This window comes from Grus americana, chromosome 3, assembly GCF_028858705.1.
Source record: "Grus americana isolate bGruAme1 chromosome 3, bGruAme1.mat, whole genome shotgun sequence".
Lineage (NCBI taxonomy): Eukaryota > Metazoa > Chordata > Aves > Gruiformes > Gruidae > Grus > Grus americana.
In genome coordinates, this window is record NC_072854.1 from 106,745,885 (window position 1) to 106,998,906 (window position 253,022).

The 253,022-nt window shown below is 48.4% G+C and overlaps 3 protein-coding genes and 1 pseudogene across 6 annotated transcripts; 2 read left to right on the top strand and 2 right to left on the bottom strand.

Moving 5' to 3' along the window:
- Positions 1-958: 958 nt before the first annotated feature.
- On the bottom strand, positions 959-35,629 carry PARP1 (poly(ADP-ribose) polymerase 1). 2 transcript variants are annotated; one of them, XM_054819816.1, is made up of 23 exons: positions 35,433-35,629; positions 31,456-31,618; positions 30,447-30,565; positions 29,164-29,378; positions 23,208-23,304; positions 21,414-21,530; positions 20,263-20,439; positions 19,684-19,825; positions 17,253-17,393; positions 16,591-16,833; positions 15,622-15,690; positions 14,747-14,879; positions 13,116-13,311; positions 11,735-11,863; positions 8,416-8,499; positions 7,481-7,603; positions 6,935-7,063; positions 6,091-6,189; positions 5,385-5,537; positions 4,954-5,081; positions 4,505-4,566; positions 3,301-3,415; positions 959-1,786 (listed from the first exon to the last, which is right to left on the bottom strand). In XM_054819816.1, exons 1-23 carry the CDS (start codon positions 35,550-35,552, stop codon positions 1,705-1,707), a joined length of 3,036 nt encoding a protein of 1,011 aa, XP_054675791.1. In that variant the 5' UTR covers positions 35,553-35,629; the 3' UTR covers positions 959-1,704. The 2 variants fall into 2 exon arrangements, with proteins under 2 accessions (XP_054675791.1, XP_054675792.1); XM_054819817.1 differs by lacking the exon at positions 35,433-35,629 and adding an exon at positions 32,532-34,425.
- A 58,363-nt stretch (positions 35,630-93,992) lies between these two features.
- On the top strand, positions 93,993-143,966 carry STUM (stum, mechanosensory transduction mediator homolog). Of its 3 annotated transcripts, none has more exons than XM_054819818.1 (4): positions 93,993-94,297; positions 128,210-128,389; positions 133,946-137,727; positions 143,623-143,966. In XM_054819818.1, exons 1-3 carry the CDS (start codon positions 94,111-94,113, stop codon positions 134,341-134,343), a joined length of 765 nt encoding a protein of 254 aa, XP_054675793.1. In that variant the 5' UTR covers positions 93,993-94,110; the 3' UTR covers positions 134,344-137,727; positions 143,623-143,966. The 3 variants fall into 3 exon arrangements, with proteins under 3 accessions (XP_054675793.1, XP_054675794.1, XP_054675795.1); XM_054819819.1 differs by having other exon boundaries at positions 136,886-137,727; XM_054819820.1 differs by having other exon boundaries at positions 94,009-94,297; positions 136,706-137,727.
- A 12,484-nt stretch (positions 143,967-156,450) lies between these two features.
- Positions 156,451-226,797, bottom strand: ITPKB (inositol-trisphosphate 3-kinase B). Its single transcript, XM_054821262.1, has 8 exons — positions 226,448-226,797; positions 223,886-224,972; positions 172,822-172,921; positions 171,974-172,187; positions 168,779-168,983; positions 163,337-163,438; positions 161,696-161,767; positions 156,451-158,961 (listed from the first exon to the last, which is right to left on the bottom strand). The coding sequence occupies exons 2-8, from the start codon at positions 224,807-224,809 to the stop codon at positions 158,746-158,748; spliced, it is 1,833 nt and encodes a 610-aa protein (XP_054677237.1). The 5' UTR covers positions 224,810-224,972; positions 226,448-226,797; the 3' UTR covers positions 156,451-158,745.
- Positions 226,798-240,627: 13,830 nt separating this feature from the next.
- On the top strand, positions 240,628-242,420 carry LOC129204568 (heat shock transcription factor, Y-linked-like; annotated as a pseudogene).
- The last annotated feature ends 10,602 nt before the right edge of the window (positions 242,421-253,022 follow it).

Genomic DNA, 253,022 nt, shown 5'->3' on the forward strand with positions numbered 1-253,022 from the left:
AGCACTCCTTGTGCTGCTTGGGTTGGAGCAAAAGGGAACTTTGAGCCACCTCTGGTACAGGTGACAGACGGACCATCAAAAGCATCTACCTTTAATTCCTGGTCCCAAAATGAACTGTTAGCTGTTTTTTGGGGGGGAGGAAATTACCTCAACAAAACTGAGCCACTTCTTGTGTTCTCTTTCAGAGACTGACAAGATTATAGTTAAGTGACTGACTGAAAGTTTCTCTTGGAAGCAAAACAACGATTAGCCACTGGTTAAGCTACTGAAGAACCAGAAGACAAGGGCCACTCTTTTCATTTCCTCTCAAAATCTATTAGCACCAACCTCAGTCAATTCTCTTCTGTTAAACATACGACTCAAGCCATACGACTTACCCAGTCCTTTCATGCTTGCCTCTCTCCCGGACAGCAGCTTTGTTTTCTATCTACCACTCCTCACCTTCGTCTTCTTCAGGGGTCCTGGAAACAGCTGCACTGTAAGCAACCACTTTGGCTTCAAACTACTTTTTCAAGAGGTACTGGGACATGACAATGTTTTAAGAAACGAATCTGCTGTTTCCATGTGGGTACCCAAAGACTGAAGCTGCAACCGTCAGAATGAGCTTGAACTGTCCCTCGGGAAGGGAACTGTCATAGTGGAGGAGATACTGAATGCATTGCCAATGCAGAGCTGTCCCTGAGGATTAGCCAACTTGCCCTAATAGCTCAGGGAAATCAGTAATTTTTGATGAGAAAGAACTGATGTTGCTCTATAGTCAACTACTCCCATATTGCTCATTGACTTACTGAAAGTGAGAAGTAACAACCATCACTAAACATTGAAATTATTGATGTTTCAAGACTACCCACAGAACGGCAATAGACCTCACTCCAGGTCACGATGAGTGAAGCTTGAGCCCAAACTCAATTTACAGCTTTGTTAGGACTTGAGTCTACAACAACCAACTTACATCACGTTGAAGGTAGATATTTAAAGGAGGTTTATTGGGGCTAATACTAAATTCAAACAGCCACAAGTTCATTTTCCATGTTTACCACACCAACTGTTGACAGATGAAGTCTCAGTGGAAAGTCCAAATTTTCATTTCACCATGACTTCCTGAAACGTGACTACAGATTTCAATATTTGGCATCTGATCTTCAGAGAGAGATATCGTGTTTAAGAACATTCTACCAAATACATTTAAATCATGACTCAAAACCAAAACAATTTGGAAGTTTTGAAACATAAAGCTGTTAGTATGAAATTAGCTTTTATTTTTTACCTCAAAATAAATGCACATTTATCATTTATTCAAATGAAAACGGGTATCTTAAACAAGAGGGAACTTTAACAGAGCAAATATCAGAAAGATCATCAAGTTCCTTCTCCTGCTATTGCCCAGCTCTGGCTAAAAACACAAGCTTGATTTTACTTTTTTTTTTCGTCAGTTTGGTCAATTAAAAGAAACACTTGAAAGCCCCAAAATTAGAAGTGGTATAAAACAAAACCCAGGTACTCGTTCTCATCAGAATTCAGGTCCATGTGTTGCCACACATTTATATAAAACTTTCACTAAGTGTTGTACTAAATAGGATTTAGTAACCTCTTCTGCAGTTTAGCTCTTGATATCTTGGTAAGAGAAGTCAATGCATAAGCATGTCAGAAGTCAACGCTATAGTGTAACTACAGTATAACTCTAACAGGGCTTCTAAATACTGTTCACCAGAGTGATGTCTTATAGTTGAATTTCAGTTTCAGCAGGTACTTCAGATTTACCTGAGCAACATCATACACAATATATCTGGGAAGAATGTTAAGGACTAATTACAGTTGTTGATACTAATAACACAGAAAAACCTCAAAACACAGTCAAACTTCACCTTTGAACTTAAGTTACCATGCAGATGCCTGCGTGATTAAGCAGTTCTAACGGCTCAAGCCATGAATCTTTAAATTTTACTTTTCTTTGAAGCTGAAAATATTTTTTACAGTAGTTAGAAACAATCAACTAACAGTCATACGGAGAATTAATGATGGTGCAGCAGGAATCCTGAGTGACAGGCTGGTGAACTGACTTAGATACGGGCTGTAGCTCTTGAAGATTATTTTTTGTCAGCCAGAGTCATAACACACAACATCTCTCTCGCTATCTAAACAGCAGAGTGATATAGCCTGGATGAGATCTGCAGTTACAGACCTGGCATCTACAATTACAATCGTAGCTCTGTTGCTGCCTTCCAGCACAAAGTCATTCGTGTCCTCTTAATTTCCCACTAAAAAATCCAAACTGGAATCACAGAGAAGATCTCTACAATGGTTGGCAGTGCCTGCACATTCTATGACCGCACCATTTTATTTTTTCAGAAGACCATCCCAGCTTGCCCATTTGTTTCTCAATGCTTTAGGCCTCAAACTTACCTCCGATCCCAATTTTAGGTGAAAAGCATCCCCATTAAACAAAATGAACGCACATCATTTTACCTCAATTAGCTATTATTAACTGTATTATATTTTATCATCTGACCGAGACAGATGCTATATTTAAGAAAACTCAAGATAAAAACAGTATTGCCATGAGTTCTGTTGCCAAGACTACTTGTAAGAGGAAAACGGCTTACCAAGAGAGAAGACAGTTTCTACACAACCCAGAGGTGGTATGAATGGGTTACTTGCTTCACTGGCAGTGAAGAGATTGATCTGGGACCTTAGACGTCCCTTATGACTTCTTGTGAATGCTGAGCACACATTCATTTGGGGGCACTTCTGCCTAGAAAGAGGTTTAATGGCTATGTCTCTGATGGGCGTCTGAGGTTTACCTCAATACTTGCAAAGGGTCTGGGGAACACAAGAGCAGCTGTGCGATGAGAGACTCTATCAAGCCACAGAGCTGGCTCCCCCACCTCCTCCTGGCCAAGCTGCCCAGCCACGGCACCATGAGGAAGAAACCAGACTGGAGTGATGTGAAACTACAGGCTGCATTCCCCTCCCCGTGTCCTGGCATGTCTCTGGGCAAAGCACTACTAGGCAGTGTCGCCTGGCCACTCCAGTGCCTTCAGGTATTGAGTCCTGTTGGGGCAACAGCTATTTGCTACGTGTATTGGTTCCTTTTTTTGCAGGATGACAATTTAAATGTGACAACTGTAAAATCGTCTCCCTTGGAGAAGAGACTCTAAATTGTCTGTGAGTACTCCAAAGCAGACCTAAAAGGAACAAAACACAGTGTGCCAAAACTTCTGACCAACATTAGCGAGGTCCTGCTAAACTCAGCAACACTCAACAAACACAGCGTGCAGCCAACATAATAGCAAAGGATACTCATTATACAGAAGACAGGTATCATTAATTCCTGTTGAGATCCCGTTCCCTAAGGGAACCTCTACACCACCAAGGGTGGTAGTGGCTGTGGGATCAGGTGCAGTTTTGCCCAAGCCTAGAAAGGGAAAAAAACCCATTAGTTGCAAATCTAGAAGGCAAGCACAGACTTTGCACATGAAGAAAATTTCTCAGCCAGCCAAGTACTACTTCACATATGTTTTCAAATGCTGACCAAGTGCAAAAGTATCTTAAAGAACACAAAGGATATAGTCTGTTTATTCAATTCAGCATCTCCATACTTTATGGTACTTGTACTCTGCTACATTAGAAGTGAGAATTTTAGACTTGGCTGTTAATTGTCTAATCTGTATGATCAAAGCTAAAACAGACGAGACTTATAGCTCTCATATCCTAGGGCCGTCAATGAAAATACACACATTGCAGCATTTTCAGAGAAGTATAACAAGCCAATTCTTATTCTCTTTAAACTCTTCAACACAAATCTGATTTGACGTCCATAATAGTGCAAGTAGTTTGTATTGAAAAAGATGCTAAATCACATTTGATTCTATTTTAGGCAACTGATTTTTTTTAAGCCTCTCAAAATGAATAGCTTAAGAAAAGCCACTCATTACTGAGATGGGAGAGTGGAGAACAGTACCGTTCAGTACAGAAGATAATCATGATCACCACTTCTTTTGCTTGAATTAGAGAAGTCCTTTCTCTCATCTTCTTTTTCAGTGCAATATACTGATACTTTTTGCAGATAGAAATGTAATGAGAACAGCTGTTCCATCTGAACTTTTATTCTTAGATTTTCCCTTCTCTCCAAGCTTCTAAGGCACTTTGAAAGCTAAACAATTATTCTTCTGATCTATCAAGCCTCTCATCTTTCTTCTAAAATACTTAGTATTGTTATGATGAAAACGAGTAAGAAGTTGGAGAACGCACCTTACATTTTCTCTTGTGTAATATCAAATGGAAGTTTCCTCCTGAACTTCAGGCAACACACTCACTTCAGTCTTAACATTCCAAGTGTACTAACTCCCGTCTCAAAACACCATATACACACATACAGATGCAACTAAAAGGCAATGTTATGCAAACTCTAAAGGAAGTACAACTATGAAAGGACTATAGTTCTCTTGGCTAAGCAGAGAGCCACAAGGTGAGTCTGCCATCAATAACAACTGCTAATGCTTACCTTTCACACTGTGTTTTCCCTTGGGCAACTTTGTTATGTGAGAAGCATTCTTTAGCTCATACCTGGACAGCGCAAAGAACACACAAAAGCACTTTACATTCATCTTAAACTGTCTTGGTGAAAAATATATTTTTTTTTCAGGCTTCACTTTACAGTAAGTTAATATAAAGTTAATTTAGATTCTACTCTTCTGGAACTCAACCACCTTCCTTCTTTATCTCAGTTACTAATTTTAATTATATTGACATTTAGTATAAGATTCTAGACCTGTAACACTGATTTTTTTTACCCCAACAAATAGCTCTCATTTTAAGAAAAAAGAAATCTTGTTTCTAAAGAAATACAAAGTGCTCTTTCTTCACACTAAAGAAAAGGCTTGCAAGTTTAGCATCACTTTCTACCACGATATATTAAGCACATTCAGCAAATACTCTTTGTAAGTTACTTACATATTTCCAAGGGCAACTTCTCCCAGTAGTACTAAGCCTATGGGATCAGTTTGAGATGTGTGACAGTAGTTGGCACTCTTGGATACCATATCTGCAAAATAGATGCCCTTCCCAAACATGTAGCCGGTCTGCAAGCAGGAAGAAAGAAAAGAGAAAAAAGAAAAAAAAAAAAAAGAAGATTGAGACAGTAACACAAAGGCCGTATTGAATCCACCTGGCTGGGCTCCCAGGGGAGCAAAGTTGCAACTCAAGCTCTTGTGGACACCAGTCAGCAACCCACTCTGGATGGACGCACATGGCTGCCTGCATGCTGAGAGAGAACATCAAGCCCTCCCCACACAGAAATTCTCCGATTTAGGTTTTCTCCTACTGTGGCCATCTCTGGGCACAGGGACAGAGGCAGCCAGAGAAGCTCTATCTTTTTAACGTACCACAGGAGCTTCAGGGGGAGCTATCCGGAGACCCTGTGAGAGGATACCGGCGAAGTTGGTGGTGCGGGAACCATGCCACAGCAGCTGGCGATTATGAAGCTGCTTAAATGGCTTGTAACGCTGACTCTCTCCTTCACGCTCAATCCTGAAGATCTTCAGTTCAAAAAGAGATAGGAGAAAAAGAACAACCAAGTAAATAAACCATTACCTTCATGCAACTAATCAGATTAAAAAAAAATAAAATAATCCAGTCTGGAATATAGACTAATCTGCTAGGAAAATTGATCTGAGTGGTTTTTAGTATTTGCAGTTTGCTATGTCATGCTAGCAAAAAAGAGGTAGCATTGATCACACAGTACTTGTTATTGATTCCTTCTCCTCCTTCCCTTCTGCATTTTCATGAGACCATAGTTTTCTGAAAAACCGTTCAATGAAGTAAGGCTCAGTTTTAGAAGATGATTACTCCTCCACCATTTTCAGGCCAATTAAATTAAAATGAAAACACACCCCCAAAGACACTCCAGTAAGCTTAGGCTCATCTCCACCTAGACTTTAGCTCTTCTATTAAATAGCAATCGGTCTATCAAACCATCTCTTCAACAAAGGAAACTAGATAAGCTACTGAAAAATAAAAGGAACTGTGAACAAGTAAGTCAACTTAGAAGAGTCCATCTTCACACTTAAACCCCAGTATTGCCCAGCTTACATCCACGACTTTGAGATCATATGCGTTGTGAGTAGCAGCATGAGTATTTTTCACATATTGTTTAATAATCTTGGCTTCTTCTGAATCTTTGTCAACAACCTGCAAAGAGGCAAACAAGTTCCTTTAGGATACAAACTAGCAGGCTTCTTCTAATGTGACATCCACCATATGCTTGCAACTCCCCAGTTTAAGCCTCCTTTATCATTTAGGTGGAAATTTATTTCCAGCTGGAGAAGATGTACAGGTATATAGACAGCAGACAGTCAGAGAATGTCCGACATGGGAAGGCACCGCTGGAAATAGAGATGATTTCCAACTCCCCTGCTCAAAGCTGTCAGGCTGTCAGGACAGGAGTCCTGTCAGGCTTTCAACACGTCCAAGAATGGAGCCTCCGCAGCCGCTCTGGGAGGTGGCGGAAACCTTTTCCAGCATTTGACCGCACTCACAGTAGACAAACAAACAAAAAACCCCAAACCAAACACCATCAACAACAAAAGCTTTTTCTTTTGTTTACATACAATTTCCTGTATTTCAATTTGTGCCCATTACCTCTTGTCACCGGAAACCACCGAGAAGAGTCTGTCTCTTGTCTTCTTTACTCCCTTTTCCCATTACATATTTACAAACATTGATAAGAGATCCCCTGAGCCTTCTTTTCCCCATGTTAAAAAGCCCCAGCTCTCTCAGCATCTCCTTGTACAACACATGCCACCATCTCAGTGGCCCTTCATCAAACTCATGCCAATACATCCCTCTACTTACAGTTTAGGTGATTTGTTATACTCCAAACTAACAAGACATCAGCTTGTATTGACAGTCACTCATTTCCTTTTATTTCCTTTACCTTAATATCAGTTCGAAGTTTTTCATAGTTGATGTCAATTGGGTCTTTATCTCCATCTTCGTTTCCACCTCTGAGAAGGCTGTAAGCAACCTCGATATCAAGCAAGTTGTCCAACATCTGCACTTTAGCCTGAAGAATTTAAAGAGGTTAATTTACTTGTGCCACTGACAGGCTCAAAATAACTCTGCAATACCCTAAATTCTAAAAGTGTATGTGAATCACTGGCCACACGCTGCCATTTAAGAACACAACAACACTGCCTTTTTAAAAAAAATATATACTTAAATATATTAAAATACACACACACACACGTTATATATTACAGTCTATTGATGTATCTTATAATACTTTATTTATATAATTACTTGTATATGTATACACACGTATATGCATATAAACAAACAAAAAGATATTCTGATGAAAAACAAGCTTAACCTCACGGAAGCACGAGGTCAAAGTGAGTCTTAAAATCTCACAAATTCTCTGTGTTAGATGCTTGATATCAGACCTGTTGCCTGCAAACAACACATTGTTTCCCATCAATACCTGAATATATTCCAAGTTATTTAGGAGAGGTGGTTTCTTCATCCCAAAGTCATGAGGAATCAGAGTATAGAAGCGGTTGGAGAGGTCCAAGATCTGGGATTCTGAACCACTGTCTGAAACTGCCTAGACAAGACAAGAAATACCAAAGAAAATTACTGAGTAAGATTAAGTTTCCATAGCAATAGACACACACAAGATACTTGAGGACTAATACGCAGAAGCAGCAATACAAATACTGTTAATGCTGTAACTCTCACTAAAAGGGCAATTCTATTTAATTGTTTTGCTTGTAGTAAGTCACAGTACTTGCACAGAAACACATAGAATTTCTGGTACAAGAAAAATCCAGTGGAGATTATGTTTCTGGAAGGCAAAATAAAGGCTTCTGGATATGGAAAGGGCACATGTCCTTGGAAAGGTTCTGGTCTGCTCTAACAACTGAAGTAAAACTTCCCGTATCTATGCTTTGCCAGGGGGCCCATGACAAAAATTGGGGTATGCTGGTACACTTTTGCAAGCTGTTCAGGCAATACCATCTAGTGATTCTTGGAATGGTGCAGATCATGATGTGTAAATACAGTATGTCATCAAGACAGACACCTTCCTGTGTCAACTTAACCTTTATTCTCATCCTCAGACTCCTCTGGGGTGGAAACACCAGCTGGTACTAGATCAAGACACCGGCTTCATTTGCTCAACTGCCATTTATGTCTGGCTCAGTCTGAAGTTTGTGCTACAGGAATGCGAAAGACAAAATTACTGCCCAAACTGGTACAACAGTGAAGAGAACTAACCGGTTACCGGTGGAAGGCACATCCTCTTCTCCAACGAAAGAAAGCACAGATCTTTATACACACAGCTCAGCATTAACCCCACTCCAAGCCCAAAACAACTTCTGAATTCCCCTCTTGCTCTAACATCTCTTTCATGCTCACCTGCTGAACCTCGTTAAGGATGGAGTATGCGCTCTGGATCTGCCGCTTGCTCAGTTTTCCCAATGGCATCTTCTGCAGGTCAATCTGATGAAGATTTAAAGCATTAAAATAGGATTTCACTACATTGAAGCCATCGCAGCATTCCCTCCCTGGTTTCTAGGGAACAAATCTCTCCATTCTGGTAGGACTGGCCACACAAAGAATGGAAACATTTCAGACTTGATATTAATCTCTGTGGATTAATCTCTGAGGAATAATGTCAGAAGGACAGTGCACGCTACTGAGATGATGTCCTATAAACAAAGGAATACTGCAATAGGAAACTAAGCACGCGTGCTAGGGCAACACAAAAATAGGGTGCTAAGCGTCTGGTATCATATGCATCCCTCAATCACTTCAGGCTGGCAAAGCAGGAAACTGAATGAATTAATTCTTGTTTATAAGGTCATCTGTGTCTCTGGGTACAACCTAGACCCCCTTCCAATTTTCCCCTACAATTATCAAGAGTCAAACACAATAACGTAAGATTCTTCATATTCATTAATGAAAAACGAACAAAAAAAAAAGCAACTAAGTCAAAAGCGATGTCTTGGTTGCCTGCACTTATCCACTCATTTAATTTATATATTGCTTTTGCTTGTGTATTGATGGGCCTTGGGAGAGTTTTGGATTTGCATTAAACCTTTGCATAGTTAAGTACCATCTGAATGCAAAAATGTTCTGACAAAAGTCAAGTCCAACAAAGTTTTTTACAAAGATCACACATATACACTCTGGACTCCTGACAGTACTCATCGTACACCCTGCAGGTCAAACCAGCTTTTACTTGATGGGTTTAAGATTCAGTTCAAGGACAGAAGATGCTATGAAACCATGTACATCACACACTGTCTGGATAAGTTCCACATTATTTATTCACTATGGAGCTAGGAAACCAGCTGTATGCAAATCTCTGCAAGCTGAACTTGGAAGGCTCTTCCAAGCTACAGAGACTGGTGTGAAAGCCCTGAAGTGATTTCGCATGGAGATTTCCACCCCGTACCGGGCTTAGGAGAACTTTCACCTTTAGCTGCAGCTAAGCATACATAAAGCCAGATACTAAAAAAAGCCAAGATGGACCACAGGAGAGAAGACAGGCTTCAAATCTGATCGAGTCTTGGGGACACGAGAGGCACAAAGCCAAGATTAATAACCAAATGAAACACAACTTGCACTAGATTTGTAACTCCCAAGCTTCTGGGGCCAATACTTTCTCACTGAGTACCATCCATCCATATTATCTAATTACTAGCTCAAAAAATCATGAAGGACACGTAAAAGTAAACCGGGCCATTTAACTTGGATGTGCAGAGTAGCTGCAGACACCTATGCTAACTATTAGTTATATAAACCTATAAACTAACACATATAAGCACTAACACATAAACAATAACACCTGTAAACTAAAACATGCCCCAATAATGTGATTTAGGAGTACATCTACAGAGCCCACAAACATTCAAAGGGCCGGAGTTTGTGTCTTGTATGACTTAAGGGAGGGGAACAAAGCCTTGCGGAACCAGCCTCTGATCTAAAGAGAAACTACATCCAAAGCTTTATCATTAGACACATCAAAAGAGCACAGCAGCCAAGGGGCTGGGTCTAAAACAGCACTGCAATTAATTACTGCCAGATGCACCGAGGATAAGGTGAAGAATTAGCTCCACATCACAGATGTGTGCACCAAGGTTGTCATGAGAGGCACGGGAGATATTTGTCTTCCACCCAGGCAAGAGAGGACATGGCACTAAGTGGGCTCAGCCCTCTAACTAGCCTTTTCATGTAAGACCATGACATAGATAATTGTAATAAACCCCTGTATGCTTGGTGAGGTAAAACTCTTGAAAGCTAAATTAGAAGCAGGAAGAGAAATACATCAGATAAATCTACTGTTATGTAATGGAAAAACTAAGAATTTGTTGCAATTTTGGCAGAGCGAGAGCGCCTGGATGGAATGAAATGCTTGAGATCAGGCCGATTAAAAGGAACTAAGCAGCCGTTTTCAGAGGATACACAGAAATCTCTAACTAGGAGAAACATTATTTCCTCTAACAGAAAACAGCTGTTCGCAGCAACAGTACAGGAAGATAAATCTAATAGGAAGACAGGCCCATCTGGACTCCCAGGTCTCCTATAGATCTGCAGCTGGTGTGAATTAACATAGTTTCAACAAAGTTCTACAAAACCAGAAGACATCAGATGATGACCAGTTCCAGTTAGAAAGAATTAATAATATTTTAGAAGACTTTGATGTAAAGAACCACTGAAGATACAGGAGCACACAATTAACCCAAGGTACTACAAAATGTTGGGCAACCCATCTGAAAGCTTTCAGATAAGCTGTGTGAAACGGTGCAAAGCCTGTTCTGAAAAGTAGATAGACGAAATACTGATACAGAGAGCAAACAACAGCTGCTTAAAGATGAAGGATAACTAAGCTGGCTGAAGAAAACTGAAATTTGTTCTTTAGAATTAACCCAGTCTGAATGGCTGCATTAAAAACAAACTGCAGGAACACCAGTAAAACTGTTTCTAGGAAAGAAGAGAGAGATGATACTGCCAGACCGCTCTCTGAAAGCTTGTTAGAAGCATGGATCAAGAAGCACGGAGGAAAGAAAAATGGATGAAAATAGGGTATCATTAGAACACATGAGAAATACGACACAAAAAAAATCTCAAGTTTGGCCCTGTTCAGAAGAGGAACTGGACTCTGTCAAGGCATTTCATTAGTGCATGTACTAACTGGCAGCATTTCTCAAGTCTGAGCTGCATGCTGATTTGCTACCTAAATTAGTGTTAGTGCTGCCCGCCCCCCCCCCCCCCAAATGTGGTCCACCACTCAAAAAAGTGCCTCCTGCCTCACATCACCAGCAAACTGGCTGTCTGCATTAATATTTTAAGAGCATTGAGTGAACGGTGGTCATGATGCACATGTCACTGGAAAAAAATTGGAGAATGATTACTGATCCCAGGACCCACAGATGAGTTTCTCATTGGCTTGTTAAGTTGAAGATGCTGATACAGACATTCCCCACTGAAGAACAGAGAACGCACCCATGATTTAGAAACTGCAGGCATCATTAACTAAGGTACTACTGTCGATGCTTGGCAAAGTCTGGTCAGACTCTTGCCCTTATTTTAAGGCTGATCTAAAACTCAGAATGACTTCTGGAAAGTAGGATGCACCCTGGATTGCAAAGAACTTGCTTCTGGCCATATAAGTATGATGTAAAGAGAGAAAGGAGGATTAGAAATGAGAAACATGAATGTGTGTGGTCACCTCAAATTCCACCATTGCTTTCTTCATGCTCTCCACATCAAAGATCATCTTAATGAGATCTTGGATTGGCTTCGCAAGTTTTGACTTAGTCCCGGCACCCACTGTCAGTTTCCTGACAGCTTCTTCATCCTGGGAGGTAAAAATAGTATCAGAATTAGCAAAATCACAAAGGATAAAAGTAACAGGCTGGCTGCCATGGTAACAACTCAAAACCAATTTAGTGTATGCATACTATGACTAGCCTGAAGTTCATGGGGAGCGTGGGACATTGCTCTGACATTTTGGAACAAAGAGGGTTTAAAAATCCACCTATTCAGTAATTTGGCAGACATTATTTCAAGAGGTGGCACTGTAAAATATAAGTAGAATTAAGGGAACAAGAAGTCTGCACATCTCTGCTTCACCTCAAGCAACAGTATTAATTACTTTTTCTGCAAGCTTTCTGCTGCATAGAGACCTTGATATGAAAAAACAACTGTTTACTTTGTTGCTTTAATGACAAAATAGAGATGTAATAACTAGTTTCACTAAGTTTTTGTAATGAAACCTGTCATAGATGAGTACAGGAATCATCAATTAGCCATAATACCATCTAGATGCTTTCATGGATAGAGTGTTGCACCAATAAAGTGTCTGCCAGATGCTTCAGCATATCGCTGTGCATTGCAGCGTAACAGACACTTTGCCACTGCAATATTCAAATTTCCAGAAATAAAGTTAAGCATTGAGTACTTCTCACTGAAGGATGACATCCGGTAATTTGGCCACAGAAAAATGCGACCGCCTGAAAATAAGTTCTCCGGTATCTTTATAGCTATTAACAGCATTCGACTATTTCATCTGAAAATAGTTTAAGTTATGGGTATGCTTTTAAATAAACACACAACCCCCCCACTGGGCCGAATCTTCCTGGCAATGAGTAACTTCTCTTTCTCAGCCGGCTCAATATGTGCACTAAGCAAGAATACTGCATAGGAGTTGCTTCACCATTTGGGAGGATTTTAGATGCAGAGGACAGATGAGAAGTATCTATTTTAAATAAAATGGTATTTTCAGACAGGAAGCATGTGAAATGACTGCTGAATTAAGGTCAAATTAACATCCTTAGAATTACAGAGCAGACAGGAACGAGCACTAAAGGGACTTCAGACTTGACAATGAGGAAACTACTTAGTTTCCTCAACACATCTATTTTAATGTATGACACTCATTGATCTACAGCTCTCTTTCTGTAGCACAGAGAAGATGCAATAGTTGCACCTGCACTTCATTCCTCAGGTTTAAGTGTATGTAAGTCATCCAACAGTGAGCGCTGAACAGAACAGCTAGAGGAAAGCAGCTGAGCGATGCTCCACCTGGTGCAGGAACATTTCAGAGTTACCTGTCCATAATCTATTTCCAGCGGGTAGAATTTTTTGGGATATTTAGTGAAGTTCTTTGAATGCCAAGAATTGCCAGTTTTCTCTTCATACAAATTCAGGAAGTGTTCAACAGCATCTTCTTTTGATGGCATCTGCTCCAGCTTGTTACTCCCGATTACAGTGCCCACACGACCCCAAGATCTGAACACCCAGTATCTAGAGAAGCGAAACGTGAGAAAAAGAACGGACATAAGATACTCTGGCTCTAGATCTCAAGTCCAAATGAAACTGTCCCTGCAACAACCACACGACTGCGTGTGATCAGCCATTTGCATACCATTAATTTTATGGAAGACATTCTCTATCAGTGACTGCAGGAGAGCAACAGAAGAGCCACCACAGAGAGTGTGTCCAAGAACTGGTGTGAAAAAATGCCCAGTGTTAACACACCAGACCTACGGCCCCGAGGATAAACGTGTGCACAGCAGGAAGAGAGAGGCTAATATCTCTTCAGTCCTATTGTTTCATAAATACACGTTTTCAGGCTATTTGGGTCATATATTTGAAAAACAAAACACAATGCATCTAAGCCTCAAGTCCTAGAGTTCAGATTTTTAGGGGAACCAGAAGTAACTCAAGTATTTGTTTCTATTACTGGCACCACCCTGGGTGAGCTTCCGTAGTATTTACAGGGATGCAATCAATCAACTTTCCAACATGTCAGGCACGAAACGCAGGCGCTGAGATCTCTCCGTGTACTGAATCACAGATCCAGATACAAACCCCACATACACCACCCACCAACAAAAGCTTATTATGAACACGGTGAAGTGCAATAAATCCAGAGCTGAGCCAGGGTCCTTGCTGACAGCCATTAGCTCCTCTGGATTTCTGTGCGTCCCTTACATGCTTGGCGGGGGGGAGCAGTTTCATTTTAAAGAATCCTCCCTATTTCTTTTTCTATTCAGTAATACAACCACTGGACAGCTCTGCAAGCGTCTGATGAGACTGGAAAGCTAAACACATGATCACACCCTGACCTTTTCAGCGCATTTTGCTAAGCCTCAGGGCACACAATGCAGAACTACATTGTGGTAGAATAGACAGAATCTGATTTTGTTTCCCAAGGTTACAGCTCTGCAATTAGAAGAGTAAGTTGGAGAACATGGGAAAGATTCCCAACATCGCTGACTGTACATGTAGGGTCTTGATCTTAGAACAGAGGAACCTCCACCAAATTCTGCTTCTGTATTTTTGAGGTCAGCCATCAGTCACAGAGCACTGTGGCCTTCCTGTTAGCCAATTAACCCACTCCTAAAGACACCAAACGTACGTGCCTTGCTCAGCCCAGGATGCAGGAATGAACGCTACCAGGTGTGGTTCCCCAAACTTACCTCCCAACTTAGGTTTTGTCAACACCACAATGAAATGTCTCCATGCAGAGTGGAGATCTCTCCATGGGTGGTTTGTTGTTTGGTTGTTTTGTAGTTTTTTGGTGGTTTGGGGGAGTTTTTTAGGGTGGTGGGGGTTGTTTGTTTCCCTGTCTCCTCACAAAGACATTTTACTCATACTTTGCTTTTGTAGATGCCAAAAATCCGATATTTATTGGAAAAAAATAAACAAAAGTATTTCCAGGGAAAACTAAACTCACCTGTTCTCTCTGTCATCCTCTAGCAGCTGCAGCTTATAATAGGAATTTGTTCCTTTCACAATATCTACGAGGCCCAGAGTTGCACTGAAAATCTTTCCACCTTTTTCAAAGACATGAGCAGAATCCTCCAAACCTACAGAGAAGAAACAAGTTAGAACACAGAGAAGGTTACTGGTTTAGGTGTCCTTCCTGCATTTGTGCTCAAGTAGTGTGAGTCTTAACAAAGATACCACAAAAACAGTGACCATGTGCTCATTCAAAACTACTTGAAGCATGTTTTCTTCTCAATGAAGCGTGAGCATGCACCTCTAGATACACTAGAGTGAACATCACTCCTAACTGGAGGAAAAAAATTATAACTTTTGACAAAGGACCATCTAAAACTTAATATTTAACACTGCATGACTGGCTGAAGGAATTCTCAAGAGGGATACAGCTCTGCAGTTGTCACGTTAGCAAACAGACTGAAAAAACCAAAGGCTGGCCTTGGATGCGGTATGAATTCTCAGAACGTCCGTGCACCATAGGTTTGGGGAGCAACATCAGCTGCCCCCTGAAGAGCCTGGGGGTGAGGTGCTCATGCCAGACCTATGGACTCTACTGCCTGGGCCTTTATTCACCCCACTGACAGACTGAAGGTGAACAAGGCACACACCTTAGTTGAAGTGGTCTTTCTGAAAGTTGCACTAGAAAAATCCTGGAATCTCCAGCTTTGGGTGTCAATCAATATCCTTCCTTTGACAGCAAGAAAAAATGGTTTAAAAATTCATGTTCCTTTTACGGAACCCTTATCCTTTCACAGAAAAAGATTTTGCAAGTGATCACGCATCATAAAGAACACGTGTGGTACCGGTGCAGCCATTGTTATCACTCACCAGAATCAGGATCTACTGCCGCTCCACCCTTAACTGTTAGCTTCATTTTCTTTTCAGACTTGCTAGGTCCTGCAGCAAAAGAGAGCTAGGTTTTTTTCCTAAGCAGGCAACACAGTCTGACTTGAATCAACACTTAAATTCTCAATTTGCATAATTACCACCCTAAGACTTCAAATCAAGATTCCCAGTCTATGAGCATGACGACTTCAATGACTTTTTTTTTTTTACCTGGCTTTAGCAGCCAATTCACAGCCCCCACTCTGCCAACTAAATGAAAAATAAGATCTCCCCAGATTCTATCTATCTCCTTCCTTCTGGCCCCAGGGGGTGGGCCATATAATTTTTTTTCACCTGCACAGCAGTTAAAAGTCACATTTGTGGTTGTGTTTAAGTGGGATTTAAAGACCTCACAGGGCATGGGGGTGTTCGGGTCCCCTGGAAATGCTACTGCTGTGAGATAGTTTGGCAATAACATACCGTATGACAGAAACCTAGGCTTGGAGGACATGGAGAAGAACAGGTTCTGAAGACAGGTTTTGTTTACTGTCCAGCATTAACAATGCAAGCTCTCTATGGCATTGGTGAGGAATGCCAGCGGTGTTGGATATTTTTCCTCCTCCATTAAAAAAAAAGTTATGTTCCAAACCAAGTAGAACAAAGACCCATTGCTTTGACCTCAGTATTTTCTCAATTGCTAACACCCTTTGGGGGGTCACAGTAGCGTCTGTCACATCTTGGTGCCCCAGCTCCTCCTTGGAGTTACAACACTGACCCAAACTGGCAGAGAAGCTGATGTGTTATGAGGAACAGAGCGGACTGATATTGGGGAGCCTGGGAACATACAGCACAGAAGATCTCTGAAGCAAGACTAAACTAGGGGAAACAAGAGCCAGCTCAGGAGACAGCTTCATCGTGTTTACTCAAAGCTAGTCTTGCCCTGAGGTCTCAAAAAAACGTTGTGTTCTTCACCTTGTTCTTCTTTGACCTTCCCAGCACTCTTCATACTTGAGGGCTTGCTGCACTTCCCATCCACAGCCATTTCCTCGTGCTCCATTTTCACCTCTGCACCCCAAGGTGAAACCGCATGGAGAGACACAAGCTCCTGAAAGTCCTTGCTGGAAGTTTTCACGTCCTGAAGAAACTCCTCTGAGACCACACGGACTTTGGCCTCCTTCACTTCTTCCATCTTCTTGCTCATTTTCTCCACATCCTCTGCAGAGGCAGGGTGGGAAACAGAGGGAAAAAAAAAGCATCAGTGAGGTTTCAGATGTTAGCCCCTCCCTCTGGCCATGATTCAGGGCTCTGTAACACTGTGGAAACACAATTCCACCATGTTCTTTGGAGATCAAGATCCCCATCAGCTCAAAGTCTGCACACAGACTCGAGCTCCAGCTGCTGCAAACCCAACAGAGCCTCACGGCACAACCTGCAGGGTTAACATGCTAGGTAAGTAAAACTCAAACAGCACACATCTGTCTTTACTTTTCCAAGCGCACTAAGGCCACGTGCACACACAAAACACTCCCCCTAATCCAAACACTGATCCCCAGACAGCTCCGAGGACATGTGTTCTCTGTAATCCACTCAGCTCTGTTACCAGTGCTACCAGTAACCAAGGCATGGCTACCCACTCTGTGTGCTGATGCACAGGGTGGCCTTGTTAGCTGTTGTCGTCATCTTTCCTCCCAGGTCCTCCACAATGCTCTTCACCTCCTCCTTGGTCTTCGACAGCTTTCCAAGAACCAGGATCTTCATGTTGGTCAGTGGTTTGTCTAAGGGTTTAGAAATAACACAGCACGTTAGCAACAGGCACAGAGCCCCCCCGGAGAAATAACAAGTACAAAGGGACAGCATCCCCCACACTTGGTGCAGTCAGCCCAGCTGGCAGGGAGATAAGGGTCCAAGCAGCTCAGACCTGCACTAAGCAAGTGGGAGGAAGCTCCCCTTCACCTAGGAAAGGCAACAAAGCTCAGCACCTGCCAACAAACAGAAGGGACGGAAGCCAGGGAAGATAGATATGTAGGCACATTAATTGCCTGCCTTTTTTTTGTTTAATGAAAAAAAAAATTAAAAAAATCAGTCTGCTACTAGAGACTGTGCTCTGCTTCCCTCTTCTTTTGATGCCTGGACAGATGGGAGAAACTCCCCGTAACATGAAAGCTCCTGCCTCTTCAAAAGAAAATCCATTTTTGAGGGGCTGGAGAAAGGGAATTGTCTCTCAAGCAACAGTGTTCCTACACTACAGTACATTTGAGTCTTGACATTATAGACAGTACAAGGTGGTTGTATCATGCAAACCCCTAAGTCAGGAGCAAACCGGTAACCACCTGTGGCTCCATCAAATCACCATGTTAACAATGCAGGTGGGTCCAGGACACAACAAGTGTTTAAGAGCATATCTGCGCGGCTGAAGATAAATGCTGAAGCTGAGGGCTTCTCCTCTTCTCCCCCCAACTCAGACTAGTTAGGTTGCTAGCAAAGTAACCTGGCTCTAATTCTGGTCAAAGTTTTGAGTTTACTTTCGGGCACACTAGGGCTGGAATCAACTTGCCAATCAGAACCAAGACCTGGGTTACTTTGTCTTCATTGCTAAAATAACACCATCTGGCTAAAATTAGCTGTGCAGAATTACTCCCACCCTTTTCACCAAGTAACAATAATCCTCTGCTCCCAAAACTATGGCCAGGGCTAAAAAGGCTGAATAAGAAAGAAGTCAGCATAGCTCTTAGTGGACAGGCTATATCACCAAAGCATGCAATTCATTCCAACAGCCTACAGAGAATTTCTGGAGTCCAACCCTTTGCCAGTTTGTGGGCTGGAGACAGCATATCTATTTTGCATAATAGGAGTCAGCAATTGGTAAAGCCAAATCCCAATGGAGGATTTAAAAAACAAAAAAACCCTCTTGCCCTTAACACCTAACATGACGTGGAATATCTGGCATTATGGGAGTCCCTGAATATTCCCCAAGAAACCAGGCAAGAAGGCATGGGTCGGGCAAATCCCAAGCACAACTACAGGCTTGGCAGAGAATGGATTGAGAGCAGCCCTGAGGAGAAGGACTTGGCGGTGTTGGCTGATGAGAAGCTCAACATGAGCCAGCAGTGCGCACTTGCAGCTCAGAAAGCCAACCGTGTCCTGGGCTGCATCAAAAGAAGCATGGTCAGCAGGTCCAGGGAGGTGATTCTGCCCTTCTACTCTGCTCTCGTGAGACCCCACCTGGAGTACTGCGTCCAGCTCTGGGGGCCCCAGTACAAGAAAGTCATGGACTTGTTGGAGCGAGTCCAGAGGAGGGCCACAAAAATGATCAGAGGGCTGGAGCACCTCTCCTATGAGGACAGGCTGAGAGAGTTGGGGTTGCTCAGCCTGGAGAAGAGAAGGCTCTGGGGAGATCTCACAGCAGCCTTCCTGTACCTAAAGGGGCCTACAGGAAAGCTGGAGAGGGACTGTTTACAAGGGCAAGTAGTGATAGGACAAGCCTTAAGCTGAAGGAGGGTCGATTTAGGTTAGATATTAGGAAGAAATTCTTCACTATGAGGGTCATGAGGCACTGGAACAGGTTGCCCAGAGAGGTTGTGAGGGTCCATCCCTGGAAGTGTTCAAGGCCAGGTTGGATGGGGCTTTGCGCAACGTGGTCTAGTGGAGGGTGTTCCTGCCCACAGCAGGGGGGTTGGAACTGGATGGTCTTTAAGGTCCCGTCCAACCCAAACAATTCTGTGATTTCACAGCAGGTCTCCCTTGGGACACATTTTGCAACATCGGCCTTTAAGTTTCTGATTCATTGCAAACACATTTCCTCACCATCAACAAACACTCCAAACAGATAGAAAACAACTGGAATCTCGAGCCCACGTCCCCAGGCAACCCACCACATCAGGGTCGAGCTGTGCTAGGAAGATAAGCACATGAGACTCTGCTATGCTGGTTTTTCTACCAGGAGAGCCCTGCCTGCTTGGAGGCAGGAGAACAGCATGCCTGTTCAGGGTGGCACGTTTGCCTGGCTGGGAATGGCATCACGCACCATCCTGAACCCCACCGACTCATGCCCAGCCCGCCGCTTACCCTTAGGCGCAGACGCGGTCTCTGTCAAAGGAGCAGATGCGGAGGGAGGAGGCGCAGAGTTCACAGCCGCAGCATCTGGAGGGAATACCCTGTCCTGCTTCTTACACTTAAATTTCTTCAGGTAGGGAATTTCCCGAAACTCCTGTGGGATGGAAGCATAAGCAGAGTTCAAAACCAACAAATGCTATTCTAAGATTTAAAGACTGGCCAGATGTTGGCATTTACTGCAGGTCTTGGAAAGGATTTCTGAGACATTCATGCTAAGGTAAGGCAAATACCCACTTTACTGACTGGGAAAACAAAGCTAGAAGAGGGTAAACGATGGGTATCAAATCAAATCAGCAACATCTCTCTCAATTTGGTGTTACTGGAAAAAATATGATTTAGTTATACATTAGCTGCCTATCCTTGGAGGGACATAGCTGTGACAGACTTCCCCACTGTCACAGCTGCTCAGCACTGCAGCACGCTCTGCTCTCTGGCATCCAACACAAACTGCTGCTTATCCAATCTCCTTACAAGAGGTAACATCAGTTAAAAAATGTGCTTGAGATCATCAAATTTGCAGTAAACACCCACCTTGGGGATTACCCAGTCTTTCCTGTTGGGAGTCTGCGTTTTAGCAACGCACTTAGTCCAGGCAGTAATATCCCCTGAACAGTAATATGCGTCACTCTTGAACACAAACTGCCCCTTACACTCCTCGCAGGGAAGCAGAGCTCCAAATGCCATCCCATCTGCTACTCGGTCCAAAATCTAAAGCAACAAAGAATACAAAACAGGTCATGGCAGAAAGAGGCTGGAAGTCCATGCACTTACATTACACTGGGACGCACGAGAAAATAGCTGTCTGGCTGCTGGCACGCAGACGTAGACGTTTCCAGAGCTTGCCATGCATACACTGCACATAAACCTAGACTCTTACCAGCACCGATTGATTTACGATGCCTTAAAGACATGACATGATGTTTCCCTGGTCACATCGTACCTGCTCACACCCACAGTTCACAGTCTCTCCTATTCGGATTCGGCATTCAGGAGAGCATACCTACCGCACAGCACCTGACTGGCAGCAGTGCCGGCACAGCCAAGGAGGAGACGAGCTACTGCATCTGAGCAGGTGAGTAGGTAGGTGGGAAGGCAGGCTCAGAGAAATCCCAGTTTTCCTGCCTAGACAGTACTTCTTGGCCATTTGGAGTCTAGACACTTCCCGCATCCCAGCCCACACTCCTTACAAAGAGTCTTAATAAATACAAATACTTAAAGCAATGTGCAGCTCCGAAAGAGAGAAGACTTTCAGAAGTTACACAGACTGAAAAGTGACTGGTTTTAGAAAAGATACTAGGAAAGAATCTGTGCAGTTTTTGCTTCTTCTTGCGCAAGGTGACAGTTGAGGGAGGCAACGTGAAGCGCTGTAACTAACCCGTTCTTGAAGAGCTGGCAACAGAACAAACAGGGACCAGTCTGAACATAGAATAAAGGCACATCACTGAGACTAAGGCGCTGAACTCAGCGTCGCACATCACCACACAGCCCTTTGCAACCAAGCCTAACAGCAATATCATCAGAGTCCTGGGACAAAAGGCCTGGGCTTTGCACGGAATTTCTTTCTGAAGCATTATGTTAGGAACATGCTTCAGACTTGTGGACCTTGCAGCAATATTGGTTCAGGTTGGCTTCACCGATTCAAAGACCCAGCGCACATGCAAAGCAACTACAGACCAACTCACGGCATTCTCCCCTGAAGGAACTTCCTGCTTGTTGGCAATCAGCAGCTCTTTCAGGTCGTTAGTGGAGCAGACCTTCCTCAGCTCATCCTTGATGCCCCAGATCAGCTCTGTCTGCTCCTGTTGACAAAACCCAGCAGCTTAGCTACTTGCAATCAATTGCTTTCCAAGAACACCCCTGAAACTGCACTATGTGGACAAGGTTTTATTTAGCAAGCCCACGGCATCTTAAATGCAGACTGTGAGATGAAGAGCACCAAGAACCAGTAGTTTACCAAAACGGAGAGTCACACATTTTAACCAAAAACCTAGAACAGGTCTTTAAAACCACGTACTTCAGATTCCAGTATGCATACACGAGCACATTGCAGCTTCAGCAAATACTCTCTCTTCTCAAGATTACACGTGGAAGGACATCCCTATGGGATTCTGTATAAACCAAGGCTTCTCCATCATGTATATGTGAAGAAAGGCCACAGAGTAACCTTTACAGCACTATCCCACACAAGAAGGTACGAGAGATACTAACAAGACGGATAACTTTTAGGTAGAGTGGAACCCATGTTTCTATCACACTTCTGCCCTTAGCAAGCTCTCAACAGCCTTTGCAAGTATCACCTAACTAGTTGACACTGACAACGGTGGGGACGTGGCTGCGTTTGAGCCTTGCATTAAAACAAAAATCATAAATGCTGATTGGCACTGTTCTTCTTTTAAGCCACCTAAGCATAAGAGAAATTTCTACCAGATCAGTCACCCGCAGCAGTGCAGAGGAGCCTGTGCATTCTTTTTGGGCCTTTCTACAAAAGGTGAAAGGGTTGGACAGCAAAGAAGCTTCTTAAAGTATCTCAGATTGTTTCTGAACATTATTCACTGGTTACAGATAAATATGCAGTCTACACTGGAAGAACTGGTTGACTGTGTTAAATGGTTTAATTTTCAGTGTTAATGATCATGCTTGATGAAATACTGTTAAAAAAAGATTAACGAACCCAAAGTTAACCCTGATCCACAAATTGCCTTGATCTGTCCTAAACATCTGCATTGCAGCAGCAAAACCTTGATAACGTCTCAGCTAAGTTTTGTCAATAATTAAGGCATTGCCACAGAACAAAAAAGAAAACTTTTGTTCAAAGGCAGACACACCATTTTTCAACAGCTCCATTAAGACTTCAATTGCAGCAAAAGCAGGGTTTTTTTTTTTTGGAAAGTACCTATGCCGAACTTTCAATAAATACAAAATTCCTGATGCTCTGCTGGGAATTCTTCCCACAATATTCTAGAAAGCGAAAGGTAGAGCTGTGATCTATCACACTTTGTACCCAAGAACCGAACACAGCTCCCCAGAGGGTGAAAGAGATATGATTTCTCATTAATCTAGTTCCGCACTTTATCTCTGTTTAATTTTTACAATGAGCTATTTATTGGTTTCAAAGCTCTTCTGCAACAGTGCTTGGACTCAAGAGCTTCAGCTGCCACAACCAGACGATACAAGAAGGACCACAGAACCAGCCTCCCTGAGAGATGTGGCATTTATTCTCATCTATTTAAATCCAATAAGCACAAGTCCTAGAGAATTTCTTTCCCATCTTTCAGGGGAAAGCAGCAGGGCAGATTGCCTTCAGCGAAGCCTTAGTGACGGGGCACCTCCTGCGCCAGGATGTGAGGACCAGCTGTGTCGCAACTGCTTTGGCTGGGCAGGAGGCGCAGCCCCTCTCCAGGTGCTCTTCAGGTAGAGCCTGGCACTGCACTCTTCTAACAAAGCAGTTTTTAGGGTGTGATCAGCTAAAAACTCACCTTCAGCTGTTTTTCCTGCTTTGATTCTTTCTCTTTTTCTTTTTTCTGTTTCTTTTTCGCAGTCACATTTCCATCTACCTCTTCTCCTTTTCTCTTTCTAATAGAGAAAACCAAAACAAAACACGCACACGTGAAAAGAAGTTACTTAAACGCCTGTCCAGCAGTTACCAGAGCTCAGTTTACTGACTGCCGATATCTGCAGCGGCTTGAATATCCTCAGCTTTGGCAGGCAAACCCATTTTTCAAATTCCTCAGCGCTAGAGTGCAAGACGCGCGTTTGGCTCTGCAACGCGAGCCGCCTCAATCAGGTCAGGTACACCGAGAGCTCTTCCACAGCGTAACTGTATGGTCTGGCAGAACAGCACGTGGAATACTGCAGCATTTTCAGGCTTACTCACCTACACCTGTATTAATTACACCAAAGGCATACCTAAGGATCACTGAATATAAGCACACCTCTCCAAATCTGAGGAGGCGTAGCAATACAGGTTAAAAGACTGTAGTGTTTTTCAGCTCAATCAACAGCTTGATTTTTCAGCTTAGTCCACATTGAAATAAAAGGACAGCAAACACGGTAACTTTAATATGCTAACACACTGGGAAACTAAGTAATTTCCCAGCTAGTTTCTTTCTCTTCACATCGGAATTAAGTCAGTTCTCTGAAAAGAAGTTTTCTACTTGCAAAGTGCTCCCAGGCCGACAGTGGTTTCGTGATGTGCTTCCGTGCAGCTGTGTGTGAGAAATTTATTGTTATTAGCTGGGGCCTTAGAGCTGCACGGGGAGAAGTTACAGAAAACGCTGCTCAAGGAAAACTGGAAAGAAGAGGAAGCCAAATGAAAACCAGGGGATTTTGGCAGACTTCAGAATGACAAGAGACCTCAGAGGAAGATCACTTACATTCCCAGAGTCATGTCATCCCCTTGCTCTGTCTGGCTTCAGAATACATCAATAAATCAAATCAGCGTGTGCTCTCCTCGTGAGGAAATAAAGGGAAATTTTGCCCCTTTTGAGGCAGGATGGGCCTGCAACTTGAGGCAGAGCATGAGCACAGCTTAGATCTCGCACTTCATTTCGACAGAGCTGCTATTTTTTTGAAACATCAGCCAGGTTTCTTTTTAGAAAGCATCTGTCTTAACTTTATAAGCTGTGGCTGATGGCTACCCCATAAAGTTGACGTTCTCGATTGCTCTCCTACTTAGAATTTTAAACACCTCACTTTCCAGTACTTTGCTACCATTAAGACTAACCCTGTATGACAGCTCATTAGCTATAAAGCTGCAGGAAGATGTCAGAAGGTACTCTTCTCCCAAAGACTCACGCATGAGAGACATGTAAGTTCTAGTAACTGTCCTGGTCCTAAAAATCAGGCCAAGTTCTCATTTTATTTACAGTGACCACCATTAGCACCTTTGAACAAACCATGATTCAGCCTGGAGCAAAGAAAGCTGAAGATAGGCTTCTCCTACAAAGACAGGCTGAGAGAGTGGGGGTTGTTCAGCCTGGAGAAGGCTCTGGAAAACCTTACAGCAGCCTTCCTGTACCTAAAGGGGCCTACAGGAAAGCTGGAGAGGGACTGTTTACAAGGGCATGTAGTGACAGGACAAGGGGTAATGGCCTTAAGCTGAAGGAGCGTCGATTTAGATTAGATATTAGGAAGAAATTCTTTACTGTTAGGAGTGGTGAGGCACTGGAACAGGTTGCCCAGAGAGGTTGTGGATGCCCCCTCCCTGGAAGTGTTCAAGGCCAGGTTGGATGGGGCTTTGGGCAACGTGGTCTAGTGGAGGGTGTCCCTGCCCGCAGCAGGGGGGTTGGAAGTGGATGGTCTTTAAGGTCCCTTCCAACCCAAACCATTCTATGATTCTATGACTCAGAGCACTTTGCAAGCCTTTAAGGGGCTGGTTTTGCAGCAGAGCTCATCTTTCAGCTGTCCCCCTGCGAGGTCCCATCAGTGAGTCGAGCTGGGGCTGTGCTGTAAGGTGCACTGCCCCAGGGGGGACAACAGCCCCACTGTGCTACCAGCAATTACATGCATTTCTTGAGAAAAACTCCATAGTTTTTTGAAATCAGGCAAGCAGGAACCCGCACGGCAGGACTGGGTACAGCACACACACAAAGCCGTTTCTTCAGAAGTCCCCAGGCCAAGCAAGTCCCCTCCCCAGCTGCAGCCCCTGTAAGGGGCGAGGCCAGAGCATCCACTGAGCCCTGCCACAAGGATAATGACCCCTCTACATTTTAACACAGTCACGGGTACACAACATAATCTGGGAAAAACATACCAGCTTGAGTGCAAAGCGCTCTGCTGTACCTTCCCAAGCCAGAGGGCTGAATAACCTAAGTATTTAGGATGGGTGCCCAAACGTCGTGCATCTGCAGTGCCTCTCCCTCGGCAGGCTGACAGTCAGGCTGCCTCCAGCAAGCCAGCGCTCACTCCTATGCCGTAACTTGTCTCCCAGTCTCCAAAAGGAGGAAAGCCAGCACACCAACCACTGGAAGGCGATCACCCTGCCGAGAGGCCCCACGACCCAGGGAAAGCATCCAAATTCCAGCAGGGACTCGTGCTTTTGGCAGCTTCTCCTCAGAGTCAAGGGGACAGCGGGTTGCTCTCCCGGACACAGTGATTACTGTACCTGTTCCAGCCACTGGAACAAACTGCAGAGCAGGAGGGATCATCCCGACTGCAGAGAGGCATAAAGCTGTCAGTCACCACCTTCTCTTTTGTTCCTGGCTACGCCCAAAGCTTAAAGCAAACACCGATCATCATTTTTATACAGCCTGGAGAAGGGAATGGCAAAGACAAATTCATCTTGCATCTTCCCAAACCAGCAAATTTTAGAACAATCGACAAAATACACACTCACTGACACATACAGTAATTTCATCTTCCGTCCTTGGGACCAAACACTATGTGTTGCTAAGAGCAGCTGGATGCTACTCTGTACACCCTTTCTCCTCCTGGGGAAGTGACCGTCTTCCCACATTCAACAGGTATGGCCCAAAAACTTGCTTAGGAGGACTGGTACTTACCAGCCAATGCAAAACACTTCTCACCTTCATGGAGGATACACAACCACAAGATTTATTCCAGCTTTCGCGAAGATGAAGAGGGAGGTGAACTGTCCCACTCTAGCCTGGCTCTTCCTTACCATCTACTCTCTATTTTTCCATGTTCCCCTCCCTACAATGAAAATGAAGGGTGGAAAAGGACAGTCAAGACAACCTTGGATAAAGCAAGCAGCGGATGCAGGAACAGGAACTCCCCTTTCCTCCTCCTCCCTCTAAAGCACACCAGATTGTTGTTGACCCGAGTACTTATCCTCTGCCTCAGGCAACCTCTGCAGTTAATCCGGTGCTGCATGACATCTCCAGAACAACACTCTGCTCCTGTCCTGGGCAGCAATTCTGCCCAAACAAGTGAGGCAACAAATTCAGGCAAGTATTACAGCTCAGAGCAGGAAGGCGAAAAGCATGCTATCAAAGAAGCCTGGTCAAAGGGAGCTTGCAAGCTGCTACCGCATTTCCTACATCGGTATGTGAGCGCTCTTTCCACAGAGAAGCTGCTGGCAAGGACACAAGGTCCTCCTTCCACAGGCCTGCAAAGTGATGGCACTCGGGCACAACAGCCCGTAGCCCGGGGGGGGGTGTCAGCACGTCTCAGCCAGATCTGACAGAGGAAAGGAGCCAGGATCCTTGCAGGAAACCTTTTCCAACCTATTCTTGGTAGCCCTGCTCGGCACCTCACTTCTCTCGTCCGCAACAGGCACGTCACACTGCTGCTGCCCTTACAGAGAGGGCTGACAGGGCAGTCCCAAAGGCTGAGCCTCTCCTCAGAGCACGGGCTAGACATACGGAAGCAGCACCTGCATCTGCGTGTGTCACATCTGAACTGCGGAGACATCCGAGTAATTTGGATGCGGCACAATTAAAAATATCTTTAGAGATCGTTTTGAGAACCTCACCTACAGCAGATGCTGTAACATTTCTGCGAAATGCTGTAATCTCTGTCGTTAATTTCTGTTATCTGATTGAATGCACAAGATGAATTATCAGAGGTAACTGCATCTCATTCAAGCTTCTGGGGTGTTTTTCTTTTGGCTTCTCCAGAACTTCTGTGCCTTCTTGGCAGAAAATCACCAGGTAGGAAGCACACCACACCTCTCCACTCCTCCTGTTTATTTACGCTCTCACTCATTCAGTTTGTTTGACAGACATCTATTTTTCCAACTGACCCTTTATACCCTTGGCTCAAGCACACAGCCCAAACAGCAGAGCAAAGGTAGCGGAGCGTAAGAGCCAGCCAGCACCTTCACGGTTGAGGGGCTTGTTCATGCAGCGCTTAGAAAGCAGGAAAGATGAGACGTCCTGCTGCTTTTCTGGCGTGAGGTCCCGGTTCACATTACCCTACATCACCAGTCTAAGCTTTTTTCCACTGCAATTCTAGGCTTTTATTTACACAGTGACTTGGCAAACTGCTCTGTGGCCTATCTTTACAAAGCCTTCGTATTCTGCATAGCGTCCCAGAAGTGGCCCAGAAAAGCAGAGTCAGGACAGACAAGAGAAACACTTACACAGTCAAATCTCTAGAGCTTTGCTGAAGACATGGAAGAAAACTACAAATAACCCTATTAAACTCACACGCTGTTCTAGGACAAAGCAGAACATGCACCTCGGCACAAAAAGCAAAGGACTACTTGAAAAGCTGCAAGCGCATTAAACCACTGTGCTTCTACCTACACCCTGCAGCACACACAGAGGTAAAATGCCTGCCTGAAAAGACGCCAACAGCTCGGCTCAGCCGAGTGAGGTGAACAGCGCAGAACCCGATGGGGCTCCGGCAGGAGCACCCATTCCTGTGGCACTGCAGGCACTCCCCACAGCACCCACACCACTGCTGAAGGCTTCTGGAGCAACTGCTGACCAAGCAACAATAAAGCGTGGAAGCTGAATGGCCTCTTAACACCTAGATCAGTTTATGCACGCTCCGCGCTGTTACCTATGACCGAGGAAGACATTCACACACATGCACGGCTCTGAACAGTACATCATGCCCACCAGCCACACATCTGGAGGACCAATATTGACAAAGACTGCACAGATTTGACATGGCTACAGTTTCTCAGAACCCAACATCAGTCTCACTGGACAGTTTCATGGCGAATCCTTGCAAAAGCAAAGCTGAACTCAGCCTATAAGGTACATGGAGAAGTCCGACGTTTTACAACGACAAGATCTTTCCTATTTGTAGGACCCAGAAACACCTTATGTTCCCTCCTCCATGGGGACAATGCAACAGTGGCTTGTGTTATGAAGCATGACACTAGGTGAAGTCACTTCAAAACCAAATAACAAAAGCCTTCATTAATAGAGAAAGACTGAACAAAGCTAGCAAGTCACCTGAAAGTGCTTCTCTGGCAGTACAAGTTCCATCAAGAGCCTCCACTAAAAATTTCAATGCAAGGCAATGAAATTTCAGACGTACCATAAAAGATTTAGCAAACAAAAGCATCCAAGTGGAAGTACTACGTGGCCAACAGACACAGTTATCAGACTCAGTGCCTGTCACAGATCAGCAGCTCATAGATAAGAGACGTCAAATCAATTCTCTAACAAGTGATTAGAGCAGAGAAACCCTCACTGATAACAGCATCACACAAGGAGGTGCAGAGCCCAGTATCCATTTGTATTAAGCACGCATTATTTTATGGTTGAGTGCCCTGCGTCAGTCCTCCAGGTCACAGCTGCTGGTCTCTGCATTTTCTCAAGGCAGTCGCAGGGGCAAGCGGACTGCACGCTCCCAGGGTCAGGGAATTTGTCTGTTGTTGGTCACAGAAAGGACCAAATCCTCCTACGACTGATATTCTTTTAAGAAAGACGTCGTCACAAAACGTTTATCATGGATGTATTTGAAGGCAAGCAACAACTCCTCCAGACAACGCAATTTGTTGCATTTCCTACATACCCTTCACTCTTGGTAGCCGGGAGCTGCTTCTTCAGAGTTTCTTTATCTTCAGCTTTCAAGATGCTGAAGCCCAGGAGCTGGGCAGCCCCATACTGCGGGAGAAAGCCCAGCTCTGCTCGGCGGCTCACAAAGCAGTCCGGGTGGTACCAGTTATCTATCATTCCCAGCTGCGGCTTTTCAGGATGCACCATCTTCTTGGAAATCCGGATCTGACCCTGAGGCAGATTAAAGCAACACAGGAGCAATTGTTAGGCTGTTCTGGAAAGCTTATTACCAAGATGATGCTTCCTAAACACCTGTAAAAGAGCAACAGTTGCTCTGTCAAAGCCTGCAACTTTTGTTCAAGCCCTTTCACTACAGTTCCTCTGCTGTCTTCAATATTCTTTCCAGGTTGGAAAAACTCACCTTTTTAGGTAGTTTTCTGTTCAAAAAAACCACTCAAAATGGGTAATCCTGTAGTCTTTACCCCAACTCCCAGTAAGCCTGAACAAGCAAAACTCACGTGACCAAACCCCATGCAAGCAACTCTAAAAAGTAACGTTATGACCTTACCACTCAAGCATCAATGCTAATATGATCTCACCTTGTCTTACTGCAAATTACTTTTCAGATGCCCAACATGTAGTTGTTTTAGGGGCTTTCAGACTGCAATACTTCATGCTCCAACAAAGAAACGTCTACACAACAGTCACCAATGTTTCTGCAGATAGACGCATACCAGCACTTGTGTTTGGCCCTTGCCAACTTTACCCAACTGGCAGGTCTATCCACACCTATATCAGAAGCTCACAGCATCTTTTTGCCAACTGTCTTTAAAAGCAGAGCAGCAAGACGTGTTCAACTACAGGGCTGCATCAGTAATTAGCTGCATCGCTGTCTACGTCTGCTTTCATAGAGTTAATATGGATACAGAGCACACAAACAGAGCTGGTCTTGCTGAGGCGGAGGAAGAGGCCAACACCTTTGCAGTGCTGCAACAAGCAGGAAAAGCTGCAGTTAGCGGTGGCTCTCTTGCCACAGAAATGCTGGCGAGCGGCGTTCCAGCCTGCTCTAAGACCCAAGTGAAATGAAGCATCAGCAGGTTTGGAGCCCAGGCTACAACGCCCGAGGGATGCCTTTACTGTCAGCTTTCCAGGACACAGCTGCTCCTCAGACACAGAAACGCAGCTCTGCAAGTGCCTTCCATATGCAGGACAGACAGGAAGCAATTATAAAAGTCACTGTTTGAATTGGAACTGGTGAGAGAAAAGACAAGAGATGGAGAACTAAGAAAAACTTTTTACCTTTTCTATTTTCTGCTCACAGCCTTTGCAAGTACTTCTGTTAGACTTGGCATATTCTGCAGCAAAGTCATTTAGGCTCTTCTCAGCCTTGCCACCTCCTTCCTGTTCCCCTCCTTTTCCTGGAGAACAAAGCAAATGCAAAGTTCGGTTTTAAAAGGCATTCCCTTGATTTTCTATTCTCTGTCCCAGATTGTTAGCAGTCTGGATTAATAAACCCCCGCGTTCCAGCAACCCATCTGTCAAGAATCCTAATACAGAGCAAGTTAAGCAGTCCACGCTCGAAAGCGCTTTTAAAATAGGAAGAATTCTTTAAGCAACCAAGTAGCAATTGTACAGGTTTGCTTATTTAATGATTTTAAAAGACTTTCAAAGGTGCACAGAACTGACCCTTTTTACTTGTTGCCTGAAAGTAGCATAAAATGAGATCTTACTGAAGAACTGACTGGAAAAGGAGTCACAAACAGCTCTGCTTCAAAGCAGAACTCCTCTTCCCAAGCGCCAGTTTCCTTTTATTTTTTGTATTACTATGTTTCAACAGGCAAACATCAATCTAAAACTGCCCAGCATCCTTGGTTTACGCAGAGACGCGGTGCCTTTAGTCTGGTCTGTACTTAGACCCTTCTCACTTGCTCCCCTGACTCACTAGTTCACGGTTCAAAAATTTCGAAGACCCACCATAACCATACGCTGCAGTGAAGGTACCGTTAAAACAACATACTGCAGCAGCATTTGTTAATATTAAGGAGCTGAAAACAAAACACACCAGTCACGATAACAAGGAATATTTGGCAATACATCTGCCAACTGACTTGGCTTCTTCCCTCATTGATTTAACGTGCTGGATCATACTGCCAACGTCCTTCCCAGGAGCGTGGGGACACCACAGCAATTCTTCTGACATCACGTGCTGAAGGGACATGGCAATCATTTGAACCACAAAAATAACAGCTTGAGAAAGAGAGAGCACAGTTCCAGCTGAACCTCCAAACACCAGGAGACCTCTGCTTACCTCCTCCGGGGCCTCCAGTTTCAATGGCTTTCTTGATTTTCTCCTGATCTTCCCACCGGAGCTCAGGGAAGCCATCGATGTCCAGGTGGGACACGATTCGAGCCCGCTTCCAGAAGCAGCTGTAGTGGTGCCAGTGAGGGACTTTGCCATCAAACATGGGTGACTAGGAAGAAAGCACATTAGGCCAAGATGAAGCAACAGAATCAAGGCAAAAAAAGGAGATAAAAAGGAAAATCTGAGTAAACACAAGTGATTTTTTTTTTTTTGAGAGATGGACACTATTTACAACAAAATCTAAGAAGAAAATCTAATATGACGAAGCTGCCGGAGAGATGTCCTGAAGGGGACAGGCATGGAAGGAGCATTTACCTAGCTTAACCAGTTCTTCACCCTGCTGCTTAGCCCATTACTCAAAACGAAAAGGTCATAGCTTCAATGCGGCTATCCCAACCCGGAGCAGACAAGGAAAGGTTTTGTCTCAGAGAATCAGACCATCCGCAGGCACGAGCAAAGCAAAAGAGGCTGTAGAAAAAGTAACACGAGTAACAGCACTTGACTCATCTGCTACAACCTCCTTCGAGACTCCTGCAGCACAAGAGGCCACCGGCCTTGCTCCGCAGGACCTCTGAGTGCAACGTCTCAAGCAACCGTCCGCGCCCTGGAGAGCCCATCGCCAGGCACAAGACACAGGAACAGCTCCAAGATCCCGTGGCCTTAAGAAATTCCTGAGTGGGCCGCAGGAGGCAGAGGCAAAATTTAAGGGAAACACCAGAGTCCAACGAAGTCCTGCATCGGGACAGAAGCATCACCCAAGTCCTCCCCAAAGCGCAGCTCCAGAGTGTCCTGCCTCGCACTAGCCTCCCCGTGGAAGCACTCCGCTTGCTTATGACTCAGGCACATTAAGTACCAACCTGGCATCGTTCCGGTTACCCATCAGACAAAATAACCGTATAGTGGTTTGGCTCCAAGTAATGCACACAAACAACTGCTGTACTAATAATACTCAGCATTGTATAATTATTATTACTGATGATACAGAATTAACAATCTAGGAAAGCATTCTACGTATCACTCACCAATGGGGAGGGAGATCTCCGAGCTGAAAACAACAGCAGAGCGCTTCGTGCATGAGCAGGAAGGAAGAGGAAAGGGCTCTGAAGACCACAGTGTTGGACTAGGAGAGCTGGGAGCCCCAAATAGAACTAACCATCAACGAAAACTGTAAGAGGACATTTATATTTCCAGCTGGACTCTTCCCACAAGCCAGGATTCAGATTTCCTGGTTCCCCTCACAGCACCGCAGCCACACAGCAGTCACCTTGGGGTCGTGTCTGCAAGTCACGCGCACCTCTGGCACCGAAAGGTGGTCACCTCTGGGCTCGTGTTTGGAGTTTTCCTGGAGGACTCCTCATGGTTCTGTCCCTAAGACAAAGGCTTGGGGGCACAAGGCACTGGGGCACATGGAAGAGTGCAGAGCTGGCTCAAGCTTTAGGACAACCATGCAAGCAATGAGTAGATCTCCTCCATCACATGGAGTTGAGCACAACTTCTCTCTGTGTGGGAAATGAAACCTCCAGGCGAGACAGACCTTGTTTAGACAACTTCTCCCAGCTCACCTATCTCTAGACCATAGTTTCCTAAACAAACTATGGAAAAAGGAGAGACCGATTCGCTTTCCCGTTGCACAGCCAGATAACAGAAACTGCTCAGTTCCAGTTGGAAGCAAAAGGCGAGCCCGTGCTGGTCGTGCAGGGCCTGGGTGCCTGCCCTGTGCCACAAACTGAGCATCGCCCTCTCATTCAGAGCTCTTCACTCGAAAAAACAAAACAAAAAGGTGGTTATAGTGGAAATTGCACCCAGCTAACGACTTGGTCTGGGCCTCCCTTGAGTTTCTTCTGCACAATTTGCAAAAGACCTCAGTGCACAGAAGGCTGCTGCAGAGGCAGCTCTGCAGGGGATTTCCCCGAGAGGAAACAAGGGGCCCAGGTGCTTGGGTAAAATTCCGGCCCTTGCAGGGGGACGCTCGGCAGCGGGGTGTGCAAAGCACTCTGCTGGCTCAAAAACTGGCGGTGGGGAGAGGGAGCCCTTTGCAGAAGAGATCAAGCAAATTCAAGAGATTGTAGGGGAAAAAACCAACAACAAAAATTACAAGTGGTTAGTGTAAGACCAGCAGTTTTGGAGAGATGGTTGGCTAAAAGGCAGTGGCTCCGCGAGGGATGCCACGGTCCCAGCTGTGCCCCTCCACCTGCCTGCCCCCAGGAGATCTCTCAAAGAGAGACCCAACACACTCCCTGAACTCAGCCCTGCTGCGGTCCCACGGACCCCCGCCCTGAGGAAAACCAACCCGCCTGGCATCAGCTTAAACCGCCGGGGAAGAGAGGCACGGAGAGCCGACGGGAGGGAACGGCGGAAGGGGCAGCCGGAGCAGGGGGCAGGCGGAGCGGGGCAGGCACCTCCCGCAAGCGACGGAGGGCAGCAGGAGAAACAAAAGGCAGCAGGAACACGTGGAGCAAACGCCGCGGCTCGGCACCGCACGGTTCGACATCTTTCCCAAGGCACGGAGCCTCCGGGGAACAGAAGCAGAAGCGGGTATTTCCCCGCCGGGAAACCAGCTCCTGCCTCCAACCCGGCAGCCAGGTATCCCCGGAGGGGGAGCCGAGCCCCCGGGCCCTTCCTCGCCCGTCTCCAAGCGCAGCCTCTCCCAGGGGCACAAGCGACTTTCGGCCGCGGAGCGTGGTACGTTCTCCAGAAACGGGGAACCACGGCACCCATCTGCGGGGCTTTGCTCCAGCGTTCGCCCCACACGTCCTTGCTCGCGTTCCATAAACGCACATCCAGGCGTTCGCTCATCCTTCACCAGGCACGCACCAGGTTCAGCCCGCCGTCCCTCCGCACCGCCCGAAGGCTGGAGCAGCCAGAGACAGGCCGAGGCCCGCAGCCCGGCAAGGCAGCTCTTCGTCCTTCCCAGCAAACCCCCACCTCCCGGGACGGCGGCGTTCGCCTCCCCTGCGGACAGGCCGGTTCCCTCCCCGTCCTCCCACAACGGGGTGCGATTTCAGGCCGGCCAGAAGGGCGGTGCAGGTCTGCGCACAGTCCCCAGCCCCCCCAACGCCGGACGGGGCCCTTCCCTTCGTTTTGAAAGGAAGCCAAGCAAGTCTCTTCCCCAAAAGGCAAATAATTTGAGGGCAGCTGACAGCAAAACACGCCTTCGTATTCAGCCTGCTAACTGCAGTTCAGCCCTCTGCTTCGTGTCTGTAATGTGCCAGCCAGCTCTGTAAAAACACCTCTCTGCTGCTGGCAGCACCAGCCCGAGCGCTAACCCCGCGGCTCCGCCTGCTCCAAGGAGAAACGGAGGGGAACGCACCGCGCTGTTTACCAGCTCCGACACCTTTCGGCTCTCAGCTGCTCGGTTTCGTATGCAAAGCACGCACCAAGCGGAGATTTCCCCGACCCGACGCAAAACACCCCAAGTGACAGACGCTTCCCCGGGCACGGAAAAGTCGAGCCACCGCGCTCGCCTCCCTCCCACGCCCCCTCCCGCTCCCCGGCTCCGTGCTCGCCAGATGACAACAAAGAGCCTCTGTGAGCGCCCCCGAGCCGACCCCTCCGCCTCCGCCACCCTCCGCTAAGGCACTTAACGGTGAACTTTGCACCGCTTCACCTCCGCGCGGCTTCGCAGCCCCCGTTACCGACAGCGCCCGCCCGCACGGCGACCGACCCCGCGGGGAGCAGCTCCCACCCGACCGCTGCTGTGGGGGCTGCGGGGAGGGCTGCGGGGGCCGGGGGGGCTGCTAAAAATAGGCTGCGCTCGCCCCCGCGGCGGAGAGAGGCTCGGTAGAGCGGCTCCGTGCAGCCGCGGCGGGCTCAGGGAAGGGAACCCCGGCCCGACCCGGCCCCGCCGCCAGCCGAGACGCCGCCGGTGCGGAGCCGAGCGGTCAGCACGCCCCCCTGCCGGGCCGGGCCCCGCCACGCGGTACCTGCACCATGAGGGCCAGGCGCAGCGAGTCCTTAGCGATGCTCTCGCCGCACTTCTTGCAGGAAGCGCGGCCGCTCTTGGCGTACTCCGCCCGGTACAGCTTCTCCGCCGGCTCCGCCATCGCTGCCGCTACCGCCGCCGCTGCGGAGCCGCCCCGCGCCGCGCCGCGCACCCACCGCCTCGCGCTCCCCCCCCGCCCGCGGAACACGTAGCCGAACGCCGAACGCTCATCCCCGCCTCAACAGCCGGCCGGATCTGCCGCTCGGGCATCGATTCGGCGCGTCTGGCGGCGCCTGGAACGTTCCGGTTTGCTACAGTGTATCAATGGGGGGTGGGGGAGCGGCGGCGGGTCACGTGGCGGCGGGGGCGGCCCGGCCCGGGGGTCGTTCAGTCCCGGGGGCTTCGCGGGCGCGGCCGGGGAGACGCCTGGGCTCGGCCCGGCAGCCCCACCGAGCCCTTTCGCTTCGCGTTCCCGCAGCCGGGAGCGGCCTGGGTCGCCCGAGCGGGGAAGGGGGCGGCCGGTTCCCCGGCGCGCACGGAAGAAGGGGTGTCCCCTTCCCCAGAAGAGCTCGGTGACAGAAACTGGGGCGGCCTCTCCCGCTGCTCCATCACCCGCGCCCTCGGCTGGGCTCTCCGGGTCCGGCAGTTTGGCTTGCGGAGCTGCGGGAGCCGAGAAAAGGGCCTGCAATTAAATAAAATAATTAAAACCCCGAGCGAAACCCGCCCGGCCTCGGCCAGGCCGGCTTGGCCGGGCGCTGCGGAGGGGCGTAAATCCCCCGGGCCGCGGGGAGGAGCGGGGCCTTGCCGTGCGCAGACCGGCTGGGGGAGCAGGCCGGAGCAGGCGCTGCAGCCGGGGAAGAGCCGGGCTAGGCGGTGGGGGAAGCGGCGCTTCCCTCGGCGAAATACCGGCCCGGTGATCTCACTCCCAGGCGGGAGTTTCCTCCGGTCCCTGGGGATAACGGCACGGGTGCTGAAGAAAGCAAAAAAAAAACAAAACCAAAAAACTCTTCGATTAGTGAAATCTTGGCTTTTTCTCTCTTGTAGGAGGTAATATCCTCCGGTATCAGCAGAGGGCATTGGTTCTGTAGCTTTGCTGGAGAAGGGAAGAGGCGAGCGCTGAAGTTATTCCAAGCCTTTGCTAGGTATTTTTCATTACGTTTATTCCGATTCTGCAATAAGGGTTCAACTAAAGCAGGATGCTCGGTCCCGCGTGGGCTCCAGACACCTCGCAGGCATCAGTCGGAGCCGCACGCTGGCGTCTCAGCAAGCCCGTACGGCCCGAGATGTTAACGCACCTCTCTAATCTGGTGCTTTCTGTCTGGAAAGTCACCTTGCTATGAACGTACACGGCATTTGCCTTCACAGTGAGCCCTCCCAATAGCCTACAGCCTAGCAACGTGCTGAGGATGAAAGGATGTGCCCTGAATACATCACTACAGATTTGGAGGAGCAAAAGAAATAAAATCTGTGTAAAGCACTAGATGGTGCTGCTTACACACAGATACAGATGCTCCGTACCTCAGTCTTCGCTATTTCTAACTACTTCTTACAGAAGTTCTTGAACCAGACACCAGTGGTTCATGGGCAGATCAGCGCGTTTAGTCTCACACTGGAGAAAAGTGAGAGACCCAGGAGAGCTTGTCTAGATGATCTGGCCAGGAGCCAGAGGTGGTTGCTCCCCACGCTGCCCGGCACGTCTGCCAGGGGCTTTGCCCGGTTTGCAGGTGACTAGCAGTGAAGCGCAGAGTTGGGTTCACCCGTTTCAACAAACCTACTGCCACCCTGCTCCATCCAAGGTTTTCCAAGTGAAAAGCAAATTACACACAAATAATGGTTGACTCGTAAGAGGCGTCCTGAGTTGAGTTGATGGCCTCTTTAATTCGGATCCTGCCTCTCCCAGTCGTCGTCTGTCAGGAGCTGACATAAGAAAGGCCAGGCAAGCAGTACTCGCTCTCCCAAATATTTCCCAGCCTCTTGAGATTTGTGGCTCAGGGATTTCCTGCATGCCATCATCCTGGGGGGAATTGTTCTTCCAAGAATTTGTCCAGTTCCTCTTTTGTTTATATGGTATTTATTTATAGGGTTTGAAGAAAAGAGAAATGACTTTGTTAGTGTTTCCTCCAGCTGGGGCTATTTTCACGGCTAAGGAAAGGCAGCCCTGACTAAATACCAAAGCGCTGCTCCACAACCTGCAGCCTAGAGACCGGCCGGGGATCTGTAAGATATCATGAAGTAGTCTACATAAGCATACACAGACATTCACAGACATGCAAGCATGAAAACAAGCAAAGAAGGTGATGGTAACGAATGCCTGTTCGAAGTTTAGCCTAATTTTTTCGGTTGTGAACGCAAAGCACTACATTAATACTATACAAAATGGGGTTTAGTGGATTTTCTCTTTTAATAGGGGTGGGTGGTTCTTCTCTATGATTGAACTCAAACACACTGCTTGAAAGGATCAAGCTCAAAGCTCTGGGTGCTTTACCTTTTCAACCTTACTTTGAGAATGTCTACAGGAGCTTGTATGGTTATAACCAGTGTAAGTCTCGCTCTGAAACAGGAATGTCTACACAGAAAGAATTCCATTGTTATGATTCTTTTTATTGCAGTGTAATTTCCTCTGCAGGCAAAACTGTCAACCTGATCTGTGGTGTTAAAGTTGCCAAGTCATGTTAATCCCTTTCATAAATCTATTGATCTCAACGGACCTGCCTCGCTCCTCGCCTTTGTTGCCCAAGTGGGACACGTGGATCACAACACGTCCCGTCCCCTCTCCCGTGGCGGTGGGGGACCAGTGAGTTAGTGCTCATGCAGGGCCCTCAGTAACACAAACAGCGCCGAGGATGCTAAGTTTTGTTACAAAACAGGGAATGCTCTGGCGGCAGCCCCGAGAAGTGGCGTCTGCAAGGCCGGTTTCCTGGGGGACCATCCCTTTAAGTAAATCCGGTATTTCAGGAGCCCCGGTATTTGGCTGCTGGGTTTTACCAGAGGCTGCAGCAGGGGCAGCTAAAGAGGGAAAGATTTTTTACGATCCCACACAGGCTGCCTACATCCCTTTCTAACAATATTCCCATCTCAGCGGACTGCTGACTTTTGGGATCCCACTGGATGACAAATGCTGCACGGACATGTGAGAGCAATGTTTTGGGGTTTTTTTCCCCTCTCTGTTACTAGAGTAGAAATCATAGGTTACAGCACCAAAATCCTTAGAGATGAGTTTTGTTTATCTCCAAATACTGACACTGAGATGCCAGACTGGCTGCTGGTGCTTATGATGCGGTGCTTGCCAGGAAAAACCCGTATCACACGCGCGACCATGGGCTCCCGTAGCTCGCTGCGCTGCGGACAGGAGCATAGGTGAGGAAGGGGATCCAGTCAAAGGGTCTGATTTGCAGGCTTCATCATAACTGTCAGGGTACTCGGTGTTTTTCTTAAAGCCTCTGTTTCTGAAGTCATGTGATTATATAGGAATCTCACCTTTAGGATGCTCCCAGCAATTTCTGACCTGTAGAGGCACATGCCCCCCCCCCAAAAAAAAACCCAAAACCAAACCAGCAAAGAAGAAAAGATCAACCCAAGAAACCCCAGCTCTGATAATTTTGAGTATCTCATGATGGGAAACTCAATACCAAGCATTCAGGTGCCTGGCTTGTGACTTCAGGGCACCACAGAGAACTGTATTTTGCTTTCTGGGCCGTTTTGCATTAGATTCCTCTGAAAGCCAGAGGGAAGCAAGTCAAACGCCCGGTACTGGGAAGCTGTAAGGTATCTCTTCGGTGTCGCAGGACCAAATGCTTCCCCTCACATTGTGCTGACAGTACCCTGAGCGCTAAATCTTCCAGGCCGCGTGGCTTTGGGCTCCGTTTCTGACACATGCTTGAGATGCCTTCCTACAAGATTTCCACCCCACTAAACTTCTCATACAGGGTGAGAAAATGTTGGACATATACAGGGAACATTATTGCTTATAGCCTGTAGGGGAGTCAGAACTGTTCTTGCTTAAGTCTGGATTTATTGCTGGGGGAGACTTTATATTATCTGACCTTTGATATTGGACAGCTTGAGAGTTTTGTAACAAAAACCCGTTCAGTGCCAGGTTATCCTGTCTATATTGATGATCCACTTCCGTGCCGCTGCACGTAATCGGTATGGCTGGTATGACCCCGTTTGCATTTAGGCAATAGGCTACAGGCAGCAACTGCTATGGCTCAGCTGTGCCTTCCTCGCTCGTGCGAGCGATCATCCCACTGACATCCGTGGGACTACTCCAATGGGAAAGGGATGCAAGATCGTGCACCCCACATCTAACAGAGCGTCATATTGTCATTTCGTTCCACTGGATAAATCAGAGGGCTTATCGTCCTGTCGGGGGGTTCTAAAAAATGTTTTGAATAGCTAAATAACCTCCCATGGCTCCTCTCTCCTGGATGATAATTAACATGCAATTTCTTAAGCTGAATTTAGAGTTCCCACAGGGCAGAGGTGAAGTTTTGGTGCCCAGAGCTGACTTCCTTCTCAGCCCTCCCCAGCAATTTTGCATTACAGACCAGGACAAAGCTCTCTGGGAAGCAGCTCTGATGGTTCCTCCATTCTTTAGAAAGCTTCCTTAAATAAACCTGTTTATTCAGCTTTCCAGATGCCTGGGAAAATAGATGTGGGAAGAGGCAAGGAAGGAGGGGGTGACAGAGGAGAAACAGCATTTCAGGCTGACTGGGAACTTCACTGAGCAGCCTTCTCTCAGTAAATTCGGTGGTACCACAACAGTGGCGTGGCTTCCACATCCTGAGTCTGGGGAAGATCATAGCCTGAAGTCAGCGGCAGAGAGCTGAGAGCAGCCAGAGTACTTGCCATGGTGAGTGTCTGAGCGCTTGCCAGGCTCTGAGGTTATTCACTTTGACATTATCCCCGTATAGGAAGGACTGTGCCATTATCCCTGTTTTACAGTCCCCATGTGGCAACTGAGACACAGATGACTATTTGATGAAATTAGAGAGTGGGAAATTAAAAAAGGGTAAAAGGAAATTTGTTCTCATGGCAGGTTAATTAAACCGGAGAGTCTACAGCCAAAGGCAGATGCTGTGGCAAAGTAATGCTGAAAGAAATTATTTAGAGTTCTCCTAACTGCAAATGTTGAAAGGGACATAAAACATTGCGCTTTGGAGATTAAGTCCAACCTAATTAACAATGGTCACAAGGAGACATAACGTGGGGAAGAAACAATCCTCCGTCTCACCATGAGGCCTTCCTTTGAAACGCTCAGTCCAGTGTGTTGGAGATGGATGAGCACTCGCCGAATGGGCAGGTGCGGTCCACGCTTCATTTCTGCTACCTGCCAACAAGAATAAGAAATCACATCCAAGCTAAAAGCAGATCGCGGGTCTCCCAGATCCTGGGCCAATCCCACAGCCATTTGGCCAGCCTTGGGCAGAGTTCATGAAAAATTATGGCAAACTCCCTCCCGGGCTACCTTGCTACTTTTTTGTGTGGATGCTGCCCAGAAGCTTGTTCTCCCCACCTGAGTTCCCAAGCACCATCTTTCCCCCACACGGTGCGGTGTAGCTGTTGAGCATCCTGCCTGTGTGGACGTCACTCAGAAACCTTTGCTGCCGAAGGAACAAAGCACCGGCCGCAACACAAGAAACATTCAAGGGCAGGAAACAAGAGAGAGAGTTGGAAAGTTCACGCTCCGAGATCCGTACGTGCCGGTCCCAAGCTATAGCATTACGGAGAAGGAGTTTTGTTAAGGCTGGCAGTTTTCCCAGCTAAAGCTCTGATCGCAAATATATCTTGTCTCCATGTAGGCTTGAAATCAAGCTGTGACTCCTGACTAGAGCACCACCACGCTACTCTGGACCCATGGCAGATGACCACGCTTTTGGGGTGGCGGATACCTGCCTTACCTGTGACACCAGTCTGGGTATCCTCTGGCCCAGCACAGCTGCCAAAATACGTGCGCAGCACGAGAAGACAACTAGAGAGTCTGGATATGGCTCCTAGTTTGGGTTCTTGAAAATGAATAGAGAAAAGCAAAAAAAGAAGAGCTAGAGGGCTAACAGGGACAGAGTAGCCAGTGACACCCTTGGTAGCATCGTGGCAGTGGGCTACAGAAGAAAATGACGTTTCCACTGTCTTGTGCATGCTTTGTGTTAGAGTCAGGCTGTGCAGATTTGTCCAAAATCTAAATCCCACCTGATTTCGATGGAGACAAACAGTTGAGACCTTGCTTTCCCAGCCCAGCTGAAGACAGACTTTGCTTTGCTCGTACTTACGCTGGCTCTTTTTGTCAGGCAAAGGCCAGACATGTATTTGTTCAGATGCTCTGCAGTTCTGCCCAGGTGAGCATCAGGATGTTTTTTCAGGTCTTCGAGCACACATTATGCGACCGATTCCAGTAATGCATTAAGTGCAACAAGTGAGTGGTGACAGTGGAGGCTACGCTACCCTGTAATTCATCTCCCTTGCCTCTTGAAGAAGAGGTTTCCTGTTACACTAGATGGACCTGTCCTCATCGCTCTCCTTACAGGCTCCTCTCCTTCTCAGTTGCCTTCAGACACAAACCTGTCCCCGTCCCAGAAACTTTGTATGCTCTTTTACCTCGGTTGCCAAAAATCTGCAAGATGCTTCCTGTCTGCAGGACCCCAGGTTTAGCTAAGAGCTCAGCACTGCTTACGTTCATTTAGAAGAGCTAAATATTTCTGCCTGGGTCATAACTTGGTAAAAAGCCAGTCTAGCTCCTCTGTAGTCTGCTGGCTTCAGAAAACTGTGAACTGCTTGTATAAAATGCCACAGCAAGGAGCACTGACCATTCATCTAATCAAGTTTGCTTTCTGAAGTATTTCTCAGCTCTATTACAATCGCACAAGTTCATGGCAATAAATATCTCCAAAAAAGGATTTTATCTTGACAGTCTTCCTTTAAATTGTATATTCCTGATAGGGAATCTTAGTCTTCCTTTGCGACTAATAACTGCTAAGAGATTGCTTAAAGGCTAGTTGGTTTCTTTGTCCTAATAAAAATGAACTTTTTTAAGGGTATCCGATATATTCAAAAATCTGCAAAACATTCAGCCACTAATTTAGGTGCCTTGCGTTTTTTCAGGATTCTAATTGTAGAGTTCCCATTGACACAATTTACTCTGTAGCGCTGCACAGAGAGGGAAGGCTGGCAGCAGAACCCAGGAGTCCTTATGTCCGCTCTCCTGATCGCCGAGAACAGAACGGCAGCGCTGAGTGCCCAGTACTTCAGTGCAATTAGGGCAGACCAGGTACAATCAGATTAACTTTGCACTGTGCTTGTAGACAAACTATACATAAAACACAGCAGAGAGCTAAAGCATGCAGGACAGTGATAACATATGGCATAAATTAAAGAAAGCAATGATGAAAGTGACTGCTTGATAAATACATCAGTCCAGCCAAAGGCTGCACACTTCAGCAGAAGATGTGAGTTTTCAGTAAAGCTGCAGCAAGGTCTCCAGCTACTAAGTGAACTTTACAGAGGATTAGCAGCCCTGGAAACCGAAGTCCTCTCTTCACCCAGAGAAAAACTACACAAGGGCAGTAAAAGGCCAGTTTTGCCACCAATACATCTTATTCCCGAGCACACTGATCTCTTGGTAGGAGTAGCAGGGGAACCCATCCACCTCTTGGCTGAGGCCGTGGGCAGGCGGAGCTGGCTGTGCCATGGGTGCTGCGAGGTGGACGCATCCCTTCTGCAAGCGAGCTGAGACCTGGTGCCCACTTTGTGATGCTTAGCACATGTTCAGCTGCTGGCAGCTAATTTTGGATGTAATCAACTTTCAATTACCTGTGGGGAACTTACATGGCCCTGACTTCCCGCAACGCTGCTGGCTATGGTCCAGTGCTGAGGAGGGCGATGCAGAGGACAAGCAGCTCTTGCCTGCCTTGATGCACCGGCAGCGGCTCCTGCTGCTGCGGAGAAACCGGCTTTGGCATTTCTCAAAGCGGAAGGCTCCCACTTTGCTCACCGGGTCTCATTTACAGGTATCCCTTGTAAGCCTTATCCCTGCTTTTGCTCTGTCTGAATAAGGGAGTTATTCCCACCTACCCCTGTCTCAGCCTCCTCGGGTCATGTTCCCTCTGCTCCGTCAGCCTCATCCTGTGGTCTACAGTTACATCTTGCAAACCGCTTTCGGAAAGCGTCGTCCTCCTTCACAGTGTTTCTTTAACAGCTAGTTGCAGGGACCAGTGCTGAGGCGGTAATTGTTTGTTTCGCTAAAGGACCGAGAAATCAATGACCTCTTGGAGAGATCCCGAGTCTTATGGTCTTCCTCTTTCCAGGGTTGCAAGTGTAGCTGCTAATTTGTTGTCGTGTACGTGCTTATCTCAGTGGCTGCTCATTAAGTGAGACCCATTATCATTACTGATGGGAAGGAACGCTCAGACCCCCCACTGAACCAAGAGTCTTGTAGGAGTGAATGGAATAGGATAAGTTTTGTTATCTCCTTCTCTAACATCAAGAATTCAGTGACCAAAACCAGCAGGGAACATGTAGCAAGGAACTTGCGTTTCCTAGCCAAGGGAAAGCATAAGGAAACCAATTATCTAGGCCATGAAATGCTCATGATTCTCCCAAAGGAAAATACTGTTTAGTTTAATCGTTCTGCAACTAGTCTTAATTAGTTATGCATCATATTTCTATTCGCATCCACAGGAATCAAAATAGGCCAGTGTATGCTTCTCAGGACAAAGTAAAAAAAACCCTCAAAAATGTATAGCAGCACTTTGGTTTATACCAGCTTTCCTATGGTGTAGTTTTCATACTGCTATCTCTATTTTGGCCACCTGGCACCTCAGAGGTCGGAGCATCCTGGGCAGGGAGGATCCTGGTGTGAAGCAGCCCCGCACAGTCTCTCCTACCTGCACAACCCGGAGAAGCAAACCGAGCCCGGAGCCGCTGGCGGTTGTCGGTTGTGCTGGTCGCAGCCAGTCCGCAGCGTCTGGCACACGAGGACAGAGAAGTCACGCGAGGGCGGGTGATGGCGATGCCGCGGTGAAGCAGCCAATGCCATTTCTATGTATCAGCAGTTCTCCTGGCCACACCGATGCTGCTGTGGTATCGTTACCGAAACCGGGCGATGAACTGTAGCCGGCACTTATTTTTTCTCCAGTGCCTGTCTAGTTAGTGGCGTGTACTTTTCTGGCTGCTATAAGGAAAATTAAGACCTTTAGACTGATGTATCCTCTAGTTTTCAAATGCCACTGATTTAAAAAAAGAAGAGCTGGCAAAGCTTTCTGCACTCCCTAGTCCTGATTCAGCAACGTTTCTGAACTCGCTCACGTGCATGGGTCTGATACGCATGCCCAGAGTTAAACATACACTTAATGTTTTGTTGGTTTCTTAAGCCTGACTTTGTATGACACAATTGTCTATCGAGGTGACACCAGCACCCAAAAGTGTCAGCTTCAACAGAAGAGACTTACTATAGCTCTTCAAATACTTGAGAGTGCAGTTATCAGGAGACCTCTTTCTTACAGTTCTTTAAGGTTTCCTGTTTCACGATGTTACTCTTATGACCTCACATTGCTGCCACTGCCGCCAGGTGACCGACGTAGTGAGCCAAATTCAGAGCAGACCTTGAAGTCTGAACACATCCACAGAATTGCATTTTGCTTGGTCTTTGGCTTTGACTCATTAGACCAACCAGTTTTAAGGGGGATCTGCATTCCTGAGGGGATCAGCACTTAACATCACATATCAAACCCACCTGGAAGGACAAAGGACCATCCTCCCATGTCACCACCGCAAAGTGCTGGGGCACTCACAGGCTTTTTCAAAAGGAAATTGGACAATTTATTTGGAAACTTGTTTGGAGGAGAGTTTCCCTTTGGCTCTTCTTAATGACAGATCTGGTCTGAATTCCTTGATCTGTGCAAGGCTCTGAGCGATGTTTGACTCTCAGATCAAGCATGATTTTTGTACATCTCAAAGTGCCTCACTTAAAGGGCATCTGAACCAGTAGCCCAGACTAATTCCCCTGGAGTTCTGTAATATCTGAAGTCCCAGCCTGGATACTCGTTTTGCAACTATGTCCATCTTTTTTTCCTTATGTGACCCAAATTCTGCTAATTGGGAGTGTTTAGAGAAGACGGAGCCAGACCCTTTGGAGAGGTGTACAGCAGAAGGATGAAAGGCAATAGAGACAATTTGAAACACGAGAAATTATGACTTTGATAGCAGGAAAAAATGATTGTTATGAGTGTGATGAAGCACTGGAATAGCTGCCCAGGGAGGCTGTGGGATCTCCATCCTTGGACATATTCAAAGCTCGGCTGGATGAGGCCCTGAGCAATCTGTTCTTGCTGGACGTGATTTGAGCGGAGGCCAGCAGCAGTCCCTTTCCACTGACCCCAGTCTGTGACTCTGTTGTGAAGCCTGTTTGCAGCACATGGAAAAAAGTAGTAATTTCCACATTTTCTTAAAGGAGCAGTAATTTTTTGTGTTCTTGGTGAAGAACCAATGGGGTAATATGTCACCAAGGAAAAAGTGTCATAAACTACATACAAGCAGAGGGACCAAATCCTGCCAGTAGCTGAGCACATGCATTGAGCTTAATGGAATTTGAGGCCGTTTATCATTTTGTAAGATCAGATTCTAAGAAAGGGAACCAGCATGTGACCCTTTTCACACTGAAGTACCCAGCAAAATGTCCGGCAAGTTCAGTGAATGCAAGCATGGATGCCTCAGTTTTCAAGATCAGAATACACATTGTAGTGGAGTCTGATAAACATTTGTGCAAAGTGCTTCACCCCATCATTTTTTTCCTAGCTAAAACCAGAAAAAGCACGCCCAGAAGGATGACATCACGGCTGCTCTCTGAAGGGAGGCTGAAATCACAACCATTTCCCTTCAGTTCCCTCCCTGGTGGCCTCAGCTGTTCTGGATGGCTTTCTGACTTCCAGTGACTTTCTCAGCAAAACCTGTTTTTGTACTGGGTTTCAAATCCCACTCAAGCTTTTCTTCTTCAGAGAGGAAAGATGCAAACACCAGCTTGTCTCTTTTCAATCAAGGAACATGCAGTGCCAGAGGATGAAGCATCAGATTCTTTACTCTTGATTGAGGCTAATTAGTGTTTCCTCTAAAGAAGATTAGAAAAAGAAAAAAAAAAAATCCCCTGGGTATTCAAACCAGAAATTGCCTGAACTCACAAGCAGAGCAGCGTTGCCTGGAGGAACCGGACTGCTTAGGTCCCTCCAGAGGTTTCCAAATGCTTGTTTGGACATCTCATTGATGGGTGAGGAGGAAGGACCATTGAAGACAGCTTCTTTGGCTTGCTTTACAAGTAGCAGAAGTCTCTGCTTTTAAGAGGCTACAAAATATCCCCACTTGGAGAAAGTATGTTTCTGCCCTTTTGAGGTCCTCTGACCTTTGCAGTAGGCAAACCATCCATACGAGGCTCGGGAATTCCTGCTGTGGCCTCAGCCAGGAATTTAATCCCATCTTTCTGAGCAGGGGAGGCTCCAGGACTGCAGCCTGGCGATGGCTCCAGGAGGCTTTGAGTCAGAAGGCAGTGGGGGCTGAAGCCCTTCCCTTCCTTGGGGGCTGCGTTACCCCAGGCACGACACGTTTTTCCTGAGGGGGACAGGTGCAGACTCACGAGTTGGGGGCTGTCCCTTATCAGGCAGCCTCAAAAACCAGGGGGTCCCCCCCCTCTGCTCGCAGTTGGCAGAGCAGAGAAGCGGTCCTGAGCCATTGCCCGGCTCCTGCCTTTTCTGGGCGCAGGTCTCTGCACCTGCTCAACCAGGGGAAAAACCCACGGTGCTCCTCACAGGGAGCTAGCGCGTCGTGCTGGCTGGATCGAGTTCGTGACGTAGACTAACACTGAAAATATTTTGTAATACGCAGTCGTGCCGCACAGGACACTGAGGCTCTGCGTAACACGCACCGGGATGAGCAAAGCAGCCGAAGGAATAAACCCCTCGGTGTTTGCTTGTTCAAACTAGCTGTCAGCACACACGTATCGGCCTCCCCCGCCCCGGCATTCAGAGCGCGGGCTGCGACCTCGGAGGATAAGACACGCCGTGAGGCTCGGCAGCCGGCCGTCCCCCAGGCCCTGCAGAAGCGCAGCAGATGCATTGCCAAGGAAGGACTCCGGCAGGGCATTTCTCTGCGGTTCCTCACAGCTGCCAGTCTCGCTTTGCTGCTGGCTGTGGATGAATGGCGCTCTCTTGTTTCTACCTCGGGGGTAGGTATGTTCGATCTTTGTTCTCATCCATTCCCACCAAAAGTTTGGCTTCACCAGTCCCCCCACTTCAAGTCAGAGTGGCTGGTGGGTGCACAGTTACAAGACTTCACCCTCTGCGCTTCAGCATACCCTGACTGTAAAATCTGCTTCCTCTTTACGTATGCAAAATGAAGAAGATCTACACACAAGTTTCATAACAAGTCACAGCCCTGGGAGAAGCTGCTGTTCTGCACGCGCTGCTGCACTAAATCAACCGATTTTTCAAGGCCCGATTTGGCGGGCAGCAGCAGGGGTCTGACTGGAAAAGACAAGTGCCAACACCATGCCTGTGACTGAAAAAGAGGTGGCCTCCTGGCTTGAAGGGGTTCAGGATGCTGGCGAGTAGCCCTCCACCCCCAGGTCTCTGCTGGCTGCCTGTGAGACGGGGTGGGGGGCGGCTGGAGCCTGAGCTCTTCCCCCGCCAGCCTCGCACCACAAACGTTTCTCTGCGTCTAAGCGGACTCTGGAGCCCACTCAGCTCAGGAAGTGGCTTCGCTTTGTGAACCTGACCCCCGCCCCCGTCTGTGACGCACCACCTATGGATGCCGTGCTCTGCGCTTTATCTATTTGCACGTAACAAACGTAATCAAAACGCCACTGCTGGCACCGAAACAAGAGATTCTACTTTTGCATCTAGTCAGTCTTGTCCAGGAAAGCTCAGTTCTAATACAGCATTCCCCATAGGTTAGATGCAATGCTTTTATGGATTAAGAAATTGTTACCTCTGACTTTCAGTAATACATGGTTTAGCACTGGCAATATGAAATAGTGAAAGAATAAGATGCCACAGAAAAAAATATCAGCAGGTAAGTAAGAAGAGAACTCGGAGGAGGATAAAAAGGAACCGAATAGGAACATAGAGAAAAAGCGAGAGAAGTACAAAGGACAACCTAAGATCTAAAGCCGGGGTGCAGAGCGGCACTTTTCCCACACCTTAGAGACAAATTTGAGTTTGGGGCTCAGGGTCTACTACCTCCTCAAGCTCCAAGATCTCCATTTATGGCTAGTGACTGGTTTTACAGTAGGCCAAAACAAACTTTACATCTGAACGTAGCTTGACTGTGGGGAAATGTGCCTGCAAGCCCAGATAGAAAGCTTGCGGCCTGGACACAATTCTTCTCATGTACTCCAAGAGATTTGTTGGGGTTTTTTGTTTGTTTTTTTGGTTTTGGGTTTTTTGTTGGGTTTTTTGGTGTTTTGGTTTTTTGTGACATGAAGCTAAATTCCATTGCTTAATGGTAAAGATCACATGGGTTTGTGCTGAACAGACGGGAGAGGTATTGCATAAGGACTGGTTCCTGTGTTCTTTGATTACTGCCGATTAGCTTTTATCTGAGACTCTTGGAAACGCCAGCTTTCTATCAAAAGGAAATATCACTGCTTTAGCTAATACACTTTTTTTTTCTTTCCTTTGCAAGTGTCTCTAATTGACTTCTTTTTCAGTTGACTACAGCTTTAAAAAGGAATATTTAATGTCAGGCATTAAAGTTTCCACATTGGCTTGCAGAGGAAATCTCAACTCAGAGATGCTTGTCAAGAGAAAGGAAAGGCAGACCGTGCCTCCCTTCCCTGCCATACAGAGGAAAGGATTTGGCTTGGTGTAGCTCTGCTATTCGATTGCACAGGTGATTTTACATCTGAAGGGAGCTTTTTCCACCCAGTCCTTCCTGAAGGGCTGCGAGCGATGGGAGAGCTGCCTCCAGCACCTGCACGCTCCGTTCAAAGAAACGCTGAATCTGGCAGACCTGTGGCTTGATGCTCCTGTCCAGAAGTCAGGGAAACCTGCCGATTGCACGCAATCAATGTTTTGCATTTGTCCCCAGCTGAATAATGCCTCAGCTTTGCAGATCAAGCAAGAGGCATTAAAATCGCTTTGCAATACTGAATGCCAGGCCCTCTGAAGCAAACGGAGGACTTACGATTATAACAAATCTGTTGAACGCTTGTTTAATCTTGTGTCTCTGCTTAAACTCCTTGACTGCAGACCTAAAGCATTAGCATATGCTTTGCGTAATAACGATTCAAATATTTGCAGAATCAGGGCCATCTGAGGCACTGTTCATATTACATGATGGTCTACATAACAGCTAGATCACAGCCATCTCCTGCCACCCCACGGCAGCCTGATGGCTGATGCCAGACCTGTTTAAGAAACCAGTGTTAAATTTCAGTGAAGCACCGTTTATAATACGTTGCTCTGAGGGATGACCATGTGTTTGGAAAGTGCCTGCCAGCCACCCTGGCCCTGCTCTCTGCCACCACCCTCGCAGCGGTAGATGCTCTCCCAGACCCCAAAGCACCCACAGCACAGCCACGGCAGGTTCTGCCACTGCTGCAGACAGACAGACACTTGCACCTTCTAGAAAGGCCAATGAAATAATAGCCTGAGCTGCAAAACACCAGATAGTTATCACCATCCCCTTCCTTTGTCTTTTGCCTACGGGAACAGGAGAACGCTTTGACTACTGCAAGTGGAAAGCTGGCTCTGGCTGCCACCACAGCCCTCATACTGCAGCACCAAGCCTTATGTCAACGTTTGCCGTGTTCATCTGAGACTAGAGCCAGTACTGCAGTCCTGTGCCTCCCTGGGAACTCCCCTCAAGCGTACTTTTGTGAATCCTGGGAACATTAATTGGTTATTGTTAAGACCACCTTATTGTTTAAGGGAAGGCACAGAGTGTCCCGTGCCAGGAAACTCCAATGGATTCCATGGAGGACTACATTCAACATGAGAGTTTGCCAGATGGGAGCAGATCACACTCACCTACTGAGTATCTTGTCCACCTCTATGATGTTTCAGGGGAAGGTCTGAGATTGCATTACTATAGCTTCTTTTAGCCCACAAAGTGCTATCATGAACTAGGCAAGACAGATGAATAGTCAAGTTCTTCTCAGAATAGGGGCAAACAGATGCTAACAGGACACCTCAGGGTTACATCCCCTCCCGACCCTGCCTCAGGGTCGGTTTGTACTGTGAAATGTGAAGATTTTCATCTGTGTTAAAAATGGTAAATGCTGCTTTTATCCAGGGGAATATCTGATCCTCTCTGATAATCTACTAAACCATTTGCTGCCTGTGCGAGTCATGAAAGGAACATTTGAATACAGCTAATTGCTAAAAATAGCCCCATTTTCAGCAGCAGAAGACCTGGCAGTTCTTTCAAGTCATGTTAAAAATACTGCTTTACTATGACTTCAGCAGAGAGCTGCCACCTGCGTGTGCTGCCAGAGCGCGCGGGGACTGCCTTGTCCCTGGGTGGGATTTCCTCCAACACGTGACATGACTTGTGGGTCCCACAGCTCAGAAGGGGGTAACCTACAAGGTCTCAAAAACGTGACTGCGGTAACAACCGCGTACCTTGTGCCTGTGGTTTCTTCTTTGCAGGTCTGCATAGTTTGAGTCCAATTTAAGGACATATCTCTATTAGGTCGAAGCGAACAAAATGTTACTATTTATTCTCCAATTTTCTAAGCACAGTGTTTCCATTTCTAATCTAAAATCAAAAGGCCACTGTATTTTTGGGTAGAAATGTTTGAAGTGTCAGGAGGACGCGATTTTTACTCAACATTAGCAGGAAGCTCATGAGAACAGCTGGATTCTGCTACTCAGGATGAGGGAACTCATGCAAAGAGTGCGAGTGCTGTGCTTTTAAAGCCAAACCCACGGTGTAGCTGTGTTTCAGTACTGAACCCCGTTTCTGAAGTTAGGAGTAAGTCAAACATGACGTGTTAGCCCAGCTCAACTTTGAATTTATGGATCTGGAAAGTAGAGGAAGAATGAATAGCTCACAGAATATTTAAGACAGTTCAGCTGGAATAGGACTGGAGACCTAAGAGGTGCGGATGTGTCCATGCAATACACCCACTGCACGAGAGTGCAGATATATCGATGGCCCCAGGGAGCAACATCACAGTCGCTTTGTGTGTAACGGTCAAACAGCCTTTTGCTAACCTACAACTGCACCTCAATATTTTTTTGATTTCTCTCTGAATCAGCAAACGCTGGGATGGAAACACAAGCTTTTGCGGTGCTCTGAAGAGCACCAAATTGGGCCCAGCACCACTGGCGACCCAGGTGCCAGCACTGCTCCCGGAGAGCGGGTCCTGCAAGCCCGACCCAAGGAGCTGTGAGCGGAAGCACGTCTGTTAGCCATGGCTGCTCAGATATGCCAGCCAGAGACACGCTAATCAAAATGTATCGGACCCAGAGGCTATATTCAGTCCTGTTTAATTAAATCTATTTTTGTTTTGCTGCGTTTCAGAAGCGCAGGATAGCGCCCAGCAAGGCGTAACCAACCCTGGATTCTCCCTGTGAAGCAAGGGCTGGAAGTCGTTTCCTCCAGCTTTGTGCTTGTTCCCAAAGGTACATGGAAAGTGCTTAGCGGGACCTAGCAAAGAGCAAAAGTCCCAGTCAGATCAATATAACTCAATGGCCCAAAGGAACAGTGCGGCCTTCACAGTGGAACTGTACCTCTTTTTTTTCTTTTTCATTGTACCTTTTTCCTTTTATCCCCTAATTTGATGTTTTCTTGCCTCGACTGCTTCTGCCAAGTGTATCTGTGAATTGGATATCGTCGCAATCCAACATTTAACTAAAGAAAGAAACAAATTTACAAAACACCTATGCTACATTATCCAAGAAAGAAATTCCTCATGTTCTATCCAGTGCAAATTCCAGCACTCCTATTTAATGGGACAAAAACCACAAGTTGAAGAGATGCTGTCTTGTAGGTAAAGACGAGACCCAAGGTTCTGTAGGGAATGGAGGGAAACGAAGAAAAAAGGCTGCTGTTCATGAACCTAAAGCCAGAAATAAACCAGACTTGCTAAAGCTGATACTGGCTGTGATGCTACGACACGCTTGCTACACGGTCACATACCGAAATTGCGTGTCGGAGCTTTTGGAGTAGAGGATGCACATGCAGTGCTGGGACTGTGGCCAGCTGGCACGTAGCTGCTGCTGCCCTCCCAGAGGTCCTGCCACAAGGACCACGTGCAGCGCATGCCTTGTGCGCAGGACTGGGAGGAGGAATGGCTCTGACGAAGCAGGGAGCCTTGCTGGGGAGGAATTTCTGTACAAAACAGGCTAAATTTGCCGAGAGATCATGTCTCTCACAGTGATGGGCTAACCTTAACGGGGCAGATGAATAACATGTATTTCACAGTGAGAAACCCTAACAATTCAAAAAAGAAGTTAGAAAGCTACCGAGTGAGTTTGCTGAGCAGTAGCAGAAGGGCTTTGGGAGCCAGGAACCAAGGACTCCCATCTGCACCTGCGCCAAGGCTGCGCTCAAGCGTCCTAGGCACATCCCTCTTCCACACTACGAAGGTAAGCCTGGCCTAGCAGCAGCGTCTGCTTGCTTTAAGGGTTCTGAAATACTTCCGTTCCTTGTGTTTTCCCCAGCAAATCCAACACCCTCTTATCTGGTAAACTTTCTCACATTAGTTGAAACGACATATTGATCACCAGTTACACCTAATGGTACCTGTTGCTGCTAGCTGAATACAACGCAGCTACCCAACCTGGGCGCTGCAGGAACACAAACAATCCCTGCTCCTGCCTCAAGAACCGCTTCTCCAGATTTAACATGCAGAAATAGAGAGCTAAATATTAAAGCTCAAGAGATTAATTCAGTGGTGTTACATTGAAACTGTACAGCAGGCAAAAATTAATTCTGCCTTCCCAGTCCTGACTTGTGCACAGCGACTCTCTCCCTCCTCTGCTGCCCCTTCCACGCTCCGGCAGGATAACAGCCTCTCCTTAGCCGGTCATATCCCAGCCGTGTGGCACTGGTACCAGTAATTTAACACTCCCACTGCTGCTACATAGATGCAAAACTTTTTATAAATGTGCATGGGCTGATGAGCTCCCTTAGCCCCCTTGGGCCAAGATTACAGGAACATCTATAGTGTTTTGGGGCTGAATAAAACTCTCCCCAGTTCAGTTTGGGGTTGTGGTCCTCTGTGCTTCACCAGGCTGCTGATGGAGCCCGAGAGCAGCGTCCCAGCATTGTCATGTGTTTTATGGGACTGTCTAGGTTGAGAACAACTTTCTCACCCACCTAAAATAACAGGCGTGCATCAGGCACATACACATGTTAAGCATCGCTCAGTGCTTCCCCTCAACTGGGACCTTTTTTGTGCCTCTTACCCAATTCCTTCTCCCTAAAACCACCCCATGCCACGTGCTGCAGGGTACCAGGCCCCAGCAGGCTCTGGCAATGTGCAGCACCAGAGGAGCTCTGGTCCAGCCACCCTTTAAGATCTCCCTGTGCACCTAGGAGATCTGCCTGGGGGTCAGCGTTTTTAGTTTCCTTGCTGAACAACGTACTGCACCCTTGCAAGGGAGTTTCATTAGTTAATTGAAAGAAATTTGATGATTAGATGAGATTCCATTAATAAATTAATATGTTCCATCAAGGGATCTCAAAACATTTCCATCAACATAAACTTCATTTCACATCAGCTCCGTGGGCAAGGCAAAAATCATTAGGATCTCTTTTGCAGAGAGGAAAACCGAAGCCAAGAGCCCACCGTGTGCCAGGGGCAGAGGTCAGGACCCCCCAACTCTCTGTCCCTTGCTCCAACTTCTGGCTGAGCTTCCTTCTGGTGACAGATCAATCGCATATGTGCTATAGAGATGACAACGTTATGTAAGTACAAAGTAGTAGGATTATGGGTGTGGGGGAGAAAGATCTCCTGGGGAGAGGGGACATTTTGCATCAATCACTCCCTCCCCCACAGCCACCCACCAACTGCAGGGATTTTTCAAAGCACTAAAGATGATATAGTTTGGTACATTTTAATCAGTTTCTTACCCCATAGAATTATGGTAGAAACACTGCTTAAAAAGCAGACACACAGCAATTAGGGGCTGTGTAACTTGCAAAGGAGCTACACGTATGTGACAGCATGTGCACTTCAGATACCCCGAAAGAGACCGTAGCTGCCACCTGATGCCTCATTTCACCCCACTGGACAGTAACTGTGTCAAGTGCTAGGGCTGCAATTAAAAAGTGACTCAAATGAGTGCAAAGTAGAGCAGAGAAGCCTGGGAAAGGGCTGTGGCACCGGGTGATGAGATACTGAGACACGTGCTTTGCCGGGGAAGGGAGGAAAACCCAATTCTGTTCAAGAAGGAAGAAAGTGCATTAGAAGTGGGCTAGAGGAATGACACTGCGATCCTAGTTTGGCACTCTAGAAAAATCCTTGGTGCTAGAAGTCAAAGTTGTGAGCCAGATCTTCCTCAAAAGAACAGTGAGGATCTCTGTCCCTGTCCTCATCTTCCTCTCAAACCTTCAAATATTTGTTTTCCTGCCCTGGCCCACAGACATGGAGAGAAGGGAAGGTGCTGAGGCAGCTCTCTGGGCCAGAAGCATCAGAGGAGGAAGGGAACAGCACCCCAGTACCGCTGTCATCATGGTGGCTATGGCCAAGTCCGGCACAAAGCGGTAGCCTTTGGGCTACTGCTCATCTCTGCTTATGTTGGGGTTGGAAGGCCTCATCCCTAGAGGGGAGAGCACCAAGAGGGCAAACAAACGTCAAAATGGGAGAGGGAAGTCTGGTCTGCTGCATGCTGTAGTAATCCCTCCTGGGCCATAAATCTATCATTTCTAATTTTAACAAACTGCCTGAATCTGACAATCATGAAATATAATATCATCCAGACTAGCTGATGAACCACAAAAATGTGCTTTATTTCTCTTGTTCATTGAATAACCATGAGAATAAAAGATATCCCCAACAGGCATCCAGACCCTCCGTCCTGTCTCAGATCACCTGAGCCTGGCCACTTTCTGCAGCCTACTCCCTGCGTAGTCCCCAAGGATGCACAGCTGTTGGCCGACGGATACTACAGGCTATAAATCCACAGAAGCTGACTCCCCACTGTCTAGAGAGGCATGCATTATGAAACCCACCCCCTACAAGCTTCATCAAGTGCACCTTAGCTCCAGTACTTCTAGTTATTTGGTGAGTAACAGCTCTGCGTTCATTTTCCTCCCTACTTCCATGCCGGCCTACCAGGAATGCTGATACGGTGCCCACAGAGGGCTTGTAAAACTGGAAGACACGCTCCCTAAATGGCAGCTGGAGTCAATGCTGCAGGGCCAGATAAATGTTATGAACAGGGATGGCTGTGGGCAGGGCGAGCCGAGTGCTTGCAGGGTGGTCCAGGACCCACCATGGAAAAGACAGCTGGGGAAAGATGCTTTGGAGGACACGTGCTTGGCATAAGGTCCTCCATGTGGGTTCATCCCACCTAAGACATTGAACTGAGGTACTTATGGTGAAGACTAGTATCACTAGGCACTTCATCCTGTCAGTAGGAAGGCTCAGCCTACCCTTGAGATCAATTTTGTCCACATGAGATCACCTCAGGGTGCCTCACAATTCTGCTCACTCACCTGAGCTGCTGTAGCGTGGCTGGTTTACACGTTCATCCTCTTGGGCAGGGGCGTGGGTGAGAAAGTAAGGATCTCACCCAAACAAATTGATTTTTCTGCCAGTTTTTCCTCCAGCCTTCCCTGGTGAAGGAAGAAGTAGCCAGAGAGGGGTTAGGTAGCTACACTGTTAAATCCTATTGATTTACTCCTGCTTTATGCTAGTGTGAGTCAAGCAAGGCAGAAAGTTTGCCTCGTGGCAGCTAATCTTGAGAACCTATTTCTGTTACTTTATAAATTTTAAAGGTTTGGTTTTTTTCAGGGGCAGTGCTATTCTCGTGAAAAATCGTTATCTGCCATACATGTTCTGCGCTGTGACAGCGCTGCGCAGCTGTAAGGAAGCAAACACAGGAGCAAGGGAAACCCTTTCACAGGCTGCACGTGCAAGAGAAAAGCATGGGAGGAATGTGGATTTAGTGCCATTTAGTGACCCTGACTGGGCCACCCTGGCATTCTGGGATACAGCTGCTCCTGCACAGCTTCTCACCCTCCTCCTCCCTTTGGGCGCAGCAGCCTCGGCTCCTGAGGGACACGCAAAGCCTTCATTACTGCTGACTGGGACGCCAAGCGCATGGACGGCACGTGGCGTACCCCGGACCTGCCCACATCCCCAGGAGCCAGAACCAGATTTGTGTAACTCTGCCCGCTCGCACACCATGGCCACGGGGCTGAGCCCACGCTGCAAACTCAGCTGGGGGTCTGCAGCAAGCACCAACCCTTCGCTGGGGGCCGGCCCCAACAGAAGCCCAGCAAGAGCCCAAGCTGCCAGCACCCCATCCCCTGCGCCGAATACGCTGCGAGGGGAGGAAGCAAACTCAGCAACAGGCTTAGCCCATCTGCTCCTAGCACTTTGGTGCTGCAAAATTAGGAAAACATCCTCCCAGGCCCTGCCAACAGCACATAGCAAAGGGGGAACAGCGAGGGATCGAATGCAGGCACGTAGGCTTCAGCCCTGCCAGCCACAGAGGGGAGGCTTCCTGACCCACCGGGGGAGAAAAGGAGTCAGCCAAGGAGGGGCTGCAGTGGCATCCAGAGAGCACGCATGCACTCTGGCATCAAAAAGTCTTCCCAGGTTCCTCTGCCAACACAAACACCAGCGCAAGAGCGAAGCACAGACTTCGGGACTCTGTGGCAGGGCTCCTGGCATGAGAGCGGCAGGCGAGCGCGGGGCCGGAGCTGCAGGGAGTGGGCGCTGCAAGGCAGTGGGCTGGCCCCAGCACACGCCTGTTGTGCGGAGACACACGGGAGAGGGGCTGTTGATCAGGGAGCGTAGTGACAGGACAAGGGGTAATGGCCTTAAGCTGAAGGAGGGTCGATTTAGATTAGATATTAGGAAGAAATTCTTCACTATGAGGGTGGTGAGGCACTGGAACAGGTTACCCAGAGAGGTTGTGGATGCCCCATCCCTGGAAGTGTTCAAGGCCAGGTTGGATGGGGCTTTGGGCAACGTGGTCTAGTGGAGGGTGTCCCTGCCTGCAGCAGGGGGGGTGGAACTAGATGGTCTTTGAGGTCCCTTTCAACACAAACCATTCTATGATACAGGGGATTTTCTCTCCCTGCCATTCTCAGACACATCTCTGTGTTGTTAATGGGCCAGGAACCCTCTCCCAAGGACCACTCAGCAGCTGTCCTGAGCAGCCACATGCTGCTGGCTCCTGGCACAGGTAATCAGTGACCCCCCCCTGCAGCCAGGCACATGCTGGAGGCAGTGAGAGAAGCAAAGGTCTGAGTGCCATTTATCTCAGAAGCAGAAAAGCAAACACAAAAATGATGCAGACAAGCCTTTCAGCCCATGCTAAGCTGGAACAAGAAGCCAGGAAGCAGCAATCCTGAGCAAGAGGGTGGCTCCTGGGGCAGCTCCCTGCCATCACCCCCGGGGTTGGGCACAGGTCACAGCCCCTGATCCCATGGTCAAGGCACCCACAGGCTGCAGAAATGCCTAGGATGAAACACTGTCCCTCTCCAGCAGCTGCTCAGTGCTCTGTGTCACATACTGGTGCTGTGGTCTTGCCAGTCTGGAAATTCAACTCCTCTCCCCCCGAGCCATCACAGCACAGCAAAGCTCAGCACTCCTTCCAGCAGCTCAGCGCTTCTGCCTGTACCCCCCCATCTCATCTGCTCCCCCACACCGCAAGTGATTGAGCTGTTATTAATGGACATTGAAAATCTGCCAAGAAAGTCTCGTGGCCCAGATTTTGCCTGCCCTTTTACTGAATAACTCCAAAAAGCCTTCTGAGAAACCTGCAGCTGTTGGAATGCTCATCTTGCACAGCAAGATGAAATCTGCCTTTTTTTGTGGGTTTTTTTGAGCAATTGCTTGCTTTTAGTAAATGGAAGAGTAATCTAGAAAATGCTTGACTACCAGGCACATCCTTCCTTAGCATATCGGTTTACACTGCACAGAAAGCTGGGTTGATAATTCAGTTGATATCAAGTGCATGAGACCTTGCAGCCTCTGTACAGCTGCCAGCAAACGGGCAAAAGCAAGTCTGATTTATCCATCTGCTGTAGGCAGAAGGAAGGGGAAAGTCGCCTTCAGTATAAGACAAGGCCACAAGTGAAACATCTAAAATAGAAACTTGACACTTTGGTCCAGGTTGCAAGTCCTTTTGCATTTGGGCTGGCAGAAAAATGTTCCAAGAAATACATAACTTGGAAAAGGACTCTTAAAAAGTTGAACAAAACTTGAGAGATACCAGGAACAGCTTAAAAAAAATCTTGCACCCTAGATTCTGATTAAAACTGGCTGAAAGTTGACATGAAACCTAACATGTGGGGTGTCTCAGATGCCCGTGGCTCACCACCACTCCTACAGTAATCAATCTCTTCTTGAGAAGAGGCCAAGGACAGGCCACGGGTGTTACTTCTTCTGTTGCAAACTATCTGATGTAGGAAAAATAAGGGTTAAGACTGTGCAAAGCATATGCCACTTCAGGTATCCTTGATAGGACGTTCTGAAACCATAGCAACCAGGGTAGGACCTCTCAGTGGACCAAGGATTTGAGACAATAGGGTTTTATAAAGTATTCTGATCTCTCAACAGACTAGGGGTTTAGAAAAATAGGACCCTTCAAGGTATGCTTTCCATACTATGAGTGTGTATAACATATATCTAGCCTCTGAATAGTATCGAAAAAATAGTATATCCTCAGCTAACCTGTATTGATTTTAATACCAAGACGTACACCTCTTTGTGAATAATGAGCATGGTCATTAGGATACCTCCCCACATGTTTGGAACCTGAAATAAAGTGCATATACATGATGAAGGCGGGTGAAAGGTGGATAAGGAAGTTTAAGAACACCAAATCAGCTACATTTTATTACTACAGAAAAGGCACGCTTGATGGATTTGGTGGGCCAGCTGGTATTAGTTGCAACAGTTCTGCAACAGAATTGAAGTAAACAAATATCTCAACTCTGTGCATCAACTGGCTCTTTGCACTCCGGGTGAAGAACCTGGATTTGGGACAACATATCCACTGGATCAGAAGTAAGCCCTGGAGTAAATTCAATTGCGTTGCTTGCCATCTGTACTCAGTTCTATGAGCAGGCCTTGCTTCCCTGCCTTCTCTGTACCTGGCTTTTATTTCCTTTCCCCTTCGAGGCTGGTGGGAGCCCAGGCACAAACAAACCTCCAGGGCCACAGAGTTTATAATACAGAGCTGTTCTGCTCCTGGCAAAAACCAACAGCATGGAAAGCAGCTGTAGGATGGTCCAGTTTTAGACTACATTAAGCTACAATCTCTGCAGTACGGGGAGAGGTTTGTTCTGTGAATAGACCTGAATTTGCATCCGAAGCCCTCTTGGCAGGCTCTAATGGGGGCAGGGTTCAAGTACCAAAGGGAAAATTTGAACAGTGTTGTCCTTGGCCCTCTACAGAAGAGCATCACTTCAGCTTGCTACCCAGATAACGAGCCCTCCCAGCCCACAAAGCTGAGCCAGATGGTCTAAAATACGTGGCTGTACTGGGAGAGGCAGTGGGAAAGAAGAACACAAGACAGCAGACAACCTTCCTAATCCTAGTGCTCCTGCAGCGAAGGTGCTCTGAAAAGACAACACATTTTTGCATTAACCAGTCCTGACCGTTGCTCTGCCGCAGGGATATCTTCCTTTACCACCACCAGAGAAGCAATTTAGTGCATTTTTCCTAAGCCGGGCCATCGCCTAGGGCTGTCTGCACATCCCCATCGCTCATGAGCGGCACCTCCATGCCCCTGGGCACCAACGCTTGCTACCTGGCAGCTGTGGCTACCTCCTCAAAGCCATCAGAGCCACTTTGCTGCGGTCCAAGTGCCTGCCCACTGCCTCAGATCTACTCCTGTATCCATCTGAATCTCATAAGCAAGTGTCCATGTGACTCTAAGCAGAGATTTTGTAATTAAAATGACTCCCAAGAGACAGCAGCAATGGCACTCTTTCCTAACCGTTAAAGCAGCCGTCGCAATACCGGCTGGCTTTCCCAGGCACGAGTCGGCAACGCAGCTCTGTACCCTACGCCCTCTGCAAATGACTGAGCAAGGAAAACAGTTTCATATGGTTGGTCCTCAGAGACTGACAAATCCGCACCTTCGTGCCATCACGCAGCAGGAGGGAGCTGGAAGTTATAAACACGTAGGTGGTTTCTACCCATGAGCAAGAGAGAATGGGAAATGCCAGTCTGCCCCTGGAATGATTAATCTTGCATTTGCTCCAACCTAAACGGGAATGAGTTTTCTTTAATTAGCATTGATTTCCATTAAAGCTGCTGGCCCAGATTAAATCCGAGAGCTCATTCTGACTCCCTGGTCTCTGTGGAAGGGAGCAGGTGCCACTTTTGTGCTACTCGGAAGGACCGAAGAGGCCTCACGCTCTGCAAAGGGCTGACACATCTCTCCTTGGGGAGGCTGGCACATGGACTAAGGGCTGCACACAGTTTCTGTGCTGAATTTTAGGTGCTCAGCGGACCTGAGTCTTTCTTGGAATTTGATAGCAACTACTAAAAATCTTCCCAGGCAGCTGAGCTTTGAGAAGCACAAAACTGCCAGGTCTTTCAGCCTGCATCCAGTTTAGCATCTTTAGTGCCCTCTCACACCACCAATGCAGGTGTGAAAATACAGCTGCGTCAGGTGAAGTGCTTTCATCGGGGCTTCTTTGGTCCCAAACCCTGTAACTGCTGCTGGGTCACAGGGGCTATACCAGGAATGGCCATAAAACAGAGAAATTCATTAGAAGTGACCAGAGATGCAGAGAAATTGAGAGGTTGGAAGGGTGTGCATGGGAAGAAAAAGGCAGGAGGAAATGCAATAGGTGAAGACTCACATTCAATTAGCAGGCACGCTCCTAGTGAATTAAATGGCGATCGATCTGGGCCATTGCATATCTTGACCTATGATCTCACAAAAGAAAAGGAGAATGAAGTTTGCACTGAAAAAAAAAAAGAAATAGTAAACCAGCTTTTGGTCCCACTTTGGACACTTGAGGGAAATACTTCCTTTCAAATTACCAAAACAAGAGCACAGAGCAGGAAGAAATAATCAAAAAGTGAAATGAGACTGAAGATTAAGCCAGTGTGATCAGAGGCAACACTGGTGGCTGGCCAAGTCAAATGGCAAAGGAACAAATACCTCAGCTACCAGTAACGGAGCTTGGCCAAACGCTGCAGGTGGAAGACTTGTCCATGCAGAATGTCTTGTTCTATTAGAAACAAGGTCTTTACAAAGTATGAGAAAACAAAAGCACAAGCTTTGCTTCTAACATTTTTTTTCTCTCTTTTAAATGTAACAGAAAAATTGTTTCATTTCCACATGCATTGCCAGAGACGATCAGCAACGCATGCAGGAGAAGAATCATGACAAAAAGACTAGAAGGCCCTGCGTGTGCAGTGTCTTCTTGCTGAGGAAGTGAGCGCTGCTTATAATGATGCGTCCTGACTATTTCCCCATTGTAAGGCCATATGTTCAGCAGCCTCCAAACTTGGAAAAATTTCCCATGGAGCAGATTTTAGATTTCCATGTCAAATGCCTACCTCTGGGTCAACTTATGCTCCAGACAATGAGGTAAGCAGGCATCTGAATAAAGGGGCTGGACTGTGCTATGGGCATAAACTCCCCTAAATGAGATGCATAGTAGAACACCGATCACAGAAAGAGGAGCATGAGGAAGAAGAGGCCACTCAGCTCCAGCATTTCTTATGGGGTGAAAGAGCAAAGAGCATCACTTTGAATACAACCACAACGTTAATCACTGCCGCTGCGTCTCTCTGATCTGCCTCTCCGTCTTAGCCACCTTCTGCAGTGCCTCAGACAATGGGGCTTGACCTACTGGACTTTGCACTGCTATCACAAAACAAATGTTTAAAAAAATAAGGGTGGCTACTATGCTGAAGGCTTTTTTAGGCAAACCCTCAAAGCAGACAGAGGCTTAGTTATGGTTCTATGGTTGTACTGCGCATGTGTGAAGCAGCTGCTTGACTGCACATCTGTAGCTCATCTTTTTGTTAGGGGGCAATCATTCACTTCGTAGTTTTCTTAACATTTGAGTTGGAGTTTTAGATGTCTCTTCCTCCGAAAGACTGGGGAGGCAGAAGTCCCTGCTGCCCAGTGGCAGACTCCATCTTCGCTTTAGCATGTCTATCAGCATCATGGTTCATGAGGATGAATATCTTTAGGGCAGTAAATTAACCTGAGAGCTTTCTGGCCTTCTGTTTAGCTGAAGTATCTCTAAAAACATAATATCTGAGTGGAGGAGCATTGAATTCAACATAGAAGGAAGTCAGCAGGAATAAATATGAGAAAGCCCCTGTATTTCTTGCAAAATAATGGAAACCTTAACACAATAAAAAAAATAAAATCAGTCTTTCCTTCAGCAGCCTGTTGCTGTGGTGGCTTCTCTGTCACTTTCTACTGATAAACACCATAGATTATGTTCCAGTGTAATACAGAAAATAAAGGTCTTTCAAATGCTTTGTGTAATTAGGGCAGATGAGAGAAAGGGAAGGTATATTTTGATATGTGTCTCAGGCAATTGTCTATCACTGATTAACTTAGTCTCTACGCTCTTGTGACCTTTAATTCCCTTATGCTCACAACTTCTCTGTGAGGGCAGACAGACAGAGTCGCCATCCCTGTTCCAAAGCCCCCCAAGGAACAACGGTGCAGGGAGACCAAGGGCTCCACGCTGCAGCAGCTGAGCTGTGCCCCATCCCTCTGCAGGGAGATCCTGGTTGCCCAAATGCTTCTGTGGCTACCGACCCAGGTGGCCTGGCTCAGCGGGACACAGCGAACCAGTGGCAGAGCAGGGACTTGAACACTGGTTTCCCAGAGGCGAGGCAAGTCCGCTTGTGAACGCCTGGCTAGCTCTCTTTGCTTTTTGCTCTCTGATGCCCACCAGGTTAAAGTCATGGCAAAGTAGTACTCGGAACAAGAAGTCTGCTCATCGCTGTAAAGAATGAAAACGCCAAGATCCGTTCTACATTCGTCTGTAATAGCTCAGTGCTCAACTCCGCTCCTCTCCAAGTCCGTGTAGGTGGCTTGCTTAATCAAGACAGGCCTGAGGTCAGGGTCAGATGTGACTCCAAATACGGGATTTCAGACCCGCTTCAGTTCTTTTGAGCTGGCTGATCTATTTCAGTGTTTTAGAAAGAGTTGGTCTTCTTGGTGCCAGTAGGAAAGGAAATAGCTGCTGCAGCAGCAGCCCATTTACATCAAGGCAGGAAATGTTTTGAAGCTGATGGAAGCAGCACGATTGCAACTCTATTTTATTTCAGTAAAAGTAATAGGCATCCCTGTTGGTTATACACGGTATATATAGTGCTATATGCTCTTGGCAGACTAAGAGAAGACTCTATGATTATTAGTCCCTAGATATATGCTGAGTTTAGTGTTAAGTCATTTGCCCAAACATATTACCTGGGTTATTTGCTTGAATGAAGATGTGAATTAGTTTGGCTTCATTCATTCTCTATTCACTTATCGGTGTTCTAGAAAATGAAACCCTTGGTATATGTTCGCAGAGACACAATACATTTTACATTAACTCATCCAAGAGAATCCAGAGCCAGGACAAATACTTAATTCCACGATCAACCAAAATGAAACAGAATTACCCTCCAATTACCATGTCCCATCAACTCCACCCCCTCTGAAGTTCAAACAGAGAGCTGACAAACCACCTGGAGCTCAAGAATCATCCTAGAAGAACAGTCACACAAAAAAAGACATTAAAACAAAATATAAAATCCTTCTTTAGTCCCTCCATGATTTTCCTCAGGAGGGCTACTTATTCAATTGGTGGAAAAGAAAGCAAAAATTGCCAGTTAAACTAGTCATTTTAAACCAAGCAGTCAGCTTATTAATGACATAATTCATATCAGAACTATTCTCACAGTAGACAAGAAGAAAATGGGCAGGCTTATGTAGAAGGCAAGATGTGCCTTCATATGAAACCAACTGTATAACTACATCAAACTACGTCCTGAAATCTTTCCTGATTTGTACAGTTTTCGCTTATACTTTCTAGAAGTTAATCACTCTTTCCGGAAATGTTACAATTGCATTCAAGTGCAGATCAATTTTTTTATTTTAGTTACATATCCAATTAAAAAAACCCAACACACCAAGTAACAGCAGAAAAGCAAATGAATGCCTCATTTCACTTACCCACAGAGCACCTGAGGTGGGTGAACATGTCCATACTGATACGCTGTGAGGGCTCCTTTTCCTTTTCCCAGCTTGTCACGATGCTGATTCAAGGGGCTCAGACTCACTTTGCCAAAGCCACCCCACAGGTCTCAGAAGACAAAGAGCTGCAGGTCACCGCTGCGTCATGCTGGCGGTCTAGCAGCCGGGTAACTCAAGTCCCATTCCCAGTCACGCATGACAGTTATTTAATTCAGCTCTCCCCTTTCCCCAGCTCATGCAGAAAAGGCCATTTTGCTTGTGGTAACCACACACAAATAATCTCAGTTTCGACAGCACCTTCCCCCCACCCCCAGGAAGAGGTCAGGGTAAGAAATATAACAGAGAAAACTATTCCCAGCATGTTCCAGCTGCTGGGTCACTGAGCTCCATAGCCCATGCTAACTAACTTCTCCTGTGATAAATAGTTGTTTGGAGATGTCACTTCAAAAATGATCAACACTTAAGGCATAGCTTGCTGCAGAGATGATTTATTCTTTGAGAATCATCTTGTTATTATTGCAATTAAATTGTTCCTACCCTACAAACAGTGGTAGTCGAAAACTTTCTGCTAGTATTTCTGCAGGCAGTCTCAGCATAACAAAAGGACATCCATTTAAGGGCTGTAGGTTTCCATCAAAGACTTTAATCTCCTGAAAATGGATTTCCAGAGCATATTTCCAGCACAGGTCTCTTTAACTAGAGGGTTGCTAGGGGAAGTAAAAGACCTTTACAGGTGAGGCAGTGGTTATTCACAGGACCTGACAATCCCTTCTACTACAGCAAAGCATTTGCAGATTTGAATCAAATAAAGTATTTTTGATTAGAGAAATAAATTAAGAAAAAGATACCAAATGCAAAATAATTAAAAAAAAAAGAAGAGTCCCAAGAGGACTTAGGACAGCTGGGACCTGAAATCAATCACAGCCCATCTCGCAACTAGCCACAGCTCAGAGCTGGACCTGCTCCATTCCCTTCCCCAGCCCTGCTCTGCCACTTACCTGCTGCCACTGTGGACCAGATCCTAAAGCTGAGCCAGTGAAAATCTGTTCCTCCTCTTCTGTGGAGCTGGGGGTCTCTGCCAGCTTTGCTACCTGAATTTAATTTCTCTATGTTCAGAAAAATGCCAGAGCTAGTATGAGGAAAGCCGCAGGACCACATAGAAGTTGGGGAAGAAGAACATCTCTTTCCCTAGCTGGCAGCTATTAAAACAATGTCTGAAGAGAACCTGCACCTTGACACACTATTCACACATTCTCACCCTTCCCTCTTGGCCAGGGCCCTACTCAAATACCTTAGCCAGGAATTGGGCTCAGCTGGCTCCAAGCACCTTTCCAGCTGAAAAAGCCAGCTGCTTGTACAGGTCTCTGATGGTGGTCTTTTAAGTCCATCTCCCTAAGTGCCTTAGTGGCACAACCCTAATCATGAAATTATGACCTTGTACCTGATAACCTTTTTTTTTTTTTGGTAAGATTAAGAGGCTACTTGTGCATGGATATTCCCTAACATGAGGACAGTCAGATTCTAGTGTCTGAAAGAAATAACGAGGTGGCTCCACAGCAAGCTCTTTGGCAGGAGCAGCCAACCTACCCCAGCTACCTGCCAGACTTCTCATCCAGCCACCAGAGACAGGTCGCTTATTCCAGGGACGTGTTCACAGGCAGGGAACAAGCGTAGCCTGGCAGGGGGTTACACTGCAAGGTGCCACTGTAACGGGCGCATAGCTGGCGGCTGCAGCAATGGGCAAACAGGATCCCAGAGCTGCCTGGCTCCTCTTCTCAGGGAAGGGGAATTTCCCAGCAGTATCTGCGCATGCACGGTCTCTGCGGTGGTCACGGGATGTGGCTGGGGTGTGTAAGGGCCGTCTTCAACTGCTTGAGTGCAGCCTGAGTCTTGCTGCAGAGCTGCTCTGCTAGGAGACTTTTCTGTCTGTTTTCCCCACTTGGGAAAATACGAGTAACAAAGTAGTCCTAACCTTTTCCAGATGCACAAAAGTCACCAAGACTCCAGGGTCACAGCCTCGCCTCTGCTGCTTTCTAAATGTATCATCTCTTCCCTGAAAGTCTGAAGTAGCTCTATAAAACAGATCAATAGATGCTGCACTTCTGCATCACAGGAATGCTGGTTATTGAGGTTAACTAATGTTTATGATGTCATTTGAGACAAGGTGTGATATATGTGTAAGTCTGATTATTTTAATAGACTTTCACATAGTACTAACGTTGCTATTTACTAACATTATTTTTCCTAGGCTATTTTCAGCATATGTAACTTGGATTTATTCTCCTTTTGCCTATTTAAATTGTACCCACTGAAAAGGCTGAGGGCTCAATAAGAAATTTGAATATTACCAGTGTATTTTATCTGAGGTGGCAGATTTGACATCCATGAATTAGTGCAGTGCTTTGTATTACAGTCTACTAGCGAGGGCTGTGATCTTGTCAGATCTCATAAACTAAACAAGGTCGATCCTTGAATGGAAACCTTAGAAGAACACCCACATGCTATGTGAAGTAATATTTCACCTTCTGAATCATCCCTCTTACCCCTGAGTCATTTCTATAGCAGGAGTTCAGCTAGGTTTTTTAGGGTTCTTTGCTGATAGTTATTATAGTTACTACATTTACTACGACTCAAAATATGTTCAGAGGGAGCCCTTACCATCTGTGGTCATTAAAGACCCCAGAATTATTACCCCACAAGAACAAAACCGCGTATATAGGTGTTTTGCGCAGGCAGCAGGCTGTACTTTATCTTAGGAAATCCTGCCAGCAATTTCATTTGGATTCAGTATTTTTGTCCTTTTGTCTGCCCAGAACAATGACAAACTGCTACAGGTTTTATTTCTCCCAGACGCTTGTAAATAATCACTGTTATGAGAGAACGAAATGCCGCCCGTCCAGCAGACTCCCGCAGTTTCTAGCGAATGTGGAGGGCAGCTGCGGGTGCTTGACATACCTCCAAATTTGGCCCCAAAGGATTTTGAGTTTTGGACACAGCTGAGCACTACTGACATAACACTCTGAGCACCTTCTCCTCCCCAAGCGCATTAAGATCAGGAGAACATGCTCTCAGAAACACACACTTGCGTGCATGCCTAAAGGGGTGCTGATGCACGCAGTGCTTGGGCACTCTGCATGTGCTCCCGGCATTTCCTGGCTTTGCGTTCTGAGAGCGGGCTGGGTCCTTGGCCCCCTGCTATTATCACAGAGGTGGGCTTGAGCTGCCAAATTTCACCATGTGCAATTTCATGTCTGCATCTCAAAACCCTCCACACAACACCCATTTGTACCTGGAATCTGGATTTAAGGATCATCTTTATTTTTCCACATTACTAGTTTAAAGAGTTCTAGTTGACTTTCTTGCTTTGCAAAGGGTAATGCATAATTTGGCCACAAATATTACTTGTTACTGCTTCAGAAAGACAAATGGCAGCCTCCTCTTCTTAAGTGTCTCTATAAGCCATAAGAGACACGGTCTCCTCAGTCCTTTCAATATTTCGATGGGAAGAATTACATTTTTCCTGTACAGAGCCATTTATAATTTATCTTTAATTTGTATGTATGGCACTGTTTTGTCTGGGGAGCCTGCTACTGCAGCCCTTGTAATTTAATATTTCAGGAAGATTAGGATAAAAAATGGTTTGGAGAAACTCTGTGACAGCTTCATTACTTACTTCTCTTCCTAACCATGAATGTTAACCCGGGCTTCTTGCTTCCCCCCATAGATACAATGGCTTTTTTTGGGTTTGTTTCTGATTCTGTCGGGGATTTTCCCTCAATGACTTGCTGCTTCCCTCAGTGACAGCTACCTGACCTATTTCAGGTGTGAGAGCGTATCGGCATAGATGTAAAATGTAAGATATTTCTGCAGGAAAAATTGGTGATCAAAACCATGCTTGCAATAGTGAGTACTTATTTATCATACTTTTCCTGAAGAGCCTCAAAGCGTTATCAGTGGAAACCCTGAGAAAGCTGTGTTTTCAAAAACTTGCGAGACAGAGAAAACATAATTGCTTCGTTATATAAGAATGGCTTGTTGCAGCTTCTGTTACCTTGCTGTCTAACAGAGACAATGCCTGTGGTTATAGCTTCTCAGTTCAGCTTTGGCACTATAAATTGTTCACCAAGATTTTTTTTATTGCCTTTTGTACTCATCTGACATGAGTGGTGTCATCAGATGAATGCTTGATATCACACTAAAGTGACGTAAAAAGTTACTGTGCCTGAACCAGAGATCCCCATTGCACTGCAACAAACGCAGTAATCGGCTGCGTGCGCACACGTACTCTGTTCCAACGTGACGTAAAATGAGCACAGGCAAGTCGCTTTCAGCTGCTCGCTACAGAAATTAGGAGTGTATGATGAACAGTTATTGTGAGAAGAAGGTGGGAGCAGGAACAGTAACGTTCCATCCACCTGATGACACCCAAATTGATGCCCCTTTCAGCAAAATGGGGCATCGGGACTGGCACAAAGGAAGTCGGGATTGTTTAGGTATAGCTCATGGGTTCATGCCAAAATTAGGTCCATACTTATTTAAACTGTTTGGGACAAGGAATTCTTACTAGCTTCTCTCCAGTGTATGTACTTACTACGAAGCGCCCCAATCTTAGTGGGTCCCTAGAGATTAATAGAATAATAATAATGTTGTGACTTTTAAAGATCTGTTGGTCCCAAGCTGAGAAAAAGAAACTGCCAGCTCACAGCCCCTCTCCATGAGCCTGGAACATGAAATAACAACGATGATGGCTCACCATCTGTTCAGCAACTGATACAAAAAGGCTGGAGGATCTCAGTCCAGTTCTTAGCAGATGTCTATCCACCGCATCCGTATCCATCATGGGTGTACTCATTTGTGCGCAGTCAGCTGTGTGGAGAAGGTGAGATTCAACACAGGGACTGCCTACACGTTGACATCTGTATGTCCCTCCTTGGAGCGGCAACCTCATTTTCAAACTGCCTGGATGCCCGTGTCCTGCTGACACAATGAAGAGCGTTGTACTAATTTGGATCAAACACGAGCCACGCAGCAGATTGTTCTAGGGCTCCCACTGATAGGTATTACACCCCGGTAATTATGCCCACGACAAGGCACTAGCAGGGAAATCTCTGTAATGAATTATCCCCGTTCTAATGACCTATTAGCATCGCAGCTGAGAATTTTTCTGCTGGACGCATTCTCCCGCTCCAGTTACGTGTTCCTTCACTCTATATGTAAGCTGTACCAACTTTTCAATTTCACTTTAAAAAGACAAAAAACAGTGCACCTGCAAGTCTTAGTTCGTTCAGGGGTCTGCATTCAGAGCTTCACCAGGCTGTTGACTCTACAGCAAATTGTTAAGTCGCCTCAGTGTTTCTATGGAAACAGAAAAATGGCTGTTAATTTTAAAATACACAACAGGATATGCCTTCCAGAAGAGTTACTTCATATTTGATTGGGTGCTTGCTTTTCTCACCTGCGCTACAAGGTTTGGATTGCCTCTAATCTTGCTGGATGTAGTGACCTGGATCAAGCTGGCTCAGACCTCCTGCATAGGCCTTATGCAGCCCAGGGCTTTACAGGAAAGCTCCGTACTGGGAGGTCCACTCGTAAACACACTGATACTTTCCCCTGGACTAATTTCACAGGCGGTTGAGATTCCCAACTTCAGTCTTCCAGCCTTGGGGAGATCAGCAGTCCTGTGCAGGAGCTCCTGGGGGACCTGCTCCTCCTCTTGCTGGAAATGCTGTGAGGGCAGCTGGCCTCGTGCTCCCTCGTCCACGTTACGGCCGCCCTGGAGGTGCATGGTCCGTCTTTGCCTGATGAGAGAATAAGACACGGAGGAGAGCCAAGGGGTGGTGAGGGAAGACTGGGAGAAAATTGGCGATGTATCCTGTACTGAACAGAGGGGCAGCTCGTAGTTGACCAAGAAGAGATACTCGTAAACTGTGGGAAGTGATCATATGGAGAGCGGACAGGAACCGCCGCTGTCCTTGAGTTACACGGACTAGCTGGGGAACCCAAACAGCTTTTCACCTTTGAGCACTCCGTGGGCAGCACTAACAACAAACACATCTCAGGATCTACAAAGCCACCCATGCCAAATGCACTTTTCTTCCCCTCAAATACCAAAAAGGACTCTGTTAGTCTCAGAAAATGTGCTGAGACAGTAAGGCTGGAAGTTCCTGAGTCACTGGTAACTGAAGGCTGGAGATGTATTCTGAGGAAGAATCGCTATTGATTTTCCTTGTTCTTATGCTCACCCCTAGGCATCCTTTCTTGGCCACTGCCCAGGGACAGGATGCTGAGCCAGATGGACCTTTACTCTGAGCAAGTATGGCCTTTCTGATGTTCCTGTGTAAAGTATGACAAACTGGCAGTTACAAAAAGCAGCAGAACATTTTAATTTACTGCTGACAAAAATGTCAGTTTAATATCCATTATATCAATCCTTAAAATTCCTGATACGTGCTTCTGTTTTTGTAATGAAAAAACCAATACTCATTAAAAGCAAAAATACTCAGAAGCATGCTATTTACTAGCTCCTTGATCAGCTATTGCTTCTACATTTTCTATTTTTCTTCTAGTTTTTCAGATTAAAACCCCAAGAAAAGGTATAACTGGTATTGCAGTGAGGAGTCACTAGAAGAGCAAATTCCCACCAACCTCTCTGCGAAGAGTTTGGAGAGCAGCCTGGAACTACTTGGATTATGCAGCCTTATTGGGATCACAGCTTGTCTTCCTCTGAGCGCTCCGTGAGGGTATCAAACCACGGACGTGCGTGTTTACCATTGCGGTTGCACGTAGTACCTGATAGGGAAATAGCCTCACTGGCTGCTAATCTATCTGTCAAGACTGGCGTTCCTTTAACAAATGCGATGTTTGCAATGCGATTCCTGTGCGGCTTCAAGTAAGCCCACCATTTTTTTACTATCTATCCTAAAGCATTACATAGTATTGTTATAATCAATCAAACAGATGTCCAGAGCAAAATGATCTCTATGCGCTACTCACTGACTTAATCTGGGTGCTTTCGGATTTCATTAATTAATATTCCTAGAGCACGTTTTAATCTTTGAGTGAAAAGCCTCGTAGCACCCAAATGGAGACGTGTTTGCTACGTTAACCTGTCTGACAGCAGTGTGAAATGGGAATACTGATTTGAAAGGACAAGTAAGAGTAAATTGTCTCAAGGAACAGGCCAAGCAGAGAAATGATGTGACAGGGCACAAAAAGCCAATAGTGTGATTCTGACCGAGTGATTAATTTGGCCTACTCGATGTCAACATGATTTTGTTGTCATTAGTAAGGAAATGAAGGCTGATTTTCACGGTCTAGGATTGCTGAAGCCCTCAGTATACAATTTGTTGAACATTGATGGTGCAGACTTTTTTCTTAGAACAGTCCTGTATAATTAAAAGCTGCCAGTTGAAGATGGTTAGTTTTAATCTTCATGGCATCTTTTGAAAGAGTTTTGTGGATTTTTAAGTCACTTTTTTGGGGCAAAACACCCAAAATTACATCCTCGTTATTCCTTTGAAAGAAAATAACTAATGGCAGGTACCCGACAAGGATAACTACCCAAGTCCAGAAAAGACTAAAAATTGCCTGCTTGGAAGGGTGGCGGTTCATGGCACAGAGCAGTGCAGGGTAAACAGCAGACTGTCTACTTTAAGGAATAGTTAAAATACACCCTCTCTCCCATCTCTGAGTTCATTCATTTCATAAGCAGGTGGGATAACGTTGTTATAAATGAAGTACTAAGACTTAAGTAGAAGCATGCTTGATACAAGCAAACAGAAAGGCTGAGAGTCACTGAACCCACTGCGTGTCAGTGAGAACAAACGGATCATCCCGTGTTTACCCGGAGGACGTGGAGGGAAGGAAGCTTGATTTGAAAGTCACAGCAGCGACTGAGTGTCAAAAACTTGGGGCTGGAGCTCAGGTCCATCCAACGCACTCATTTCTCCATCCTTTCAGCTGAAAGTGCGCACTGAATCACATTTCTTGCGGTGAATGATTCAATAGCTGCTGGTCCCTTGGCCTCAGATCAGCTGGCTGAGAAATCCACACTTGAGCTTACTGAGTAAGCTGTTGGAGCTGGGTGCTGGGATTGCTCAGAGAGTACCTTCTCCAAGGGATGAGTGCCAAGCTGGATGTGTTTGTGTATAGTGATGCTTTAGGCAGGACCGGTTGCATGGCTTGCAATTCAGTTGTCTCCTTACTTTTGATGTCTTATAACTTGGACACGTTTCAGTGACATGGGGCGATCTTTCCCATGTTGGCTGAGTTTGAGTTAGTTTTGAAGGTTCATCCAAAATGGAAAGATATTAAAGAAATATATATTATTTAGTCCAAATTAACAGACCTTTCTTTCGCTTCTGAAAAGTTGCTGCACATCCCTGTCACAGGGCTGTCACCTCTAATAAAGAATATAGATGAAATACTGGATTTGCTGCAATAAAAGCAAAATCATCATGAGCTCCAAAGGGAATAGCAGTTTGTCGTACAAGTAAAATGTACTGTTTTCTGGTAGTGCAGGTTTTTTTCCTTAACAAAGGGGTACTAAATTACTTGAATTCAGCTCTACTCTTTTCACTTAAACACAGATACTCCTCAAGCATTTTCCTCAGGACTGTTCAGTAGCATTTATTGCTTTCTAGGTGAAAAACAAAATGTAAAGCTTTAAACAGGGTTGGGGTTTTGGGCTGCTTTTGTAAAGATACTTTTGATGAAAATTTTTGGTTTTCTACTCCAAAATTAAAGACAACAGTGACCATTTTAAAAATTAAAACACAGCTAATAATCTTAAAAGTGGACCGTTGTCACAGAAATATTTTCAGAACAATTTTGGATAACATGAATTTATTTCATTTATTTTGAAGCTGTTCAAGTTCTTCTTTGCTTTAAAACACTGATCATTTTTTAAGTTTTATTCAGCTTGCGTGTAAGGTGTCATCCCCCCCCGAGAGCTACATTGTTTCCCCAGTCTACCCAGATGAAATTTTGAGTAGAGCTTTCCCTGCCATTAGGAGGGCAAACCTGATTCTGCAGAAGCCAACATAATCCTCTCCACATTACTACTAACCGTACTTTAAAGTACTTATAAAAACCATTTTCTCCTAGTGAGGCACTCACATTAGGAACGGTTTTGGGTCATGCCAAGTACTGCTGGAGAGATAAATTAACATTATCTTGTAAAATCTCTTAACAGACAATCACAAACCACTATTTTTTAAAATTTTATTATTGCTCTTGGTTTTGGGGACTGAGCCAAATAATGTTTAAAAAGCAGATGGGTCTCAGCTTGGTCCTTTTAATGTAACTTGGATGTACTGTGTTGAGCAAATGCCTAATAGCTCTGTGGGTGTTTGCTTAGCAATGGCATTTAGATTAAACACTGCTTCAGTGTCTGTACTTTAAAGGGTCAACTGGTGGTGTTGAATTTGAAAGAGAAGGAAATTCAAATGCTTCTGTTGGCCATTTAGAAAAGGCAAAACTTTAAAAATCCCCTTTTAGAGGAGAGTAAGACTACAGCAGCAAATAAAACTCAGGAGCGTGGCAGTGACAGCGTAGCTTGTGCACTGATGCATACAAAGAGATGACACCTGATGTGCGAAGAACAGCTCACATTTCTGAGTCACGTTCGATGAGATCTGTTGGCTCCTGAGATATTTCTAAGCTGGACATAAGGCCAAAGTGAAGAGCGTTTGCTGTGCTGTTGAAGAAATACACTCTTGAACTGTTACACCGTTAAGCTCACTTTGTGACATTAGATTAATTAAACTGTCCTAGAGTTGGTCCCTGGATGGAAAGTTCATATTTGGATTCAGTTTTTAGGCACGCATAGTCATGATCCAGAGTTCTGATTCCATCTCTGTCCTATTTAGCACAGCACTGGGCAAAAGTCTCGAATCATTTCAGGGCGTTCAGATGAGAAAACCAAACCCCTGGACGTGATGCAGCTTTGCTCAGTCAGGAGTGGGTCAATACACAGAAGTCTGCAACAAGGAGACCTTTGTGTTCCTTACAGCGCATCTCCTCTTCACTGTCCAGGTATTTCTGGCTGAGCATGGTTTCCGAACTGGACCTTATACATACTGAATATAAATGGAGGGCTATTTTCCATCTTGATACAAATATCAGCTGCAAGTCAGTGTCTTAGATCAGCCTCGTCGAGAAACTCGGTTATGATGCTGTACTTGCTCTTCGCTCATGACAATGCTGTGGAAAATGCTGGCCTTACCTTCTCAACACCGCCTAAGCAATACAATAAACATGGGATGTTTTGACAGCATCTCCTCTGAACTCTTTGGAAACAGAGTTTGCTGGGAACACCTTAAAAAGCAAGTCAGAAATCTGAGTTTATAGAAGGGATTCTTACTCAGTTTATCTGTTCTATGTGTCTTTGTAAATCTTATCTTTACTAACGAAACAGCAAGCACGGAAGAATGAGCTGGATTCTGTCCTGTCTCTGGCACCACCGGTAGAACTGTCAGCTCAGCACTATTTGTAGAATTTGTCTTGCTTGGGTGATGCGACAGACAGAACGTGTTTCTTGGGAAGGGGATGAGTCTGTGGGTCAGATTCTCTGCTGTAATACAGACTCAGTGATTTCAAAGTGAGTGGTACGGCACAGTCATGCTCCAAAAGCCATGGTGAGCTTCCATGCTCCTTCTACTCAATGTTTTCCAGATTAAGCCCTCAATTTTTCAAGCTTAAAAGACAAATGTCAGGACTATGGAGCCAAATTTTTCACTAATGTAGTTTGAAGCAGCATTAATTTATATAAAATTACAGGACATGAATCTCTTTTTAAAGAGACTCCCAATTTTTTTCTATCTTATTTTCTTTTAGGCTTCTTACAGAGTTATTTTTAGTTAGCATTTAAACCAATTTTCCAGCTTTCTGGAGGAAAGGCCAGCCTGGTGTAGGGCCCTCAGGATCACAACTAGCACCTTTCAGTACAGGGATCAAACTGGCTGCTTTTTAAAAGTAATTACTGATTTTAATAAAGGAGTGCATATAGTCCTAGTAGGTCTGCCAATTAACTACATGCTTTCAAGAATTTTTTGACAAATACCATTTGATTTTTACTTCCTTCACCTTTAACAGCTTTTCCCAGTACCTCCTTTGACACGTCAGCTTCTTACCCCAGGTCACTTGCTAACTGAGATTAAGAGATATCCCCCCAAGCCTTTCTTCTGAAGATTCATGCAAGTATATCCTTTCTCTCCTTTTCTGTACATTCATTTTCCTTAATTTCTCCTTCTACTGCCTGATGGGCCAGTGGCACCTGCTCTGTGTTCACTGGCTCTCACTGTCGGATTCACAGCACGGTCAGACACGGCAAGAACCGAACACAAGACAATCCAAATCCAATATTAGAATAGATATTGCAGTGGCTTACACTGTAAGAACTATAGAAGACTTATCACCTGTAGCTATTATGCAGGCCAATATAAGTAGGAACACACCATGAAGTCAACAGTTCATTTGCTAGGGACAGTCTAAGTTAGAGGCAGCAATAATCAGGCATCTTCACATCTCAGAGTACCCTCAGTTACATCTAGAATCAGTAGCAGTTGCAGATATGCTTTTCCTATATAGTACTCTCCCCCAAAAGAAATCAGATATGAGAGACAGTCTATCAGATCATCTGCTGTCACCCTCGCTGCAAGCAGTGAAGAATTTTCCTTAACAATATAATACTGATCATCTTAAAAGTATCTATTTCAGGCATATTTTGGAAGAGGAGTGGAGGCAGATACACCTTCTGCAGTTCTAAGTAAATGTCAACATGTTGAATGGGAAATTTGTTGTGTGAGTGTCATGGTTTAGCCGCAGCCGGCAGCTAAGCACCACGTGGCTGCTCGCTTGCTCCTCCCCATCCCACCGTGGGATGGAGAGGAGAATCAGAAGAAAAAGGTAAAACCTGTGGGTTGGGATAAGGGCAGTTCACTAGGACAGCAAAGGGAGAGGAAAGTAACGGCAGCAATACTAATAAAAGAATATACAAAGCGAGTGATACACAATGCAATTTGCTCACCGCCCTGAACCCAATGCCCAGTCTGTCCCCAAGCAGTGGCCCCTCCTCCCCAGCCACCTCCCCCTTATATACTGAGCATGATGTCATATGGTATCAAATATCCCTTTGGCCAGTTTGGGTCAGCTGTCCTGGCTGTGTCCCCTCCCAGCTTCTTGTGAAAATTAACTCTATCCCAGCCAAAAACCAGGACATCATTCCCCCCTTGTTCTATACCATCTATGTCATGCCCAGATCCTACACTTTCCCATTAATCACCACCACTTTGCTTGTCTTTTTTATATATATATACACACACGCGTGCGCAGATATCATTCCCTTAGCCTATGGGCCATCCCTCTAAAACGTCCATCGAATTAATTTAGTCCATGACTTTGGGCTCCAATTGTCATAACAGTCCCTCAGGGCAGGAGCGATGGTGTGTGCTGTTGGGTTGCTGCATGCTGCATCTGGAGCTCACAGCTGGTGTATCTGGCGTGGCCCATGCCCACAGTCTGCAGACTGAAGATGTTGATTTCAAGGAATTCACTGGGCACCAATCGCTGAAGCCAGTTCTAGTTCTGTCATTGCTGCACTTTGCTTGGTTTCATCAAAGTTCATCCTTCATTAATTTGGGTGATTTGTACTGTAATACTATTGATACAGCATATAGCAATTGTCGTAGTCGTGACATGCAATGGCAGGGTTATTTAGCAGTTAACATCATACAATTTAATTTACTGGCTATTCTCACCCAAAATCAAATCCGCTTGAGGTACACATCGGACTTCCCCATTCTTCTGCATCACCCACCAAATGCACCCAGGTCCTTGAGCAAAAGCAATCCTACAGATGGCTTTGCCTTTGCTTGAAGCAGGGATAACCCAGACTGTCTTCCCCAGCATATTCTTCATGTGCACTACGGGGACTTTATCTCCTTCTACCATATTTGGAAGTTTTGATTGGGCAGGGCCAGCTCTACTGGTAGACCCCCTAGAGTTAACTAACCAGGTGGTCTTTGCTAAATGTGCATCCCAATGTCTGAAGGTCCCACCACCCATTGCTCTCAGGGTAGTGTTTAGCAGTCCATTGCATCATTCCATTTTCCCAGAGGCTGGTGCATGGTAGAGGATGTGATACACCCACTCAGTGCCATGCTCTTTGGCCCATGTCTATGAGGTTGTTTCAGAAATGAGTACCATTGTCTGACTCAGTTCCTTCTGGGGTGCCATGTCACCACAGGACTTGCTTTTCAAGACCCAGGATAGCGTTCCGGGCGATGGTATGGGGCACGGGATATGTTTCCAGCCATCCAGTGGTTGTTTCCACCATTGTAAGCACATGGCATTTGCCTTGGGGGGGTTTGTGGGAGTGTGATGTAACCAATCTGCCAGGCCTCATTTATATTTCAGTCATCGTCCTCCATACCACAGAGGCTTTAACTGCTTGGTTTGCTTGATTGCAGCACATGTTTCACATTCATGGACAACCTGTGAAATAGTGCCCAGGGTCAAGTCCACCCCTTGATCACAAGCTCATCTATATGTTGCATCTCTTCCTTGACGGCCTGAGGTGTCACGGGTCCACTGAGCTATAAATAATTCGGCCTTATGTTGTCAGTCCAAATCCACCTGAGCCACTTCAATCTTCGCAGCCTGATCCACCTGCTGGTTGTTTTGATGTTCCTCACTAGCCCGACTCTTGGGTACGTGGGCATCTACGTGATGCACTTTTACAACCAGGTCCTCTAGCCAGGTAACAATATCTTGCCACAACAGGGCAGCCCAGATGGGTTTGCCTCTGCACTGCCAGTTGCTCTGATTCCATCGCTGTAACCACCCCCACAGGGCACTGGCCACCATCTATAAGCCAGTAGAGAGATAGAGCATCAGCCACTTTTCTCGTTCAGCAATGTCTAAAGCCAGCTAGATGGCTTTCACCGCTGCAGACTGGCTCAATTCACCTTTGCCTTCAGTAGCTTCTGTGACTTGTCGCGTAGGACTCCATACAGCAGCCTTCCACCTCCGATGCTTTCCCACAATGCGACAGGACCCATCAGTGAACAGGGCATATTGCTTCTCATTTTCTGGTAGTTTTGGAAGTGCTCAGAGCTAGATCTGGATTAGCTTTGGAAGATAATTCAGGGACTGTGTTTGCAGAGAAGCTGAGTTCCAACAATACCAGCCAGTGCTGAGACAGCCAGTCTAGAACTACAGCTATGACTTCAAGATCTAGTTTTGCCTTACAGAATACTTTGCATGTCATCATTTCCGATGGCATTACCAGCTGCCAAGATAAAGTTTAAAATAAAAATGAGAATCCTTTTTTCTTTTCTCCGTTTTATGTGCTAATGTGGTATTAGAAGAAAAGGAAAGTTATGAAGGTAAGGAAGAAATAATACTTCCATTCTGAAGGCACTTCAATTCAGCATCGACCTGGCAGCTACGAAAAAGATGCTCTTTGGAAGCTACAGTTATGCTGCTTCCATGCCATCACCACCTGTAATGTTTCATAATGGCTTTAACACAAAGCCTCTCCAGGTATAAAGAAGCAAATGGCACAGCTCCAGAGAAAAGAACGCACTGATATTTTTTCAGTAGGAAGAAGAAGGTTAAGCAGAACATTTTAACTCATGTCCCATCCTCCTTTCTTCACATCTCCTTTCTCCTCTCCTTTCCCATTGTGATTAAGACTTGTGTATTTTATATACAAAAAAGCTATTTACATGAAGGAAAAAAACCACAGCCTACCCGCTAGATAGCGAACATAAACCATATTTCAGAAGAGCAATAATGTGGGAAATGACTTAGCATGCATGATTGTCTGTATGTCTAACATACATATTGGCATTACCAAGGTCACCACTACAGCGGGTGTAGTTAGCGCAGAGGATCACACACTTGGGTGCAACACACAGCTTCTAGATACCTTGTTGCCTACTAAACTCTCTGGGCTCAAGAAATATATGGGGAGGAACCCTTAGAAACCAACTGAGCAAGAGCGTGTAATGCAGAGAAAAGGCTTAGGGCTTAGGTGTCTGAGCGGCTGATGCACTGAAGCTCAGCATCTGCCTCCGGACTTACAGGAACGGTCTTCTACTGCACTGGGACACAGCAACAGGATAGTGTGAAGAGGAGGTCTTAGTCAGGGCTTACACTACTATTCTGCAGACAAGACACAGGTGAGCCAGACAATGTTTCTGGGGTCAGGTAAGGAGAGCAGGTGACCTGCCTGGCTCAGATATTAATTAATGATATCTACCCATGTCAAAAGCCCGGGTGGGGGTCATTAACAGGAAGGGATACAAATGATTCCCAAGGTTGCACATATGCATTTCTCTCTGAAAGCCCGAGACATCTTTTTTCTCACTGGCATCCCATTGCTACTAAAAGAATAACATATTTGTTGATGGTTGCGTGTCAATTCATCTTTCATCATTTCTCTCCCAGTTCATGCTCTTACTGATTCTTTGTCCTCTCATTTCCCCATCTCTGTGCTAAATCTTTTCTGCTCTTCTTCATCTGACAAAGGGGACTGCACACACCCAGCAAGCAGTGCCATACCCGTTGGGCCTGCTGTTGCTAAGAGACTAAGTGAAGAGAGGGAGAGAGACCCTGCCCACACGATTTCCCCTACGGATCCCAATATTCCTCCTATTGCTACTCTCCATTCCTACTCAGATACTGTTGATGCAAGCCTTGGTATCAACAGATCCATAGGGTTGTTATGGGATGTTTTCGCCCCCTGACCAGCACTACCGAGAAAGTTCTGAAATACAAAAAGCTCTACAGTAGACAACATGTCATCAGGGAACTGGCATTGATAGCAGATGCAAACTACTCTTTTGTGAGACACCACTAAGGCCAGAACAGGTAGAACATCTTGCTGCAGACTAGAAGGCACATGTAGACCAAAAGTGAGGTTCACAAAAATATTCTTGGAAAGCCAAGCTAGAAGTGGGCCATTAGAGGTCCCAGCAACTGGCAGAGTTGCTGGACTGGATGGATTCCTGCTCTACTGCAGGAAGTCCCTCCAATTCTTAATAATTATGGTTTTATTTTGGTGTTCAGATTGCTTACCTTTTCTGTTCAGAAAACAGGGGAGTTCATTCTGACAATATTTATAGCAGAAGTCTTTCTCATGCCAATAGAAATGATAGCAAGCTCCAAATGATAACAAATCTATTGACATGGGAAAATATGAGGGAAGTTTTTAAAACTCTCCTGAAGTATTGTCATGTTGCTAGGCTGACAGTTATCAAATCACTTCTGTCCCTGACAGTAGTGACAGACTTTTGCAGAATCATAATAGCTCACAATTGTGAAGCCTGCTTACTGCCTATGTCTTTCAGGCACACAGCCTGCAACTTGCTAGATTTTTAGTTCTCCATTACATTGGGGTCAGCGATGACTATGCTTGGAGAGAGTTCAACCGTCATGCCAGAACCATGCAATACATAAGCGGGTAACGTCATGATACCTTTGTATGTGCACAGAAACGGCTAGGTTGGAAGACTTTGCTGCTGAACAGAAGGCATACGGACAATAGATTATAGAGACAGAGAAAACACTATCTCAATACCTAAAAAAAGATTAAAAGTTAGGAACTGGCCAGCAAAGAACTCCAGGACTATGAATTAATTTTATGGAGTGAGTGGAGCCTGGGGTACAGCAGCAAACAACTTCAGAAGTACCCTTGAGAATTTTGTTAATTAACAAAAGGAAGCAAAGAGATTTGGGACCTGCCAGTCGGAACCTGACATTTCTGTTCTCTCTTGGCAAGTTTAACTTTCTGTTCATGAGCAAGACAGACAGACATCAAATAGGTCACCCTAAGAAAGGCACAACTAGATTGCACACTAACCATCTAGTTGTGCCTTTGTCAACAAGACTGAAAAGCCTTACCCACACTCAGATCACATCTCTTTGCATAAATATCTATATAAAGTGATCAAATCTTCTGTTGACCTTCCCATGAAGGCCTGTTTTATACTCTTAGATAATTTGAAAATGATTTTAAGGATTTTAGGATTATATCCATCTGTCTTGGGAAGATAAAGGACTACTCCATTGTGTTTCAGCTAAAATATTACATGACATCTGCAGCCTACTGCAAAGTTTACAATTGCAAGTATTCCCTTCCCATGGGCTAGAAGGCAATTTGGGATTAAAATCCCAGGCAGACTACCTGAGGTGAGTAGAAACCTATAATGAGGGACAAAGAAATCAGAAGTGCATGGGAAGCTGATGAGCAAAGCAGCAAGTGGAGACTGACAGAACTATTGCACAAATGCTTCCTCTGATAAAGAAGAATTATAGATAGCTGGAGAAGATGGCATGTCTGAGGGCACAGCTCCTCAGAAGGGTAATTATGTACAGAAGAAGCAGACACTGATAAAACAAATTTTCTGCGCAATGTTTATAAGGAATGTGGAATGTGGAGAAGATGCCAAGAACAGCCATACATTTTCTAGGGAAGAAAGCAGAAATACTGTCAGAAGTTGAGATCATGCCAAAAATAGTTATAAAATTTTTTAGAATGTCACAAGGCTGACAAAACATCAGGGCCAGATGGGATCTGTCTCAGAAAAATCAAGCAATTAACTAAAAAAATAAAATAAAATACAGCAGCGCATAAATCAAAGGAGCGAGGGCCATTGTGCTTCACCCTGCCAGTTTCACACGGGCAACTGAGTGAAATAAGCCCTGCCTGGCCTCAGTAAAAGGCCATGCTGAATGTGCCACAAGAAGGTAAAACTCAGAAGGAGCCAGCTTCTCATGGGAAAAAACTTCACGCAGTTGCAGCCATCATAATCCTTTACATGAGAGGTGGCCGTCTGAAAAGGCAGCACGTACCTTTGGGGAACACTGCTGTCCATAGCACTTTCTGTTGGTAGTGAAGTAAAAGGGATGTGGACACTGTCTCTGGGACAAGAATATTAAAAAATGGCCAAAGAGACCACAGGAGAAAAGGACCTAGTGGGCTGGAGAGGTGCTAGTGCATATTGAGGTTTATGAGGGATCCAAGAACCAGGAAGAAACCCACAGCTTGACTTCCACAGTGAGGGGGTGGATACAGAACGGAGGCGCTAATTAAGGACACACGAGAACCACTCAGGAAGTTATGACTTCATTAATGATAATGACTAGATGGAGAATCATACTTAACAAATCTGTTGAGCATGGATTTTCCAGTTTAATTGGACATTAGAAATGCTCTTTTAAATGCAGTAAAATCTAATATAGAAGTCTGCTCAACAAGTAAGCACACAGGGGCAAAGGTTCTCAAGTAACTAGAGAAAGAGTTTCATAAGAGAGAATAGAAACTTTGGATGTGTACTGGTCTTGCAGATAAAGTACTAGGATGCTTGGGATCAGATCATGGGATTGAATCTCCCAGTCTCTGGTGACATGACTGGGCAGTTCCCTACAACCACGTCATTAATAAATATTCCAGCTGGCTCAACCAGCATTCCTATAGAGCCCTGGAGAATCGTTATGCTGGAGTGAAATTTTTGCCAGCTATTTGTGACATAGAGCCCAGTTTGTGTGTCCTCAGCGTAGACCCCTGGGCCTCCTTTAGCACAGAAAAATCGCTTTGGGATAGAGGGAGCCACTGACAACTACAATCTCTCTGAAAAAGAAGTTCAGATGAAATGAGGCAGTTTTATTCAAGGGTGGAAAACTGCAGGCTGCCCTCTCTCCCTCAGCCTTTGAAAAATGAAAGGAGCTATGCTGTTTTCTTTCCCTGAGGTCATCATAGTTCAGTATCTATCTACCTGCTGCACCTCTTTGCCTGGGAAATTCAGAAATGTAATAATCTCCACTGTAAACATCTCTTTCAGGGCTTAGAGAATACTTCCTGCCTAGTCCCCATTGCACTTGACTCATCTCTCTAAATTAATATACCAAGTATACCCTTCCTGTGGGTGAGAATAACTCACAAGGAGATCAGAAAATGCATATTATTCCCATTCTAGATTAAAAGAAATTTAAGCAGGTGTTTTTCTAAGCCAAGAAATAAAGTAATCTTCCAGCTCCAGCAGGAGAGAGAAGAAAACAGTGGACAGATCTCAGGAAGAAAACAAAAATATCTTAGCAAGCAACAGTTTAGACTACTAGTGCATTGATAGTACAAGAACTTTTTTTACAGTTAGATGAATTGCTAAAACAAATGAGGAACCAGCCTCCCTCCCCACACATCCTTCCTTGAGTCCACTTACAACAGGACATTCGGTCCCTCTACAGGCTGCTAATATCAGTTCCCATTGCCTGAGAAGCAGCTGCTGTCATTATTGCCTTCTTGCTGATGATAATCTTCTCTTTTACATTCCCAACTCTTACCAGCATTATGCTTCAAGTGAAGCTTTGCAATTTCTTCTTTTCCTGAACAAACTTAAAAATACTGTTTTCCTCCTATTTTAATTCCTAATAGCCTTGGAACTTTGCTGCAATTTGTAGCACTCTGTTGCACGTCAACATAGTATTTACAAAATGAGCAAGTACAGTCTCAGAAAATTAAGTCTCCTACTTGCTCATAAGAGAGAGATTTGGCAACATCAGAGAAAGTTCACGTTGCAACAAGAACTCGACAGTGCATAGATAAAACTTCTCCCTCTTGAACACGAAAGACCTGCTGAAGCATTTGTGAACAGGCCAGTCTCTAGAGGCAGCAGAAGACACAGGTTTTTATACACGCCAAAAAGAGATTCCCCTGTAGCTCACAGGATGACTGCTCACTGAGCCCCATCCCCAATGGAAAGCTTGAAATCCACTGGGTTATACGATAAAAACCCCTGAGATCTTTACATTTCACAGCCCATCAGTGATCTCGAGAAAGCGTTCCTCAGGCGAAAGCCTTCATCTGTTCTCAGCAAGTCTGGGTGAAATTGTTAAACAGACCTATCTCTATCTCACAAAGTGCTTGGACAAAAGCTTTCAACATGGACCACAGCCCAGGCAGCTATGTTTAAGAGAATAAAAAACTTCTTAAACTCCATGCATAAAACTCCCCATCCCACTGGAAATCCCTGAGCTAACCAGCAGTGCTTACACTTACACCTCTTCAGATGTGACCTATGTCACAGCAGCGCCCAGTTTCCATCCAACTGAAATGACAAAGCTATGGGCAACTGCAGCAGAGAAACAAGGACTGAATAGCTCATACTTTTTGGACTTCTAATTTTTAGAATTGGTCCCTCCAGATAAGAGGTAGAACAATATGAGAAATGCATGCATTTCTTGTGTTGGTAAATAGCGGATTTCATTCCTCACAGCTGTCAAATAGACAGGTACCTTTCTTCAGGATCAAAATTTATGTATGCTGGCAAATCAGCCTCTGTCGGCATCACGATTCACACAAATCTCAAGAAAGGGGAGCAGCATATGTTTTTCTATTTCACAGCTTTCTGAAAAGGCTGTCTTACAATACATAACATTTAATCCTGTCTGAACCAGCTTTTATTGAGAAACAAGAAGTATTACATAAGTGGCAAGAAATTTGATCTGAGGAGTAATTTCATTTAAGGCAGAGCACGATGGCTTTACAGTAGTTTACCTGATAGACTGATGTTGTTCTCAAGTCACAGATCATAATTTGACTCCCTCAGACATAATCTGAGAGAAACAGTCTGTACATGAAAGGCTCCTGTCTCATCTCACACTTATACTAGAAAACATGTCCAAGAATAATGACCTTGAGGGGCATCAATCTAAGTGCACAAAGAAGGGAACCTGGTCTGTCCAAACATTGCTTTAACTCAGATCCCCTAAACCCACTGAGATCCGTGCAGTAATCCATTCCCACTTACCTTTCAGGATTGCTTAATCTTTCAGGCACGTACATTCAGAGGTGCTTCACTACCAACAGGATATTTCCTTATTACATATTTTAGTTGCCTGTTGCTGCTCATTAGTGCTCCTCTATGGAAACTGGTCTATCTCCCCGGCCTGCAGTTCTGCTCTGGTTTTATTTTAGGCTTCTGAACTCTGCCTAGGTGCCTCAGAGAAGCAGTGATCAGAGCATAACAAATTCATCTTATGTGGTGGTAACAGTATTCAGCTTTTAAATAAGTCTCTGGTAGAATATACTCATCCAGAAAATCAAACACACAGGTACTTGGTTCTACTTTGTGTGAAATGTACTAAACCATTAAATGTGCATCCTCCAAAAAGGGAGAAGCAGAAAGGATGCCAAATGGATGAAGATACCTAATATTTCCCATTGGTTCCTCCCAGTCTTACCAGAGAAATAGATGCCCAACTTAAGCAGACTTGATCATTCCTGGAAGATCTGAGTATCTGCCTCTCCACTGACTGCAACAGGGAACTTATATGGCTATGTTAGGTAAACTGGATTGGTTTGGGTGAAGCATCTTAAATGCAATGGACGGGACTTGTGGCAGTTCTGGACTGCTGTAGATGGACTAGAATATGGCAAAAGAAATGACAAAATTGTGCCTGTCTGTTGCATGCCCTCCCTCTGCAAACTATTGCACTGTGAGGATAAAAGATTTTGAAGTGGAGAAGGAACAGGGTCTTGTCTTGGCAGACAGCAAGAACTTGGTAGTGTTTGAGTAAGGCTGGGACTGGAAGCTAGGAGTCAAGGCATATGAGATAAATGGATCATCAGGTGGAGACACTGGGACTTGCTGGGCAAGGAGATTGTGACCAGTGGGAAAGAGCGGGGAAAAAGGACACTATTTGTGAGGTGTAGGAATAGGCCTGGAAAACGCAAACAGTTTAAAACTGCAAGTCCTTAGCGTTTCCAAGCACAGTAACTGACCTACTGAACCATGATATAAGAGGACAGAGTGATCCAGGATACTAAATGTCACAAGAGTTAACTCCTAGAAACTTCATCCTACCCACATGTGCTGGGTTTGTGTGGCAAGGTTTTGGTAGTGGGGGGGTGGGGTGGGGGGTGTCTACAGGGGTGGCTTCTGTGAGAAGCTGCCAGAAGCTTCCCCTGTGTCTGACAGAGCCAATGCCAGCCGGCTCCAAGATGGGCCCGCTGCTGGCCAAGGCCAAGCCAATCAGCACCTCTGTGATAACATATTTAAGAAGGAAAAAACATGGTTAGAGAGAGCTTTTGCAGCCGGAGAGAGGAGTGAGAAGATGTAAGAAACTCTGCAGACACCCAGGTCAGTGCAGATGGAGGGGGAGGAGGTGCTCCAGGCGCCGGAGCAGAGATCCCCCTGCAGCCCGTGGTGAAGGCCATGGTGAAGCAGGCTGTCCCCCTGCAGCCCATGGAGGAAGGATGAGGGGGTGCAGAGATTCCACCTGCAGCCCGTGGAGGACCCCACGCCGGAGCAGGTGGAGGCACCTGAAGGAGGCTGTGGCCCTCTGGGAAGCCCACGCTGGAGCAAGCTCCTGGCAGGACCTGTGGACCGGTGGAGAGAGGAGCCCATGCCGGAGCAGGTTTGCTGGCAGGACTTGTGACCTTGTGGGGGACCCACGCTGGAGCAGTTTGCTCCTGAAGGTCTGCACCCCATGGAAGAGACCACGCTGGAGCAGTTCGTGAAGGACTGTAGCTTGTGGGAGGGACTCCATGTTGGAGCAGGGGAACGATTAAGAGGAGTCCTCCCCCTGAGGATGAAGAGGCGGCAGAAACAGCGTGTGATGAACTGACCGTAACCCCCACTCCCCGTCCCCCTGTGCCGCTGAGGGGGGGAAGGTTGAAGCCGGGAGTGAAGTTGAGCCCAGGAAGATGGGAGGGGTGGGGGGAGGTGTTTTAAGATTTGATTTTATTTCTCATTCCTCTACTCTGTTTTGCTTAGTAATAAATTAGATGAATTCCCTCTCTAAGTTCAGTCTGTTTTGTTCATGACGATAATTAGTGAGTGATCTCTCCCTGTCCTTATCTCGACCCACAAGCTTTTTGTTATACTTTTTCTCCCCTGTCTAGTGAATGAGGGGAGTGATAGAGCGGCTCTGGTGGGCACCTGGCCGCCAGCCAGGGTCAACCCACCACACCACACTCACAAAAAGTGAATGCATCATATAATGCCTCTGATCAATAATTAGTTCAGGCTGGAGAGGAGAAGACTGTTTAAATCAAAGAGCATAATGGAAGCGCACAGGAATACTAGATGAATAATAAGGTGGTCTAAGCTATGTTGCAAGGTACAAAGTTTCACAGAAGAAAGGGGCTGTAAAAGGAGGAAATGAGGTTACGTTAAGAAGAAGAAGGAACTTTTCAACAGTTAAAGAGAAAATCTCCATAAGCACAAATGGGGATAGAGACATTCAAGACTTAAAAAATAAACAGTGGCAACACAAATGGCCAGTGCCACAAGATCACTGCATGTGACACCGGCAGCTGCTTGTGTATATTGTCTATAACCTTCCTGATGTTTTCCATAAGTACGTTTGTTTCAATGACAGAAAAGAGGAAGAAATACATATAGTACGAAATGAATAGAGCAAGGACCAAACCAAGTCACTCTTTGATTTTGGAGGAGGTTTGGAGGTGAATTAAGATGTGCCTCTAAATTTTGTCATTCAGGTCCATTCCCAGCAAAAGACTTCATGACAGGGAAGAAGAGGAGAAAGATGAAGACAGAGAACATTATTTCAGTGACAGAGAATTATCAACAAGATATGGTTCAGAGCGAAGGACTCCATTTGACAAGCAGTTGGTGTGAGTGGACAAGTAGGGTAGAAATTGATTCTAGTCAGGTTGCTTTCTTTATCTTACATGATGCAGCCATCTGACACTATTGCAGATTTTGTTGCAGGTTAATATCTTTGTTAACCTGTAACAGTCACAGGTAAATTCTAGAATGAATCTCTGAACCTTCAGAGATCATGCTAAAGGTGCTGCCAAATCATTTAGACAGGTGCAGACTGACAATAAGCCTAAGCCACACTAGTCTATGACAGCAACAAGCAACTGAACTGGAGGCAGATCCAAACCTAAAGCTGGGATGCAATCATCAAGGGATTGAGCTCCGGATTTCCATTCACATCTCACATTTCTTGGAAAACCAGGAATGTGAGGAGACTGAGACTAGAGAATTTTAAGTACAAACCCTCAGCTAGCTGTCTAGCTTAAGGTCACCTCTCTTCTCAAACTCCAAGACAACTGACACTTAACTTGCTGCTAGAAGGCATTTTCCTTAACAAGACCATGCTAGACAGTCTGATGTGCTTACGTAAGAGAAGCCCTCATGGCTGGCACTGGACTTCAGAAGTGAAACACAGTAGAGCAGAACCACGTGCCTTCCAGTATCATTGCATATTTAACGAATGCTGGGTTTTTTGGGCTCCTTACACAGGGAGTTGCAGGCATTGTGACTGGGGTATCTGCTCACTTCAGAGCACGCGCGTGTGACTTGGAACGGGGGGGCAGGGGGGGAAGTTTGTGCTTGCAGAATTGCTTTGAACTACCCCAGTATGTCTGCTATGTTTCTCTACCGTTTGTCCTCTTTCTTCACCTATCTTGTCTTTGTTGTAATAGGAACAGATTTTCCCAACTATCTTTTCCCAGCTTCTATTTTGGGAAGATTTGCTTACTGTGGAATTTCTCTCTCCAAGGTATGCAGTTCGCTTTGGGTGAGGTTAGGGGATGTTACAGAGCCTGGCACAGACACATGGGGTCAATATATAACAGTCCAAAGCTGTTTGGAGGAAGAATGACTGCATGGACACTACGAGCTGGGAAGAAAGGAAAACAGCTACATGCATTAAAACACGAGGACTATCAGTGATGAGAACCTCACACTTCCTAGAAACTGCTGCAATGGGTTGCGCACAGGCTGTAAAGATGAAGGGATGCTTTAACTGAAGCCTGGAAAGGAAAGCAGGAACTACGGTAACAACTTTGTGCTGGAGTCCAAAGCATTTCTTGGTGGAATCACATACTCTCAAGACACAGTAGGACACAGCTGCAAATGCCACCATTGAAAGTCTTAGGCTAACAGAAATTTACTGAAAGAATAAGTTTTTCTGTTATTTTGACAAACTGACGTAACAGAAGGTGAATTAATAAATATGATTACTACTTGGGAGTTACTATTGCTCCCACTGGAATCAGTGCAGGATTTCCACCAGACAGGGCACTTCAGCGCTTTTTTATTTTTTATATGTCCCTCTTAAGTCTGTAACAAAGCTAGTCTGGAGTCTTGTGTGTGCAGGATATACCTATGTACTATGTCAGCAATAAGTGGAGCTCTCATTTGCACCAGGAAGAGTGCACTGCATCAAACCCAGCCTCACGTGACTGCCTGACATCTCTCAGATGGAAACAATTGATGAAGTCTCGGTGCTGTGACAGTCCACTCAGAACAGTCTACGTGAGCCACAAGTGGTACTTAATGAATAAACTGTTCCTCTGCACAGAGGTACACTTGTCTCTGTGAAGAAACAGGGCTCCCCAGCCCAAATTTCAGCCAATACAATGGATTTATTAAGGATGCTGTCACATCTGTGATCCAATACTTCTAATCTCCAGCACGTGAATGGAATTAATTGATCTTTTCTGTTAGGAGAAAGCTGAACTCCTTGAACCAAACCCTGCTTTCAGTCACAATACGTGGAGCAGTGCTGGATTTACAGTGGTGTACTGGAGTGCAGACTGCAGGGCTCCTCCTGCCCCCAGGGGATTGTTAGTGAGCAGTAGCTCTGCTTGACTCCTTATTATCATTTAATAACACTTCTAATTTGATTTGTGTTTAGGTCTATTTTTGTATCTCTCTTAACATGCTTGTACGATACTTTGGAAGCCGGCTTTGGAAAGGATCCAAGCTCTGGAGTGGGGTGTATTTTAAAGAGATGGACCCCTGGTTACTGTAGATATGTCATTGGTATTCAATTTGCAGGTTTTCTCCCTCTGCAAAGTCAGAGGCAAACTGCAGTATGCCCAGTCCTCAGACCCCTGGAACAGAGAAGCACTGTCCTTTCATTTTGCAGGACCTCTAATCCTCCATTGGCTGCATAAGCACTACTTAAATACTAGTACGAGCAGGGAAAGAAGAAAAAGTTATTTTACAACAGCAGGGCAAACTCATACAACCAGCTGATCTTGAAGTTCCCTTTGGGCTGGCAGCACTTCACTTACCCGCCGGGGTATAACTAAAAAGACCCAAACCCGTGAAATGTTCGAAATACATTTGTTTATCCACTACAGAAACCCAACAAATGGAAAACCTCCCATTGTAAAACATCACATCATAGCTCCTTGAAAGTCAGCTAATGACTGTAACATAAATGCCTTCTCCTGCTCTCAGCTAAGCAATTAGCCTCCTCTGACTGGGAATTTGGTGGCCATGAGCCACACGTTGGACTCCTCCCGGCCTGACGCATATAAAACTGTCAGGATACTGATCAAAGCTCCAGCATATACTTCCTGCAGCAACATCCACAAGCAGTGTAACTAACCACAAAGGGTTCATAACAAGACCACCAGCCTCTGTCAATCAGAAGGTCCAGTTTAAGTCCTGACAGCACTGAGCCAAGGCTACTTCACAAACAGGTTTCAGATTTACAGTGCTTGCCTCCTGCAGCAGAAGTCTGGAGAAGGCTTGGGAGGATGCGTCCCCAGTCCTGGCACTACAGCGGTGTGCCAGGGGAGTTCTGCAGTCTGAAACGCCACTTTGAATTCCGTTGGGGCTTTTTTGTTTGGTTGTTTTTTAACCCCATTTTTTGTTTCAGCTGCAGAAAAATAATGTTATGTATATCATTCCTGTGAGCTGTTTTCATGCTGAGAAGCAAAATGAATATTTCAAAGATCAAATCCGAAAAAATCTTTGTATTCTTAATACTCACAAATATTACTGCTTTTATAAGTGATAACCTCATTTTCCACAAAAAAATTCAGCCCTGGGTCACATTTTTTTACCTAGGTCCCAGTGTATTTTTTCATTAACGACCGTGTTCCCTCATTTAAGCTCTCCAGTGCATAGAATCTTGTCTCCTGAGTAATGGTAAAGTATGCAGCACACGGGTGCTCAGTACGAGATGGTTTGCATGGTTATCACGCACCACTCAAGGAGCATAGAACAATCACAGCAGAGTAATGTTGCCACCAATTCACTTGTTTAGAGAAGCTTGGAAATGTCACAACTTGTTACACGATGGTATCTTTAATATCCTCTGAGTCAGTCATAACTTTTGCCTTAGGCGCCTGCGAACTTCCACGAACACTGGCAGCGCAGAATTAATGATGCAGTTCAGTCTGGAAGTAGCTGCATTTTAATAGCTGGTAGAGGAAGCCTTACATATTGCCAACTAATCTTGAAGAAGTAAATGAATTAACTCACATTTGTCAAATGCTTTGAGGTCTTCCAAGGAAATCTTCCATAAAAGCACAACCTGTTATTAAGTATTTCTGACAAAATATTGTCTTAATTAATCTCAGTCTTTGATTTTCTGTTTGGGCTACTCTCACAATGGCCTTTTGCTTGCTTTTAGAGTAGGTAATGTGGGCTCACCCACACACGATTTCCAGAACCTTTATCAGTTCATCTGGTTGAGTCTATAGCGAATTATATCACTGCAAGTTATTGATAGTGTTCCAACTGTGGATTCTACTATGTAGAGACTCTAATTAGTCAATATTCATACCATAAAGCTTTCTCATCTAACTGTAGTTCAATCACCCAGTTGAGAAAGACAGAATTCATGGTAGTTACATCAGATCTCTCCAAGACGAAGGTGCAGCCCTCCAAAAGCTTTGTGTCTAGAGGATATAATAGGCTGTCATGAACTATTTTGATAGAAATAAATGTCACAAAAAAAAAAAAAAATAAATAGCCAAGCCAGGTCGGTTAATATGCTCCAGAAACATGTCTAAACTGTTTTTAATAAAAAAGAAGTCGGAAGATTATTTTTGGATGAAAGGCACTCAGAAGATAAGCAAAGAAAACCTGTTGTTAAAAATAAGAGATTTTGCACAGGATGTCTATGTTTTTATGGTTCAGAACCCAGATATTAGGAAAAAAAATCTAGGAGCAGGATTCTGTATCTGTGTCATTTAGTTTACATAACTTTTACATTGTACTAACTTCATTGTACTAATTTGTACTGAAATCGATTAAACTGTTGAATCATGTATTTGTCAGGTGGCATTCCAGTGGCATATATAAAGTACTTCAAGATTTTCTGTTGGGGTCTAAATTCCTAGCAGGAATTCCTCAGCAAAAATACAGCTTCGAAATGCACAATAACACAGGCTACTCTCTACCCTTATGCAAAAATCCTGTATGTGTGTCACACTCACATTTTTATATCAGGATTAATGCCTTTAATATTTTTCCCGTTTTCTCTGCTGAACCCTATCTGCAACGACCAGCCTGATCATCATTTTTAACTACAGGCGCATTCAAGTTCTATTACCATTTCATCCATTAAACTGTGTACTGAACAGTAATTACCAGCCCTACAAAAGGATATTTTATCTAGTGGTACCGATGTGAATTAAGATATATTTTCACACTGTCCCAAACCGCGATTAGCTTTTCAGGGGTATATTTTTCTTCTCTCTTCCTTCTAATTCTCGTGGCTCTCCTCCCTTCCCCTCCTCTTCACCCTTACAGCAGGGTTTTTCAAACAATAAATGAGTGTGGGTTTAATTTACACCTTTTCTTACACCTTCAGAGCGCAGCTATTTTTAAAAACGCACGGGACATTATTTTTCACCGCTTCTATGCTCTCTCGTTATTGAAATGGCTCTTCCCCTTCCCAAAGATCAAACCGAACAGCTCCTTGCCCTCTCCTCGCTTCCCAGGCGGGTTTTGGGGGAAGCAACAGCCTGGCCAGCGCCGTTACACTTCCAGGCGCCCGCGATGGAGCCGCGCTCGGGAAGCGGACCGGCAGGCAGCCTGGATCCAGCCCACTCTGCTTTCGCCGCCGCTTAACCACCGTCGCCCCGCCGATTTCGGACGAGTTGGCTAAATTCGGTGTCGGCGCATAGGCCGGGGCGGAGAGGCCGGGGACGCGGACAGCCCTGACAGAAGGGGTGCGAGGCGGGGGGGGGGGGGGGAACGGGAGGACACACGACGTTGGCTCAAACCGCCTCAGGCGGGCGGGGGCATTTCTAACCGACGCCGCTGGTGACCGACCGTGGGGTAAGCCGACGCGGGAGGCCCGACCCGGGTGGCCGGGAGCCCGCGGAAAAGGGTAGGAAAGACGGACGCGGAGGGAGCGGCGCCGGCGGGGGCTGACTGAAGCGCGGCCGGCGGGGCGGGAACCTGCGAGGGGCGGGGGGAAGGGAGGGGTCCGCGCGCGGGGGGCACCAGGGCGCGCGCGCAGGCGGGGCCGCGCGGCGGTAGCGCGCGCGCGGCGGTAGCTAGAAGCCCGCTGGGGCACCGCTAGCCCTCGGCCGCGCCGGCCATGGATCCCTTCCCCAAAGACGGCGAGAGCGCGGCGGTCGGGGAGCCCAGCCGGGGCGCTGCCCCCTCCAGCGGGGTGGTGGTGCAGGTCCGGGAGAAGAAGGGCCCCCTGCGCGCCGCCATCCCCTACATGCCGTTCCCCGTGGCTGTCATCTGCCTCTTCCTCAACACCTTCGTACCGGGGCTGGGTAAGGAGCTCCAAAGCCCCGGGCGCGGCGGGGAGGGCGGCCGCCGCCGTGCAGCCGGGACGGGGGTTCCGCGCGCGGGGCTGCGGGGCGCGCGTCTGCCGGCGGCGGGGCGCGCTCTCCCCACCTGCCGCTACTTTCCCCGGGGCAGCGCTGGGCGCCGGACCCCACCGCGGCGGCGGCAACTTTCCCCGACGGCGCCTGAGGAAGGGAGGCGGGGAGGGAGGGAGAGAACCTGTCTCTCCGCCCCGGCGGAAAGTTTTGCGGCGGGAGCGGGGAGAACGATCGCCCCTCGCGGGGGCCGGGGCGGTGCCTGCACCGCGGCGCTGCGGGGTCCCCGGGGAGCGGTTTCGCGGAGAGCCGTTGGGCCAACGGCCGCCCGTCACTCAGGGAAGCGTCCGCGCACCGTCGAGGGGGGCGCGGGCGGTGCGGACTCCGCCGTGGCCGTCGTGCTTCTTGGGAGAAGCAGCCAGGGGCGCGCCGCGGCGGGATGGCATGTTTTCTCGGACAGCAGGCGGGGACCGCTGCCCAGGGCGCCCGTGTCCCCCGCCCCGGGCGCCCGGTAGGGCTTCGCTGTGTGACTCAGCGAGGCCGAGGCCGGTCTCCGGCCTCGGGGGCTGAGCATCCCCGCGCTTCCCGACTCTTCTGTTCTCTTCAGGCGAGGCACGGCCCGACGCTGGGAATCGTGTGGTTTAGGGGAAGGGCTTCAGCTGTTAGGGCTCTTGGGAACTTTAATTTTAGTCAGAGGACGGTGACGCAGAGTGACCACATCGCTCACCGGCACAGGCGAGCTTTTGGAGCCCCTTTTCCCGAGTTTCCTAAGGAGACTCCTGAAAAAGCTTGGTCCTGTACCACTACTCTAGGGAACTGATGCCCAGAGAAACTGTGGGGATTCACTGTTTTCTGGATACAAAGTCCCTAGTGAGTGACTCGGGTAATGCATCCCGAAGCTGTGAGCTGTAATCCCTTCTACATTTCCCTTTCCTCCTTTATTAATTAGGAAATACTTGCTTCCTTCAACTGGAGCTTAGAGTTTAAATGCTACAACAGCACCTGGAACCCAAGGCTAAGTACAAGTATTCTGGCTGCAAGCAAAACAATCACATTAAAAAAAAAAAAACCAAACCAAAACCCAAATGAAACAAAAACTATTAGTCCATACCTCAAGTCTCATAGTCCATTCCTAGCCACCATTTCTGCTACTGTGGCCACTGCAGAAGCCTTTCTTGTGGTATGGGAGTATCTCCCAGCTTGCCGTGCTTTTAAAGAGCTACTGCCTTGCCCTTACCTGCTTCATGTGTTTCAGGTGGCTTAATTCTTTAATGAATCTGAAATTCTTAAAGTTCTTCTGATTAAAGTATTACCGAAGTCCGAGTGGTATACTGTGTGCAAAGTATACAAGCCATTGCTATTCCAGTTTGTTTGCTCTGAACCTATGGATGTATTTCAGGGAAAAATTTCTACCTTTTGAAATAGCTCAGAATTTTCCTGTGGAAAGAATGGCATTGGTATATGTGCTTCCAGATGTAGTGCTGCATGCTCAGGTGTGCTGTTTTCACAGCCCTTGTGTGCAGCCACCTGAAGAACCTGGAGTGATGAATCAAACAGAAACTCTCTGGTTGAGTGCTTTCATGGGGTTTTAGATTATTGTTATTTAGCACTTAATTTCCCACCATCTTCAGAGAGGTGTGTTCAAAGCCAGAGCTTTCAAAGTTAATGTAGTTTTCCGTTGGTGTTGAAGACACTATACCTTCACTGTAGACATACAAGAAAAAAACTGACTTACCATACCCTTTTCCTCACTTGTATGATCTCATACTTTGTAGTGTGCTGTTTTTCACAGCACACTAGAAGACCCTCAGTGTTCTTCCATCATCCTAGGAGGGTAGATCCCCATGAGCCATCCTCATGCCATAATTGGCTTGAGGTGCGGTTATCTGCCCGGGGCTCTTTGGCTGCTGTGGGAGGTAGCCAGCTGGCGTTGTGCCTTCCCGCACATGGAAGGAGTCAGTAAGGAACGACAGCAGATAGCGCTTCCTTTCTAAAGGCAGGTATATGGGGATCCCAGTCCATGCTGGCTTGAAAGCTTGAGTTGAATCTGGACTTTGCATGTTGATAGTGTTATCACTGACTGGCTGGACCAGCCCAAAATGGTTTTAATTCTATTTTTGGTTTTTTTAACAGGTGGAGGGTTTTTTTAAAACTTGTTTTCCATTTGGTGCACTGATTTCAGTGGTACATTCTGTCTGTCTATACCACTGTTCCTCCTGATCTTCTGTTGCAAAAGTAGCAAAACAAACAAACAATGAACTAAAAGAAATCCTTCCATTTGTCGTTCTCACAGACTGGTGAAAAGCATTGTTTTGGAGATGCATCCCAAACTCTGTATGCAAAGCATAGCACTTAGTCCATACATAAATGAGCCTTTCTATTAATGAAGTTGCTAATATCCTATGCATTTTGATAGAAAAATTACTCTGAGATAATATACCCAACTAGAATATAGCTATTTACAATCTCAGCCATATCCTGTCATACATCACATAGCCCACACACAAGGAAACAGGAGGAACACAAATCTACTGGCAGGAATAGTCAGGGTAAAAAGAGATCTCATGTCATTGTCGCACTTCAGCCATCTCGATGAACTGAGCAACACTTGTAAAAGAAATAATATTTGCAGTGGTGTGAAGTATTCACATCTAGGATGTGAGCCTGTTCCCAGTGAAGTAAATGGCAAAATTCCCATCAATTCCTGTAGTCCAGATTTATAACATGTTAAAATGATGTTTCACATGCCTGCTGTATATTTTGCCTGCTTAGGTGGAGAGTGTGACTGTGTTTATGTGATAATGGAAATTCTCTATTTTTCAGTCCCTGAATTCATTCCTCATCTTTTTTGCACGTAGTTGTCATTCATGTGTAGGCTCTGCACTGCAATTGCAATAGAGGGTCAGAAGCCACTGGAACAGACAAGAAAATGGGCAACAGCGAATAAACCAGGTGTTCCACTGCTTGGAGACCCCTGCATTTCAGATGTCCATTAGTGCCCGGTACCTCAAACCAGTGATACCCGAATAGAACTTGAGCTCTGATGCAAGCTACCAAATACTCAAACAGTCTCTCAGCATCTGAAAGCATCTACTTTTTTTTCGTTAAATTATCTTTCTTATGTTATGGAAGTCATCTATGAGGGTCAAATCTGACAATTTTAAACATCAAGTTTATTTTTCTCTTACACTATTTATGTTTTGCAGTAGTACTATATTTGGATAGAAGTAACACTTTCTCTTTGTTTATAGTCAGTTTATTTTTTTTGGTTGGTTAATTTTCAGGGTTTTATGTAGGAACCCAGAACTGCAGGTTTTAAGATGCATTGTAAACTGGGTTTTAGTTGCACTTTGCATATACGTTACAAAAGACTCATAGGAAATTTTTTATACCCAGGGGATATGTTAACTTTTTCCTCACAAAAGCCTAGAATTCGGACCAAATACAACCTAAAAAAACTTGATTAGCCCATCTACTTGTAATCTGTTTTGCAGAACAGCCTTGAAATTTCCATTCATTGTGATAGACACAACCGTTTGGAGACGTTCTGGATCAGAATTTTCCATGGTCTGATGTGGTCTTCCTCATTTGCACCTGGCAGGGCTGAGCTGTAACGGAGGTATCCCCAGCTCGGGTTCGTAAAAGGAGCAGATAGCACGAAAGGAAGAAGAGGGAGTTGGTGTCTCAGCGAGTGCTGTAGCAAAAGCCATCGTGCCGTTGGCTACCAGCATCGCAGCTCTGCCACAGGCACCCTGTGCCACAGTCGCTGTAACCTCTAGTTCGGTTAGGGCTTCTGGAGCAGGCTCTGAGGCCTCGGGGCCAAATCACGCTGTGATGAGCTCTGGGGAATGGAAGATGACACCAGCAGAGATAAATGGTGGTGTCTCTCTTTTTCAGTTCCTGCAGGATTGAGCAGTGTGCACCTCCAGCCCGTACGTGCTGCAGATGGCAATTGAGAGAAGGGGCTGGCCATGCCCTTTAGCTGGCAGACTGTGTTCTCTTGGAGCTGCCGTGTGCCAGTCAGCGTGGGAGAAGATCTGGCTCCCTGTCATTCCCTGAGCTGATACATGGGAATCTTGCCCTCCTTCCTACCCATTTTTCCTTCCCTCGACATCACGTGTGTGGGAGGGGGGAAACGAAGGGGGAGAACTTGAGGGAAATGTGAGAAGTGAGTGGAATTATCTGAAAGTATGAGGTATTCTCCAAGATTAATCCCTCCTGTCAGGAAGGGGGTGGACTTTTGGATTGCAGCCTGAATTATACATGTATACTATTTTTATGCAGGGAGTAATTGAAATACGTAGCATAAAATTATGATAGTGCAAGATAGGAGCCACCAAATAGCCGGTGGGGGAGATCATGAGTTACAGCCTCTCACAGACAGGTAGGGAAAGAAGGGATCATTCCCAGCCTGCTGAGTTTTTTTCTGCCATGGTGTACAGCTCTCCTGTTCCTGGGTGTGTCGGTTCCACATCATGAGTCTTCTGCCATATGTTTATTCTGCTTCAGTCTTGATAGAGTTCAAGGGCTAGACCTTTAGCTATGTAAATATGGCTTCAATACTCGATTTACAGAAGTCAAGCATCTGCAGAAGGCTCTCATTAGAAGCCATGGCTCTCTACAGCAGAATGAGCTCTCCAAAGAGCTGAATAAAAGTACAGAACACAACACTCAGGAAAGTTACAGGAATGAGATCTGCATAAAATTATTGATACCCATTTTATTTGTTTTTGCTGGAATGGTAAATAGGTGCCTCAAGCGAACATCCATTGCATTCATTACTGAAACAAAGAATTTCAAGGAAAAGACACATTGTCTTATGTACAGTAGGACAAATATTGCAGAAAAGAAATTGGGGCTTTCAAACATCTGTGCATTAATCTCAAACTAGCTTTGGCATTTATGATCCTTTTTATTTTTTCCTATGAACATGCAAATCAATGAATCTGGGTGATTTACAAGCTTATTTGTGGAAAACAAAGGTTTTTCAAAGTGTATGAATTTTTGTTTGTGAACTGTACTACTGGAATTCTTTAGCTAACATTGCCTTTCAGCCTGTGATGTATGGGCCACTAGTAGTCTGCAGAAACAAGCTATTTGTTCAGGAGAGCATAATTAAACAAAGCAAACCTATTGTCAGTACACTTCACTCTATTGGGTTTTGTATTTTCTACTGAAAAGATCAAGAAGTTCTTTATGATAATTTCTTCATCCGCTTGTGCAAGGTGGGAAAGGAGACGTGATAAAATGCATGTGTCCAGATTACCGCTCCATTGCTGGTAGCAGCGGTATCAGCTATGCTATAGATATTTCTCATGGTGAGGTAAAGTTGGGCACAAGAACAACTGAATCTGCAGGTTTCTACTCCTGCAGGTCCTGTGCTTGTCAGTGTGGTGAAGGCCATTGATTTCCTCTTTTTTTAAAAAAAAAAAAAAAAAGAAACAACAGAGATTTAAGTGAGAAATAGAAGTGTCTTATATAATTTACTTGGCTGATCATATTGAACAGTCACGCAGTGATCCTGCCAGCACAGGGTAGTCTGGAATATTTTTGTGCCATGAAGTGTCTGGACCATCCAGAATGACAAACAAGCTTGGAGAAAACAAAACTGATTTGCAGATAATTTGTGATCAGAATAAACGCCAAATTAATTCAAGTTTGTAGCTCCTCGGTTCAAACAACTCCAGCCTATGTATCTGATCGGTAATAAAACAGAGTTTTATCTCTGCTGAGGGATCTGGCATGGCCCCTCAGTTTTAATCCAGTGTCCAATGGCATGCCCTGCTGTATTTTAGGAAGAAAGCTGCTTTCTGCTTTGCGGCTGTATTTTATTAGGCCATACTTGCCTGAATACTTATTTTCTTCTTTTTCCTCCTTTTCCCATGTTTTGCTCTGGATCCCTTTCCTGAATTTGTCCACTTAGCCCTAATGGTCACATATGTACATGCCTTCTTACTCATCATCCTCCGATGGCCTTTGCTTTACGAATGCGGTTATGGGCATACATAGCAAAAGCACAGCTACGCCTCGTTCTTGACTACAGTCTCTGTCACAGTCCAAATATTTAGTACTGTTTATGTCCTTTTTGCTCTTCACTCCTTGTAGTTGGTAAAAGTCAGCTGTTGAGCTCAACTTGCGTTTATAACAACTTTTTGGTTCATTTCACTGTCAGGCTGTGCACTAACCTAGTGCTGCTGCTTTTGAATTGCTGTCAGTTCCAGACCAACTTAAATGCAAACAAGTTTCTCTCCCCTCCCTCATGCCTTCTGTTTCTATCAAAATAGAAGACAAAAGAAATGGCCAGTGGCGTTTTTGTTTACTGGTTTTTGTTCACTGCTGTGTTGAAGCAGTTCTGTGGAGGTATTCATTACTTAATGAACACGTAAGGAGGCAAGGTTTGCAGGGTTTGCTCAGCATCTTGCAGTCTCGTTTGTCATTTAATGCAATTTGGACAGATGTACTTGAAGATTAAGAGTGAAGGTGGGAGCAGACAGCAGAGAAGAGCTGTTAAATGGCCAAGTAAACCAACTGAATTTTAAGGAGTCTGGAAAGCTGTTCCAGACGAAGGGTGTGACGTGGAGAAAAATAGAGAATCAAGCCCAGAAGGAGAAGAGTACATTCACAGAGATTTGGTGAGAAGGCCAAAGAACTGGAACTTGCTGCGAGAGAGAAAAGGAGTGAAAGGATTTGAAGACGGAAGTAACTTGGATGAGGAGAGTGCTTTTGATGCGTGAATTTTGGCTGGTCTGGATTGCAGGATGGAGGTGAATGGTTCTCCTGCTCTGAATCAGTGGGTGTCAGATTTACAAACTCTGATAAAGCACCATTGCCTGCAGCAGTTCACTGCCCTTGTCGCTCTGTTCCACCGTGAAAAAGAGCAATGGGAGTTTGTGGAGCTGTTCAAGATAGTCGAGGGAGGAGCAGGAAGCAGAAACCAGGTTCCTCAGGCTCTTTCTTACCCATGAAATTGCATGCAGCACCCTGTACACAAACGCACCCGTAGGTGGCAGCAGCTGGCGTAAAGCAGAAAGGTGAATTTTGGAGTCTGTATGCAATTTTGAATTTTGTGAAGAAACAAATGATTGGTTGGTAAAGGGATTCTAAAATAGTCCTGAAGTTTGTAAAAGGGCCTGGAGTTTGCAATGGACTTGTGAAAACTTTCATTCAGGGGTAACCTGGAAAGGAGAAAAGGAAGAGAGCTTTCTTCTTATTTGCTGAGCTATAAAGTCAATATCTGACATATAACATTTTTTTCTTCTGTCTTTGGACTTGTCTTCATTTATGAGCTTTACAACTTTAAAGTTACACAGTTGCAGCACTACAGTGGATGTACATGGACTTGGTTGTAGCACTGTGCAAAGATGCTGGTCAATAAAGACAGAACAGAATAGAATATTTCAGTTGGAAGGGACCTACAACGATCATCTAGTCTAACTGCCTGACCAATTCAGGGCTGAACAAAAGCTGAAGTATGTTATTAAGGACACTGTCCAAATGCCTCTTAAACACCAGCAGGCTTGGGACATCAACGACCTTTCTAGGAAGCCTGTTCCAGTGTAAAGAAATGTTTCCTAATGTCCAGTCTGAACCTCCCCTGACGCAGCTTTGAACTGTTCCGGTGTGTCCTATCACTGCCTCCCAGGGAGAAGAGCTTAGCACCTCCCTCTCCACTTCCCCTCTTCAGGAAGCTGCAGAGAGCCATGAGGTCACCCCTCAGCCTCCTTTTCTCCAAACTAGACAAACCCAGAGTCCTCAGCCACTCCTTGTAGGACATGCCTTCCAGCCTGTATCTGGAGAAAGGTAAACCAGTTTGGAGTGTTGTAACTATATCCAGTAGTTGGGATTTTGCTAGTATAAAGGTTCTGACATCTGGGAAAAATTAAAAACATTATCTGTGCCTTACACAACTTCTGCTGGAAGTTACTGCTCCAGCAGCAAGGGAAACAGAAGGGAATGCCCACCTTTGCTGCAGCTACTCCTGTTCACAGTCCAACATGTTATCTGAAACTGCAGTTAGAGCTCATTTGCCTTTCAGATGCTGGTCTGAACTGGAGCAGTTGTGATGTGATGCACGTGTAAGGGAGCTGGTATGGCAGCAGTATTCCTTAGCAGAGAGCTGAAGCCAGCGTCACACAGCAACCTTAGACATCATTGAATACAAGTCAGACCCAGGACATGACATCAGCATGGGCCCAGCCTCACATGAGAGAGAAAAGTTTGTGTTGACCTAGCTTGCTTTAGAGATTCTAGGAATGTGAAAGCTGAGTTCCCCTGGTTCTGCTGAAGATTGCAAGCTTTTTCATTAAGTGAAGGCATTAATCCCTCTTCCTCTTCCCAGGGTTTTTGAGCATTTATGTTAACTAGGAGCCCCAAAATGAAAATATTGTAAGAGTCTGAGGAAAAAGTTAGGTGCCATTCTGCCTAGTTATATTTCACTTGTTGATTTCTGATGTTGTAAGTTTCCTAGGTTTCATTGTGTGTAGAGGCAAGGAAAAAATAAGTAGAGAGAACTTGAATATTTAAAATACTCATTTCCACAGATTGTTTTCTCTCCATCTTACAACTTAGAAGCTACTCCCACCCCCCCTTCCTCCAGCAATGTAGTCCTTGTTATAAAGGAGCTCAAAGCTCCGTTTTTCCATTCCAAGGGAGTTACAGGCCAAAGGATTTCTCTCTAACTACTTGACAGCCCCTCAAAAGGCCGAGGAATGCAATCCTGACTCTCACAATATTTGGTGTTTCCTTAGAACCCTGTCCCCTGAGGCTCTTGATTAGATGAGAGTCTCTACTTTCAAGAAAAGGAAAAAAAAAAAGTAACTCTCATGGCTTTGGAGCAGGTTTTGAAGATATGATCCTGTCTCCAAAAAAAAAAAAAAAAAAAGGGAGTTGGGAGGAGAAAGAATTAATTTTTAAAAAAATCTCAGTTTTGGAGAAAGTGATTCATGATTTTTCAGTACTGAAGGATGGCAATATTATACTGAGCTTTTAAATTAAAAAAGAAGATATATTGCTAACTAATTCACAACTCTGCCAGACTAGACAAAACCGTGGACACTCATGTCTTTGAGCATATCATCATGAAATATCTAGACTGGTAACTATAAATGAGATGGTTGATGAAAGCTGATTGGTAATACACAAACTTAAATTAAAAGTTCCAGTATAAGCATACCCAAAGGATATACTCAGAGTGGATCATGGGCAAATCTTGCTAGAGGAAAGAATGAATAGGATCAATAGAGGAACTCTTGGAAACATAATTGTGTTCACTGCAGGGGTTTGACCTGTGCTGCATTTCTAACTTCAGTACTAATGCTTACACAGGGAACTGTGCAGGGGACTAAGGCTGCCATCTTTGGGAATATGAATTTAAAGGTATCACAGATAATTATCCAGCACCTCGCCAGTTTGTCATGTATCTAGGCTGAGCTCTCAGCTTGCTACAAACATTGATGACTATCCACACAAAACTTAGAAATGCTCTGAGTTTGTGGATAATAATTTTGTTTCAGTTATAACACAAGTTTGTAAAGAACACAAAGGCTGAACGGTCAAATTAGTCTTGAGATTGTGTTGGAAAAAATTTCCATTGAACCAAATAAGAATGTTGTTTTAAAAAAGTGTTTGTACAGTTTTAGCTAAATGTTATAAGCCCCTGAAGAACTGAAATTTTAATAGAGATTAATAAACTAAATTATGATGAGCCAGTGTTACAAGTTTACCATGTTAAAAAGTTGAGTCATTTTATGAAATATGAATCATAATATTTATATGAAAATATTTTACCTGAAATAAAAGCCCGGTGATCGCGTTAATATAACACTGTCCAGCTGAAACAATTTTGCTGTTTTAAATTTAAAATATGTATTTATGTGTATGCATATATCTATTACATATGCCAATATGGTGATGTAAGATCTTGAGTTTAAATGATTTCTTCCTTATGTAGGTAGAAAACCATTTGTTGTATCTGGTTTTTAAGTGCATTCATAAAAAATGAATCTTAGATTTCATAAATGGGTTTTGTTAATTTCCTATTTTTAAAATACTTGCAAGACCTCTTCTGTTGCCATGACAATTTGATTTCCATAAACATGATTTTTTTGTGTGTGAATATCCAACATTGTATTTGCTATGCTGTGTTGGGGAAAGGCGATGGCAACTTGACACCATAGAAATCACTATGTGGAGAGACCCATCGAGTCAGACCTCTCTCACTGACAGTGGTCAGGACTAGGTTCTTTACAGTAAGATGAAGTAAGCTCTTGGATCAAGGTTTATGTATTTCTATTCCCTGTAATTTTTTTTTTTTTTTCATGGCTTCTGGCAAACACTGTTTTGGGGTCAGGAAGTTTTAAGTTTCCTTTCCACTGAAAATTGGTTCCATGAATCTGAAGACTAAATTTTAGCTAAAAGTACAGCTGTATCTCCTTGGGTCTACATACACAAAGCATCTGTAAGTACACAAAACTCCCATTGCCCTGCCACCCACTCTGGAGTTTCTGTCCTAGCGGGAGGGGTTCAGAACGGATTTAGGACTGTGAGAAAGGACTGGTCACAAATCAAGACATTTGTGAGGTGTAGCCAGAAGAAAATCCCTTTCTAGCTGTGGGATCAGCATGGTTCCCCATACCTCCCTTCCGTCTTTGTGAAATGATTGCAAGAAATCAGACCTGTTTCTGAACTCATTTGCACCAGACTAGTTATTGAGTAATCCATTGAAAAAGTAGGTACGTGGGTTTCGATGTAGTTAGGCAGTTTAGTTAGTGCAGATTCTCTGGATTGGGCCATTAAATTCTCTCTCTTGATCTATTTAATTGTGAAAACATTGCCAAATCTTTCTATCCATATTGCAAGGATAATAATGTTTTTTGCTGCATGTCTCTGTTCTTTAGCTCTGCACCTGACAAACTGATCAATACCAGAGAAGGGTTTTAGCAAGGGTTTTAGAAAACAAATACTAAATTTTTTTTAAGAACAATATTTTAGACTCAGCATCACGAGATTTTTTTTTTTTCCTCCTACTGAAATTTCATTGTGGCTACAGAGAGCTGGTGGGATGGTTCCTTGTGTCATGTAAAAGAGAATGGAGCACAGGAGCTACAATCATTGGCAATTGTGAGTACAAAAATGCTCTCTTGTTTTCTCTTTTAAAAGCTACAAGGTAATTTTAGACATTGACTTGCACCCGAGTGCTTATTTCACTCAGTCCTCTGCTCCTCCCACACATCCCACAAAAACAACATTGAAATGGATCTCTCCTGGCACTCCTTTGAAGCTGACTCCCTGAGGTGATCTAACTTTTATCTTATTTACATTGGTCAGCTGTACATGGTGACCTGATTTTTGTGCCTTGAGAGCTAGCCCCTTACATCATGTACTGCCACAGAAGGCTAGTGTTCTTTTACACCCACACTGCAGAGGCATGGATAGCTGCACAAGTGCAAGGCAGAGCTTGAACCAAGCTGTGAGCGTGGATAGAAGAATGGGGAGGACTCTGTGTGCAGCCATCAGCCACTCTGTGTCACCAGCTCACCTTGATCCAAGTAACTCCTTACGCACAAGGGTACCAACATGCAAATTCTCATTTCCATCAGAGTTAAGCCTCAGTATTTCCACTTTGGATGGTAGATTCAAGGCAACATAGTTAAAACTAGGATCTGTCTCCTTGTGCTGCGTGCAGCTGATGCTTAGAAGAAACCTGTGGTGGAGCCAGGAATGGAATTTAGACTGAGCATTAGTTCCCAGAAACCACTCTTGCTCAGCAATTACACAATAAATCCTTCTTTTACTGAAGCTGTGCTGAAGAAATGCTAACAGTCCACCCTTAGTATTATCGACACAAGGAGTAAAAGATGTTTCTTCTGTGTATTAGCTAAACTGTGGTATACGTGGTGCAATTGAAAAATCTGGCCCATGTGCATGTATGTTGTGCCCTCCCATCAGTGCTTTCAATCCACTAGATGTTCTTTCAGTGCTCGTTTACTCTCTGTGTGCCAAGGCAGAACTGGACAGAGAGAACGTCCCCTTTCTAGTTGCTCTGTGGACTCTAGGTCACATTGTTTGGAGCAACAAACTGTCATTTGAACCAGAGCAAAACAGGTACAAGGTGTTTCCATTTGAAGTGAAACCCACTTGTCAGAACTGAGAACCCACAACATGCAGAGCAATGTGGTGTTGAGTCTCTAGAACCAGTTTGTCTCACCTCTGCTCACCGTTTTTACTACTTCTTGTAACATTGAGCTGGCCCCTTGAGGTTGCTCCCGTGAATAAGTATTACTCCCTGTAAAGAAGAGTTGCAGAACAGAGCTCTTACATTGCACTTAAAACCAGAGAAGAGGCTTCCTAAGTTACGGTACCAAGAAGGACATCCATTGATAACTGTATTTCCCAAATTAGCCAGGAACCAAAGCTAAAAATCTGAGGCTCTTGCAGCACAACACTTGCTCTGTTTTCTCCCTTACAAACATGTTTTTGCTTTAAATATTTATGACACTTCATCATAGACTAGTAAATGTTCTTTAGTATATTTTGTAAAAGCAATGATACCTAAATGACATGAGACCTTATTCTAGTGACTGTGATTTAAGTCTTTCCTGAGAAGTCCAGTTTACTGGTATGAGGAGTAGGTAGTCGAGCAGGGTTTTACTGCATTGTTATTTCAGTAGCACTGTGAAGTGCAGACTGCACTCAACTCCTGTTATGACACAGAAATATGAAGGAAGAGTTATGTCACACACTTGGACTGTTTGCAGGCTGAATGGACAAGTCAGAAGAAGTAACCTGCTGAAGATTGTCCAGAAAGTTGGTGGCAGAACTGGCAAGACAATCTACATGGACTTGTTGCAATTCAGTGCCTCAAATCACACAGCTGTACTTCAGTTTCCATTAATCTCTTCCAAGGAAAGTGTTTTTTAATGAACTACCTCCATCACTCTCAGACTTTGTGTTCATCAGGAAGCAAGGTGTTGTCTGTGCCATGCATTAGTGAAAATGCAATACATAGGTAGGATGAACAAGGCAGTTGGTAGTTTGGATGTGCTAGTTACTCACTTATGTGATCCTATCATCTGCTTTATGCTTGTGAAAGCTACACACTATCTTATACATGAGGGGGACTTCAGCATGTTTTAGTTAGTCCATGGCAAAAAACCCAAATCCAAACGAGCACAGGTGCACCCTAGAGTTGCCATTTGAAGGAACATTGATTTGTACTGTGCTTTGTAGTTTGGTATTAACAGGTATTTGCAGTAAGTAGGCTCCACTGTATTCCTTCTTGTTTACACCACAGTTATGTGCAAAACGAGGTCTTACTGGGACCTTAAAATGTACTATTTTAAAATATATTATTTATACAACAGTGTAGGTGGACATGGCACTGTACAGACAATGGAAGAAGAATGGGTCCTATCCCAAAAGGTTGTGATAGAAACGTAACCCCAAGAGTAAGATCAGAGTTAAAAGAACTCTTAATAAAAACCACACAATACAGTGTAATGAAAAGAAAAAAATATTTCCTTGAGTTGTATGTTTAAAGGCAGAGTTTTAAAGGCACAGTTGGGACTTGTTTCTTAGCAACAGGGCTCATCTGAGCCATGCAAACACTGTCATGTTGGAAAAAGATACCCTCAAGAAGAAAGGCAGTATGAAAGGAGCTAGAAACATCAAATTTAGATGTCTTCCTGCTGTTGCAAGAGCATTTCATCAGCATTGCAAAGCCTTCAGGCAATGACCGAGGTCAGTTTGATAAGCTGTAATGATCAGCACAAAGAACCTGTCTTTACTTCTCTTTTTCAACAGGGAAGAATGGCAAAAATAGCATTTTAAAATATGCGCATTGGTATTACAGGGATACCATAAACCATGGTTTAGGTCCTGTCTTCCCTCTGTATCCATAACAACATGGCTGTATTCTACACTGGGGGCATAGGAGTCCTGCAGAATGAAGTCCTTGCTCTGTTGTACCTCATACTGTATCCAGTGCTAGATGTTTCAGAGGAAGATGTGTAATGAACAGAGTTGAATACAATTACCTGCCTGTAGCAAAAGTTCCTCCTGAAGGAGCTGATTACCTAGCTGATACACCAAAGCAGGAGGTAATTTTTATTATTTAGCCAAAATAGCATAATGGCAAATGTTCTTTTTATTGGACGTATTAGATGAGATTCATCTACCTGTACATCTGAGTTGGTTGCTGTTACAATCTGTGGGGAGGAATTAGGCACTACCAGCATGTGACTCATCTCTTCTCTAAAATAGGTTAAGTGAATCACACCCTCTGGGGGCCTCCATCTCTTTTTTTTTTTTTTTTTTTTTTCTCCTTTTTGACTGCAAAGCGTAACTGGCTCAGATTGAGACACCTCCCTTGCAGATATCTGAAGTTAGGTCAGATGAAAGCTACCCATTAACAGGTTTGCAAAGTAAGGCATTTGCTTTAATAGTTTGAAATTACATCATGCATTGCCCACACATCTTTCTGGATCTCGTCCTTATAAGAACTCATAGGTAGGTCTGACCTCCGTGCTGTTTCCTAATGCATATGCATCTACCACGTCTCATGAAATTTGTGTATTTTCAAAGTTTAGTTCTCTCAATCTTTGTCATGAGTCCTCGCATAAAAACCTTCAATTTCTGTAATTACTATCATTGCCCTTCACTGTAGCTCTTTTCCAAAGCATGTGTGTATTGGGTGTTGGTAGCAAGGTTTTGGCAGCAGAGGAGGGGTGACACCTCTGTGAGAGCGGCTGCATGGAGAGCCCATGCTGAAACAGGTAACTCCTGACAGGAGCTGCAGCTTGTGGAGAGCCCATGCTAGAGCAGATTTGTCCCAAAGGACTGCAGCCCGTGGAACGTTCAACATCAGACCAGGGGAAGAGCATCGGGAGGAAGGAGTAGCAGAGAAGGATGGTTGTGAACTGACCACAACTCCCTCTGTTCCCCATCCATCCCTGCGTGGCTCAGAGTGGGGAGCAGTAGTAGAATCAGGAATGAAAGAGTGAAGTTGAACCTGGAGGCAGGGGGGAAAACAAGGGGAGGAGGTGGTGTTTTAATTTGTCTGTTTCTCACTATCCAAACCTATTTTAATTGACAATTTATTTTCCCCAAGTCCAGCCTGTTTTGCCTTTGACTGTAATTGGTAAGCGATCCCAGTGTCTTTATCTCAACCCACAAGCTTTTTCATCTTATTTTCTCCCTCTGCCCTGTAGAGGAGCAGCAGGGTGGGTGTCTGGCAGCCAACCAAGGTCAACCCACTACAGCACATCATTGATTTCTGTAATGCCATTAGAACCTCTTCCATAGCATCTCTCCTCTAGTGCAGTGTAAGGTCTTGTTAGCTTTGCTGACTGTGGAATACCTTGAGCACCTATCACTACACTGCTCACGGTGATGTTTAGATCCCTTCCTTGAAGAATGCGCTGGATGTTCACAATGTTCTTTCTTTTATGCATTATCTACCATACAGAAAGTGTGAGAGAGGTCCTTGTGTGCTCCGTATCAGTAGCATTGAGAATTGCTATATTTATTAATGGGGCTGACGGGTGAGCTCAGATGTGTCTTGGGAAACAGGTACTGCCTCTCCTCGCTTTGCCGCAGCCAACCAGGATGATGCCTGGCACTAATCTCTGGTTGTGATGACTGATGTAGAAGGGTTTCCCTTCTCACTCTTCTGACTTCTGGGGCATTGACAACTCCATCAAACTTGATTGTGGCAGTTTAAGCAGCTACAGGTGAAGTAACAGTGTCTGTTCCATGCCCTAGCTGGAGATACACCACCTCACTTCCAGAGATAGCAGGTGAAAACATCTGTTAGTACCTCAGTGCAAAGCCATGGTTAAAGCAAGCTAAGTTTAAACTTAGGAAAGCTTTTGTAAGACTTTGCACTGTATCTGCTGTAGCATGTGTTCCTTTCTATTGAGTGCAATATGGGCTTATAACCTATACTAAGAAGAGATTAATTGCCTGACAGCTGGTCCTCTTTGGCCTGTAAATCCTTGTATAGTTGCACAGCATAAGCACTTGATCGTATGGTGTTGGACCAGTTTTGCTGTCCTCAAGTCATAAAATCCAGTACATGTCATTAGCACTGCTTAAACAGGAAGAAATATTAACTATTTCCTATAAGAAATATTCATTATTTCCTAACACAGGAAAGAGACTTCAAACAAATATTAGTACCCTGTAGCATCGTCATTTTCTGGTACATACTCATAATCCTAATCTGTATGTTTTACTCCTATTATAGCCAAAAGCCTTGGAGGGCAGTGAGGCTAAACTAGGAAAGCCAGAATTTGATCAAGTAACCTGACAGCTCTTTCACTGTGGCCTCAGGCATGATTTAGCCTGGAATTCCTTGATTTCAGTGGGAATTAGGTGCCTAAGTGTTTTCAAGAGTCCATAATTTAGCTTCTCTGCCTTCCTTTTGTTCTTCAACAGAAGGAAGAGAACGTTAGCATACATAATTACACAGACACGCACTGGGATATCGTTAGTACTTCCAAAATGCTAAGATAAAGAGAACTAGATGAAGTGCTGCTGTTGGTCAGTATGGACATTAGGAGAGAGATGGCAGTATATTCAAAACAGAATAAGTAGAAAAATATATGCAGTTATTTGCATATTTTAAAAAATATTGAAGGATTATAAATAGTTTAGGACCAGATGTTTGAGAAGGATAAGAACTATGTTCATGTTCTCTCCCTGCTGAGCAGTTTGGCTTAGCTGTTAATCTTCACTAACTGGAAAATAAAAAGCATTTTTCCAATAGACTTGTATTGCCTTAATCCCAGATCTAGAAATGAGCTTTCACATGGATCCCGTACACAGTGCAGTATGATTTGCAACTCAGCTAGCAATGGTGAGACTGAGTTTTCCTGCAGCCAGGTTCTGCTTTGTACAGCCAGCCAACATGTCAACAAATGTGCCAGCACCTTCTCCTGATACTCCTGTCTTCCTTACGGTATTCTGTGACTTAGGCACTTCCTAACCCACAAGTTGTAATTGCAGCCTTGTGTTTTAGTAGCCTTTCACTGACCTTTCTTCTGTGTGTATTTTGATCTGTATTAGTTCAATTAGTAGTGAGGGGACTTGATCACACTGTCTTACTCTGTCCAGTCCTCTTCCCACTCATCCCACTCCAAATCTGGTCTTGTGTTCTGTCAGATGGGCAAAAAGAAGAGCTAGTTCCATGTGACCCGTAGCTGCTAGCACACGCATTGGCTTGAAACATCGTGCTGCCAGCCATGCCATCTCTCAGGTGAGGCATGGTGGGTTTTGTGCAAAGCATTGTTCCACTTTCCAAACGTTCAGCCAAAAGACCAAACCCAATCCTGATGGCAGCTCATGTTTGCCTAGTTCCCTCCAAAAGCAGGGACAGAGTTACTGGGGAGCGTTAGCAGCAGTATTCATTCTACCTCTGCAGGAACAGGTTGGTTTTGAGGCTTTTTCTGGAAAGGACAAGGTGATCTGAGTGTTGGACACAAAACACTTGGGCCTTCTGCAGCAGTCAAGAAGAGTACAGAGCAAGTTGCAAAGGTAAATGCAAAGATCTCTAGAGAGCCCTGGGCTGCCTCTAGTTTCTTGCAGGGGAATACAGTAGGGACTGCCAGGGGAGCTCTGCAGCCTTGAGCACACACTGCTTTGCAAATCATATATTTAGGCTAGTTTGCTCCATCTACACCCCAGGCCCACCCATGATTCTGATTTTGCTCAGCCCAGACACCAGCACCCAGTGCTTTTTACTGTGTGCAGAAATCCCTTTTCTACATGAGGAATACTTTCTGGGTGAGAACTCCAGTAGTCTGCAGGACCTTTAGGAACTTCTCATTAAAGGAGCTCAATCTGTGGCTCTTGAACCTGAACTTCCTTTCTCCCATGTTGTCCTGTGTGCCAACTTCCTATTGCCTTTTCCTGCAAGGAGCTGCCATAGGACAGTGGTTCCCTTTGTAGAGCACGGTGTAATCATTGCAGACTTGAGATACTACAGTAAGCCCTTCTGCTTAGATTACCGCACTGTTCTAGTCACCCTAGTATCGGAGATAGAAACATGGTTTGCTGTGGATGGCTCTGATGTCCCAGAGTGCTGGTGGTCCTGTTCCAATCTGTCTCCAAGGAAAGTTCAATAACATGCAGCTGCTTTGGTCCTAATGCATTGACATCTTTGGATTTTGCATGGAACAGACATTTTTCTCCAGAAAATACTAATTGTAAAATTTAAGGTAATTTTTCATGATGCATCTGGTTAAACAAATGTTCCTTTGAATGACAATAACGGGCTTTTGCTATCAGATTGTTCTGTGTAGCACAGTCAGCTAAAAATACATGCCTTTTTTTTTTCCATTGCAGGCACAATAAAAGATGGCAGAATAGCTCTAATGTGTCAGTGTTGCTTTTGTACAATACTGTACTAGAAATTTTGTAAAATGTGAGGGAAGAAAAATGCTACATTATTACTAAAATGGAAGAAAATGGATTATTTTAGCTAGAAATTTGGGGTTATTTAATGCTTAAGTGTAGGAAGCTCTAATGACTGTAGAAATACACTTTAGGCACCTGTAGGGATTAGCATAGAAGAATAAGGAATTCCTAAGTAGAAAGAGAACATCATGGTATATAGAAATATATCAGTGGTCCACTCTTTCAGAGAGCACACAGTAGCCCATGCTTTAAGGGGGGGAAGCACGGACTCACCAGTTTTTTAGTGAACAGCTTGCTCTCTGCCACCACTTACTGACTTTGGGCAGGAGGAAGTATAGCTTTCTGTAATTTTGGTGGTTACAACTGCAGGTATCTACATGCATAAGAAAAGTATCTGACCTATTCATTAGTCTTAAAAAAAATAAATCACACAAGAATGATTTAACTGATTTAGCCTTTTAAAATTCTTAATACAGATGGGGACATTTGTTAATTACAGAAATTGTTGCAACAAGTTACTTTGTGTCACACAGGAAGTACAACAGATCCTTAATTCAAGGGTAAGGGTTTTGTGTTGCAGGATATATAAATGATAACAGCAACAGATGTTCATCAGCTCCAAAAGTCACGTCTTAGAGTGGAAAGCATTTGATGTGGTGTGTGAAGGAGAGCTGTGGCGAGAGAGTAGGCTATAGCAACTGAAGTGAGCGTAAGGAAAGAAAAGCATTGAACTTGTTGATGTGAGAGAGAAAAAGGAATAGTATTTGGGGTGACCTGAATGCATGGGAAGAGGAGAGGGAGGAATTAAATACATGATTCTCCTCCTTTTCTCTTCACTTGCAAGCCTGATTGATGGCAAGGTGGTGGTTGGTGGTGTCATCAGTGAGAAATATTCACTGTGCAGGGAAATGGAGTTTGACTTTGCTGTCTTCAAGTGACGAGGATGTTCAAGGAGAGATACCCAAAAGACTGGACAAGGAGAAGCGGGAGAAGTGTCCTAAAGCGATTCAGGAGTTTGAGTCACTGGCATAGAGATGCAGAGGGCGCACGAAGGCTCGTGTGCAGATGCAGTTTAAAGAAGGTATGGTGTGGAGGGAACAGAAAACAGGGGGGAGGGAATTGCAGAGGCTCAGTCTGTGCCTCTGAAATAGGAAGAAAGAGATGGTAGAGTGAGCAATGCTGAGGACATGGTAGGAGAGAGAAAAAAAGGCAGATGGCAAGATATCAAAGAGCAGAAAGCCCCTAAGGGTCTCCAGAGCAGCTAGGAGCCAGAAATACTGCAGGTGGAGCAGAGGTCCTGACGCTCACCAAGAGTCTTTGCAGACTTTTGTGAGAACAGTTTCAGAGGGGACAGAAGCCTCATTTGTAAAAGAGGAGAAAATTGAGGTAATGTTGCAACGTTTACAGGGCAAAGGGAGAGAGGAAGGTGGTTAGCGTAGCTTGGAGAGACAAGTGGAGCTGCATCACTGGCACAACTCTATTAAGGTAGGAGACTTAGAAGAGGCCATTTCCTGTGGTGGGGTACAGTGTAGTTCTCACCTTAGTTTCAGCTGTGCAGTCCCATAAACTGAATTCACATCGTAGCGTGAATGCTGACACAGTGAATCCAGGCCAGAAATGAGCTTAAACCACAGTCTACTAGAAGCTGCGAGGTTACAGGAGCTGGATAATTAGTCTCCCAGCTGTACAGCTTCCAGGCACAAGATGAGCCTGGAGAGCCAACCAGGATCACCAGGCACCATGGTCCTGCTTACCTAGGGAGCAAGGAGAACACCACCAGCTGCTGTATTTGCAGATTTGCTGAAAAGTTAGGAAAGTGTGTCTATGCACATAGGATTGATTTTCTACAATTTCTAATTCTGCTTGAATTACATGGATGCATATTTACGTTAGCCATGTTCGAGTTCACATTTGGATTTGATTCATTAGCCTCACACAGAGCAGCAGGCATATAGCGTTTGCTATGGCCTGTTACTATTATTTAAAGAACTGCCTTTTCTGCTGTTTGCACTTCTGAATTGCTGCCAAGATCAGGTTAGATCTGATGAGCCAAATTAATCCCCAGTGTAACTCTGTGGCAGTCAATGGATTTATGTCAGAGATGAATCTGGGCCCAATTTAGATGTGTTTTTTGGCAGAAGGAAAAGAACAACAGAGGAATGAATAAAGGTTAGATGGATGGGCCCTCAGCTGAGCCTGCCCTTTCAAGAAATGTGTTCCCTCTACGCCCACCCCTTCTTTTCCAAGGAGATGCATACCTCCGCTTTCCCTGCCACTTGCTCTGGAGTCCTGAATTGGGGGAGCCACGCAAGGCGCAGATGGTGGTCCTCCGTGGGTTGGAGGTTATGGAGCTTTTTAAGCTGCTCCAGAGACCCACAGGCTCTTGAGAGAGACAGTACATAACACCAGTTCCCAAGAAGATGTGGCAGGCATAGTTTTGTGGCTATTCGAGAACTGCAGTAGGAGCTCTTTGGGACAGGGTGAATCTCGTGGTGTTCATACATGGCGTACCACGCTGGCATGCAGGTAGCAAATGTGAATTCCCTTTCCTCTGCAGGACTGGTATGCTGCAGAAAATCAGCCCTGGTTAAAAACCAACGTGGAAAACCAGGTAAGAACTAACCCTAGTGAATTCCGGTTTGTCAAACTGGAGACCATACAGAACTAGAGAAACAGTATCTTTGTTGAGGTTGTGAGGTCTTGTGTTGCAACGTCAGTGCTGGGTGTCAGGGTTGGTCCTCTGCCCTCCATCTGATGGCTTATCAGTGAGACAGGAAAGGATGTGTAGAAGTCTGAATCTCAGCTCAGCTGCACCCTTTAACACATAGATATGTGCTTCCAGCAGTCTTGCATAGGAGAGTTGAAACATTTTACTGTTGTCGCTAACCTTATTGTAACCTATTCAACATGAGAATTATAAAAAAGAATGACAGGCAAGATGAAACTATGATAATTTTCAGTTTCTCTTTGTATATCATATTCCCTGGTACTTCTCACTCCACAGAAATCTCTAACCTCTGAAGATTAGTGTCCTTGAATCATTGTATAATAGAGGTATTACTTTCCATATTTCACTCAGAATAATTACATGCTATATTATGATATTGGGAACTTGGTTCTTTGTGATATCTACAAACAAATGCATATGCATTTTTATCTAATGCTGGCATCTGAGATGCCAGATATTGGAAATTATTTGATAAAGGGAAACTCTGTCCTGTAATGGAAATAAGTGTAAATTGGATGCCACTTCCTGCAAATTGGGAATGCACGAACTCCTAGAGATGGAGGTGTGCAAGGGCATTCAGATGGAAAGACACATGTGAGCTCCTGCAAGCCTGCTTACATGGCTGTGCAGAGGCCCCGGCCTTGCTGGACACATCTTGGCTGTCCAAGCGACATTAACTGTGGATAACCCAGCTCCTGGACAGGACCTAGTATTTACCTATGTTTCTGACCTGCTCAGCTAAGCTGTGGTGTTTCCTTTAGCTTTGCTTTCGGACAAAAGAGGACTAAACCCTGCAGAAATGTTGATTTTATCAAAGTCAATATTTCTTTTAAGGAAAGACCACATTTCTATATAGAAGTGTTATTTCCCCTTAGTACAAAGGCATCTCCCCTCAGAGGCTGGCTGAGCTGTTTGATATGAGCACGTGTGTGCTCAGAGGGTCAGCGCCAAAGTGGGGTGGTCTGTTGACTTCAAGTTCAGCTGTTTCAGCATGATCAGCAACTCACAAGCATGCTTTCTGCTCGGGTGTACTGACTGCTGTGAGAGTAATTGCACCTGATGTTTCAGAACCAGAACAGCTCTTAAAAAATAAATTGAAAAAAAAAAAACCCCACAAAGTGCTCTACATTCAAGAGCTGTTAGGTGTGTAATGGCAAGAGGACACGGCTCTGGGAAAAGAAACAGATAGAGCAGCTAAGCCTGGCATAGAGTAGGTAAAGTTACTGAAATATTATAGAATAGCTGAGCTTGGAAGAGACTTCTGGAGGTCATGTAGTCCTTCCTCCAAGTGGGTTAAACTAGAGCAGGTTGCTCAGGTCCTTGTCCACAATGTCATGGGATACCTGCTGACACAGATACAGTGCAGTAGCCTCCATAATCTCTACATTTTATCACCCTACTAAGAAATCATCTTTTTAGAAAAGTATGCTAGCTGGGCTGCATTCATTTGTCTTGGCTGGTGCTCATATTCACAGAATCTGTGAAGTCGTGGGTCACTCCAGCCTGCTCTATTTATGGAGCCCACACTGGGCTGATGTCAGGCATGAGGTACCACAGCTCATCTCTCTGCTACCAGCAAAGACTTGCTTTTCTTGGTCTGCCTGGGACATTTCCGTGAGGAGCCAAAAAGGCTCTGGAAGACTCCAGATCATCTTCCTCATAGGAGCAAGATTGTAGGCAGCAGGTCGTGCGTAAAGGCTCACTCTGGCTACGTGCTTCACCTCTACAATTACAGCACCTGCCCTCCCCACCAAAGAGAGCATGGGTTGGGTGCAGCCCAGCTCATGCTGATCCTTGTCCCCCTCATCCCACACCACTCTTCTACAGAATCAGTTGTGTTTGACTCTGCTGTTCAGGGATGTTAGTGTGGGAAATTTCATTTAAAATGGGTGCAAGTTAAGCTGCAGAAAACATTCCCTGTGGTTTTGCTGAATAGGATAAGACAGCTTTATATTCTCCCTTACGTAAACTCTTGTGAAATGAGATTTTTGTTTGTTATCCATCTGAATCACCTGAAGGTACCAAAGCCAAGCATAGAGTGTACAGCATCATCTCCTAAGTATTTCAGATGTTATGTACATGAGTAAACCAGCAACTTTGCAGTGGCTTTAGCAGTTAGTGCTTCACCTTTCATTTAAGAAATAATAGTGTTTTTGTGAAAACTGTCCTGTAAAAGCACGACCTGGTCACTCTGACTTATGGTAGCACTGAACAGAACAACAGGGACGTGGCCCCATCATGTTAGGTGTGTACAAGATGGTAAATGTCTGTTTAGATAGTCGTTGTCCCAGGAAAAGACAAAGTAGTGAAGTCAACACCTTAATAATGTTACTCCAGCACTACAAGAATAAAGTTACAGTTTCAGAATTATTTAGCAAGCAGCTGTAAAGCCAGGACTGAATTCTGGTCTCCCAAATCATATTCCAGACTCCTGGGTGCAGCACTGCACCTCTGGGCTATGGAGTGCAACTCTATTACGTCCCCTTTAAGTCCCTGCTTGAGACGCTTTGGCTCATAAGATGTATGTACTGAGTTTTCTGGATTAAAAAAGATCTTTTTATCCATCTCCTGCTTATCACTGCAGATCTCCGAACATTTATGTCACAGTTTTGTTTTACATTCCTGTACTACTTAAAAAGATAGCTTGTACTTTGGGGTGATTTTGGAGGCAGGGACACTTTATTACGCTTCCATTTCAGCTGTCTTGGTCTGTAGCAAACCCTCTAATTGCTCTGCATCCCCATCTAACTTTCTAATAAGATTAATTCTGTCTTGTGTCATGGTAGTCCCTAATTAACATGATTTGTCTTCACAGTTAAGGACTCCAGGGTATCACAGCAAGCTCAGATTCACCACTCAGTGACTCTTAGAAGTAGTTAACCTATTCTTCCATGAGCCAAGCAAACACGGTTAGGTAGCTTCAAAGGGCTAAATTAGTCATAAGGCAGTGATCAGAAAGACGGATGAGGATGCAACACAGCTCCAGACCTCGCCTTGAACTGCGGCTGCTTGGCTGAATGCAGATGGACGGGGCAGGAGAAAGGGGAGAGGTCCTCACGCAGCAGCCTGCTGGTTTCCTTCTGCTGAATTGGAGCACCCCAAGATGGGCACTAATGGCACTTAATTAACCTGTGGGAGGACAGAGGCAGGAAAACAAGCAAGCATTTGATCTGGCTTCACCCAGAAAAACACCAAGTGCCTGTCTGAGCCCTTACATGAGTGCAGAAGTTGAGACTGGAGGGTCATGAACTCCTGCTTCTTGCTCTGTGCCAGACAAGAAAGAGCTTTCCCTGGTACAGACAATTAAGAATAAACTTCAGTTCATCACTGTATAATTGGCTAGAGCCTTTGTGAAAGCTCTTAAGAATCCGTGGCCTTTTCCTCATTATTTTTCCACTGTTAATGCAGCTCTTATTTCCAGGGGCCTTTAGGAACTGGAGGTACCAGAAAGCCAAAAAGCTTTCCTTGCAGGTTTCACAGCTGCTCTGAAATGTGGAGTCTCTGGATATTCAGCTCTTTAAGCTTCCAGGTTTATAAAGTTTGAATGAAAAACCACATCCAGATTATTTCAGTATCAATAGTATAAAATAGAATGGCTTGAAGTTTGTTTCGGGGTGTACATCAAGAAAACAGAAAATTAATTCACAATTCTGAAGCACCTCCAGAAATCAAGATGATAGTCTTAAAAATAAGAGATATTTTAGTGGAAGGTTGTTTCTGTCTCCTCGGATCCCCAGCTCCTGCAGCGGGTGGATGCAGAACCGCCTGGGACTGGGAGAGCCATGGCAAAGCACCCAAGCTGGTGTTTCTGGGTAGCTGGTGGGAAGAAAGGGGAGCGCGAGGTGGAATAAGCACCTGGTTTAATAGTAGACAGCATGAATATAGAAAGTTCCACATGGCAGGAGACGGCAGAGAAAAACCAGCAACTAGAGCTGTTTCCATGAAACAGAGCTTTTGAGTTGCTGGTAAAGATGACAGAGCAGCAGGAACGCGTCCACTTAGGGCAGATGAGCTTATAGCAAAGTGCCCTATTCTGTAAACTGTGGTCGTGCCTTTTGTTATCCCTTATGTTTGCTGTTAGAATTGGCTTCCAATTATATCATTTCTCTCAATGCTGGCATACTTAATAAGGATGCAAATTAAAATTCTCTCCTCATTCCATTAGCAAATAAAAAAAATAAGCACTGGGCAGCAGCAAGGCTGCAGTGTCTTTGTTCTTTCCACAGCAGCACCCCTGGCTAGCAGCAGAACAAGGGACACGTCATTTAGTCTCCCTGGCTCCTTGTTCTCCATCTGTAATGTGCCGGCAGCCTGTGGCCTGCTTCACAGCAAACATCTACCTTACAACCTGCAGAGCACTACCAGGGACCCGTATTAGCTTTAACCACACCAGTGTAGATGCAGGCGAGGAACAAGCCAGATAAGTCTATGTGGAGCCCAAGCAGGTGTTGCTCGACAGCTCGCTGAGCCAAAGGATGACTTCTTCACATCCAGCAGAGCATCCCTCTATACCACCACAGTCGGCAGCGTGGTGAATGGCTACGCTGCGACTTGGACAGCCAGGGATTCTCGAGCCACCCAAACAGGAGCCAGAAGAGGTTGGAAGGGAAGATGACTGTTAGTGAGATACCAGCGTTACGTTGGGAAGAAGTTGGCAATAAGCAACGGGTTGGCGCTGTGTTCAAAGAGTTGACCTGAGTGGCAAAGAATTTCTTTGTGGCATGTTATCTTGGAAATGGGGCAGAAGATGATACTTCTGATGTAGATGGACTTATCTTAAGCAATTAATTTTCTGGTGACTGCAGCTATTGTTTGGTATAGCCTTCCCTTTTCTTCTATCTAAGTTTCTGTTTAGTAATGCCCCCCCACCTTTACTTTTGGGAAACTAAAAATTTTCCTCAGTGGTTCATACTAATATAAAGCATGAATGTCAGTGGCAGTTCTGGGACCACATCTTTTATTTAAAAAGGGAAGAAATCAGTTTGGGAGTCAGGCAGGTACAACTTGCAAAAATAATTGAGCAGCAGCAAGTCCTGGCAAAAGTCTGAGGTCTGCTCCGTCACTATGGATTATGCAGTGAGGCCCCACATCACCATTCAGTGGTTGTTCTCCAGTCTCAAACACTTCAAGCACACCCTTAATCTTAAGCATCAAGTCAACAGAATTAAACCATAGGACTGGATGGGAAAACTTCACCCAAGGATTGTGGAATGTCTGGCAGTGGAACAGGCTGTACTGGCATCTCACTATTTATGTGTGGCCGCTTTTAAGTGTTCAAAAGATTGCAATGCTGCAGAGTAAAAATAATGCCTATGTATAATTAAAACTTTGGTAAGTCACTTCACCTTCATGCAGCGCACCCCCCCCCCATGTAATTTAAGATTTTGCTGTGTATTTTTAGCCTTCGAAGTCTGTGAAAGTTTGTTCCAGTCAAGTTTTGAAGTTAGTGTTAAAAAGCTCTGCATTTTCAGAAGAGTTAACTTTTCCCAAAGCATTAAATATGAGAAAAATCTCATTTTTGATGCAAAGGCAGTGCTATCTTACTTGCACGTGGGCTGTCTTCTGTAGATGCTACATAAACACTGTCAAGTCTGTTCTGACCACATGACACAAAGCTACTAATAACAAACAGATGCAGAGCTCTAGCTCAGTCCTGGAGCTACAGCTATGTACTGAAGCAGTTGTGACCAGACATGGGCATATAAAGCTTTGGGACATGCTGGACATTTTTCATGTATGTAGGGAAACCAGAAAGCTAATCCTAGATACAGCCCACCTTCTGCAGACTTGGGAGTTGGAACAGATCCTGTGGAGACAAGAATTGCAAGCACCAGCTCTCACTTGTCAAGCCACTGTATATTTTTGTCCGTAGCAAGGCCAAAAGGACAGGACAGAGCCAGAATTCACTTTGAACGTCCTTCCGATATGGAAGGGGAAAATAAAAACAACGTGCTGGCAGAAGCTAAGCAAAGCATTTTTAATAGCAGGCCACGGAGAAAAATTCATGAGCTACTCTCCATGGCAACATCTAGGTTCTGTCACGTTTGCTGCCTCCACTCTCTCCTCCTTCCCTTTCTCTTCCCCCTCTCCCACCCTTCAGCTCCCACTGTTCTTGCCTGGGTCCTGCCCGCACGGCTGTCTGTGGGACCTGGCATTTGCAGGCAATTGCTTTGCCACCCAGGTGTCTGCACATCATTGATGTCCCCCCCTTGCAGCAGTGCTTGTCATGCCTGGCCTGTGCACATGGGATTCAGATTTTCAATTCTAGGAGGTGCTGCCTGGGACCAAGCAAGCTTCCTGTTTTCTAAGCTGTCCACCGCTCTTGCTCCTGTTCCCCCTCAAATCATTGAAGCCACCTATCTGCCCTACCCCCCTTGCACTGTATTTGGCAGGGGTAGGCTTTAGCCTGTATGGATACTGGAAGGGGAAAGAAAGTTTGCCAATGGCTCTTTAATTAAAGTTTAGCCTAAACCCCAAGCTTTTAAGATGATGGTCTAAACCACCATTATTTCTAGAAGAAAGCCAGGTAATTGCACCAAGTCCTGCCTTACTTCCATGGCTGAAATGAACTACAAGGGGAAGGACGTAGGGGATGCCACTGACATTCAGGTTGCATGTTGTCAAAGTTTTGTGGGACACCTAAACCTTGCTGATGCTGCAGCATTGCATTGCAGTCTTGCCATCTCTACGTTCTTTATATTTCAAGGGAAACTAGTCCAGCACCCGCTAACGGGTGAAAAATTGCTGTGTACATGACATACCCTGGACTAAGCGCTGGCCCCAACCCATAGTAGCAACACGAGTTCTTCAGCACTCCCAAGCTTCTCGGTGCGAGGCGGCCACAGACACTTCAGCTGGATGCTCTGCTCCAGGAGCGCGGCTGTAACTGCATGCGCCTATTTTCAAAGGGAGCTGAATTGCAAGTGGCTTGGTGTCTTCTGTTGCTTGCTTTGCGTGCCTCTGAGGAAACCGGATGGGAATATGCCTCCTGGCAAAGGAGCACATCTGGCCACAGAGCCAGGCCCAGGTACTCAAGAAATGTTAGCTCCCTCAGGAGGGCACCCTCCAGCCTTCACACCCCACTTTTGCTGCAAACCAGAGAGATCCACTGCATGCCCCCTGCCCACAATCACAGCTCTCCGAGGAAGGCATGGGAAGAAGAGGCACGGTGGAGGCTCTGACAAGAGCGCTGTGCTCACAAACTGCAAGAGCCGCAGTAGATCACACACAGGTATATCAAATGTTCTTCTGAACCAGCCTTTTCTGTTCAGAGCGCTTCAGTAACCTTGGAAAGAAAGCACTCTTAGAGGATGTAGGCAGTACACCTGTGCTGGCAGGTTCTCTCTGAGGCAGCCTAAGCCTTAATGAGCTGCAGCCAGGTGGAGACTGGGGACACTGGTGAGAACTCATACTGGCCAGAACACCTCCAGGGAGGTTGACTCTGCATCTGTTTTCTCAAGCAAACATGCAAACAATTCTCTGCTTTAAGAAACTTCAGCAGATAGTCAGCCCAAGCGTTAATGCTTTGCAACTTCATTTTATTGTGTTGTTAGCAGTGTCCTTTCCACAGCCCAGCTCTGCCCACCTAAGCAGAGGAGGAGGGTTTTCAGCATCAGCAGACACTGCTGTGGCTCTTTCCTGGGCAAGCTTTAGTAGCTCTTGTTCCCTCATTATAAGCCAAAAGACTACAGGTTAGCATATGGATTGATTCCAAGGATGAGAGGCCTCCACAACTGAAACAACTCCTTAAAGTTAAAACTATGGTACAAAAACAAGTTCATGACACTTAGGAGCCCAGGATGTCTTGACCAATAGATAACCACATCCACTCTAACATTATTACCTTTCTCACACAGTTTTTCTGACTCACACGAGCAAGAGCCAGTGCACCTCATGAATTTTCAGCACATCCACAACATCTGCCTCATATACCTGCCAACACTGTTTAATGACAGCTAATAATCATTTTACTTAGAAATTCAAAGGCGCATCAGACATGTCCCCACACAGAGCACTCCCCTGACACAATAGTGCTACACAGATCCATCTCATCCCCACAAAACACACACTCATTAACTACATCTCCCACCATTGATCCAACAGCCTTCCTTGTTCCCACAGACACCACAAATTTTCTTTCCCTCTCCTTCCCATCTTTGCCTGTGCTTACCTGCACCTGTGCTCCAGCTCCAGAGTCATGACACAGTCCCATTTTTCCATCCAGGAGCAGGAAAGGAGGCACCATCCCACCACCTTATTTACTCCCAGTGCTATGGGGAACATTTCACATGACCTCCAGGCTGGTGGGAAGAAGAAGGGGTGTTTACCAGCCTTTTCCTGGCTCCAGGCTTTTGTAGGGTAGGGACCATGACCAGCAGCAGCTGCTCCACATGCTGCCCCTGACTGCAAAAATTTGGGCATCTGCTGTTTCTCCACCTGTAACAGGGCAGCTCGTCACATGTGATTTCCTTGCGGCATCGATGCTTTCTGTTGTGAAGTTTCAGACATCTGGTAGTCAGTGGGAAGCCGAGTAACAAGTTGCCTGTGTCCTCAAATGACTTGTGCTTCCCCTGTGGATATATGGTGTCTCGTCTCCCTCTCGTTTACACCCTGGCTCTGACCAGGCTCCCATCTCTGATGTTTCTGGGAAGGTGCCGTCATAAGTTTGCTCACAGCCAGGTCCTCCACATGAAATGTGCCAAGCTCCACGTCTGACTGAAGCTCTTGCAGGAGTGCCCAGGATAGGCTTTCCTGCAAAAACAGGAGAGAAAATCTTCTCCCGTGCAGCTTAAGATATCCCATAACACAGTCACTGCTGCACTCAGATAAAATGGAGGAGACTGCTCAGGACAGGCCGTGGGCTTGACCTCATGTCTTCTTCCACCCTGGATGAGTGCCCCAACCAGTAGTAAACCAGGAGAGCTCTTTCCAGGGTGTGAGTTTTACCTCTAAGAGAAAAACCCAGCGATCCCTCTCCCGCTATTTTGGTGTACTCTGTGAGGCCAGGCACCAGCAGGCAATGCTCGTGGGAACGCCATGGCTGCCAGGGTGCCAGCATGCACCGGAGAGGGGACTTCATCCTGCATGGCAATGGACTGGAGAGGAGAGAAAGGGCAAAATCCCTTCCTTTGTCTCTCCCTTTATAGTGTTGTCCTATAGATAACACTTCTCCTTCATCTTCAATGGGTTAAAACTGTTGAAAACAAAAAGTCTTCCATATTTACTGGTGTAATCTAAAAATACCCCAACTCTGCTGACAGCACAAGCAAACACGGGCTCCCGGAGGCTTTCTTGCCTTGCCGAAAATGGTGTGTGGTGCCCCAGCTGGCTGACACCACCCCGAGTGAGACAAGATGAGTTTAAAGAGCAAGCTTGGCTTCCCATCCCCTTCCAGCCTCGCTGCACATGGCACCTTCACCCTCTGCCCCCCAGCTTCTCCAGAAGAGCCAACCTCATCTCCCACCCATCCCTCTGCCCGGCCCCTGGTACTTGCTGGCTCCGGGTGCCAGCGGGCTGCATGGCTTGGCCGGGTGTCTGCAATGGGCCCCCATGCCCCACCAGGCTGAACTAACAGGCTCCTTATGTGGCACAGGACATCTTTTCTCCACCACCTCCCCTCTGTCCCCAAAGAGGCTGCATTTATTCACAATTTAGAATAATACCGGATTTTACTGCGGCTTGGCTATTTTTCATTGGGAAGATGTAAGAAATGCTTCATATCCTTTATTTATCTCATGTTATGCTGGCATAACTGTGGGGGCTTTTAGTTTACATCTGCTTGCAAAGTTAGGAGTTTGTGTTTGCTGGTTCTACTCACAGCCTGAGACCTTTTTGGACAGCTGATTTATTTGGCCAACATCCCAGCTGCAGTTTGCATACCAAGTTTATGATTTCTAGGCTATAGGAATTCAAGCGCTTGAACGCTTGGTCAGGAAGGGAGATGGTTCAGTGCCCCAGCTCTGATGCAGCCAGGCAGTATCAGCAGATAAAGCTTGCTTGCTTGCTTGCCTTCCTCCTCCTCCTCTCCATCTCTCTGCTTCCAGATGCAAATGCTTCCATATTCGGCGATGTGTAACTACGGTGGCTTCTTAAGGGGAAATTGTCTACCTTGGCAAATGCATTTAAGGCTCTTCTGCTTTGCATTTTAAAGCATGTGAGGAAAAATACTTCCATCTTACGTCTGCTGGCATGTCTCAAATCTTATATTTAAAAATGCCAACAACCTCCCAAAGATTAGCTAATCATAATTAATATAGAAAATGCACCGGCATTGGCAAATTAATTGGCTCCTGTGAGTAGGCAAGTGGCCTGAAGAGGGAATCAGAAGCCAAGGTGCATGAGATTTTAATCCTAGTTTCTGCACCAATTCCCTGTCCAGAGAGGGACACTCACCTGCTTTGTCTGCTTTATTCCCTTTGGAATGGGACTAGACATTAGCTTAGTCACTGTGGTGTTTAGGGGATTAATTAGCTAATTCAGCACCTCACTCTAATGATGTAAAAATCTTAAAAGCTTCACTGGAAGGATTTGAAGCTGTAGCTTAAGAATTATTGCTCATTTATGACCTTTTTTGTAACACATCTTGGAAGAGTTAAAGGTAAGGCGAGAGGGGAAGAGTTTCATTTAAAAGAGAGACATGCATTTCCATTTGGCAAGATTTCGCATCCTGATGGGAAAACGTAAACACCCAGTCTCTGATCTTGCCTCAATCCATATTTAATCTCAGAGAGTGCTGTGGTGTAACTTTGCAGAGAACAGTTTCAGGAAGCACAGGGGAATATTCCAGGCTTCCTTCTGCTTTGGAGAAACTGTGGAAGGCAAAAAAAGGTAGGTGAACCGGGGCAGAGATCTCACATAATCCCACATGGAGGACAAAAGACATGGAAGACAAAGCCACAGAGCGAAAACCAGCCTTTCTTCTAACAAGCAATGGGAAGATCTACACAACATCCTACGGGATTAGAATGATTTCCCCTTTTCCTCTGCGCAGACCTTTTTGTTTCGGTGGGTAAGGGCATGAAACCCTGCCTGTGAAAGCCGAGCAGTCAGAGGACGAAGCCCGGGGAGCATTTCTCACACGGGAGAAGATGCTGCCCCTCTCCCTGCCCGCGATGCTCTGCCATAGGGCTGCCTCCCACCCCCCAGCACCACTCACTCCCCCGCTCCCCTCCGCCGTGGTGCCGCTCCGCGGCTGCTCCGCACCCAGCAAAGGGAGCGGGTGGGAGTATGAAATCGGCTCGAGCCAGCGGCAGGAAAACGAGCGGGGTTTTAGGAGCTGGCAGAGTGTTAGAAAGATGCTGGAGTTGAAGCCTGCATAGGATGGTGAGATTAAAAATAGGCTGTAGCCAGCCTTCCCCAGCATGTCAGCATCTTAACTGCCTGTTCTCCTTGTGACCCACTGAAGAAGAGGCAGCGACGGAGGAGATTATCTCTTCCACCACCCTGGCAATGCAGCACAAAATGGTATTTTGCTTCTAGCCAGATCCTTCTGCTCTCTCCGTCTGGGGAGGTCTTTGGGAGGGGTGTAAACCAAGTGTTTCTTCCCTGCCTTCAGCCAAAACAAGGGACTCCCTCCTTCCCCCAAGTTCAACGAGGCACTTCTGTGCATCAGAGATGAGCTCATTCATTCACATCTTACGGGTCGCTTGCAGGCTTCCATCCTTTGAAAGGGAAAAGGACATTTTTTGTGCAAATCACTGACATCATATTGCAGGATTTTTAATTCCAGACATCAGGGAAGGCATTTCACAGAACTACACTATCCGGTAAAATCCACGTCACAACTTTGTACCTACCTTGGCAAAGCTATATTTATATTAAAAACCAAAGACAAATCATAACGAGAAGAGGTGTTGAAATGCATACTTAGATCAGGTGACTGAATCTCCCAGCCGACGGCTCGTACATTATAGGGGTCAGAAAAAAGTTTCTCCTGCTCTTTGCCCGTGCTCTGTGTTTCTGCAGGTTGGTTGTGGGACAGACAAGGCTTCCCCGAGCTGGGGGGTTTCAGCTAGCCATGGGCCCAGGACATCAACTGCAAAATTCAGCAAGATGCTTGGTAAAGGCTGCTGTGGTGTAGCTTCCCCCCCCCCCCGCCAGCTTTAATTTTCATACATCAGTGAGATCCTTCATCTGAATTATTTTAGGAAGTCTGAAGGGTGTTTGCAAGTTTTGTACGTTGGTCTCAAGCAGAGCCAAGGGCTGCCAACACCAGGTCGCCTGGCTCCAGCTCTGGTTTAGCTGCTTCCGCTTTGTTAAAACATGCTCTCAGGTAACAGTTTGCAACTGGGTAAAGCGTTATGCAAAGATGCGGTGCCTCATTAGCATCCCCCTTTTTTTTGAAAAAAAAAAATATGCCCCTTCTAGAGCAGTATTGGTGAATAGCAAAAGGTAGACCGGTATTTCCTCAGACACACAGCACTCCCTTGCAAACTGCCTACGGTGCACGAGTGGTTACTGTTGTATGGGGGTGAAGAAGCCAAAACCCAAAGACTGTTTTTTCTGTCCTGGTTTTCAAGTATATTTGTTGGTGTAATTCAGTAGGAGACAGCAGCATGGTCGAGTGAGATGTGGCTGTGCCTCTATTTATCCTCTTGTAAAGTGTTTCCAGCTTTTCAGCTGGAGCACAAGAAGTGGGATGCTATGAGAAGTGAGTCTAAGGGAAGGAATTTGGCACGAAGCCGTGGCTTTCACCGGGCATTTTGTTGTTGCTCCCTCCCTAGGAACATTTGTATCTGCTTTCACCGTGCTGTGCGGAGCCCGGACCGACCTCCCCGACAGGCACATGTGTTGCGTCTTCTGGCTGAACATTGCTGCTGCTCTGATTCAGATCCTGACGGCGATCGTGATGGTTGGCTGGATTATGAGTATATTTTGGGGGATGGACATGGTCATTCTCGCAAGTAAGTACAGCTCACTCCCCCCCCTTGACTTTTCCCCTCCGTGGCCGTGTTGCTGGGTCCCAGCTAATGCCCCTGCAAGCCATCGGACTGCGCCGTAGGGATGAAGAGCCACAGGATAGGCTCTGCAAGTCCATGAGAAACAGAGTAGGCAGAGGAATTGCTGGGAGGCGGTTGGGATGTGCTCCATGACACATCTGGAAGAGTCTCCCATCCCACCACACGGGTTAGGAACTTCCTTTCCCCTTTATAAAATGAAAAGTGCAGGAAGGGGTGAGGCCCCCCAGCACTGTGACTTCTGCTGTCTGGAGCCCCTCCTGCCCCGGCAGCGTCCGCGTGCGTGTTTGAACGAAAAGGCCCTTTCTCCCTCGCAACTTCGGCTGCATCTCTCCGTTTAGCAAGACCTACTAGCAAGGCCAGTTCTGCTCCCAGGAAGCATGCGAGGCCCGCTGTCCCCAGAAAAGCCCTGGGGACTCTCCTAGACCCCCCTCTTCCTCCCCAGAATCCATTTACCCAAAGGCTTTTATTTCATGTTTCACACCAAGTTCTGAGGCTGAACAGGACTATTGAGCTATTCCTAGAAGGATTTCCCCTACACCCTTTAAGGACCCTCCAAAACATGAGTCCAGGGGAAGAAGAGAGGAATCCTTTTTTAAACATATATATATATAATTGAGATCACTCAGTTAGTTAACTATGTATTACTGATCTAGAATACAAGCTCTGAAACTTTATCTGCTAAAGACTTTTACTGATGCAAAGCGATACTCCATTTTGTACCTGTAGCATGTCACAGAGAATAAAGGTGACAGCCTCACCTTGCAACTCACGCTGCTGATTGCGTCTGCAAGACCCCACTCCCTTTCCAAGGGCTGGGAGAGGCTGGCGGGCATGGCCCCAAACCAAACAGGTCTGAGATGCTTCAGGCTGGCAGGGCAGGCAGTTCCCAAAGCGAGCGCTTCTCCTGAAGAACATCTTCCCAGAAGCTTTTGCCTCTTGGTTTGAAGGGACTCCACTTTGTCATCTGTGCGTGCATGACAGAGGAGGAGAGAGGATCTCAGGAAGTTGCCAGGCACCCGCCTAAAGATTAAATGGATGAAACTGAAAAAAAAAACCAGCAGGAAACCAGTGCATGTCTTCAGCTGCCAAACCCAGGGGTTAAACCCTCTCACCAAACCACCTACTTATTTCTGAGTCACCTTCAATTTACAGGCTGAGTTAAGGGCAATCCCCACACAGACCAAATGATGGATATTAAAAACCTGAACATAAGTGAAGCAAAAGGGTTTCCTCAGGGCCAAGGCAGCGCTGCCCTTCATTTTTCCCTGCAAACCACCTGCCAAGTTTCCTCTCGGATGTACCCACAGAGCAGAGGTAGCCCAAGTTATTTCTGAGGATAAATTGTGAGTCGGTGTACATCTGTGACGTGTCTTTAAGAACCTGCCCAATTTGTGTGTAATCCCATAACTACGTGTTCATAATCATATGCTCTTCTGCTATTCCTCTGCTGGACAGCCTCTGGGTGCGGTTTGCTGGCTGGCAGGACCCAGTTCTGCAGTTGTGGGGGGAGGCAGGAAAGCATCTTCTGTCCAGATAAAAGCTACAGCTGAAACCGTGACTTGCTTTTCTCCATAGTCCTGTTCGTGTATGTCCTCTGGGTAGAGGGGCTGGGTCTCAGGAGGGTCTTCTTACTGCTTTTCCAGTTTGGTTGCTGGGGAAAACCATACAGCTTGGAAGTATCGCCCTGAAGCTGTTCCCCACACCTGGCTGGACCCCACCGGTTTGGGAGGCAGAGGGTGGGTGAGCAGCGTGTGGTGGGGATGCTCAGGCCAAAAGGTCCCTGACCACAGCACCAGTATTTCATCCCGGCCCCTCTGGTAGCAGCAGAGAAGGGTAAGAGGAGTCAACGTGTCTTATGTTAACCAGCTATGTATCATCTGACAAGTTGCAGCCCTTGGCAGTTTCTTGCTGTCTCATTAAATAACTGGGTTTTAAGTTTACTTACCGTGCAGAGAAAATAATGGCTAAATAAAGCAGCTCTTGTTGATGGAGAATAAAAGAAAAAAACTCATTTTTCAATCAAAAAAAAGACAGAAGTGATCAATTGCTCCCAGCTGGATCAAACAGCCCTGTCAGACCCAAAGTGGTTTGGTTTTTCATGTTAAAAAAAAAAAAAACCAACCAGTGCAAACCAGTTTGGTTTGGTAGGGTTTTGTTTGTGTGCAAACAATTTGATGCACAGTCAGAAATGGTACGCCATTGCAACTTGAATCTGCATGCAGGTGGGAAATAGTTAAAAAAAATATGAAACTACTGTCCGCCTCTAGTCTTCCTCGCCTTGAAACGGCCAATTCCACGCGTCCCTGCGAGGGTGCTGCGCGATTTTGATGGGCTAAAGGCAGGGCACAGCAGGTGGTGTCTACACTGATGGGGGGCAGCAGCGAGGAGAAAGGTGGGGAATCCGCTCCGGCTTTCCCTGCGGGATGAGTGCCTCCTCCCTGGATCAGGGCCTGCCTGGCCATGAGCTGGTACGGAGCGGGGTGGGAGTTGGGGAGGCTCGTTGCGGTTTTTCATCTTCTAGTGCTAATTCTCAGCCGTTAAAAGGGGGAGCCTTCTCTGAGGGGAGAGCATGGGGGTAATGTCTTTCGTGAGGGGAAAAGGAGAAGAATTGCAGGCCAATCAGGTATACTTCAGTTCCTGAAAGAAGTGATCAAACTAGTGACTTGCATACATTTAAAAAATAAAAAGAAACAAAGTCAACCTGGGTTTGCCCAGAGCAAGCTGTGTCAGACCGGCTTGATTTCCTCTGTGGCAGAGAGATTCATTTTGTGAGTGGCGGCAGCGGTCGGCCATCCCTCCTGGCTGTTCTCTAAACGCGTTTTCCTGAACTGGAAAGAGATAAGGAGAGATGTGTTGAAATGTCCCTCCTGAATCCAGCTCCCTTCACTATTTTCATTCATGGCTTGATGATGGATTGGAGAAGGGACTTACCAGCCCCACACCACCGGCGGCTGCAAGGATGGCAGGCACAGCGAGGGCAGTGTCTGGAATCGAGCAAATTGAAGAAATAGTCTTTAAAAAAATGCTACTTGGTAGAGACAAGTCCAAGACAGTAAGGAGGCATTAATCAGCTGCATAAATACAAGCTAGGGAACAACTTGTTTCTCAGAAAAAGATGTGGTGGCTGCAGCGAGTCACGAGCTGCCCGGGAGTACGTGGCTGTGGAGGGAACAAACACTGCCCAGGCGGGTAGGAGCAGAGCCCGTGGGACCTTAACTGGTCCCCTCACCTTTCTCGGCACACGTAAAGCTGCAGCGAGGCTTGTGGCCAGCTTTGGAGGCTGTACTTCATGTGGGCAACCTGGAGGGAGTCCAGAGGACCGTGACAGGGCTGGCAATGAAGAGGTTCAGTGGGCTAGTAAACGTGAGAGGGCAGCAGTTTAGCCTAAGACAGACTTAAATAACAGCAGGAAAGATCTGTGTGGAAATTAGGAGACGGTTTCCCTCCAGTAAGGTCAAAATGCTGAAGAGGTGGCATGGCAGGATCTGCCCTCTCTGTCACTGGAAGACCCCAAGAGTGGGTAGACCCACGTCTGTCAGGAGCGAGGTTGGACACGGGAAGAGACCCACTGACCTTGGTGGGGCCTGTCCAGCCCTCATCTCCTGTAAGGTGCCCTTTAGCAGGATATATCCCAGAAGGAAGATTAATTGAATGCAGTTTTGCTGTCACGCTTAATTACTTTTGGCAGCACAATGGCATGGGGCATTTTCTCTGCTAATTTAAATGAATTGCCAGCTGGCCCCATTAAACGCCATGGATATCTTCTTTAAGCAGCCATATGGCGTTGGGAACCATCCTTCGCTTCACCTGCTGTCTGAAGGCAAAGGTAGATTAAAAGGAAACACTTAATTCTGTTGCAAAAATAATAATCTGGACTGTCCCCTTGCCACTGCAAATACCCAGCCGCCCTTGGCGGTGGCAGGGCAGCGCTGCCGCACCGTGCTCTCCTCGAACCCCTCGTCACGGCTGCGGGGATGAGGCACGGAGCTGAGGCAAAACAGAGCTAATTAGCTGGCCAAGACCAACTGGAAAATGAGCCTCCTAAGGCTTTCCGGGCAAGTGTCCCTCTGCTAAAGGCACACCTTGTCCCCAGCCCACGCAGCACACGTCTTCGTTAGCTGCATCGTGCAGAATGAACGCAGAGGAACGGCCTTTCCGGGAACTCCCTAGCTGCTCAGAGCTCGTTATAAAAGGTTTTGTGCCATTTCTTGACAGAAATACCACAGAAATCAATATAATAATGTCACACTGAGGTGGCACAGGGGACAGAAGTCAAGGACCGTTTGTCCAGGCGTTGTCTGAACGCAGCCAAGAAGTTAAGCCTGGTTTCTGAAGGAAGCCCTAACTCAGCTTCTGGCCTCTGAATTAACGCCTGCGCCTACGAACGAGCGAAGGCACCGCGGCTGGTGGTTTCACAGGACGGGGACTCCTGCTGCAGCCCCTGCTTCTGCAGTGGGCAGCGGACTCTCAGGGACTGATTGCCAGCCAGTAGTAAGAAATTACCTGTAATCATGCTGTCCGCTTGTCACTCCTCTGCTAATTACAGTGCTCAGACCTTGCCAGAAGCAGCAGCAGTTGATTGCACGGTTACTGTACGCTCGGGCTCCGAGGGACTTTGGAAAGCAACACCGAGCCTCTGTTCTCTGCAGGGCCCCTGCTAGGGCAGGTGACGCAGCTGCCCTGGGAAGGAAAGGGAGCGGAAAGAGCTTGAGAGACTGAGAAGAGAACAACATCCTAAAACAGCTGGTAACCCTTCACGAGATGAAGGAAATTCTGAGGATAAATTGCCCACTTAGACCTATTATGTTTGTTTTTTTAAAAAATCTAAATAGAGCCATTCCCCAAATTATTCTGAGGAAAGTACTTAAAATGCCCTTTTTTTGCAGTTTCCTACCAAATGCTGCAGTAGGGTAAGTTCTTAAAATATCGTAGGAATGTTAAATATCACCAGGGTTTGCAGCACCACGAGGCACGCTGCGGTTGCGAGTTGTCTGTGGGCACAAACTCAGCAGCAAAACTGCCAAAAAGCCGTCAGGTGTAGTTTTCCCAGCTCCCAGGCCGCAGATGGCGTGGCACACGCCATCCGGTACACCGTGACGTCTTGTTTGCTGCCTTTCTTCAGCGGTTCCCCTTGGGTCAAACCCATGAAACAGCAACATCACAGAGGAAAGCGTTTGTGGGAGCATCCCTCAGAGGCGGTGGTCCATCCAGCCTGTTTGGCTCGCAGCCAGTGAGCTGGAAAGCAGATGAGGATTCCCCCGGCCCCTTTAAACAACAGCCCCAAATGAAATGATCCACTTCAAGTACAAGGAATTTAAATAATGTTTAGCCCCGGTGTGAATGTCTGATGGTAGAGCAGCTTTTCTCTGTTTACTCTGCAGCCCCAATTTATTTGTTCTTTTCTGGTTCTCCATGTGTTTCGGATATATTGTCTACAGTTACATTTCTCCCTCTCTCTTTCTTTCATGTTCCTTTGCCTCCTTTTGTTCACCATCAAAGTCTCACAAGGTAAGTTTGTTTCTGTTCTTCCTCCTCCTCCACCTCACACCCCGTGGCAGCTCCCTGCGGAGAGCAGCGAGCACTCGGCCGGGACAAGCCGTTTGGGATTCGCTTTGGCCGGTGCTGCCCGCTCCCAGCCCCAGTCCAGCCATGTGCCTGTACGTGCGTGTGTCCGCCTGTCTCTGTGTCTGTCCTGTGGCTGCACAGCCCCCGGGGACGTGTTCTCCACCCGGCATTGCAATGCCCCAAGGGCATCCCCAGAGCAAGGCAGGGACCCATCTCAGCCTCGAGAGCGTCCTGAGGCCGCCCACTGCATGAACCCCGTCCCAGTAGGACAGCCTGTGCACAGACTGGTTTGGTTTTGCCTCGGTCTTACTTGCAATGGTTTACAGAAGTGATTTTATGCTCAGAATACTCAGATCGACTTAATCTTGATCCCAGAGCTCTCTGCTTTACAGAACTGCACCTTAACTGTATCACAAGCATACTAACGTAAAGCTGCTTCCTACAGAATAGCTATTCCTATGCAAGAAATGCAATAACTATTGTCATATATGAACTCTTTAATAAGTTAAGTCTGAAGTATTTTAATAAATAAGTTTAGCATAGGACAGGTCATCTTTTGGCTTACTGAGGTCATGTAAAGAGAGATACGGGCTCAGCCACTGTAACTGGCTTCCAGCCAGCGTCAAAACTGATAGCAGGACTGAAAGGATTTCTATTATATCTTAATAAAAGGCATGGCTACGCAAGCAAGTTACTGTAAGCATAACCTAGCTTGCTTACTTTACCTAAGGATTTATGGCATGCCCCAACTCTCTGGTCCATCTGGTTGATGGGACTTTTTTTCTTTTTACTGTGCTCCCTAAAGAAGTTAAACCGATGCTGTAGACAAGCCCATATTACAGGTTTCCAACCAGCTCATCTTGCCTTCAGAGCTGACTCACGCTTAGAACGTAAATGCGTAAGAAATCATCATTTTTCCCCCTAGAAAAAGCTGTTTGAAACAGGTGAAAGTCTTTCTGTTCAGCTGCACGCGATGGGCAGCAATGCGGTGCAGGGTAATATGTGCGGATAAGCGTCATTAATCTCCTTCTCTATTCCTTGTGCTCGTTTAGCAGCAGGAGATCCAGACTGCCAAGGCTGGGTGAATGCGTGGATTTTTCCAAAGTACAGCAAAGTTCATTTGCTGGGGCCAATTCTTAGTTCAGCAAAAAGTCCTTTAAAGATAGGGGTTGTGGCACCTGCTGGTATTTTGTGTTCAGCTTTTTTAAGGGACTTACAAAAGCCTGCCATAAGGGTTGGAAAGAAATGTATAAAAGCATCAGTGGAAAAGTATTTGAAGAGTTAAGCATTCTTCTGAGATGTGAAATTTCAGACTAATTTAAAATTCAAAATATAAAAATGACAGGCCACTTATGTTATTTACACAAAGAACAAAACCCTCCAGATACAGGCTCGGCTCGGTTTCTAGTTGAAAGATCTTCACTAGTGCTGGCAGTGCAGGTAAGGACAGTTTGTTTGCTTCTTTAAAAAGGAGATCTGTTGCATTGATACTGTTGTAATAACAATCCCAGCTTCTCTTAAAAAGAAAGCAGGTAAAACGTCTGGTGCAGTCTTTGCAACCACCGAGGAAAATATTAAAAAAAACCCCATTATTTTTCTGGTTTCTTGGGTGTCAGCACAAGAGCTGCGGGTGCTCTCCCACTACCCTTCCCTGCCCTACCCCCCCCGGGGGAAGGAGCCCTCCCCTATGGGATTTGCAGCCTCCCCACAACCACTATGTACAGGATAGCAAATAAATTGGGGCCCCAGTCCCCCGAGGAGCTGTGATGAGCAGCAGGACAGGCTGCTTTAGCCCTTGCAGCATCCATTTTTCTCCAGTCCCACCGGACGGCTGCTGTGCCCCGACAAAAGCCCCTGTAATTCTGCTGGTCTGGAGCAAAGCAAGTGCGTAACAAGGCACTGAGGATCTCATTAGGGAAAGGGCCCATGAGGGGCATCCCCAGGTCTGCGTTTGAACTCCGACACATCAGCCTGTGGTTAAAGTCATCCCCCTTCTCCTCCAAGAGATGTTTGTTCACCTCTGCAAACCGCAGTGCAGACTGGTTGCTGCTGGAGAGCTCTGTCAGCAAAAGCCAGCGCGGGAACTAAAAGGTGAACAGAGGAAACCAGCTTCCTCCTGCCCGGCAGTCCTCTGAAGGACGAGGTTCAGACGCAGATCACGAGTAGAGATGCGAGTGTGTTGAACGCACAACCAGCAAGCCGCCCGATCAGCGCTTGGGAACAGCGGTGTCTCTGGAGCAGTATGTAAGAGCGTACAGCTCCCCTACACTGCAGAAAAACCGCGCTCCAATACAGAATAATTTAGGCAGAAAATACAGCATTTCCGTAAAGGTGGAATTGCTGGCTGCTGGTACCTACTGTGCCTTATAACCTCTTCAAGCAGACGTACCTCTGCCCAAACCGGGGCCGGTGGCAGGCAGGCACTGCAGCGGCAAGGCTGGCTGCCGGCGGCCGCGGTGCCGTGCCCGGGAAGGTGGTTGCACCGGGCAGGTGTTGGCTCAAGCAAGGCAGGGCGGCTCGTGGGGCTGAGCCTGCCCCGGGGCAGCCTGGCAGCCAGGGGGGACGTGGCAGCCCCCCCCCCCAATTCTCCCATGTGGCTTGCCACGCCTGGTAACCCAGGCTCACTTAAGCCTTGCCGAGGGTCCTCTTTAGGAATTAACACTAATCATGTTCCCTTCCCCTCCCTCCTCACAGGCTACAAGGAACAGGGGATCCCACAGCAGCTGTAGTGGCTGGGACAAGTATGGTCAGAGAAACACGGCGAGAGATTTCCTTTGGCAGCTGTGGGCCACGGACCTTTTCATTACCCTTTGTCTTTCTTCTTCCTTTTGTTTTGTTTCCTTCTGTTTGAACCCGGTTCATCTGCCCGTCCAGCGGAGCGGAGGTGCAGAGCAGCTGACGGAGACTTGCACTGATCCTGTTGAGCAGCGGAGATGGGGCAAGCACAGCGTGGGTTAGGACTGGCCCAGGCCAGCACGCGGTGGGCGGCCGATGAGGAGGAGGATGGTGCCGGGAGGAGGAGACACCCCTGGCGAAGGTGGCACCTGGGCAGGCAGCTGAGCCAGGGGAGCAGGAGATGTTGCTTTCTCTCTTCTCCCAGGGGGAAGTAGCTGAAGATGTTTTGCCTCCTTTTTATGCTCACCGTTAAAGGAAACCAGCTGTGAACATCAGATGCCAAGGAGCTATGAATAGATATATGTACAGTATGTAAAAGCAAACCAGTGGTACTTTTTTTCCCCCACCCCAAGAGTCCATCCTTGACTGCTTCGCGGTAGCGGAGGGCTTAGCCCGACCTCCTCTGCTGTCTGTGTATATATGATGCTCAATGAAGCTCTGTCCTTGCAGATGTCTTGAGAAACGTGCTTGCTGTAAATCGTGTTGTACTGCTGAACTGACTGGGGCCGTCCCCTGCTTCCATCCACTGGCACCATGTGAAGACCAGACCTCTCCCGCCGGCCCCTGGGGAGACTTTATCTAGCAAGGGACGGGTGTCCTGCAGCGCCTTGCCTCTAGGGTGGTGGGCGCAGCCACGTGCTGTCAAAAGCTTCTAGTGTAAAACAATACTGGGGGAGCCAAAAAAAAAAAAAAAAAAGCCTTTTCTTCCCCCCTGCCTGAAAGGGCCTTGCTGGAAGCATCTCTGTGCTTTGGAAATGGATCCCCTTACAGCACGGCGTGTGCTCCTGGCTGAAGCACCATCCCTGCTCCGCTTCCCCAGGGTAAGTGCCCAAAGCTCGAGGATCACGACCTGGTGCTGACCAGGTGCTCGGTAGCGGTCGTGGTTGGAAGGCCCATGGCCAAATGGGATAGGGCTGCGTTTTTGTGGTTTGAACACATGATGCGCGGAGCTAAATTGGGCAGCCAGGCAGAGCGATCCCTCTGATCCTGGCTGGTGTTTTGGCAGGGCAAGAGGAGCTCAGCTGGGGCGGGGGGGGGGGACACGACCTTGTGGCACCACCTGGCTGCTTTTCCACTCCAAAAAGGTGTCAGGAGGAGCCCTGCCGAAGGAGGGCAAAACCAGGCTGCTGCTCTTGCCCGGGGAGGGTCCTTCCAGCAAGAGAAGCTTCACGCAAACCTGCTGCCAAAACTGGGAGCCACCCAAGCAAGACAGAGCTGGGACCCGCTTCCAGCCCCTCGTTCCTGCAGAAGCACAGCTGGTGGGCGAGGGGATGGCACCAAACCCCGCTGCCCTACAAGTTCCCGGCCTCTCCCAGCACGGTGGTTTTCTTGAAGGCATGTTTTCATGGTCCATGCAGAGCAGATCCTGTCAGTTAAGATAACTCCTGTTGCAAAGAGAACTGAGAAGTCAGACGGCAGCAAGCGCTCCCTGAGCACACGTGTTTCCTTGCCTGACCGTCTGCAGACAGAAAGTGCAGAAGTGCCTGCCTGGCTTCAAAAACCCCCCGGTTGCGCACTGTCTGTTCAGCCCTCAGAGGCATCATAGGGGTGTATCGAGCAGGACGGCTGCCTGCCAAGGGTGGAGGAGAGCCCTGCACTAGGCAGGGCACCTGTCTGCAGTGTCCTCGGGGAGCTGGTGGGGAGAAAGCTCCTTCAGTGTTTACACCAGCAGGAAACATGGCTTGGCCTCCCTGTAGCCCCAGGTGCTCTCCTGACGACTGGAGACCTGCTGGTTTTAATGCAGGACTTTTATTCCTGGAAAGTTTCCTACCTGCCCAACATCCACACCTCGCTGTGAGCCCACAGCCTGCGGAGAGGACACACCGATGCCTCGCTGTGCTTCTCCCAGCTCATGAAGTCCTTCTCCAGGCCTAATGATAAAGTACAATTCACAGTCCCGGCTAACTCGTGGTGGGACAGGACCCATCTAAACCACGCGTGTTTCTCCAGCACGGGCATCAGAGCTGATGACAAACTCTTTTCACCTCATCCTTTGACAGCTGTGCGCTAGGAGAAGCTTTGGGCTGCCTGAACAGGAGAAAGGGGCAGAGAGTCAGGAGCCTTTGCTGCGAGCCGGGAGACTGCTGGCTCGAGCACTTCCCCTGATCTCAGCAGCCTAAATCGGAAGGGCAAATGGAACCAGTATAATAAGGATGCAAATCTGTAATGCAAACAACTTGTGTATTTTACCAAGCCAGACTTCAGCTAGGGCGGTGTATTTTGCAGACATTCCCTTTGTTCATGTGCAAGTACTATCTAGTGTTTGAGCGTGGCGTGCCTGAGCCAACACACTCAGCTAAACGCCTGCAAAACTGCACAAGCCCCACTGAGCACATGTCCTACAGTGCCTACAGTCTATAGGAGACGTATGCCTGGCTCTTTGGCACATGGTTAGCAAGAGGATAGGAAACAAATCAACATGAAATGGATTCGTGGAAGATCCATCAGATTAAGTTTAAAGCAATATTTCACAGGTCCTGGCCAAATACTAACAGTAACCCCTGCATCTGTAGATGATAGACAGACATTGCTTCTGCTGTTGTACAGCTGAGAAACAGCAGTACGCAGTTACCTGACTCCAAAGCAAACTCATGGCAGAGCCACAGAATAACTCGGGCTGTATTTCTCTTGCTTCACACCCTAACCAGCTAAACAGTGGCTCATACTGCTATGCCAGCCAGCCAGCGGCAGGTATTTAGCAACTACCCTGTTCCCAAATGGGGGTGCTGAGCTCAGCTCTTTGGGCTGCTCCACAGAAAGCAACGGTCCATAGGATGGGGCAGACAGGAAAGCTTCTCATTTGTAATTTTAGAGGAAGATGGATGAAAACCATCAACTTTTAGAGACACGTAAGCTACACAACACAGGCAGCAGTGAAGTGGGTTTCTTTGGAAGGCAAGCATCAGTTGGTGCTTCTTGTTAACCCGAGTGCTCAAGCGGAGAAGCAGTGCAGTTATCCTGCCATGATGCTGTGCTGCAGCGAGGCATGGGTACCTTGCTTTGCCAAGGAGAGGCTTTGCAAGACAGCAGCACTACAGCAGCACTTTGAAAAAAACCTACTCCTAGTAAGTCAGTGGTGGAAAGATGATACCCAAGAGCCATCTGACATCTGCATTAAAGTCAAGGGACGAGCTCCTCAAGATTACGGTTGCCACAGCAATCAAAAGGATTTCTGCTCATGACGTTCAACAATTGCAACTCTCTTTGACCATTTCTACCAAAAGGACCGGTTAAAAGGGTGGCTGCTCAGTGACTTGTGGTGTAGCACCTGCAGCTCTGTGGCTTGCAGGACCATACAGATGTTACAGAATTGAGCTTCAGCATTTACTGCGAGACAGAGAAGCTCTGCTCCTTCATCTCCCACCTGGGAAGATAAGGGGTAAATAACTAACAAGGAGCAAACGGAATCAGTAGCACAGCTAGAAAACACCTTCACAAGCTGCTGCTATGATCGATGGGAACTCTTTTTTTGAGGTTTATAACTAGCCTTCAAGCCACCCAAACAACTTGCTAGCTCAGCTGCAGCGAGCACAATGACAAAGAGCAATGGCTAGCCCTCACATTTGCCAAAACAGAATGGCTGGTTCAAGTGCAAACTCCAGATGCTGCCTGAACATTGAGTTATTTGTGCCATTGCCTCAGGATGGATTGGATGTACAGGAGGCTCTGCAGACAGGCTGAGGTCTGTTGGTAGAGCTATTGAAAAGAAACCAGACTGAGACTTTGGGTGCAGAAGCTCTGAAACGGGAGCAGCCAAGTGTGGCTTAAGAATAACTTGTTCTTGTGCCTGCGAAGATGGATTCACTGAGGAAAAGGCTGAGGTACTTAATGCCGCCTTCGCCTCAGTCTTTAAGAGTAAGACCAGTTGTTCTCAGGGTACCCTGAGCTGGAAGACAGGGATGGGGAGCAGACTGAAGCCCCATAGTCCAAGGTGAAACAGTTAGTGACCTGCTACACCACTTAGACACACGCAAGTCTACGGGCCCAGATGGAATCCACCTAAGGGTGCTGAAGGAGCTGGTAGAAGTGCTTACCAAGCCACTTTCCATCGTTTGTCAGCAGTCCTGGCTAACCAGGGAGGTCCTAGTTGACTGGAGGTTAGCAAGAAGGGCCAGAAGCAGCATCCAGGGAACTACAGGCCTGTCAGTCTGACCTCGGTGCCGGGGAAGGTTATGATCTTGGTGTGCTATTACATGGCACATACAGGACAACTAGGTGATCAGGCCCAGTCAGCATGAGTTCATGAAGGGCAGGTGCTGCTTGACTAACCTGATCTCCTTCTATGACAAGGTGACTAGCTTAGTGGATGCGGGAAAGGCTGTGTATGTTGTCTACTTGGACTTTAATAAAGCCTTTGACACCATTTCTGGCTGCTCATGGCTTGGATGGGCATACTCTCCACTGGGTAAAAAACTGGCTGGATGGCTGGGCCCAAAGAGTTGCGGTGAATGGAGTTACATCCAGGTGGCAGCCGGTCACAAGTGGCGTTCCCAGGGGCTCAGTATTGGGGCCAGTTCTCTTTAATATCTTTATCACTGATCTGGACAAGGGGATCAAGCGCACCCTCAGTAAGTTTGTGGATGACACCAAGTTGTGTGGGAGTGTTGATCTGCTTGAGGGCAGGAAGGCTCTACAGAGACATCTGGACAGGCTGGGTTGGTGCACTGAGGACAACTGTATGAGGTTCAACAAGGCTCAGTGCTGGGTCCTGCACCTGGGTCACAACAACCCCATGCGATACTCCAGGCTTGGGTAAAGAATGGCTGGAAAGCTGCCTGGCAGAAAAGGACCTGGGGGTGTTGGTTGATAGCCGGCTGAATATGAGCCAGCAGTGTGCCCTGGTGGCCAAGGCAGCCAACAGCATTCTGGCTTGTATCAGAAATAGTGTGGCCAGCAGGACTAGGGAAGTGATTGTCACCCTGTACTCAGCACTAGTGAGGCCACACCTTGAATACTGTGTTCAGTTTTGGGCTCCTCACTACAAGAAGGACACTGAGGTGCTGGAGCGTGTCCAAAGAAGGGCAATGAAGCTGGTGAAGGGTCTAGAGCACAAGTCTTATGAGGAGCGGCTGAGGGAACTGGGGTTGTTTAGCCTGGAGGAAAGGAGGCTGAGGGGAGACCTTATCACTCCCTACAACTACCTGAAAGGAGGTTGTAGCCAGGTGGGTGTTGGTCTCTTCTCCCAAGGAACAAGTGATAGGATGAGAGGAAATGGCCTCAAGCTGTGCCAAGGGAGGTTTAGATTGGATATTACAAAAAATGTCTTCACTGAAAGGGTTATCAAGGGACTGGAACAGGCTGCCCAGGGAAGTGGTGGAGTCACCATCCCCAGAGGTATTTAAAAGACGTGTAGATATGGTGCTTCGGGACAAGATTTAGTGGCAAACTTGATGATATTAAAGGTCTTTTCCAACCTAAACAATTCTACGATTCAGTGGTCAAGCAGTGCAAGAAGTCTCAGTCTGGCAAGGGTTAACCAGGCTGACATTTCCACTGGGCATTAAACTGCCCAAAGCGGTGTCCCCCATGGCATCAGATGTCAGACGGGCAGCGGACGCCCCATCCCAGCTGGGAGCTGCTCTGACAGGGCAGAGACCCAACGCGCCCATACCAAAGGTCCCTCGGGAACAAAAAGTGGCAGCAGCAGCTCCTTTTCAGCACAGCCAGGGCTTTGGCGGCTTTTCTGGCCGCACTTGGTGCTGTCTGTGTGCACGATCTTGTGAGGACGGGAGAATCTGATTAGTCGGGGAAGGGCTTGTACGGAAGTGCTGCCCTCCCTGGCACTGCCGCGGGTTTCCTGAGCGCATCGGTTCGGTTACACCCCTGTGCTGGCCGCGTTTATTGCATGAGGGAGTTTGGCACCAGCACCACTGCACGGGAGAGGTGCGGGATTTATAGTTTACTTTCAGGTTTTGCTCTCTAAAATTTTTTCTTATTTTTGACCTTTCTATCAAATTGGTGATAAGAAAACAGCCAACACACCACTTTGGAGGCTCTAAAATCTGTCCGATGGACACTGAGAACAAAAGGCCTTATTTCTGCTTGTTGTGGGGGATTTGCTTAATCGATTTTAATGAAGACCAGACAGATTCCCACTCTCTGCTTTAGGACAGGAGCAAGTTTATAGATTGGCTTTGCTAGTGGGTAGCAAGCATCAAATTGCGTTTTCCCCAAAGCTGCCCTGCTGCAGTAATAACGACGATCAAAACCCCTGCTTTTTGCAACAGTCCCGATTCAAACCAGCACCCCCAGACTCCCCCAGCCCTGGTGTGAACAGCAGCACGCTGGGGGGCAATGGCAAGCCCCCGAGCCTGGTTTCAGGTCGCCCTGTGGCAGGTAGCGGGGAGACACGGGCTGCAGAGAGCTCGGAGGCTGAGCAGGCCGGAGGGGACGGATGGGATTTCAAGCCTTAGCGGTCACAAGGTGGGGGGAAATCTGCTCAGTCCTATCTTTAATATCACATCCACTCCCCCCAACTTGTTTTTCCTCCTCTCATAAGAGGGCGGCGCTTTGTGCCAGGGACAAAGCCCATCCCCTCAAGGGGCTCCCGGGGAGCCTGCGGTGGGGAAGCCGGCAGCAAGCCAGAGGTACGCGCACGGTGGCCGCACTTCACGCACTGGTGAGAAAAGCCACGCAGTGAAGGCACAGGTAGGAATGCTAATTTAACACTCCCCACACACCCCGCCCCCATCAGCAATGCTTGTCTTTCTCTTTAGGACCAAATTAATCACCCAGCGTTTTTACGTCTCTTCCCGGAGCGCCGCAGAGGGAGGCCACCCGCTCTGGATGCCCACCAACACCAGGGCTGGATAACTCGCCACCCGCTTGCGGGAGCCACGCCGTGCCGTCCTGTTAGCCCCCGCCACACCGCTGCCAACCTACCCCCGCCTCCGCAGCTGGGGGTTGCAGCCAGTGAACGCTTGATCTGGTCGAAGGTGCATGGCACCAGGCTATCCTGACATCATCTTCTGCTTTATAAATATAGATGTCTTAGATGCAAGTTTCACAGCTAAAGAGTGATAGTAGGTAACGAAGAATAAATGCAATTGCTTCACGCCCATCCGCCTGTGACACAGTATTTTCTGCTGCTCTTTCCTGATTGTGAAAACCAGGTTTCTCAAAAAAAAAAAAAAAAAAAAAAAAAAAGAAAGGGCTTTGATTAAATAGTTCCTTGGTACTTGAACCCAGCCAGGCTGAACAGCTTATTTACTGCTCTGTGGAAAGCAATTCCAGGTAGGAACCAAACCAAATGTCTTTTTGGAATTTGTGGCCGGTTGTTAAACCAGTTTCATTCTGGGTCAGCCCAACCATTTCAACACAGAGCACCTTAACATTTTTTCCTAAGTTTATCGGTGTTGCCAAATCCACACTTACCGTGGAAAAGGTGCTGTGGCAGAGAGCCCCCACCCTCCCAGCCCTTTGCCTGCCTGACCACACTTGCTGCGGGGGGCTGGCATCGCTCTTGGCCACAGCACGTGTTTTTGGCACTTGTAGCCAGAGAGGCCAGCAGAGCTTTGTGCTGGGAACGGCTCCGGCACGCAGCTGTGCGGTAGGGAGCGTCAGACATGCGAGGTGCCTCCATCTGTGCCTCATCCTGCGCTTCCCGAGACACGTTCCTCCCTTCGTGCATCTACTGTCACACGTTTTATTAAAGACCTTCCAGTTCCGCTGGAAATCGCCCCTTGTCGCAGTCTCACCGTGACGCCCAGGGTATTGTGCCGAGCTCCGTGGACAGGAGGCTGAGAAGTCACAGTATCATTAGCCTGAAGGGGGCTGGTTTAGTTCCACCCTTGCCTCCTAGTTGTTTCGGGATGGCCCTGCAGTTCACATACGTGCGTACACTTGAGCCAGAGTGTATTTTACTACTATTCAACCCAAACCGCATCCTCTACAAGACACCACCAAGAGTTCACTGACATTTCAAGTCCAGACACAAGCAGAGTTATAAGCTTGGCTAGATCCGTCCCAGTCAAAAGCAATGGCTTCTCCCACGCGCTTGCTAACCACGGCATGATCACACCCCCCCGTATTTTCTAGCTGGCTTCTCTCCATGTTCACGCACACGACGCACTTTCAGGTAGTGCTGCAATTTATTTTCTGAACTGGTGTTCGGCATTTCCTTCCCCCTGTGGGGCCAGTATGCTGTAAAACCCCAGGTGACAGTGGCACCAGCTGAACCGGGGTTAGTTACAGCAAATCCCACAGGAGCCCGTGCCACCCACCAGCCATCCTTCCTCCTCTTGTCATCTGTATTTGTAATTATAGCTGGGCTAAAATTCAGTCCTGCTTCCCTTGCACCCACCCACCAGCCAGAGGGAAGCATCACCCCCCCTTCCCTTCCACCAAAACAGTGCAGCAGGATGTGAAGGCTTCACATAGACTCTAGGATCGACAAGGCAAGAGTAGCTCAACCCATCTTCCAGCTCTAAGGATGTTTCCAGCAGGCAGGTCAAAGGGAACAGCACATTTGGGCTCGGGCTCGCCTCCACCAACGCTGCCTGGATGTGATGGCAACAGTCCCCCAAACACCTGGCAAGCGATCCCACCCCAGCCTCCCACCACACGCAGACAGACACGGGTGCTGCGGCGCAGGCTGGGAGCAGGATAAATTGTCCACTGCTGGCTCAAGTCCATGTTTCCCTTGGTTTTGGCCATGCTCGGGTCTATGGGGTTTTTCCACCCTAGGAAGGGGGAATCGGGCTTGTGCCCACCTGTGCCATTCGCATCCCGATGGTGAGCCTGTCTTTCATTTTCATGGCAGAGCCCAAACCAAGGGGTTACAGAGGACCATTTGTATGCCTGTTTATATCACCGAGTATTGGATTGTGACTTGCTGTGTTTTGATACTGTGGATTTTTTTTTTTTTTAAAGTTAAATATATTCTATTGCTGGACAGCTGGAATGAAATGCAGAGTCTCTTTATGTAGCCTGGAGAAACCCCATCAGCCCTGGATCAAAATGGGTCTTCTTCCTCCCACCAGCTGGGTGGTGAAGAGCATCCCATAGACACCAGCCCACACCCGCATCACCCGAGGAGAGGTGACATGGGCCAGGGCAGAGCTTTCTAAAGGGATTAATGACCCAGAGCCTTACAGGGGAGCAGAGGGCTGGTGAGGAGCCTTTCCCCCACCTCCAAAACAGACAAGGGAGGGGGAAAAGCCACCCCACTGCTCCCCTGTGCACACACCTACCAGCAATCCTCACCTGCATTTTCAATACTTTAAAACGACTCCAGGCACGTCCTCCCTGCATGAGAGCAGCCCCCATGCTGCCAGGGGGCTCAGATGCACGTGCCCGAGCAGAGGAGACCTCAGCAGGCAGCAGAGCTGCCAGAGGGGACCTTCCCCATGAAATCAGCTCTGGTGCAAGCGCTGACAGCCCTTCAAACCACAACTGCACATTTTGACTGTCCATGCTTCATGCTCCCTGCTTCTCCTGCGACAAGAAACGCCCCAGAGCACTGCTGCTCTGCTCCCTCCCCAAAACCACTGGAGGTGGGAACACAGAGGGAAAGACATGGGAAATCCCAGCTGGACCTGTCAGGGCTTCCCTGAGTCATCTTTTGGACAAGCAGGTGTCATAAGTCTCTAAGCGATTGCGCATTCCTACGAATAGTAGTAGCTCTGATCCCAAACATCAGCACACAGAGAGTTTCCAGGCTGCCAAACCTCACCTGGCCCTGCTTGGATGCCTCACCTCTGTAGGAGGCTCCTTGCAAACACAGGTTTATGCAAGCAGCTCATCTAACGCCAAGTGTCCTCTGGGCAAGAGACCCCCATGCCCATCCCAGCCCCCAGGAGAGCCAGGGCTGCAACCATCACCCCATTTCTTGCCTAGGCATCATTCATAGAGGATGGGTTGCAGGGAGTAAGCCTTGAGTACATTTCTCTGTTCTATAGTGGGACTGCACAGTCCCTCACATGCCCTGCGGCCCACGACCGACCATCAGCTGCTGTTGCCTGAGGTGGTTTCCTCCCTGCTTTGGCTCTCCTCCCTCCCTGCTGGGAAGGGGGAAGGTGGCGCCACGGCACAGAGCTTGGTGGCATCTGCTGCCCACCCACAGCCGATGCAGGGCTGGCCTCCCTTTCTGGGTTCCCAGCCTTTCCAACAAGCGGGGCAGGGATGGAGAGGGAGCACAGCAGCGTGGGGAGGAGGGGGCCGATGGAAGAGGTGAAAGATGCCTGGGAGGAAATGCGACATGCACCCTTGAAAGCCCCAAATGTGAGGGCAGACAGGTGGAGACAGAGCTTGATAGATTAAAGCATGCTTATCGCCATCTTCAAATTGCCAGCGCAGCACAACGCGCCTCCTGTTTGCACGGGCTCATGCAGGAGGAGTGACCAGAGACCAAAGCCAAGCGTGGCCCTGGAGAAGCGGGAGAGGGCACCCTCCCAGTGAGGCTGGGGGCCGTAACCATCACAAGGTGACAGCACGGATCCCGCTTCATCCGCCCGCGCAAGCGGTGCCCGGCACAGACCATTGCTGACCGCCTGACCCGGCCTCAGCGAGGGACAGCCCGCAGCTGACACAGGGACAGCCACCCCCGTGCCACTTGTTTTTACCGAGAAGGCCAGGGAAGGCTGCGGGCAGGATGCGAGGCATTCAGCTGCAGCAAGAGCGTCGGAGGCAGGGAGCCCGCCGAGGACCAGCCTCTGTAACGGAGCAGCGCAGGACAGCCCTGCCCAGCTGCAAGGCAGGGCGAACCGGGTGGCGGGTCCAAGCCTGGGGGGGCTTCGGTGGGACTCGAGGGCCAAACTAAGGTTTGGTGCTGGACCGGCAAAAAGGCTCCTCTCACACCCCATGACTTTGAGGGATCCGGTAGGCAAGGCAGAAAGCTCCATTTCACTTGCTACATCTTTCTATTTAGGCTTCGCCCCTCAGCATGTGAAGTGCTTTGGGAATGAAAACTGAGATATAATATTATGATACTATTAATACACCCTTGCAGACACATCGTCACATGGCAAATCCACTAGAGAGATCTGGGATAATTATCTTGAAGAGATTTCTTTAAAGGCCTGCTAACGCAATAATTTCAGAAGGGGAGGGGGAAAAAATAAAGTAAAATAAAAAAAAAAAAATCACACAAATGGAAAGCCAAAAAGTGGAGCTTAGTGAAGACAGATAAACCATGGAGAAATCCCCTCCGTGCCTTATCTGCACCCAAGCATCCTCAGGAGAACTGGTCCTTCCAAGCATCTCCAGCAGTTTTTGAGCGCTTCAGGCTGTTGACACCCACATCCCAGGGGATGCGCTGGCAACAGTGGGCAGGAACCCAGGGGGTAAAAAGAGGCAGAGAGGCGAGCAGCGATGAGCACAGCCTGCAGCTTCTGCTGGCTCCTCAAACAGGCAGCAGCACCAGCTCTGCTGGAGCAGACACCAAAACTCCCGTTCTGACAGCAGCCTTGAAGCCAGACAGCACCGTCACCCAGACACCCAGGGAACAGGGTGACCCGCGGGTTCCTGGGGCACTTGCCCCACAACATGCTGGCCCTTGCCAGGAGACAGCAGCCAGCAAACCTCGAGCACAGGAAACACTCAACACAGCCCCGCTCTGCCCTTCTCCAGCATCCCATGGGCGAGCAGAAACCAAACCGGAGCCGCCCCTGCCCCTCAGCCCCAGCACACAGCCAAAACCCCCAGCTGCCCTGCCCCAAGCCCCACACTGCACCCCTGGGCAGAACCCCTGCCCGGCCACCCGCCCCCTCCACACCACGCAGCCCCAGAGGAGGCACACGGCCACCGCACGCAATCTCGCCCTGATTTCAGGCGCGAACCAGCTCACCCCCAAGAGCAGAGCCTGCCCAGGTGCCCTCAGAGCACAACTGCAGCCCCTGCTGTAGCTCCTCTGCGCACCCAACCAGCGCAGCACAGCAACGGAGTGCCAGGAAAACTCCCTCTCCAGAAACCACCGTGCAACAGGAAAAATTACCCTCCCTTTCCACTTGCAGCCCCCCAACTCAGGCTTTTCCCACCTCTGCCCTCCCAGAAACACAGGCCCCCTCCCCAAACTGAGCTCACCTCCTCGAGGCCACCACACAGTGCCGGGACACATCCAGCCCTGCAGCAGCCCTTGCTGGAAGCCACACAGAGCCGCATCTAATGGCACTCCTGTGCTGATGGGGAGCGGCTGAGACTTTACGCACGATCCGAAGCAATCAGTGTAACCAGGTGTGCTTTGCATGAGCCCACCTGGGAGATTTCAGGCTATCGGCTGCTGTTACGCCTGCGGGGCCAAAGCATCTCCAGCAAGAGGGCTGCGGTCAGTCCTGGCTTGCAGCCACCTGACGGGAGCCGGGGTCTGCCTGTAGGCAGCTCTCACTGGTGGCAGTGCGGAGACGTGGAAACACACCACAAGGATATCATGTCAGTTAGAGATACATACTTAGAAAAACATAATTTTGATTATATTCTGTTCAAACTAGCCTGAGCAACCATTTAAAAAAAAATTGATGCAAAGGAGGGTTATTGCAAGGTATAGACGTACTGTCTCGAAATCTTAAAATCGTGCAGTCCAAATATACATTCAGATCTAAACAGAGCTATGAGAAAGTAGCGACCGATCCTAGAAGCTAACATCACAATCACGGCCTGCTTCGGAGCTTGTTAGCAAAGGAAAGTCGCAGCCCTGTGGAAGAGGATGTGAACTGCACGCCTAGCAGGGGTGCACGCTCGTGTCTAGGGCACGTGACGTGTGTCCCAGAGGACGTGAAGATGTGGCAGCCAGAGCATCCATGCACTAAGAAATGGCACCGCATCCCTAAGTAACTTTGCACTGAGACTTGGGTCGACGCACTTACTCAGTCTGCTGCCATTTCCCGCTCAGACCTGCCTGATGAGGTTGGCAAAGTAGGGGGGGACAAAACCACCCCCAGGCTGAGCCCTCTGGAGAAAGCCAAAACGCTACCCCCCCCCCGCCCCCGCAGCAGGAGCCTGTGGGCAGCGCTGGTGCCAGCAGGGATTTCTTCACCAGCGCTCGGCGTGGGGAGCTCCGGTAGCCCGGGCGGTGGCAATCGCTGGCTGACACCAAGCAGTTGCGGTTGGGGGGAGTTTTGCTGCCTGCTGCTGCCCGCAGCAGCTTCGAGTTCCCCTTCATTGCATGCAAACACACGTAAGAACCAACGCGGTCTGGCTCTTTTTCACCACCAGATGTTATTCCAGACATTAATATTTTAAACTACTGGGTGTTTATTTCCCAGGAGGGATGCAGCCAGCCTGGCTCCGCTGGCTGTCCCTCCAAGGTGCCTGTGTCACTCTGAATGCCGTAGAAGATGTTTAATGTCAGAGGTAGCCCTTCTACCAGGACCTGAGCTGCCCAAAATTTGGGCCCGGTGGGGCTCAGCACGACAGTGGCTTGCCCATGGTTGTGCCAGGTACGATGCAGCTCCTGCCCACACCTGGGGAGATGTTGTACGGGGCCGTGCCGCCCGCCTGGAGCCTGGAGCCGTCCTGGGGTGCAGGCACGGAGCTGCCGGGTGCTGATGCATCTTCAGCTGCCTCCAACCCCACCAAGCTGCTCCAGCTCAGGAGAAAATGAAATTAAAGGCTAAGGCTGACTCCAAAGCCTCTTCTGTTTCTTCCCCAAATGGGAAAGGTACATTCTAGGAAACAAATTTCCCAGAGGTCTAATTTTAGAAAAAGGCTGTTTCTGCTGGCCCTGGCTGCCATGTGCCCCCTGCCTTGCACAGCCCAGCCCCCCAGCTCCACTTTCCCTGCTCCCAAACCCACCAGGGCAGATTATCCACAGCGGATATGGGTTTGCAAGTAGTAAGTGCAAACGGGTACCTCGCTGCTAGCGACGTGAAAGAGGGTTCAAGGTTTTTAAGGGATGGGTCTTGGTCTCAGGCCAGCCAGATGAATGCCAAATTCCAGGCTTAAATTCTGTTTATTCAGAAGCCTGCCCACCGCAGAGCAGCCAGGCTGGGCAGCACGGAGGGCAGGAGCTGGCGGGGACGGCGGCAGGGGCCAGCAACCACCATCCCTGCAGAGATGATGTGTGAGCAGCCTGGCAGGCGCCCTGCTCAGCACGCCATAACCTGCCCTGCTGAAACCTCTGCCAGCCCCCCCATTCGCCTGCTGGCCTCCCCCCCCCAAGGATGAGGCTGTTCCTGCAGCCGTGGGGCTGTGGAGGCAATCCCTGCCGGGCAGGGTTTGTTTGCAGATGACGAGCAAAGCAGCGGCTGTCCCTGCCCGTCCTACCCATGGTCAGTGCAGCCCCAGGCACGCTTTGCTCTCGGGTGCAGAGGATGGAGCGGCACCAACCTGCCCTGCAGCAGCGCCATGGGCTGGACCACGCTGGCACGCAAGCGCTCAGGAGACACCCTTTTCAAGCCCTTAGCGATCTCCCTGTAAGCTACGGGGACTGGGAGCCTCCCTGCAAAGCCATGTCCCACAGGAGATGCAGTTGGGCACGTGCAAGACGTGGCAGTCACATCAGGGCATGTTTGCAGTGCCTGCTTGGGTGTTTTACACCTCACGAGATGATGCATGGTGGGGATGACATGTCCTCCAGCCCCGGAAAGGGCTATGTGGTGCCACCACCTGCAGGGCAGGGACAGGCTGCGGCAGCGACCGAGGCTGTTTTCCCCACTGGTGCCACCGTAGCGGCTTCCCAGCCAAGCCAGCGCTGCGGGTACCATTGCACCGGCAGCATGGCTGCCCCCACGCTTCTTCTTGGAGCACCCTGCTCAAAATATCTGCTTTGGTGGTGCAGCAGGGGCTCAGCCACCAGCCGGTTTTAGGGCAGCGGAGGTCAGTTGCTGGGAGGACAAGTAAGGTAAGGTGTTTCACGGCTTCACGTGCATGCTGCTGTCAGAGAACTGGCCTCGCTTTCCCCTACTGCCCTCAGGGGCATGATGCGTTTCAGCTCACGCCCTCATCCTGCCATTTTAGATGCAGCTTTTAATGTGCCCAGCTGGCCGCGGGCAGCAGCAGCACGCCAGCGGTGGGGCACGCGGTGCTGTGGGGAGTCGTGTGCATCATCCCTGCAAAAAGAAAGGGACTTGGGAGCAGCCTGCGGCACTGGGACCCATCGGGGGTGCCACAGCCCTGTGTTTAGTGCCAGCTGTGTCCGCACGTGACACAAAAGATGCTTTTTAAGGGGCAAGCATTCCCATGGGTTTGATTCTCGTAGGGCTAAAACGAAGCCAAACCAGCATAGAAGCGTCCCTGGCACTGGGGAAACCCTGCTGCCGGGGATGCCAAGGCGGCTGAGCCACACGTACGAAAGCACAGCCGAGAGAATGAGCTGCCTGCAGAGAGGCGGGCACTGGCAGGGATTTGGGGTGCACCAGCCCCACACCTAGCAGTGATGGAGGACACAGGGAAAGACCAAACCTGTAACCTGTGCATGCTGGATTGCTTTTCCCATGAGGGTCATCCAGCCAAAGCACGATGACGATATTTACCCAGTAGCAAAATCAGAGCCAAACTTCTGGAGGAGAAGTAGCTCTGTGTGTGAAGTCCCTGGATTCCTGTCATGGAAAGCGGCACATAAAACATCTTGGAGCAAGAGCACCTTCTGCCAGGGAGATCAGTTGCTAGAAATTAAAGTATTTGCTTTTTGTTTTCTGGCTCTGGTCAGCTGTTCAAGTAAATAATTTTGTGCCTCTATTTCCTTTTGTGCTCCTTTTTCCAAGTGGTTTCAAGTGTAAGGTTTTTACATTAGGGAAAGTGTGTTTGAACACCTTGGCGATAGGGAGGGAAGCTGATTCCAGATCTTGCGGGACTGACACCAAACGGCAGGAGATGCAAAGTCCCAGCAAACAGAAATCACCAGCTCCAAGCGGGCAGCGGGATGACCTGGCATGGCCCAAGCCATGCATCTCCTACAGTTTCCTCCAGTGCTGTCCTGGGTGGGATTTACTCAGGAACCTCCTCCACGGGCTTTCTGTTCAAAGCGGCGCCAGCGGCAGCTCTCCTGTGCCCTCTGACTGCTCCGCGGTGGAAGCACGGTCTTTCCCTGGAGCCGAGCAAGAGCCATGTGAGACTGGTCCCCCTAAGGGTGGGGAGAGAGGTGGAAAGAGAAAACCTGCCAGTATAAAAGCAACACCAGCCCCTGGGGCACCTCTCAGAGCAGTAAATCCCCACATCAAGCCGCCTTTGCCACATTCCAGTGCCTCGCTGCAGAGCTTCACTCATGGTGGGTCACGGGCCTGACGTGCAGGAGATGGCAGCGCCGTGCCCCCCGTCCCACCGTGGGGGTGGGTGAAGCAGGGTCCTGGGCATGAGGAGGCTCATCCCTGGGGACCCAGGGTGGGCATCTCACGCTGCTGGCAGGAACAGAGCGTGACCACTTCCACGGACTTAAAACCATGCAGGAAAAGCACAAACCAAACCAACAGATACTACAGCAGGGCCCTGCCCGCCTTCCTCATTTGCAGGTTTTTTTTTTAATTTTATTTTTTACACTTCACAATAACAAAGAACAATTTGGGGTTTGTTGTTTTTTTTTTTTGTTTGCTTTTTAAGGCCAGGGAAGAGAACAAAGCGCAGACCCAGAGGGGACTCAGCCCGCTGGCCCTCAGGGCGGCAGGGGCTGGCCCTCCTGGGGACAGGGTGCTGGGGCTGGCAGGGGCTTCCAGCCCCGGACGGGAGACGTGTTTCCCCGGCCTCTCACTCCCAGAAACAGGAGTTTCTACCCAGAAACGGGATGCGGGCAGCATGAAGCTCTTCATCCCCCTGCTCCAGCGGGGATCCGGGATGGAGCCGCTTGGTGGGAAGGAGTTTTATTCATTTTAATGATCCCCCCCAGCTCCCAAGTCCCAAAACTGCCGGGTGTGTGGGACAAGCCCCAAACCAGCGCCGCCCGGGGACCAGGCAGGGACGGGGACGGCATCCCAAAGGAGCCCCGGGCCGCTCGCCCCGCCGGCGCAGGCACCCTCCCCGCGGGGAAACGCACCCCTCTCCCGCCGGGGTCACCCCGCTGAGCCCGGCTCAGCCTTTCCCTCCCGTGCTTGCCCCGGCCCCGGCTGCGGCTCTGCCGCCGAGGGAGCATCGCCACCTCCCGGCCTCCGGGGGAAGCGCCGGGAGCCCGGTTCCACCCCACGCGGGAGCGCGGCAACGGGAGCGTGGGGAGGGCGTTTTTAAGGTACGGCGGAAAGGAGCAGCCTGAGCACAGCCCCGTTGGGGGTTAAAACTCAAAACGAGCCCTCCCTTCCGAAACCTGGAGGGTGCACAGACACCCCCCCCCAGCAGGGCATCAGCACACGCCTTATTTCCACAGCAGCGGGACGTGGAGCTGTCAGCACATCCCCGAGCGAGAGCGGCTCGGGTGAAGGGCACCCCCAGGCTGCTCAGCCCCCCCAGATGGTATTTGGCTTCCTTGGCGCTCCCCTGCAGAGCCACCCTCGCCACAGTTTTGCTGCCCCTGGCAGCTCCCCCTTGCTCCCTCTTCCCCCCCGAGCTGCATCCAGCGCCCACAGCAGATCTGCCCACCGGAGCCCTGCACGAAACCCAAAGGGGCTGCTGCCAACTCACGTCACCCACAGGACAGCAGCGAGGGCTCGCTACGGGGAAAAGCCCGTTGCTGGCAGCACCAACCCCAAAGTCGCAGCATGTCATTGCTCCATGCCTCAGCATTTAAAAAACCATCAAAACAAAAACCAACCAAACAAAAAACCCCCCAACACAACCCAGATTCTCCCCACACCTTCGTTTATGGCCAGCAGCATTTAAGTGGCAGCAACTTAAGCAATTGGGACCCTCCTTTTGAGGTCACGTTGCTCAGGCAGTGCAACTCCCTCCAGCCCTTTCTCGGGGCAGGGGCTCTGGCTGCAGGGGGCAGGCAGCAGTGCTGCCCTGCACCATCCATGGCAGGGGCAAAACACCTCTTGAGGGGCTTCCCAGAGATCCCCAAAATCACACCACAAGAGCCTCAGGTACCTACCAACCACCACAGCAAAGCCCTACATTTTTAGTGGTTGCAACTTCCAGCTCACCCCCAGCACCCTCTTATTTATAGGCGTTTCATTCTGGCAAGTAGCATCTAATTAGATAATTAAGAAGAAAACTAGCTGCCCTCTCCCCACCTACAGCCCAAGCAGGCTGCCTTATACCCACGTGGCACTGCTGGAGGTGCTTGGAGGCTCCGTGCTGTGACACTGGAGGCCTCAGCAACATCTAAAGTTTTCTGTTTTGCACTACTGTAAGTGCTGGCCTCTCCTCTCTACGTTGAGTTTATTAATCGTTTAGTTTACTAATCCCTGAAGCAGCAGGGAGCCCGCAGCTTTGCTTTGGGGGTGCAGCGAAGCCAGGCGGGGAGGCAAGCAAGGTTCTTGCTGTGGCGTGTGCCGCGCTGTGCCGGCAGTCCCAGCTCGGCACCGGGGCTTGCCCCTTTCCAACCCCGTGCATAAACCTCAGGGTCAGCAGACGCCAGCACGCAGTCACGAGGGGTTTCTTTCCCTGACTTGTTCCCTTCCCTTCTCTGCCACAACATCATGTTATCGGAGTTTTGGAGGCTTTTGTTTTCCTCCACGGGTAGGAAGAGGAGTCGCGTACCGATGAGATTCTCAGTGGCCCCCAGCAACTGGAGCTGTGAGTAAAACATCAGCCGTCGGTAACGATGCTGCAGGAGTGTGGAAGCCAGCCGGAGAAGAAACATGTACGCCTTTCTCACAGCCCACACGAGACGGCTAGGTGCACGTACAGCAGCCTCGCATCTGTCGTACTACCAGTTCTTTCCTGTAGCAAGAAGCTTCTGGTCTCTAAGCAAAGTCCACGCTGGGTTTCTCTTGCAGTCTGTTTCAGAGGCGCCGTGGTGAGCAGCAGAGATGCTGCAGGGACTGGTCCCCAGCCCGGGCTGATCCTGGGGGTCTGGGCACAGGGTGCTAAAACTGACTTTCCTTATGGGTCAGCCCCCCCCTTGTCCACGTCTGGCCTGGGACAGGCTCCTGCTGTCCTGTGCTTGTATGGACAACCAGGAGGGATGGGAGCTGCCTTCAGGCTCTACCACCTGATTTCTCCTTCAATACAAAACCAATCCAGGTCTGTTTTCGTGGCCCTTGATCCCAAATGCTCCTTCCAGCGCTGCCCATGTCGCAGCTGAGGAGAGGAGCAGGGGAAGCGGCGTGGCTGCGCCAGGCAGCTCTGACGCCCCTGGGTGCTTTGAAATCCTTGAGGACAGAAATTGCAGGGTGGCACTTGGAAACGGCCCAGCGGGAGCCGCAACGTAGCGCAAGCGAAAAACATAAGACCGAAAAAATTCCTGGTGTGGACTTGCCTTTGGTGGGCTTCCCTGCAGAAGAGGGATGGAGACAGTCAGGTCTCTCCTTGGGGTGTCCCCCACCCAGCTCAGAGCCCCCCACAGCCCCGCTCTCACCCTGCTCTGCTCCCTGCAAAGCCAGTTCCCGTTAGTCAGGATCTGTCCCCGGTGCAGGGTCCTTCCCTACTCTTGCTTTTACGCAGCACTGCTCCCGACGCGCGCTGGGGCAACCGAAGCTGGAGCCTGATCCCCCTAAAATCATCGTGGACGTGAAAGCCGGCTCCTGGGTTGTTCTCAGGCTGCTGCAAGCTGCGAGGGGCAGACATGGACCGTACACCAGGCAAATGCTTCCCATATGCCTTTATTTGCAAAGTTAGAGGATTTTTTTACAGGCACTGTGCGTTGGTGTTTCAGACCGGTTCGGATTTTTCTCTGTATTATCAATGACCGAGAGGGGAGGTGGGAGCAGGGAAAATCCCTCACAGCAACTGTTCCAGCCTCCAGAAAGGCATAAGACATCTGAGAGGAACAATCTGCTTCTTCTGAAGCCACAAAGCGAGGAATCTGGTTTATAAACAGGCTTAAAAAATAATATACATATATAAGAGCAGCTCAAAGCTAAAGTACAGCGATAACTGGTACATACCTATGCGTATCTGTTCACAGCCTTTCTCCAAAGCTGGAAAAGGGATGGTTTAAAAACTAAAAACACAGTTTAAAAAAAAAAAAAAAAAGGGGATTCCATGCATTAAGTTTTAGTGTTTTGTGCAATTAAAATGGGATGAAAATAAATATAACTTAAAAAACCCCAACCTTTTCCATGACACTAATGGAACAGAGGCAAGTCTATTATAAGGCACTTCCACATGGGCTATTCTAGAAAGCCTGGCAAAGAGCTAAAACAGTGCAACCATTTACAATGGCATCAGATGAGCTAAAGACATCTGTCTGGTGAGATATGAACTGAGAAAAACCTTAGGAGACTTCAGTCCTCGGGGAAGAGGCTGGGGTATGGCTACAGGTGGCTTAATGGCCAACTCCTCCTCTTTATTGCTGCCAGGAGAAGACCTTCCCCACCGAGGATGCTGGACTCACTGAACGATGGCAGAGGGGCTCTGGAGCACCCACCGCTCCTGGGGAGTGACGTGAGACGGTGGGTTTGGGGACGGAGCAGGTGAGAGATTTGCGGCTGTCGAGATCCTGCACCACCTCCAGCATCGCATGCTCCTTCTGTCCTCAACGCGAGGGGCTCCCCGGCTTGCTCTGCAGCCTCCCCTCCCCGCCATCCTCTCGATCGCTGACCTTTAGTGAGCCAGCCCCGCGGCGAGCAAGCTGCTTAGTTCAAATGTTCCAGGAAGTTAAAAAATAGCCTCCGCCCTAAATAGGGAACTGGGTGTTTTCGCAGGAGCGGGAGCGCAGAGGCTGTACGCGCAGCCTGAGAAGCCAGCGCCGAAAAGCAGCGGCAGAGTCAGCCAGCTTTGCGGAAAATAATGGGAAGGCACAGGGATGCCTGACCCCAATTCTGCTTCACCAAAGATGACCCGGCCACCTCGAGAGCTGCTTTGCTGCTGTAACCCTTCGCCCCCCGCTGATAAAAATTACAGAGATGCTCCAGGTGGGAGGGTTGCCCTGGGCCAGGCACGGGCACTGGCAGCACCACCCCTACACAGGTGCTTGGCTGTTGCCAAAAAAGACTGATCAACCTGGATGGCTGCTTTAGGTCTCATAGTAGTCCCTTATAAGCTGTTTTTCCCTCCCCTAGACCTGCCCAAAGTCTTTATTCCCCATGCAGGGCTGGAGAACCCAGCTAAGGAGGGCTGGAAGCAGCTCCTAGCAGGGAAGCTGGGTCTCTAGAGAGGAGCTCGAAGCGTTACCCACCACACCAGTGCACCCAGCATGGGGGAGGCAGGTGGGAAGCACCTGGCCATGGTAAATACCTGTGCCTGACCACGTGCCCCCAGCAGGAGGGAAACCCTCACTCTCCAGTGCCACCTGAAAATAACCGAACGACTTCCACGGGATGTCTTGAACACAAAGGAAAACCCAAATCTGCCCTTCTAGCATCTCTTAAGGACTCGGCACAGCCCAGTCCCTAGGGTGAAACACGCTGGAAAGACAACTAAAGGGCTCCCATCCCAGTATCCTTCGCCATCTTGCTCACGCACCCCGGCTACCAGAGGGTCCTGGGCACGGCCACCGAGTGTTTTTGGGATGAAGCTACCGATCCCAGTGCAGGGAGAGGCTCCTTCCTCCACCAGCCCTCTTAAAGGCCCTCTTAAAATCAGGCTGCACAAGAGGCAAAAGCACGATAGGCAAAGCACGCGCTTGCCTAAGCAATCCCCGCCGGGCTGCTCCCGGCCGGCACGGCTGCATGCTCCCACTGACTCTGCAAAGCCAAGGTTTCAAGTTCAGCTTTTGTTCTGGTGGGTTAGCTCTCTATTTACATGGAGAGGAAAAAAAAAAAAAAAAGACCAAGACAACCAAAAAAAAAAACCCCCACAACAAAAAACACCTTAAATAGGGAGAGTATAGCTTTCAAATGGGAAGGGCGAGGGCTGGAAAGTGTCTTGTAGTGCAGTTCAGAAGAGTCAGTCGGGGGGGGCAGGTTGGGGGTAGTGGCAGAGTCGGACGCGCAGCTTTAATGCAAGTCTTCGCTCTGGGACAACTCTGTCAGGATCTGAATGAGGTTGTCCAGCCCCCAGAGGTAGCCGTCCTCTCTGTTCCCTTCCACCCAGGGCACGTTGTGCTGGAGAACTTGTCCCTCCGGCAGCGGGGTGGTTTTCCCAAAGTCAATCATCCAGACTTTGGCCTGTTCCTTCTTGTCGTGAATGAAGAGGAGGGAGCTCCCGATCACCTGCGGAGAGGAGAGAACAGTTAGCGGTGCTCCTGTTGCTGGTTCTCAGCCAGCTTTGGGGCTTTCAGACACCTTATCTCAGGCTGTTATTTGCAAGAGATGATGCTGAGAGTTTGCATGAGCAGAAGCAAGCTCTGTGTTTGCACATGCAAATCGGGTATTCAGACCAGCTGATTTACTCCTACAAATCCCAGCTCTTGGCAGGAGAGGATCAGAAAAGCATCGGCATGAAAGATAGAGATGTCATTTCGGAAACCAAGTCAAGGTCCCCGGGAAAGGAATGAGATGGATTGTGCCAGCTTTCAGATAGGGATATTTTTTCTAGGCTGGTTCTTTGTGAAGGCTCGTGCTATTCACGCTCCCCAGCCCTGCAGACATCACCGCAGGGATGCGTACGCTCCAAGTACAAGTTACTTGCAATGTGCTGTCTCCTGTCTGAAACACCATTCAATTGCAACAACTCCCCCTAGAATATTCTCCTGGCTTTCACAGTGCTCTGGGGATGCAGAGTTACTGAGGTACACGTACATGAATTTCCCTTTCCATTAGCTCACTCGGCCGCATCTGCTTTGAAGGGGTCTTCCATAACCTGACCAGCCTTTGGGAAAATCCTGCAGCGAGTATTGGCCGGGGAAAGCCCCAGGGAAGCTGGCAGGTGCATTTGGGAAGGTGAAACACATCGTCCCTGAACAGCAGAAGTCTCAAGGCCTCTCACAGCAGGACGAGACCCCAGGAGCTCAACGCTCGCCACCCACGGAGCAGAGAGATGCTCAGCAGGTGGGTGCCCCCGACCCATCCCAGTTCCAGTCCCAGCCAGGCTGCTGCCCAGCAGCAGCTCTGCTGCAGCTTCCCAACGCCTGGGGACACGTATCGGTGTCAGGTCATTCACCGTTGTGCTCTTCTGCTGAATCTGCTCCTCCGGCGGGAAGATTTTAGCAGGCGGTACTACAGGTGTGCTTTGGAGCCGTCCCAAATAGAAATTCCTTTCCAAATTACGTCCGATGTTCATGAGTAGGTGAATTACGAACTCGCTTGCCCTTGTATCACAAATAGGGACCTTGGTGACCAGAGCGCAATGACTGTTAGCAGACAGGACGCAGTGCGCTGAGAGCCAGGAGCAGCCCACGCCCCACAAGACACACGGACACACGGAGGAGCGCAGCTCTAGGGGCATCCAGCTGGTGTCAGCCCTCCAAAACAGCAGCACTGAGTGTCACCAGGGACCCACGTCCGTACTATCACTGGGGTTTAGTTTGAGGTTTGTCTTCAGACAAGGGTTTTGAACGGGAAGCATGTACTGTTTGCAAAAGCTATTATGAATTTACATTTTTGAGGAGACTTCCTCCTCCAGCGGATTGGGAAAACATCCAAGGTCCAGAGATATGTATTATTTCCCAGAAGTGCTTATCTTTAGCTCTTCTCCTAAGCTCTTACAGCCCTCTCTTGGCCAGGACAGAGCATTTTAACTTTAAGGAAAAGCCTTTTGCTGACGTTCTTTCCTCGCCTGTCCTGGGTCACCAAATTCTCCTGCAGCTCCTCGGAGGAGCCCTGCCCAGCGAGGGGCCTGCAGAGCTTGGCAGACCTTTTGCTGCACTTCATCTCAAAGTGGGACAGAAAGTCAAAGCTGCTGCTTTTTCATTTTTAAGGAGTGGAAACTCCTTTCAAAACCCCCTTGAAAGGCTGTTTTGTTTCTGTGTTTTCAAACGAAACCCTGGCACTTGGTTTCAGGGAGCATTTTGTTTCCCCGCGTTGAACTGTCCTGAAACACTCGGTTTCGAAATTTCCCCTGCAATGCCTTACAGGCGCTGCCGTCAGGAGGCACGGCCCCATCCTGCCTCTGGCTCCCGGCAGGACCCTCCACGTGCGGCCGGGGCCGAGGTGGCTTCACACGGCTCTGGCTGAAGGACAGTGGGGTCTTTGAGCTGTGGCTCCCGCTCCCTGTGAGTCGAGGGCTCCTCTGAGGCTCTTTTGCCCATAGACAACACGTGCCAAGGACATGCGTGGGGTTTTATTTTTTTTTTCTTTTTAAGTAGATGCAATAGCAAATACTCTTTGCCAAGACTAAATCAATAAAATGATTTAATTCAACTACGGAGCATTCCAATTCCTGCTGAAATGGCCAAAAAAATGTAGCGCTTCCTCTTTGTTTTCCTACCGGTACTGAATTTTCACTGTAGAAAATGTCGATTTCGTGGACACATGTCTGGAGGAAAGTCCTTCCAAGGGAAGAGTCCTGACCATGGTGCCCCAGCCAGCTCAGCAAAGGTAGTTTGGGGATGATCTGCAATCTACAGCTAAGTCGAAGCCTTGTTCGATCGCATGGAGCAACTGGCAGCTAAACGATACCTGACGTCGATACCTGACGTCGATACCTGACGTGCATTCAGACAGGAATTTCTCTCCAGAAGACCCCTATACTTTTGCACTAAGGATTTTTCCCAGTCGTATAAACCCATAAGCAGCCTGAATTCCTCCTAGATCACTTTTAATCTGTGTGAACATTGGTTTTCCACAGATTTGTACCTATCTCAGATACATAAACATTCTATCATCAGTCATCAGCCATATTTGTACATAAGTATTAAACACGGGTATGAAGATACGGATCTAAGAATAAATTCAAAGTTGTAGAAATCTACAGCCTCTGACTTTGACTTCTCTTCTCTATTTGGCCAAGCTGACATTAAACCGTTCGCATTTCCAGGCGGATCTATCTAACTGTGAGTATTATTACCTCATGGCATTTGAAGAACGGGGATGTCTCCAGGGTAGCACGAATACCCTTCAACCGGTTAAGGTAACTGTTCTGGAATTACAAAAAAACAAACAAACAAGCCATAAGCACTGCAGGAAGCTTACGTAAAAACTGCTGCACGGGGCAGAAAGCAAAGTCACCGCTCCCGGCATCCTCGCCATGATACCACGCTTGCATGGAGAGATGCTGGGGGTGTCCATCAGCCGCCCTGCGCTCAGCACCCTCCCACAGACCTGTCCCCCCGGGAGGGCGTCCCCTCTTTTTTTGGGATCCACTTATGCTTTTAACCTCTACAGCATCCTGTGAGCTCCTGTGGCTTCCAAAACTTAGGGACAGCATTTGCTTTTGCTGAACCGGTGCTTTCTGCAGACTTTCCCTGCTGCATTCGTGGTGCTCCCGAGGAGGGAACAGCAAATTCAGCAGCCGCTGCTGTGCACGCACAGCCAGGCTGCCTTTTTCCCCCCCTCACCTGCACTCTTTCCAATAGGTAACTCTTCACCCCATCTGCCATTTTAGCACTCAGTCAGTCAAGCACCACGAGACACTTCTCTAACTCCGTATCAGCACCTCTGCCAGGTTGGTACCATAGGTGGAAGGGCTTCCACACCAGTCAGCACGCAGGTCAAGACCCACGCGCCTGTTTAAGCATCCCTGCAAATTGCTGGGAGGCACTAAACGTTCTCAGGAGGCCCCTTTGATAATTTGATTTAGAGGTTTAGATAGAAGGACTAAGCACAGGAACATGCACAGCAGGTGTCCGGGCACTAAATACACCCAAATTTTCACACTCTGACTGCGTGGGGAGAGGTGGGGGTCGCTGTATTGCGAGGGTTTGGCCAAGGAGCCCTGTCCTGAACCAGGGCGTGATGGTGTGAATGTGCTCCAAACTCTTCGGGGATAAAATGCAGCCAGGCAACTTCATTTTCAGCTCCAGGAATAATCCCTGGGTAACTCCTGTCAAAGCGAACACGCCGGTTTGAAGGAGGCAGTGCCAAGGGGCACTCCAGCTGGAGCCTTGCGTTTGTAGGCTTTATATAGTGCAGCTTAAAATGGGAGCGCTTTGTCAAACGGCATATTTGACACAGTCGGAGTAAATTGTTTACAGCTACATCTCTTATTCTCCTGGCAACACAGAGACACTTGGGAAATGCCGACCGCGGCTTGCCCGCGCGAAGGGCGCCTGGTGCAGGCAGGGGGATGCCTTGGCCACCCTTGCTGCGAGACCGAGCGCAGGGCAGCCGGCTCTGCCAGGGTGGGAGCCCCCGCCATTGCGTACTGGGGTAAAGAACAGGCTCAGAGGCTGCCGTCAGCCCCAGGGACGAGGGGGCAGAGCACGGCTGTGCCTCTGCAGTGGGTTTTGGGGCCAACCCTTGAGCATCCTCAGCAGGCTGGGACCCAGCCCAAGCAGTGCTGCTGCAGCAAACGTGTCCCCTCCCAGCCCTCTGCTGCTCTCCCCTCACCCCTGCACCAAGATGGTGTCTCTCTTTTTGCCATTTTTTATGCTTTTTTAAGAGAGATTGCTCAGGCTGCAGCCCCTCAGGGTAGGGAGCTGATGAGCTAGCCTCTGCAGGAGGAGCCCTCTCCAGGCAGCACCCCCCCGCCCCAGCATCCCCCACTCACCAAAATGTTGCGGTTTCCTCTAGTGAACTCCCTGAAGGCCTCCGTGACTTGTTCCTTTGTCCGCGTCTTCTTGAAGTCCCGGTTCACAGTGCCGTCCTCTTTCTTGAAGAGAAGGGAGAGTGGTGAGAGGGATGGGAAGGGAGGGAGCCGGGGCAGGACTGGTGTTTCAACAGCCATGCACGTCCCTGAGAAGGATGCGACCAGCCTTTTTTGGCAGTGGAAGGACCTGTCTATGGAGGAGGCGTGAGCAGAGGCAGCAGCTCTCTGCCTTGCACATGCCAAATCATCCCACAGCTCTGCTGCATTACCCCCTAATGCAAATGGCAAGTGTCCACCATCGCACACTTGCCAAGGTCACCGGCAATGTGGACATGCTGCCTCTCATGGACCTGGCACTCACCGCCAACAGAGGCTGGAGACCATCTGTTTCTGGCCACACTGTGCCCAAATGGCTTCCCATCGCTGCTGTGGCTGAGCACAGGTGCTGACACCAGCCTGGGGCTGCTCCCCTGCTTGGGGAGGAAAGCAGAGCACGACCACAGCAGGACAAAACTGAGTGTGGACAGAGACACCATCTCAGGAACAGGCACAAAAACCTCTCCGCGCAAAAAGTCCTCCAAGTACCGCTGCAGCAAGGAGATGAAAGCAAGGAGCAAGCCCATGGCTGTCTTGTCTCACAAGTCCTTTGGTAGTCCGTGGACAGCAAACCCTCCAAGGCAGCAGCCTGGTACCGAGGTGCAGTGAGCAGCCTTGTGCTCTCCTCTGCCTCTTCTCCAGGCGCTTGGCCTGCCGTGGGGATGGCACGGCTTGGTCCGCTGCAGGGACAACACACAGCCCTGACCCAGAGGCTCCCGGTCGAACCTCTGGGCAGCTTTGTAGGTGGCTCCCCCACTTCCCTGGTCCTGCTGGGACTCTGATTTTTAGATCAGCACGTTTCATTGTCCGGAGCGGCCGTGTGCTGGGCAGGCAGAGCTTGCTTCCTGGATACAGGGGCTATTTTAAACCACACGTGCTCACGCTCACAGCTCCGCTTGCAGAGCTCCATCCCACCACTCCGGACAGCTCGCTTACACACAATAGTGCGAAGGGACAGAGGCCAAAAGGACGAAGAAGCAGAGCAGAGGCTCGGAAGGAAGAGAGCACAATGAAATCACCCGCCCTGGAGGTTTACGTGCCCTGGTGGGACTCTGAGACCCATCCAGGGAAGTGCCTGGGGATGGGGCCACGTGCATTCCCCTGGAGAGAGGGCTGGCCGTGGGCACGGTGGCCAGTCCAGCCTGGGGGAAGGCTGAGCACCCCGGCCGTGGAGAGCTGGGCCAGGCGAGCCCAGCACCAAACCCCCACCTGACGTGCAGTTTGGGATGAGTCACACAGCACACTTCCAACTTCCAGCTTGCATTTTGTGCAAGCGTTGACAAAGGTGACAATGAAAGCAAGGTGTGAAAGGTCTTAGTCTCCAGGAAAAAACCCCTTTGTTTGCATGGGATGTAACCAACGCACCCAGCTTCAAACCAGCCTGGACCCAGCCTGACCACCATGCTGCCGCAGGGTATAAAAGCAAGGCTAACGGCTGGCAGAGCACGCATCGGCAGGGGCCCGCGACGACGTTATCGCCGGAGACCTCCCTGCCGTAGCAGCCGTCCTGCCGATGGACCGAGCAGAGCCAGGCTCTCTGCTCTCGGCCATTTCTCACGAGGCAGCAGGCAGCGGCAGCGCAGGCGGGAGGCCTCGCCGAGGATGCTCTGGTGGCACGTGCGCGATGTATAGGGGAAAGGCACTACGCCGCTATACGTCCGTCATGCGAGCCCGGACATGGCAGTTCAGAAATCAACCCACCCTCTCCCCAGGGGACGATAGATATCAATTTGGAGAAGTGCCACAGCACTAATTTCACATGTAAAGAGCATAACTTTCCACAAAGCATCCAAGAAAGGAGATGGACTTCTAAGTGCTCCTAAAAATAAAAGAAAACCACAGATGGCCTTTCAGATAAGGCAATCCAGGCTTCAGGAAAGCCAAACAACCTATCCGTAGTGCTGCTCCCGTCATTACCCGCCTCCCGCAGTTCCCTTGCCCAGCCAGACGCTGACGACTGCCACGACATTTACAGGTGTCCAAGCCCTGAGGGGGCTGGCTTCCACACGGCAGAAATGTGAGGGGGGCTGATAAGGGCTGTCGCAACCTCCGCCCCACCAGTGATTCCAGTTTGCGCTGGCGTCACTGGGGCAGGGTTCGGATCAGCTGGCTCTCCCTCCGGCACTGTGTCCAACCTCGGATGGGGCTTGCAAGCTGCCCATTTCGGCAAAGTCAGGTGAGGGCTTTCAGGGCTCGTTCTGGGACCCCGCAAATGTCCCGGCCCTGGGGACTACCGTCCCACCGTGGCCTTGCTGCAGGCAATGGTGAGTGACTCTCAGAGCAGGGCAGGAGCTCGGGAGTGACACTTCTTGCAATGAGCCCCAGTAAGCTTCAACTGGGTCATCAGGGATCACTTGCATTACTTTTAGCACGCTAATTTTATGAACAGCTACTGTTTCTAATAGTTTCAAGCTACTCCAGAAAGTTAGATGTGTCATTATCTCCTTTTGCAGAGGAAAATTTCATTTTTAAAGAGGAAGAACCGGATCCTCAAGGCCACCTGGGAAAGCAAAAGCTCAGCCAGGAAAGGGTCCCCATCCTCATCCCCAACCCTGAGCTGCCTCACCTCACCTGCCCGCGCTCTCCCAAAGGCTATCGCCGCTCCTCTCCTTCCCCTGTGCCCCCTTCCAGCCCACGCGCCCAGGGCCAAATCCTGCCCTGGCAAGGCGCTCTCCTGTATCAGCCTCCGGCCATGAGCAAGGGGCAGGGCGGATTCACCTCTGCTCTTCCCAGGGAAGCATCCACAGCGGGAAAGAAAACATGGGGACACTAGTCATTAAATAATATTTTCCTGAAATTTTGTCTGAGGGCTCAGTAGCAGCTCTGGGCACTGAAGACGCTTTCCCTAATGCAGAGGCTTAACCCCAGAAATAGGGCAAATACAGGGATACGGCACAGCACGACCAGCTGTGCTGGAAAAAAAAGCCGGCTGGGAACCAGCATGAACTGTTAATGCTTTAGCTTAGGGGAAAATAATCCAGAAGCTGAGGGATTTAAGGAGAATTACAGTAATTAGAACCTTGATCAAATTAGTCAGCCCTTAGCAGCAGCAGCAGCAGGATTACTCCTGGAGGCCAGCACTTCTCAACATTTTTCAATTAAAGAGCTGCCTCACCTCTTTGAAAAAAAATCCACTGCTTACATCGTGCAGCAGCTCACTTACGGTCAGCTAAAACAGAGGTGCAACTCTTACCACTCATTTATAGCTTTTATTTCCCTCCACAGTGGGGTTTTTTTTTTTGCCTGTGTGGGAATATGATTTGGGGTTTTTTTTTACATTTTTCATTTCAAGTGGTTCACATATGACCTGCTTTTGCTGTAAAGTCCCCTAAACGTCCCCAGATCACAGGCTGAGAAGCACCGCTGGAGGCCAACGATATATCATGTTGGACTATAAATAGACAGATATTCCTGATTATAGCAAGAAAGCAGGGAGAAGAAACAGTGCATGGGAGCTTTGGTCCCAACTGGCCCACTCATTTTTTTATATAGCCTCAGTTTTATAATAAGCATCAGCAAACCAACAGCAATGGGAATGCAAACCAGCAGCAATGGGAACTAGGCAAAGGGTTGTCCCGAGCCGGAGCAGCTCGCAGCTTGCTTGCAGGTGCCCGTGGCAGAAAAGGGTCTTTGGGGAGCTGGGGAGATCAGGGAAGAGCTGCATGAGCAGGCAAGTGCCCTGACCCAACGCAGGCGCTGCCGAAAGCTGTTGTGGGGGTGCGTGACCGGCAGCGTCCCAGGCAGGGGCACGGGACGGGCAGGGGTGCTTGGCGTTGCTTGCCAGAAAAGTCTTGAAGGGGTTCGGCCCAAGGGCTGCTCCTTGGGTTTCTGAGAGCGGTTGAGTTAGAGACAAATGCACTGTCCTCTGCTGGCCATGAAACAGTTGGAGGAAGAAGGTGCCCTCCTCCTCACGTGCAACGTGCTCTGCTGGGCTTCCCACAGCCCAGGGACCTTGTCCCGCACAGCGGGACAGACAAGTCCCTTCCCACCGGTGGTTTGGTACGTGGGTAATCAGGAGTAGAGGCTCTGAGTGACCCACTCCTGCTGATCACCTTTTAGACCTGCAGTCTAACACCTGTATTTGTTTGCTGTTTGACTGGTGAGGTGAAGGGGACCGCTACCAGGGAAGTCTACAAAATCTGATGTCAAGGCTTTTTCGGGGAACGGCTTCATCTGGTTTAATTCTATCATTTTGACACCACTATGTCCAGTCAGGAGAGGTGCAGGAGTTTAAGACCGCAGAGACCCAGACTGGGAGAATCCCACCCGACTCAGAGAGGAGAAAAATGATCTGTGACCAGAAGAAAGAAACTCCTCCAACCAAGATACATGTAGAAATCAAGCCATTGTTTCTGCTAGGAGCGAGCAGCTGCCTTGAGCTACAGCCTGGGCCCCCAGCAGCGCCCCAAGCCCGAATTACTGCAGGCACGACTTGACTGAGCTCCCCTCGGCTGCCAAGCCAACGCCGTGCCCAGGCACGCAATGAAACCCTTAGCTCAAGCGTGATATTACCTTTAACTCATGTTGGCTGGCTATCAAAAGGCATAAGCCATCGCTAATGTTCACGCAAGTCTTTTATCGCTAATACAAGTGCTCTGCGGTTACAGACCTAACTCTGTTCAAGTGCCATCCCGGACATCTCTCTCGCAGCAAAGTCTGCTTGCTGGGAGAAAAACTCCTGGGCTGGCTTATCTAATGAGGACACAAAAGCATCCCAGCAGGTATCTCCAGAAACGTGAGCGTTAGCTCTGAGCAAGCACGGTCAGCAGGTCACACATGCGTGCGGGTGCCAGCAGAAAGTGCTGCTGCTCGTGTTCGCCCCATTTCACAGGGCTCAGTTGCAGCATTTTTCTGGGGAGGGATGTAAATACAGCCTCCTCACCGACTTCAGCTAAACTCACAGCTCCAGCCACAGATCGGCACATGTTCAAGCTGGGATTTGGATTAATGGCTCAACCCAGCAGGACAGCCGTATCAAAAGCAAACAACTAATTTGAGTCTTCAAGTTGGAGGACGGCGCTTTGCATTTCACAGTCAGGGAAATCAACCAAGCGGCTGATTTAATGAGATTATGGCTAAAACTGTCCTCTTGCATTGATGCCCTGAGCTCAGCTGCACTCTCAGAAGAGCGGTGCTGCCCCGGGCCACGTGCCTGACGAGGGTGGTTTGACTGCAGGGACCAGGGATGCCCTGATGTGACACGGTCTTGCCACCAGCCTGCTGTGCGCATGCCTCTGTGAGCGAGTTTGGTTACTGAACGCTCCCAGCAGCTGCTGCCCCTGCTCTGCACACCCAGAGCAGCCTCACCTTTATCCCCTCAATCCTGAAGCCCAGCGTGGCGGTCGAGCTGATGGTCTCCCTCCACTGCATGTAGCGGGGCTTGGTTACTGCCCGCAGCACGTTCTCCTCCTCGGTGGGGGCCTCAGGGTCCACCTCAATCATCTTCTGGTACATGTCCTTCCTCAGGCTCGGCTTCTTCCGGGCCTTTATCAGCTCCTCCTCCAAGTACGTCCTGCAAGGAACGAGAGGGGAATATTGGCAGGTGCCACGTACCCACAGACAGCCCTTCTCCCAAAAATCAGGCCTGTCCAGGATAGCTGATCCCTATGGAGCAGGGCAGAATAGGAAATAACAGAGCAAGCCTCATTGCAGGTGAATTGACCCTGATTTAATTAGCTCCCCATCATCAACATATGATATCTTTTCAGTTCATCAAGGAACCACAACCAGTTTGGCCATAACAAGGGAGGTTGTTTCTCACAGGTGCCCACGGTGTCCTGGGGGACCTGTCCCCCAACACTCAGCAAACCTGAGCAGCGACTTAGCGGCTCTCACAAACTAAACATGGCTTTCAACATGTGCCCAGGAAACCGCCACGTGCTCTGGGACTGGGCTGACTTGAAGGCAAGAGGGAGGTGGCTGCGTCCCAGCCCTCGGTGTTAGCCGCTGCTCCCGCTGAGGTTTGGCCAATGTGGGCAGCGGCTCCCAAAGCTGCTCCCGTGCCTCTCCTGTGCTTTCCCATCCCCTCACCCCGGGCACTGCGAGGGCTCTGCCTCACTGGCTGCTAAGCAGGGTGTTTTCACCCAGGGCTGTTTCGCTGATGCTGATTTTGCCCAGTACAGGTCTGGTTTAAGTGGACTATCTAGCAAAAGCTTCCTCCACAGGATGGAGCAGAGGAAGGGATGCAGCCTTGGCCAGGTGCTTACCAGCACCCCTGGGACGCGGGGTGCAGGCGGAATAGGGGAAGGAGGATGGAGGGTGCAGAGGAGTGTGCAAAGACCTTGGTTTTATCCATCCTTCAGAGGAGCACCGCTCTGTGCCAGCACGCTGATGGAGAACTTCTGCACTCTGGTATGCAGAAAACCATCATCCACGGAATAATGCCTCCTGCAGCAGTAATAAACCACTACGTAACTCCTCTTGCGGCTCCCAAACCTGCCCTAGCGCAGCCTGGCAAGTGCCCAGGCTCTCTCCAAGCAACTCGCCAAGCCAGGTGAAATGTCTCAGCAAAACAACCCAGGAATGACCCTATCTGTCACCTCCTTCCCCCAAATCCAAACTGCTCTACACCTCCCACTAGCCATGCCCAGCTCTGCAGAGGGGCTGCACCCTCTCCCCAGGTCCCTTGTGCCAAAATCCCAGCACTGAGCGTGTGGTTCACCTCCAGAACCGAGCAAAACACATGGGGAGGATGCTAGGCAGACTACGTGGGATGGTGTTCCTGTGCTTCTCACAGGCTTAGCAAGGCAAACTGGTGTCTTTTGTCAGGGCAGGCATATGATCACTGAGCAGACATCCCCAGGGCATCAGCCCCTTTGAAACACACGGCAGATAAAAGTGATGAAAGGCTTCAGCTGACATCACCAAACGCATGACTTCTGGGCAGATGGAATAAAATAGCAGAATAAAGCAGCGGTGCGCTCATAAGTGCTGCTCACGCCACTCAGAAAGCTAGATTTCCTTCTAATGAGAATGGCAGATCATCCACTTCTGTGGTTCAGCCCCCCGCTCTAGGCTTGAACCATCACCAGGGCTTAACAAAGACAAAGTTTTGTTTAGGGACAACTGGAGGAGGCTGCTGCATCCCAAAGCCAGGTTGGCAGGGAAGAAACCAAACCTGGATCTGCCTCGCAGCAAGCTGCTGGCTCAGACAGGTTTGATAGCCCTGAGGTTTGGTTTATCTGCCAGAACCTCTCCTGCCCGGCCGCAGGGATGCCCCACTCCCCAGCACTGGCCCAATTCACCCTCCCTCACCAGCTCCTCCCACAGCACCATCTCACTGAATGATGAGGACGTCTGGCACATTTGCCCCCTTGCCTGCTGTGTCAGCTCCACAAACCCAGGTGCATAACTCGACCTGCGATTTGTGCGCAGGAGGCTTTCCTTCTCCCAGGGACAGCCGCGGGAGCACACGGGCAGCATGACCAGCAGGTCTTCTTATGGTGGCTGTCGTCTCTGGGTCCAGAGCGGGTCTCACAACAGCACGGTGTGTGCCAGACGGGGCCACGTGGCCGCGCCGGGGCCCCCTGCCCTTCTCTCCACCCCTCCGGTGGAAAGTATTCCTCGCCTCCTCCCTGCCGACAGCCTGACACGCCAGTTCGAGTTTCACATCGGGAGTTCAGGAGGGGAAAAAAAAAAAGATTCCTCCCTCCCACAGAAGCCATCAGCTTTTCCAGCAGCACAAGCGTCTCCACCACGTCTGGGCTGTGCCTTAGCCAGCGAGGGGGGTCTCAACCCACCCTGCCGCCAGCCTGCAGCAGGCCCAGGGCTGAGCGGTGGCCCGGGGCTGCTCCAAAACCGGCAGCCGCCCGGGGTCACCAGCCCTGCTCACGTTTGCTCTGGGACACCCTCGTCAGCTGTGGCGTCACTGGCTCAAAATCTGCTGCTGGCCAAGTGGCTGCAGCCTGGGATCTTGGCGTATCTGTAGATGGTTCTCAAGGATGACACGGGTAATGTTGCTCATGCGTTAGGAAACATTTCAAGAACTTTGCATGAAAGGCACTGAACTACTTAGCACACACGTTTTATCCCTCAAGTGTGCATGGGAGCAAAGGGTGAGCAGAGGGAGACGTTCTTGCTGACCGAAGCTGTGCCATTCAAGTGTCTTTATTTCACCCCTCTGGCACCCTGGGCAGGATCTCCCACACTTTTTTCTCCCTGCCCCTTGGCTGCGTCTTCCTGCAGCAGGTTGCCACCTCCTAAGAGCTACTGTGCCATTCTGGCGTACCCAAACCCAAACAGAGGGGTGGTCCTTCCGCTGCACGAAACTCCACTTTCCCAGCACATGGGATAGGGAACAAGCAGAGAAGGAAGGAGCCTGGTGTGTCCTTCCTACAGCCAGGCTTCCCCACGGCTCTCGCCTGACGGCGTTGGCTTAGCTCTTCCTGAAGACAGGTGAGCCTGGTGTTCTCACTTGTGCGTTTCAGAGGGTTTTACCCAGGAGATGCATTTGCTTAGAGTATCCCATCTTAAAACTCAAACAACGCCCCCAAAGCCGCTCACCTGACCCCCATTTTGCAGTCCATAACGCAGGGGGAGTCAAATTCAGCCAGCAGATCTTCCATCTGGTTGTATCGCTCCCCGTCCTTCACAACGTCACCGTGGTAGGCAGGAACATAGGGCTTCAGGACATCGTTCATCAGGCGGTCGAGGCAGCGCTGCTCCGATTCACAGTGCTTCTTCAGTATCCTGCCATTGGCCGCTGCCTTGAAACTACCTGAGGGTGACAAGGGACAACGTGGCACTTGCTTTGGGCGGGGGATGACGCTGTGCCTTCCCAAAACAAGAAGGGCAGCTCAACACCATGGAAGCACCTCCTGTTTAAACCTGCACCCAAAAGAGTCCTCGCAGGCGGGGACTTACAAGCTCGGGCCGCCAGGTTCACACGTAGTGTCGGAGGTTTACGACCAGCAATGTCACACCTTAAACAGGGCAGAGACCTGCCCTGCAGCACCCAACGCGTTTGCTTCACAGCCTCGGTGTACTTCACGGTAGGTTCACGCCTTTGTCTCTAGGCTCATGCGTGGGGCATCTTTGTGGTGGGCATCACCACCTGCTTTGCTGAGGATCAGCAAGAGGGCTGGGGTCTCACCCAAAGGGCTCGGCTTTCTGCTGCTTGACAAAAAAGCGGCAGTAATACCTGCTGGCCCCAGGAGACTGAAAGCACAGAGAACTGCACCTTCACGTCACCCTCCCTAGTTTTTAGGTGAGTCACTCTCCTGGGCTAGAGACGTGGGAGCTGAAACCTGTGGCGTTCATGCAGCAGTCAGAAGCAATTCTGGCCAACAGAGCCCATTAACCTGAGATAACGAAGAGCCTTTCCACCGCTCCGCCCTCCCCATGCTCCGTACCTGCATGTCCCGCTAGCTGGATCCAAGGGTACTTCTTCTTGAAAGACATCACAAATGGGGACCAGTGCACCATATTCTTGATCTTCCGCCATGATTTGCTCTAAGGGGAAAAAAAAATCATGAAGGTGAATGCAAAGTTTTAAGCTTTTACTGTCCGTAAAGTCACTTCAGGCAGCACGCAGCTGTTTTGGACAGAGGAGGAGGCACCGGAGCCAGCGCAGGATGGAAGCAAACAGAGAATCTGCTCTTTTCCCATTGCCCTGTGCCAAGCCAGAGCCGCTGGGCCTCGACTCTACATTCAAAAATCACGAGTAACTTCAGTAAAGTGCATGGCGTTACAGCGTTGTTCCAGTTGGCTGCTTCTGCTGCCGAGGGCCCAGCCGTCCGCATTACCTCGTCTCCGCTCCCCGCATCCCTCTGCAGAAGCAGCGGGGACGTTAACCCATCCTTGAGTACCGCGTTAGATGGCGGCAGACGGAGCGGGGAAGGGAGCCCAGGGTTTCTACCCGGCCACAGAACTCCACTCCAGCTCCTGCGGGGAACAAGAGACGCTCGCACAAGCGTGCACAGGCTCACCGCCTGGCTTTTGTTCCCCACTGAAAGGCAGCTGCTTTGTCCATTAAGCTGGCAGCCCGCGCGTGGCTGATCCGCCTGCTTTGGCCCATCCTTTTAGCTACACTTCAGAGAACAATTCCCTTCTGACATGTTGCGTTTCTCGCCAGATAGATTGCACAAAATTATTTACACGACTGCAACGAGGGCTGCATCGGACATACGAAAGCTTCCTTCGAAGGCTCTTTCCCGCGAGAGTTTTTCCCTGGATTGTTCTGGGGAACGTGCCGCCGGTAAAAGGCAGGGGGACAACCTCTTATCTCGGCCCCAGAAGGCGACGGCACAAACAAATCAGGCGAACAATATACAACGGCGACAATGGAAAAATGCCTTCTTGCAGGAGCTGGGACAAACAGACGGCGTAGCCCTGGCTGCTCCGAGCTACTGGGTTCAGCCGGAAGCCCACAGACAAATTATCCTCATTTGCTCTGCTCTGAAAGCATGGGAGGGAGCCTTCCAGAAAGCCCAAGTAATCTCTTCCTCGTGTTTGGAGAACCGGTCCCTGTTCCAGTAATGCTTCGTAGACAGGCAGGGAAGAGCCAGCAGCCCCGACTTGCAGTTTGGATGCTTGTTGGGGGTGAACTCACGGCACAGGAATCCGTGCTGGGAACTGCTGACATGTTTAAATGGCGAGGAAGAAGCCAGACAAAGATGTTAGTGTCTAAAGCGTGGAAATTACATCGGGTTACCCCGGCGCTGTGCACCAGCCCCGCCGGGGAGCAGGGACGCGTCGCACGGAGATGCGGGGGTTGCCCGTGCGGTGGGGACCGGGGGTGGGAGAGGGGAAGAAGAAAGGTCCTTCCCCACCTCCCAGCCCAGGAGGAACAGGGTGGCCCTTCCCTGGATGACTGCCCGTGGTCGGGAGCGTCCCGGCGTGCCCTGGCACCGGTACAGAAGCGCAGGAGTTTGGCAAGCAGCTGCCCGAGCGCGGGGTGACACCGGGCATCCCCTTCGCCCAGGCTCCTCTGCGCCACGGGCTTGCTCCACCGCCCGGCTTGCTTGCTTTGGCAGGGGGGTCGGGCAGTTCCCTACCTGACATGAGGATGAATGTTTTTGTTTCCAAACGGAGTGCCAGAACTTGTGCGCTTTAGCTGTTCTTTGTTCTGCTTTTGGCAGAGAGCGGGAGAGAAGGGGGAGGGTGTCCCCTCCTTTTGTTTTTAAAATAGTAACATCAAGTCCTGGCCGATGTCATGAAAAAAAGGGGGAAGAAGAAGTCTCCAAGGGAGTTTGGACTCCAGACGAGCGTGACCCACCTCCTCTAAAACAAGGAGAAGGAGTCCTCCCCCACCGCACAGCATCGTAAGTCACTCAGTCCCAGGAAACGTGCCAAGGCAACGTGCCTTCCCAAGCCAAGATTTTGGTTTTTGTTGGTTAGAGCTTTATAGCTAAAACCTTCAGGTACTTCAAAGCACAGGCAGAATGAAGGCAAGTGGCACCTGAAGCAGGGCAAGCCACCCTGGCTCCCCCGCGCCGGGGCTTTCCCAGGAGCGATGCGCTCCGCTCGGGCACTGCTCCCAGCATGGGGTAACGGCCCCCAAGTCCCCCAGAGAAACAAAACACCACCACAACCTTTCTGCTGAGCTGAACGAGACGGAAAGCCGGTCACTGAGCTCACCCACACAAGGAACAGGTAGCACGTCCCCATCCCTTTACACCAGAGGGAAAAGATTTCATCCAGACACCACCGGCTTTCAGACACGCCTTTGGCCAGGCACTTCCAACCCAACTTTTAAGAACATGTATAAGGACATGTTTTATGGAGAGGCTTGAGGCTGCTTCGTCCATCTCAAGTCATTCCCAACCTGTTGGAAATAAACTGCGAGGCAAGTTGCTGCCACCGCAAATCCGCTTCACGCAGCCCCTTCCCCCCCGGCTTGGTGGGGGCAACCACGGGGGCACTTGCAGGAGAGAGGAGGGACTGTGCCCTCTGCAGTTCCGTCAGGAGTCACTGGATTTTTGTTTTACTCCTGAGCCCCCTCCCAGTGTTATGAGGGAAAGTTTGCTTCATCAAACGAAGCCCTCCCATGCCCGCAGCCCATCGCACGTTACTGCCCAGCATGCACAGCTCATTTTGCAGAGCAGCCTGCTGGGTCCAATTTTTTTTTTGGGGGGGTGTACGTATCTATATAAAATGTCCGTTCTGGAAGTGCTCAAAAGGCGGTGAGTTCTGCAAGGGCAAAATGAGCAGCCGCATGACTTCGTCTGTCGGCTCTCTGGGGCTGCCGACCCACTGCAGAGGAGAGAGAGAGGCTGGACCAAGGAGCAGCGATGCTGGCCGATGGCCTCAGCGATCCTGCCAACCCCTTTGCCTGAAGATAAATTCTCCCCAGGTAGGGAGCTGCTCTAAAAGTTCACCATTTGTACTTTCCCTACAGCTTCAAGAGAGATTTTACATGGCTGTGAACCAGCGGCAGGGTCCTTCACAGCCACTGGGGATGGCTCAGAGCTCCCGGCAGGAGGTCTGCATGTATCCAAACATCGGCACGCATTCAGATGAAAGGGAACATCTCAAAGCCGACGGCGTGGGATCCCGGCCACGCCAACCCCTGTGTTGGGCTCCTGCAGCCGGCCACCGAAAATCAGAGCCCTGAGGCTCACACCAGTCCAGGCTGACCACCCTCTGTGGGTGGTGGGCTGCTGCCTCCGCCCTGCCCGGTGCTATTAATATACAGAGGGAATATCAAAGCTATTTACAGTAAAGAAATCTTCTTTAACTCGGCCTGTTGGGAACCGTAACGTACACGGAGGAGTTACCTGCAATGACTGCCCTGACTCGGACTAAAGGATTTTTCACCATACTGGAAAAAATAGCTCTCTGCAGGTGGCGTTACCAAATGATGCTGGCGAAGGGCAGGTACGTGCTCTTCTCATTTGCCTGCAAGGAAGTGAGCACGCAGGTTGTCACGCTGAAAGCTGAGCACGCTTCCAACTCTTTTGCATGATCAAAGCCTGTGCCTTCTTGTGGCACCCTGCCCTCCCCCAAATCCAGCTCTGCGGCTCCTTTCTCTCCCAGAAAACTCAGGAAGCCATGTCGACCAACCGCGCTCCGGCACACACAGCAACGGCGTGCAGCCTGTACAAGCAGGGAATGTGCGCGAGGTGTCTGATGCAATTCGACACTTTTTATTTAAAACCTGTTCCAGCATCAGCAAATGTCGACTGATTAGCTGTTAGGTCGCAAATTATTTAGTGACTCTGCAAATATATTTAGCGAGGAGCAGCACTGTTTTCCCTAATCTTTTGGCACGTGGAAACGAAGCTGAGCGACTGCCAGAACCGCCTCTAAAAATGAACTTTCAAGGGTTTCTGCAGCACTCTGCTTCTGCCTCTGCCCTCTTACAGCTTTCGCTCACTGCGAAGCGCGGTGCCCAGAGCCGGGGGTGGGATACGGGCCAGAGGAGTTAAGCCCTCCCAGTGAGCACCCACAATTGGTCAGTGGGAGAGGAGTACTGGGAAAACAATTTTATCTGCTGCATGTTTAACTTTACTTATCTGAAGCTTAAAGCAAACCCTAGGCTTTCCCCATCTGTCAATAGAGCTTCATATGGAAAGAACAACATAGGAGAATTTAGTGCCAGCCCAGAAGGTCAGAGGATATATGGTGTTTAATTAGATTAAACAGAAAGTGACTGATGAGCTCAGTGCTCGCTGTACATTTTCCCTATAGCATATGGCATTCCTTTAATGTCTGCTTGAAGGAGATGTGCCTTTCTGGGACTGCCTGTCACCTCCCTTTCCCAGTGTGGACACTGGTGGAATATGACTGGTGTTACTCTCCGTGCATGGAGCCAGCGGGCTGCTCTTCCCTTTCCATGTGCTGAGCCAGAGAGATAGGCAGTAACTGATTTAATTTGCTGAAATTATGGTTTCCTATGGTTTTATGGGATCAAACATTCCTGGAAATAGCCAGAGCTGGACCTGTATTTCAGTGGTTTTTTTATTAACTAGAGCACGCACTGTTAGAGGCAAGATTACACAGCTGGGGCAAGGGATGGGGAAGAGTGGGAGCAGCGTTAAATTAACGATTTTTCCCATTTCTAAAAAGAATTTCAGCCCCTTTTTCCCAGGAAGATCTCCCAGGAGCAGCAAACCACGAGGAGACAGCAGCATCACCAATGCCCACCACTTCCCCTGGCTTCAGTGGAGCTGCTGCAGCGCCGGGGCCTGCACGAGTGACACCCTGCCTTTCCCATCGCTTTGGAGAAAGCCCCGCTCCTGCGACACCCAACCGCCCTCCGCGCTCCGTGCAGAACTGAAACACCCGGCTGACCAGGCAGCCCCGCCGGCACATCCCCGGCCGCCCACCCCTCGCCAAGTGTGGCGGCTCAGGAGAAGCACCGTGCCAGCCCTGCCCAGCGCCCAGCACCCTCGCTCACTCCTCGGGTGCCGCTGTGACTCCCCAAACACCCTCCCGTGGGGCTAGCGTGGGCGGGAGGCGCAGTGGGCCCTCTCGGCTCTTCGCTTTCACTTCCAGCTCTTCCAAAAGGAGAAGTGCAGCCGCAGCGCTGCGGTGCCGAGGGCCCCGTGGGAAGGGACTTTCGGCACAGCTCGGAAGGGCTCCGGGATGTTTCACTCACAAGTAGGAGGGTGGGCGAGTTGTTCCTGGTGTCCGGAGCCTCGCTGGTTTAAGACTTTGTGCCGGAGAGCCCTACTCTTTAACAACTAAATAAGCGGGGGGAGCGTTTCCCCACAGAGTTCACTCCGTGTCAGCCTGCTCCACGGCCATGCGCACGCAGCCAAGGAAAAAGAGGCCATTTAGTTTTCCATGTTTAAAAGAATGAATGTGTTTTCTTTTGGTCTTTAAAAAGTAGTTAAGGTTTCCCTGGTGATGATTGTTTCCCTTGACTGGGAAAAACCTTGTCACTCCAGCCGCAGTGAGGAGGCCAGCTTTGTTCATTGTGCTGGGCGCTGGGTGCGGGGGGCAGTGGGGCAGAGCTGGCAGGTACCACGGGATGCCTCCTCCTGGTGCTTCCTGGCACGTGGGCGACCGAAACGCCGAAAACCCTCCTGTGATGTCCTCCGGAGCGCGATCGCTAACGTGGTGCAGAGCTGGGGTGCAGAGCTGGGGATATGCTCTGCTCGGCTTTGCCATCCTCACCGTGTGCCGGGCTGTGATCGCTGCCCCTGATGCTGGCAGCGAGCGACAGCCCATATTTTACACCACCACGCAAACTCTCCTCATCCTCGCCGATGCATTTGCTTCTGTGCTGCACAATGGCTAAACAGCCTTGTTTTGGCCAGAGGAGCAGCTTGCAACAGGAGGGCTTTGGATCAGTCGGCATTTTTTGGTTTAGTCACACAAGGCATTTAATAAAAACTTCAGCAGCTCCTCAAAACCTGGCAGAGGCAAGGCCAGCCAGGCTCCCCTGGCAGTTGTTGAGCAAAGATAAAGGGGGGCCCAACGACACGCTTCACCCAGGTTCATAAAAGGGAGCACAGCCTGATGACTGAAAGGCACTTCTGGGTGCCTAGCACTTCTAGTTCAAACCCCCAAGCCCCGTTAAAGACATTATTTTGATGGCTGGGGCACAGAAGCTTCTGCTGGGGCATAGTAGCTTCTGCTGCTTTCCAAGGTCTCCATCACATTAGAGAGAGAAATAAATCCTAATATGTGCATTATTTCTTTGACTTCAGATGCTTTGTTCTTCCGACTAGTCTCATTTCAGCCAGCGAGGATTTTGTCTCTCGCAGGAGAGAAGCCACTCCCAGCTGGCTTTGTGAGGAATGCCCTTTTCTCCAGTGGGACGAGGGAGCGGTCCCACCAACACCAAAGATCTGGGGTAGAGGGTCATAGAGATAAAGCTACTGCCTTCTCTGCCCTCTGCAAGAGATCAGCATGTGCGATAGAGGAGCCTCAGTGAAAACGCCTGAAAGCCAGGAACATCTGCTCGGATCATCGAAAAAATATTCCAGTGTATTGGAAAAAACCAGGAGCTTGTTGCAGGCTCCCTCTTCCTGCTTGTGATGGAGGCGAGGAGAATTAGAAGCAGCAAAGGCAGACGAGTGAGCAGCAGTCCTTCGGTTTGACGTCCCCTATCACAATGGAAGGAAACGGAGCAGCTGTGGGAGCCAGCTGCACAGAAGCCACCCATTGCATCTAAGGACATTTGCAACCTCCTCACCCCCGAAGCACAAGCAGAGAGCAGTGGGATCCACGTCACCGCCACGCTTGGGGTTAACTGCTACAGAGAGGAAAGGCAGCGTTAGACCTCTCCGTCCAATCTGGCAAAGAAGGAAAGAAGCCAAAAGGCAAAGCCTGCATTGGAGCTCAGAGTAACTGAGCCTCAAAGCTGCGGTTGTCTCCATGAGGCATTTCTTCCTGATGGAGAGCCTTTCTTTCAGTAAAGCTGAAAACCTCCTAATGCCGATCGGCCATCACTGACTTTCCCATGAAGCTGGTTGAATTATTAATTGCCAGCATTAGACACGTTCAGCCTACTTTCCGGAGTAGGAACTGATCAAGATCTCTGGAAATGTATTTGTTACTCATTAAGTACACGCAAATAAGGTTTGTTAAGCAATTTTCGGCTTGGAGAAGGTAAGTGAATAATTCAGAAAGAGCTAATCACTTTCAGTGAACTGCTACTTAAGCCATACAGTGCTTCTTCCTCAGCAGGCAGCTAGCTTTTAAAAGTCAGCCAATTATAAAAATACTTGCTAGTAGCCAAAAGTGGGCCTCGGTGACTTGATTTGTGAGAAGAGTCCTGGAGTGCTGCAGTCCATCTGTGCAACGCGCTGGTGCACAGAGCTGTAGGCAGCCAGATCAGGCGTCCAGCTGAGAAACGTGATGTGCTGTCCAAAGATGTGACCCTGTATCAGGGAACTTGTCATCGGCTTTGATGGAAACTGCTCCGTTTCCATCTGGAGACTTGTGTTTGATCTCTTTCCCAGTTCCAGAGTATTCACCACCATCTTTCTGGTTCAGAATGTCGTTTCTGCTCATCGGCTCCCCTAGCAGCGCAGCATAAGTTGGGGACGTGGGCTCCTGAGCCTGCGCTGCCTCTGGTGCTTCTCACTCTCATGCTGATGGTGGGGTAGGATCCCCCCGGCCTTCCCAACCCTGCCACTGTAAATCCCCAACTGCCCTTAGCTCCCACATGCTCCCCAAGACCAGGAGACGTGCCCTTCTCAACATCAAACAACTGCATCAGTCTCTGGTCACTTGATTTGAAGTCCAGCTCAGCAGCCTAAAAGCCAGAGCTGCAGTTTAGAAGAGATTCAGCTCCTACAAGTCACAACAGAGCGTGCCGGTGGGCAGCGGTGTGGTAGGACACAGCCTTCCTACAGGAAACAACCTTCACACAGGAGCTGTGCAGGGGAGCTGGGATGGCAGCTGTAGGCTTTGTGGGGTCTCCTGGGGGGATGTCCCAGGTGCCTGGGTCCTTTGGGAAGGGGGGTCCCTGGCACGAGGCACAGCAGCCTGGTGGACAACACAGATTGCTCAGACCGGGAGGAGATGGTAAAGTCCCAGTTACTTCCAATCATCTGGTTTATTCAGACTGGTAAGTAGAGTTACTGACAGGACATGGGCTGCCAAACACCCTCTCCTACAATTTGAAGGCAAGTTTTTAGGCATTTAAATCAGGACGCTACATTTACAGTCTGCTTAGAGGTATTTCGGGTCAGAGACACCAAACGCAGAAGTAACACCAATGAGTGGAACTAAGCGGCTGCTAATACTTGGGTTTTGAGTCTGATTTCTTCCTGTCTGCTTCTGGAGGTCACCGAGAAGGGCTTGAGACCAGACTGGTCTGCTCTCTGACACGGGCCACGACATGAGCTGTGATGCCCAGAGCTCATACCCCCAAAAGAAGGGGGTTGTAGACAGATTTCCTCCCCAGTCAATGCCCACACCAGGCACAGGCTATGGCGTGACGCTGCATCGCTCGTCCCTTTAGCCTGACGTACTACCAGGCAGGGTGGACACGGGCCAGACAGCGCAGCCACTGGCTTCCACTGCTGTTGTAGCCATCTGAAGTATTTCCTCTGGCATTAGCACCCAGGGCATCCATACGGACGCTGTAAACATAACACCCTAGAAGCACAATGTCCACAAGCACTGAGGGTGCACAAGGAAGGTCATGCAAAACCAAGTCTTGCAATGTTAGCGAAGCAATCTGCGGGAGAAGCTGGATGAGAAAGGCCTGGCTTTTAGACTTGAGCTTTCCTGTTGCAGAAACCCCCAGCAGCTCGCGCTGCTCTTGGACGCAGAAAACATTTCCATCGCTGTTCCCTCGCTCTGCCCACTCATGGAGCTTGCTCACTGCTCTTATGCTATTCGACCGTAACCGAACTTCACTTTGTGGAATATGTGAGTGAGAAATGCATCTCTCTTCCATGAGCAAGTGAAATGTTTGGAGGTGTTTTAAGTGCCTTTGGCTGGAGAGGAAAGGCAGAGATGGAGGGGAAGAAAAAAAGGGCCAGGCTATGGCTGCGGTAATTTGTTTAGAGTAGAAAATTTTTAAAATTAGTCATAAACCCTGAACATACCCACATTTACTGGGTATATGAAGTGTAAAAAGCTGATTTAGAAGAGCAGTTATAAGTTTCATAAACATGACTAAACCCTAAAGCTGAATGTTCAACAGGCGTGACCTTTTAATTCCCCTTTAAATCAGTTTAGCACTTTCATTTGTGTTTGGAGTCTCTCATGTTTGGATAGCACTTTGATGATTTAAAGTACTATTTAGAGTTTTATTGTCTCTCCTGCTTTGGAACTGGGACCGCAAATCCTCTGCTAAGTGGCTGGAGGAGTTTCTACTTGCACAGGAGCTGCTGGGAGCACCAGCCTGCCTCGGCCGCGGTTCCCCGGCACCCCCAACACGCCGCCGTGGGACGAGCCCCTTTTCCTAGGCAGCTCCCACATATAATCACCAACCAGGAGAAACTCCTCCAGGAGTGGAAATGCAGTTTGATACTCCGTGGTTTCAGATCCTTGCAGAAGGAGCATATTAGATCCTTACCAAAGGAGCATATTAGAAAGACGGTAGTTTTGGGAAACCTCTTTGCCCCGAGAGGGGCATTGCAAGCAGCCGGCGTGCTGCAGGCGCGTGCCGGGGCAGCACACACCTCCCGTGCCGCGCAGCGTCCTCCCCACCGCTGCAGACCCGCTGCATATGCACCGCACGGTGCCCAAAACTTATCCCTGGGTGAATACACACAGCGGCCCAGGGGCCTCCCTTGAGCAGGAGCTCTGGCTCTGTATCCCACAGGCTCCAGCCTTAAAACAGCATTGATCACGAGCGCTATTTAAAAAAAAAAAAAAAAAAAAAAAGCAGTGTAGACCTGAAGGCAAAGAGAGGCTTGTTACAGGCACCGCGCACCCGCGGGGCAGCTCCCCCTTGAGCTGCAAGCGATGCCTGGGTAAGGGAGGTGCGGGTCAGCTTTTACAGCTCTCTGCATCCCTTACTCCCGGCACCAGGGCTCGCGGGCAGACGGAGGGCTTCTCTCCACCAGAATGAGACAGACAGGAGCTTGTTTGCCATGGACTGCTTCCGAGCCCACCTCGTGGGTACCCAAAAGACTTTCTCCTCCGCCAGCTTTCCGGCTGCACTGCCCTGAACGGGTATGGGAAGCTCAAACCTTGCACTTTAAGAGAAGCTGCTCACAAGGACTCCTTCCTCGCTGGACACGCCAACCAAAGGCTGTGCCGGAGCCAGGGGCTCCCAGGAGCACGGCAAGGCCAAGCTAATTACAGGGCTTCAAACACCTCCAAACGCAGAGCACCTCACATGCTCAGCTGCTCATTCCCGACTCCCCACACAGCAGCTTCGGGCTGCAACAGGGAGTGTATCCCCGTCAACTTCAGCCGGATTACCCCGTTCCCCGTCCGTGCAGATCCAGACCCTGCTGCGTCCACGCTCCTTCAGGCAGAGCGCCGGTCACGGCCGCAGCCGGGAGCAGGCTCACCCAGCCTGGCGAGGACGAGGGGTGGCACAAGCCCAGCAGGGCGAGAGCACCGGCTGTGCGAGTACAAGTGATGCTGCGTGAGTACGGGTGACCTCAGAGAACAGGACGGAGGGAGGAATTCATGTCAACGGCACACTTCAGCTGTCCCCCCCGGCCCATCGCAGCAGAAGGTCTGACGGCGAGAAGACCTCAGCACAGCACCAGCAGCAATTTTATCCTCAGCTTCATTTTCAGAACTGAAGCCCTACGCACGCCCCTTAACCATTTTAGTTATGAGTCATCAAAAAATGCCAGCTTTAAGCAACGCAGCTCGACTTCTGCAGGGCTGGGTACGTACCTCTGCCGACAAAGCCAATGTCCTGCCACGCTTGCCTGGTGCGAGAGCATCCGACGAGTGCGCTGGTGCCGGATGGGCAGCCCTGCGCCGGGGAAAGGCCAGCGGGGCGTTGGGGGAAGAAGCCGTCACGGCATCAGGCAAGGAGGTTTCTTGCTAGCGATGAGCCGCAGGGGTTTCCTACGCTGCTTCTTTTACTCTGCCTTTGAAGCCTGCGCACAGAGCCGGCCAAGCCCCGCTGCACCCCGGCACACCCCTGAGCCCTCAGGGAAAGGGACGGGATCCTCGGAGACGCAGAGAGGGTTACCCAACCCTATATCCCGGTGCAGCACGCAGGGTTGGATTTTCCAACCCGACCATGCACTGACATGCAGGGGTGGGGCAGGGGAAGGAAAAGAGGATTCCAGCTGTTAACTCCTAAGAAATTGAGGAAAAACCCCTGCCGCTCCTATACACACGGCCCCGATGAACAGGGGAGTCTCCCCTGAGCTGGTGCATGCGATGCCACAGCAGTGCCAGCTGGGGGGATGCCGGGTTTTCGGTGGAAAGAGGAACGCAGAGGCCGGCAAAGGAGTTTGCTGCTTCAGCGCATGTTTACAGCCTTCCATGGGGTGCCGGGGAGGAAGCGGTTTCTCTAACCCAAAGGGGAAACACTCATCTGAAACAGGAAAATGGAACTTTCTTTTGAGCATTAATAATGGAAAATCACCTCTGCAACGGCTGTCTGTTGAATCCCTGGGCGTGCAGCGGGGAGAGGATGCTCGGGGAGAAACACCCTGCCCCGCTGTCGGCTCTCTAGGGACCCCAGGTAACCCCAGGGGGCTGCTGCTGGCACAGGTGAAGGAGGAAGATGCTGGGTTTTGGGGGGGGGGGGGGATCTGCTCAGCCAGGGCAATGACAGAGTCACCGAGCATCCTAAGGGCCCTACTCTGCCATTGTCCCGGTCGAGCGGTTCCCCTCCCTGCATCCCCCTCCCTGGATGCAGGAAGAGACGGTCTGAGCACCACAGCGACGCTGGCAACACGCCGGACGTACACTGCATCACCCAAGGGTGATTCAGGCAATTCAGGTTCATAATTTATAAAGAGAGATCCAATTTCTTCTATTTTTTTTTTAAGTGAAATTGTTTCTAACTATTCTAAATATTTCTCTTGAAAGAGGCTATTTTTAAGGCGAGCGGCACGACATGGTGTTTATGGATGTAACTCCAGCGCCAGCCCCCAGGTACTGATTTAGCAAGCAGCGGCTTCTCGCTGATGAGCTGCAAATGACTGCGGCATCCTTTAAAGAAGCACAGACCATGGGTTTCATGTTAAAGTCCAGATAGCCTTTCCCAGAACAGTACTGTTATGGTTGAAGAGGATGCTCAAGCCAATTTCTGGTTCAAAAAAGGACCAGAAGATGAAGGGTAGTTATATCTAGCCATATAATCACGAGGGCACTGGCGGAAGCGATACAATGAACCCATTATAACATGGGTGTAGCAAAGCCAGAGTTTAGCTCATTGTGTCTTAGTGTTTCTAAATTTATTTTGTCCTGGGGGAAGAGCAAGGGAGAAGAGAAATGAATGTAGGGAAGGCGCCCGGTTCTCCTGACGCCCAGGGTTTTCGGCGAGGTGAGCCCACGATCTCTGAGGCTGGGTCTGTGGGCAGCAGCCGGTTGCTGAAGTCCTCCCGCTGCAGGCAACTATGTTTAGCTCCTCTCAGAGGGTGAGGGAAGCAGAAGAGGAGGTAGAAAAACTTAGTCATCTTCTTCCCTCAGACATTTTGCTGTTCATTTACTTCAGCAGCCCATGAAGCACTTAGTCACTTGGTCTCCGCCAGGCTTTTTCTAATTTTATTTTTCCAAATCAAAATAAAAAGAGAAAAAGGAGGTTCCTTCACCAAATAAGCAGTCAGTGGAGGCGGCTGGGGGGAGTGAGCAGCGAGTGGCCAGGACTTCACCCCACAGCTCAGCCGGCTGCCGCAGACACCCGGGAGAGCATTTGCAGAGTGCAGGAGGAGAGAGGGCAGGCGCTGCCGCTTCCTCTCGCTCACTGACAGCTCGATGAGCTGCTTCAGCAAGCCGAGGTGCAAAGCATCCTCCGCTGCCTCCAGAGCCGAGATTTGCTTCATGCCCCTCTACAGGCAGTTGGTACGTGCCCTCGCAGCAAAATCATCTGCAGCGTTACCACACACCGTTCTTCTCCTGCAGCAAGGCGAGGGGAACCTTGCCACCTAAACCACATGTCCAGCTTGGATGTCCTCCATTCTCCAACCCAGAAATACCAGCGGCAGAGCAGCAATTACTCTGGGGCTGATTTTAATAAGCCATCAAGCCATAGCTCTCACATTAAAGGAGTCCTTAAGGTTGGAAACCTTTGCCCAAACAGGCTTGCTCCAACAGTGCTGTAGGAAAACTCAGGACGGCTGGTGCCCTTCCAGCCTCCTCTCACGCTCGGGAGCGCAGAGGGCCCTTGGCGCCATCCCATCCTCCAGCGAGCGCCTGCGAAATGCAGGCACCAAGATGCAGGCTGGTGCCAAGACGCTGCCTCGAAAGGGAGAGCACGAACAACAGCAAGAAGGGAAAAGCCTCTGAACGCGAGCGCAATTGAGAGCCGGGCATTTGGTGTGTCTCTTCTGCACAGCATCTCGAAGGGTCTGAGGACAAGAAGGCAATCCCCAAAACTCATCTTCTCCCCCCATCTGAAAGCAAACCCGCTGGCGTGGCGGTAACCCAGTGCATTTTACAACTGACTCGGGCTGGGGTTTTTGGAGGGCTCAGAAGGCACACAGATGGTTCACGGCTTCCTGTTGCTTCAGCTTTACTACACAGCAACATAAATAGGTCTTCGTTCTTTGCTGGTGTTTGGTGCCGTACAGCAAAACATGCATTGTTAACCTAAAAATAGGAAACGCTGTGGCAGCTTTGAAGAAATTCAGCATTTTTCCTGCACTGATACAAACACAGTGGCTGAGTGCCAGATGCCTCTGTCCTGCTTTGAAGACCGATGAAATTCTTTGCAACGCTCTCAAATTACTGCTTTGTTAGCACCCGGCAAGCTCCAGCGACACCAGCAAACCCTGGTATTTCCTTCTTCTCCCTCGTAAGGGAGGGGAGGATGCTTAACGCTACATCTCATCGCCACGCGGAGACGGACAGTCCCACGCGCCTATCGCCGAGCCGAGCGCAGGCAGAGGTTGCTAAGACACCCGCTGACGCACAGCCGGGCCCCACTTCTATATTTTTCCATTACATGGTGTTGAAGCTTGCAGAGCAGGAGGTAGCTTTCTTGAGCAAGCTATTGAGAGATCAGCGCGAGACGGCAGGATCCTGCAGGGCATGCTGTGCGCCACTTACACTGCGTTTAAACGAAGGAGCGCGTGACGGAGCCAGAAATCTGCCTTGTTCGGAATAAACGGGCACATGTTTTTCAGATCTGGCTTGAAAAAAAGGCACACCCTCTACTACACTTCTCGGAGTGCGAGTATAGAAAAGCCAAGGTCCCAAGCAGGGTGAGGTGCGGGTGGAAAACCAGCAGTTCCTGGTGGTTTTCCCTGCGGAGCACGGCGGTGACTCCTGGAGGAGGCTGCGCTGGCACAGTCCTCACTCCCAAGTGTCACACACCGTACCTGGACGTGCTGGGACCACGGCAATGCGGCTGCACCAGCACGGACACCGCTGCCGGTCCCTTTACTGGGGTCCCACCCACGGGGATGCCCACCCCACGGCTGTGCCATCGCCCCCAGTGCAGTTTAAGGGGGTTTAGCCAGCCCTGCGCGCGCTTGGGGCAGACCTCTGCCTCGCAGCACGGACGGAGAGCAGCGAGCAGAGCCCAGCCAGCCACAGCCTGAGCAGAAGCATGACCCCATCCAAGAGCAGCCACTTGCCTTAAGGTGTCTCCTAGCTCCATGCTTTGGTAGCTCAAGGTGTCAGGTCTCTCCAGGAGATGTTCATCTTAGCTCATGGACTGCTTTTTCACCCGCCCCCAGCACCGAGGCTCCTCTCCCACTGCCGCGTGCCAGGAACCACGGGGATGGGCCCTCAAGCAGCAGCTCGGGGCAGCAGCCTGCCCAGCTTCTGCAGAAAGACAGCGCTATGTGACACCTCTGGTCATGGCTTATCTATCTCCCACAGCAGCTCAAAGCTGCAGGCGAGACTCGTGAGCTATTAAAAGCCACAAGACACAGCAATTTATGCAGGTTTTAACCTCCTCAGTGCCTCAGAGATGGTCAACTGGGGATCATCAAGCCAGTTTTTTGGGCATACCCATTCCAAGTACAACTCAAACATTTTGGAGGATGGAGGATGCTCCCTAAAAGTCCTGTGAACAGCTGGACTGTTTTACACATCTCCTCATGGTGTACTTTCATTGTGACAATTCAGGATGAACATTTCAGGGTTAGTGTTGCCTCTTCGGTTCAGTTATTGCCTCTTTGTGCCTCCCTGGTGCGGGCAGAAGCAGAAATCTCAGCATTTCGTTCCCGTGCGGGGACCTCCTGCCCTGCAGGGTTAATTCCCCCACCATTTCGGGGTACGGAGCAAGCACCGAGAGGCTGCAGCTGCTATCGCAAAGCCACCCCACCGAGCAGCGTGCTGGCTCGCAGCGTGGCAATCCTGTCCTCGGAGTCAGGGACCGGCAGACAGGCGTAGAACTGCAGTATTAAAACAGCGGTACTGAATCATGGCTTAGGAAACCTCCCCTTCCTGAAGGAAAAACAGAAAAGAAAAAATACCCTGGGCATTTCCGAGCTCTCGACCTGTTCCTGTTAGGAATGGAAGGAAGCTACAGAAAGGCACTTTTACCCACAGGAAGATCTCTAGAAGTTCCCCATATCTCCCTTGGAGATTTCCTATCTGAAAAACAAGTCCAGCTCTCTACAGAAAGGCACTGAGACTTTCACAGCATCAGACTGACTAGTACCAAGGTCAACTAGAAATTACAAGTTACCTTTCAGTATTTCAGTAGCTTGGAGCTAGTTGCTTTTTTGGTGACTTTGCCGAGCTCCGCTGCCTGGCTGGCTACCACTGTTCGGAGCCACTGTCTGGCCTGCGGAGGATAAGACCTAATGTTTTATTGCAAAGTCACAACTACGTGCAATAGCACATGGCTGCCAGGGCCTCTCAGGGATGTCGTGTTAGAGGCTCCCCAGCCTTACAAGGAATGAGGAGAGATTTGCAGAAAATAAGCCATACTGCTTTGCAAGTGTACTGTCCCTGTCATGTGGCAAGCTACTAAGAAAACCAATATTTGCATTTTTTGCATAAGACCATTTTGGATTCACCGTTCCTTCACCTGCACAAACACAAGACTTTCTGCGTGAAAAACAAGTCAGGAAGCTACTGATGAGAAAGTGGCATCCCCAGTGCTACAGGAATTACTGAAAAGGCTTCGTGCGGTTCCCTCTTAAAGCAGGCAAAGGTCTTCAAACCGTGGCCACCACAATGCACCTGAGTCCCAGTGACAGCACCATCGGTGGAGGAAGCTCACACCTCCTCGCCAACGCTACACTGGCACTATGTGGCTGGTGCACGGCTAACTAGGGACGCGTCCCCGGGCCACCACCAGGAAGGAGGATTCACTTCTCCTGAGCTGGCATCTCTGAGATTGCCGAGCAAAACCACCGCTGGCGCTCTTCCTACGCATGGGCCCGGGGCCAAGAGGGCAATTGCCACCCGGGGGTTAGCTACCAACCACACACCAGCACTTGCAGAGCCCTGCGCAGGACCTATGCAAATATTACGGCTAAATCCTCTACGTTCCTAATCACAAATGTAATTATGCAAAGATGGTGCGCCTAGCTAGGGACTGCCGCAGCCCGCTCACGGGAAGGCACCCTCAGCACCCAGCAGTGCCACCAAGCATCAGTGAAGCTCCAGCTTACGAGAACCAGATGTAAAAATCTCACCAGACCCAAATCTGCGAGTGGTGTTGCCCAGGCAGCGGTACTATGGATGAAATGGAAGAATCAAAAATCCATAAATAAAAGTATTTCATCTTGGCCAACACATGCCGCTGGAAACAGCAGCACAGGTCTGTCCCTCTCATCTAGTCATGAGGGGGACATGGCACAAGTAGACACAGTAGGTGCCCTATTTTATTTCGCTTATAAACAACTGGGAGCTTTTCAGGGCGTTACAGTCAGTCATTCTGGAATGGAAAAGTTTATATGCTGGAAACAGTGCCTCGCTAATGAACTAAGGTATTTTTAATAGCCAGGCTGTTAGAGGTACTAACAAAAACCGTGTCGATGAGGTGATTATTTGTGACACCCGCTGATGTGCCAGACGACAACAGAGAACTCGCAAGTCAGTGACTACCACATCTAGAGAGCGGCTAGATTAAGGGAGGGTGGAAGGGTGGATTTTGGTTTTCTGTAGAGAGATGTGGTTGAAAAAAGGGTCATTGAAAGCATCTGGAAAATGACAGCTATGGCAAGCAGCTAACAGAGTCTCGTTTGGAAAATGCAGGTCCCATTAAAGGGTTGTTAATTTGAGTTCAAGCAGCTTCAAAGGAAAGGAGCAGAAGTACTCGCAGAACCGAGGATCTGGACAAAATCAGGAGGGAAGCTGCAGCCGTGTTTCAGCCGCACAGCAGTCAGTGCTGGGGTTTGGGACCGGTGGCAGAGCTCACCCCGTGGGCTCTCGGTTTCAAGCAGAAAGCTTTAGATGTGGGGGGGGGACGGACAGGTAATGCACACATGGGGCACGCTCCTTGTTCCACAGCACCGTCGCTTCCTTAGATCGGGAAGAGGACAATATAAAAAGTTATCTACTCCAAAGGACTGGTCTCGAGAGCTGGATTTAGTGAGTCAGTCCCGGGTCTTGTCGAGTCTCCTGGTCCCATCGGAAAATATGAAAAAAACCCAACCCTCTTCAGACAAGCCTGCCCTTTGTGCGCCGGAGATCCTGTTCAGGTCGCACAGGGCCCTTTGCCGCTCCTGTGCTGCGCTTGGGCCACGACGGGAAGGCTGTGATTTGGGAGAATCATGCTGCCACAGCCGGGCACAGGAGAGCAGCCCACACACTGAAAGCAGGGGGTAAACTCACCCCTGGAGGAGTTTCCCTTTGCAAAGCCCCGTTTGAACCACCTTCCGGAGCCACATAAGGCGTCTGCAACTTTTAAAGCACTGAGGTGCGTTGCCTGGCTGTAATTTAACCTTGTAATTGTTTCAGCCCATGTAAATGAAAGCCATAGGGGTAACTTGTGCCTTTCAGCCCTGCGAGCGAGCAAGCATCCCACGCCAGCCAGCATCCCACGCCAGCCGAGCATCCGTGCTCAGGAGCCATTAACACCTGAATAAGGGAAAGGAGGACAGAAAGAAAGGTAATAAAAAGCCTGAACTGGAAGTATGACCTAAAGCTCAGGGTCTGAGCTTTGCCCTTCCAGCGGTTGCAGATAATGGCTGCAGCATGCATTTGCCGTACGCTTCCTCAGCAGCACGCGGTGATTGAGCCAGTTGATACCAGAGCTGTGATTACTTGAATTAAAATGGCATTTCAAAACCAAGCAGGGGCCCACCGTGCGCTGTGCTACGTCCTCTGTGTATACGTGGCCAAAGATATTTCCCTCCCTGACCCACTGCCATCCCGCACACACAGCGCTTGCTTCTCCTCCTCCTCATTTCTGCTGGACAGACACCAGGGACTCGCTCAGCACCTCGCTGTGACCCTCCCTCGCAACGGACAGAGCCAAGAAAGAGCCAGACGCCCCGCGCATCCCAGAGCCCCGTGCCCCGTGGCGGCCCTGCGCAGCCAGGGCGTGATGCCGACGTCCTTGGCCCGCCAGCAGCCCAACTTCGCTGTACTATCACTTTGGCACACTCCTTCCTTCCTTGGCAAGACAGGCCAGAACTAAACTTTTCCATTGAGACGGGTAAACAAAGACTTTGCTTTTTCCCCTGTAACAAAGTTTAGCCCAGGAAGTCACATGAGCGCAGCTGCATCCAGCATGTATATCCAAAATGGCTCGAGCTGCTGGCGGCGTATGGATGTACAAAACCTGACAGAGGACAAAGCTCTGCCCTGGAAATGCACTTCCACCAGTGCGTGGAAGTGCACCAGAAACATCCCGTCATTCCGCATGAAGGCCAAACATGACCCCTGGCTGAAGCGGATTCCGCAGCACGCACCACTTATCAGGGAGGACACGCTGTCACTAAGGCTGTCGGAGCCAGCTGTGTGCCTTGGATTTCCCCATCACTTCCTACAACCCCCAAATGCTTTCCCCTGGATTGCCGTCATGCGTTCGCCCTGTGCACGAAAGTCACCCTCAGCAGGACACTGAAACGCGGGTACAGACATGCTGCTGCTGGAGGAGCCCGGCCCCCGCAGCCAGCCTGCGGACAGAGGCTGGAAAATCACCCCGCAAAATATCTGTGCTCCGGAGTACGGAGAAACGAGCAGTTTGCCTTAGAGGCAGCAAAAACATAGGGATTAACTGATGGTCATTTTCTGCTATTAGAGCAATAAATCCATTCGACAGTCAGCCAAAATGCCAGAGAAAAAGAATGTGAGCTTAGGAAAAACAGGGGGAAAAAAAGGTGTTATTAGACCAAAGTATTTTCCAGCGATGTTTAGAGGCTGTTCTGAGCCCAGCAGCGATCAATCAGAAAACCTGCTACCTCTGAACTTGTGCCAGGCTACCCCTGCGGCTATCGTGCTTCCCCTAGGCTTCCTCACCCTGCGCGGAGCTTTGCAAGCTCCCAGGCACCGGGAAATTCATCTGAAGCACTTGAAGAAGGTAGCGAATGCAGACTATGCCCTTTTCCCTTTCCAGGGAGGAAGGCAGGGGAGGAGGTTCAAGGGCGGCAAGACAACAGCACAAGGCGCTGACTCGGCAGTCTGCAGGGCTGGCGCTGTCCCGAGTCTGCATTTTGCTCGCTGAAAAATAACTTCCATTGATGCCACTGCTACCGCATCCCCACTTGTGCTCCTTCTCTTACCTTTCTTCCCTCTTTGCTAGGCTTTTCTGGCTGTTTTCCAGCGGAGGACATTGTCCCAGTAACCTCGGACCTACGTACAGGGAAAATGCAATGTAAACGGGCCAGGTGAGCAGATCTGCGGTGGCTCTGCTTCTCCTAAACCAGCACCCCTGCTGCCAGCTGTGAAGGTGCCTCCAGCACGGGCTGCTGACAGCAGACAGGATCCAACACCTTGTGATCTTCTTGCTGAGCAATGGGACATTTCCAGCCCCTATATTGGGGCTGCCCGTGTACACGCAAAAGGCTCTGCCCCTATCTTATTCCCGGTAAAAGCGTAGACACGGAGGCGTTTGGCTGCAAAGCCATTAATAATCCCATTTCCCGTGGATCTGGGGGCCGTTGCCTCAGCTGGATCCTCTACTCCGGAGTCCCCTAGCATGCTCTCATGTTGCAACACACTGCAGCTGCCTGGTGGGAGCCAGCGGCAGCCGACCCCGGCGTTCCCACTCGACGGCTCGCTCCCTACGGAAACGAGCTGTCAGGGCTGTGCGGCCGGGATGACAGCTTCCAGTTGCGCTGCGCTCCCGGCGTGCAGCCCGGTCCTGGCGGACAGGCAGGATCCTTGCACCAGGTACGTTCCCCAGGCAAGCTGTTGTGTGCCGATCCCACCAGCCGGTTTTGGCAGCGGCGAACAGCAGCTAACTCAGTCGGTCAGCGCTTGCTCTCAGCGACGCGAAGGCGAGCCGGCATAGCTCAGGGCTATCAAACTGCTCCTTCACGCCAAGCGTTCCCAGCTCACGCTCAGAGATACGGAGGTCCCAGGCTGAAGCCCTGTCAGACCAGTGGAGCAGTTGTAGCACACGGAGGACAGTGGTCCCTCTCCCTGTGGGGACAGAGTGGCTTTCCAGGACCGGCAGTCGGTGCAGAGCTTTCCAGAACTGGGGGCATCCTGCGCTCAGCCCGGCAGCCCAGCGACTGTGCGCTCCCTGTGTGCACCAGGCACCAGCCTGGCCCCGCACGGGCTGCGCGTGTGGCAGTCCCCGTTTCCAACACCAGCGCCTGCCTCGAGTAACCATTACGCAGCGTACACAGTTGCCCTCAGGCAGCCCGGCTACCTGAGGAACACCTCTCTCAAACCCATGAACCAAACCTTGCCCCAGCGCTGGGGAAGATCTCCCTGCTCGGGGCTGAGCAGAAACCTAATTGCAGAAGTGAGACTGAGAGGCAGGAGGAGGGCAGGAGCCCTGCTGCCCTGGCACTGCTGCCTGGAGCGTGAGTTTGCCGTGGGGCGGGCAGCCTCGCTGGAGCGTGCGGCTTACCCCAGAGCTCATCTTGAAGAGGACGATGCAGAGCAAAAGCTCTCGCAGGATGCGTCCATGAAGAGTTTCTTGACGCGGGACTAGGTCTGACTACCACGACCCATCACCCGTTTCTGAATTCAAGGCCAGGCTGCGATGTGTATTCACATTCGTACCGCGGCAGGCTGGAAACTGAAAGCCATGGTGATGACCCAGCTGAGGGGAAAGAAGGAATCAGCCCGACGTGTCGCGATTTCCGCTCAGCCCTGTTGACTCCTGCAGTTACTGAAGTGGCACTGTTTGTTGATGTAACAGGGACTGACTCAGTGGGAACAAACCCCAAGGGAAAGGTCCTTCTGAAATATTTGTTCCTATTATTTACTCTGTGGCTTAATCAGACATCTCTACAGAAAAATCAGCAAGTACCTCCCCTCGCAATTTACTGAAAATGAGGTCACCACCCCTGATTCATTTACAAAGAGCTTCCTAGGAACGCAAAATGCTGCCACAGAAGAAAGTGAGCCCACATCTTTCACATCCTAGGACTGCCACCACCTAAAGCACGTATTTTAAGTGCTTGAGCCGGAAAAAGCAAGGTATGTTGCTTTTCCTGAGACACGCTTGCTCCAGCTGCTGATGGCAAACAGGGAGACATAAGAACATGCATTTTTTGCTACAGCTGCATGAAAAGTCAGGTGGTGATGAACTGCGTATCCACGCCACATGCATCATCAAGATTTACTATCAAACAAAGCTCTGACAAGGAAATGTCACGATTTGGCTTCATCCTTCCAGTCTGATGCAAAGCTTCCTTTGAACTTTAAGCTTTTCTTTTCACTGTTGAGCACTAACATCTGCTATTTCTATGGGATCCAGAAGAAACTTCGCAAGAGTAATCTAGCAGACAGCCATTTAGCACAACCACATTTCTAAACTGCAGGGCAACCATATTAAATTAAGCTCCTTTCAACGCACACACAGAGAGAAGAAGAACAGGAAAGGCAGAGGCCCCAACACCTCGAGAGCTCTAGTTTGAGATCAGTGTTTCACACGAGCGACATTTTTTTCAAAAAATAAGCAGTAGGTAAAAAGCCTAGCTCCTAGATCGATTCAACTCTACCGTTACTTTCAAAAGCAATGCAAAACCACCCACCCTCAAATCGGTCGTGAGGAAGAAGAAAGTTGCTGGCTTGCATGGAAAGCCCTCGTCCCCCCGTTCCCAACGCCTCAGTGCCCCCCAGCCAGTTATCGCACGCAGGCTTGCAGCGCCCGGGGTCTGGCAACAAAGGATGTTTTCAAGGAAAGTGGTGTGGTTGACAGCTGAGCTATCAGCAGATAAATGCACAGAAAAGAAAGTTACAGCTTCCCAGAGAAGCAGCTCTTGAATGCCGTTCCCACCTGATGAGTTTCCCCTATTGCGCAGCTTCCTTGAGGTTTGTCTTAGATTTTTGATAAGATACTGCGAGTTTACCTTCGGAGGAATTGTCATCTGCAAGACAGGTGACTACATGAGTGTTACAGCCTTTGTATCAGGTTTTTGAGAGGCACACAAGTGCTTCTCTCCACAGTTCATTACACCCTCTCGGTAGCTTCAGAAGTTTATGAACCTGTGCAGTGCCTTCATGCTGCTACAGTTGGCCATCAAGCGTCCACTGATCCTCTCTGGGCTGCGGGACGTGAACAAGCAGGTACCTACCTACAGGAACCCAAACCTCCACCCCAGCCCCTGGGCGTAGCGGAGGGGCACACGGACGTGACTGCGAGCCAGCCGCGAGTGCTACAGCCCAAGTGGAAGGAGGCAATCCCGATTTGCAAGGCGGCTGCTGCTCCCTGCCTCCTCCCCCTGCCCCCACGTTGCTCTGGCAGAGCAGCCCACGTGCAGGAATCCTTCACGGCCGAGACAGCTGCCACAGCCGGCGCAGAGACCCTGGACCTCAGGGGTGGAGAGGTGCAACCGGGCCACACATCCAACGCAACCCCGAGGCGGATTTTCGATCTGTGTTTCTGGGTGGTGCCCCGCAAGAAACTGGGAAGGCGTTGTAAAGTCATTATAACCTGGCAAGCCTCGTCCCTACCTGATCTCATTAATCAATCCCTCTCAGAGAGAGGCAGTAATTTCCATGGTATGCTGCCAAACTCCCTCCTCCTCCGCTCCGCAAGCAATCCAGAGGTGCTTTACATACCACAGCACCTGTGCCCGGATCAACAGGCAGAGCATCTGCCTTCCGCTCTCCACTCTCCTCCACCAGTAAATCCTGTATTTCACACCCCACACACTCAGACTTGTAAATCCAAGCAGTGAACTTTCCATTTTTAGCTTTGTTTGTCCTTTCTGCACCATTTCTCCCCGAACATGCCCATCGAAGCTGAGGCTCCTTGTGCAACAGGACACAGCGCTGCATCTCCAAAAAAAGCCCCTCCATTCCGTAGGCTGTGGCAGCTGGGAGACATCCTGTCCCTCCCAGCAGGTCGCTCCTGTTTTTCCTAGGAAATGTGGCAAGCACTGATCCCTTTGTTTTCCTATTACATCTGAAGAAACGACTGCACTCTGTTTGTCAACCCCGTATCTCCCTGATGACATGGGACGTTCGTTTCTCCATCCCTGTGAGACAGTGACGCACCACCATCGAGGGCTACAGGTCCACGGGCTCCGTCACCTCCAGACACCGAGCGCTTGGGAGCTAAGAGTGATGGTGGAGGCGAATTTCCCTCACCCCTGCCAGCACTTCTGGGGGTGGCCACGGCATGCCAAACAGGCAGCGCAAGGTACCAGGACAGCAGGGCAACAAAGGGCCTGTGTGCTCCAACGCGGGGCGGCGAGGGATGAGGGGAAAGGGCTAGCACTGGTGGGACACGAGGAGGAGGAGGAGGATGGAAGGCAGAGCAGCCCTTGCCCGCTGGGCTGCAGAGCTGAGCGCATCCCCCTGCTGAGTGAATGCCCTCAAACAGCCACTTCTTTTGTACCGACCTTCTTCCCCACCCGCTTAACCCCAAAAAGCCTTCCACTGGCCAAACGGCTTCTGACAGCTTCGGTTCAGTGAATCTCGGCTGCCATTGAGAATGAAACACCTCTCTGCAGCTCAAGCCAGTAAAACCTAAATTGCGGGGTGGTGGGCTGTGGGATGCCCTTCTGAGGATACAAGTGGTTTAGGCAAAAAGAAACCCAAATCTAAAGCCTAATGGCAGCCCACAGAGACACCACAGCTCACGTTCAGAAACTGCGCAACAATTCCTTTTTATGATGGATGGCCTTTTTATCATGAGAATAAGTCAAATCAAGCAAACGACTTTGCCTCCTTATTCATGAAAGCAGTCTCTGCACCTGCCTATAGCCAGTGGCCCATGGTTTGCCCGACACAAAACACTGCACTGCCACGGGAATGAGCATCCTCCAGTGCCACTCACTTCCAGGGAGCAGAGGCACTTGGCTCCCCTGACCCCAAACCTCTGTCCTCCCCCATCACCCTGCTCCGCGGCACTCAGGCACTCCATCCACCCGAACCTCCCCCTTCTCCCATCCCTCTGCCACAGAGAATCAGCCGTGCCTCAACCTTTCCGAGCACCTCTTGCTCCTCCCTGTCTGTCCCGACAGCCTTACCTGCGACAGGAATTCCCACAGCAGCTGCAGCAGCCCATCGTCACTGGCTCGCCTCGGCCCCCCCTGCATCGCAATCCTCCTGGGAAAGGCTCTTCCCTCACCCGCTGGCAGCCCAAGATACGGCGAGGTCCAGGAGAAGCAGTGCCCCAAAAAACTAGGTGCTCTCCTGCCTCATGTTTCACTCCTCAGGCTCTGACGACAGGTCTCTGCTGTGCCGGGAGGTTTTATAATTTGCAGGTGGCAATTCCTTAAGCTATAGGCAGATTTCCCACAGGTTTCCCGGATCTTCTGTGCAAGGCTATTGCCATAAATCAATTGGATTGCTTAGTCACCTCTGTTTGTCCAGCCAGTGCCAAGGCAGACCTGCTCTTTCACAGCATGTACTGTACGAAGGAGCCAGTTCCTGTAAATTAGATGCGCCACTGCAAACTGAATCGCATATTGTTTTCTACATCGACTTGTTTTCTGCTGGACTGGAAGAAACCTACTTTACAGTCATAAATAAGACAAAGTACAAAAATGAGTTACGGAGTCATGTTAAAGGCTGCCTGACGGAGGAGGGCTATGTGTGCCTGGGAGACTGCGGCGTGAGCCTACAGGCTGAGGAGTGAGGAGAGGGGAGCTCTGAACGGTACTCCTAAACTGATGGCAGGCACTGGATATGCTCACGGCAGCCAGCGTTCTTCCCTCAGGGTCGCTAAACTGGAGTGTGGAGGGCTGAGACCCTTCAGGGGTGTTTAAGAGCATGAAGCACCGTCCAAATCAATAGTTGCTCTTCAGCTCTGCCCGTCTCAAAACGGGCCACAAAACAGACGCGTCCCAAATCAATGGGTGCTTAAGAAAATGCTGACCTCCCTGCCAAGCTTTCCTCATTTCTAAAATGGAGCGCACTTCAATTGCCCAACAGGGATGCTGTCAAGGATGCCCAGGATCAGATTATTCCTGCACAGCTGAGAGCCCTGGAAGCGAGACAGTGTGCGCTATCCCCAGCTGGGGGGCTGCGCCCCACAATTCCCAGCAAAGGGCTCCCACGCCTGCCCCAGATGCTTGCCACAGCAGCAAACGTGCTCACAAAAACAAGTGCCGAGAGCCTGGTGGGTCTCGTTTAAACAAAAGTACAGAGAGGCCCAAATCAGCTGGGAGAAGATGCTGGGAAGCTCTACTTTCACCCCCCTGCTCCGCTCCCTGCTCCTCCCCAGGGGCTCCCAAAAAGCAGGGGGCTTCTCCAGTGCTTGCCGTCACAGTGGGGTCACATCCCATTCCTCACTCATCTGGACAAAAAAATTCCATCATGCTTTTTTCTATTTCAATTCTCCTTGCTGTATTGATTATAAAATCTAATGTTTGGCTTGTGTGACGTATAAATAAGAAGCATTTAAAATCCTGGAAGGCCTGTGGCAGAGGAGGAGAAATAATCAGGAAAGCCTCTGTAGTAACGCTGCGAGAGCGTTTAAAGTAAACAGGAATCGGGGCCTGTTTGTGGTACATCCTGTACAATAAAAAAGACAAAAAGATGATCTATTACCACCGAGACCTTATAGCATAAATGCGTAACATCTAATAAAACCTTCTGCATTTCAAAGGCAAAGAAACTGTCTGAATCCTGAGAGACAGAAGCCATCTCTGATGGCTGCAGGCAGACAGAAGCCGCCAGATCGCTTCCACTGAAGGATGGGAGTTTCTGAAGGGGGTTGCAGAGCCCTCCGGAGCCTGCCCGGGAAATCGGCGCTGCCAGTGCCCCTCGGGATTTGGTGCCTGGATTTGATGGCATTGACTTGACAAGGACAGAGGGCAATGAGAGTAATTAAGGAGAATTAGAGAAGGGAAGAGGCCAGTCAGGACTAGCACAACGCTCAGGAAAAAATCCAAATCCACGCAAGACCTCGACAGCCAAGACCTGACGTATCTGGCCCTGAGGCAGTTTCCTTCTCCTTGGTGTCACGGATGGGGCAGGGGCGCTGGGAGGGCGGCATGCCCGTCCCTTCTGCTGACGGCACAGCAGGCGAAGCTGGCCCAGAGCAGCCTCACGCTGTGGCTCTTCTTAGCAGAGCCCCATCTTCAGCACGGCTACTGCAGGACCCCTGCGCCTGCCTGCTCCCGTCCCAGCCGCCCACCGGCCAAGGGCGCGGGGCTGCGGCCGACGCTTCCCCAGGGGTGGGCACGGGGGCCAGGTCGCAGCCAGGCTGCCGCAGCTCTACCGCTGGAGCTGCCGCAGGAACAGGAGAACGGCGAAGGGAGAGGGCTACGGAGACGCAGACCCGCTGCGAGCTGCGGGTTTGGCACTGAGCTTCCTCCGACGGTTGAAGCTGTTGCCGTCCCAGGCTGCCTTCAGTGCCACAGCACGTTTGTAGACACCTGACTGCTCCTGCCAGCCCCTCCGTGAAAATAAAACCTCGTCAGGCTGTAATCCCAGCACGGGAACAAAGCGTCCAGAAAGCCTAGATAGAGAGTTCTTACTGATAACAGAGAAACCCGAGGGCAGACGCTCACGGTGCGGGACGTACCCTGCTAATGGAGGTACCGTAGGTCCCAGCCTAACATCCTCACCTTCCCCAGATGGGTCCCCGCGGTGGAGCATCCCTGAGCACCCCGCGCGCCAGCCTCCCCCAGGCCGCGGTGAGACATTAACCGGGAACAGGTCTGAAGTGAAGTGACGATGCAGGACACGCTGCCTAGCTCCGGGGTTTGTAACGCACGCCACCCATGCCGCTGCGGGGCTGGTCCATGACTAGCCGTCTGAATGAGCAGGCTTTTTGTGTCAGGTTTTGTTGACGAGAGCCACAGAGGTGCTGCGGGTTTAAAGATTCACCAGCTCTTTCTCAATCCCCCCACCCCATAAACAGCTTGTTTCTATTCTGACCTCAACTATACGAGTAACCAGGAACGTTTGTAATTTCTGTGAAACTAAAAGCAAAAGCAACCTTCATACTGGACCAAATCTTGAAGTGTCTCTTTTTTTTTTTTTTAACAGTCCTTTTTTGGAAAAAACTTCACTTACATTTCAGTGAGAGCTTTGCTTTCCAGTAAGGAGGGAGGGAAAACCGAAAGAAGTTTTGGAATTGGGTCCACATGGCGTAAATACGACGCAGGCACTGTTGATGCGTGGGTGGAAGCACTCACACCACAGAGCAGGAGCTGACAGGGGAGGATGTCACTTCTGGTTGCTCAGATGCAACAGCTCCTGTCCCCATCCACACCCTGCACCACGGCACAAAGGACAAGTAAACCCCTTCTCAAATCATGTTCTTCATGCCAAGACAAAAAACTCACATTTTTGGCTCTGAAGGTCCAAGCACTGGCAATGACGGCGGCCACTGCGTGCGCCGTGTGCACGCGTGTGCCGCGGCGTGTGTGTGCCGTACCTGTCGGTGAGCTATTCCTGCCACCCCCTGTGGCTGCAGCAGGCTAAGCAGCTACGTGGTGAGAGCAACACCATGCCAAGAAACATCGCTCATCTTCTGTAACAGAAGATGAGGTTTCTGGGGTTTGTGCGTGTGCGCGCGCGCCTGGGTGTGCGCGCTCGTGCTCCTGCTCCTCCTCGAGTCATTTCCAATTAACCTTGCAAGGGCTCTTCCACCTGCACGTTCCTGCACCTCAAGCCAGCTGAAAGGGGCTGCAAAAGAAATGCAAATCCGAAGAGGAAACCCGTGTGCCCCAGTTTGAGGGTTGCAGAGAGAGATGTTTTTATCGGTGCTAACCTGCGCACCGTGGCAAGCCGCCACCAGAAGGAAACGTACCGCTTCGCTCTTCTTGCACGAGAGGTTAAGGACTCCCCTCAGCACGAGGTAATGTACATCTCTGCGGTCACACACCCCTGTAACATCTGCTTTTACGTCCAACTTCACTTGTTTGCTCCTTCGGCAGTTACTCTGGGAGGTGAGCCTTCAAAGAGAAGACCCAGCACCGGCCAAATTATAGATTATTGTCGTTCATAGAGCTGATCACTGCAAGGAGCTGTAAAGACCCTTGACTGAAAGAGGTGAAACTCCTGCAGGATTAGAAATGCTGCTTCTCCCCAGAGCAGAGCCTGGCGTTGCCTATGCCAGCAGCAAACAGCCAGGCGTCGGAGACAACCTCTATTGTCCTGCTCTAGCTGTGTGCGGGCAGCGGAGCCTGGCTGGGAGCTGGCAGAGCTCCCAGCCTGATGGGATGCTGAAAACAGCCAGTCCCACCGGTTGGAGGAGAAAAGCCCAGTGCAGGAGGAGTGGGGAATTTCTGTGGAAATCCTGGCAGAGACAGCAACGCCGGGGCCGTCAGCCGGCAGGGTCAGAGCGCCCACCCGGGAGGAACATGTTTTGCTGGACCAAGGAAGCAAAAGACAACCGCTTGCCTGAGCTCCGGCAGAGGAGAGGCTGAAGGCGGGGAGCTCATCCCTTCCCCCGGGGCCGTGCAGCCCAATGGCACACAACACGTAGCAGCATCCAACGGGGCTGTGTGGTCTACCCAAATCAGGAGAAAAATGGTAAGGAACAACAGTGAATGCACGGCTCTCAGAAAGCGGGTGGCGCGGTCCCAGCAAAGCCTTCCCCTGGTAAATAATGATGCATGTTGGTCCCCAAGACTCCTTGGGGCTGCAAAGTGGCTGTGCCACCTGCTATCTCCAGCCCATCAGCTCCCTGTTCTGGTGGCAGTGCATTAGTTTCACCCTTCAAAATGTCTTCTGCACCAACACGTACCCATCACCCAGCCGTACCTGCAAATCCTGCTTTTTCCTGAAGCGCGCAGGCCTGTGGATCAGAAGCTGAGGCACAACAGCCCCCATATGAGGGCATACGATGGACTAACTACTGCCTGAAAGCCCTGCTGATGTGCCTCAGACCTATCCCTCACAAGGTTCCAGTCCTGAGACTTTCCTGGCAGCCAGGTTCAACTGAATTTCTTTAAAGACTTCATAGCAATCTCTGGGTCAGTTGGTGAAGCTCCAGCAGAGTTTCCCTCCTCACACAGAGCAGGATGGAAGTCCCAGTGCTGGGAGGGGAACACACAGCCATACACAAACACCTGCTGAGGGCCCAGGACCGGTGCTGCTCAGTCTCTGAGTGATGCCCACGTAGTATACAGGAACCTGGGGAACTCTACGGTCCTAAACGTACCTTTAAAGGCTTTGCCATAGCAGTGTTTGATGTAACTGGAGCAAGTGCAGAAGCTCAAGAGCAGATATAGACGGGGTAAAAAATTCAAACACATCTAAGAGGAGTGGATGGACAAACAGCCAACGTGAACTTCCAAAGGGGACAGTCACCTGAGCCATCACGCTGCACCACTTCTGACAGGGGTCCTGAGATCTCTTGGCCTGAGAAGGGACCAAGCGTGGCTGCTGTGTGGTTACCCATGCGGGGTACACACGATCCCCATGGCTCTTCTCGCTCCCCCGTACGACCCAGCACCCCTTGGACGCTGGACTGTTCAATGACAGCCTCTGGATGCTCACCTGGGCCAGGAGGGCGTGCGAGTATCAGCCCTGCCGAAACGTCAAGCTACTGGTTAGTCAGCCGCCATATGCACACAAAACTATTTTGATTTGAATATGCCATCCAGGAGAGAGGCAATATTCGGACAGCACACACACGATATCTTTCAATTAAACTCTTCCTTAGATACAACCACAATTAAGGTTATATATAATAATCACTGGGTATACTTCACTCCTCCTTACTTAAACAAATATAATCTAAAAACACCTACTGAAGAAAGTCTACCTTCTCCCCCTCCCTAGACAAAAAGCCCCGCTGCATACCTTAAAAAAACCCCCAACTATTACCTTGTTTCTCCACGTTTCTCTTCATTTTCTGTTACAATAAAGCATCACAAGCAGCACAGCCTCTCTAACTAAAACTGCAGGAAAAGGGTGGGACTTTCTAGCATAGCTCAAGCTGCGCGTTATTTATGTAACCGTTTGGTTTGAGACAGACGCCGGATCCTCAGCTGGTGTAAATTTGAGAGCTGAGCTGAGGCTACGGCAGCCCAGGGGAAGGCTTTGCCCCCCGAGCCCATCGGTGCAGGACGCTCAGAGACGCCCCGCGGATAGCACCCTCGCGAGAGCAGCCACCCAGCATCGCTGCAAGCTCTGCGCGGCATGTGCTGCAGCTCACGCCGACTTTGGGGAAAAACCACACCGTTTTGGGTCCTGCTCCTGCGGCACCTGACGCTGCCACGGGGCTAGTGCTAGTCCGTGTGACGCACCTGGGGCTCATCATTTGTCATGTTAGGTTTAAGGAGTTACAAAACCTAAGGCTTTCACTTTCGTGGGTGCTGTATCTAATAGAAAACTGGGTAAATGCTCTTATTTGGAGGTTCAGCTGGGAGAACAGTCCAGCCTGCGTGGCCCAGATCGGAGCAAACACCATTCGGCATGTTTGCTTTCCGCCGTGCCCCTGTTTCACAGGAAGATGAAGCAGCATCAGGAGCTGCTTTCTCATTTGGACTACAGCCTTCCATCAGCGCAGAAAGCCGCGGGCCTTTGCCATGGGCCACGCGGTACCTCTGCAGCCCCCTCCCCATCGGCAGAGGACGGAGAGGAGCCCCAGCGCGAGGACAGCCCCGGCCCATCGGCCACGGAGGCTGCTGTGCAACGCTGCCCACGCAGCGCAGAAATCCCGTCCTGTTCCTTCCGCATGATCGGCTTACGGCCGCTGCTGAAATCCCACACGTGGCTGCGTACCTCAGCCTGCAAAGCTGCGAGCAGGCGGCTCGGGAGCTCCCCCAGCTCCTTCTCCCCTCGGCGCAGGTGGGCTCACAGCATCCCGCAGCAGGGAGTTCCCCAGGGTGGCTCTGCGCAGAGCCGACAACTAATTTCTTCTCCAAGTCTGTGTGCACATCCTCGCAATTTCATCATGCAAACTGTATATCTTATTACCGGGCAGGGTAAGTAGAAAGGAAGGAATGGAAGAGTTTTCACAATGATCTTATAGATTTCACTTGAAGCCCAATAGTTTGCAGGCTACATAATCCCGTGTATAAACTTTGCGTATCTCCTGACCTCAGTCTTCTTTACCGGGACCTTTTCACTTTCAGCCTGAGGGCTGACAGAGGAAGGCACGAAATAATGTTTCGCACAGGCTTCTAAACAAAAATAATCTGGAAACTATTACAGTAGTCAGAAACTGGCTTATGGGGGTTCTACTAATCCCCTCTGAACAGGTTTAAAGAACTTAGTGGGGTGATGATACCCTATAGCTCTGGCGAGACAACACGTTTCAACGGCTAACATGAATGTGGAAATCCGGGGACGGCCACCGCTGTGCCGCTCCTGCGAGCGCTGCCAGCAAGTGATCTCAAGACGGCCGTCGGCCCTTAGAAACCCTTGTCTTCAGAGACCCCAGGGCACAGAAACAAATGAAAGCGTGGAGAAGGGGGGAGGGAGCTCTTACAAAATTGATTGCACAAAAATAAGGCTTTCTAACCCACCTGCTGCCTGAGAATGAACTGGTATTAGTTCTGACAAATATACATCTTTTCTTGACTTGTAAGATTAAGAGCTTCCCTGGAAAATCATCCAGGGGACATAAATATTGAAAATATGTGACTTGGGGATCCAAGCTTCTCTAAGTGCTTTTGCAGGCAGAGGAAATGCGCAGCATGAGAATGAGCAGCCTGCAGTAAAGGACTAAGAGGAGTTCAATTACGTCTAACCAGACCCAAGCACTAAAAGCGTTTGCCCACCATCACCCTCACTAGATTAAAACTCTCGTTCTCTTCCGCAGCGGAGACTGTTAAACAAGCTGGGGTAGCGCCAGAGACTCACGACCTCCATGAGCGAACTGCCACTTCTTGGTGCAGAAAGATGCATTCACAGCTTTTCCTACAAATAACCGTGAGCCCTGGCTACAGTCAAACTGGGTGCATCCTCTCATCCCCCATCCTTCGGGGGCATTTTCGGCCAAGGACATGCCTGTGCACGTTAATTGCACAGAGAGTTCTAAAGATGAGGCGAGGGACCTGCAGACCTAATTTTGGAGATCAGGACGAGCTCAGGGACTGATGGAGAAGGAGAGCAAGGCTGCAGGGAGCTGGCTGGGGCGGCCAGAGGACACCTCCAATGCAGATGGGCTCCAGATCCATGCCCTGCTCAGACCATCCACGCCAACCAAGCCCACGTGGGAGGGATCCCATGAAATAACTGCATGTGCCTGGGTTTCTCTTGGCACATCCCATGCGGAGATGCGGTGTTTTTCTTTCCTAACCGGTTCTCTCACTGGGAAAGAGAAATTGTCTCTCCTTCAGGTCAGCTGGCAAGGTGGCAGGGGGCAAACGGCTCCGCCGGGGACCGGGCACCTTTCCTCCCGGTCACACTGGTGCCTCCCGGCATGAGTCAGAGCAAAGTAACCCCCAAACCTCTGGCAGAGACAGCCAGCGCCCCTAAGGCAGGAGACCTGTGTCGGTGAAGGCAGCCTGCAGAGCTGAGCTAGAACCAGGTGAGGGTCTGGAATAACCCTGCAGCCCCTTCCATACTGAAGAGGAGAGCGATGGAGTCAGCAGCAGCCCCCCCTGAAACTGCAGCACATCTCCCTGCTCTTCCTTGAGATTCTTAGGAACGATTTATGATACAAACTGCAGACACCTGAGGAACTACAGCCCCGCTCCAGCATCATGGCCCAATTTTTCAGGGTTTGAGGTGCAGAGGACTTTTGCACAGAAGACATAAGACACAAACATCCCAGCCAGGTATGTGCTGGTGTTCACATGTGCACCTAATGTGCACAAGCCCTGCACCTGGGCACACGTGCGTGCATGCACATGCACGGAGGAGGCACGAATGCACCCGGCTAGATAACACGAGATTGTTTGTATTCATTTACTGTAACATTTTGTCCTCAGGACTGCAATTCATCTCACCTATTTTTAGACATGTTCAGTGTAGATGACTGCATCTACGCTACTTAACTCCTTTTACAGTCACAGCGCTGCTCAGCCACAGCTCCTCTCGTGCTGTGCAGGCAGGTCACATACGCCGTGCTCTGCAGGGGCCCGTTTCTCCCCACAAAGGGAGGCTGGCTCAGATCTAGCTATTTGTCACAAATCCCACCCCAGACATCATTAAGCGCTTTTCAAAAATCTTCTTATCCGAGCTCTCCTCACTTTCCCCCGCCTTTCCATGTCAGCCTTCTGTGACGCTTTTTTTTCCGCTACCTGCAACTTTCCACATGATCTTTCCCTTCAATTTCCTCCTTTTCCATCCCCTGATCAGCTTTTGCACTCGGTTTCTCCCCGACTCCCCCGTTCTGCCTCCACCCCACAGCACCCGTCTCTCTCCCCGCTCTGCCCCTGCTGCGGCCCACAAGCTGACACAGCAGCGGCTCCATCAACCTCCGCCCTCGTCCTCGCAGGACCCAGCTCTGCCGCAGCTCTGCTCGCTCCCGCGTCCCACCTCGGGGCACCCACTCACTTCCCCTCGCCCCCGCCACCGTGCCCCCACACCTGCGCGGGGCCGTCCCCACACCTGCACGGGGCTGTCCCACACCTGCGCCGGGCCGGTCCCCGCGTTCCCCCCGTGCGCCGTCCCAACCCCGCACCCACGCAGGCTCACCCCACGCGGCTGCACGCCGCCATCCCGGCTCTGCCTGGCCTCCTCCGGGCGCTGCTTTGCTCTGCGCAGAGGGGAGAGCCGCAAGGACGTGTGCGATTTACACGTGGCTAAAGCAGATTCCCAGATGGCTTCGCAGCTTCCCTTGTATTCTCTTTAGTCTTCCTGGCCTCTACGGTCATTTCCCTTTTCCACCTGCCTTCCCCCTTCGCTGCCTTCCTGTCTGTCTTATCTCTCTCTCCTGGCCCCGCTCTCCCACGCCGCGCCGTTCCCTCCCCGCAGCCGCCCCATCCCGCTCGCCATGGGCACCCGTGCGGCCCCTCGCTCTCCCCGCACTCACGGCATCGCCTCCACTTTGCAGCTTGAACCGGCCTTTGCCCGGCTGCAACGCGAGTGTCGCAAGCGGAGGACAGCTGAAAAGACAATCAGTGAAAAGCTGGGGAGCGTCTGCAGCTAAACTTGATGAAATCCTGGAGAAAATACAGTCAGAAGAGTCGTGCTCTAGTTCCAGCTGGAGCATGTGACGGGATCGAAAACCCTTTGTATGCCTCTGTGAGAACAACTAATGGGAAAAAAGGGAATGGTGACATGATCAGACAGCAGAGAGGCAAAATGTGGGACTAAGGGGAGCAGAGAGAAGAAGGAGAAAAAGAGAATAGGAAAAACCAGGTAGATTCTTAGAGGCACTTCACGTGCTTTTTTAAAAGTTGCACTTCCTTTGAATTATCTGTGCTGGAGATATTTTCAACCCAGCTCTGCTTCCCTTGAAAGATTAATTTGGCATGCATTCAATTCTCAGATGAGCTTGCAAAACATGAAAGAAGCTGCAAGTGTCACTAAAATGTAGGACCAGCCTCAGTTCTGAGATTGAGAACTGCGCATCTTCCTCCTTGACAGCAAAATGGTACCTCTCATCCTCTCCCTCCTCCTCACCTACGCTGACCTCCCCGTGCCCAACTCCCAGTAAAAGCAAGTTTATTTTTCCTCTAAATTGCATGGTAGCCGTTTCAAAATTACATAGGATCCCGATCATCTTGAGAGATTAACTCATCTGGAATCTGATCCGAGGACACCAAAGGAAAGATTTCTGCTTCACTCCTGGGTGCACATCATGTACCTCATCAAAAAGAAACGCTCTGTTTGCTTACAGACACAGCACTGGTAGACCTAAGTCCCCTTGGCATGAACAACAGCCCTGATCTAGGAAGAGAAACTGCAGTAATTTCAAAATTGTTGGCTGCACTTTCACAAAATGTACTCAAACCATTTTTTCCATTGATCTGACGACTCCGGTTACTCAAACAGCTCCTCAGCCTACTTCCTGCTCTGCTGGAGAGCTCAGCAGCCCCGCTAAGAAACAGAGAGGAAAAAAAAAAAAAAAAAAAAAGCCAACAAACAAATTCTAACTTTACTTTGAGGTTATCAGAAATAGCTCTGGTGGATGGTTCCTATTCTTGCTCCAAAAATGTATTTATAACTTTTTACTCCCATCGGAGGGCACGGCAATCTGACCTGTGCTGCTCCCCGAGATGCTGGTTCAGCGCGGTTGGTGAGCTGAGCCCACGCACCGCTGCCAGCGTGGTCCTCACCTCTGAGCACAAGAGACCTGCTGTAGGAAGAGAGGGGAGATTCGGTCTTCGTGCCACGTTCTGTTGCTGGTCTGCCCGTGCTGCGCTTTCCAAAGGATCCCTGACGGAGCCAGCCGGGAGGGGGATTTTGCAATGCGGGCAGATCTCCATCGTCTAGCCATTTATATAAACAATGCACTAACCCAGCCCATCTGTGGTTCGTGTTATTCTTACTCCGGACCAGATTTATCCCTCGTGGAAGCCCACCAGGCTCAACGGAGCTACAACAGAGTTGATTTGGCCCGATCTCGTTCCAGTCTTGCGACTGAAATGAAGCGACGTTCTAGAGCGTCGATTCTTCTCCATAAAAACGAGAGGGAAGCGTAGTTCCAGGAGCCAGCGAGCACTGTTTGCTGGCCCTGGTTCCTGCAGTAGCAAAAGAAGACAGCGAGGGACCAGCAGACAGCAGCAAATAAACACTTTCCAGTGAGATCAGCTGGAACGGCCGCTGCAAAATCAGCCACTGAACCTACACCTGGAGTCTCCCTTGCTTTTCCAAAAACCGCAGGATATTTTCAAGATTAGTGGTGAAATCTGTGGCTTTTCATTACCCAGTATGAAAATTAATACATCTTAGGGGTTTAAAGGGATTAGCAGGTATTTTCCAAAGTATTTTATCTTTGGAGAATTTATTCCCCAAAATTCTAACGCTAGCTGCGCTGCTTTAGAGACGCTAAGTGCCATCACGTTGTTAGTGTTTCCCGGGCCAAAGCTTGTTTCTCAAATCCCCACTCCGTTCAGCAAACACTGACACTGAGCAATAACATTCGGTATGTGTGTTGTAACGTGTGTGATGTTACAGCTGGCCGCGCTGTCTAAACTGACTTGCAATTTAATTCCCAAGCAAGTAACTTAATTGCACAGTATATGGAAAATGTTGCTGTTATGCAAGACTGTTTTCTGACAATAGCCAGTAAAGCTCCTTTCCTCCCTTAATTTTATATCCTGGAAATATTCTAATTCTGTTTGTCACGCCAACAGTAGTTTTAGCTAGTTTTCCAAAGGCAGCTGTTCTCCAGAAGTCCATCCGCATGGTGTATACTACCTCCAAAAGTGCCCTCCCGGTGCGATCTCACTGCAGTTAACCCTGCAGGTGGAGCACCTGAGAAAAGGATACCCCACGGATACACCCAGCCTCCACGCCGTCGCTTTGGGGATGATTCCTTTGAAACGTGTCATAGTCCTAAGATACGCTAAAGGGAAGAATATCCTCGCCCCCTTCCCCCTGGGGGAGCGAAGGCACCTATCAGCTGGAAAGGAGAAAAATGAACGCTGCAGCATCTGAATGCAAGAGGCCAACTGGAGAACGTGTCAGTGTACCCAGCGAGAGGAAACTGAAATCCAAACACCCTTAGAGCCTCGAGAGAGCGCTTGGCCTCACTTCGCACAGCACCTCTGCACCATTCGATGACAACGTGGTTTAGGGCAGTTCAACGACCTTGCTTGGTACTTTCCGAGCACTGTCAGAGCCTAAGATTCCTTGTCAAAAGACGGGTACAACCTTCCATAGATCACTGTCTGAATTCAATTGTTTAGTTGGGAAGCTGAGATTTTTGCCAAAAACTTACAGCCTGCACTGAAGTGCTGGGCAGCAGGATCTGCGCTGCCGCCCCACTTTAAGTTTAATATAATCAGAGCTGTTTTCCCATCTCCTGGCAGCGGCTTGTGTCAAAGATCTCTGAATCATCTTTATCTGCAGAAAAAGTGATTAGTTTTCAAATTGTGTTTTATATCCAAAATTGACAGGGAAGTGGTGTGAGCCTCCACGTGCAGTTTGCACGGTCCTTGTTCTCCAGTGACCGCTTGTATCTCTTGTATCTCTATCTGCGCCCCTACCTCCAGATTTCACCTGGGAGATGAGTCTGAATTTCGGCGGAGATGCGGGAGTCGAATGCCACCTGCTATCCCTGGCCTCACGACACACGTACAAACAGAAAGGCAGATTTCGCTTTAGTTGTGTATGGGCTTTTTGTTTCATCTGGGGCGGGGAGGGAGAGCTGGCGTTCTCCGTTCGTTACAGGAAAGCCAAATCGGCTTACACACTCTGCCCTTCTGGCCTTTCTTTCCATTCAGCCCGTTTCTTGACCGAGAGAAGCAGCTATTTCAATAGTCCATTTGCCCGCTCTTGCAGTCTTAGTGTGAGCCCTGCCTTGTTCTCACAGCCCCCAGCTTTTGCAGTCAGGAGGCTGAGACTCTGAGCTTTCATTTTTAAAAAGAAAATACATTTCTAGCCTTCTGGCTTGCAGACAAGACTGAAACATTGCCCCGAGTGCAAGTTAAAGGCACAGAAACTAGGAAAACAATCGAACAAACCCAGCACTTCCAAAAAAAAAAAAAACCAAACATTTGGTGGTTTCTAAGGCAATCCTCATTATGTTGGGGAGAGCTTATGTTTTACCAGTCAATGCAGAGCCGGCACATACATGCTAGCCTCGACTCCTCGTCCCGCTGCAGGCACCAATCGCCCCCCACTGCCGGGGGACCCAGCGCCGCTGCAGAGAGCGGGCAGAGCCATCCCGGCGGGGAGCACAGCCCGCTCCTCCGCTGCCAGCCCCTCGCCTCTACATGACCCGATGATAAAAACATCCATACCCTGCCCACACCATTAAGATCCACCCTTCAGTAACGCTAAAATTACAGCGGGCCACAAAAATGCTTACGAACCTTCCTACGGCAGGTAAAACCCAGGATCTTCCCACGAATGGAAAAGGTCTTTCCTACGGCCCCTGCCCAAGAGCGGCTGCTGCTAACGTTTGCCGTCCCACACCGCAGCGTCTTTTCTTCTCCCTCTTTTGGGCCCAAACCCTCCCGAGGCACAGGGGGAAGGGGCTCAGGAGACAGTCAAGGTAAATGTCAGGAAACGCGGCTCTGCGCCAGACGCCAAGGGATGGACTTCAGCCGAGGAAACGGCACAACGTGTCCCAACCAGGCAGAAAAGACAGTAAACTTGATGACGGCTCATCGTATAGCAAACGCGTGCGTTCCTTCCCCTCTGTCCGGGGAAACTCTGCGGCACGTTTTGGCTACAGCAAAGTAATTACTAGCTGTTTGCTCGTTTCCCTTTAATGAATCAGTTGAATGAGCCCAGTGTGAGTGTCGGGGGAGTGAAAGTCTGCCATTCAGCTGTCTGCAAGCTCTGGCTTCTCTGAAGATTTCTAGATCAGATTTCAGGGCCCCAGGAGTTTGGGTTATTTTTCTAAATGAGGTTCGACATTGCACCTTCCGGAGAAGCTGCCAGTTATCTACAAAACCTACGGCTCTTACTCATTTGATACCACAGGTTTCAGTTTGAATCACAGCAAAGTGTGGTTGACCTCAGATTAAACTAAAATACTTGCTCCATGGCATTAGACTTAAGGGTTGGCCAGCACGGGAGCTGGATGGAGCACGGATTGTTTTACATCAGAGCTCAACCCGGAGAGGAGATGTGCAGGTTGGGCTGAACACAGCTGAAATTGTGGGGCTGTGGAAGGAAAACTCTGAAATGTCTCATCGGGAGCCAAAGCAAAAGGAGGTGTTTTATTTCAGGTTATGTAAGTTCTAAAAAACCTTTTCTCTTTTCTTCTTTCAATGTGTTTGAGTGGTGAGGTCAACTTTTAAGTGAAAAATGCCATTTTGAATCAAATCTACATTTCAAATGCCTGCAAAACATAAACAAACCATTCCCAAAATGAAACAGTTCATTCTGAAAGTGTCAGAATGACACGCATCGCTATTTTTAACATCCCTCCCTCTTCCCCCACCTCTGTATTTTTTTTCTAGGCCAGAACTATTCAGAAAATGTGTTTGAATTTGTGAATCATTTTGACTCCCCCTCCCCCTTGACATTTGCTGGAAAATTTACTCTCTGCCAGAAAACTGTTCTCCCAGCTCCAGCCAGCTCCTACAATCGTCTGTCCCGCCAGGGTTTGTCTGGACGGGGCTGGGGGCCATGGCACAAACGATCCAGAAGAAGAGCGGGCCAGGAGGGCAAACCCCAGCATCTCTCCAGGCAGCGATGGGCTCTGTGGCACAGAGCAGCCCGATCCTCCACTGTGGCTGCCCTGAAAAAGCCCTGATCCACCCTCTCCTGAGATGGGATGGGGAGTCGGGCTCCAACAGAAGCCACCATGCAGAGGGAGCTCCTCATCGGGCTGTGGCTTCCGGATATTAGGGGAGTGCTTCGAGTTTTGGTTCTCTTGGAAAAATTCTGCGCTCAACGCCAGGCCCCCAAAGATTAAGGGCGGTGTAGCATGGGAGCTCGGAGCTGCCTCCTATCAAGTTTATGAAAATTTTGGCTTTAGCTTCGGCGGAAACATGATGGCTCCGAAGCTTGCAATGCAATACAGAGGCTTGATTCTTCGCAGCCTGGCAATTCACAGAACAATTTATGCCTTTGCAGTGCGAGTGTCAATGTTACCACTCTCATTTGTGAGTGTTTTGCTCCTACCCTGAAACTTTTAGCGAGTGGAAAACTTGGATCTCTTTCTCTCAGTCCTCACATCCAACCTATCTGTAAGTCTTGCAGATTTATTCAGGATAACGTCCCTAACAGAGTCTTTCCAACCTACCCACCTGACTAAAATTCACCTCCAGGGCTCATCACCTCACATCTCAATTTCACGTCTCAATAGCCTTTCCTCTGCAGGCTTGCTCTGCAAAGGTTCACCAAACCCACTGCTGAAAGATCGCTTTTCGACTCTGTCGTTTGGCCCCTCTGCAGCTCTCTCAGCCTCCCAACCTTGACTCCTTCTCCTGAGGTGCAAGTCTAAGCTACTTGGCTTTTCTTTCAAGGCTGTGATTTATTCTATTCCCATCACTTCTTATTTCAGTGCTGAAAGGTCAACTCCTGCGTATGCTCAAGCATGAGATCAGCCTACATTAAACAGGCTCCTCTGAGCTTTCTGCCTTCTGGGAAGGGTTCCCGTCCACAAGAACAAACCTGGGATCTGGAACTGCCTCTAAGCTGCCCAAAAGCTCCAAGACCAAATATCAGAGCTGGTCAGGCCGCACAATACAGGGCAGACAAGAATAGACAAGGTGGCATCGTGCTACCTCTGCATTTCCCTCTTGTTATCGGCTCAGCACTTGGTCAATGTTACGGTCGCTTCCGACCACCTGGACTCCCACGCTGCCTTCCTTGGCTCAAAAAAGCCATTCCAGCAACGAAGGGTAACATGAGAAAAGAGAGACCTGGGGAGAGAGGCCAAGTCTTTTGCCCTGGAGATGAGACATAGATGAGGGGCTGCGAACGGTGGAGGAGCTCAGCTGTATCCCTGGTTTCGGACCATTTGTTTTAACTTGCTGTGCAAGGGGGATTCCACAAGAGCCAGACGACATTAGCTGTTCCCTCCTCTGAGAGAGGGTCTGGTTCAGTTCAGAGCTGCTTTTCCAAAAGTTCATCTTGAATGTACGGGCTTTACACAGACTTCTTTTCAGTGGTGGTACATCTTGCTCAAAAACTGCGACACGCACTGTTTGTGTGTGAAGGTGGCAACGTGACACCCGACAAGGCAATTCTGTTGGCTTTGCAAAAAGATCAAGGTTAGTTCCCACTCTGCTAAAAAACTACGGAAGGGAAACACAGGATTTGTCAAGCAGAGAGAGATAAACTGGATTGGGAACATTTTATATACAAATTCCTAGGAGAACATTAAAACAATGGAGCTGGGAGAGCACACTTGTCAGGGTCTTTTCAAACAATGGGTTTCACATATTCTTTTAAAATACAACAGTAACTCAGGTGGAGAGAGATAAGACACAGTTCTAAAATCTCTTTCCTTTGTTTCCTTTCTGGATGCCTTGGTCTCCACCCCAGTAACACATTCCCACCACGAAACCCCAGGGTGAAGGGCCCGTCAGCTCTAAGTAAATACAGCTCCGTGGAGATGTGGAGATAATAATTAACACGCTCTTCCTGAAGCTGCCTGGCAATTGCATTTCCGAGTGCCTCCTACTTCTGTGACCACACGCCTTGCTTCTAAGGCACATCTATTGATGGCAGCCCGGGGCTGCCCTAAAGCAGCGGGAATGGGGGTTGCTGCGTGGGGGTGCAGCTGTGTGCCAGTCCCGGGCAAGAGCAGGATGAGCTGGTGGGACTGGGAGGCCAGGGTGGTGCCAGCAAGCGGTGCCCAGCTCTCCTCCTCCTCGCACCGCCATGGCGGGCACCTACCTGGGCAGCGCGGACTCGCTGCTATCCCACAGTCTCATCAGCAACAGCACCCAGAGGTGGAAATACCACGCCGGGGCCTTTCACGGTCACTTTGTGTGGGTACCGAGGGCAGCATGAGGTACAAGGCGATGCTGAGCTGGCTTCAGTGGAGCTAAGCTGATGCTATGCAGGCACGGATAAAAAAATGGAATTGGGCTCCATTTCAGAGTTCAAAGAAATGTTTGAACCTGTGGGCACTAATTCAGGCTCATCTCTAATTATATCCCAAGCTCAGCCTTTTAAACTAGGTCTGTAGTCCTCAGTAAGGGCCACTTTGCAGTTGTTATTTGAGTTCCTTGCCAATCTGTTGTTGGATTTTCCACTTGACATTATTAAGGGATTAAGTTGTTTGTCTCATCATCTTTTATCTGTCCTGTTGAGTTTCCCACAAACAGACTTTAGCCAGACCAGAGAAGATGGGAGGAAAAAAAAAAAAACCCCAACACTTTCAAGATACGATCATGGTTCGGGATTTGTCGTTATTATTGTTTAAATTTATTACTTTGGATATGTAAACTTTGCTGACTCCTTTAATCTGGAACGTATTAAAGAAAGCATTAGGCATTACAACATGTCATTGGATTATACTGTCCTGATTCAGCTACAGCTGTGGAAGAAATATATAACAGGAGATCCTGCGGAGTTATACATTTCAGACTTAGATCATCAATTGCCATAGAGAAGATAAAAACAAATGTAGCTGAGCCTGGAAAGAATGTTGCTAAAATTGGAGAAACATTTAATGTGAGTAGCCTAGGGGTGCAATAACTTTGCCTGTAACTTAACAAAACCCACCCACATAAAACATACCAAGAGAGATTGCAGATTGGACTCTCTGATCCGCAGTCTGCCAAAAAAGCAAACCTGACTTTTTTCCCCTTCCTACAGACGCAGGCTTGAACGGTCCCTGCAGAGCGTTAAATGTATATTACCCGTAATAGCAACCACGTTACATTTGGACGCGTTGCTCGTTCTCCCCCGGCTGCTCTGTACCTTGCTTGCAGTGGGAGGATGCCCCTGGCTATCTGACGGGGCTTGCGGCCACCGGCAGAGCAAGTCCTACGGGCCACATGGTGAGAAGGAGCCTGCTCGCCTCCTCCTCACCCCTGCCCCTCCTCGGCGCCCTGCTCTCCTCTCTTTTGAGGGGTACACCCAGGGTCCCTCCACGGTGGTATTTAAGTACCCATTGAAGGAAAATGTTTTGAATGCGTTTAGCTCCATGGGGTAAAAGCTATTCCTATGCCTCTCCAAAACGCCCTCTCAAAGTACGGCTGCAACGAACACGGCTCCACTCCTGCCCTTTTCCCAGTCAGCAGGGGTCAGAGATTGTTTAGCGCGGAACGAGAGAAAAACACCCAACCCTAAAATGCACTTTCCAAAAAGTCACCCTGCAGGTCTTTCCGTTTATAGAACTCCTGTCCCCAAAGGCTCCGAAGGACCGTACCTATCAGTGGGCAAAACTCCCACGGGGACCGCGTCTCTGCTTCATTAATTCAGTTTAACGCTGGATTTACTGCCCGATGTAACTGGATACATGCAGGGCGAAAAACGATCAAGGACCAAATCTGCAGCATGCTCCTGCTGGCTTCAGCGGAGCTACAACAGCTTTTATCAGCATTTTATCTGACCCTAACAAAAGGAGCAAATTGTTTAGCAAAGGAAGAGGGTTCTTTGATTTTATCTTGCTGCAGACGAATTGCCCAAGCAAGGGCAAAGGGACAGGAAGCGAAGGGGGAGGAGGAGGTGATGCTGAAGGTAGGTGCTGCCTGTTGTTTAGCCCTCTGCTAACTTCCACTTGGTGCCACTGTTTCTGACGGTCCCTTCTGCAAACGCTGACGGGAGAGGGTTGTACCTGCTCCCTGGTACAGCCATCCTACCACGACACAAGTTGTGCTGGTTATTCCTGGTGTTGATACACTGGTCGTCATTCAGGCAAAGCCCGAAGCATTCAGGCTGAAGGGAGTTTTGTGACAATGAAGATTTCCCTCTGCTTCACACAGTGCAAGAACTCTATTTTCCAAAACCCCAAGTACAAGACTCAAAAGTCAAGGATGAAAGCCCCAGAAGCCAAGGATGAAACCCTAGGCAAAAACCTCACACCAGTTCAGCGAGGTCCACACCACAGCAACTGCAGGTGCCGAGCCCTCTGCAAATCAAATGTGTGAAGCAAACAGTGAAGAGACAATCAGATTCTGCCCTTTGAATCAAACTCGTTAAAATGTCTGTCAGTGTGTCACTCCAGAACCCATATATGTCTTTCAGGGAGACAAGGGATGCTTTACTATTACTTAAAACCGCAACAGTGCTGAATGCTAATGCAGTTCCTGTTGTGCAGCGCTGATCAGATAATACACTGTACTGCTCACAAGAAGAAGTTGTAAGTGCTGAGCACTTGTTGTTTTACCCCCTACTTCTCCTTCCAAAAGCAATCCTTGTGTTTTGGCTAGCAATAAATCTTAGATCTGAAAGGAATAATTGAATTCCTTCTACTAGGCTGTCTCTTATTCCACGACATTAATGAAAAGAACGTTCTTTACTATAAAACATCACTTATTCTTCTCATGGCTGAAATGTATGATAACATTGAAAGAAGTATCATGAGAAGGAAAAGACTAATATGGGTCTTAGCAGCTCGCAGCAGCTTCAGACTCCAATATTGCCTACCTCTGAGGAACTAAGGTCAGAAAACGCCGGCGCTCAGTCAACGCAACCCGTGGCTGACTACGGCAGTGAGGATCTCCAGAGGCACGCAGCCGTGACAGCAGCTCTCTGCCAGTGAACTCCCACCATGGCTGGGAAAGGAGCAGCTGCAAAATACGTTTTCCAACAGCTTCCACCGACTCTGAGCACATTCATGGTGCATACACCCAGACTGAAACTCGCAGCTGGAGACCCCGAGCTTCTGAACATGCCCACGCCAACTCATGCTGAAAGGCACTGCTGGGTGATCATCCCTGTTACAGAGCAAATCACACATTTTGCTGCCTAAACACTGATTTAAAAGCCAAATCAGAAGCACTTGCTTTGAAGCTGGTAGACCTCAGACTGGAGCAGCTTCCTGAATTACTTGCAGCCGTTGTGCAGGCTATGCATGACCTGGCTTTTTATGGTATGAACAAGACTGAAATTCCAAAATATTTTACAGAAGACATTCATGAGTACTTTAGAAACAGATTCCTCTGTTTTAAGCACGCTTCTGGGCTAGTCCTCAAGATCTGACCAGTGTCAACAAAGAAAGGTACCTCAGGAGAAGACTTATCCCGAGGAAACATCCAGTGATGAATTCTATAAAAGGGCCATTTTGAGTGACCCAGCAAGTGTGGAAGACCACATTCCCTGAAAAGTCACATTTGAGAATAGGGATTAGGCTGTGAAGTTACTCAGTGATTTGAAAATGTTAACATTTAGTTTTGACTGTCTGTTAAATATTAACATATCTTTCTTAGAAAGCTTGGCTAGGTTTCACTGGAAGAAAGCAGGTCAAATTTACTGCACAAATTTACCTACTGGTATAAACAAAATAATCTCTAACAATTACAGAAGACTAATCTTAGCCAAAGCAACATTTAACATCATACATAGATGCCATTATTTCTCTAGTGAGTTAGAGCAGATTTACATGTAAAGAAAACATTAGCTCGGCAGTGGCTTTCAGTCATCACATGGCATGAGAGCTCAGCGCTGCACTAAAATTTTCTTCAAATGCAAATCTGTCCTAACACATTAAAGAAATAACATGGAAAACATGAGACAGGTGCTGACTACGGTTTGATTTTTTTGTCATTGCAAGGCTCTAAAAAGGTAAAGACAAAACCGTAAATTTTCCGCTGACCCGGGAACTTCACTCTGCGGACATACAGCTTAACACCCGAAGGGTCCAACCAGCCAAGCTTCTGTCATCCTGTGATTCTGCGAGTCCTGACAGAAGGGGAGGAAACCTGGCTGTCTCCAGAGCTGGGGAACCTAAGGATGATGGGCCTAATATTTGTTCTTCCTGCACCTCAGAAATGCTTTGGGCTTTTTTCCACTTTTTATGAATGTCTTAGTGTGAAATTGTTTGAAAAAATAAAAATAAAAATGCAAGAGACAGCGGCTGTGCTAGCAAGTAAGGCCCTCTATGAAAAGGATCTGCTATGTGTCACGTAATTCCCGCGCTGTCAATCACGGAGAATGTGAGCAGAGAAGAAACCCTTCCCAACGAGCTGATGAAAATGGACTTGAAATAGCATCGTTCATCTCCCATTGGGTTATGGCAGCATCTTCACTTAGCCTCCGTGGGTGGGAGCCCATAAAAAAGCTGCTTGTTCCCCAAGAAGGCCACATGAGTAGGTAGAAGCTAAGCTACCAAATAGAGAGTGGTGCTTTGTGAACTCCCCAGAGTGCGTAGCCTCCCTCTACGAAGAACCTGAAGCTCTACCCGGCACGCCAAGCACCCGGGGCTCCTGATCCCGTCCCAGTGGACAAACCATGCCGTGCTGTCAGGTCTGCTGAGCGTGGTGCTCTGAGAGTGCAAACACAGAGGTGTCCACCTCATTCTCCTCTTCCTCTTGGTCTTCCCACAGCAGGGCTGAAGGAGGCTCCATCCTTTGGCAGCTTCCATGTGCTAAGCACCTTCCCCGGGCAATGGTACGCATTACAAGGGTTACAGTCGCTCTTCAGAGCAAGCAAGCAGGGCCTTAACATGCTAGACATTATATTGATACTAAATTGGTGATACCACTCACCAACTCATAAGCTTAGGGGCTTTTAAGACAAACATGGTGGGAGGAAGGAGTAAAATACATAAACACAGTCAGCATAAAGAATATATTCACGGGGCTTGCATGCATCACCATAGCCATGTGGTCATGGTTTCTGTTACACAGAGACTTCCTGATCACAGTGACAGCTAGGAAAGCTAATGAAAGCGTATTTAATTTGATTGATTTTTGTAGGAACAAATCAGGAGTGCTGTTGTCAGGTTATGCCTTGGAACATCTCAAAGAAATAAGCAAGAGTCCCACAGGCCCTTGGCTGACACTAACCCTATCTAAACTTGGCTCCTTTCAGAAATGCATTATAGCCATTGTGAGTCAAATAAATCAATTAAAAAAAAATCACCTGTCAGCAGCAATGCCATTAGCTTTTTCCAAAAGCTCTTGCCTTTTTGCACAGGTTAATGGAAGTCTCCTATCCTGAGCAAGCTGCTCTGCCTGTCGAAAGGAGCAGAGGTTTCACAATGTACCGAGAGTCACTTGATTACTATTCTGCCATATGTCCTTGTGTTTCCACAGCGGCTGTGGGAAAGCCAGGAAGAGGAACACTGCAGTGTCTTGCGCTGTTTTTCCGGGAAGGTGGTTTTTTTTCCCCTTGACATGTCATTTTTCTATAGTATGTACTTGCACAATTTCTGCCTTTCCCCCCCTCGTTTGTTGCTTTGTCTCTAGTTGCCAAGGAATTGACAAACTAGGGGATTTAGGTCAATGACGACGACGCACTGCAATGACGAGCGGTGGAATACCTTGCCCTTAAGGGGCGCAGCCAGCCTCCATGAGTGGGGCCAAGCCTCCTGCTGCCAAGTACACCTTGGTCTATCAGCTCTCCCTTGGGAAGAGCAGACAGGTTCCCCCGGGAACAGCAAAACTCGTAGAGTCATATTTTCCCATCAAAGTCAATGGGAGTCACAGTTAGAACAGGACTTATTTTGGGTGTGAAATTCCCCTTAGGAGCCAGGCCGCCGTCTCGGGCTACCTGTGCCACTCGGAGCCTGGGACAGGGAGCACCTCCTCACCCCCCTGTGTACCCAACCTCTGTGATCAGCCAGGTGGGGAGAAATCCTCCATCAGCACAAGAGGTGCCGCAACAGAGACAGGCGCCTTCCAACAGCCGCAGCATCCCCTGGGCTTGGGTGGTGGGTGAGCGGAGGCACCTGCTCCTTCCCCAAACCGCCCGTGTTGCTGTCGCAGGGGGCGTGCAGCCAGCGCTGCCCTGCGGTGTTGTCAAACCGCAGCGTCCCCATCCCAACTGCTGCCTGGACAGGCCATCCCTCCCACACAGCCCGAGAAGTGTAATTGCTCAAGTGTCTTTGAAACCTTGCAAGCGTCAATAAACAAGCGTGGGGTTTCTCCGGCACAGCAGCCCACAGCCTGGGGAAAGCCACAGCTGCAAAAGCCCTTACATGGAGGCTTACTCAGACCTGAAGTGGACTTGCAATTAGACAACAGCAAAACATCAAATTACTCGTACTGTCACTGCACTTCAGATGTCGGCTATAATCACAGCAGGGCCACTGTTCCCCAGTGCCGCGCAGCCCACCGGGCACCTGAGCACTCCAGGTACAGGCAGCGCACTGAGTAAACTATTTCAATAAACAAAGGCAGAGCCCATATCGGCCACAGAGCTGCTCCAGGTCATGGTGTCCAAAAAAGTGGCCACACTCCCTCCCTCCCTTTCACAAGGCAACGTCATTTTCCTACTGGCCAATTTGCAGGCCCGACTGCAAATAAAGTTTCCTACCTGCAGTACAAAAGGAGGACAAGTCTGTGCCAGTCGGAGGGATCTGCCCATTTCCCGAGGACGCCAGGAGGAACTACAATAGACAGCCGGACATCCCTAACAGATTTGCTAAGCCAGATGGCCTCCAGAAAGGAAGGGCAGAAGCAAGCCTGCTGTTTATCAAATCTGTAAACATGCTATGCAAGATGTGCGGCGCAGACCATATCTGCAGCAAGAACTGCTTTCCTGTTGCTCGTCATTACCTCTCCTCCAGGTGCAATCGCCTTCCCCTGCGAGAGCAGCAACCTGGTGCAGACAGGCAGGGCTCTCTGCCTGCCCAGCGTTTATCTACTCAACTCAGAGGCACGATGTTGGTTTCTCTCGGCCGAGGCCTCCCAGGATTTATTTTGATGGAAAAGCACGAGTTGCGGAGAGAGCTCCTCACATATTCTCCCTCATTACACAACTCATTTCCAGACCATGTGCATTGTTAAAAGGAAATAGTGAGTTCATGAAAACAAATGAGTGTGCAACCTGAGACTGTTTCAGTAGCTGCCTTCTGCTGTCATTATGGATTTAAAAGATGTTGCCAACCGGTACACAAAGTTGGGTGTTATTTACATGAATCAGCTTTGAATTACTGGGCATTTGCGCATGATCCTGCTGAGAAGTTGACTACAACCTGCCAAAGCCAGTGATCAGCCCTGCGCAGGACCTGTGGAGCCCAGCGGAAAGTATCATTGTAAATTAGCCCAGCCGGCCCTGCTGAGACGACTCCAGCACTGAAACACAAAATCAAGTGCACCTCTTCAGGCTGCCTGACACGTTTTGGACCAGATCTTCATCTCATTTAGCTAGGAGTAGTCCCACTGAGTCCAGCAGAGTTACTCTGATCTTAGACCTGATCTGAGCTCGCTCTGATCCAGGCCATTCGGCAATATAAACGAGCCTTGCCTGTTCACTGCCGAGCCACCGGCCTGGCTCAGCTTACTGGAGGCCACGGGAGGCTGCGCAGAGTCAACTTGAGGCTCCAGGAAGCTTTCCAGAAGAGCATCAGGCATGATTTTGCCCATCAGCAAACTGTTCTCAGCAGCAAATCAGTGGGATCTGGCGCTAGGAACAGTCATTAGTATGGAGAATAGAGCAGAGATTACTACAGCTCATGCACACAAAATCAGCAGAATTTAATCAGCAGAGGGATTGTAGCAGCTCCCAAAGGGAGCAAGCTGATTCATCAGTTGAGAGCCCCAAAATACAAAACTGTCTGCAAACACGATGAGCCACAGACTCGTAACTTCATTAACCATGCTTTTACTCAACTGCTTCTCCATCCTGAGCAGAACTGAGCCTGAGTTCTTGGAACAGGATGAAACAAGTAGAAAAGCAAAGATATTTATTTTTATTGCTGAGTGCTTTACAAACCAGAGTCTGTCAGTTCTTTGTGAGTTTGATCCCCTCACTTTACTTAGATGTTTCCCTGCACTAGTCTTCCTCATGTTATTGAGCTTAGCAAGAGTTTCACTATCATGTGTCTACGTAAAGTTAACCATAGCGAACCACATCACTGAAAGTCAATGGGCCTTTATCAAACTCTTTAAAATTAAGGAGCCACTAGGTTGCCCTGCATTTTTCAGGGTTTGCCAATGCGAGGTTCCAGCACTGAGCTCAAATCAATGTAATGTCTCACAGCCAGAAGATGGGGGATCCCATGTGCTGGTCGGAGAACCTCGTGATGAGCACCCTGCACTGGGGTAAAGCGGTTCGAAGCCCTCTGGATAAATTGTGTAGACAGCTCAGAGCAAAGCATGCTCTGTGCAGAGCATTCAGACATGGAACGAACTCCCCAAGTGACGCAAGAAATCCCACGAGTGGAGAGCGCCTCAATGCCCTCCTTTCCGAGAAGACCTTTCTGCTCTAAGGGTAATACGACACTGATGCTTTCTCTCTCCTGAAGCCTCCCAACTAGCCCCACAACAACCGATGATCCAGAAACAAATGAACTTAATATAAATACCTAATAAAAATATGCTTACCTAAAACATAAGATACCCCCCCACAAAGTTTTATTCAAAAGGGGAATTACCAGACATTCTACAGATTTTTGCTTCCATGTGAAAGGCACACAGACACTATGGTGATGGGCATCAGTATAAATTTTAACACAGCCCACACAGTTTCAACTCCAAGGAGGAAATAAATTCTCCCTTAGGCTCATGTAAATCATGGGAAACCTCCAGCACCCAGGGAAGCTGTGCTGAGGGAAAGCTGAGGCTCGTAACCACATGTCAGCAGAAGGCTGCAGTCCGTGGGCGCAGGATAAGCACGCTGGTGAGCAATTGCAGTGCCAGGGAAGCTCTGCAAGGACCGTGCACAGTGGGACGGGTACTGCTGCTCTCTCCTGCAAGCAGGGGATTTTCAGACTAGAAACAGGGATAAGCTCTTCATGTAAGGGAAAGCAAGCACGGCCGAGCAAATGGAAAGCTTCTCTGCAGATCTCTGCTGTGACAGACCTCTGCCCTCCTGCTGCAGCTGTGCCTTGGAGCGGGGATGCTGCCAGCCCTCACCCCACCTCCCCTAGACGGGTGCAAGACTCACCACTCGGGGCTTCTGCTGGTCCAGGGTCTGCAGGAAGGCCGGTGTCTGGTCCAGGGTACGCTCGGGGTCGCTGGAGATGTCCTCCTCAGACTCCTCCCAGGATGAGGAGAAGCCAGTGGAAGAGGCTGACGACGACGACAGCTTCCGGACGGGCAGGCTGCCGGGGGGCACGGTGCCCGCCTCCTCCTCCGGGCCCCCCAGGTCCGTGACGATGACGGCGGGGATGCTCCCGCCGACAGCTGGACACTGACCCTCAAGTCCTGTGGGGGCCGTGACCACCTCACCTCGCTGTGATCCAGGTCCTGATGGCTCCAGGGGGCTGCTGCCCTCTGCCAGCCCCACAGCTGGGACCACCATCACCATTGGCCTCCCTGAGGGCTCTGCAGTGCTCGGCCAGACCTGCACCCCACCAACATCAGGGGCCTCACTGTCGCCATAGGCTCGTGGCCGGGGTCCGGTTCCAAGTCCCACCATCGGCGCCGTGGGGCTGGTGGGCCGGGGCCGGGGCGAGGATGGCCGCGGGCTCCGTGGCGGCTGGGTAGTGGAGCTGTGCGCCTGGATATGTGCCTCGAAGAGCCCTACTTTCTGGTTCACCTGGACGTTGTGCAGCTCCCGCTGAAGTTGCCACGCTGTGGGGGTTCCTGGCTGCCCCTCTTCGCCCCGACTGCCCCGCCGCCCCCCCGGGCTGCCCGGCTGCCGGGGGGACTCCTCGAGCGGCGGGAAGAGGAAAGCAGGGCCACGTCGTGGGGAACGGGGCGGCACGGGGGCCGGGCTGAAGACAGGGAGCGGGCAGCAGCTGCTAGGTGTCTCCGGGCCCCTGGGCAGCCCTTGTCCGGGAGGCGGCGTCTTGCTCCTGCCGCTTGTCACCTCGCTGTTGCTATTCATCATCACCAAGCTATTGAGCGCATAGCAGTACACGGCCATAGTAGTCAGCCGGGGCGCACAGGGGGGCCGCCGCCACTGCCGCCTCGGCGCTCAGGCTCTGCGGGGCTGCCGAGGGTCTCTCCACGCCAGGACCAGCAGCATCGCCGGGAGGCAGCAGGGGAGCTGGGCTGGCCCTGACCTGCAGCTCCATATAACGGGACAGCTGGGGAGAGGGAGAGAAAGAGAGAGACAAGAGGTCAGAGTAGCTCTGTGCCTCCCCTAAACTCACCTTCCAGCTGTGCAAACAGCTGGCCGGACTCTTTCCTTCCTGTGCGCCCCCCCCCAGTCCCTGCACACACCTGCATGCATCCCCATTGTGCCACCCCTGGGGACATGGCCCAGCCTGGTCATCACCAGGGTCTGAGCCAAGGGGAAATCAGGTTTGGGGCTGTTTCCCCTCTTTCCTGCCTTCCCTGCCCCCTCTCCAGGTTGCCTGTCGACGCAGCTGCAGTAGCGGTGTCCGAGAGGACACACAGTCAGCAGCTGTTCCCGCAACAGAATTAGGGAGTTATGGTCAGCTGGTGTGAGCTGAAAGTTGGCAGCTTTCAGGTTTTGGCCCCAAAAGCTGACATTTTCTGAAGGAAGGGAAAAACTCCAAACAGCTCAAATTTGCCACTTTCCGGTTTGTCACCTTCAACTGAGATCAAGCCTCAGGCATGGATTCCTGTTCAGTGATACACGTGAAGGCTCCCTGCTTGCACAGTTTCATATGGTATGGGACCCTGTCTCCACCACTCCTCTAACCTACCATGTGCAACAACAGGGCTTTGCAGATCTTCACGTGTGCCCTGTCTAAACGTGCCTCCTCTGTGCACGTCTGCCTTCTGGGGCATCGACCGCTGCAAGTGCCTCCAAGTCACAGCCCGTATCCCACGTATGGACATGTGTGGTGTCTGCCCTCGTGCGCGTGTGAGAGTGTACACATGTGAGAGGACTCTGCTTTTGCAGGTGGCTGTGCCCCTCTGTACGTCAGTGTGCCTTCCTTCACGTCCGTTTGCTCAGTGTGCCGCTGGAGGTGCAATGCCCACCCCATGCTCTCATGGGAACCCATGAGATTTACACAAACACGCTGCCTACATGAGTGTGCAGGCTTGTTTACGCATTGTGTGCTAACTCTGGCTATGGGGGTGCACGTCTTTGGAAGCACTCGTGTGTGATGCTATGAGCGGTACCCCTGTGCGTCCCTGTGAGGCTCCTGGCAGATAAATGCTCACAGGTCTAAGCGCACTTCTCAGTGACTGGGTGACCAAAAGGCTCCCCACCCCTCCAGGCACCGCTTGGAGGCAAGCGCGAGGCTCAGCAGAGCCCGGGTGGTGCAGACACCCCCTCTTTGCAGGGATCCCCGGCACTGCAACGCTCCCAGCACTGTGGCTCGGGTGTGAAAGCGAGCACCGGCACAAGGTGCTCGGTCAGATTTTGGGTGCGGGACAGCCTGCTTGGGGCCAGGGCAGAGTACGGGACAGCCCGCTCGTTCCCGGAGCGGCACCCTGCCCCTTCTGCGCGCCTCCATCTCGCCCCTTCCTCCCCGCGGGGCCCGGCTGGAACCGCGCACCGTCCGCGGGGGCCCCCGGCGCGGCTGCTCGGGAGTTACCCCGGCGGAGGGGGCCGCCGCGTCCCCCCACCCGCCGGCGACTTTACCTGGGAGCAGGATCCGCGCCCGTCCTCAGTGCGCGTCGCCCGGCACCACCCGCCGGCGCCGGGGGCCGTAGGTCGCTGCAGAAACCATCTCCGCGGGCGCGGTGCACGGCCGGGAGTCCCGCTCTCTCCGCAGACTCAAACGGCTTTCCTCGCCCCGCGGGGGGGCCGGGGGGCGCCGGGCTCTCCCCTTCCGCGCTTCGGCGACGGAGGCTGCGCGGGCGCGGGCGGCTCCGCGCTCCGGCCAGGTCCGCGCCGCGGCCCCGGCGCCCGCTCCCGGTGCGGCTGGAAAGGCGGAGAGAGGAGGAGGAGAGGGAGAGGAGCGGCGAGGAGGAGGAGGAGAGCGGAGGGAGGGGGTAGGAGAGCAGGAAGGAAGTTGTGAGCCTGTCTGGGGTTGAACTCAGCGGAACAAGTTTCTTTTTTTTTTTTTTTTTTTTGCTCGCTCGGCGCTGCTCGGCTGGAGGGAAACACTGAAAAAAAAGTTTCCATTGTTAACTAAGAAAAAAAAAACCACCACCGCCGCGTTTTGGCCGCTGTGGGTTAAAGACACACGAGCCATTTTCCACCCGCGGCCGGAGCGCTCGATGCAGGTCCCGGGCGGGGCGCGGCGCCCCCCCGGCCAGCCCCGCGTCGAGCCCCGGCACCGCCGGCAAAGCCCGCGGGGCCCCGGGCGGAGGGACATTCACATCCCAGCCTCCCTACGCCGGCTGGCCTCCGTAGTCCTCCCCTGGGTACAGCCGTCAAAGCAAAGGGTGGTGCCTGCACCCCTAGGAACGCGGAGGCGAAGGCCACCCACGTCCCCGTGTGCCCAGCTCGAAGGCACGGAGTAGCCCAGCACTTCGCGCAGCGTCCCCTCTACTCCAGGCACGGCAGCTCGGTCCTGCTGCTTTTCAGTACGTTGGTCGCTCACACCAGACCAAAGCTGGTGCAAAGCGCTCTCTGCAGGGCTGCGTGGCTTTGGGTGAGCGTGGCCCACGGGCGGAAATGACCCCCACGCCCCCAGATGCCAAACACGAGGGTTGTATGCTGTCACAGGCACATCCAGTCGCTGCGGTTGCCCTGGGTTTAGGCCGGGCTGTAGCTAACACGTCCAGGACAACGTCTGTCCTTTCTGACTCAGGGTAGGCCACGGACAGCACTTTCTCAGCTCCTGTGGCCCCCAGGCACGGGTCCTGCTTGGCAGAGGGAGCAGGCTCTTGGCTGTGATACAGCATGATTTCTGAATCAAGATAACTCATTGGAAATAGTTGTCTGTATGTCAGCACTTCAGGAGAGCAGGCTCTGCGATTCGCTCTCAAAGTAGTAGTCAAGGTCAAACCCACATGGCAGTTTTGGGGTTGGTCTGGACTGGCCAAGGGAAAAAGAAAAAAAAAGAACAGCAATTTGTCTCTGCTAGGATTTCACAGCTAGGAATTTCCCCTAGAAAGGGAAATTGATGTCACAGCGGATCAGCTTTTTGTAATTAAGACATAACCTCTAAAGCGTAAACAGGGGCAGAGAGGTCTCCGAATCTGCAGAAGGTGTGGATTGCCAGTCCCACAGGCAGACAGAGACACCCAAAATGAGCTTATGTTTGTTTTTCCAGTAAGAGAAATGCTATTTTGAATTCAGTGCAGGGAAAGAGATTTTTAGACTCTTTCCACTCCAATCCGTTTCCTCAGTGTCTGTGCTCGGTCAGGAACTGGTCTTTTATGAAATAAAGTATGTGATCAATCTTTCTCAGAAAAATGACCCCACTGAGTATAATGGCACTATTCATGGGCATAAACTTCCCCGTCTACAAATATCTGCAGATTCTGGTCATCTGTTTGCTCCCATGCCCTCGTGTCTGCATACACACATTAAAAAAGTAGGAACTTTTGAAAGAAATAATAAATCCAAGAATACATGCACCTTCTTTTTTTAAAACAGCTGCACCGCGCTATGCTAATAGCATCTGCATGTACTTGCAAGCACTCCTGCTTATCCGTGCATGTTTTGACTATGCTTTGGGGTTGTTTAAGAGTATTTACACCAGCGTAACCACAACGGGTGCTTAAAGCCCTTTCTCAAAGTCACACAAATTCAAGCACCATCAGATATTCATCCTATCAGAACAAGACAAAGGAGCGGCAAATTCACTATGGCACATTTACTGATACAAGACTCCCTGAGGGAGACCTGGCCTTAAAACATGGCAGCATTTTTGTCATGTAACAGGAATACATGACGTCCAGAGCTAGAGCTGTTCTGTGGGCATTATATACAACAACAAGCTTTTATTTATGAAGGAAGCAGCTAATAAAAGTGGAAAGAGGAAAAAAAAGTCTAGGGATAAATCCCTTTTCAGAATGGGTAGGTACAGGAGGGAAATAATTGTTTCCAGATTGGAGCCAGGCAGCAGTCCACAGTGTATAGTGAAGAAAGAGCAGGCAGCTTTTCGGCACACTTGTTTCCAATCAAGTGGAAACCGAGCGTCTGAGGTTAGCCTAAATGGAAAGCATAAACTCAAACAGGTTGCTAGTCCAATCCAGGGACAAGGATGGAGGCATGAAGGGAGGTGAGTTTCTTTCATAGACAGATGGATGTCTCCAGGCGCCAGCACTGCTGTGGTTGCTGATGCTGCCAAGGAGTCCTCTCCGTTGCTTTGGCACTGTTGCGTTAGGTGCTGTGCAAAGAGAACAAAAAGATGGTTCCACTCCGACTTGCTTGCAGTTTCAGCGTACAAGTCCAAGTAAAAGTCCAATGGTGGGTCTTAAAAGATTTTGCTTCTGCTTAAGCCATGTTCTTCATTTGAATTTATAATTCCTGCTTCCAAAGAAAATAACAGTGCTTGTGGATACTGAAGCTGGCTGGGTTAGGGCAACAGTTGATCCGGACAACTTTTGTGGGGGCAACTTGTCCTTATTCAAGAGAGTGAGGCCATTAAAATGAACAGGATCTTCCACTTAGGAAGGGCATATACCCACTGCAGGATGCATTCAGTCCTGAAATAAAGCGAGGACAGATGCTTACAGAAGGGCATGGAGCTGTCCTGTGTAACGTCTCCAACTGACACACTGGCTCTAAGTGTTTGGGGGAAAGAATCACAGCTGCCAAAGTTAACGGCCTCCCAGGGCCTTTGTGTAGTTGAAGGGAGACACGTTAATTATCATGTCTTATTTAAAAATAGTTGTCCCAAATGCACTCACTTTGCCCCATGAGCAGCACGTGTGGCTCAGCTGGGCTGCAACTGCTGCGCCCCTGGGTCCAGGGCTGCTGAGTGCTGCGGGGTGGTGGCTGTTTGTAGGGACAGCAGGACGGGCCCTGCCGTGTGTGTGAATGCCTGGGAGGAAGAGGAGGTTTGGCTGCCGGTGGGAGCCGTGGCTCTTGCGGCCTGCGCCCTACTGGAGCCGGATGAGAGGGCTGTTCGGGCAGGAGTGGAGATCAGCTGCGCAGGAAGCGAATGCTGGATAGGAAAAGCGGACAGTACAGCCAAGGCTGTTTTAGTCCTTTCAGCCTCTGCCGTGACCCTAGCTAACGTTTTGCTTTGACCGCTGCTAAAGCCCACTCCCAGGCACAGCCCTCCAGGGCTAGGGGAGCCCTGGCAGACCAGTATGGTGCTGGTGACCCTCTCAAGCACAGGCAGAACTGTCCTTTGCTACTTTATACATCCTCTTCCTCTGGAGTCGAGGTCCTAGTCCACATCTCAAGGCTTGCTGTGCTGAGCCCTGGGATAGCATCTGAAAGGTTGCCAGAGCATGACAATGAAGACAGTGACCCTGGAGTCCGGCACAATGATTGTGAGGGCCTGAGGCTTGGCAATAGACTCCCCAAGACTGAGATGTGCTGCAAGTCTCAGCACTTTCCACTCTAAGTGCATGGTATATTCCTTCCCCTGACCTACTTTCCTTAGGGAAAACCCAGAGAGACATGTACTGATCTGAAGAAGAACCCCTTCCCCAATCCAAACCACAAAAATAAGCAACCCCCCCCCTCAAAATACCTTACCAAAACAAGGTCCTGTACTGCAGAAATACCTCCTTCCATGGAGAGAGGAGAACAGTTGCATGATAGATATTGGTCATCCTAATCACTTAAATCCTCGGAGACACTCAATTAATATGGTGTGGGCTGCATTATAAAGCTAGAACAGGACAGAATGGACCACAATCTACTTAGTATCAATCCGATTGTAAAAACAAAACAGAAAAAAATCATAACAATTTAATTATAACACAACTGTGATCATAAAGTACCCTCCTCCTTCCATTCTTCCTTTATTATAAGATTCATTTTTTAAAATTATTACTCTCTGTCATGTTTTGGACTGGTTGGATAAGACAGCCTTCACTGTGTTTCAGAGATGAGTTGTCCAAACTGTCACTGTTCATCCAGTTCAGCATCTGAAGGGCCGTCAGCATCCTTGCAGTGGAAGTCAGTATTTTACGGCATTTCCTCACCAGTGAGTTGAATCTTACGATCGTGTAAAATACAGAAATAAATGGATAAACACAGAGTCATTCTATAGTCAGCAGACTTACTTTATGTTTAGGCCAGTGTGACGGAGATTAAATCCAGCTGATATTTTACAAGAAAAAGAACCACAGAAGACTCAAGAGGAAACACAACATGGAATTATGTGCTGAGAACTGTCTACGTCAGGCAGGTGACTGTCACAAGCATGGCACACTTCTGGTCTGGCTGGACTGGCAGGGGAAAAGAGGTCTGAGAAAAGGGCTCTCGATGTTTATCTTACACCAGCCTTTTTGCATTGCTTCAGTGGTAAAACAGGTCAGAAAGACGCCGTTTTTCCCAGCTCCCAGCGACCTCTGAGCTGCATTGTCTGGCCATTTGGTCCCCTCCTGCTATCCCACAGGAGCACATATAATGGCAGAATTAAGCAACAACTGACTGGTTAATACTTTTTGTGCCAGCTCCTGTTCAGGGAGCAAGAACACAGAGCTCTGCAGAGGCACCTGTAGCAAGTCCATGTAATTCAGGGCAGTCTGTGTGCTGCACCCACATCTGCCTCAGCTCATACATCCACCTAGAGCACAAAGGAAGCAGTTTTGTTCTCTGGGAGCCTCCTCCACACATTCCTGCCTGCACCTCGCCCTGTGCTGCACCAAGTCATACGGCTCAGCGCAGCCAAGGAAGCCAGCCAAAGATCTCGGCGGTCTGTTCCTGGCTCTGCCCCTGCTGCGCTGCGGGGTGTTAGCAATGTGGCTTATTGCCTCTCCGCCTTGTTTCCCCCACCTGTGAAACAGGCAGTGCGTACTAAGACATCCTGCATCTCCTAGGGTACTTGTGGCTGTGACCTGCCTGAAGTTTCATATATACTTGGGGTCCTTGGACAAAGGGATGCATGCATCCTATACATCCAGGCACAGCACACATGTGCAGAGCATTAGCACTGGGCTAAGAACATCAGTTTGGCTCACAGGCTCCAGGTTTTGCAGCAGGACGTCAGAGAACTGTTACAGAGCTCAAGAGATTAGAATGTATGTATGGAAAATATTATGCACAGCAAAGTACTCTGACAAGGGATTATATACACACACGATAGGCAAGAAAGTTTAGGAACCCTGAAACAAGCACAAGATGTTACATTTCCTCTTGATGCAATGCATATATGCCAGTGATACCTTTCTTTTCCCCTCAGCTAGTAAACTCCCCAGGGTGAAGATGTGAAGGTCTGGCATGAATGCCCATGGGTTTTATGTCTGGATATGCCCAGCAGTTTCAGTGCCACCCTTCTTGGTTTTTCCTGGTGCCAAGGAAGAGCCCAGCTCTGCAGTTGGTGCGCGCCACAGCTGTGGTCCCCTGCATCGCAGCAGGGCTTTACACGTTGGCCCATGGTTGCTGTTTGCTGATAATAAGAATATAAACAGATGTGCATGTTTGGGGAGCAATCTATGATTCAGCATTAATGTTTCCTTCTTTTGCACAGACCAAACTAGAGGCACTAGGAGCACATGAAATATGTATTGTTGAGTTTTACTGAGGTTCATTAAAAATAAAATTATAAAGGGAAATCCTTCCCCGTTGGACCCTGAGGCTACTAAAAGTTGTACCTACGTCTGTGGTTGAGGTGATACAACAATTGGAATTCAAATACTGCTTCATTGTCTGAAGAGGTTTTTCCTATTCGTGGGTCACAGTTATTCCACTAGACTGTGACCACATAACCATAATTGGGCAGCTTTGCACTTGTTTGAGATAGCTACCATCACAGCAGGAAAAAGACAAGCTAAAAACCAAGTGTGCAGTGTGTCACATAGACTGGTTTGAGTTTGGTAGTATACGATGAGGATATTCAGCCTCCAGGGCTTGTGATATTCCACTGCACCTTTTAGGGATGACTGTGGAATCACAAGAAATGCTGTCCAAGTTTCCACTCTGCAATGAGTGATCTCTGTGTTTTGAAAAACTGGAAGAGAGAGGGCACTGAAGAGGACATGATTAATAATTTTAAAGCCCATACTGGGCTGTGGGCACTTAATTTAAAATAAAGCATATTGGGTCTCTCTGAGAATCCATTTTTGTCTGTGGTATAATAATATATTTTAAGGATTTACCATAATATTTCTATGATGGACAGATGTTTACCTTTGTCTGCTCCTATGTCTGTGAAAGGAACAAAGCTGAGCTTTGAATGAGTACAGCACAGTTTAATAAACTGGCAGATCTAGATTTAGTCTTCATAATTTTGAACAGCTAAAGCAATAAAGCTATGAAAATATTCCTAAATGATGTTGCCAGACAACAGTGTATTATCTGTGCTATTTTCTGTGTGTAGCACTGTTCATTGCCACGCAACAAATTGCAAAGGTCATCAGACCCTGACCCTGAAAAGCAGCTGTATTATAACAGTCACTGGAAAGCACCAGTCCTTGCACATAAAATTGTTTCAAGCAAGAACATCTTTCCCAGACAGATTGCGATCCACACACTGAATCGTGCTTTTCCTCTGAACAACCAGAGGTAAGTAAAACCCTTATGGAAAGAACAGCATACATGTCCACCTAGGAGAATTTTCAGCCCTATTACAAGTTTCTATACACACATACATGCCTGCCCAGGCATAATAAGGGTGCATTTTAATAGTACCAAGAGCAGCTTCTCCCATTGCTAGCTAGTACTACTCAGAGCCTCTGTCTCCCTGCTGCCCCCTGCCCTTACTCTGGAGACATCCATCCGCCCTTGGAGCTGCGAACTGCTCTCTGAACTGCCTCCCCAGTTCTGGATTTCAGCAGCAATTTCAGCAACGCAGCATAGTTTTCCTTGCTGTGCTCCCACCTCCTCTGGCTGGTATGCCCAGGACAAGGCTCCCTCTTGTGCTGCCCTTCCTCCTCCCTCAAGTGTTTCCAGGTTGGTCCTGAATCAGCAGTTACTTGTCTCTGAGAGGGCATGTGTCTAGAAAGATTCTTAAGCTGCCACTGCAGGCTACAGAGTTTCAGATCATTGACATTTCCCACTCTATTACCATGTGCTCTCCAATGCTGGGCAAGCTCATATGGCTGGAGTTTTCACCTCAGTGTAACTAAAGTGAAGCATTTTAACCTACGTTTATGTGCCTGAGTAAGAAGGCAGATTTCAAGAGCTGGGACAGTCCCTCACCTTGCCATGAAGTTAGCCACTCTTTACATCTCTCTGTGCTCCAAGGAAGGGGGTCCCCATTCTTCTTTTCCTTTGGAAAACGTGAAAGATATTTCATGGTCTGGCAGGTACTAACAGTTCCTTGAAATTAGATATCTAAAAGGCTGTTACAGCTGGGGAAGGTAAAGATCTGGCCCAAAGAGGAGACATTAACCATCCATTTCCATGCTTGCTGAATGATAGCTGATGAGGTAGATTGCAGCTCTAATGGGTTCCTAAACATTACATGTTTGCTCCCTGCTTCCGGACGGATGGGGACGGATACCACAGAGTTCCAGCTGGCTGCTCTCTTCTTCCAAGGGGAATTCACCTAATTGCCTAGGTAACTTAATGACATGCAAAAGTGAGGGCAGAAGAGGAGAGGTGTGGGGCCTGCAGGTCCTTGGCAGAACCCCTGTGTTTACTTCCCACTCGTTCTTCAGTCCTTTTCCATCCTTCACTCTCCTCCTTTCTGGATACAGCTATAGAGACCTGTAGCTCTCGTTGTCTGAACCAGATTGTCCCATGATCCCCAACAGCAGCACTCAGGACCAGTTACACAGGACTTCAGGCTGGCCTGAGGCAGGCAGAGCTGGCAGGAGATGGTGCCGCAGAGGGGCTCGGCAAAGAGGCTCAGCTGCTCGCTGGTGGGGAGCTCCCAGGTCTCCCTCCAGCTTGGCCTTCACGCACCCACACTCCTGCCACTCTGCCCACAAGCTTCTGCTGTTTGAGAAGAGCAGGACTTCTCTGGTGAGGGGGACAGAGAGACACCTGCCTGGGCAAGAAGAGCACAAGGAGGGAGAACCAGGAGGGTTGGTGAGGCTCTGCTGGCACCACTGCCAGGAAGGCTGCTTTGCCCTCAGAGACTGTGGCTTCTTGAGGCTGGTGGAGATGTTGCCTCTTCACCCCTTGTGAACACAGCCTGCACCCCCCAGCTGAAGGCACTGGAAAAGCTGGCAGCCATTGTGGTCTTCTCTCCACCGACAATGGACTGACACTGTTTTTCTTCAGGGCTGTTTTATGAGGAGCAGGAAGAGGGCACCCGGACAGAGCGCTAAGGATTAACTTTACAAGTGTGTCTCCCTTTGACAAAATGTTTGAGGTTTGCCAGTTCCCTTACGTTCTCTCCCGCTGGCTGAGGACAGCCTTGTCCTGAATAGGAGAACAGGAACGGTGCAAGAGCTCAGCTGTCTGACATCTTCCTGCCTTCTAGCTCAGAGAGAGGGAGATTAATAAAAGCCGCCAGAGAAATGCCTTGGAATGACCCTTTCTGATAGGAGAGACAGTATCATGGAAACACCCATCATTTGTTGGCAGGGATACTCACTTCATTCCTTAGGCACACAACCAAATCTCTTTAACTCTCCTCAGGGTCATTTTTGGACTGGATTGCAAGTATGTTTTACGTAAAAAAATAAAGCCAAAAAACAAACCACTTGTTTCCTTCTGTTTTACATTTGTGACATTTCCTAAAAGGAACAAAATGTTGAAACAATGAAATATTTTTCTTTTTTACAGCCCTATCTATCATTAAGAGACTGTTTGCTTAACATCTCTTCTTCCCTGTGAAGGTGATGGATGGGGCTGAACAAGACTTACAGGATCCAGTAAGTGAGGTGCCATTTGCGTCACCAGCAACAGCGGCCATCAGGGAATCATCTACCATTTTTATTGTTTCAAAAAGAGATGTGGAGAAAGAATGGATCAGGCTGAGATTTATTACAGTTGGTGGAACAGACTTCCCATTTAGACAAATAGAAATTTGGATTCTTTGCAGGAACAGACCCTATGTGAGGCTGTCAAGTTAGGCAGGGCCTTGTTTTTGGAGGGAATGTCACATAAGCATACTCAGACTTGAAATCGCCTAGAAAGACTGTTGGAGACTGCCTTAGCAATCAAGAAAGTGCTGCATCAGTGATGAACGAAAGAACAGAGTTCATCAGAACTCTCCTGCTTAGCAAGTTGGGTCCAGTTCTCCCCTGGATGTCAACCCATTAGTTGCTGGAGAGACTCTGAAAGGGACTTCAGAATAACAGGTGAAACTCTGGTCTTCTACAAATCAGCTTCCATTTTGCTGCAGCAGGGTTTCCTTTGAACACTTGAGACCACTGGAGACTAGGAGATGAACACTAACAACTAACAAAATGCCAGCCGTCAGATTTATTGTCTAAACAGTGATCTCACCTGCAGAGTTTTTTAAGTGGCATCTTATGGTTCCCAACCCCTGAGTCGAAAGCCCTGAAGTACCTGCACTGTCACATTCCCATTCTCTTTCCTGTCTCAGGGAAATCAACCAGGATGGGAAGTGACGAGTATACACAGGTTTTGTGAACTCTTAGGAATACTTGTGGAAGTTGAGATAAGGGGAATGAGAGCGCCAAAACGCCCGTGTTACTGGAAGTGGTAAGTGCTCTAGGAAGCCTCCTCAAAGTTCTTGAGACCCATGCCAGGGACTCTTTCACTGCTCCGCCTCACTGAAACTCCTAAATTGATAGCCAGTTCTGCTCATGGGGATACCTGTAGGAATTCTGCGGAAGCCAAAAGACTGAATCATATAGGAGTGCAATCAGGCACTGTAATGAATCTGACAGGGACAGACAGAATTGGGGGTCTGGGCTGTTCTAAAATAAATGATTTAATTTGACCAAACACTTGATAAATTCTTCCCTCCTACCTCCTTTCTGAATGCAGTTCCATGTCCAAATTCATTTCTTTCACATGATTAATCAGCAGCTGGAAGCAAGTGATGTCATGGACTCTGACACTTGTCATCAAATATTACATTTCTCTCTTTTTTTTTTTCCCCCCCAAACTAAATGACTGCAGCAATGGCTTTGCTGGCTGGTGGCCAGCTGAGTCTCTGCAGAAATGTAGCACTCCTTGTCTCTGTTTTCCCATATTCCCCAGCTTGCTTGCTTTCTGATGGAAAAATTAACTTCCATGGCAAGACTCTGAGTAGCACCTACGGTTGCAGTGTATCCAAGAAAAACATACTGCAAGGACCAGGGGAGTTCTTACAGCCCTGGCAAACCAGGGGTTCAGAGGAAAAGTAGTGCTGGGGCAGCTTCAGTGTGGGACAAACATTTTCGTGTCAGATTAAAGATGGATGGAAGGAGGTTAGAGTCCCTCAAATGCAAGCTGTCAATACGAACAAGCATTACAATTGCATTTACATGGAAACAAAATGTGTCTCAGCTTTTGGCTACTTTGGAAAAAGAACGATAATGACCTTTGCAGGAATGGTGCAGGACACTTAACTGTTGAAGAAATTTGCCTGGCAGTTGTTAACAGATGATGTCTCTCAGAAAGGGGTAATGCCTAAAGTCAATATTGCACTTCATTTTCTGTTAAAAAAACAATAAATTACTTTCATCTTTTTCTCTGTCAAAACTATGCTCTCCCATTCTTAATGCTTAAATGATTCTCAGGGTTTTTTTTCTCAGGTTTGGGCGAATCAGAGACATTTGCTTGGTACTGTAAGTTGTAAAAGCGGAAGGTGGGGCCTTGCATTCACTAAAAACTGTTTTGTGTCAAGTTCTATCTCCAACAACATATCAGTTTAAAAAGCCCACATCTGGTCTAACCTGTTCTCAGTGATAAATGCTGTCTTTGAGAAGGCAGTCTTGATGGGTTGGTTTTGGAATAACTCTGATGGTTTATTTTCCATTTTAATTTTCAAACATTTCAAAGTGTCTGTAACACACTGTGAGCATAAATGTTGGTGAGTTTTGGTTGATTTTGTTTAGTTGAGACATTAGCTGTGTTCCAGGCAAACGGAATTAGGATAACTATTACAGCACTTGATTTTCCAAATCCTTACAGAAGGATGAGATTACAGTCAAATATTTTCTGTTAATACGCTTAAGCATTTAAAATTATAGAAGCTTTTTCGTAAGTAAATGCAAAATTATTGCAGCAATTCTGAGTATCAGCAGGGCTTGAAAGCCTTTAATTAATTTTGGTTACATTTGAAATAATTGTAATAATTTGAGAATAATAAATCAGATCAGTCCCTGGGAAGAATCCCATAAAGTGGATTACATCACACCTGAAATAAGTTTTGGCTCTTTCTCTAGCATTTAGATAATCCATGAAAAATCCCACAAAAACTAACGACAGGAAACACAAATTACAGGCTGCATATGTTACACAGTTACGTCCAATGAAAAATACCTACTGATTCGAACGGGCTATGGACCAGGTCTTATAGTGTGCACTTAAATTAGAAATTCAGCTGTCTCTGGAATAGAAACTGGTCAAGTTCTCTTTTTCAGCATGCAGTTCAACATCCCTTCAAGCCCTGTCTCCAAGGAAGTACTTTTTTCCACATTTCCTATTTTCACTTGTACTATTCAAAAATTGAAAGCAAGGATTTACATACAAGGTACTAAATAATCTACTGAATTCAAATCAGTTTCCACTGGGTAGACATATTTTTTCCATCCACATTTAAGGTAAGCATACCGGACAGCCTTTCTTTTTAACAAGCTGACGCAACATAAACAGGATGAATGAATAGGTAACTCTGCAGCTACAAGTGGAAGATCTCTGAGTACTTTGCAGTGGTGAGACTGGTCCTCCTCACCGCACAAGTAAGAAAAGAAGAAGGCAACAGGAGCAACAGTGTGATGCCCGAGGCAATGCAGGGAAGCAGCAGCAGAGTGAGCCATCCACCAACCCACACCAGAGCCACTTTTGGGTCTTTGGACTGCACTGACAGCCTTGGCTCTGTATTTAGAGAGAGACAGAGCTAAATAGCTAATAATAGCTAAAGCCTTCTTCCTCATTCCTGTTTGCATACGGTCACGTTTACATGATGAACTTTAGTAAAGCCAACACACAAGTTATGTTACTTGTACTAGTTCCTGCGAGTAGCTGTTCTTTTGACACAGCTATTGTATTAGCTCTTGTTGTAGCAGCTTTTACAAGCTCGTCTGCAGCTGCCTCTGCTCAGCTTGGCCCAGCCACAGCTTCTCAGCCCACACGGACAGCCCTTGTTTTCCATCATATCCTCTCCCTGCAGGTCAATAGCAAAGTCCAGCTGATTTGCTCCATGTGTCTCTCTGGGCCAGGCCTTCGGTGGTGCTCAGGCAGCTCAAGGAGACCCTTCTCTCTCTGCCCAAACTCCCAGCCTTTATTAGCTCTGCCTGTCTGATTTGCTCCATGTGTCTCTCTGGGCCAGGCCTTCAGTGGTGCTCAGGCAGCTCAAGGAGACCCTTCTCTCTCTGCCCAAACTCCCAGCCTTTATTAGCTCTGCCTGTCTGATTTGCTCCATGTGTCTCTCTGGGCCAGGCCTTCAGTGGTGCTCAGGCAGCTCAAGGAGACCCTTCTCTCTCTGCCCAAACTCCCAGCCTTTATTAGCTCTGCCTGTACTGTTTCAGTGCTTCTCGGGCTCAAACTTGTCCTCACACTTCTGCCAGGGTTTCATAAAACTCCCAGGGCCTGATCCAAATGCTGAAGGGAAGAGAATCACTGACTCCTACAGGCTCTCAATCAAATCTTTTCTTTACTGAAAAACATGCAGTCCTGCAGAGAGGGTTGAATTAAAAGCTTGCTAGAGCATCATTAGTTTTGCCGGTTTGGTTTCTGAAGGGTAGATATCAAATAAAAGCATAGGAAGCTAACCCAAGAAAGGGGTGGGATGCATAGCTCCTGTTTATTTCATTTGCAAAATTTACTTAGGTAGCCTTTTACTTACAGTTTATCCTATGGAGCAGCCACTAAGACACTGCCGAAAACTGACAGCGTTACCTCAGTACGTGGACAGCCCACTACAGAAGCAGTGCTACTGAAGCTACAGAGTGTGGGTTATTCTACAGAAAAAATGGGGAAGCACTTGGAACAGATTTCTGTTTTCTTTTAGCAGCACTTTTCAGCTGGAGAACCCACAGGTAAATAAAGGAGGCCAGAAGGGAGCTAGTCCGGGCGCCACATGGAGAAGGGGAAGCCATACCTAGAGGAGGAGCAGCCCTGCAAGCACAGCAGTCAGGCAATGGCTGCAGCCTCAGCCCTGCTAATCAAAACTCTTTGCCCAGGTGGTGAAGCAGGAGCTTCACCATAAGAATAAAGAGGATGCAGACATTTCTGCATGGGTGAAAGGTGCCCAACTGAAAAACTTCAGGTTTGGGGCACTGCTACTCCTAACAGCGCAGCCTTTCCTCTTTCTCCTGGGTGACCAAATCCTAAAGGCAATTGAACGCAGCACTGGCCTTTCAGGACTTATAAAATGCAAATGCAGTTTTATTTACTTCCTGACCCTTGGCTCAAAACATCTGCAGCTTTCTAAATGAAAAGCAACTACTGCTATTTAGCAACTTCTTCTGCCACTGCTTTATTCTGCCAGGAGATGGAGGCCATGCTGTGATGTGACCGTGACACAGCACGGGTGTTGTGGTGACATTTGAGAACTTTCAGTTGGGTTCCCCAGGGAGCTGACACCATTGCCCTTCATCTTGCATCTTATCTAGCAGGACAAAGCTTGGCTGGTCAGGTAAATGGCTACAGCTGGAAATTTCAGTCAAACCGAGAGAAAAAATTGAAAATGGAGCCTTCTTCATCAGAAACATCTTGGGTTTCTGTTCCGGATGAGACAGCTGAGTCAGCATTCTCCACTTCTCCTGTCCTTCCAGTATGTGACAGAAGAACCGCTGGTGATGCTCCCTTTGCACCTGGCAAGGGAGCTCTGGCAAAGCTTTTCATCCCCTTTCTTCCTGAAGAAAATGTGGAAAATTGTTGGAAGCAATTGGTTTCAGTCAATTTGGTGGGATGACGTTAGAAACTGTGTAGTAGTTGCTGAAAGATTTTTCAAAAAGGAAGTGCTCAGAAAGAGAGGACCTCTGCAAATTTTTGAAACTGAGTCCATGAAAACATTCATCAGCTTAATCTTCACAGATTCAGCAAAATGGAAGGGGATTCTCCAGCATCTGCCTCACCTGATGAACTTCAAGCACTAGCAGCAGCAGCTACTGCTTTTGGCAAGGTACATCAGTCCTCTGCACATGAAATAATTTTCAGGATATTCTGGTGGGATAGACTTACATTCAGATACAATAAGCCTTTACAAGGTAGGAGATGAGGATGGTAGTGAATGTCCTGATTTTGTCTCTCTGGTCATTCTCAGCAATTCTTGATGTAGTATTTCTAAGGAACAGAAATGCTGAAAAAATAGGTTTTGGTTATTTCCGGTTACTTTCAGCCCAGGAAACGGAAAGACAGTCTCATCGTATTGTGCTTTTCTCATACTTGCTCTGTATCTTGCTGTACCAAAACCTTAAACATCCTTGTGGCATCTGCTGAATGCTGACAAGATACATGTCAACATCATATTATTACCTGCACATTCATTCCACAATGAAGTGGCTGAAAAAACAGTGGTATTTGGGTTTCTACATCTGTTTTTATGCTTTGGAAAATCCTACACTTCTCTACTCCCAAATACTGAAAACATAAAAGGGGTTATGACTTAACAGAACTGTATTATAACATTTTATTCAGCCTCAACTTTAGGTTTAAAATGTCCTGAAGAGGCCTTTTTAATATCTGTCTTTGTCTTTTTTGAATCAAATGCTTCGTTATTGTAGCTTTGTCTTTCTCAGTCTGGAAATGATGGCAACTAATTTCTCTCCTTTGCATTTTTTAGTTACTCTTCTATTATAATCCTGTTTCAAGAGATATTATCCCCACCTGCTATGAACCTGTAAGTGGAGTGCTGGTGTAAAAACCACAGCACCACCTGCATTCTCACTGGACCTGGATTTGAAGGAAGACCGCTTGAGGAGAAGCCCAGATGTTCAGCCAGCAGTAGGAGCTGCTTCTGCAGAGGAGAGCGATCCCTTCGTAGCAGCTTCACAGAGGACACCCAGACATCAGCACCCAGCACCTCCACACCTACCAAGCCACGTGCTGAAGCACTGACCCAGATTGGGAGTGCCTGTACATTCCCATCACCAGAAGGCAACAGCCACACCCTGGCTGATGTCCACACTACTGCCACTTCACCACACCCTGTTCTACCTCCTGTACCAAACAGTCCTTCTACACCAGGGCTGGGGCTTCCCGCCTTTACGTTTGGGCATCCATATCCAGCAGCTGTGCAGGTTCCCTGGGCTAGCCTGCTTCTCTTCTGTGAGCCATGGCTTTCAACGTCCATGCTGGCAGCAGTCTCTGCTTTTGCTATGCCAAGGCCACCACACTGCCAAGCTCCAGATACACTCATGGCCCTACTTGCAATCCTGCCATCCAAATAGTGCAGCTGCAGGCAATGGGGTTGGACCCTAACACTAGAGACAGCACAGATACTAGGTACCAAGCAAATAGAGTGTCATAGAGCTAGAAATAGATTGCTATAGAAATAAATAATAAAGTGTTTATGTTCTCAATAAGAAATCATTTCCAGTTGTCTTGTCCTGTCTCTACAGTCTCACAGTTACCGTCTCTGCACCCCGGTGGTTTGCCTGCAGGGAGATGAACTGGTTTGCTCCAGCCCAGGGAAGCCAAAGGCCCCAGGCACTAGCGGTGCACTCAGAAAAACCCAGCAAAAGGGCAGCGTGTGGCTCATCCGGTAGCTGCACCAGCACCAAGGGCCACTCACACAAACCCAGTCGTTCATAGGTCTTGGTGAGTCAATGCCCCTTCCTCCCCTCAGGTCGGACTAGAAGAGAGGGGCTGCAGGGAACAGACTTGGGGTTCTCCTGCCCATCCTACATTACATCTGGGCATAACAACAGCGTTGCCACTGGCAAAGTTGCACAGCTGTCCTACAGGAGTCACACACTGTCCTTTCTGTCTCCATCATGAGTGGATATGTTTTAACGGCACACTGGAAATGATACAGTAGAGCCCAGCGCTCAGTGACCACTGGATGCTTGGCACTGGCATTGATCAGTGACCCTGGGATTTGCAGGAATGAGTACTGTCAGCAAGCAATGCCCTTTCCCTTCCTTCTCTCCTTCCACCCCCTTCCCATCCTTCTTCCTTTTTACCTATTTTTTCCCTCCTTCCTTCCTTCCTTCCTTCCTTCCTTCCTTCCTTCCTTCCTCCCTCCCTCCCTCCCTCCCTCCCTCCCTCCCTCCCTCCCTCCTCTTTCTCTCTCTCCTTTTGCAGAACAGCTCATCTTACTGTTTATCACCGTACAACATTGCTCACCATCAGGAAACCTCTGGAAACCAAGGAAAACAGAGACCCTGTGAGACAACTCGAGTGAACAAGCCTGATGCAAGACGCATCAGGCCTCCAATGGCTTCAAAGGCACTCAGTGCTCAGCAGCATGAGCACCACAGTGAGCTCAGCATCTGGCGGGACAGGCCCTGAGTTAGGATGACAAGGAGAGGTAGAAGCACAGAAGAACACTAGAAAAAGATGAAGAAAGGTGCATGACTTTCTGGAATGAGAGGGGCAACAGAATGATGTAGGTGTTTGTTTAGAGCTCCATCTTGCAATATGATCCCTATTCAGAAGTCTGACGTGTTTTATCAGGACTTCTGGCACAAACTGGACTGCAGACCTCCAAAAAAGTCTCGATTTTGAAGGAGGTAGAGTTAAAGGTTTTTGGATTATTCATTCTTTGTTCCATCTGCTGTTCTTTCTTTCTCTCCTTTGGTGGGGATTGGTCAGCTCACGTGGTATTTAGAGTCAATTTTACAATTTGCAGACACTAGTGGAGGTGTTTGGGTTCATTGCTGTGTACATTCAAATAGCTATTCTTTGTGATTCAATTTTTCTTCCATGAGTCAACTTATGCTTGTTTCAGGCTTCACAAGAAATATTTTACAGCAAAAATCCTCCCAACACTATAAGCTAAAATTTAGATCAAAGTATTTGGTACATCCCTTCAGCATAAGTTTTATTTCATATTTCTTTATAATAAAGAAAGGAGAAGTCCTTCTAGAAAAGTCCCCAGGAAGCTGACAAAATGTCATACAAATGATAAATGTCATTTGTATGCTTTTTGCACTCTCTTATAGATTTCAATAGCAGATTATATCCTACTTATAGGAGTCCATTGGGTAGTTCAAATAAACCAACAAAGCTCAGAGATGCTGACAACTGGCCTCTTTCAGCACATGCTTAGAATGATTAACTGTCCATCAACTTTGCAGTACAGTTTGGCTGAACCAAAAATTACATTAATGTTGTTAACATTGAAAGGAACTATTCAGCATGTCAGAAATGTATTTGCTTTACAGCAAGATCAAAGCACAAGACAAAACAGATCACAACATTAGGCAAGGTTCCTCGCTCTGACTAAATCTGGTGGATGCAGAATAGCTTTGAGGAGACACTTCTGTGAGAAATGGGAGATGTGGCTCAGATCCTCTCAGATGGAGAAGATATTCGGATCTGGGTTTTACACTGCCTACATGAGTCCTTGTGTTTGCAGAAGAGGTGGCTACTACCATCAGCAATTTTATAATGTTAGCCTGCTCTTTAACTTTTTCCACTATAAGTTTTTTAAGAAGGAAAGATTTCATTTTGGGTTGAATGAAGTATGTTCCACAATTCAGAGCAACATTTTACAGTTTTTCCTGTGAATGCAAATAAAACCCAGATATCTCTACTATGGATTAGTTCAAACTGATTTCAGCCCAATTCTGATTTATTTGGCTCAGCCACCAAACTGAAAATTTATTCAAGTGACCTTAAGAGTCAGAACCTCACTGCCAAAAATGAAAACCACATGTATATCTAAAGCAGGAGTCTCTCTGTCTAAGAGTTTACTTTCTAAGGAACAAGTCAGGCCTTGGAAAGGTCCCTGTCTCTGTGTTGTATGAACATTTAGGAAGTTTGTGCAGGAACTGGGAAGCCAGCCTGGACTACCAGCATCCTAAATGAGTGCCCAAGCCACAAGCTCTTCTCTCCTTACTGCACAAATCTCCCACTTCCTTTCCACAGCAAAACTACTCTGGCTCTAGCGGTTAAAGGCTCTCCTCACTATCAGAAGAGCTAGGTTCCTTACTCCCTTAGTGCGCACAAGGTGGCTATTGAGAGACCATTACACACAGTAGCTCAGCACTGAGATTAGAATCAACAGAGGTTCTGTGTTCACATATAACCTCTACAATGGGAACAAGTTCATCTTTTCAAGATCTAGGAAAACTCATCTGCCATCACCTGCTGAGTGCATCTGCTGTGGCATTGACTGTTTCAACTACAGAGTGGGATCTGAAGGCTAGACTTTATTCAGCATTCACAAGGAATCTTCCCTGAATACGCAGAGTAGGCTTTGAGCTTATAAAAATTGTCACACTTGCTGTCTGAGACAAGAAATTAAGAGGTGAAATGATTTAACTGGCTTTTAAGATAGCTGCATCATGTGGAAGAATTAAATGAATCTGATGTTGTTATGGAACCTCCTGTATAAATGCTGAAATAAACAGGAGTATGAAAAGCTCTGAGAAAGACTCAGGAGACAGAAATGCAGTTTAGGGAGGAAAGCAGAGGTGGGTGAGAAATGATCTAAGTGTTGGCATTGTGTGCAGTACGGTGGCCTTGCTCATCCTCATTAACATAGTGCTTTGCCACCCCCTCCCCGGACGGGGTGCCTCAGAGCACTTTTCACTCAGAATGATTATCATCTTTCCCATGCAGGTGGGAAAACAAAGGCAGGGAGAGGTAAAGACCAACATTTTAAAAACTGGACAGTGATTTTTGGTGTCTCTCTTTCTGCATGTCTAAAAGGAAACCAATCTGGTTTCCTTCATGAAAGCCGTGACTTTCATGAACCTCATGACTTTCACAAGTGTGGAATATTGTCTGCTCAGCATGTATAAAAAAGAGGCCCAAAGTGTCTCAAATTCAGCATTTGAAATGAGTACATGGGAAATGTTGGTCTCTTATATGCTTCTCTTCCTCATACAGAAAGTCATCACCATTACTGTTTCCTTTTCTAAATTACAGTGAAGTCCTCTTTCTTCTTTTTAAATAATATATCTGATTTTGACATTACTTATTGCAGCTTTTGTATTCTCATTTGAATACAAGCTGTAAGTCATCCACACATAACATGGAGGTATCTGTGGAGTTGCATTTGCTTTTTCCTGGCATTTGTATCAACTCATCTGACTTGATAGGGAACATGAGGAAACTGCATCTTCCCTACATGTCATGAAGAACTGTATATTTTTCTTTTGAATATGGGTATTGCAGCTCTTCTGACAGCACTACACCCACCATCAGTTTTGCCAAGTTTTATGCTACCTTCAGTGACAGCACAGATACTGGAATTGAACTGCTTGGTGACTGTCAGGCAATGTGTCCTAAGAGCGGGGGTATTCTTTTACCAAGGATATCAAGCACAGAAAAGCTCCTCACTGAACCAAGCAGTCTCAGGGAATTCAGACTGCATCACTGAGCACTGACCCAAATTCTGGTGCAACAGCTCCCTTTGGCCAGGTGCTCACATTGACTCTATCACATTGTCTTTTCTGCTATTTTCCCCTCCTGCTTATATTAGGACCACACTGTATTTGTGCAAATATCCAGTTCCTCATGTGGATTTAGGAAAAAACAAGTACATGTCCACAGATGCCACAGATGTTTTGGAAAACCTGTAGCTTGTATTCAAATGAATGTTTGTGATTTTTCTTTATTTGCAATGTCCTCTCCTCTGTAATTCTCTATTGAGTAATGACTTTCTGCCAGGCTAACTTCACCTTGACAATGTCAGATCTATGTGCTGTTCTCTTTCATTTCTCTCTCCTTCACTATTGTATATCATTATGTGAGCTGTTAAATAGCAGCTCTACTTCAACCCCGCCCTGGCTGAAATGGTCTCCAGGCTCTACGTGGGCTTTGGGAGACAAATACAGATAGGCTCAAATGGATAGAGTTTATCCACCACCAACAGTCAACTCTGGCTGGCTGTGAGAGTTTACAGTATGACTGTGTTTCATGAAGACAGTTTTTGACCAAGGATGAGTGTCACCCATAATGCCTGCAAAGTTTTGCTGCTCTGGAAACAGATATTACTGTTATGTGAAAATATTTGTGAGATGTATGGGAACACCAGGGTGATTTGGGTGAAATATGACAATGGGATGGAAAAAGGCCTGCTTAACTGTGATTACGAAAAATTACAGATGAGGAGTATGATTCATTAGCAAAGTGCAAGACCTTGCAGAATTTAAAAATAATTAACTTCTGAAGTTCTTGAAGCAATTGATGCTTGTCAGTGTCCTGGTTTTGTCTGGGATAGAGTTAATTTTCTTCCTAGCAGCTGGTATAATGCTGTGGTTTGGATTTAGTATAAGAATAAAGTTGATAACACCCTAGTATTTTAGTTGTTGCCAAGCAGTCAAGGACTTTTCAGCTTCTTATACTGGCCTGCCAATGAGAAGGTGAGGGGTGCATAAGAAGCTGGGAGGGGACACAGCCAGGCCAGCTGCCCCAAACTGGCCAAAGGGATATTCCATACCATATGACAACATGCTCAGCACATAAACTTGGGGGAAGCCAGTTGGGTGGGGGGCTGCTGTTGCTCAGGGACAGGCTGGCCATCGGTTGGTTGGTGGTGAGCAATTGTTTTTCATTTGCATCGCTTGTTTTTCTTGGGTTTTATTTCCTTTTTTTTTTTTATTCTCATTTTCATTACAATTTATTGTTGTTGTTATATTTTATTTTATTTCAATTATTAAGCTGTTCTTATCTCAACCCATGAGTTTTCTTACTTTTACCCTTCTGATTCTCTCCCCTATCCCACCATGGGGGTGGGGAGAGGGTGAGCAAGCGGCTGTGTGGTTCTTAGTTGCCAGCTGGGGTTAAAACACGACAGTCAGATGTGGAAGAGAGGAGGGAAGTTATAAAGAAGAAGATGAGGATGTACTAGTTACTGTTATTTCCTTAATTTGAGATCTACATTTGAACCTCCCTGATACATAAAAGAAATCCTTTGATTTTTTTCTTCAACTTACTTACCGTTTCATTGTACAAGAGGAAAAATAAAGCCTCAAGGTTTTGAAAAGCCACAGTGGTTTAACTGTAGATTTGCCTTAAACCTGCTTTGTTTGATCAGTAGAAAATCCCTGTATGAACTCTCTTATTTAATTTATCTTAAAATGTAATAAACTCTTCATTACCACATAATTGAAAATCAAACTGGCATGAACCAGTCTAACTAAGTTGGTTCAAAACCTAATTTAAGGCTTGATTTAATGGTGTTAATGCAAAGTTAAATAAACTAAATGCCAGTAAAGGTTATTTTAGGAATGGCCATTCCTGCTGAAGGGGAAGGAGTTGAAAACAAACTTATTTAATTTACTTTAAAAGTTAGTAAGATAAACCATTCTAAGTGCTTCTGTGCAGAGAAGCCTGCAGAAATATGACAATGGATTCTTTTAGTACATGAATGAAGTTCAGAAACAGAAAGTGATAAAGCTTTGCTTTTTTTTTTAAAAAAAACCAAAAATCAAAATAGGAAGCTTCTCCCCTTACCACTTACGGGAGTGAAAAAGATATTTTTACCTACATTCATTCAGTTTTGTTGCCATTGCTCCTACAGTTGCAGCTCCAGCAATGAAAACACGGGTCATGATACAACTGTGCCAGTGGAGACAAGCTGGGCTGAACTGGAGTGCCTGAACACTCTGGTGGAATCCAGCAAACAGATGGCTTTGAAACAGTTGCTCTGGTAGTGTTAGCAGTTTTGCAACGAGAGAAATTTCACAGATAAATTCTCCTCAAAGGGCCGTAGGAGCACCTAATATATTTCGCAGGAATCTGTTACGATAAAATCCCCTCAAAGGATTATCACACAGTGTAACCGAGTTGAGACTGCAGATATATCTATGTCAAACAGCTAATCCAGCTACCAAGGAGATAGATGTCCCTGCATGGAAGCCCTCTGCCCCCTAGTGTTGACAGCAAAGCTTGCTTTCATAGGTTGTGGAGGAGGGAACTCCTTGAAATACAACCCGGGAAGGATTTATTTGAATATTAATGTATAATTGGCATTGCTTACCCACGTCCTCCCCACGATGACTACCAGCAGAGGGCCCAAGTAAATTATACAGGTTCATTCACATAGTTATGGGGAACGTCTTGCTTTGTCTGTCATGTGCGTTTTTAAAAGTTAGACATATATTATCCTTTTTCCCAGTACTGACCTCATTTCAGTTAAAATCATTATTGATTTATCATTGACTTCAGGCAGAGCACAGCAGTGTTAACTCACAGTTTTCTAAGTCACATGAACAGGTCTGCTGATCTCTCGGAGCCTGGGTTTGTCTGAAGGATTTGTTCCAAGATCTGGAAAGCCAAAGAGACATCAACAACCTTAAAGGCATAATACTGCTCTTCAGGCTGGTGCATTTGTCTCCTAAAGAGATACTTGATTCTTTAGCAAAACTGTACAAAACATGTACATAAAGAGGCAGGAGAAACTGTCTGAATGGGACAGTGGTCCAGAGAGCACCATGGTAGCAGGAGCTCTGCACAGGGCACTCCTGTTGGAGCTCCTCCTTGATGGGCCTGCAGAGGGCCTGTGCTTAAAAGCAAGACTTTGGTGGCATTGCAATGATTTGGATGCACCACTGGTTGCTTTGTGACTGCGCACTTAACCAGATTTAATTCCTGTTCCTCTCCCACCACCTTGGCCTTGTCTGTTTGATTCGAGTGTCATGTTTAGCTCATTTCTACATACATTAGAAGGCAGTCATCTACACAGCTTCATGATGCTATAGACCCTGGCATGAATGGACCATTAGATGATCTCAGGTCTATGCAACATTCATGGTACAACTGGTGAGTATCCCCTTACAATGGAGGTGTGCTTCTGTGAGTCAGATCAATAGGCTACAGTCTGGGTGACTTTAGATCCTTATTTTATCTCTGTTTTAGACAGAAGGATATACCATGGTGCTCAGTACTGGAACATAAGTCTAAACTGTCTGGTTGGATCTGAGGCTTCGTGGATACAACAATGTGGGATCACTCTAAAAATTAACATGAGGTGTGACACCAATATATGATACTTGTCCACAGGTGGCACTGCGTCATGAGCCCTGGCTGCATGCTAAGTAATCTTAGGAATGAGCATATGTCCTTCAGTTACGAGAAAAATGTTTACTTTGGTATTCAGTAATGACCTTTCCTTGAGGGACTGCAGATTTACAGAGAGGAATAAACTGAGCAAGACTCTTGGGAAGTACTGTAGCACTGTCTATTCTAGCATAAAACCTCAGATATGTTGGGCCTGACCTTATTCCTATCTTCTGTGTAAGCATAAGAGGTTTTAATGTTATTTTGACAGATGGTGTTGTGTCTGTTTCCATTCGAAATCCAAGGGAGCATCTCAGTGTTTGAATTTGTGTCAGTAGTCCTATTTCCAGGTATTATTTATACCTCCTGAAATAAACCAGTCACAATTCCTTGGATATATTTGGAGGATTGTAACAGTTTATGACCAAAAACTCCCTGAGATCTCCTACTGTAAACGTCTAAGTACTAAAATGGAGCACATTAGGGCAATCCACAGAATGTCCCTATGTACTTCAAAACAACCACCAGCCTGGCAACAATTGCTTCTGGTGAGAGACACTGACCTCATAAGCCAAAAAGCTGCGATGCAGCTTGTGACACGATTATCTGTGAGAGATCCTTCAAAGAAGTTACTTCACAGATCTGTTTAAAGAAGAGAAAACCAGCAAAAATACTTTTGATGGCCATATGAATACAGTGCAGGGCTTTGCTCAAAGAATCTTTTAACTTGCTCTCAGGTCAGATGCTTCTCATGTGATGCGGCTAGGAAAAAAACACGTGAAGGGACATTCTGACTGAAAGCTGTATGGTAATAACTCTCAAGGAAGGAGAGACTGAAACAATTATTTGTCTTCCTATTACCCATTTTAGGGGACAGAAGAGGAACACTGAGTTAAGCTAGATTTTTGCCTCTGAAAACTACAAAGGAAGCAGGCAGAATACACATTCTCAGAAATACAACTGACTTTCACATACCCAGGGCCCTGATGCCGTTAGTTCTTGTACTTTCATGAAGGTTGCAGTACATGTAATTTCTCTGAAACCCCTTTGCTAGGTTGCACAAGACCTACACCTCTTTGCACTTGTCCAACAGGGTGAGAGCAAAAGAAAGAATCCAGTGAGAATGTGGAAAGAAGCAAGGAACTTGTTTGTCTCTCAGCTTCAGGCCAGAGACCTGAACAGACACCTCTGTAGTCTGCATTAATGCCCTTCATATTCAAGAGTAGCATTTTTAAGAGAGAAAAAAAAGCTGCAAGTTTAGCTTCTAAAGTGGCTGAGAAAGGCCAGCTAGGCTTGTAAAACAGGTTTCCATCCTTTTCAGCCCCTAGAAGATGACAAAGCCCACCTAGCAATTAAGGAAGAGAGCTGTTAGCAAGGGTAGGACAAGACCTGACCCTCATCTCTCTTGTCTTGCAGCCTGATTAGGAGCATGGCTTTTAGTCAACCTTCAGGTATTTACAGCCTCTGAAATCCACATGGCCATGCTGACTGGGGCATCTGTTACCTGCTGTTGAATCAAAGAGAGCTTTTTTCCTAAAAGCCTAGCCAACTCAGGTGAACATCCATGTGCCTTGATTTCAGGAGGCTTGGGATTACGTGGAAGCCTCGGCTTTCCTTTCAAAAAGGAAGTGGGGAGAAAACTCCACTTCTCTCTCTGTGATATATGGGGGGGGGGGGGAAGCAAAACAGGTGTTAGCAATTAAAATCTCCTAAGAGATTTAAAAAGTGGAAGGCAAATGAAAACTACTCAGTATTACTATTTAAAGTCTCAGGATTTGAAGGAAAAGGGGAACTTGCATCAGAATTCTAGGGCATGTGCCCTTGATAACACACCAAAATCATTTGCAAGGCCTGGGCATCTACCAAGATAAAGGTAAATACAGATACATTGCTGACTGCAACTGGACAGAGGAAGGGCAGTGAAATTAATCTAGAATTTGGAAAGATGGCATAAAAAGGGATGAGGATGAGTGGACAAAAAAAAAGCATTAATTACCAAAGACTGTTGTGTCCATTATTTGGTAGAAATGGAGTGAGCTGAAGGAGAAAAGAATAAGGGAGACACTGTTGGGTGTTGGTGAAAAATGAAGAAAATTCACCCATAAGAAAACTGTCAATGCTTTGGCTTTGATGATGCAAAATGTTTTAAAGCAGATAAATATTTTTACTATTATTCCAAATTTGTGTCAGATATGTAAGCTCCACATAAAAGTAAAGGGGTGTAAAACTACTGTCAGTTGTGGAAAATCTGAGTGCAACCAAAATTGCTCCTTCTCCTAATATTAAACAAAATTGACAAACAGCTGAGTGTACAATGTGCAAAGGATTCAATTCACCAGAGACATTCCCATTAAAAAAAGCCCCTCCAGCTGGATCAAGTGTTCAGTGAAAAGGAACTCAACAGCTCAGCACAAAGACCAAGGATAGACAAAACCTTTGAGAGAAATCTGTTACAAAGAGCTCTGCCAGTGAAGAATGCAGCCAAGGACACAGTTTATCGATTTCCCTAGATTTTACCTTGGCAAAGGACAGCTGGCCATGCTTTGCTAGGCAGCTGTCTGGGGCTCTGAAGAATTTTACCTGTAACTTTTTTTCTGTGTGCAAAGTGGCTCAAAATAAGGATTACAGGTTTAAGGAAGGTGTACCACTTGTCACCAACATTGCGCAGGAAATTCAGAGAAAAGAATGTGATGGCCAACTTAGATTTGAAATCTGCAAAAAATTCCATTTTATCCAATGATACATAGCAGGGCTTTTCACTTATTATACCTCATGTTTCCTTCACTGCCATCTTACCCTTCGTTCCTTTTGTATGCAGGATCATCACGGATAGCACGAAGCAAAGAAGAACGTGAAGCTCTGCTGTAAATACTCCCTGAGGTTCTTCCTAAGTGACAACAGCAGCAGAAGGAATTTACCATGACTCCAGTTCGTGTCTCTGCTCCCACAGATGATGAACAAGTGCTACAGAGCTGCCAGAATCTTATTTTCACTTAACTGTTGCTTG

Bases quoted from the DNA above. Each gene is read 5' to 3' on its own strand.
- PARP1 (XM_054819816.1), bottom strand. From the start codon at position 35,552: ATGGCGGAGCCGGCGGAGAAGCTGTACCGGGCGGAGTACGCCAAGAGC. The intron at 14,880-15,621 runs GTGAGTGATAAC...TCTTCTCTGTAG, and splicing joins GGCAGTAGATCCTGATTCTG to GTTTGGAGGATTCTGCTCAT. The intron at 4,567-4,953 runs GTAAGTAACTTA...TGCGCTGTCCAG, and splicing joins GAAGTTGCCCTTGGAAATAT to GTATGAGCTAAAGAATGCTT.
- STUM (XM_054819818.1), top strand. From the start codon at position 94,111: ATGGATCCCTTCCCCAAAGACGGCGAGAGCGCGGCGGTCGGGGAGCCC. The intron at 94,298-128,209 runs GTAAGGAGCTCC...CTCCCTCCCTAG, and splicing joins CACCTTCGTACCGGGGCTGG to GAACATTTGTATCTGCTTTC. The intron at 128,390-133,945 runs GTAAGTACAGCT...TCACCATCAAAG, and splicing joins GGACATGGTCATTCTCGCAA to TCTCACAAGGTAAGTTTGTT.
- ITPKB (XM_054821262.1), bottom strand. From the start codon at position 224,809: ATGGCCGTGTACTGCTATGCGCTCAATAGCTTGGTGATGATGAATAGC. The intron at 172,922-223,885 runs GTGAGTCTTGCA...TTTTCCCCTTAG, and splicing joins ACCAGCAGAAGCCCCGAGTG to AGCAAATCATGGCGGAAGAT. The intron at 161,768-163,336 runs GTGAGTGGGGGA...TTGTAATTCCAG, and splicing joins GAGGAAACCGCAACATTTTG to AACAGTTACCTTAACCGGTT.